General features: G+C 37.7%; 1 protein-coding gene across 2 annotated transcripts; it reads left to right on the forward strand.

The window, feature by feature from the left end:
- The first annotated feature begins 70,453 nt into the window (after positions 1-70,453).
- On the forward strand, positions 70,454-195,317 carry LOC149151616 (serine/threonine-protein kinase BSK5-like). Of its 2 annotated transcripts, XM_089445387.1 has the most exons (11): positions 70,454-70,936; positions 71,036-71,256; positions 75,141-75,276; positions 84,522-84,545; positions 84,899-85,032; positions 85,134-85,239; positions 94,531-94,616; positions 110,336-110,524; positions 141,218-141,376; positions 183,504-183,617; positions 194,452-195,317. In XM_089445387.1, exons 1-11 carry the CDS (start codon positions 70,756-70,758, stop codon positions 194,689-194,691), a joined length of 1,590 nt encoding a protein of 529 aa, XP_089301513.1. In that variant the 5' UTR covers positions 70,454-70,755; the 3' UTR covers positions 194,692-195,317. The 2 variants fall into 2 exon arrangements, with proteins under 2 accessions (XP_089301513.1, XP_089301514.1); XM_089445388.1 differs by lacking the exon at positions 84,522-84,545 and having other exon boundaries at positions 70,456-70,936.
- The last annotated feature ends 93,041 nt before the right edge of the window (positions 195,318-288,358 follow it).

A 288,358-nucleotide genomic window follows, 5' to 3' on the forward strand; every position in this document is an offset into this window, starting at 1 on the left:
TTTATTGCATGGGAGCCATTGTCTCCTCACTCTTTAGAGTAATGTGTTTTCCGCATGAAGGAAGAGTGGTCAAGCTCGTAGACCAGCTTTCATTCCCCGGTTCACACATAGAAAATAGTCAAATACCATCCCTGAATGGTCTTTTCACGCAAGGAATGTCTCATCAATCCCCAGTCCGTCCACCCGATGAGCGCGAGTGATTCGGAGGACATGACTGAAACCCAGGGGCCATGCGCCCTGGTCTGTTTCGACAGGAAAACCTTGGGTCTAGGGTAGGTTTCCGCGAAGGATATATGACTAGTTTATGAAATTAGACTGGAATAAGATTCCTTCGTCAAAGTTATGTGAGTGGAGCAAGTTGCGCCACTCACCTTTGTTTATTTCGGTAGACATCGTCGAGGAAGTGTTTTTCCTGAAGTATGGATAGAACAATCTTTAGTAACCTGGAAATTTTTCGCTATACCTGGGGGCATGCAAACCTTTTGACGTGCAAGCAAAGAGCGATCATTTATTTTTTTAAATTTGTAGGTCCTCTAACCCTTTAAACTCGTAGGATTGGCCGTTTCCTAACTTATATAAAGAAAGGATGTGAGGCAAAGCTTTGAAAAAATGCCATTTTAAATGAGACATCCTTATTATACGACTGGATCGAGCAGTTTTAACGTGGAATTCAAGCTCATTAAAAAATAAACATAAGCAATGAGCAAATGTTCCCGCAGAGTTTAAGATCATTAAAAAATGAACCAATTTTCGGTAAATAACCATCGTGAATGCATTATCATCAGTGTTTGAAGCCTTGGTCGTGTTCTCATCATCACCTCCGCTCTGTATTGGTCGATCATTCACCCACATTTGATTGTTTACCCTTTTGAGGAACAACTGCGAAGAGTGATCCTGTTAGCCATCCTTGTGACACTGTCGTGATTGGAAAATTCCAAACCTTACCTAGAATTAGCTGCTACCCGAATTTTTCACTCGTTCCTCAAAAAACGAGTCTCCTTTAAGCTCTTTTCAACTGACTTGTAAAATATGAAAATATTGTCGAGTAACTGGCCTCTCCATCTCGTTAAAGTGACCAGAAGTGCTATCCCTCCTTTAGATTTTAATCTTTTTGGACTTGAGGGATTATTACACAAAAAGATCGAGCGCTTGTTTTGTTCAGCTCGTTAAAAGCACTGAAAATTCATCCCTTTGTATTGTTTTATGTTTTTTCGGACTCAAGGGACTATATGACGAAAAAGGATTATTGGAGTTTTCTTTACGTCCCTTTTCAGACTCTCTAAAATTGAAAAGGACCGAGTTATGTTTGTCGTTAAACTCGTTAAAACCGAATAGCGACAAACTTGTCCATACAGACAAGAACGAGTTTCACTATCGCTAGGCTCGTTAAAACATAGCGATGGGTTTGCCTGAAGGGTAAATTATAGAACAAGAATATTTTATCCTCCTCAAGCTTGACAAAAATAAAGAGGTACTGGTCAGCAATGACTGGGGAAAATTTGGGAAGAAAACTTGAGAAAAAATTATTGGTAGCAAGTCGCTCTTGAACATGACACTTTCACTCCGCATCCGAGTCGGGTTGGGTTGTTCCGTTCACTGGTCATATCACCATTGGTCCATCACCCCATCCATATTTGGGGTTAACGCTACCAATCCATCATGTCAGTGTCACCGGTATGTTCAAGAGAAGTCGCTCAGAGAATTCACTTGTGTCTCATCCACTGCAATACATTTACACTCCATTCTTTCATGACCTCCACCCTAAACCTTATATCATCAGATCGTTTTCACCTCCATTAAAATCATTTGCTCCGTTCTGTGTCATTGATGTGGGATTCACTAAGGCCCTCCTATGACAGATCACTTCTTGTCGACATCAACTCATTATCCAGGAAGTCGATCTAGGAACAACCCTTTCAGTACTTTGAAGCTTACATGCCTCAATGGCAAGTTTCTCACTTCCGGCGATAGGTTTACATCAATGGCATTCGACCGAAATATTTTGCGTGGTGCTCGACGCCAAGTCCCTTATTCACACCACGTGAATTGTACTATAGTACCTTGAGGGTCATCATCATTATCGGTGATTCCTCTTGCGCCTGTTAACAGCTTACATCATTGGCTGGTAATCAGGCGATGTCTTTCCATGTTCGACTCCAGAACATCTCTCACATGGATCGACTTGTACTTTGAGTGAAGTTCGAACGAGATTGAAGACCCCGGATCTAGTTTCATCCATCCGGGCTACGATATATATTCAGGAAAATAAAGACATCAAATGTACATCATTGCTGCACAGATAATCATCCAATCCAAAGGATGATGGCTCTCCCAGAATCATCAATCTGCACACAGACGATTGTCTGTCTTATGTACATGAAAATGAATTTATAAAGTTGAGCATGGGAATGCCTGCCTCAGCTAGATCATGAAAATGTTATGAAGATAATGTGTTGTATTGTATCTTATTACAGGTCGCCTTCCAGCTTGAAAAAACTTCAGATCCTCATGATAAAGCATTTCACCCGACATCAAAAGATTAATGACCTCATGCTTTAGGGGGAAACTGTTATAGACATTTTTGGGCACTGCAACCCCAATCATAAATGTCCATAAAGCAAGGGCTCTTAAGTCCCTAAAAGTGTTTTTCCAACCCCTAAAAGAACAAGGTCAGCTGATTACATCATCTCCCAGAAGTTCTCCATGAAAAACTACTCAGAACTGGTCAAAATTGGACCATCTCACTTGCTCCATGGTCAAAGTGCGCTGCATCCCACCTAAATGCACACGGGAGGTGCGATGCATACTGAAAAGCCCTTCTATGGGGTGCGATGGGTGAGAGTGGAAAAATGGCAGGGTCAATCTGCAAGGTGGAGGATCATGGAATCTTCCATAAACTTCTCCTGTGACACTTGCCTCTCTGCATTCGCCCAGGGATGAGTAAGAGATCATCAATCTCCAAGTGGAATCAAGAACTATTAGAGAGGACACTAATCAAATCTCAAAAGCTGACTCACCCCCCTTGCAAACATCTATATATGGATCCCTCATCCCAGAGATCCAGAGGCTGGAATTTTGTATCTTATAAGGAAGTGCTGCTGGTTTCTTGGGGCAACATCATAGTGTTGGGTGATCTAAGCTTTTCATGAGGTGAAGAATGTCTTTCTTGCTGAGAGGATGACGCTGGGTCAAAACAATTGTTGTAATCGTCTTTGCTATTCTTGATTATTAATAAAGCTATTCAATTTTTCCTCCACATTCTTGTATGATTGATGTTATATGCATTTGTGTGGTCAATATATATCTAGTCCTATATTGTTTATGATAGTAGATCTCTGTTCTTGGATAGTGTTATGTTGCTTTGATTCCACAGGTGCTCTTTGAAGCTGGGTAGACGAGGAAGCAAGTGGCAAAGATCTATCAGAAGGGAGAGGAATCAAGCAAGGAATCAAGCGCAAGACAGAGGTTGGTCTCCTTTGTTCCCCTCTTATCTACTTCTCATAAAGGAAAACGAAAGTGGTTTTAGTTTGTTTGTTTCTAAGGTAGCTACCAGCCTTAGTGGGACTAGCAGCTCTGCATAGACACTAGATTTCCTGATAACAACCACTTACCTTGTAGTGCTTTTCTCTTAGTCCTTGACCCAACCCATCCTCACTATCCACATCCTCTACTCCTCTCGCTATCATACCCCCATGCTTTTTTCTTGATTTGTAAACCTTCATGCTTCCTTCCACTATTATGTATACTATCTCTAAGGTCAATTCCTTAGGGCATTTTATTCAACTCCTTTTTTGCACTCCACTCCAACCTTTTCATTCGCTCACCCCGCTACTCTTACTTGGTACCAAGCAACTCTACATATCTTCATCATTAGCAAATCTCCAATAGACTCTAACTAAATGGAATGCCACTTAGGCACATGACCCACTAAGGCATGTGAACTCAACATTGGACTCACCTCCCATGGTTATGGACATGGATAGATTACTATGTTAGCACATGCCCTCTTTATTACGCATGCATCATATTCTAATATCAACATTTTGGTTAGGGTTCTCAACAACTTCTCACTGCCTCCAAATTCAAGTGCCTAGAAAATCTCTTCTAATAGAAAATTTCCCCTCACATATGGACGTTCAACTTCATATCAAAGTTTGGGTGATAATAACAACAATATCCCCTCACTTAGATGCACATTGTCAATATCTAGGTAGCTATAAGCCATCCACTAATTCTAGACTAAAACACAACACCATAGTACTTGGACACAACAAGTGTTTGCATTTTATAACCATGCCTCTTATAGGTAATAAATACACCCTTAGGAGTATTGGATGCATGTAAATCACAATCGCAACATTGGCCTCTTCATTCAGATTTTGCATCATTCTGGAACAAAGCACAACACCATTATACTTAGACACAACAAGTGTATGTTTTTCATTAGTAAGCCTCTTATAGGTAGTACACAAATCCTTGTGAATTCTACATACATGTAGATCACTATTGCAACGTTGACTTCCTAATTTAACTACTGCATCATGAGTAAAATCCTTATTTGTCAACCTATGACTTGACACTAGCATAATTGGCACCATATCTTCACTCATTATGAAATTGTGTTGAAATGTGGCAATAAGAATATTCCAATTTAATTTGTCCTTGAATTAAATTGTGAATTAAAATCGAATTTAGTCTTAACAGCTACTTGGAAATAATTAATTAATTCGATTTGAATTAATTAGTTGGAGAAATTCAAGTTAGAAGACTTTCTGAAGTCATGCAAGAGTTATCCCTTAAATTAAGGAGATAAGATTGAGTTGTAATTAGTTAACTCAATTTATTGAGTTAAGTCCAGTTAAATTAGTTCCAAACTGTTTGAGGAACTAAAAGAGAGTTAACAGTCAGTTGATGCATGCATGCACTCAACTAGTGTACTCTAGTTAACTGAAGATTCCCTCATCAGAAACTCATGCATGTCTATTATGAGAAAGACCCAGTTGAGATTAAATTCAAGGACAGTGTACTATCAGTTGCATGTGCTTTCTTATAAAGAAACCTCATGCATGCAGAAGGATCATTCCTTGAGGATTGCGCAGTTCTGACAGTGTGTGAGATCAAAGTGTTCCACTTGGTTGAAGGTGAATCATCTCAGAGGAACAACACAAGGAAATAGGAGCTTGGAGGGCAGAGAGGAAGGCTGGAGAGAAGCTTTGATTGCCTGTGAGCATCTGTGAGGATTGTACTCAGAGCTGGCTAGCTGTGAGAGCTAAGGCTTTGTATAATTCCTATGTATTTCCACCTTGTATGATAATACAGATAGTGGGGTTTTTAGCTGAGGCTTTCCCCAAAGTATTTTCATGTGTATTGTGCATTGATTCTTCTTCTTATTATTATATTGTTCAGCTCGATCTTTAAGCTTCCGCTAATTGATAGTAGAAGTAGGTTATAGTATTCTACTTTGATTTATATTGCATTATCGGGTTAACCTACCAGCAAATTTTCTACATGGTATCGGAGCTGTAAACAATATATTGAGAAGAGAATTTGAAGTTTGAAGTTCAAGGTTGCAAGTGCAAATCAAATTCATATCATATTTCAAGGTTGGCCAATGGCATTCTATGGCTTGCGACTCGAGTATGCCTTGGAAGGTAGCTCAAATACATAGCATAGAAAGATAGAATGGAGGTTGTATTAAAAGACGGTGACTTGAAGGATTTCATTGATCAAGAAACCCCAAAGCCAGCTTCAACTAATGCACAAGAGTTGGCTGAGTGGAAGAAGTGTGTGGTGAAAGTGAGACGGATCATCCTTGAGGGAGTTCAAGACCATATTTTCTCGAGTCTCCATGGGAAGGATACTCCATTTTCAATGTGGAAGATATTGAAGGACCTCTACCAGAACAGTAGCAACCAAATGAAATTGGTGCTCAAGGATAAGCTTCAAAATATCAAGATGGAGAAGGGCGATACTATTTCCACATATCTGAACAAGCTCACCACCTATAGAGATGAGCTTGGCAGTGTGGGAATAACTACTACCGATGATGATATGGTGAGCCTCGCTCTCCTTGGCCTTCCAAAGAGTTGGAATAGCTACCAGGACTCTGTGAATGGAAGGGAGAAACTACCGGATTGGGAACGACTGTGGTCAAATCTTATGCAGGAGGAGATTAGGAGGAGCACACGAGATGGTTCTTCATCTAAGAATGATGATGAAGAAAATCTGGCCTTAGCAATTAAGGCAAGGAGAGGGAAGGGGAAGGTTGCCAATTCCAAATCGAATTCTTCTCATGGAGGGAAGAAGGGTAACATGTCTAAAGTGAGATTCTTTAATTGTCACAAGATGGGACATTATGCGACTAATTTCCCATCGAAGAAGTCCAAGAAGGGATCCTCGGAAGGATTGAAAGGTGAGGCATTAGCCTCTCAGTTAGAAATGGACTTTACCCTCATCACATGCATGGTGTCATTGATGATGGGTTGTGTCTGGTATCTTGAACGTGGAGCCTCATTCCACATGACTGGCGATAAAAGTCTCTTCAGTGCCTTGGAGGAGAAAGACCTCAAAATTCACATAGAGATGGGTGACGACGGAAGGTATGGTGCTTCAGGAGTGGGCACAGTTTCTTTTCAGAGGGAGCATGAACCTCCTATCACCTTGACAGAAGTGAAGTATGTGCCTGGACTGAAGAAGAACTTGGTATCGGTCGCAATTTTGGAGGACAAAGGCTGTGATGTTGTCTTCAGTAAAGGAAAGGCATTCCTAAGACACATAGCCACGGGTCAGACCAAGAGGATACGGATTTAGGTGAAGAATATCTATAAACTAGAGGTAGATGATTGTGCAGCATTGAGTACAAAAGTAGAATTGGTGTAGAGCCAAGACATTGGCGAGTTATGGCACAGGCGGTTGGGCCATTTGGATCATGGGGCTCTGAAGATAATGCAACAGATATCTACAGGACTTCCCAAAGGTAAACTTGAGCAAGTTGACACATGCAAATGTTGTGCCTTGGGAAATTACACCAAGTCTTCCTTTCATGATCGATACAGTCGAGCAAAGGCTATCTTAGAGCGAGTTCATACTGATGTGTGTGGACCATTATCGATGACATCCACAACGAAGCAAAGGTATTATGTGATTTTCATTAATGACTATTCTCATAAATGCTAGATTTATTTCATGCAGAAGAAGGACCAAACCTTCACAAAGTTTTGTGAGTTCAAAGCTTTGGTCGAGAAAGAGTCAAGGAAGAAGATCAAGGCCTTGAGAAGCGACAATGGTGGAGAATATGTCTCTCAAGAGTTTAAGGACTTCTGTATAGCAAAAGGAATTAAACGAGAGTTGACAGCACCTCATAACCCACAACAAAATGGGGTGGCCGAGAGTAAGAATTGAACTATTGTAGGGGCAGCACGGGCAATGTTGCATGACCAAGGCCTACCACTTCACTTGTGGGCTGAGGCATGCAACACAACGGTCTATTTGCAGAATAGAAGCCCGCATCGCATACTTGGGATGAAGACACCAAAGGAAGCTTTCTCCCGTAAGAGACCAGATGTGGGTTACTTCAAAATCTTTGGCTCATCGGTATATTGTCATGTGACAAAGGATGCACGGAAGAAGCTTGAGCCGATAGTAGAGTTGGGGATACTTGTGGGGACACTGATATACCTCACAACTATCGGGTGTACTTTCCTACCAGTCGGAGGACAGTGGTTCGCAGAGATCTCAAGTTTGAAGAGCAGAAGGCCATGTGAGTTTCCCTTGAGAGGGAGCTCAAACCACAGGCTGTGGAGGAATTGTTGGTTCCTAAGGAGGAGGAGCCTCAGACTGATGCAAAGCAGCCGCATGCAGAGGTTCCAGGAATGGAGACATCCACTCAAGCGAAGTCTTCCAGAGATGGATGGAAGTGCACAAGAGAAGCTAACAGATTGTTGGAGGATGCGAGAGAGAATGTGGGAGCACCATCTTCTCAGCACAGACAGAGGAGGTCACCTGAGAGGTACACTGGATACATGGCCCTTGCTGGGGAATGTGTTGAGACCGAGCCATCTTCCTTTGAGGAAGCAGTGCAGCAGCCGATTTGGGTTGATGCTATGGTGGAGGAGTATGACTCCATAGTTCGTAACAGTGTTTGGGACGTGGTTCCGAGACCGGAGAACAAGTCAGTTGTGAGTTCCCGTTGGCTTTACAAGGTAAAGCAAGTTGTTGATGATGGGAGGATCATGTTGCTGCAGTATATTTCGACAGAGGAGCAAGATGCTGACATTTTGACAAAGGCATTGTCAAAGTGTAAATTCGAGTTCCATAGAGACAGGATTGGGGTGGCAGATAATCCCTTTCTTGTTGAGAGGGAGTGTTGAAATGTGGCAACAAGAATATTCCAATTTAATTTGTCCTTGAATTAAAATCCAATTTAGTCTTAACAGCTACTTGGAAATAATTAATTAATTTGATTTGAATTAATTAGTTGGAGAAATTCAAGTTAGAAGTCTTTCTGAAGTCATGCAAGAGTTATCCCTTAAATTAAGGAGATATGATTGAGTTATATTTGAGTTGTAATTAGTTAACTCAGTTTACTGAGTTAAGTCTAGTTAAATTAGTTTCAAACTGTTTGAGGAACTAAAAGAGAGTTAACAGTGAGTTGATGCATGCATGCACTCAACTAGTGTACTCTAGTTAACTGAAGATTCCCTCATCAGAAACTCATGCATGTCTATTCTGAGAAAGACCCAGTTGAGATTAAAGTCAAGGACATTGTACTATCAGTTGCATGTGTTTTCTTATAAAGAAACCTCATGCATGCAGAAGGATCATTCCTTGAGGATTGCGCAGTTCTAACAGTGTGTGAGATCAGAGTGTTCCACTTGGTTGAAGGTGAATCATCCCAGAGGAACAACGCAAGGAAATAGGAGCTTGGAGGGTAGAGAGGAAGGCTGGAGAGAAGCTTTGATTGCCTGTGAGCATCTGTGAGGATTGTATAGAGAGCTCGCTAGCTGCGAGAGCTAAGGCTTTGTATAATTCCTATGTATTTCCACCTTGTATGATAATACAGATAGTGGGGTTTTTAGCTGAGGCTTTCCCCAAAGTATTTTCATGTGTATTGTGCATTGATTCTTCTTCTTCCCGGCTCAAAAGATGGGTGTTCTCAATACCCTTGCTACTCGGGCCCTAAGGATCTCTGACAAAAAGAGCTTTGAGAATGAAAAATCCCATCTGCTTGATGTCTTTGTTGAGAATGGTTATAGTAGATACTTGGGTCAGAGGGCTTTTCGTAAAGCTTCCAAGAACTCTCTGACTAAAAGGGAACCGAAGGAACGGATTCCAGGTGTCCATCTTCCGTATGTTCAAGGGACCACTGATAGAATTGGAAGGATTCTCAGGAAGCATAGTATCCCTGTGACCTTTAGGCCCTTGAACACCATTCGTAGGTCCCTAAGATCTGTGAAGGATCCTATCGACCCTAAGGATATGAAAGGTGTTTATTTGATCCCATGTTCCTGTGGGACCCCCTATATTGGGGAGACTGGTCGCTCCATTAATCAAAGGATTAGCGAACACGCAGCGGACCTTAAACATAGGCGAGCTAAGTCTTCCGCTTTAGCTGAACATGCTGAAAAAACCAATCATCATGTTTGTATTGAGGAGGCTAGTGTTATTGCTAAGGTTTCGCATTTCCATCATCGTAAATTTAGGGAAGCGCTTGAGATTGAAAAAAGGCCATGCAATCTCAATAGAGAGGATGGCTGGAAAATCAGTAGGTGTTGGGTCCCAGCACTCTCTTCCTAGTTGGTTTTCCGCCCTCCTCTTTAGGTTTTTTACTTTACTATTTTATTTTTGTATTTTATTTTTATTGAGTTCTTTTTGGTTAATTTTACTTATTTATTATTTTATATATTATTTATGTATTTACTAATTATTATTATTAACTAATTTAGTTTAACTAATTTATATTTATTTAATATTTATTCATTGATTTATTTATTTATTTACTTTTTATTTTTATTTTCTAGACTTTTTATCTTTTTTCTAACTAACCTAACCTCCTTTTGATCTTCTATATAACTATCTTTCCTTTTAATTATTAATTTTTAATAATATTTTTAAATAAGATTAATTTATAGGCTTTAAATTTAGAATTTAAGGTCATTTATTTATTATTATTTTATTTTATTTTTATCTTTATTGTTAATTTTATTTTATTTATTATTGTTTAACTGATTTATTTACTTTTTATTTATTTATTTTTATTTTATTTTATTTTTATTTTTTATTTTTATTTTTATTTTATTATTAATTTTTATTTTAGCTTAGACTTTTTAACTAATTTTTCTAACTGACCTATCCTCCTTTTGATTTTATTTATTTTTCCATTTATTTATTAATTAATTTATAATTTTTAATATTTTTAATAAGATTAATTTATATATTACTTAGGCTTTTAAGGTCCTTTATTCAACTAAATTTCCTTCTATATTTTAATTAGCTTATAATTTTTAATAATATTTTTGAACTTTATTCCCCTCATAAATATATTATATATTTTTTTGGTCCTTAATCTTACTAATTAAACTATTATAATAATTTTGATCCCGGTCCTAGAGTCAAACTAGCCGTTGGTCTAGTTAGCCGTTGGAGGCTCCGCTCAAACTATTTAACATGCTAAGCTGGATCTGTTTCTTCAACTTGTCCTGACGATGAACCACACTAGTTGGTTCGAAACGCGTCGACAAATGGTTTTCCATGTGATTTTCGCCGAAGAATCTCTCTCTAACTCGATCTTTAAGCTTCTGCAAATTGATAGTAGAAGTAGGTTATAGTATTCTACTTGGATTTATATTGCATTATCGGGTTAACCTACCATTAGATTTTCTACAGATTGTATCTCTCTCACATAGTCTTAGCCCAACCCTGACTTGTTAATGGTTAACATGTCCCTTCAATAATTGAATGTATTGAGATATATAATGTGTCACTCCTTATTTTGGATGACTATGATGACTCTTAGACAACAATGCTTCTTTTCTACAACAATATCTCTAGTTTTTCCTAGCACACCCTACTATATTGCATATCTAATCTATCCACCAAGAATACCTCCTTCTGCCTCCTTTGGTTATAACACAAAACAAGCCTACCTCCTTTACATGGTATCTTTAGGTTTCCTTATTTGTTATCGCTTGCTCAACTAGATATTGTGACTCATAGTGCCAACCACACCTAGATATCTTTCAGGCCATCACAGACAAGAATGAGCACACGACCAAGGTAGTGGCTGAGGCATGCAAGTCTGTCACGGAACTGGACATTCCTGAAGATGAGCCAGTGGATGTTCGAATTCGGAAGCTCGCTGTCGGAGTGCGCAAAGCAAGGACAAAATTGGAAAAGGTTTAGTTTGAACTGAACCTTAGATTGCAGAACTTGCGGTTGAAGGCCCAAACTTCAACTCCGCCTGAAGTCAGAGAGTACCGTGAGGCAACTGTTAGGGACGTCGTTGCAGCAATAGATAGCACAGTAAAGGATTGCACTGCGCTCTTCGAGCAGTCACTCAAAGTAGTCACCAGCTTACAGGAGGATCCCAATGTGTAGAGGCTGGAAACAGAGGCGCGGGAGCTACAGTAGTGATATGACGAGGTTAAAGCGACGGCGCGCACCGTCGGCATTACCCAAACGCTAGCAAAGTTGCAGGAAGCAAAGGCACTGAAAGAGCAGGTAGACACAACACAACACAGGGAAGCATTATTGAAGGCTTGATTAAAGCCTTGGCTAGACAAAGCATGTGTGTTCACGACCACCATTGAAGGCAAATTGGCTAGTCTACAGGAAACACAGCAGAAGGTACAGGTAGATGGCGCAAGGCCAGCGACGAAGCAGTTGGTTGAGCAGATGAAGCAAGCGGAAACACAGTGGACCGCCAAAGTCGTAGTGGTACAAGTGGAGTTGGGAGGTCTTCACGATAGGATCTCTGTGCCAGCAGAGTGACTCGAGGGTGAGTCACCATATTTGTGTTGGGGCCCTGTTGGGAACGAGTCCCCTGGGGCCAATTTTGGGGTTAAAAGCCCAATTTTTGGGGCTAAAGGCCCAAGTTTTGTGTAAAGAATGTGAAGTCTCGGCATTTTGTGGCTGCGGAACACGAAGATGTAAAGAGTTACTAAGGGTTTTTTACCCTTATTTTGTATAAGTCATGTCGGTTTTAGAGATCTACACATGGTCCACGGACCATGAGATTGTATAAAAAGGGAGTCTTAAAATAGTCTAAGGCAGTTCAGTTCAGTAGAGTCTTGTTATGTTTTATGTATGGGTTTGTGAGATCTAAGAGTGAAGAGTCTTAGTGTAGGAAAAGGATTTGCAGCTGAGTGCGCAGAGGCCTAGGGTAGAAGTTCACAGCTGAGTGTGCGAACCCCTACAGCTGTGTGTGTAGGGTAGTCAGAGTCTGTACTGGAAATCTAGATTATCAATAAAGAGGAATATTATGTAATTACCTATGTATGTGTTATTTTACTTATGTTATGAATGTTGTGATTATGTTATGTTGAATATTGGAGTATGAAGTAATGCTATATTAATGCGGGAATCTATGTATTTTACTTTGTCATATGAACGTAAGTAGGAATATATGTTTACACGAAGATAACCATAACGCATATTAAAGTAACCAATACTTAAGTGAATCTGGGTAGATACAGAAGTAAGAGTAATTACAAGAGGCGCGTAAGTGCCTGATCTATCTATTTAGGGTCTGCGAAAGATGATAGGAGACTTTCGCATAGGCTTTGAGGATGAATAAGAGAAGTACTTTGGTATGCCCTAAAGGGCTTATCAATCTGCATGAAGGAAGGTTAAGGAAAATAACCAACATCACAACCATCTCAGGGTGTGGAAACTTGGTTCCTGCATTCCCCCATACTACTTCGGGTGAGACTTCAGTCCGCGCTCCACGGATTGATGACGAAAGGGCCAGTAGTGTAGGGATTTGCTTGACTACTTAACGCTGAACATGGGTCAGGGCCCATCAAGCCAACAAATCATTCCGTTGCCAGGACCGGGATTTGCATAATGAGATGTGTGATGTTGCATCATTGGAATCCAACTAAGAAGGAGATTGAAGATTGGTTGGATAGAAAGATCCACAAATTCGCGATGCAAGAAAATACAAATCTGCGATTGACAAAAGAATAGTGGTTGGATAGATATTTGTACACAGAGATACACGAAATCTTCTTCTGTTCCTTCCCGATTGAATTATACGACTGGATCGTGAAATTGGAAGACGGCTAGGGGAGGTGGAGGCTTGACGGTCCAATTGTCTGGACCCCGGAGTTAGTGCAGAAATTGGAAGCCTCTGAAGATAAGATCGTGCATGTTGTCGATCACTGGCTTGACCGCATCATAGGAGGGTTTGTGACAAAGTTCGCTCTCGATACTTCGGTCAGTTACGGCGAAGCAGAGCGCCGCTTCTTCAAAGGGTCGCGAGGTAAGTATTTGAAATCATTAAATACTTGGATTAAGATGCTCTTATGTGAAAAGCGGATTATGCAGTTACCTTGATATTTGGGGCTACGCGAAGTGGAAGGACTTTTAGGGACGAAGGAAGAAAAGGCCCTGAATATAGCCCGTTAATTGAGCCTCCTCTGAGTGACAATGAAGGAGCAACACAGGCTTCTCCGTTGAGCGCTATTCAGTTGATAAGACAAGGATTCCCGTTGAATACCTACACTGCCTCCATCCTCACCTCATCCACCCACACTGCCTCCATCATCACCTCCACCACTTACCCCCTCATCCACACTGCTGCCACCTCCAACACTGTTCAAGATGGTGAACTCCGTAAAGCTACCTGTGTTCAAGGGTGTAGGAAATGAAGATCTGGACCAGTTTTGGTTCATCGTGAAGGCTGTATGGGAAGCTTGGGGTATCACGAATGATCAAATGAAGAAATCAACTTTGGTCAGTGCTTTTTAGGACTGCGCACTAACTTGGTATATTAAGTACTGCACTGGTAATCCGATGTCCGCGTTGGCAGATATCCAGACTGTACTGAATAAGGAATTTAGTAGACCTAAGTTTGAGGCGCAATCAATTATGGGATTCAAAGAGATCATGATGAAGCCTGGTGAGACACCCTGGGATTTGGATTAGAGATTGAAGTGTATGATCCATGAAGCCAACATGAATATGACTGATGGGCAGCACCACGAATGGTTTGTAGCCTCGCTCCTACCTCATCTAAGGGTTGTGCTATCACAACAAAAGATTAGGACCCAGACAAAAGCTCTGGAAATCGCAATGAGATTACACGAGATGCCGATGCAAGATGCTAATCTGGGGGTTCAACAGATTCATGCTAGTTGCAGAACCTTTTCCTCGAAATGCAAAGTCTAAACAAGATAGAACAGCTCGGCCAGAGGTGCACGAAGAAGTATGGTGCCTAAAGTGCAAAAGCTAGGGGCATGACAAAGATCACTGTCTAGTTTTCGCGAATTATGTTGCAGCAAGGGGACCAATGCCTTTGAGGCCGGAAGCGGCAGAAGGGCCAAGTGCAGGGCCCGTGCTATGGTGTGCTATCTGTCAGGTAGCTAGGAAATATGCGACAGACAATTTCCATTTGCTGCAGAAATTCATACAGACACCGCAATAACTCTTCTGCAACTTCTATCAATCTGTGGGTCACGATGAGTGCAATTTCCGGAGTTATGAATTGATGATGGACAAGACACTTGCATATAGGGTGCAAGAAGAAACGCGGCCCATGGACTAAGGCACGGGAGGAACGCGAGGTGAGTATTAGGGGTGTGAACGAGGCAGAGGTGGAGGAGGACTTGGTAGAGGTCGAGGGCAGATTATTTGTTACAATTGTGGAGGACGAGGACACTACGTGCAAGATTTCTCAAATCCGACGCGGTTTTCATGTCGTTATTGTACTCAGTTTGACCATGCGATGGAGGATTTCCCTATATTGTTAGCTAAGAAGCGAGAAGGGGGCGCAGCCTCGACAACCGACTCAAAACCTGTAGACGATGAGGGCTGAGCCTCGCGAGGAAGACCCTAAGGTAAATATTGTGTTGCGGAGTGGAGTGACAACTGGTGAGGATAAGGGGAAGCAGCCCGAAGAAGGCGTGTGGGTCCGCAAAGCACCAGAAAAGAAAACGGGGTTTGATCTAGAACGCGCAAAAGAAACATTTATGGAAGCGAATAAAAGTTTCGATGAAGCCTATACCTCAGGGAGTCATGAGAAACTGGTTAAAGAAATGGACATGTCCATGATTACCACATTCTTGGAGACCTGCATGAAACTTCTCCACGATAGTAAGGTTGTGAAGGGACTGCAGGAGCTAATCAATAGGTGTGCTGGCAAGGAAACCGCTACTGATGGACCACGCGTAGTTAGGAAGCTTGGTAAGCATAAGGCACGAATTGGATGTGAGATGAGACTCACCGTGCAGATAGGAGAGTACGAAATGGACCAAGTTATCTTGGACCTAGGGCTCGACGTGAATGTTTTGCCCAAACAAACGTGGGAGAAAATGGGGAGACAAGCACTACAGTGGTCTCTCATTCAGTTAAGGATGGCGAATCAACAGAAAATCATCCTAGTCAGGAGGTTGCACAGGGTAACAATTGATATTGAAGGCGCGAGCGCACTAGCTGATTTTGAAGTGATAGAGATTGTGGATGACAACAATCCCTACTCCGTGCTCCTAGGGATCGATTGGGCCACTGACATGAATGGGGTAATTAATCTGAAGAAGTGAAAGATGATATTTGAAAAGAAATCGCTCCACGTAGTGGTGCCACTGGACCCTATAGAAGGACCACGCTATCTTGAACCGGTCCGCGATTATGAAAGTGATGATGATTTGGACCAGCTTTGCAAGATAACGGCGCAGGATCAGGATTAGGTGAATCCGACAACAGACGGATGTATTGCATGGGACCACGAGAGCTCATGCACATTAGATTTGGACGAAGAATTAGAGCACTAACAGAATCGACTACATGAAGTATCTACGTTGCGATGTAATATGATGACCAAATCATTGCACTGTGTATCATCAAAGATAAGAAATCTACCTCATTATGATGGGTTAACTGATATTTATCACTTTTTGGATGCATTTGAAGGCAAGTACCAAAGAAGCATCGCTTCCAGGCATTAGATTGGGTGTTGCGCGCTACGCTCGCGAGATGGTGGGGTACACACAAAGATAGTTTTGATGATTGGCACGAATATAGGAGGATGATGAGGGTGCGCTTTGGTCATTCAAAGGTGTGATTAACAGAAAAATATGATGGGAGAAATGATCCGCGCGACCATTTGGACAAATGGACTGAAGTATACAAAGTGAAGCCTCAACTGGAGTGGGTCCATCTGTTTTGCCATACCTTGGATGTTATACCAATGAATTGGTACTTGGAGACGAAACTTCGCCATGGCACCGAAGAATGAGATATTTTGCGCCAAGGATTTTTTATGGCGTTCAGTTTTGAGGATGGATTTGAATCTATCGACGAAGCGTTGCAGGAGGTTAAGACGACAATTTTTAGGATATTGCAGGATCCTCTAGATTTGATTCAACCTGATTGGACAACCCAGCTGAGCCATGCGCTGGAGTGCTACAATGTCATAGTGGACAAAGAAGATGAAGAACCGAGGAAGATTAATATCCCAAAGACTAAAGGTCACCGTGAAGTCGAAGGACCGCAACTAGAGAAACCAAACATAATTGAGCAGCTCAAAACCAAGTAGGTGAACATTGGCACGGAGGCAGAGCCAAATTTTACAAAGATTGGGGACTACTGGGACGACGCGACAGTAGATAAGTTCGCCGAACTACTTTGCGAATATCAAGATCTATTTCCCACGAAGGTTTCAGATCTAAAAGGGATAATAGGGGACTTGGGTGTCATGAAGATCACCCTAAAACTAGACGCAAAACCTGTGAAGAAAAGACCTTACTGCCTCAAACTGAACATAAAGAAAGGGTCCGCTTAGAGTTAGATAAGATGCTTGCAGCAGGTATTATTGAACCAGTGGAAAAATCTGATTGGGTAAGCCCAATAGTGGTTCAGGAAAAGAAGCAGAAGGAAGAAATAAGGATATGTGTAGATCTCAGGAAGTTGAATGACGTCTGCATGCATGATCCCTTCCCAACTCCGTTCACCGATGAGGTCCTGGATAATGTTGGCGGCCATGAAGCATATTCGTTCACCGATGGGTTCTCTGGGTACCAACAGATCAAGATCGCACATGAGGATAGAAGTAAGACGACCTTCGTGACTTAATGGGGATGCTTCCAGTATACAATGATGCCTTTTGGGTTGAAGAACGTGTCGGCGATCTTTTTGCGCGTAGTCATCGTGACGTTCAAGGATTTCATTCATAAATTTCTGGAAGTATACATTGACGATTGGACAGTGTTCAAACTAGTGAAGCACCATGTGGCAAGTCTGTGGTTAATGCTAGATACATGCCAGAGGTATCAGATCGTGCTCAATCTGAAGAAATGTTTGTTCTGTCTTCCTTTTGGGATCTTGCTGGGTCAGGTGGTATGCAGACAAGGCTTGATGGTAGACCCTACGAAGATCACAGTCATAATCAATTTGGAGGCGCCAAGGAGTGTGAAACAACTGCGTGCAACATTGGGGCATACAAGATACTATAGGAAATTCATCAAGAGCTATGCCCAGATCACCGCGCCGATGGAAAAATTGTTAAAAAGGGATGTTACGTTCTGTTGGAATGAAGAATGCCAGAAGAGCTTGGATGTGCTAAAGGAGAAAATGGTCACCCCGCCAATCCTAGTCTTCCTAGATTGGAAGAAGGAATTTCATGTGCATGTGGATGCGTCATGTACTATGTTGGGAGTGGTACTAACACAAGTCGGTGAAGGGGACTTGGATCACCCTATAGAGTTCGCAAGTAGGAAGCTATCCAAAGCTGAGAAAAATTATTCCACGACAGAGTGCGAAGCATTAGCTATGGTGTACGCGCTCCAAAAGTTCAGGCATTATTTGTTGGGCGGACATTTTAAGATGTATACAGACCATTCAGCATTGAAATACCTAGTCAACAAGCCTATGTTGGGGGGGAAGATATGCAGGTGGTTGTTATTGTTCCAGGAGTATGATTTTGAAGTTATTGTGAAATCAGGATGCTTGAATGTTGGACCCGATCATCTGTCGCGCATTGAAACTGGCGAAGAGCCTACTAATTTGGAGGAAGGATTTCCTGACATGCAACTCTTTATAGTGTGTGTTGCAGACAACCACTTTGAAGATATTATACACTTCCTGATGACAGGTACGACTCCGGAAGGATATACAAGCCAACAGAAGAAGCAACTGGTAGTGTGCGTGGCAGACTTTTCTGTCATTGCAGGGCACTTGTACAAAATGGGACCAGATGAAATATTGTGACGTTATGTGCCAAATTTTGAACGAAACAGCATCCTCGCTGAGGCTCATGGCGGAGCCACGGGAGGTCATTATGCAGGAAAAGCAACAACGCAGAAGATTCTACGCATTGGGTTGTGGTGCCCGACCTTGCATAAGGATTCAAAAGTGTATTGTAGGGAATGTGACGCATGCCAAATGACTAGAAAACCCTTGCGCATGGATGAGTTGTCATTGAATCCTCAGATATCGCTACAGCCCTTCGAGAAGTGGGTGATTGACTTTGTAGGACCAATTCAGCCTCCAGGGAAGAAGATGGGTGCGCAGTACATCATCACCGCGACTGAGTACTTAACCAGATGGGTGGAGGCGCAACCTGTGAAGGACTGTACAAGTGCAACAACAGCCAAATTCATCTTTGAGTACGTGCTGACAAGGTTTGGTTGTCCAAAAAATTTAATGAGCAATCGTGGTACACACTTTCTTAATGAGACGATTAGCGCGATGACAGAGGAATTTCAAGTTTACCATCAGAAGAGCATGCCATATCATCCGCAGGCTAATGGGATGGTGGAAGCGTTTAATAAAATATTGGAGAGCACGTTCACAAAGGTTTGCAATGCTCAAAGAAATTACTGGGATGCTCGCGTGCCCGCGGTGCTATGGGCTTATAGAATGACTTGCAAGAAGTTAACTGGACAAACGTCGTTCAGACTGGTTTATGGCGTGGAAGCTATGATGCCGATGGAATGCATTGTATCTAGTCTATGCATGGAAGCATTCACAGGAATGACGGATCATAGAGCCTTGGAGGAGAGGCTCGTGCAGCTAGCAGAGCTTGAAGAAGATAGATTTGTATTTGGATTCCATCAACAAGTTCAAAAGGAGCGCGAAAAGGCATGGCACATCGGCACATCAAACTGCACACCTTCAAGGTAAATTCCCAAGAAAATTTCGGATGCATTATCTAGGGCCATATGTCATCAAGGAGATTACCGATGGTGGAGCAGTTCAATTGGTAAAGTTGAATGGAGAACGATTACCAGGGCAAGTGAATGGTAGCTGATTGAAGCCATACACTGGCGATCTAGCTAGATGACTACATGGTGGAAGCACAGTCTTCGTGCTCCAGGCAGTTGAAAGGAGGCGCGGGACTATAAACTACACTGCCCGAGTTGGGAAGCTACGCGATTGGGGAACTGCACAAAATGAGGGCATGTCACAGCGTCAGCAAAAACGCGCGGGGAGTTGTGCTATCCAAGAAGGGACCGCGCAGGGCAGCTGGAAAGTGATCGTTATGGTCACTGTTCATGACTTGACATTGGGAAAACGGCTAAATGGAGTGGTGGGCAACATTAAAGTCGAAATTTAAGGGCAAGATCTATGATAATTCGTCGTCAATCCAGCATTTATGAACGAATTTTGGGGGGAACGGTCGGATTTGAATTAAAAAATGCCTATAAATTACAGGTGGCTACCTAGCGAAAAACACTTGGAATTTTGAGAATTGAGGTATTGATCTCTCAGGCGCGTATGAACTGTGAGTACTTTGAAGCTTTGATAGCGAGTTCAGCGTTTCATAAGTTGCCAAAGGAAACGTAGGAGTTGTTGTCTAGTATCATGTCGGTGCCTGCGGAAGCCGTGATCGTTGGAGAAGGAATGGAAGTTGAGGGAACTACCCTAGAAGTAGCAATGGCAGCTGAGGGAACTGCCCCAAAAGTAGCAATGGTAGCTGAGGGAGCTGCCCCGGAGGTTGCAAGCATCGAAGTACCAGCAGAAGTGCCTAAATCACCAAGGTCACCCAGGCTGAGGCCTACGTCGACCAAAGAGGGTCCAAAAACAAAGAAAGATAAGCAGAAAGCGCCACAGCCGATGCGCGCATCACCCAGAAAGCACCCACAAAAGGAAAAGCCCACCGTGCAGGAGAAGGGCAAGCTAATTGACCTAGAGCCTGAAGAGGATGTTGAAGAAATCCATATGGATGAGGAAGACATTGACATGGGGGCAGAGGACGTTGACGTTGAGGGGTCCAACCCTATCTCTAAACTGCCCGAGTACATTCCTCCGCACAGAGGCAAGACAAAGGTTCCAAAGGACATTGATGAAAGCAAGGTCACGTTGTTTACACCCTTGCTGCCAGACAAAATCATCTTTGAGGGACCGCGCCTGGGGCGCATCCCCCAATTAAAATTGGAGGATAGGGATTTAGATGATATAGAGCACTTTCCTCACTTAGCAATAGATCAACTCATGCACCGCGTATACTATAAAGACTCTAGTGAGACCACACTAGAGCCAAGAAAGTGGGCAAAAATGGGTGGATAAGGCTGGTCTGTTAAACATGTTGTGGGTACCGCATTATAACCGCATGCCCATAACCATGATAGTAATCAAGCAGATGATGTGATTGGTGCAAGATGGGTTCCTATGGCTAAAGGAGCCAATACTGATCACTGACATGTTGATCCATAGGATCACTTGGCTTTTGCATGTAGGAGAAAATCTGGCCATGGAATTTGGCAGAAAGACAGGTGAGCGTGACCTCGCTGAAGCAATGAAGGATAAATTTAAGCTTGCTAAGAAGCCGCGCGGCTACTCCATCACTAACATAACCAACCCCGCGGTCAAGGTAGCCGCCCAAACCCTGGCAGGAAAGATTATGAGGAAGTGTCGTGAAGATGAAGTGTTGGCACGAGTATTATCACTAGCGGCCCAATGCGCGGAGGGCGTACAGTTCAACTGGGAACACTACCTCTGTAGCGAGTTCCTTGCGAACTGTAGAGAGGCGCAGGATCAAAGAAAAATGTTTCACTATGCATGGTTGTTGCTGTCTATAGTGCTAGTCACATGACAGTTACCAGAGGATAGTCAGTTTCCTCTGGTTGCGTAGGACCTATCGGAAGTTGCGAAGTTCGCTTCACTCTAGGCTAGGAAGGACCCGCAAAGGGTCAAGGACATCAAGGTATTTTGGATCTTGATGGAGATGAGTATTCACATGGCCATCAACCACAAGCTGTGGTTGTCGCCGACAGTTTATGATCAACTGACAGAGTATGTGGAGTTCAAGGCGAACTTCCACCATGTCTCCATGTGCGTGCAAAAGGATCCTGAACAAAAGTGGTATGACCTTCCATACCTATCCATAGACAACACGATCGCAATGGTCCTTGACCACTGGCCAATAGATTGGCGCACCGCTTCGAACTTGACAGCTAGGTCTAGCAAGTCTACAGTGAAGCGAAAAAGGGAAGAGGCCAGGCTGAAGATGGAACAATTGGCCAAGAAAAGGAAGAAGGAGGCTGAGGATAAAACCAAGGTAGAGCACACTGCTGTGAAGCAACCATGAGGATAGGAAGAATAGGAGGAGTGGGGCTCTGACAGGAGCCAGACATCGCCTTCCCCGAAGACAGAGGAGGACGAACAACAATCAGAGCAGGGAGGGGAAGACCCAGAAACTACTCTGTTCCGGATTAAGCGCACCAGGGAATAGGAGAAAGTAGGGTCGCGGAAGAATTCCAAGGCCAGCAAGACTTCCCTCGACCCAATCACCTTGACTGAAGGTGATTTGAACAACATTGGTGATGCGATGAGGGATGCAATCGCAAAACTACTGCAGCAATTCGAGCAGCAGTAGAAACAGGCCTTGGGCGCCATTTAGATGGGTCTACGCGAACTGCAGATCTAGGCGTCATAGGTACAGACCAATGTGGGATGGAGCAGTGCGGCATCAACTAGTTTGGCACCTGGCACCTTAGAAGCAGCAGGGATGGTGCGCACACTAGATCCCTGGGCAATAGCACTACCGGACGGAGCGCTGACTATGGAAGCCAAAGCTGACAAGGCCACTATCAGCACCCTCAAGGGGGTTGGACTCAATTTGGCCGTGCTTCCAAGTGAAGCCCTTCACACTTTGTAGGATGGTGTGATCGTGGAACTTCGGGCCCACGAACAGCGCGCCCAACAAGTTATCAGTGAGCAGAGGATGAATAACGCTCAAATGGCTACACAGAAGAACTCCGTTATTGATCTCTTTAAGTCCATCATGGACAAGAATGAGTGCATGACCAAGGTAGTGGTTGAGGCATGCAAGTCTGTCCCAGAACTGGACATTCTCGAAGATGAGCCAATGGATGTGCGAATTCGAAAGCTCGCTATCGGAGTGCGCGAAGCGAGGAAAAAATTAGAAAAGGTTTATTTTGAACTGAACCTTAAGATTGTTGAACTTGCGTTGAAGGCCCAACCTTCGACTCCGCTTGAAGTCAGAGAGCAGCGCGATGTAGCTGTTAGGGACACCGTTGCAACAATAGATAGCGTAGTAAAGGATTGCACTACGCTCTTTGAGTAGTCGCTTGAAGTTAACACCAGCTTACAAGAGGATCCCAATGTGCAGAGACTAGAAACAGAGGTGCGGGAGCTGCAACAGTGATATGATGAGGTTAAAGCGACGACACGCACCGTCGCCATTACCCAAAGGCTAGCAAAGCTGTAGGAAGCAAAGGCGCTGAAAGAGCAGGTGGACGCAGCACAACACAAGGAAGCATTATTAAAGGCTCGAGTAAAGCCTTGGCTAGACGAAGCATATGTGCTCACGGCCACCATTGAAGGAAAATTGGCTAGTCTACAGGAAACACAGAAGAAGGTACAGGTATATGGCGCAGGGCTAGCGATGGAGCATCTGGTCGAGCAGATGAAGTAGGCAGCAACACAGTGCACCACCGAAGTCGTAGTGGTACAAGTGGAGCTGGGAGGTCTTCGCTACAGAATCTCTGCGCCACCAGAGTGACTCGAGGGAAAGTCACCAGATTTGTGTTGGGGCCTGTTGGGAACGAGTCCCCTGGGGTCAATTTTGAGTTTAAAAGACCAAGTTTTGGGGCTAAAGGCCCAAGTTTTGTGTAAAGAATGTGAACTCTCTGCATTTTGTGGCTGCAAAGCACGAAGATGTAAAGATCATGTCGGATTTAGAGATCTACCCATGGTCCGTAGACCATGGGATTGTATAAAAAGGGAGTCATAGAAGAGTCTAAGGCAATTTAGTTCAGTAGAGTGTTGTTATGTTTTATGTATGGGTTTGTGAGAGCTAAGAGTGAAGAGTCTTAGCATAGGAAGAGGCTATGCAGCTGAGTGCGCAGAGGCCTAGGGTAGAAGTCCGTAGCTGAGTGTGCGAACCCCTGTAGCTGTGTGCGTAGGGTAGTCAGAGTCTATACTGGAAATCTAGATTATCAATAAAGAGGAATATTCTGCAATTATCTGTGTATGCATTATTTTACTTCTATTATGAATGTTGTGATTATGTTATGTTGAATATTGGAGTATGAAGTAATGCTATATTGATGCGCGAATCTATGTATTTTACTTTGTCATATGAACGCAAGTAGGAATATATGTTTACGCGAAGATAATCGTAATGCATGTTAAAGTAACCAATACTTAAGCGAATCTGGGTAGATACAGAAGTAAGAGTAATTACAGAGGCGCGCAAGTGCCTGATCTATCTATTTAGGGTCCGCAAAGGATGATCGAAGACTTTCGCAGAGGCTTTGAGGACGAATAAGAGAAGTAATTTGATAAGCCTAAAGGGCTTATTGATCTGCATGAAGGAAGGTTAGGGCAAATAACTAACATCACAACCATCTCAGGGTGCGGAAACTTGGTTCCTGCATCCCCCCATACTGCTTCGGGTGAGACATCAGTCCACGCTCCACGGATCGATGCTGAAAGGGCTAGTAGTGTAGGGATTTGCTTGGCTACTTAACACTGAACCTGGGTCAGGCCCATCAAGCCAACAATTAGGAGTGGAAATTATTGAAAAAATATGTAAGTTTTGAATCTTTAAAGTGAATAAATGCATACAAATTCTTAAGGAATGTAGAAAGAACAATAATTCCACACACACACAATACACAAATATTTACCTTAAAAACCCTTAACTGAGAAAACCAAAGAGCCTTAGAGCTATGCCTTTATCTTTTTCATTACATTAACTTGATTATACATCATGTATTTTTTAGGTATTCAAGAACATCCAAAACCCTACTCCTTTAACACGAATTCAATTATAGCCTTGATCCCTTAACCAACATTAGATTATGGCAAAGAAATTATTGGCTAGAATAAGCTAAAAATATGCCAAAATTAACCCTAATTTTTTTTTTGGGGGGGCTCTGCTCCTGAACCCCTGGGAAAAGGTGGCACAGTTTCCCCCTACAACTTGCCCAACGAATATATATAACATGTAGAAATAACCATGCAAATAATATAACACACTCCCAAAAAAATAAAAAGGAGAAAAGGATCGTTTCCATTATAGAGTTGTTGGAGATGTCTTTTTTCTTTTGAGGCTTTGTGGAGGAGGAAAATAAAGAAATATTGCTAAATGTTGTCTCAAAAGAAGGGTTGCAAGCAATTATGAATAGTTTCTAAAAGGATAAAAATCCTCATCTAGATGGTTGGATAATTCACTTTTTTCTGGGTTGTTGTGAGGTGTTGGAAGATAACCTTCAAAGGATGCTTGATGAATCCAAGAGAACTAGGAAGATGTTAGTTGACTTCAATTTGACTTTTATTGCTCTTATTCCGAAGAATGATAATTTAATCTCCTTTAATGAGCACATACCTATTTCTTTGTGTAGTTGTATTTATAATATCATAACAAAAATAATAGCTATGAGGGTAAAGCAATTTATTTCAAAATCAATATGCAAATAGTAGTTTGGCTTCCTTTTTGGGAACCAAATTCATGAGGCAATTTGAGTTACCCAGGAGTGTTAATGTTTAATCGTGACAAAAAAATTGTTTACCATGTGGTGAAGCTAGATAAATATAAGGCCTATGATTAGGCTATGTAACTCTATTTGAGGCCAATGCTAATCCACCTAGGGTTCTATGTTCATGAGCTGGGTGATGAGTTATATGTTAATGGTTTCTTATGTTGTTCTCATAAATGGCTTAGCACCTAATTTTTTCAGGCCACCAAAAGGGATTGTGCAGGGATGTTCATTATCTTCTTAATTGTTTTTTATAGTATCAAAGGATTTGAGAGGGGTAATACTAGAGGCAAGAAGATATAGGAGATTTAAATCTACACAATTGGGAAGATCTCTCTCCTTATATCACTTGATTTTGGTTGATGATGTGATTTTATTTTGTGATAGGTATAGAAGGCATGTTGTCAAATTAAAAGGTATATTAGAGTTGTTTTGTGCTCCACGAGAATAAGGGTTGATTTGCTTGAGTCTTCTTTTACTTTAATGAAGACAATGTTAGGTTTATGCTAAAATTATTTCCCTTCTAGAAAATTAACTAGCAAGATGGTTTCAAGTGCATGGGTTTTTGCATTAAACCCAATTACCACGAGAAAAATACTAGGAATGGTTGGTTGTTAAGGTTGAGAAGATAGTGAATCTTTGGTGCAATAGCTTGTTGTCTAAAGGGGGGAAGACATGCCCTAGTTAAATTAGTACTGGAGGTTCTCCCAATATACTAACTTTCATCCCAAAATGGGTTTTAGAAAATAAATCAAAGCTTGGTCTCGAGTTTTCTTGGTTTAGAAGATGTGAAAGAGAGGATATACCCTTAATCAAGTGGATGGAAATTACCAAGCTAAAGGACTTGGGTGGTTTGGGGCTCAATATTATTCACCGACTTGGGAGGACATTGTTAATGCATAGGGGTGACCCAAGGTTCATATTTTAAGCTAGCAAAGTCCCCTCACACACCGGTATTTTCAACAACTGCAAGCAAGTGAGGTCTCACATGAGGTGTGTTGATAGGGTTGTAAGAACAATAGAAGGTTATGCAAGAAAAGGAGGGAAATAGAGACATCTCTAGTTTTCAATAACCCGTCCCAAACTATGGTAATTTACATATGTCACAGATAAATCCATTAAACAAAGTACATTTGAACACCCTTACAACTCAAGTTGAAGTATGTAATTTAAACTACGACATACCTTGATCAAATGAAAATATAATATTACACCAACAAAGCAACTATTCAACTAGAATCCCTTATATGAGTGCAAAACTAACTTTGACGCATCTAGGGAAACAAAGTTTCATTTATACACAAACAAGGTTATTTGACATTATATTTAATCTACAACATATCAACTTTGAAAATTTGCCAAAACTCTGTCATTCATTCATTCATCCACCCATTGATACCAAAATTAAATACAAAAGAACCATGAGAAGCTAGCATGGAACCTCCAAATACTTTATATTAACAACAAATAACAATAACGCACATTACAACGTAGTGTAATACATCTGAATGAAACAAATAAGACCAACATTGTTCATATTACATCAAGCAATCAACCCAAGTACAATGAGCAGAGTACATATAAGGAAAATCCTAAAGAGATTAAGTATTAATAGACATAGTATTGAGCCAAACACAGTTTGCAAAGAACCTCATCAAGCTAACAATAAAGCAACAACAATAGAATAACAATAGAGGGGAACATTAAAAACATAGTGGAATGCCATAACAGTATAGCGAAACCATCGATAATCAGTAGTGTCTCTTTGTATAATCCTTAGTCTTCAACATCATGCTACTGATAATCTTAGGCCAGCTCACCTAGATAGCTCATCTTGATGATTTTTCCTCGTACGTGTCGAGATGTAATCAATTACTTTACCATATTGGGTCAAATCACAACTAACTATTGCCCACAACTAACTGAACTATACAAATGGAAAGTGCAAAAATCGACTGTCAAATCTTTTTATTATGTCATAGTTTTCACACCTTACATTGCACATCTACGTGGTCTGTTGAACATCTATGTGGTATGTTGTGCATGGTTCCCACCACCCTCTGTGAGGTTTCTACATTATTAAGCAAAATTTCAAAAACTTTCTCCTTTTTCTCCTTTTTTCCTCCTTCGCCCTCACTGATGAGTTGGACCAGGTCCATCGAGGTTTCTTATGCCTTGAACTACACTTCTTGGGCATTGGATTGTTATAACAAATGTAAAACATGCATGGGTAATTGGGATATAACCAAATCTACCTGGGGCAACAATTGAGCCTATTGTTGGATATCCGTGTCTATAAAATCCACTGCGATTGGAGGAACATCTAGGATGCAACATTTGATCAAGGTAGAGGATGATTGTGACTATTCTGGTCGAGTCTCTGGTGTGAGAGGGTGATTGATTGCTTTTTTCATAGCAGTTGACTCTGTCGCACTTGGTGCAGGGGTGGCTACCCTTGATGACTCAATCAACAGACATAGTTTCTCCAACTGTTGTTACATATAGTCCTATAGTTCTCTCTACTGGTCGGCCGAAGGTCATGACGAAAAGGGAAGTTCCCTACTCCATCACGTCTTTTATTTTCTCGGCCAATTTTTCTAAGTCCTTATATGACAAAGAATTTGTCTCTGGGTTAGTCATTTTCTTAGCCCTTATTTTTTTTCTTATGCCCTTTTAATGGCCCCGCAAATGGCCTCTTTTCACCTCATGGTGTAACTTCCTCTTCTTCAAGGTCCCATTATGGTGTGTTGGGACGCTCTTCTTCAAGATTTTGTGGTGGGGGCTCAGGGTGTTCCTCTTGTTGTGGGGTAGTCTTCCCTTCTTGTTGGGGAATTTGGCGCTCTTCCTCTATGCCAGTGGTAATTGTATGTACCTATGGTTGCTTGTTAGTAGATGATATGTGCCATTTGGATGGCCAATCATTAATAATTTGCGACACTGTTAGCTCATCTAGTTTGTACCGACATTGTAGCCACTACTTGTCAAGGTCGGCATGGACCTAAATGTACATGAAATGGGATGCAGTGTGAAATCATGCCATGACTTTTTAAGCCCTGATAGTGTTGATTGGGATACGAGGTACCTATTTAATAACAAGGCTTATGGCCTCCTTCCAAACATATAATGTGACATTAATGTCATATTGTGGCTTTTTTTCCTAGGTGTACCAAACAGATCAAACCTCAGCACAACGAACTATAGCTTCTCTAGAAATGGAAACTAAGTGTCCTTCGAAAGATACCATGCCACGAGGGCTATTAGAATCAAAATCCATGAGTAATGAAATTTTGTGTTTTTGTCTTCAACATCAAGATAGTCTTGCATGAATTGGTTCAGCAAGAAAGCCACCCACTTCATCTGCACATCTTTGACACACTTCACAACAGCCACAACTACACATATAGGGAAACGATCCTTCCTACATTTCCTCATCAATTTACAAGCCGTGGGTTGTGTGGCAACTGTTGAGTCCCAAACCTGCATCTTCCCTATATACCTTTTCAGCCTTCTTTTCCATTTATTTGATCCACCAAGCTGTCAAATCATTGCATATTAGTCTAAAAAGAGCTTATGAAATGGTTTCCTAACTATGTTTATGACTGTTGTTTGATTTAGATTTTTGTTCAATCAGCTGCGGAAACTTGTCACTTTCCGCAGCCAGCTCAAGTTTCCACAGCCATTTTGTTAAAGACTATGTTACAGGTGTCCAATGGAGAATCTGGCCACATGGGCAAGCTGCAAATGACATGTACATGGAGCGTGTCCCCTTGGTTCAGTCGAATCACTCACAAACAGCCATGGTCAAAGACGGTCAAAGGAGGGGTCAAACCAAGAGTTTTGCAGTGGCACGGCTCTGTTTTGCCCACGTGAAGTTTTGCGTGGCAAGATCCTCAATTTCCGGAGGTGTGCCAACACCTGTGGATCAAGTTATGAACTGAATCGAGCAGCCACCACTCCATGGATTTACCTGTCATAATTACCATACTGCTAGATCTCAGGCCGTGGAGATTTACGTGTCTATTTGGCAGTGTAGAATCTAGGAATTAGTTATAGCATTTTCACTTATAAATAACGCGTTATCAAACGCTTGACAGTTAGCTTTTCATATGTAATCTTGACTGTGTTTTACGAGCCACTGTACTGTGCTCTATTTCTATGTTTTTACTGCACTTTAATATATGAGAAGACAACATTCTTGAGTTCCATTTGTGACTGAGTATTGATTGGCTGAGGTTGCAGAGGGCCCCTGTACACCAAAGCCCTGTATCTACTGTATAATTTCTCGCCTTCTTTCATTATGTTACTGCTTTTATAATTAGTTGCTTGTGTATATATTTCCTGATGTTTATAACTAACTGTTGTTTATCTTTTCTTTTATGCTTTTTCATGGTTTCTAACTGATCAGTCTTTGTCTTTCAGGTTCTTGTAGGCAGCCCGGGCAAATTACATAGTTTTAATGACTACTGACATGAGATCATCTTGTCCTTTCTGTTGATTCATTTACTGAGTTTTAATTCCAGCATTGTCATTTCTTTCAGTTTTGCTTTGCTTATTTACTTTTCTGCCACTTAGATATCATATTACTCATCTGTTTATGATTTCCTTCCTATAGCCAAGCGACTCAATTAGTGAGGAATTAGAATTTTTTTGATGTAGTATGATTTAGTTTGCTTTCCTCCAAGTTAGAGATTAAATTACTTATGTCATTTTCAAGAATTGAAATATGAATGAGTAGTTAAATCTTAGTTTCCTTTTATGCAATTTGATTTCCTGCAATTTAGATATCATATTACTCAGCTTGTTTATGATTACTTCCTATAGCTGGAGAGAGTCGAAAGGTGAAGGGTCAGAATGTGGGTTGAAGTAGTGTGATTTAGTTTGCTTTGCTTTCAGTCTTTGAGTTGCTTTGAGTTTAGTTTTTATTTTCTTTTCATACAGCAGTAAGGATACTGGGCCATTGTCACTAGTTCACTGTTTTGGTACATTTATTTCCTTTTGAGAATTGATTTCATCACAGTCAGTTTGAAACCTTCTTTTTGAAAACTTTAAAGTTTGGAAAATCATTGTAGAAATCACCGTTACCATCCATACTTGAATCATTGTAGAAATCACCATTACCATCCATACTTGACTTTCAATTTCGCCATCTCACACTAGGGAATCCACAGAAGATAAACCCAAAAACTCAAAAACGACAAAGAACTAAGAGATCGGTTATCTTGCATATACAGTGCACTTCACTTCAGCAGTTTACGACTCCCGAATTGACATTTTAAATAGCAATTTAGGACACACTAAATTGACCAAACATTTTGGCACCGTTGTCGGGGAAGTGAAACTAGGTAGCCAATTTCTTAAAAAAAAAAACAAGAAAATTTCAAGGAAGGAAAAATTGATAACTTCTCAAAGTATGCTCTCCTCTTGCACTTAGTGTGAACTGGAGGATCAGAAAAGAGAGAGTTATTGGTTTAACAATTTCTTGAGTATGCTCTCTTCTTTCACCTAGAGTGACCTGGAAGATCAGAAAGAGAATTATTAGCCCGACTTGAAGAAAAAAATAAAAAATGACATGCATAGAGCAAGAGATTCTAGGGGAAGGTTTTTAGCTAGGGCCAAGAGTTCAATTTTTACAACTCCATCTACTTCAAGGAATACACACGAAACATCTCCATCATCTCCAACTCACACTCCTAGCCTTAGGATTCCTGGAATTCAAGAGGCAGTAGTTGAATTAGGAGACTCTCCCACACCATCCATCGAATCTGATTTAGGAAAAGATCCTTTCTTTCCTTCTACAGGGAGACACATTGTAGTTGAAGAAGTAGAATCACCTGAAGAAGAAGAGGGAGAAATTCCTCCTCATTCGCCATTAGTAGAGGAACCAGAGGACTCTGACTCTGAGGAAACTATCATGACAGAGGAAGTAGTAAACGGATTCGGTAGAGGTAGAGGTAGAGGAGGAGGAGGAGGAAACAATGGAGGAGGTAGAGGTAACAATGGGGGAAATAGGGATGGAGATAACTCATTCGGATTTCCTATAGTCGATGAGGATTCTCGAACAACAATGAAAAACATCTCACCATCTGTCCTCCCAAACTTTCATGGGTTAAGAAATGAGGATCCTTAAACATTTCTATTTGAGTTTGAAGTCGTGTGTCGAACTTATGATTATCTGGAAGACTCTCAAAAACTCATTGTTTCCTTCAACATTGAAAGGAGCTGCTTTGAAATGGTTCATGGAATTAGTCACTCAATCCATTAGGACTTGGAATGATATGAAACAAACATTTTTGGGTAGATACTTGGACTATTGTATGCCCACCAATCACAACGATGAGGTATTCAAAATGGTGCAAAGAGAAGATGAAAATTTAGAAGATTTACTTGAAAGATTTCAATACAACCTGAAAAGAGCAAAAACGAATAACTTAGATGAGGAAACCTTGAAAGCCCTTCTATTAAAAGCCATTAGAGATGAATGGATAGATATTTTGAACATGATGGGGAAAGGAGATATATCTCAACTTCCACTTCATGATATAGCAGAGCTATGTGTCCATCTCTCAAGGGGAAAATCTAAAACTGGAAAAGGGCCTAGAGATCCTTCTCTCATCAGAGCAAACAAATCTGCAACTGGATCAGTAAGTAGGGCTGAGATTGGCAACATGCTTGATGAATTCAAAACTGATATCTTAGGGAGTCTTAGTGAGCAACTAGACACCCTTAAAATACAAAACAAGCAGAAAGCAGAAGCTGAAGCTTTGGCCATCTTTTGCCCAAAATGTAGAAAGAAACATGCTCTAAGGGAATGTCCCTTGGATGCAAAAGTTGTAGAAACATGTGTGATTTGTTCAGAAAACCATGAGACCAAGGATTTTCCTTCAATTCCTGGGCTCAAAGTTGTCTTTCAAGAAGATCCATATACAATTGAGTCTCTTTGTTTTGTTGCAAGGAGACCTTGGCAGGGGCAACAAAACCAGGGGTTTAACAACTCTATGAACTTTCAACCCCCACCAAATTGGAATCCTTGGCAACAACCTTGGTCCCAACCTCAAAATCCTTTTCAATCATGGGTACAAGGTATGCAAAATCCTTATGGGAGATTTGCTCAATTTTATCAATATCCTCCATCTTTTCAAAATCAACAAGCTCCACAACTTCCAAATCAAAATCCACAACTATCATTGCCATTTCCACAACAACAACAACCTTCTCAACAAAATCCAAATTCTCAACTCTTTCTTCCATTCCAACAGAAGACAAATCAACTACCTTCCCAGCCATTGCCGAACCCCAACAATAAAAACCCTCAAAATGATTACATGGTGGAAGGACAACAATTTCCTACCTATATGATTGTTCCTCTCAATGATGTACAACTCAGATCTGGTAGAGTTTTAGAAAAGTCTTCTATAGATGCTCAAAAGCAAAGCATTTATGAGGAAGATTCTCTTGAAGCCAATAAAGGTTCTGAAGCATCTCTTCAAAACCCAAGCACTCGAAAAAAAGAAGAAAAAGAGTCAACCCCCACAACTCCTATAGTTGAGCAACCTGCATCTTCATCCACACCTCCTTTTCCTGAAAGATTACAAATTGACAAAGGGGTGGAAAAACAAATCTTGTTGCCTGACTATGATTTTCTAGATGAATTAAATAATGTCTGTATCAAGATTCTCTTGTTACAAGCCATTAGAGAGATTCCTATTCTAGCAAAAACAATAAAGGAGTTGAGTCTTAAAAGACTAGGAAGGAAACCGAGAGATACAAGAAGAATCCACCTGGTAGGAAAAATTGCAGATATCATGATGGGAAAAATTACTATGCAGAAGTATGTAGATCCCGGTAGTCCAATTGTCAAAACACATATCAATGGGGTAGAAATACCAAATACTTTGATTGATTTAGGGGCTGCTATCAACATTATGAGTAGACAGACTATGGAACAGCTAAAACTTCCTAATCTTCTTTTTACACCTACTTTACTGCAACTTGCAAATCGATCAATTATCAAACCAAATGGTGCATTAGAATACATTTCGGTCTCCTTAGACTCTTTGGAATATCCAGTAGATTTTAACTCCCAAGAGTAATTTAGGAGGACACCCTCTCATCTTAGGAAGACCTTGGCTAGCCACAACTGATGCTTTTATCAGTTGTAGGTCTAGGGATATGTATATTTCTGATGGTAATTCGACAAAGAAATTCAATCTGTATCCTCCAGCAAAAGCAATTACAGAAATAGGAGATAATGAGTGGGTTGATGATGAGGATACTATACAGCCTGTCTTTACCATTTCTGAAATCAGTGAAGATAGTCAAATTCTGAACACATTAGAAAACTTTGAAACATCTTCAGAATATGACCACACACAATTTCAGTTAGATTCTGACATTGAGTATCTATCATCTAGACAAATGTCTCTTTTCTCTATGGAAGAGTTTGGTAGTTCCGCCATTGAGATCTTTCCAAGTAAAACATTGAATATCAACAAAAACTTGGAAAAATCACAACAGGGAGAGCTAACTAAAATCTTGCAAAAACATTCTATTGCATTTGCATGGGAGTATACCGATATGAAAGGTATTGATCTTAAGACTTGCATTCATCACATCTATATTGAGGAAAACAGTAGACCAATTAGACAACCTCAGAGAAGGATGAATCCAAACCTTAGGGAGATAGTGAAAGAAGAGCTCCAAAAACTACTCAATGTAAACTTCATTTATCCAATTTCAGATAGCCGATGGGTTTCTCCTTTGGTTATAGTACCTAAAAAGAATGGTAAATGGAGGGTATGCATTGATTACAGGGAATTGAACAAAGCAACTTTGAAGGATCACCTTCCTTTACCCTTTATCGATCAGGTATTAGATACTTTAGCAGGCAAAAAGTATTTTTCATTTTTGGATGGTTTTAGTGGCTATAATCAGATTCAGGTAGCACCTGAAGATCAAGATAAGACCACATTTACTTGTCCATGGGGAACTTTTGCTTACCGAGTACTTCCTTTTGGATTATGTAATGCACCCGCAACATTTCAAAGGGCAGTACTAGAAATCTTTTCTGATCTAATCCATGATTGTGTAGAGGTTTATATGGATGATTTTACAGTTTATGGTAATTCATTTGAAGAGGCATTAGAGAATTTGGAAAAAGTCCTTATAAGGTGTAAAGAAACAAACCTTTCATTGAGTCATGAAAAATGCTTTATGATGTTTACTGAAGGTATTTTTTTGGGAAATCATATTTCGGGGGATGGGATTAAAGTTGATAGATCAAAAGTTGAAGTCATCTCCAAGTTGCTTATTCCAAATTGTCAAAAAGATGTTAGAAGTTTTCTTGGATTTACTGGATACTATAGAATATTTATCGAAAACTTCACCAAAATAGCATCTCCACTCTTCAAATTACTTACAAAAGACTGTGAATTCAAATGGGATCCTGATTGTCAATCTGCATTTGAAACTTTGAAAACAAGAATATCTGAAGCACCCATTTTGAGAGGGCCAAATTGGAAACTTCCTTTCCATATTTCTGCAGATGCTTCAGATACAGCTCTAGGAGTTGTGTTGGGTCAAAAGGATTTAGTTCCTTATGCCATTTACTACACCAGTAAAAATTTGACTCCCACTGAGTTAAACTATACTGTGACTGAAAAAGAGTTCTTAGCTGTTGTTCATGTAATCAATAAGTTTAGACATTATATAACAGGCTATGAAACTTTTGTCCATACTAATCATTCTGCAATTAGATATCTAATGAACAAACCTGTTACTAATGGCAGAGTTACAAGATGGCTCTTACTTTTACAAGAATTCAATATTACTGTGTTGGATAGACCAGGGAAACAAAATACAGTAGCTGATTTCTTGTCTAGAATCCAAAATACTAACGAAGATTCTCCTGTAGAGGATAAGTTTCCAGATGAATATTTATTTGCAGTAACTACTAAGACTCCTTGGTATGCAGATATTGCTAACTTTTTGGTTACAGGGAAGCTACCTCCACATTTATTTCCTAGTGAAAAAAGAAGAATTACTCAGGAGAGTTCGAATTATTCATGGATTTCTAATGAATTGTTTAAAATAGGGCTAGATTGTGTGATCAGAAGATGTGTTCGGGAATATGAAATGCCTAACATCCTCAAGGCATGTCATGATGAACCATGCGGTGGACACTTTGCTGACAAAAGGACGGCCTATAAAATCCTTTCTTTAGGATATTATTGGCCTTCCCTCTTCAAATATACAAAATAATATGTCAGAAGGTGCGACAGCTGCCAAAGAGTGGGGAGACCGACTCTTTCAAATGAAATGCCATTACAACCACAGGTACTCATTGAACCCTTTGAAAAATGGGCTTTAGATTTCATTGGACCCATTAATCCACCATCTAAACAGAAGAAGTATATATTGGTATGCACTGATTATGTCACTAAATGGGTAGAAGCCAAAGCATTGCCTTCTGCCACTGAAAATTCAGTTGTTCATTTTCTTTATGAGGATATTTTTACTCGTTTTGGTGTCCCAAGAGAAATTGTGACAGATCAGGGAAGTGAATTTACAACTAACTTGATGGAGAAGCTGATGGAAGAATACAAAATCAAGCACAGAAAATCTACTCCTTACCATCCGCAAGCAAATGGCCAAGTGGAGTCTACAAACAAAGTTCTTGAGAGCATCATCACCAAAACTGTCCATCTACACAGAATAGATTGGGCAGAGAGGCTTCCTGAATCCTTGTGGGCCTACAGAACTACATGGAGGAACACAACAGGACATTCTCCCTATGAACTTGTTTATGGGAAAGAAGTCCTGCTCCCATCGAATTTCAAGTCAAGACTTTCAAGATGGCAGTTCAGTTGGGGATGAATCTATCAGAAGCCCAAAAGCACAGAATGGAGCAGCTGAATGAGCTAGATGAGATCAGACAATAAGCAATTCTAAGAACTGATCTAGTTCAACATCAAAGAGCTAAGTGGCATGACAGATACATCAAAGAGAAAAAGTTTCAAGAGGGAGATTGGGCACTATTGTTTGATTCCAAGTTTAAAGACTTCAAAGGTAAATTTCAGACTCATTGGCTTGGGCCATATGAGATTGACAAAGTCTTTAGCAATACAGCGGTAAGAATCAAGACCATTGATGAATTTCAAACTCCTCTCATTGTGAATGGCCACCGATTGAAAATTTATCATAAGCCACTCTCAAAAGAGGAATTTGTCAAAATGTTTCAAGAGAATTCTGCAATAAGGCTGGTGAAGAAGAATCATTTTTCCCCACCAGCCTAGCCTTTGTTTCTTTCAGTTAAAATAAAAAATAAAAAAAAAAATAAATAAATAAATAAATAAAAAATTGTATAAGACTGAAAACCAATCACAGATTGGCGGTCATATACAGAAAATGTAGAGTGAAAATCAGGGACACTTGACACTCTATATTTTCCAAAAAAAAAAATCTCTCCTCTCCTTCTTTTTCCATCTTCACTCCACCTCATTTGCCATTCCACTCCATCTCTATCTCATTTTCATTTCACTTCACTCCGCTTCATTTCACTCCATTTCACTCATTTCATTTCATTTCATCAATAAAAGTCCCTTTCAGGACTATTTTCACTCAGTTAGTTATTATCCAACCATCTTTGTTCAGCTAAGAGGGTGCTGTGTCAGTTTCCGCAGCTGGTAGCAATTTCCGCAGCCAGAAGCAGTTTCCGCAGCCACCACTCTGTTTTTCAAATTCACAGTCAAAATGTTAGTGCAATAATCATGAAAATGCAGGTGTGATTGAGCATATGCTATGAAGACATGGAGCATCTCCAAGACATCAAGGAAGAGCAGTTGGTTAAAAGCTAATGAGCAAGAAATGACAAGGTTTCCAAAGGTATGAGCAAAATTTTTTAATCAAATAGCAATTAAAGTCATGATTATGCATAGTTATCAAACCATAAAAGCTCTACTATGTGCAATGATAGCTCCATTACCCACTACCATTCCACGATATTATTCCGCACACCATGCATTCATTTCTTAACGGTCTCATGATTGATTTTCGGGTTTAAACTCATAGTCGACTGCACTTTCATTCACCACCTGTAATCATGAGATGTGACCTATCCCATTACGGCTCCTCTCCACCGCATTTTCCGCAGCCATCCATTAAAACGTGTAACATTTCATACGCAGCTGTTAATTCAAAATCTCGACTTCACTCCATTCACTTACCATTCTATTAAAACCATCTTCTTCACATACATCCGCATTTCATCTTGTGAACTTATTGCGGCTGCTCATCCTCTGTTCCGCCTGTAATCCCGAAGCACTCCCGTTACCCGCTATCCATCTACCAATTGCAGCCACTGTATTTTGCTATAAACCCTGCAATAGAGCCACCTTCCCTCTGCTAAACCCTCGCACGCAATTGAGCTTTCAGTTGAAATTCAAAACAGAGGAAGGAATGGGAAGATTACTAAGAGCAGAACCAGAAGGACCGAAATATTTAGAAGGTTACCATCAAGCAAAAGATTTGCTGAAGAAATCCAAATGGTTACGCTTCATCCAAAAGTTTAAGGGCTATAATAAAGAGGTAACCAAAGCTTTTGCACGGTCTTTTGATGGCCAAATGGTGGAGATTGGATACTTGAAGCTTACGGTGACTGAAACAACAGTAGCAGCTGCCACAGGCTTACCCCAGGAAGGTGAGCGATGGTTTAAGAACAAAAGCATGGACGAACAGGCATGGAGAATTATGCTAAGAAACCCAGGTATGGACACCACTGTGTTTACAAAAGGAATTCCTGTTCATGCATTGAAAGAAGAATGGGCAAGTCTGCTGTTAGTTATCCAAAAATTTATCACTTGCGAAGGACGCTTTGGTTCAATGTACATGTACCATGCTAGACTGTTGATGAATTTATTAGAGAGTCAAACTCTTAATTTGCCTTATTTCTTACTGTTGAGTTTGAAAAAGATGAGTATCACAGTCCAAAAACACATAGGAAATATAGAACCTCATCTATATCATCATGGACTTGTAAAGATTCTCATTGAGGACCAACTTAAGAAAAACAAAGATACCTGGGAACAATTCTTGATAAGAAACTACTTTCAAGAGCCATCTGAGGCATCTGAAAGTGGTACACCAAAGACACCAAGAAAGAGTAGGAGAAAAGAAAAGAATGCCATAGTCCAAGACTCTCCTACTACAGAAACTCAAGAAGTTGATCAAAAAGAAAAAGAGAACAGAACTAAAGACAAGAAACAGAGAAAAGTGAAAGGCAAAAGAAACATACAAGAAGTCTACCAATCACCTGAGCCATCTATAGAGGAAGATTATCAAACACTGTCGGAGAGATTAGTGCATCTTCAAGAACGGGCTGCTATAGCAAAGAAAAAGGAAAAAGGGAAACAGAGCATACAAAAAGGGAGTACTAGTCCACCATATTTAAGGAGAAGCACCAGGCTTAGAGGAAAGGGGAGTAAAACACAAGTAAAACGGCCCCACTTCATTGACTTGGGTGGGGAAACACCCGAGAAACCTCCAGCTGGTCGTAGTCCACCTCGTCCTCAGCCAAGTATTGAAACTAGTCCTCCACATCTTGATGAAAGCCCTTCTCGGCCAGAGCTAGAAAGCAGTCCTCCTCCTCCACAAGATTTTGAACTCATTCCAAGAAAGACACCTGAAATAGATCCCAGTCAACATGAGGTATATGACTACCTTGAATCCTTAGAAAAAACAGCTGCAGGTCTGAGTACCACTCTGCCCCACATGACACCAGATGCACAAATTCAATCCTTAAAGCAAGAGGTATTTGAATTAGAGGTTCTAAACAGGCATATCAAGCAAGAAAATGAAGCACTTAAGGAGTAGAGCAAAGTAGATAAAATTATTCATGATAACACTATGCTTCATCTGGGACTATGGCAAAAGAAAAACAAGAAACTGAAGAAAAAGTGCAGAAAATTGAGCAGAGAATTGATCAATCTCAAATTCAGATGTCTAATAAGGAAACTCAGGATGGTGGTAGCACCAAAGAAGAACAAAAGAGGGCTAGATGTCCTAGCAGAGGCTTCAGAACATATGGATTAAAGGGAAATGACTAAATTTTGGTTGCGTGAGGACATGCAACACCTTCACAGTGGGGGTATGTTGAGTCCCAAACCTGCATCTTCCCTATATACCTTTTCAGCCTTCTTTTCCATTTATTTGATCCACCAAGCTGTCAAATCATTGCATATTAGTCTAAAAAGAGCCTATGAAATGGTTTCCTAACTATGTTTATGACTGCTGTTTGATTTAGATTTTTGTTCAATCAGCTACGGAAACTTGTCACTTTCCGTAGCCAGCTCAAGTTTCCGCAGCCATTTTGTTAAAGACTATGTTACAGGTGTCCAATGGAGAATCCGGCCACATGGGCAAGCTGCAAATGACATGTACATGGAGCGTGTCCCCTTGGTTCAGCCGAATCACTCACAAACAGCCATGGTCAAAGACGGTCAAAGGAGTGGTCAAACCAAGAGTTTTGCGGTGGCACGGCTCTGTTTTGCCCATGTGAAGTTTTGCGTGGCAAGATCCTCAATTTCCGGAGGTGTGCCAACACCTGTGGATCAATCTGTGAACTGAATCGAGCAACCACCACTCCATGGATTTACCTGTCATAATTACCATACCGCTAGATCTCAGGCCGTGGAGATTTACATATCTGTTTGGCAGCGTAGAATCTAGGAATTAGTTATAGCATTTTCACTTATAAATAACGCGTTATCAAACGCTTGACAGTTAGCTTTTTCATATGTAATCTTGACTGTGTTTTACGAGCCACTGTACTGTGCTCTATTTCTATGTTTTTACTGCACTTTAATATATGAGAAGACAGCATTCTTGAGTTTCATTTGTGACTGAGTATTGATTGGTTGAGGTTGCAGAGGGCCCCTGTACACCAAAGCCCTGTATCTACTGTATAATTTCTCGCCTTCTTTCATTATGTTACTGCTTTTATAATTAGTTGCTTGTGTATATATTTCCTGATGTTTATAACTAACTGCTGTTTATCTTTTCTTTTATGCTTTTTCATGGTTGCTAGCTGATTAGTCTTTGTCTTTCAGGTTCTTGTAGGCAGCCTGGGCAAATTACATAGTTTTAATGACTACTGACATGAGATCATCTTGTCCTTTCTGCTGATTCATTTACTGAGTTTTAATTCCAGCATTGTCATTTCTTTCAGTTTTGCTTTGCTTATTTACTTTTCTACCACTTAGATATCATATTACTCATCTGTTTATGATTTCCTTCCTATAGCCAAGCGACTCAATTAGTGAGGAATTAGAATATTATTTGATGTAGTATGATTTAGTTTGCTTTCCTGCAAGTTAGAGATTAAATTGCTTATGTCATTTTCAAGAATTGAAATATGAATGAGTAGTTAAATCTTAGTTTCCTTTTATGCAATTTGATTTCCTGCAATTTAGATATCATATTACTCAGCTTGTTTATGATTACTTCCTATAGCCGGAGTGAGTCTAAAGGTGAAGGGTTAGAATGTGGGTTGAAGTAGTGTGATTTAGTTTGCTTTTCTTTCAGTCTTTGAGTTGCTTTGAGTTCAGTTTTTATTTTCTTTACATACAGCAGTAAGGATACTGGGCCATTGTCACTAGTTCACTGTTTTGGTACATTTATTTCCTTTTGAGAATTGATTTCATCACAGTCAGTTTGAAACCTTCTTTTTTGAAAACTTAAAAGTTTGGAAAATCATTGTAGAAATCATCGTTACCATCCATACTTGAATCATTGTAGAAATCACCATTAGCATCCATACTTGACTTTCAATTTCGCCATCTCACACTAGGGAATCCACAGAAGATAAACCCAAAAACAAACCAAAAACTCAAAAACGACAAAGAACTAAGAGATCGGTTATCTTGCATATACAGTGCACTTCACTTCAGCAATTTACGACTCCCGGATTGACATTTTAAATAGCAATTTAGGACACACTAAATTGACCAAACACAAACCTCACATTCTCATCATATATGGTGGAGATATTCACTCCATGTTGTTTGCGGAAAGTTGAGAAATTTTTGGTGACTTCCTTTGTTATCACCTTCTCATTCTTTTTGTCAAACAAGGGTTCTAGATCTTCACCATCGTGGCGAGACTTATAATATGAGAGATTAGATGGGTGTCAATGTCAGTTGGCTCATTGAGCCACAAGAAACCTCCATGCACATAAATCAGCAACAATTTGATGCAAATGTTAATCTATGAGCTCCTACCAATGTGTGGATATCTAGGAGATTTAATATGTTTGACTTCTCTAATCCCACAACCCATTATTGAACCTTAATGACCACTGGTTGACCTCATTGTTTGATCCTCTAGGCATTCTTAAATTTGGAAAAATAAGGAATTTCTTCGGATGTTTCACATCATGGTCATTGTACTTCAGTTTGTCGACCATCCCTAGCATATCTCCTTCTTGTATAACCCTCGGTGGAATGGGTGTTGTCAATAGCTTGTACTTCAGCTCTTTGGGTGGCTAAGCCTTGGATTTTACAGTTGGATGTGGAGGTCATGTAGGAGAAGTGACCTTGGTCCTCACCTTATTTTGTACTCACGACAAAACCATGGCATAGATATGTAATAGCTTAACATCCTTCTACTACACTTTGGTCTTTAGATTAGCCATTCACTCTAGTTTGCGCTCGGACTTTGTCTCTACACTTACAAATACAATATAATCAAAGTGGAACTAAAGGAAATAATTGTTACTTATGTGCCTTAAGCACCTCTTCCCTGCAGTAACTTTTAGTGGTTTTGGCACACTCCTATAATAATTTCATAGATCTCACATGGGATGGATTTGTAGGCAGGAACTACATTTTGTGGACCTAACCATGTTGGAAGTCATTTCATTAGCCTTTATTTCAGATCCATAAATATGGAACATATTTTTCCTTAAATAAATTTAATGTTGTTTTTTTAATAAAGTTCCACGGTTTCCAATCCACATGATTGGCACACGTTTTTGCCAGCACATTTTTCTACATCGTTTCAGTTCTCATTGCCATCACTCGTTGCTAGTTGTATTCCACTTTTCAGGGAATTTTTGGTACAACATGCTCCCTTTGGCTGCCTATTCACATGACTATGTGGTGTTCTTAATGTATGGTGCATCATTCCTTCACTACAATGGGAAAGTTTCTACTCTTCCAAATCAATCACATTATTTCTCATCATCGCAAGGTCCTTTGGGTTCTCTCCTTCATAATGCTTACCTGCAAAAAAAAAAGTTATGAAAACAACATTTTTTTACAAACATATAAACTTTGGGAGGTGGGTTGGCTTCCTCTGTACAATTTCAGTAGACTCCTATTGACAAGTCCTTGAAAAGGCTCCCTATTCAGTTTCTCAAGCTAAACAGTCCCTGCATCTGTGACATACTTGTTGATATACGGTCCCAACCAGTGCATCTGGAATTCACCAGGATTGTTCAGGAATATATTGTCATATAGTAGTATGAGATTCCATTTTGAAATTGTTTTTTTCTTAATGCAACGATCATTCCATGCCTTTTCCCTGGCTTTCTGCACATTTTGGTGGAACCCTACCATGAATATATCTTCTTATAATTGTGGTAACTCTAACAATCTTTTTTCAACTGCATTAGAATAATTCAACTCTGTTGCAACAATAATGTGAGGACTAAGGACTATGAATTCCATGGGCATCGCTGTGACTTTCCCATATACCAACTGGAATGGTGTTTGGCCTGTAAGCTTATTTGACATAGTCCAAGAGGCCCAAAGCACTGCAGGAATTCTCAATTCTCAGTCATCCATATTCACATTACAAACCTTCGTCAATGCATTCTCCAAAATATTCTTGAAGGTCTCAATTGTTTCATTCGCTTATGGATGGTACAATGTGCTCTTTTGATGGTGCACTTGCAACTCTTCTATCAATGCTTCAATGGTTCCATTTAGAAAGTGAGTCCCTTGGTCACTCATCAAAACTTTAGGACATCGAAAGCAGGTGACAAAGCCCCTCAAATAAAAACCATGTTGTGGTCTTTGCACTACAAGCCTTGATAAGTGTTACTTCAACTCATCAAGTCAAATGTTGCAGTTATGATATAACGTGCTCCGCTTATTTTTTCCAATGTTTTGTAGCGGCTGCAACACCCTCCAAAATTTTGGCTTGCATCCAAATTTTGGAGCCTTCCTTCATTTTTCCTTTGATGGTCACAAACACTCGAGCTCACCCCATGAGCTCTTGTGAAGTCTTTCCACCCTTTTGCTTGTTTGACCAACGGTCATCTTTTGGCATGTTGATTGCTTTGTCATGCTTGCGTTCTTATTCTGGTGAGTTTAAGGTTTGTATTTGGGTGTTTGGGTTGTCTTCGCTATGTAAACACTTGTCATACTCACACACAGAGTTGTAAGCACTGTCGCATAAGTGTTTTCACGGCCGTCCTCATAAGTGTCGCGCTTGTCGCTCTCATCTCTAAGATAGTCCAACCGAGGGCATGCTTTGTCTTGCTGTCATGGTGGTCTATGTTGTCTCGTCGTCAAGTATGCTAAGTGTATGGTCACAATGTCAATCTCCACAAGTTCACTTGCTTTCAACACTTAGCCATTTTCTTGAAAATATGACCGACCAAACAACCCTCTTCCATTGAACCCTGACTGAACTGCACCGCGTAGTCTCAGCCCTTAGTGACCCTGCTCTACTGCCCGAAACTACACAGTGGTTGAGGTTGTCCTCCAGGTCAGTTGCACTGTGCAATCCCAAAGGTGAGCAGCCTATTTTCCGCCCAAAATTGCATAAAAATTACCTCCCTTTCCAACTGAATTGCGCATTTCTCAAGCACAATCATCAACCCTCCTCCTTGCCCATCAGGAACCTGCACTATCCTGAGACCTGGGTCAGAATTGTTCCCCAAAATTGCGCAGACATGCCCAATTGGTCATTTGATGCCTTACTCTGCACTGTTCCCCCGAATTGCACAAAGCTACCCAGATGACCCTTGCTGCCTTACTCTGCCTTGCCTCCAGAAATTGTGAAAACATGTCTGGAAGTTCCCCTGTTGACTATCCTGCACTGTTCCCAGAGATGTGTGGAGAGTAAACTCTCTAATGCCACTCAAACTAAAGTATAAAAGTTGATTAAAGAGTGGAAATCCAGTATCATATAGGTTGTCTGGGAAAGCTCCTCTAACACAGGAGTCAAGCATGAGGATGTACGAAGATAAGGAAAGAGAGATACCCTCTCTCCAACTTGTTTTAGTACGCACCCATGACTGTTCCACCCGGCTTCTGATTACGAACTGGTAACCTTAGTTGCCTTTCCTAGGGACCACACAGGTGACTACAGGGGTGAATTCTTGTAGTACCTAAGACAGACATGGTATAACTTTCATGGTACTTTGAGGGTACTTGCACCAGCAAAGGCCATTGTTTATAGGTTAGCATAATTGTTTCTCATACCTTCACTGGTAATACTTGGGCCCTCATCATCCCAACTTTGCTTCGAAAGGCCCCTTTATCCACTTTCTTGTATTTCAGTGTTTGATCCTAATCACCCAGAGCGGAAATACTTGGAAGTTGTTTGCTTATCTATATATTTAGGACTTTATAGTGGAGTGCTCTTCACTCTTTGTATTTAATTGGATTTAGGTGGATTTTGTCTTATCACTTCTGGATCTTTGATCTCGAGTGAATGACCAACTACTCCACTGGTCTTGAAAGGCTTTTGGTCTTTCTATTGAAATTGTGGAGTTTCCTCCTTAATGGCAAAGGTTTGATTATGCATATATCTTCCTTGAAAATTCACTTGAACAATCCCGTAAGGGAAGGACATGTGCATAAGTTGGGTATGGCCAATGTTCCTATGGATACCAACCAAGGGACCCCTTCAAAAGGGGATCCTTGTTCTTTTCCTTTCTTTGGAAACATTGGTTCCCCCTTGATTGTGAAAATTTAAACTCTATTGCAGAAACTGGGAATTATTCTTCTAACTGTAAATTTAATTATGCAATTTATTTGCTACGACAAACAATAAATAAAATCACAGCTACAATTTTCACCATAAAAACATTGCGGAAAATAAAATGTTGGAAACTGGGAAATATGCTAGCACACACACATAAAAATGACACAGTTATTTTTGGACAATTGTCCCCAGAAAAACCCAATGTGGGAAAACTGGTGCAAAAGTTGAGGGTTTTATTATTATGCGGAAGTGAGAAATGTTGAGTACAACTGGATGCACAAAACTAGCAATCCTCTATAAGATAAACTGACTGAAAAATTGGTGAGACAAATTTTGTCTCACCCAACACTGATCCAACTCCATCATTGACATAAATAGGCCACACGAAAATCCATCGTGTCATCCTTTACGTCACCCCTGCGCAGGCCCTTGAATGCTCTACCTAGTAGCTATAACTGATCAAGTCGTTTTCCCAACTCTGCCTCTGAGAATGAGTCATTGGCCCTTCCGGAAATTCTCCCGACCTCCAGGAACTGAATTGACCCTTTGTCTTGCGAAATTGAACTCTTTCTTTGAAGATTTTGTGCAGGCCCCTGTGCAACCCCTAAGGAGACTCGACCCTCATGTCATCAACTCTCCAGAACTGGAAAACTTCCTCCATACTCACTTACTCTGCCCCTCACTATATTTGCGTCCCATCTCTGGATTGAATTCTTCCAGTTGAATGTTCCTCTCTGGAAAATTGAACTACCAAGGAAACTCACACACTCGGTGTCTTCTCCATCTACCCCATCGACATCCTCTTGTAACCTCAAGTTGAGACTTCCACTACCAAGATTAAAACTTAATCGATGACTGAGATCATCTCCAAGTCGATCCATGTGAGTTTCTATAGAACTATCACCTTTCTCAATTAATTACTATTAACTAACCAATTTTCCTAATTTAGACTTAAGAAAAATCCAGATGATGGTCAATTAATTTAATTGAGCTATCTCTAGCTGGAGTCTCTAGAAATGATTTTTGGGTTTTGGAGATCTCTTGTGTTTTAGCCTCCCCACAAATTTTGAGACTAGAAGAACATCTGATTTTACAAAAACTAGCAGTCCCTCTTAGTGAGGAAGGTGTTCTCTAGCGCTGCACTACTCCAACACCTTTTATCTACATCATCCTCCATACATGTTGTTGATGTCTGAAAATTGTAGCTCCTGCCAGTGTCCACCAACCACTGCGCTAACTCTGATTCATCTACTACTAACTGTAGTTGAACAATGTTGCATCTATGTTGTTGTTGACACTGCATTGTACATCTTGTACTACTGCCAACTTTTCATATGCACTACAACCCAACTAACACTCCCTCTCATTGTTGTTGTTGTTACTGCAACTACTACAACTGAGAAGCATCCAAAATACATAATCAATTGTTATAACATGTTGCAACTGTCTCCTGATTCTTTGACTACTACGAACCTCTGCACTTTCTACTATGAAATTTGTGTTGTTGTTGACTCTCCTTTGTGCCTCCTACATTATTGTCATCATTTCTCTACATTCCTTAGCATCTAACTGCAGCTAGTATGCAATTGTCACTCTGAAACTGATTGCACCAACAGACATTGATCCTCCTACGACTGAAAATTGTGGGCCCTTGTAGCAAGGGTAATGATCTATGTGAAGAGTAAACTACAACTGTTGCTCCTCTATGGACCCGTCCCAGCTCAACAACTCTAAACTTTGATCTACTCATAATGTTGTTGCTATTGCTCTGCTACTATCTCTGCATTGCTACTCCAACTACTGCAATAATGAGTTTGATCTCCCCAAATCCTGAAGCGCTAGCTTCTATAGGATTGCTCCCTTTGAAGCTAGACTCCCTCTGAGTCTCAATATCCCTATTGGAAATCTCTTTTCTCCCTCCTGGAAACTCGCATTGTCCTATGCACTAGAAACTAGACTACATAGCTTTGCGTTGGGAATCTTCTAGTTAGAATTGCACCGACATATTGCAACTAGGGAATTCACATTGTTTGTGCCACTACAACTAGTTCTGCAACTATGTCACATGTACTGACTGCAACTAGCTCTACTAACATTATATCCTTCTACTATGATACTATGGGTTCTTGTAGCAAAGGTGGTGGTCCCGTTGTAACAATATGGAATTGATCCAACTAATCTCCTTGTTGCAACTACATTGGACCCTACCTATTTGGCACACTAGAGTATCAAGCTCCTACTCCTCCTGGATTTGGTGCCTCACTGTCTCCTTTCAATACTAGTCCTTGGTTGGGATTTCAAACTCGCATGAGACATCTTTGGCTAACTCGCATAGACTTCTTTGGCAATCTTGTATGTCCATCTCTGGAAAGCTACAAAATCTGCTAAACTCAAATAAATTGGAAACTGGATTTGGAAATTTCCATCTCCTTTTTTCTCGGCCTACTCTCTAATACTCTCACTCCCTTCTTGAGTGCATAGATTTGCTACTATTTTCCCCCTCATATTGCTTGCTACCTCAACTGGGAAACTCGCTCAACCTTTCGGAATTCCTTCACTGGAATCCGACACATGATCTGTTGCTCCTGAAGCTGGCACTGACTAACTTGGAAATATTGTTATGGCGTACTACCTCTGGAAAACTTGGATCTCCTCCTGAATACTGGATCTGGAAACCCTATGAGAAATTATAGAAATCCCTCTTTGTGTGTGTTATTACTCTTCCACCAATGTTGATTATGCCACCGAAAATGATGCTGCAAACAAACCGCATCCATCTCTACAAAATTTCTGATCTACTCACCGGAATTACTTACCAGTAATACCACTGCCTGTTGGAACTACTACTAACTTGTTCAAACTTTTCCTGCACTTGCAACTGAAAATTGAACCCCTTTGCCTAGTAATTCAAACTACTTGGTTGGACATCTATGCAGACCTTGGTAAATTCGTGTTGTTTCTACCTCTTAGCAGCAAATTTCTCCCTCTTTGTCTCTAAGCCTCATGTTCATCAAACTTTCCTTTGATATAATGTGAAAATTTCAACTCTATTGTAGCAACTAGAAATTATTCTTCTAACTATAAATTTAACTATGCAGTTTATTTGCTACGACAAACAACGAATAAAATCACAACTGCAATTTTCACCATAAAAATGTTGTGGAAAATAAAATGTTGGAAACTGATAAATATGTTAGCACTCACACATAAAAATGACATAATTATTTTTAGACAATTGTCCCCAGAAAAACCTAATATGGGAAAACCGGTGCAGTAGTTGAGGGTTTTATTATTATGCAACAATGACAAATTTTGAGTACAACTAGATTCCCAAAATGGGTAATCCTCTACAAGATAAACTGGCCATAAAATTGGTGAGACAAATTTTGTCTCACCTGGCACTGATCCAGCTCCACAATTGGCATAAACAAACCACGTGAAAATCCCTTGCACCAGCCTTTGTGTCACCCTTGCAGAGGCCCTTCAACGTTTTTCCTTGTAGTTACAATTGATTAAGTCATCTTCCCAACTCTTCCTCTAAGAATGACTCGTTGGCCCTTCCAAAAATTCTCCTGACCTCCAGCAATTGAATCGACCCTCTGTCTGGCCAAATAAAACATTGCCTTTGAAGCTTTTGCTTAGGCCCCTGCGTAGCCCCACTGAGGAAACTCGGCCCTCCTGTAGTTGACTCTTCGGAACTAGAAAACTTCCTTCAAACTCATTGACTCTGCCACTCACTATCTTTGTGTCCCCTCTCTAGATTGAATTCTTCTCATTGAATGTTGCTCTCTGGAAAATCGAACTGTCGAGGAAACTCACACACTCAATGTGTTATCCATCTACCCCTCCTCTTATAATCTCCAGTTGAGACTTCAAAGACCAAGATTAAAACTTAATCAATTGTTGAGATCATCTCCAACTTTATTAGTGTCAGTTTCTAGAGAATTCTCACCTTTCTCAATTAATTACTATTAATTAACTAGTTTTCCTAAGTTAGACTTAGGAAATATTTAAATGATGGTCAATTAATTTAATTGATCTATTGCTAGGTGGAATTTCTAGAAACAATTTATGGGTTTTGGATATCTCCTGTGTTATAGCCTCTTCACAAATTTTAAGACTAGAACACCATCTGATGCTACAAAAACTAACATTGATGCCCACTTTGAATATTCCTGCATTGAATGTTGGACTACTGATTTGTTTATCGTCCACTCTGAATATTCTGAATGTTCTTGAAGCTTCTCAGATGAACACTTTATTTCAAGGGCATCAAAGGGGTTTTAATTATTCATCTTTTTTCCATAGAAATCTAGGCTTCCTCTTTCTTCTTCGTCTTGTAATAAGAAATCTTAAAAGAGAAGAAAGATGAGGAATAAGAGGAAGAATAATTATCTCCATTAATCATCACCAACCTATGTGATTCATGGTTTTGGTGACTTGTGTACTTCTGTGAGTCATGCTAGGGGCACAAATCCCATCTCTCTTAGGAAAGAGTCACTAATCTCTGCAAGTCATATTGGAGACTCTCCACCAGCCACTGATAGTCATGTTGAGGGCGTTGATGTTGATTAGAGACCTACGTGTAGAATATTCAAACCTAAGTTGCCTTGTAGGCTATGTAAGGGAGATCATCTTACTCATTTGTGCCCTGAGATTTCAATTGTACAAAGGTTGCAGTCTGATTCTAAAGGTTCTTCTACTCTTGAACCTTTTATGGTTTCTCAGCAATCTGCTCAGCCATTAGTTGATGAAGTGGTCGATCCAGTGCAATATTTTCCCAATCTCACTCCTCTTTTGGGGGTGAAGTGCCTACCAATAAAGTCTTCTAGATTTCTAATTCAGAGTCTTCTGGACTATGGGGCATGTCGGTATCTCTAAGTGTTCCCCCTCCAAGATATAGGAGTGTTTCCTTTTATTGGGATAATCTTGTTGAGCCTCATCTTCCTTCTTCTGCACCTTTTCAAATAAGGGTTATAGCTGATTCCACGAATGTATATCGATGTATAGTGGATGAAGGATCATCTGCAAGTATTATATCCTCCTCGACTTGGAAAGCTTTGGGTTCTCCAAAGTTATTGGCAGTTGACAGTCAATTCTAGCCTATGATGGAAGACCTGGTGAGTCTTTGGGTGTTTTCCTAAATTTCCTATCACATTAGGTGGGAATATTGTCTTAATCAATATGGTGGTGGATGATCACCCTTTAGACTTTAATATGCTCCTTGGGTGTGATTATGTCTATGCTATGAATGTTGTGGTGTCTTCGCTCTTTTGAGTGTTGTATTTTCATCACAATGGAAGTATTGTCACTATTGATCAACTTGCATCTGATAATCACCATCCTAATTTGAACTTAGTTCATAATAATCCTTCGTATGTTCCAAGTGTTGAAGTAGACTCAGCCCCGTCACGAGTGAACTATGTGGAATTATATCCTCAATGCCCAATTTCTTTTGAGAAGAGTCCTTTGAACTATTATTTTCTTTCCTGGGACTTGATCCCAACAGTTGACTGCATGGGACTCCTCACTTCCCTCTTTTGATCCTTCTAATTCTCGTGATTTCTTAGATGTTTATTTTAGTTCACATGAGGAGCTACTTGAAGCCATGAGTTTTAACTACCAAATGAGTCATTGGCTTGAGTCTCGCAAGGGGCTTGTCCTGAACAGCGATTATGTGTAAGTCCTGAGGTTGCATGGTTCCCTGTACCATATTGTACATATAAGGTACGCATTTTCAAGTTTTGTATTCTATAACACAAAATTTTATCTGAAGTTTATATATGGGATGTATTAACTTCTTTCCTAGTGTTCCTAATTATGTCTACAGAACTTTGAAGACTTCTCCTTTGGGTATTTTCATGGTTGATCTGCTCTGATAGGTATTGGATCTCGAAATTGACATATAGGTTAGGGTTATCACTTGCATTGTGCATTATTAGTTTACTTTTTTGTTTTGACCTTAGGATCAACCCCACCAAGCTATGAAATGGAACCTTATCGTTGCTTAAAAGTGTCATAACTTGAGTGGTACAACCTACCTTATCATGGGTGCTCTAGATAGTACCTTGTTTTCACGGCGCCCATGTTGAAGTTTTTTTCTTAGGCTCGGGAGTCCTCTTTATCCCCGTCAATACTTTCCATTGAAGCCTCATTCTTCTTCCTTGCCCTTGTTCTGAAATTATACCCTAGAGGATCCCATGTTTGAGTTGTACTATTGCATTGCATAATGATCACTTGTACCCCTTTTGGCCTTAAGCCATCTTCATTTGAATCTTGTATAAGCCACTTTTGACCATGACTTTTCTGCAAGATCAAGCCATGCTTTCATTAGCCTTTGCAACTAGACACCCATTTTACCTTAGAGAGAAATCTCCCCAAGTCTCGATGACCAACATTCATAACCTTGCATTGAGCATAAGAATGTTCCAGACTTAGGAACTAGTTCACCTACCTTTAACAATTTTTCCCTCCACTATAATATAGGAATTATTTTATTCTTTTACAGTCTTTATATTTTTTCCCCTGGAAAAATCCGTAATTTTTCATTAATATAGAAAAATTACATATTGTAGATGTTGTTGCATATGCTATATCTGAGTCACCATGGACTGTCACAAAACTATGAGCTGTCCAGATACACCACGCAGGGCAATCTGTCATAATATCAGCTGTGAAAAAAACTGTTATATGCCTATATAAGCCTGTACATAAGCCACGCAGGGCTCTTTCAGTATGTTATTCTATTTATATATGTCGATATATATACAAAAAATTTCAAAATTTTTTGTGTTTCTTCAATTTTTTAACAAAGAAAAACAGGTATTTTCAAGGACCGAGATCCCCCTGATAGTGCTGGTCTATATATGGCCGATGATAATATTGGTATTCATTTGTCCCCCTCTGCTCTTGTATCACCCATTCTCCTCTGGGTAATATCGCGGCCTCCTTGGATAGTTGGTCAGCACTACAGTTATGCTCCCTGTAAATGTGATTGCAAGAGATATGGTTAAATTCTGCCTTGAAAATATTTACTTCGTTTAATATATTGCTAAGTGTGTGAGAGTGACATGCAGAAATGCCATTGAACCAGTTTATGATAATCTTTGAGTCCCCAAAAATATTTAGATTGATGCACTGGTGTCCCAAGGAGAAATGTAATAAATGACGGAGGGTAATGAGCTCCGCAAAATTATTGGTTCCAGCTCCTAATCCCATCTTGACTTTATAGTAATGATGTTCACTGATATACAGTATGAAGCCACCACCACAGCCCTGTTGATTAGCTGCACCATCAAAGAAGGCCCAGGGAGTACTTTTGTCAATACTAGGCGGGGGATGTGATCGGCGCTCTCTAGGTGGAAGAGGGTCTGGCAATTCGTTATAGGCAGAGATAATACCAGCCTCTATGCGAGGCCAACATGCTGGCCTGTTATCAAAGATGAAGCGGTTTCGGGCCAGCCAGATATACCAACTGACAAGCAAGGGGAGGCTCAGTAATTTGGATCCCTTGTGTCTATTGGTCCAGTCATCCCATGCACTGCCCAGATCAATGCCAGCCCATTGCCCAGTAAATCGGATAGAGGAGGATAAGGCTCGCCAAAGAGAGTGCAGTGCAGTGCACTGCAAAAAAAGGTGTTTGGTTGATTCCGATGCACATTTGCACAAAATACACCAGGTTGGCCCATAAAAAGATCTGTGAGCTAAATGATCCCCCGTGGGCACTTTATCCCTAAGTATGCACCAGAAGAATAATCTCATGCACGGCGGTGCAGTGAGTTTCCATATGTTTCTCCACCAGCTAGCGATCTGATCTGGTCTTTTGTGTTGAATCAAGGTAATGTATCCTGACTTAGGGGAATAAATGTCGTTCTCTGCCAGGCACCATACTAATTCATCAGGTCCCTCTTTAATCCTGATGTGAGATTCAGATAGCGCAGATATATAATCATGCCATTCCTGGTGCCATCTAGGGGGAAGATCGAGTTGATGAGCAGATTTCCATGCTTGTGAAAATACCCCTGAATTTAGCTGATCAGCAATGTGTGAGAATACCCTGATCTCATGGGAGTGTAGATACATGATGAGGTCTCTAGAGAGTAAGTGTCTTCCCCCACCTCCAATCCAAGGATCCAGACCAATCCGAGCCAGAGAACCATCATTAATCCTCCACACCAGATTGTCTCTTATATGGGGCAAGGAGTGTAGCAATGCCTTCCACATGGATGAGATGCCTGCCATCGGCCAACTAGGCAGTCGAACCCAATCCAACATATTCTGTGGCCAGATGTATTTATGATATGAGATATGAGTCCATAAATTCTGACCAGTCAGCAAGGTCCAACTCATTTTTGCAGCAAGGGCCTGCGCAAATAGAGGGAGATCTTTTAATCCCCAACCTCCCCATTTCTTAGGCATTGCAATCTTTTGCCAGCTAATCCAGGCAAAGATTTTTTTGTCTTGATTCCCGTTCCAGAGATATCGGTTGCACAGTTGTTGCAAACGAGATAGGATGTTCCTAGGGATCCAAGCAAGAGCCATCCAGAAAACTGGAGTAGCTTCCAGGACCGATTTAATAAGGACCAGCCTGCCCGCCCTAGATAAATATCTGAGACTCCAAATGGACAGTCTTTTCTCCAGTTTTGACACAAGCCAAACCCAATCTGCAATCCTCTGACAGGTGGGTTTTAGCCAGAAACCCAGATATTTGAGACCTCTGTCCAAAGGGTGGATGCTGTAGGGAAATACCTGATGAGAAAAATGGGATTCATGGACTGAAGTGCGAGCAAAAGTGATGGTAGATTTGGATTGATTAGCAAGCATCCCAGAGGCGGACGAGAAAAGGAGAAGAATCTTGGAGAAGGTACGGGAGTCCCGGATGCTGCCATCCAGCAGGATAAGCACGTCATCCACAAATAGTAGGTGGGTGAGAAAGCAATCATCTGAAATCTTGAGGCCACAAAGGTCTCCTTCCCTCTTGGCCGATGCAATTAAGTGACTGAGGCCTTCCATGACAATAAGAAAGAGGAGGGGAGATAGAGGGTAGCCTTGCCTAAGTCCCCTTTCAGAGTGGAAGAAATGAGAAGCCGAGCCATTTATGAGAATACTGAAAGTGGGAGAGGTAATGCAGGCCATGATCCAAGTAATGTAATTATGAGGAAAACCCAAATGGATGAGAAGCATCTTAATATAAAGCCAGCTGACCCGATCAAAAGCTTTGGACAGGTCGATCTTGAGAATGATGCTTTTTAAGTGTCTGGTCCAGATAGAGTGGATGGCTTCCTGAGCTGAACCAATAGCTTCATGAATCTGTCTGGATTCAAGGAAGGCAAATTGTTGTGGAGCAATATGCCGGGAGAGGATAGGCCTGAGCCTGTTGGCAATAATCTTGGATATAATCTTGTAGAGGCAGTTGCACAAAGATATGGGTCTATAATCATCGAATGAGGATGGAGAATTGAACTTTGGTATGAGAGCTATGAAGGTCGAATTGATGGCATGGTATAGAGATCCTGTAGTTCTTCTCTCCTCCACCACTTTCAAAAGGTCCTGCCCCAAGATCTCATAAAATGCAAGATAGAATTCTATGGTCCAGCCATCCGACCCTGGACTCTTGTCCTTTTTGAACCATTTTAACGTGCCTTCAAGTTCCCCAGAGGTGACCGGTGCAAAGAGCTCTTCTGCATCATCCTCATTGACAAATCTTGGAAAATGACCGGCCACATTGATAATATCAGCAAGATTTGCCTCATGAGGGCTCTTATAGAGGTTCCTGAAGTGAGTAGTGCCCAGGTGGGAGAGCTTGTTGAAAGAGTCAGCTAAGCCTCCCTCAGGTAAAGGAAGATTCCAGATGGTATTTGAAACCTTTCGACCCTTTGCATAGTTTTGAAAGAACCTTGTGTTGTCGTCACCAGCTTTCAGCCAAATGGCTCTACTCCTCAGCCTCAGGGATTCCTCCCGCTCCTTTAGAATGTGAGCCTTCTGGTTTTCCAACTCAATCAAATGTGTCTTATCTTCCGCAGAGATGAATCCCAGACTTCGATCGTCAAGTAAAGAGCTCAGCTCAGATTCAATTTGTGATAACTGTGAGTTCTCCCGAATAAGCTTCTCCCTAGCCCAATTGATGGAGAGATGTTTGAGCTTGGAAAGGTTATTGCAAAAACCCCTTGCCAGAGATTCATCTCTATGGATGGGGTTGGCAGTCCAGAATTCAGAAACCAATTTAATGTAGGCTGGGTCCTGCAACCAGACGTGGTTGAATTTAAAGGGGGCTTTCGGCTTTTGATGTGGCCCATGGATTTCCAGATATATAGGAGAATGATCCGATATGCCCCCTGTGCCCACCCATTGCTTGTAATGGTGCAATTGCTGTATGAGCGGGCTCTTCATTAAAAATCTGTCCAGTCTACGAGCCAGTGCTGCTTCACCCACCCTTCTATTCCTCCAGGTGGGGAGAGGTTTATGCATGGGAACATCTACAAAATTGGTCAGTTCCAGAAGGTTTGTCATGTGTCCTGTGATAGCATCTACCTGAGCCAAAGACCCCCACGATTCATTGAACCCCAAGGAGAAATTTGTTGAAAAGTGTGCAACAAGAAATGCTTGTTGAGAGTGCAACAAGATGATGGAGCTTAGTGAAAAGAGTCGCCTTCACTAAGTGGGCCCGCAGGCTATTTTTGGTGCAAGTCTATTTTTAGACTATGTCTATTTTTAGACATATGGATCATGTCTATGGATGATTGATCAAGTTGGGAAAAATAGATGGACTTCTGTTTTTGATGAAAGTGTGAGTGATCACAGTGTGAGTGATTACAGTGTGAGTGATCACAGTGTGAGTGATCAAAGTCAAAAATAGAAAAGTCAAATATTATTATCTCACAATAATATTTGGACTATAAACTTAATCTTATTCTCTTGGAGCACTTCAGTTTGAGCTACGGAAGTGGCACATGCAGCTGTCAGAAGGAAATTCGTTTTTCTTATGAGTCAGTTGAGTTGTTGCATGCAGGACTTCAGTTAGAACTCAAGTGAGTTGAGTTTAGTGGACTGGAGGTGCAGTTGATGGAGTTGTGTTCAGTTTAGCTTTGTTAAACTGGTTGTATTTAGTCTAACTGATCAATAGACTAAAGATGAGTTGGGTGAATTAGTTATTAATTAATTCACAAGTTATTAACTCATAATGCAACTATAGAATACATCAGTTAACTCAGTTGCATGTCAGTGCATGTTCAGTTCAGCAGGGACAGGTGTTAGAGGATCAGATTGCTATCAGTTGTGACTATAGCTGTGCATGATGATTTGCACAATCAAAGGATTGAGTATGCCAATGAGTTTGCTCACGTATCTTCATGATATTATAGCTGTTGCTCACGTCCAACATAGTGTGGGTGACTATTTTGCAGTGTAAAATCGAGTTTGGGAAGCAATTCTCATCAGTTCTCAAGCAGGTTTGAGCAGTGGAGGCAGGCAAGCAGCGGGAGAGATTTGGAGATCAAATCTGAGCTGTATTGTGTGTAACAGGTGGAGATACTTGTGAGAAGTATTATGCTTTGTATTGTTACATGATTCAATCAATATAATATACAGATAGTGTGGGGTTTTTAGCGAGATGCTTTCCCCGGGATACATACTGTGTTTATGAGTTTGATTGATGCTTCTATGTGTGCCTGTGGATGTTTCTGCTTCTGTAATTTGATGATCAACGTAGAGGAGATTATGTATTATACATGTTCCGCTTAAATTGTATGATCAGGATAATCTCTGTTGAATATGTGTCATATTATTCAAAATTTCTACAAAATTTAGATCCCCTTCGTTGATAATATGGTCAGATGCCATGATCGAGAGATGTAAAAAATGTTGCCAGAAATGTTCCCTCTGATGACAGGGTCCGTATACATTCACAACCCGTAGATTTATGCCGAGATCAGCAGAGAATATATCCATACCCAAGAATCCCGCACCCCCCATGATGCATCAACCCTGATGGATCGAGGGTTATATCCTATAGCTAGTCCCCCCGATCTCCCTATGGCATCTATAGCCACGAATGTCCAACTTGGAACCAGAGATTGCAAGGAGTGGGAGATATGATCAGCCATACCAAGTGTTTCTTGAAGCAGGATGATGTCAATCGGTTCAACCTCAAAAAGTCTCTGCAAGGCTAGTTTCTTGGAGGCACTAGTCAAGCCTCTACAATTAAAAGATAGGCACTTCATGGGGGAACTCCTGTTGAGGTATTCACAGCTCTAAGGACCCCATCAAGAGTGGATTGACGACCAGAGGCTACCTCCGCCCCAGCTCGCTTAATGGCTTTGGAGAGATCAGACTTCCTCCCTCTGGATGACAATGAAGCAGAACCTGGCAGGGCGAGACCTAAACCAGACTGACGGACCAGGATATCCTTGGTGTGGGATCTGGGGCAGAGGAAATAGTGGTGTGAAGGTGAGACCCCAGAGGATGACGGTGAGATGGAAGAAGAGGATGGTGAATGCAAGGAAGGGGTAGTGGTGGCTATAAGGGGTGGGGAAGACATGATACAGTGAGCCATGTAAGTATGAACCGATGATGCAACAACAAATGAGATATTATCCAAAGATGCAGGAGAAGGGATCAGAGAAATACCCGAAGCTTTCGTGGCTTCAGCGGTAGCACGAGCCCTGGTCAGCGACAGCGAAATTGGTCTTTGCCCAGCCTCCCCTGTCTTGAGAGGAGGGGAGAATGCCGATGGGGTAGGACCCGTGGGAGAGGGGCGAGAACCAGCCGGCGAGTTGACCCTGGATGGAGCAGGTGTTATCTTTGGGGAGTCCTCAGATTTCCTGTTGAGTGGGCAATCTTTAAAGAGATGTCCCACCTTGTGACACCGTCTACAGCGAAACGGAACCCCTTCATAATCCAAGATCTGGACTCTGATATACTTCCCCCATTGTAGCGTAATCTTCTCCTCCAGGCCCTCACGCGTATCCAAGTGGACCAGAATGCGAGCAAGGGTGCGATTTTTCGATTCAACAAAGGTACGGTCGTGGTCCAAATATGTGCCCAGAGCATTTCCAATCCTGATAAAGACTTCCTCACACCAATACTGTAATGGGAGCCCTGGCAGGCGAACCCAAAGAGGTCCAGCCCCAATTTGTTCTCGTTTAGGGTCAAATAACGGGCTCCACCGCTTGAGGAGGACCGGTGCCATCTCAATGTGCCAGTACCTGGCCAGTACCAAATCAGTGTAGTTTTCCTTTGCAAAGTGTAAAGAGAACCATCCCCTGGGCAGGACGTGTACTTCAGGCAATTCCTTCAACATCCCACCCCAAATCTCCTTGACCCATTGGGTCAGCCTGTTGGCCGAGTATGCTCGACCACGCACATGCCCTACAAGCACCGTACATGCCATGATAGCAGCTTCCCCTATTGCCGAGGTCTCGCCGAATCTGATGGTGATATCCTTTGTTGTCGCCTTAACACACTTGGTCTTCCTTTTGCCAGAGCGAGGAGCCGACGGGTGGTCTACCAAAGGGTTTGGGACGCCTTCCAGGGGGATATGTTTAGCAGGTTTTACCTTCACCGCGGGGGTCTCAAAGCAACCAGACGGCAGGGGAATCGAGGAAGGAGGGTTTTCCGGAACAGAGACCGGGATGTCCACCGGGGGCACAGTGAAAAAAGATGATAGGGGCGGATGGGGGTCAAAAGAGGGCGAAGGGGGGGTGTTCGCAGATAAAATGTGCAGGGTACCAGGAGAAAGAGGGGGGACTTCAAAACCCGGTGAATCAGAGAGCGGCCTGGTGAGAGGAGGCACAAAGCAGTGTCTAGGTAAAGAAACGACAGGCGAAGATGTGAGCGGAGCCGGATCAATTAACGGAGATGAGACAGTAACTGTCGATGTGAAGCTGGGGTTCCCAAATATAACCCGGTCCGGAAAGGGCTCTTCGGAGTAGTCCACCTCTTCAACCTCCATATTGTCCCCCATTTTCCCAGCCAGAAGTTGGCAGCCGAAAGTGACGGGTGTGAGAACGGAACGACGAGAAACAGTAAGCGGCGATAGTACAAGGATTGCAGCCTGTAGTAAATTCAGTAAAACCCTAGGGTTTTACCCTAAACCCGCACGGACGACCTCCATTCTCAAGATAAAGTTTATGTTACTTAGTTGTCCTTTTACAGTCTTTATAATGTGAAAAAAAATAAAAATAAAAAATAAAAATAAAAAATCAAATATTTCAAAAAAAGAGCGGGAACGGGACAATATCTTCATCATTTTTGCTAGCAAGAGTCAGTTGTGTAGCCCTTGAACAAAGTACTTAAACTCCATCGGGTTGGGACTTAGTTTTAATTTAGGGAAGCCAAAACCTTTTCTTAGAGTTAGTACTCCTTCGGTTTGTTACTCTTCATCATATGTAGAGTTTGTTGATGCCTCCTATATCACAAACTTATACAAAGTTCATTTTATGTTGCCTTAAAAGTCATAAAGTGTCATGCTTTCGTTCAAGGGAATTTATCCTATGTGTCGGCCATTATACGGTGTCTCTTGACCCATTTATGTTTTCTATACCCGGTCTATCACGTTATTCTCTAGATCATATCAACTACTTGTTCCTTTACTCATGCCAGTTAAGAAGGCCCCATTAACTTCTTGCTAACGAGTTTGCTCTTATCGACTCCAACAGATTGCTCTGAGAGTAGGCCTAGAGTTGTACCCTGGCCCTATTTACATCATTGATAGGTGACCTTGTGCTCAACATCGATCAATACCATGGGTCTTCGACTAATTGGTTTCCTTTGTGTTCGATGTCAACTTACATTATCACACATTTAGATTCGTGCAATACCTTGGTTTCCATTTGAACCTATTGGTGGATTCCTCACCTTTGTGTTAGATTTCATTATTGGTTGGTTCAAAGGATTTATTTCGTGTGCTAGCTACATATTTTTCACGTCATAAATGTACTTGGTGGTGGTTACTTCATCTTTATTCATATGGGTCCTTCCAAATTTTGGCCTTCGAGTTACGCTCATGCTGGTTGATGTGGGATGCCTCATGCCTTCCTTCTAGTAGATATTTTCCCATTGACTCCAACTCATTGCTCTATGAAAAAAATTTATAGTTATTTTTAGTACCTTAGGGTTTGCAATCATCAGTGATAGACTCCTTCACTATCGATGGTGAGAATACATCAATTTCTCTTGATTGATAGGTTCTTTAAATTTTTCTACTTCAACACATCTATTCACACTTGTTAGATTGTATTGGGGCACCTTGACACTCATTATCATTATTAGTGAGTTGTCTCACGTTTGTTAATGGTACACATCCATGATCGATAATCAAACAATTTCTCCCGTAGTGTTGAAATGTACCATATGCGATCGATGAAGACCTCGGGTTGTGTCAGCATCTCAGTTCACTTGACAGTTCCTTTAGTTTTCTGCCAGTGACATCCTCTAGTTTTATATGTTGCACACTCTTTTAGAAGCATCATATATGTTGGCACCAGAGTTTTATGTAGTACCACCACTCCATATACATGACTTGGTATTTTTGTGGGGATAAGGTATACAACATTTTTTGTACCTATATCCTCCTATATGATACTGAGACACAACTCCATTGTGTTCTTTTGTGACTATGATCTGATGTTCCATTATGTATTCTTTTGATTACTATCACACTTATGTATACTCATGGACCCACTTTATAGTTGATAAACGAACATGATTTATTATCTCTGAGCATGGGTATGCCCGCCTTAGACATTAGTCTTCTTTCTAACTCCTTCCACGGGCATTTGATGGACTGGAACCTGGTGATATCCTCTTGGGTTTTTCAAACGACTCCTCTCTTATACTTAATGTATTTCAGTCATCAATCCCCTTTTGACCTCATACATTATGGGGCATATGTTATATCATCTTTCAACACTCTTATAGACCTTATTCTCTTGTATGGCCTAGGAAACTCCTTTCCCTTTGCAGACTTGACTTGATTTTAAAAAAACGTTTTTCAAATCCATATGTGACTCTACCCAGTACAAAAACGTGTACATATGTTGTTCATATAAACTATATCCATGTACAACATTTTAAATTTGAAAAAATAAACAAAAAGCTATTTTTCAGGTGGGGTTTACGGGTTTTACCAAAATCCCACCTACATGAGCTCATGGCCTAATTGAAATAACCAATTTGAGGCGGCATATATACCCAAATTCCTCGAGATCAATTCTGCTTTTTCCCTTGCCTCTTGCACTCACAATCTATATGAAATCCTTGTTTCCTTGCAAATAAATTCACTTCCTTTATCTATCATCTCCTTGCACCTATTAGAGAGGAAGTTTATGTTGGCTCAGGTTGGACGGAGCTAGAGGAAGGTTTTGTCAGTGCCATTAGCTTGGATCAGGTTGTATATTTCCTGTACTTGTTTCTTTTCATTAATAAAAAGGCTTTTGTCTTATTCTATAAATATGTTTTCATCTTATGAATGTTAAATTATGATGTTATTTAAGATGATCTAACATATTTATATGCATGCACTTTGAATTCTATTATTTGTCTATGCTTCTATAATTGACTTGCAAGTTTGTGTTGAAGGATGTAACTAGTATCGGTCTTCATAATTATATTTGAATCATGATATAATGTATTTGTAAAAATAAATAAAAAGAATAATTATTTTTGAGCATGGGTTTCATGCTTTGTTTATTTTATTTCTAAGTCAAAGCCTCCATTGAAGGCTTCTAGGGTTTATCTCATGAGTCATAGTCCTTACCATTATGTAATAGACCCTTCTTGGGATTTGTGTGTCAAGAAAGAAAAATATTTTGATGTAAATTGATCACCTATACCCTCCTCTACCAAGTTGGTTGCCCTCTAGTCAATTCAGCCTCATTAAGTGAATTTGACCACCCAAAAGGACTATAAATAGAAGAGCATTTGACCTATTTGAAGCACCATGGGAAGACAAGTTTGATATATAGTCAAAAGAGAAGAAAAATCATGAGAAGAAGCCTAGGAGTGAAGGAGAAAAAATAGCAAAGGAGAAGGAGACATTTGTTTAGAGAAAGAAGCCGAAAATTCTCTCTTGTTCATCCACACATGCGAGATTTTTAAGGTGTAGGAAGGCCAAAGTTGCAAGTGATGCAGGAGGGCCGAAAATTTGATGCAGGAGGGCTGAAATCTTATCTTGATGCAATATTGATGTAGTTTGACTTGAGTTGACTTTTGGAGTTTGGATAATCATATTGGGAGGCTGACTTGGTGGATTGGAGGAGGTTTTTGTCTTGGTCAAAATTTCATAGTTGTCTCGATTTGGTTCTAAAAGAAGAGAAGAGAATTTGTGGGTTTTCCCCTAAAAGAGGGGTTTTTCCCTAGATGAGAGCATATATCTCGTGTCCTTGATATTCATGTTTATGGTTTGGTAGTTGCTTGATGATAAGAAGATAAAAGAATACATAAAAGAACTAAAGGAAGATAACTAAATATCACAAGTAATTATGAAGATAAGAAAATATTTTTGCCTTTATGATTTTCCAACATAGTTTCAGAGCTAAGGTGAAGTAGAAGAAGAAAAATGCAGCTTTAATATCACTTAGTAAGGGTTCAAGAAAGGATTTAAGGAGAAATAAGAAGAAGTTTTGGACTCTTGAAATGTTTTAGTCAAATTAGGAGTGAGGAGACAAATCCAAGAAGTCGTATCAGAAGACACTGAAGCTAAAATATCATTTGTGTTGGTAACATCCCCGAGGTGGGCATACCCATGCTCGGTCACAAGAAGATATTGAACACGACTGCCATAAAAAACATGGCGGATCCATGACATGAAATGCTAGAACATGGCCACAAAGACATACACAATGGATCCATGTGACTCAATAGATAGATCATAGCCACTAGCAAATACAATGTGGATATATGTCACATTATATATTAATAGGACTATAAACACATGATAGACAGAGAAATGTCTTGATATAGTCCTAAAATTACATGAATGATACATAACTCCAACGCAACCTGGGAAGGATGTCATATAAGAGTGAGATGTCCCTAACTCGTGGTCTTCAACATAACCTCGATGGTACGAATATACATCATGCGAATAGATGAGCTAATGTCGAGCATGGTAGAAATTTCCTGACTACTAGCCAATGAGGTAAACTAGCAATAGATGCGAAGGAATTCACCAATGAGGAAAATGCAACCCAAGGTACCTAGTACAATCCACTAAGTGTGAATATATGAGCTAATATTGAACACTAGTGAACTCGACCATTTAGGAGCTAATGATGTAAACCCACTGTCAATCATAAGGAAGCCTGCCACTGAGATCTACAAGCTCCAAGGTACTACTGGTTCCTAGATCAAGCTCCTGGATAATGAGTTGAAGTCAACAAGAGAAGATTCGTTGAAGGAGAGATTTGATGTATCCCCCATCTATCGACTCAGAACAAACCAAGATGATGTGATGTATGGATGAAGTCATGAAGTGATGAAGTATAACTGACACAGGGATGGCTGACGTAAAAAGGCTAACAAGGTATTGCAGATGGCCGACACAAGCTAATACTTCCCTTGAACATATAACGGCACGACACAAAAGTGACTTGGTAGCATGACTAATGAGCACTATGTGATATCATGCAAAAGCATAGGAGGCATTAAGACACACTCTATATGACTGGGAGAGTAACTAGTCAGAGGAGTTTACAAACTCATATGTATGGTAGGAATCCTAGGCAAGCTAAAACCCAACTGTGAGATAATGAAGCAGGCAGGTGTTGTGTTCAAGGGCGACACAAAGGATGTTGTTTTTTGATGACTAACGGAAATAAATGTTCCATCTTTTCTCTTTTTATAAGTTCCTTTTTTGTAAATTTGTCCCCCAAGCACGAAAAAGAGATAATAGTATACAAGGGAGAAGCTACTAGCCATAGTAGACTAGGGTATTCATTTTTCGTAACTAGTCTATCCCAATTCGGAAAAGGGTTAAACTTATACTGGGTAGACAACCCTTCTAGTACTTTTACGAGCACAAAGGAGACACGTTCACTTGGAAATAACTCTTCTTGGAGGAACGAGTGTTATAGGGGGTGGCAATTGGTTTCAGTAATGACAGAACGACTCATGATAAGGAGGGCAAGAGGTTGGCTAAAAGGACCACTCATTGTAGTGGTTCCTCCAAGAAAGGGTAAAACACCAAGTGAAAGCGAATGATAGGCCAAGTAGGTGAGGACGATGGAAGAGAAAAACCAAGGCTCAATCTGCAAAAATAGACTGATAAAAAGTGGCAATTACACAAGATAAAATTGTGGAACCCTCCTAGGGTAAAGCCAAAAATATGATGAAGAAGAGGACATGTGGCTTAGATTCTAGGTCATGGTGGGTCAGAAGAAGGGATTTCGAAAAGGAGTAAAAATGACTGCGTGGACACCAATACGATAGAAAGGTGATAAACTAGGGCATCCATGTATATGTAATCTCTATTTCCAAGCTACGACGTGCATAGAAAAGATTGGCTAATGCCATAACTTGACAAGGTCAGACCTAAGGAACAATAATGGCACTGAAGATCAAGAATTCAACAGTGATGGTGATATATGACTTACCCCTATATGTTAGTAAGAGGAAACATACCTCAAGGCCAATGGGTATCGCAATAAAAACGCCACCCTATCCTGTAAAAACCATCCAGAAAGACTAGACCCATGGTTAAATCACATAATGAAAGAAATAAAACATGGATGAGGTAAACAAAGGACACATATTTTTTGTTTTTTAAGTTTAAAAAAAGAAAAAAGAAAATAAATAATTTGGATTTTTTCCATAAATAACTCATGAAAAATACTGGCATCACACTCCAAACCAAAAAAGAGATAAAGAATCACACTACTATGTACAATATGTACAAGCACAACATAGTCGAGTACGTCTCATTAATGTGTGCCCACAGTCGGGCACAGGACAAAGATTTCTATACGTGAATTCATGGAGGGTGCGTTATCTCCCCCACTCGGTTTCAAATGCCATAGGAGGATATCTTTGGCTTGTTGTGATAAGGTTTAAGGAGTAGGCTCCCCCACCCTCGTGGAGTCTCGATTTTCGCTAAGTCATATATTCCTGGTATATTTGACTTACAAGCTCTTGGATATACTCTTAACGTTATAGTGGTAACCACTGGGGTTGGTCATGGGCTTCACCCATACTACTCCAATGAGTTACCGATTCACCATGGTTTAAAAAATAAAAATAAAAAAATTATCCAGTCTCCTTGTGAGACGACCAATTAGTTGGTACAATGGGATGTTATCCCCTCCACTCAGTTTGAAATCCCATTGGGGTATATCCTTGGCTCATTGTGATAAGGCTCAAGAAGTAAACTCCCCCACCCTTGTGGAGTCTCGACTCTTGCTAAGTCATAAATTCTTGGTATAACTAGCTTACGAGTTGTTGGATATACTCTTGGTGTTATAGTGACAACCGCTAGGTTTGATCTTGGGCCTCACCCATATTACTCCAACAATGGTATTAAGAAAAAAGAAAAGAAAAGAAAAGAAAAGAAAAGAGTTAACTTCCATTACAAGTTAAGGTTGTAGTCTCTTTGGTTGACATCATCATTCCATTATTAATTAATGAAGCATTCTGCTTTTTGAATGTGTTCATCTATTTTTTAGGAATTGTTATTATATTATAATTTAAGTAACAAGTGTCTTTATTACTTTTTAAATGTATATGTATCCCTTATTTTGAATGTTTTATATCTTTTTTATTATTTTAAGTGTATATGTATCCTTTATTTTGAATGTTTTATATATTTTATTATTATTATTATTAATATTAATGTTTAACATAATAATAATACCATTTTAGTTATAAGAATATTATATATTCTGATGGTTGCTAATGAATGTAAGTTGACTTGACTATAAAGAATAAATGATTGTTTATCTTCAAGGCTATGCATAGGAATGTTTAATCCAATCCAATGTGTTTCTTGTAAAAATCAAATCATGTTTCATTGCGAGGTTAATAAGTATACCTATGAGGGAATATATTTTGGGGAAAATTGTTTGAAACAAAATTGAAACATTAACAATATTGGGAAAAATATAAATTATATATATATATATATATATATATATATATATATTTAATATAATTAAATTAATTACATATTTTAATAAATTAGTAAGGCTTTAATTTAATGATTAAGCAAGCAAGGTGGTTATATTCCTCTATTTAAACTCAAAATTCAAATCTCTTAAAAACTCAAATTTCTTAAAAATATATTTTTATTAATTTAAAATACCATCATTTTTTTTTTACAAGTGGGAAAACCTATTATAAGTTAATTGTCAAACCAATAGTGAGGACAACCATCTCTGACTGCTAACTGCGAATACAGGCTAACTCATCACTGTTAATCAAGGAAAACCTGTTAATCAAGGAAAACCAAACCCCATCTCTGACTGCTAACTGTGAATACAGGTTGACTCATCACTGTTAATCAAGGAAAACTAAACCACCTGAAATAACCAGTTGTAGAGGACATGCTTTCACTCTTACCAAATACCTCTAGGTCTTGGCTCATTAACCTTTTTCTTTATATCCGAGAAAAACAAACTTTTAACCAAACCTAAACAATTTTATATAAATAAATTCCTTTCCACATTTTATTTAATAAAAATTCTTGATAATCTTATAATAAACCAACTAAATAAAAAAATCTTATACATTTATAAAAAAACCTAAACATCTATATACCACTTTTAAGAAGAGTAAATATATACCACAATATACACAAAAGATGTTCCATCTAAAAAGTAATGGAATAGTGAAAACATTTTAAATCGGATCCCTAGGCAATCTCCACTTGATTCTTCTTAGTACAAAGGTGTAATTTGTTATCAACATCGAGGTTTGTAAGTGAATGCATCTAAATCACTCACTCTTTGACTTTGAAGCATTTTGTCGTCTTTATTTTATTTCAACTCTCAACAGATTAATTATTATTATTATGCGCATATGTCACTAATGCTTATCACTTGACTTGACTCACTGCACTACACTTGACTTGACTCACTCACTGCACTAAATACAATAAGTAAACGTTAACTCCAAATAATTTACCAAGTGGGTTTGGTTTACCTTAATTTAACTAATTTATGAATTAATTTTAGTTACGGTGTCTCGGGAAAGAAGATATATGGCTTTATATGATTTTGGGAAAAATAATAATAATTTACAGGTCTCTAGAAAGGAGATATATCGGTTGATGGAATCTGAGAAAGAAATGTCTGAAGGAAGAACACGAGTCTTTAGAAGGCAATCACTGAAAGATAATATTAAGAAAATAATAAAATTGGAAAAATTCAAGGGATATATAATCAGAATTTACTTATTTTAATTTATATATAGACAAAAATATATATAAAAAAAGAAGAGTAGAGTGATTAATATTTATATGTAAAAGGTTTTGAGTTTCTATTTTTTTTTTAATAACAATAAATTTAGTGGGTAAGATATTTGAATAATAACAAAAGTAATAATATTTAGAAAATATATTATGGTTTAGTTTAAAAATAAGTTAGAAAAGGAAAAAAAAAAATATAAATATATATTATTAAATTTGATTAGTAAGTATAATTTGTAAAATGTTATAATAATTATAAAAACTAATGATTATGAATAATATAAAAGTAACTTAAAAATATAGAAAAAAATATATTAAAATTTCTTTTGTATATAGGTGTTTTATATAATCTAAGGCAAGAGAGATGTGTGATTCTTTCCATATTTAACATAGAATTCACTGATGATATTTAAAAAACATTAACAAAACACTATTTTGATGTCAATTATAAATAATTTTTTTTATATCAATTATATATGTGTGTTTAAATAAGGTAAATACAAATTATTTTTAATTTTTAATTTTTAAATATTTTATTGATAAGTGCTTTCAACCTCTCAATACGAGGAAGATGTATAGATCCTTCACTACTTTATAAAATTGATATATGACATTTAAAAAATATATAATTTGAATAAACATATATATATAAACTAACAAGTTTTCATAGTTATTTATATGTAGTGATTGATAGGAAGCTGGGTTGGAATTTTAAAACAGAGCCACGGGTGTGATCGGTTTTCAGTCTTCATAGTTTCAAAGAAAGATATTGAAGGTCTTGCAATTTTGTTAATTGTATTTGATGAACAAATCACCTTCAAATTCCATCTTGGTTGAGGTAATACATTTCTTATAATTAAGATATTTTAATGGCATGTTATTTAAAATAAGAGGTATATGTCTATTTCCTTCCATACTTAACATATAGTTCACACATTGACATGTCTGTGGTTTATGAGTATTAAGAATTAGTGTAAATTCATTTTAACTTTAGATATATAATGCATGAAGAAATAGTGTAAATTCACCTTAACTTCACATCTATTATACACGAAGAATTAGTGTAAATTCATCTTAACTTGAAATCTATCATGCATGGCAAATAAAAATGAGATAGAAATGTTATTAACTTGAAAAAACTTAAAGAAATGTTCACATCTCAAAAAAACTTGAAAAAACTTATAGAAATGTTAACATCTAAAAAAAATAATGGCCTGTTATTTAAAATAACAGGTATATGTATATTTCCTTCCATACTTAACATATAGTTCACACATGACATGTGTGTGAGTTTATGAGTATTAAGAATTAGTGTAAATTCATTTTAACTTTAAATATATCATGCATGAAGAAATAGTGTAAGTTCACCTTAACTTCAGATCTATTATACACAAAGAATTAGTGTAAATCCATCTTAACTTGAAATCTATCATGCATGACAAATAAAAATGAGATAGAAATGTTACTAACTTGAAAAAACTTAAAGAAATGTTCACATCTCAAAAAAACTTAAAAAAATAATAATATTATGATTGGAAGTAATACATTTCTTATAGTTAAGATATTTTAAGTGGCGTGTTATTTAAAATAACAGGTATATGTATATTTCCTTTCATACTTAACATATAGTTCACACATGACATGTGTGTGTGTTTATGAGTATTAAGAATTAGTGTAAATTCATTTTAACTTTAGATATATCATGCACAAGAAGTAATATAAATTCATCTTAACTTCAGATTTATTATACATAAAGAATTAGAGTAAATCCATCTTAACTTGAAATCTATCATACACTGCAAATAAAAATAACATAGAAATGTGATTAACTTGAAAAAACTTAAAGAAATGTTCACATAAAAAAAAACTTGAAAAAACTTATAGAAATCTTCACATCTAAAAAAAATTAATCTTTTTAAATATAAGATGGGTCTAGAATTAAGATAGACTTTTTAAAAATAAGTTCTAAAAAATTATAAAATTTAAAGATGCAAATATATTATCATAAATTTAATTAAAAATTTACTAGAAAAAATAAAAAAAATATTAAGATAATCTCCTTTATTATTTCCATACTACATCAATTTTATTATTAGTAATAAAAACAATAAAAATATTTATTACTTAAATTATTAGAATGATGATAAAAACAACGAGAATGGGTACATCAGAAAAAGTCCCATTTAATGTTTTGAAGTGGATTTCTAAAATATTTAGAATTTTTATCATTTAATTTAAATAAAAGAATTGAATTATTATTTTTTTATTATAAAAAAATAATAATTTTTCATTTAATTTAAACATGTTAAAATAAAAATAAAAATAGTTATATAAAAATAATATTGTTTATATAAAATTTAAAATAAATATATAAGAAAACAATAATTATGTATAGCTTATATAAAAATTAAAATAAATATATAAAAGAAATAATTTAAATAAAGAATGATTATTTTATTATAAACGAAGTTATTAAAGAAGACGAAATAAAAAATTAAAACATAAGTCTATATTTCGTCGATATTAGACATGCAAATAGAATGACGGTGATTGTGGCAGTGAGACGGTAGGTAGAAGAAAAGGTCACACTGCTGTTTTAGATGCATGCAAGGTGTTAATAGTTCTAGTACATACACGCTGCGGGCCACGGTGCCAATAACCGGTAGTGCAACCCATGGTAGCTAGAAACAGGTATGATGAAGTGCGTTAGGGATTTGTGATTCCTCGTACCGGGGTACACGGTATACCACTCACCCAATTGGGAATTATCTTGAGAGTGAGGATCAACAGCTGGCACCGGCAGCGAGGCATGGATAGGGGCCCACTTGGTCAAAAGCTCATTTCAACATTGTTATTATATTCAGATATTCTATCATATATATCAATGCATTATGATGAGGGAACATGAGAATAATGATGAGAAAGCGGGAAATGAGAGGGCCCGTGCTCGCTCCCTCCTTCAGCGTTTTGGATTTTGATCCCATAGTTAAAAAAGGAATCTGGTAAAGTGAGTGCCTAGGTAAGGGAAGGGGAGACAGTGTAAACGCAGCCGTAGGAAGCAAAAGGGTAGGAGAGGGGCCTCGTGCAAGAATGATGATCGATTCCACCAACATGGATTCCTTCGTATATATTATTAATTCATCTCAATCATCCTTCCTCTCGTGTTTTCTTAACAGGAATTGAACTCTGAGCATCCAGGTCGTCGAAATAATGCACTACTACAAAGAAAGATCACAGCAGGAAGAGGAGGAAGAAGCAGCAGCCGAGGGATCGTTTCAGCAGAGGTGGAGCTTGTGCGGCCTCAGGATGGGGTGCCGATGTTCTAAATTCACGCTGTGCTGGTGGCCACGCCACGCAAAGTCTTCAACTTTAGAAACTTCCGACATCGGCGGTAACTCCACACAAACTAACAAAACTAACCCCCCTGAATCGCAAGTTCGGTTGAGAATTTAATTCCGTTCCAAACGCGTCCTGATTTTGTGTTTTGCAGAGAATGGACGTCGGAACGAGACTGATTCATTGCCCGCTTATAGAGAATTCTCGCTCGACCAGCTTAGGGTCGCTACGAACGGTTTCAGCTCCGAGAACATAGTTTCCGAACACGGGGAAAAGGCTCCCAACGTGGTTTACAAAGGCAGGCTCGAGAGCAACCGTCCGATTGCAGTTAAGCGGTTTCAGAAAACAGCTTGGCCCGTTGCATGGCAGTTTCTGGTAGGTTTTCTGTCCATTGCTTGCGTTTTTGAGCTCAAATCATGGTTTTCTCTGACGGATCGCCGGTAATTTGTCGTGAAACTCGTGACTTAGGTTATGTTGTGCTGAATTCATGCATTAATGTGAAATTAAGCTTAAAGATTTCTAGCATTTTCGTTAGGGCGGATTATGCTTTGTTAATTTCTTGTAATTGCTTTAAGTTAGTGCAATTTTCGCTTCTCTCGTTTACAATTCACTTTCTGATCTCAAATTCACATAATTTCTTATTGTTAGCGCCCTTTGACACAAACTCGTGTGCATAACATCGAATTAACCTCCTCCGAGACAAATCACTATGTTATAACATCTCAATAATATCGAATGAACCTCAAAGCCTGTATCCATATTAGGGTTTTTTCTCCTTGGCTTCCGTGATGGTAAATTTGTGTAGTGAACATCGAGTCGCCGTTTTTGTAGAGACTGTTATGTTATTGTATCGTAAAGTTAGATAGTAAAATCCGTTTAGTTAAAGTTCTATTTCATTTATGGTCAGGGTCTCTTACCAGGTTCTGATGTGGTAAATTCTTGCATTAATGTCCATTCTGCCTGAAAGGTTTGATGCGTTCTCGTCGGTGACGCTTCTTCTGATACCGTTGATCCATGTGATAACAACTACCTATTCCGAGGCTTTATTGCATTTACCTAGGTCGTTTCCCATAGATGATTCGCAGTTAAAATGCATGTTTTAAACCCCAGATTTGCTCATTCCTTCACCACATCATTGTTTGGATCCCTTATCACAGACTATTATGTTATGCACAGTTACAGGACTCGACTCAGAGAATGAGTGGTGAGGCCAGAGATTCAACTAGAGATTAAGTGTTGACCGAGACTCAGAAAAAATCTGTAGTTGACTTGGGAAATTAAAAGAACACCATATTTCGGAAAATAATATTTCTTTCGTTAATAGGAAAGCTTGCAAAGCCCATATAATGTAAAATTTCAGCAGTAACTTGCTTCAAAGTACATATATCGTACTACATACTTCAAAATGCCATGGATTCTGGACAGTTGACAGATCTCCTGGTTGTTTGTTGTGAAATTGGGTCAGAAAATCTAGCAGTCTGAGAACCTTTTTTCTTTTATATATAGATGAACCAGTCTGATTCTAATCAAACAAGCTAAATCAATCTGACTTGTATTTGACATCCAATTTTAAGGTCATAATCATGAGTCGAAATCGTTACTATGACTTGGGGACAAGTCAGACTTTTGCTCCAAGTCAGTTTCCTCGAAGAGCAGAGTTAAACTCGGGAGTTGACTGAAGAGTCGAGTAACGCTGATGTTATGGCAAGGTAAATTCATTTAGTATCATGTTCTCTGGTATATTCATTAGGGCCTTTCTCACTGATTGATGTAATGATAAATTTGTGCAATTAATGTCAACTTACCTTCGAGCTTTGTCGGATTTTCGGTAGGATATCTTCCTTCTGATTGTTATTACTTCCTAGAGACTGTTATAGTAGGATTAATTCATGTAATAACATGAAATTTACCAGAAAGCTTTGCTTCATTCTTGCTAGTATCACTTCTTATAAAATATTATGTTATGGTATTGTTGATCCATTCGATAAAAACAGCCAACTTAAAAGCTTTATTGCATTTGTTTAGAAACTTTTTGGCGAAATCACATAATTGATCATTTGTCGACGCGTTTCGAACCAACTAGTGTGGTTCATCATCAGGACAAGTTGAAGATACAGATCCAGTATAGCGAGTTAAATAGTCCAAGCAGAGACTCCAACGGCTAAAAAGACTAACGGCTATTGCATTTTTTCTGGGCTGCTTCCTGCATATTGTTTCAAAATGATAAATTTGACAAAATAACATCATTGTTACTGTATTTGTCAATTCATGCAAATCTGCTGTAAAAGTTTATTGCATTATTGTTAGGATCCCGCCCAAAGACTAGTGTGTTATGATAATTTTATGCAAAATATCAGTTCACCTTAAATCTTCATTGAATCTTCCAACTTCTTAGGTTGTTGCCTACCGAGGCTCGTAATTTATACTTGAAGTAACATCATCTGTGGCATTTAAGGTATTCTAACCTTGAAACAGTTTGTGAATTTGTGGCAAAGGAATCTGCTTGCAATTTACTGGCTCCTCTCATGTGAGAATCACAGGTTTAATGGTCTGATAGACATTTTTCCATTAAGCTGCCTTAATTAAAAAAATTCACTTCACTTCTGAGTATTGCTTCACTTATACCATTGTATTAGTAACGATGATGAAATGATGCAATAACATCATTTGCATTTTTAATTGCATTTTGTTGCCTGTTTCAGTGCAGTTATATGTCCTTTTATTTCAGTTCAACCATTGGCAAGCCTGTCAAAGGAATTGGTAGCAAATCAGTTCATGAATTTTGTGCAATTTCTTACCTGCATACTTAAACATCTCATGGCCATTCCAAACAGACTAGGGTTAGTGTAGTGAGAAAAAATATGGAAAACCCCACCTTGATAATTTGCAAAACCCTGATATATCCTTTTATGAAATCTGGATACAGCTTTTTTCGGGTATCTTGTAACAAATGTGTCTGATATCTGGCGAGAGTCCTCTTGGAAATTTATAGTTAGTTCTCTCAGTAATCCTCCAGAAAGGATCGAAATTTAGGGAGTACTCTCTAGAATCTATAGTGAATCTCTTTACAATTCTCTAGAACACTCTAGCCTGAAGAATCCACTGGAATGCAGTATGTAATTTGTAGAAATAATATTTGATGTCAGAATTAAATATGCTAATGCATTTGAAATATTTTACATGAGTCTTCCCTTTAAAATAGTAACAACAGTAATCAAGTTTAAAACTTTAAACAAGCTAATACCTTTGAAACGTTTTACAAGATTAAGATTATAATTTTCTTTAGAATAACAAGTTACAACACCTTTCTCTGTGATGTGATAACTTCTAATTCGAGTAAGATTATTTTTACCCTTACATGCTAAATACTTGAGAAAGCTTTGCATATTTGGAATCAAATGTTTTGGATTTATGTGACATACATGAATATATATATATATATATATATATATATATGTTCTTTTACAAAAATTCTCTTTTTTCCTGTATTTTTAAGTCCAGCAGTTCTTCAAGGCAGTTTTATTCCTGGTTCCAGTCTAGTGTGATATTTTGGCTTTTCCAGTTCTGGTTTTGATAAATTTGTTTTATACCACATACATTATTGCTTTCCTTGGATGGTTGAAGTGAGTTTTGAATCTTGATCATTAACTTCAATTCAAATAATTTTCCCAATCATGTCAATGAACACATTGTTAGTTGCCACTCTAATTTCTATAGTTTAAACTTTATAGGCAATTTTCTCCCAGAGGTTCTCTTTGCACTTGCATTCTTTCAATAATAGATGCTAAATGAATTTCTGCATCTGTTTTGAAAACTTGATTACCAAGCTTTGGCTAATGCATGAAAATCTGGATCACATGTCAGAGAGTTTTACTACTGTGGAGGATCCAGGGTACGTCCTATTTCTGTTACTTAGATTTGTCTCATCAAGTATAATCTTGCTACCTTGTGTAAAAATGGATTTCTGCATCTGTTTTGAAAACTTGATTACCTAGCTTTGGCTGATGTAAGAAAATCTGGATCATATATCAGAGATTTTTACTACTATGGACGATCCAGGGTATGTCCTATTTCTGTTACTTAGATTTATCTCATCAAGTATAATCTTGCTACCTCGTGTAATGTTTGCATTAATGAATTTCTTTCATTTTGCATTTATTGTGCTCATTTACTTCAGCCAGTATAAATTTGGTCAATGAAACTTAATTTTTCTTCCATTGTTTATTATGACATTATTTAGGAAAATTTTCCAGGTGCACGAGGAAGCAAGAGCTGTGGGTCAACTTCGCCATGAGAGATTGGTAAATTTGATAGGATGCTGTTGCGATGGTAATGAGCGTTTGCTTGTGGCTGAATATATGCCAAATGACACTCTAGCAAAGCATCTCTTCCATTGTATGTATCTCTTGAACTTAAGAACATTTGTTTGTTACACAATATATGCTATAGAAAGGAAGAGAGAATGCGATGCTTGTAGGATATTGGCAATCTCAAGGTGCTAATGGAGGTGTCTTAGATTCATGATTGGCAATTAAAGCATATATGAAAGGATTTTTTATATAGAATATGATTGTAGAACTTAGCTTGTTCTTCTGAATGAGAAACGAAAAAAGCTGAGAAATAGCAAAATTTGGCCTGCTGGAATAGTATATAATGAATTCTCTAGGTTGTAAATCATTTAATAAATATATAAATTTTGTTCTTCTCATATAACTCTAGTTGACTGTGAATTATATGATTTACAATCAGAGATACATTTACAGGGTCAGGGTATATGAATCAGTAATTGAAAGCCCCCATATATAAAATAAGATGACAACAAATAATCACCGGCGTGTAACCTTGCACTAGAAGTGTACACAACAGAGAGACTTATTATAGATAACTTGAAGAGATGCAACGTATTTAGCAATGAATATGAAATACAAAGAGTCCTTGCTTGTAGGCATTTCATTTGCAAACTGAGATGATTATGTAGGGCATGAATTAATGTTCTTTCCATAAACCCCCCTTGTTTGAACCACTTCTCACTTCAGCCCTAAAATGCCAGTTGGACAAAGCTAGTCATATGAAAAATATCCTAGTGTCATCTAAGCAGTGAAATATCTTAAATGAAATTTAGAAAAGGCTGGTTCGTACTAAACCCTATGTGTCAATAATGCAGGTTGTATGTGCGTGCAGTATCTAATTGTTCTTTTTCTGAGCTATGTTATTACTATTACTTATTCAGAATCCAAACTATGTTCAATATTATCATGACACTGATGCCAAGATTGATCAAGTATTTGCTCCTTAGCAGTCATACATATGGACAATCCAGAAAACCTTCATAACAATACATCTAGCTGTAGAAATTGGAAACAATATCACAAGGGAATTGTTATTACCTTTTGTTGAACTGTTGACTCTCCTCTCAATGAACATCTAAGTAACATGACATGTCGTCACCACCCCTTGTGTTACGTATTTCACATGTTGGACATGACACATGAGTGATATGTGTCCAACACGAATTTGACTCATGCACTGTTCCTTGGAGATGAGTTTGATTGGTGTCAGACATGAGCCCTACTGATGTCCTGAAATTTGGACACATGTCCAATGAAAAAGGCATCTTAAAATCAATTTATTGCCTCATTCTCATGCAATTCAGGCACAGTTTTGGAGCTCTCAAAGGTTTTGGAGTGCAGCAAAGGGCGATTAAGAAATGTTGGAAAGGATTTCAAGTGTTGGGAAGTGGATTTTTCTAGGCCTACTAATGCTATGCAATTAATGGTAATAAATCTAATGGCCCTACTAATGCTGTGCAAGTAAAAGTAACATTCTCCTTTATCTTTCATTCTCATACTTTTACTTAAATTTGTAACATTACCATTAATTGACTAAGGATGTTTGAGAGTGGTTCCGACCTGTTAAATTTGGCAACTAGGGCCAAACATCACTTTGGACAGCTCCTATGAGGCAGCTGATATTTTTCTTGGATTCCTCTTTCCGAGAGATGTAGGATTGATCTAAAGATTGTCCCATTCTGACATGTACAAATGAAGTTATGAATTTATTTTGATTATGCACAAATTGTCAAGGTCAGCCAGCCATCAAATTAGCCTCCTCCAACCTTCAACGTTGCATATAAATACAAGGTGCCTCCTCCTCATTTTGGCATCTCATCTCATTCATCTTTCTCTCTCTCATCTTGATTGGGTACGGATCTCTGGGCCTCTCCCTCTCCACGTGTGAAAGGAAGACTGTCTTTTCTAGTTGTTGCTTTTTGACCAGATTTGACTGAAATTTCAGGAGGCTGACTTTGACCAGCATTGACCCTGTTTGACTTCGGTTTTGTGAGAGAGACTTTTGTTTGGGCAGGCCACTGTTTTGGGCACAAAAACTGAGGCAGTTTGACCCCTGTGTTGACCAGCATTGACTAACCTAATTGAGGATGCTGCATTGACTTTTGTTGACCAGATTTGACTAGTTATTTTCAGACTGTTTTGGGCTGCATTATCTTGCTGTTGGAGGCCGAGTTGACCAAGGTTGATCGAGCTGTTTTGGAGGTCAATTTCAGCCTTGTTGACCAGTGTTGACTTTCTGGTTAGGGCTTTCTGTTTCTGCTGTTTTGACTGATCAATTTGGGCAAGTGAATATTGTAAATTGTACTCTCTCTGTGTTGAACTTTTGGATAATTATAAGAAGAATTGATCACAGGTTCCCCACATTGGGGTTTGTCCCTGGCTGGTGCCATATCTTGTGTCCTCTTGTGTTGGCTTGTCTTCTACTGTTATTGTTTATGTTCTATCCACATTTTACTATCATGTTGATGTGATTGCTATACTGGGTATGATATTGGGCTAATAAAGAAAATTGAAGTAAAATTGCTCTAAGCATAGAACATACCATTGTTATCCTAAAATTTATATGGTATCAGAGCTGAGGTGAAGATAAAGCCCAAGCAAGAGTGAAGAGCAATCACTAAGAGGAGCAATCATTGGTCAAGAACAACTCTCAATGGTCTCCACATCCTACTTCAAGTTTGGTGATGAGCTTCATGATAAATCTGATTATCATGTATGGAAGATGTCTCTTGATTTGACTTTAGAAGAACAAGGTGTCATGGATTATGTGCAGGGAAATATTCCGGAACCTCCTTCAAATGCATCGACCGTTGCTAAGACAAAGTACAAGAAGGGTGAATTCAAAGCCAAGAAGATCATTAGGGATTCTATTCATAAGCACTTAGTTGTTTACATCTCTGATTTGAATATATCAAAGGAGATATATGACAGGTTGGTTGACATGTTCAAATCTAGCAATGCAAATCAAATTCTTTTCCTTAAGAATACGTTGAAGGATATAAAGAAGGGAAAAGGTGAGGATATTCAATCCTACTTCACGAGGATTATTGAGATAAAAAATGATCTTCTTTCAATTGGTGAAGCTATTGCTGATAGGGAGTTCACTCTCATTGCCCTTGGAGGTCTTCCTCCCAAATGGCATGTGTTCAACACTACTATTCTCAATAATGACAGAATTCCAGGTTTTGAAGAATCGCTGACTGTATGTTCTCAAGAAGAAACAAGGATGATGGAATTGGAGATGCCTTCGAATATAATCCTACTGCATTCTCCGCTCATGCCAAGAGGAAGAACAATGCGGGTTCAAAGAAGCAAAGTCAAGGAAGACCAGGATTCAAAAATGGAAGGAAGGGAAGATGCTTCATTTGCAACAAGTTTGGTCACTATGCCAGGGAGTGTCCAAACAGAAGGGACACATCTCATGATGATGTTCACAATCATTCCAGGGGCAACAACAACAATCAAAGGAATGGCAGGTTCAACAACAAAGGGAAAAAGAATGCTTCTGCTACTCAACTTGGAAATGATCAAGCTTCTAAAAGAACAAGAAACTCCAGGTATGAGTCTAATGTTGTAAATTCTAAGCAAAATGAATTTTATCTTATATCTGCCCTCTCTACTACCTCTCCACCGGATACTTTGGGAAATTGGTTGATTGATAGTGGTGCCTCAAGGCACTTCACCGGGTATAAGGAAGCTCTTTCAAATCTGATAGAGAAGGATACAAATTTGGAAATTATCACTGGAGACAATGCCACCTATCCTGTGAAAGGAGTTGGGAATGTTACCCTTCAATTGAATCAAGGTAACACCGTTCATCTTCAAGAAGTACTATATGTACCTGATCTAAAGAAGAATCTAGTGTCTATCTTGGCAATGGAAGACAAAGGATTCAAGGTGGCATTCATAGATGGAAAAGTATGTGTGTGGAAAAGAAATTTCAAAGAAGCATTTACTCTTGGATTCAGGGTTGACAGTGTATATAAAGTTGGAGGAAGTCCACTGGTAGCCATGTCTTGCGACACATCTCTTCAATCCGAACTATGGCACCGAAGGTTTGCTCATCTTCATTATAAGGCTCTACCCGATGCAAGGAAGATGGTTACAGGTATGCCCAAATTCAAAATAGAGCATGAAGGTGTATATCAGGGATGTGCCGAGGGAAAACATACAAGTGGACCATTCCCCTCAAGTGATAGCAGGACCACATACATTTTGCAATTGGTTCATTTTGATCTATCTGGTATGTTGCCTGTGATATCATTAGGAGGATATTTATATTATGCTGTCTTTGTGGATGACTTCTTTCGCAAAACTTGGATATATTTCTTGAAGAAGAAGGACGAAATATTCTCATGGTTCCGTGCCTTCAAAGCTTTGGTGGAAAATCAAACAAGGAAGAAGATCAAGATATTGAGGACTGATAATGGAACCGAGTATGAGTCAAATGAATTCAATGACTATTGCAAGGGAAGCGGGCATTAAGAGGGAGACTACTACTACATATACTTCTGAGCAAAATGGTGTTGTTGAAAGGAAGAATCGTTCCATTATAGAAGCTACTTGTGCCATGCTTCATGATTAAGGACTTTCAAAGTTCCAATGGGGAGAAGTTGCCAACATTGCTGTGTACGTTCAAAATCGATGCCCTCATCAAGCAATGGACTCCAAAGCTTCCGAAGAAGTTTTCACTAGTAAGAAACCTGATGTTTCTCATTTTAGAATTTTTGGTAGTCCCGTTACCCGTATACTTTCATATGCCGAAAGAAAAGAGAAGTAAATTGGGGGCATCTAGGAAGAAATGAACTTTTGTGGGCTACAGTGAAACTTCTAAGGCATATAGAATCTATGTGCTTGGTCAAAGAGAAGTACAGTTGAGTCATGATGTCACCTTCGATGAGGATACTGCCTTAAGGAAGATTAGAAACCTTCCCTATTCCAAGGAAGGACAAAGAAGTAGATGTAGGAAATCAGGGAGATTGGCAGGATGAGCCGATGCCTGATGTTGAAGAACCGATGGATCCCATTGATCCTCCTCCTCCAAAAGGAGACCCTCATGGTTGAGGGAAACTCTTGAAGATGCCGAGAGATATGTTGCACCGAGGGGGACATTTTGTGAAAGCAAGAAGCCTAACAGGTACCAAGGGTACTTAAGTGCTATGAGCACCATTATTCAGTCTGAACCTTGCTCATTCGAAGAAGCTGTGAAGTAACAAGTATGGAAGGATGCTATGAATGAAGAGTACGAGTCAATTATTAAGAATGATGTCTGGGATGTGGTTCGTAGATTCAGGACAAATTTGTTGTCTCCTTTAAATGGCTCTACAAGATCAAGCATGGTGTTGATGGAAGCGCTGAGAAGCTCAAGGCCAGATTTGTTGCTTGAGGCTTCTCTCAAGAGGAAGGTGTAGATTATGATGAGATATTTGCACCCGTTGCTCGCTACACCACCATTCGTTTGATTATAGCCGTTGCTACCTCGCAAGGATGGAATCTACACCAGATGGATGTCAAGACTACCTTCTTGCATGGTTCACTTAAGGAGGAAGTCTATGTGGAATAACGTGAGGGGTTTGAAGTTCAAGATTGTCAGACACATGTATGCAGGTTGAAGAAAGCCCTCTATGGGTTGAAGCAAGCACCCCAGGCTTGGTATGAGAGGATCGATAATTATTTGATGAGGATGGAATTTACAAGAAGTGAAGCTGATCCAAACCTTTACTTTAAGGTTGAGAATGATAGACCTCTCATCTTGGTATTCTATGTGGACGATCTCTTTCTGACAGGTGCAAACCCTCTTATTCATCAATGTAAGAGAGAGTTGGCTTTCGAATTTGATATGAAGGACCTAGGACTGATGCATTACTTCCTAGGGTTGGAGGTCTGGCAAAAGCCAGGGGATATTTTCCTTTCTCAAGGAAAATATGTTGTGAAGCTACTTGAAAGATTTGGGATGGTGGACTGCAAGTTTGTGACTACTCTGATGGAACTTAACTTCAAGAAGTTATGCGGAAGTGTTGTCGGGCCCGATTTGGGAAATCCTTCTGAGTATTGTCAACTCATAGGGGCCCTGATGTTCTTGGTGAACTCTCGTCCAGACATATGTTTTGCAGTGAACACATTGAGTCAGTTTATGGTCGAGCCTCATCATATACATTGGATTGCTGCCAAGAATCTCTTGAGATATCTCTAGGGCACAATCACTTATGGACTGAGATACACTGCCAGGAATGTGAGGCTCCATGGTTACTCTGATGCAGACTGGGCTAGCAGTGTGGTGGATTTCAAAATCACATGAGGATGTTGCTTCTCTCTAGGTTCTGCTTCAATATCATGGATGAGTAGGAAGCAAAAGTTGATTGCTTTAAGCACCGCTGAGGCTGAATACATTGCTGCTAGTTTGGCTTCTTGTGAAGTTGTCTGGTTGAGGAAGCTCTTGCGTGAGCTGTTTGGACATGTGTTGGATACCACCGTGATCTTCTGTGACAACCAGAGTGGGATTCGTCTGTTTGAGAATCTCGTGTTTCATGATCGTTCCAAGCATATTGATATCAGGTACCACTTTATCCGGGATATGGTACAACAGGGAGCAATAAGGCTCCATCATATTGGGACCAATGAGCAGGTCGCCGATATTCTTACGAAGCCCCTTCGGAAGGTCAAATTCTTAACCTTCCGTGAACGACTTGGAGTTGTGGAGGAACACTCTTATGAGGGTCTTGTATGAGATGGATAGTGAGCTTTGGGAGCTCCAGGGGGCTTGGGGTACTTCTTGGAGCAATGAGCGACCATAGGGTGACTCACCCCCCCTAGTGGTGTGTTGTGTACATGGTGAATGGTTCACCTTTCCCTGTGATACCCCATGGTGGCATATGCATAGGCTGAGTGGTTCACCCTTCCCTATGGCATATGTGCAAGATGAATGGTTCACCTTCTCCTGCTGGCACATCCTACCCATGCAGTCTGGGACTCATGGAAAGTACCTCTCATATGGCCAATGAGTAGGAAAATGAGGATAGGGACCATAGTACTACCGATGGACGCATCATGTACTACCGTACTCCCTATGCTAGGATGTTGATATTGATCTGGGATCAATGGACACTGACTACGGGTCAGTTAAGAGTGGTATGACACACCCTATGTTGTTGGAGACTGACTTCAAGTCAGTGGAGAATGGTATACCGTATGATACATTCTTGATCATTTCTTGTTTCTTCATTGTTCAGCAGAGTAGAGCAGTGCAGTGACAGGGATGGTACAGATTGTCAGATAGTTTGGCAGGTGATGTTCTCCCTAGTTGAGAGGGAGTGTTAAATTTGGCAACTATGGCCAAACATCACTTTGGACAGCTCCTATGAGGCAGTTGATATTTTTATGGATTCTTCTTTCCGAGAGGTGTAGGATTGATTTAAAGATCATACCATTTGACATGTACAAATGAAGTTATGAATTTATTTTGATTATGGACAAATTTTCAAGGTCGACCAGTGATCAAATTAGCCTCCTCCAGCCTTCTACGTTGCATATAAATACAAGGTCTCCTCATTTTGGCATCTCATCTCATTCATCTTTCTCTCTCTCATCTTGATTGGGTATGGATTTCTGGGCATCTCTCGCTCCACATGTGCGAAAGGAAGACTGTCTTTTATAGTTGCTGTGTTGACCCGATTTGATCGAAATTTCTGGAGGGCAAAATTTCAGGAGATCGAAAATTAAGGAGGCCGAAATTTTAGGAGGCTGAAATTTCAAGAGGCTGACTTTGACTAGCGTTGACCTTGTTTGACTTTGGTTTTGTGAGGGAGACTTTTGTTTGGGCAGGCAGTTGTTCTGGGCACAAAAACCGAGGTAGTTTGACCCCTGCGTTGACAAATGTTGACCACCCTAATTCAGGTTGTTGCGTTGACTTTTGTTAACCAGATTTGATTGGTTATTTTTGGACTATTTTGGGCTGCATTATCTTGCTGTTGGAGGCTGAGTTGACTAAGGTTGACCTAGCTGTTTTGGAGGTCAATTTCAGCCTTGTTGACTGGCGTTGACTTTCTAGTTAGGGCTTTCTGTTTCTGCTGTTTTGACTGATCAGTTTGGGCAAGTGAATATTGTAAATTGTACTCTTTCTGTTGAACTTTTGAAGAATTATAAGAAGAATTGATCAAGGGTTTCCCCACATTGGGGTTTGTCCCTGGCTGGTGCCATATCTTGTGACCTCTTGTGTTGGCTTGTCTTCTACTGTTATTGTTTATGTTCAATCTGCATTTTACTATCATGTTGATGTGATTGCTATACTGGATATGATATTGGGCTAATAAAGAAAATTGAAGTAAAATTGCTCTAAGCACAGAACATACAATTGTTATCCTAAAATTAACACAACCTCATCGGATTTCACATGGAGAAAGTAAAATTTTAGATTCCACTAAAAATCCAGCAGACTTAACAGTTTTAGGATTGGGGGAATTACAATGTTTCCATTGGAGTTTATCATGTATGAGGGTAGGGAACTAGCATTTAATTAAATGGAGCAAGCCCTCTATGTACGTCGATGTTGGTGGCATTGATTGTTGAACTCCTCTGTGATGACCCTAGTAAAAATGTACCCATGACTCAAACAAGATCTTGATTTGACATGTTAAGCTTTTTCTATCTTATTTTAATGCTTAGAGGGTGATATTGATGATGAGGATCCCAATATAGACAATGATCTTGATGATATGTATTTCTAGTTATTTTTTGTAGCATGATTTTTTTTGGACTCTACATGCCATTTAGGGCCTCTTTTGTTCATGTATTTTTGGTTTAGAGATGGATTGCACTCAATGCTATTTGGTCTTATGCACTAGATGCATGATTGAATTTGTATCATCATCATGTAAATGTTCTATATATTTCATATTTTATGTGTAATTCACTAATTTGTTATTTTTTTAATATATAATATATAAGGTGTCCTCCTTGTCATGTTTCCGGGGGTCACTGTGTCATGTGTCAGATACTCGTATTTTCGTGTCCTCCGTGTCCCTTGTCCTTGTTTGTCGTGTGGCTTAGATGAACATAAATTAGAGTAGTAAAGAGGTGAAGATGAGACCTGAAACTCATAGTTGGCCTTTTGAACAAATTGCCATTTTTTGCACACGGGTCACTGCATATGTGTTCTTGGTAGCTTTACAAGTCTTTTGGATCTTAGTTCTCACGGGACTGGGAGTTATTTATGGCATATGTTCTTTTCTAGATTGACAGATTTTGAATATTGCAACCATGTTTGATGTTCTGATTCACTATGATTGGGTGCAGCTCATGCAGAGTGCGAAGACCAAGGTTTGCACTATTTCAAGTTTACAAATGCTCTGGCCATTGGGAGCAAAGATGCTTTATTAAAAAATGAATACGTTTCATTTGTCAATTTTCTTTCTATTACAACCATACTGGCTTTTTTAATTATTGAAATATTTCATAGGTCTTAGTTCTGTTTGTATTTGTTTTGAACTTCTAATCTTATAATCATTTTAAGGTCTTGAATGGTGTTGTAGAGGTGCAGAGCAAAGCTGCTAAATAGAAGCTAGTTTTTGCAAATTTTCTTGTTTCTACAATTTTATTTCTTTTTTTGCATACATGATAAACTTCAATGAAGTTCACGTCTTCTAATTGTTTTGATATCATCAATGGTGCAGGGGAGGTGCAGCCTATGCAGTGGGCAATGCGCTTAAGGGTTGCACTTCACTTGGCACAAGCATTAGAATATTGTAGCAGCAAAGGCAGAGCTCTCTATCATGACCTTAATGCTTATAGGATTCTCTTTGACCAGGCAATGATTTCTCATAACTTTATGAAAACATTAATGTTTCTGCTTTTTTCCCTATTGATTTCAGTGGCCTTAGTTTCTTATTGACACTTGTAGCTTGGCAGGATGGCAATCCCAGGCTTTCATGCTTTGGTCTGATGAAGAACAGTAGAGATGGGAAAAGTTATAGCACAAATTTGGCTTTTACTCCTCCAGAGTACCTGAGAACTGGTATGTTGTTCTGTTGCTACTTTAAATACCATGTGGCATGCAGCAGCTAAGTGATCCCAAATGCACAGAAATTGATAAACAACTATAATATATTATTAAATCCATGGGAAAATGTGCAGACCAGAAAGGTTTTTAGTGTTAAAAATTGCAGAAAACACCTAAGAATGACCTTGAAAGTTGAGCCCAAATACTCTCTTTGCAATCTAGTCCAAAATAACCAAGGGTGTACAATATTTACTAAGTTTTCTTTTTAAATTAATTAGAACAATTAAATTAAATGAGTGATATGCCTTGATGAAGTCATGAATGAATGATAGAAATAAAGTAGGGAAAATGAAAACTATGTGCATCCTGCAAGCCCAAATTTCTATGAAGATTGCAATAAAAGAAAGTTAGAATATATGCTAGTAGATAGAAAATTCTCACACACTTTGAGTATGAATATGGTCACCAAAAGTGTAACTAATAGATCTTTATTGCCAGGGATTGTAGAATGAACAATGTCCTGGGGCACTAACTTCATGAATTGTATTGCATAGTGATGTGAGGTTGTTTAAGATATTCTTGCACATGGGCACTTTTGCTGAGGGAGTGCTTATGCATTGGGTTACGATTTCCTCGGCACTATTTTTTACAACCCCTTTGCTTTTTCTTGTTTATTTTCTTTATTCTCCTCTTTTTTATTTCATTTCATTGAGTCCCCTCTTTTTATATGCAGTTTATTGCATGGGACTTGCGATAATTTCATTTAGTCCTTTAGGTATGTGTTTCATTACGTAGGACTCGGGGTGATGGTTAAATAGAGAGGGGGCATTGCTCAAACTTTTCTTTGGCTTTTGACATTTGCTTACTATCTCTTCATTTTGTTTTGCATTTTGACCTTTACATCTTGGTCTTTCCCTTTTTTATTTAATTGCATCTACCTTGATTTTATAGGTCTTCTTCTCATGGGACTATGAAGCATTAACCTTTTTGTGACGTATGACAACCAACCATGAGTGGGACAATGGAAATTAAAAAAGATGGAAAGTGTTGAGTATGGATTGGGATACGGATACACTACACCTTTCGAAGCTTCCCAGTAGTACAACTCAACCTAAGAGTGACAACTTATATCTAGGAGGTGATGATGACCACCAAGGTGAAACAAGGCAAAAGGCATAAATTTACAGCATCATGATCCATTATCTGACTTAATGAATGATCACTGCTTTTGTGACGAGTACATAAGGCATTAACACTCATATGAAGCAAGGAAATAATTTACCTCATGTATGTTAATCACCATAGTTATGAAATGTGAGTGAGCTGAGCAAGATGTGGGATGCATCATTGGTCAACTATCCGTGGAGAACCATGGATGTCACCTGTAGTACTACTGTCTATGATCAGGACAGTAGGAGAAAAAATCTCCTCTAGTTACCCCTAGATGTCAAGGGGTATCACTTTTTATTTTCAGAGGGAAAAATTTTCATTTACAATTTTTCAAACAGAGATCAAAAGCAGTCTTAAGATCAGGACTCACACAATCTGTTCTCACAGAGTCTGAGAGTGCTGCAAAGCTCAGATAAACATAGATTACATAGATTCTAACACAGAATTCTAAACCTGTAGCTATGAGAGCATAACATAAAAGGCCGCTAACCAAAACTAGTCTCAACCTTCGTATATGGAACTTCATACATAATTTGGCAGTCATGGCTTCATAGTAAACTTCTCTGCTGCATCATAAGGCTTCTCCTCTTCAGCTATCACAGAAGACAGGTTTTTGAAAATCTCATTGATAATGAGTGCAGACACATTCCATGTTAAAACCTCATCCTCACTTCTTCAAGTGTCCAGGACTGTGAGAAATGCTGCTGCACAAAGCTTTTTGAGCAGAGAAATTGCCCTTTCTGCAAACAAGTCTTTGCTCATTTTAACTGCACTCTTGTCTTATCTTATCTTCTGTCTTTCATTGGGGAATGTTTGAGGAGAATGCCCACCTTAAATCCTTGTAATTGTGTTGGCCTTCCCCGTATGTACTGACACTAATCTAAGGGTGAGAGTAGGAGGATGGAGTCTAGACCCCTTGGTTGAAATGATGAGAGATAGGCTTGCCAATCTCCACCCTTATCCATGAGGAGTGTTAGGGGAGGTGGGGGGTCTCCTAGAGATAAGGATTGAAAGATTCTGGGGGTAATAAGGAATTTCACCAATGAATCTGCTCTCTGGTTTGCCATTTTTCACACATGTTTGAAATCACAATCCTCAAAACAGATATTTGCCTGATTGATCCATATAACTTTACTCGAGATCGCCCTTTAAGGGTGGTGTACAATACCTTTGAAGTGGTCAATAATGATTTCAGAATTCGTTTCTAAGATGATGTTCTTGACATCCAGCCTTAGTGTGTCTTCCATCCCTATAGCTGACACTTCAATATCAGCTTTGATTGTTTGTTTTCTTATCTAGGAAACTGAAAGATACTGCTATAAATTGAATAAGTGGCCAAATTGGGATTGCTTTTGGATGCTCCCTCAAAATTGACTTTCAGCCAGCCCTCTGGTGGGGAAAATCCGAAAACCTCACCTGATTACAAATCTCCTTACTGAACTTAATATGCAGTTGGTGACCAATTCATGTGGTGGCTAGTGTGACCTGTTTTTTGTTGTTAATGTGTTTCAAATGATTAATTATTATGCATATAATGCATGCTTATCTCTTTGTCTCACCCAGGCCCTTAAGCTTGGGAATTTATGCTCCACATGCAATGTTGTATGTGCCGTTGTAACTTTATAAGTTCCCCAATCTTTGATGGAGACAACAACAAATATTCAGAGAAGCAAAAGCTAGTTGGAGAGAAGTCGATCTGAAGTACACCAAGAAGACGGGGAATATTTGTACTGTTTATATGGACTGTCCGGACCAACAACATCAGGTGACAGTTGCAGGTTGCAATGGTGGAAGGTCATTGTTGAAGTACTTATCTTTCATGAGTAGAAGTCACCTATGAGATCGGCCACTGTTTGTGACGGTCCCAACATTAATTGGCACCATACATTTTACGGAGCATATAGAGATTCTCGGATGATAAATCTGGCTAAAACTACTTACTCTTTATCAGAAGCTTGTGATTTGGCATTTGATATAGCAGGTAGGAGAAAACAATTCCTGATGGTCTTTATGAAATATCAAGCAGCTGATTTAGTAGCAGCTATGACAGAAGGTCTATGTTACTATGTAAATAGAAAAATGGCTTCATGGTATGATAACTAATAAATTATAAGTGATCAAAACGCACTGTTGCCATTGGAAATCCTATGGCTTCATACGTTGAATGAGAAAGGAAGTGTGGACCTATCCTAAGATTGAAAAATGTATGAGATGCTATGGATGGCTAATATCAAAGAAAATGAAGCTTATTAGGTGAAGGTATTTTCTAAAATATAGAAAATTGCTGCAAATGAATCTACAATAAATTTCTTCTCAGATGAGCAAGACTTAGAATTGGTCAGTGAACTTTGTAATCTTAAGCCTTTGTGTTTTTGGGAATTTGGTTGTTGGTTTTATAGATACCAGGGGGACCTCCTGATTTGATGAAGGCCCTATGCATTCAACATTGAGAAGTGACTAATGCCAAATTAGTAAGCAGAATGTTGACTCCATTCAGAAGTAGGGGTAGTTTTTCCAACAAGCCTGCTTTTGCTATCTCCAAGATTATGTATGCAGTTTTTTGTTCTTTAGGCCATGATGAGATTTCCTTCAGTATTTCCTTCTGCAAGAAGATGGGATATCCACTTGCTTAATAGTGGCCCTAGTTGTGCTTTTCATTCTTCTTGACATGGCCCTGAGTTCTTCCAAGATTGATGTGGCTGTATAATGGTCCTAAACCAAAAATTCGTTGCATGCCCAACACACTTGCCTGAGGTTTTCTATCTTAAGCTTGAAAATTGCAGAAAAATTAATACTTTGAGAACATGACAGAGGTTGGAAACATTTCAACTGTTGATGCATGCTACAATGTCTCATCCATACAAAAGCAGACATTGATCTTGAGACTTGAAATTATTATCATAAATTGGAAGATTGAATGAAGGGTATCTGTGAAAGCTTTTCTTGAAGCAATTGCCAGGGCAGTTTTGCCTGTGATTGCCTCCAAGGCCTGTCCTTTAATGTATGAAGTTATGATCAAATTTGGGAGGTTTCTGTTTCTTTAGGAATGCGCTTATGTAGCTGTTTGATATTTGTTGCTGATTCAAAGTTTACTTCATATTTGTCTTTGACTAGTTTCTTTACAGAAGCTTGAACATTATTTCATATTTGCTCCAATGTGTTCATTTGATTTTCAAATGTAATAGAATCTCAATTTCTAAGCATAGCAGTTTTTTCCTCCATGATTTGTGTGTCTACATTCATTGAGTTATAGAGCTTGGTAAAATTTATTCTGCTCAACTGTGACAAAGAAGGATATGTGTTAGCGTTTCTTCTTTTGGCTCACAGGGATGTCAACTATTCGGTCCTGAAAACACCTGTACACATCAATCATCCTATTTTGAGATTGTGCTACGAAGAGAAACCCAAAAACGGTGGAAATTTCTGGCCAAACTTTGAGAGTCAACATTATTTTCCAGTATTGTCCAATACTGCTTTTGTCATCTTGGGAGAGTATACTCTGGTTGCCTGTCTTTGTATCTTCTTATCTGAACCATTGGAGATTAGTATATAAATTTCAGTTTTACAACCTTTCAATCCAACAAATTGCTACTTTTGCAGTTGGGTATTGTAACTTGTTATCAGATCGGTTTATTTCTATTTTTGATACCCGCTAGGTAGGAGGTATGTCAGAAAGAAAACCTGCATGTTGCTACTTTAGAAACTCTTGTTTGCCACACCCCTACACATCAATCATCCTATTTGAAGATTTTGCTATGAAGAGAAACCCAAATAAAGATTGAAAATTTTGGCCAAACTTCTAGGGTCAACATTATTTTCCAGTATCGTCCAATACTGGTTTTGTCATCTTGGGAGAGCATGCTCACTTTCTTTGACTCTATATTCTTATCTGGACCATTGGAGATTAGTATATAAATTTCAGTTTTCTACCCATTGAAGCCAACAAATTGCTACTTTCACAGTTACGTATTCTACCATGCTGTGAGATGGGTTTATTTCTATTTTTGATACCTGCTGGGTAGGAGGCATGTCAGAAAGAAGACCTGCATGTTGCTGCTTTAGGAACTCTTGTTTGATGTAGGAGAGGTCTGGAAAGTGATATAATTTGCTTGCTCACAAATCTCTCATTTCAGAATGTCAACATGTGAAATTTGTCATACAAATGTGTTTATGTTTAATTCCCATGCACATGTTTATGGTGATTTTTTTTACTACTTTCCAACCAAAATGAAATTTGATTGTTCATATGCATATCTGCATTTCATAAGCCCTAAAGTCGTTTTCAGTTTGGCAATTAGGTGATACATTAGAAAGTGGGAACTTGTGGACTGAGGTATTTGTATGTTGTGGGGAGTAATTGTTTTATGCTGGTCACACAAGTGTTTCCCTAGTTTGTGAGCATGCATATTAATAATGCGGGCACTCCATTCAATACTCCATATGGTAATTCACTGGCCATTTTTTACCCATGGATATTGCATGGATGTTCTGCATATGATAGGTCCAAGTTTGTATATTTTGTCTTCTAGTATCTTGCCTTTAGTGAGATATATGTGTGGTCAATGAAAGTATTACTATTATGATGTGATGATCTAGTCCTACTTGGTAGTGAATAATTGCTTTTCCTAACTGTTGTGTATGTGGATCGTTATGTGTAAAAAGGCTTCTCATCTAAAATTGATCTCACAATTAGAGGAAATAGAATTGTATGCTGCATACCATATCTCCATCTTTGTTGATAATTTGATTGTGTGTAATTATCTCTGTATATCTACAAGTATGAGAGGAGACCTCCATGACAATTCCTGTGTACTTGTGAATGCTGTTATGATTGTTCTTCCTCAATCCTTTTCAAGTCCCTCGTGCATGTTATTCCTTGATTAACTTTGTGTCATTGTCATTTCCAAACTTGTAACTTCTGGTGGATTCATTCTCAACAGTCAATCTTTCACATTTTATATTTGTCTCTTACACGTGTGATCTATTGCCCTGTATGCAGTCTTAGTATGTATGTATACGTGAGGGAGATATAAGTCTTTCCATCCAAAAATGGTAAAATTCCAGTTAAGAGTATAAGAAAAAGGCCATGGTACCCTGTCATATTTTTCTGATGGTCATGATAAGGGAGGCTTTTGGAGGCACTGAGCACTGGTATTCATGTCATTGGAATTATACAATAGTGTGTGGAGCAAGGTTGTGAAAATCAGACTTTGCAAAAGCTTGTCTTGCTTGGGACTCGGGTGAACTCAACAACTTGGAAAAACTTGGTTCAAGACTTGGAGAAACTCAACAAATAGAAAAATGACTGAAAATAGAGGAAATTTTGAGTTTTGGCAAGTTTTACAGAGTCTTAGGTGAGTTTGGTGAGTTTCAACAGGTCATGGTGAGTTTCTAAACTATGTTGAGTTTTGTTCAAGTTTAGTCCGGAGTACTCATTTCATAGGAGACTAGGCAAGACTCAGCAAGAATTGTGAGTCTCTGTTGAGTCGTACAACACTAGGTGTGGACTCACTGCTTGTTATGGAGTAGTGATGACTATAAGTTGCACTAACTATAAAAAATCAGTCTCTTATCGGAGATTTGGAGTGTTTATAATTCTATTAACTGATGCTATGTGATTAAGGAGCTCTAATTCAGCGCTTGATGATCAAATATCACTAGTGCTTGAGTAGAATCACGTGCACACTAACTTGGTCTATAAAGGTTTGAAACTTTGATCTTTTGTGCCATGTTCTCCAAGTGTAGTTGCAGGTCCTTAGGACACTGAAGGAGCTTTTAGTTTTGTAGCATGACAGGGGCTAGGAGCCAGGGTTTTCCACCTTCCCTTCTCGAAACCATTGCGGAGGTGCCAAACAACACATCAGTCCACTCAGACCCATAGTGTAAAAGGGTTTTGTACCAGAAGACTTCTGAACAGGCCCCTCTCTGATGGGTTCCCCCCCAGACCCAGCAGAGCAGCCGGAGACTTATCCAGAGCTTCTTTCCTTTGGCCTTGGATTTTAGGACTAGCCCTTGCTCCTATATCCCCCACCCCCCCTAGGATCACGTAGACAGACTCCTCGTTGGATCTAGAGGACTCCGATAGTGAGCCAGCGCCACTGTTGCCCCCCTTTCCGTCAGCGATCAAGACTTGGGCACTCTTGATATCATCGACCTCCAAGCATGGACTTATTCACTTAACCTTCTAAGTGATCCAATTATATACATGTTTACGAGGCTGTCCTATTATTATTATTATATCCTTCTTTACTTCATTTTTTCCTAGATTTAGCTTTGGCATTTTCTAGGAGTTATGTTTGCACTCCCACATTGTACTCGTACTGGTTGTATCCTTCAGTCCCATTGACCTATTTATGGTTATTCGTTGGGCATCAAGAAAATTATCTTATCTTATCTTATCTTCTTATTAGTTATAAATGAACAAGAATAGTTTAATCTGGTAAGATCCTTGACTTTCACCTAATCTTTCGAGGCTAAATTTTTTTTCAAGTCTTTTCCAATTCTATATTTACCTTGTACTTTTTTCAAGATCCACCTCCTCAGTGTTTTTTCAGAATCCTGCAGTTAGATGAGTTGGCATTTCAATGAAAAATCTCCTTAGGACCTTATTTTTGAAGATTTTCTGTCTCTGTTTTCTGTGTTGGCATTTCGATGTTTGGAAGCTTTTTTCCGAACACCAATTTTGCAGAACCTATAGTGGAAGTTTCCATTACTCTCTCTCTAGAAATGATTATTTACTGTTTCACCAGTTGAAACAGTGCTGGAAATACAGTTGGGCATGGATGAAAACTTTCCCAATAGCTTTCCTGCTTAGATAGGACAAGAGAAGAAAATTTTGTTGAATATCCACGAGTGACCGGAAGAGTAGGTCAATGTTACTCAAAAGTACAACCTGATATAACATATACTGTGAGGGTGCAATAGGGTACTTCTGAGCGCTAGAAGATAAAATGATACAACGACAAGTGACTAGAAAGTGAATGTAAATGAGAGGAAAGAGAGAGTCACTATATATCATTAGGTAGAGGTGGAAAAATAGAGCTGAGATTTTGTGGGTTGGGGGGAATTTGTTGGGGAGGAACAATGTTTCTGTGGCCACACAATTACTGAGATGGCGTGGATACACTGCCTGATAGTGTCGTCCAGGGAGTGCACAGAGCTGAGAGGGCCTGGTTGGGTGACATAGGGGGAGATTGCAAACAACCAGCACAAACTCTCCAAACATTTGGGTCCAGCAAAATAATCTAGTAATATGAGTCTGGGTGACTGGAGTAGGCTGGCAAGCATAAAGGCCTGTGCTGATGATAAAAATGAATGGAGGCCACCATCACCTCTCTTCTCATTTATCTCACTGATTTCCCATCATATCCTATAGTTCATAGCTACCTCTGTCTTGTTCATATTTTACTGAAATTTCTTTATATTAAACAAACGATAAACTGTTACAGATGTGGATAGTGAAAAACACAGCTGCTAGTTGTGAAGCTTGCTAGGTCTACTGAAGTCATAAGGAGAACAATTCCACAATTAATTACATACATGCTTGAGGATTACATGAGTAACTGAAATGTTAAATACTATGTGCTAACATTTTAAACCCTAATGAATTTGACTTGGCTTTCTGTAAGTAGGACATTTTTTTGGATCATAATTTTAAGCACTTTGGGAGGTTTTAGTGTTGTTACAACCTTGAGGGCTGTACCGACTTTCCACTAAGTATCTTGTAATTGACCACTCTAACTCTCCACAAATATCTTCTAGCCAATCCTTTCTTAAGGCTACAGTATGCGATGCTAACTTAGTCATTTCATCTGAACACTGTTATTCCTACTAAATGACATGTTCTAATAATGGCATGCATTTATTTTGTGTATTTCTTTTGCATGAATGATTTTTTGTTCAACTTAATTACCTCAAAAGCTTTCATGCATTTACAGGCATGTCTGTGGGTAGTTTCTTTGTGTTCTCATCTTTACATGATAGTGTCCTTATAGTACATACCGTGTAGCTACAATGGGGCTGCTTGTGTACAATTAAAATATTCTTTGAAGATTTCTTTTAATTGTTTATATTGTCATTTTGCATAGCTTTTAAATGCATTTTCTCATATTATTCTTTGCTTTGTGCCTTTTGCAGGAAGAATAACATCTGAAAGTGTAATCTATAGTTTTGGTACACTTCTGCTGGATCTCTTAAGTGGAAAGCATATTCCACCAAGTCATGTAATATTCTTCTATCTGTCTAGCCATCCTAGATGATATTGTTTTGTTTGTAGATTTTGTCCTGCAACATATATTTTGAATAGATCAGATGCTGTGATAAGAATTATGACTTCTTTAGATCAAACTATATTATTCTGCTTGTTTTATGGTATGGCTTGTAAAGAAGTCTTGTTAGGGAGGTGAAACTCTTATTTGTGAATTAAATTTCCTTAGACTGTCTTATGACAGCCAAGCATTCTTGGGCCATCTTTTAACTTTTTATCTGCGCTTCTATTTTGAAGAAAATCTCACAAGTCAATGCAATCAACAAATTCATAATATTGCCAAGGTCATGAAACAGATGATTGAAATCCTGATTATCTTTTGCTATTAAATGTTGATTTTTCAGGGAGAAATCTGATCTTCTAATCTGATAATTACTTTTTAATGATTTCTTAATCTAGGTGCTTATAAGTTATATGATATATATAATTAAGCAATTATACATAGAAAATCTCAACAGTAATGCAATAATAACAGTAGGTTCATAAAGAGACAACCAAGCACAAAAATATACAAATTTTTACCCTGGGAAAACCCAAACTAGGGAAAAGCCCAACAATCTTTTCTTAGGATAAATTATTCAATTCAACAAAGGTACAATCTGATTTTACCCAGTCCAACTTGTTCAAAATGACCACAGAATCCACACAGGGCAAACCTGGTCTAACAGAGAGAAATTTGGCCTTCTGCCTCAGGTAGTCAACTCTGGTCAAACAGGCCAAAATTCGGCCTCCTGCAACTGCCTCAGCAATTAGGTCAATTGCGGTCAAACTGATCAAAAACATGCCCAGGAAATCTCGGTTAAACAATCAACTGCTGCGGCCACACGTGAGGTAAAATGCTGGTCAATGCTGGGCAAGTACTAGACAAATTTGGCTGCCACAAAAAATCATCTTCCTTAGGAAACTCGGCCTCTTCCTCAGTCCTCTTCGCATGTGTGAGATAGATAGAATGCTTGATGTGAGTGAGTGATGAATGAGGGCTGATGCCCTTTTATAGTGAATTAGGGTGCCCCATTCACTAGTTTCGTATAATACAATTGCTTTGTTTTGGAGGCCAAAGCATAACTTTTTGTCATCAGAAATATGAAATGGATTTGATTCTTTATGAAACATAACCTTTCATCTCGTTTACCTATAATGAATTGCAAGATGTTGATTCACTAGATGCCGGTATTGAAATCCAGGTGTTGATGCAGTCCCCAAGTGGTGTGTCCTTATGCTGGGCCGACTTGACTTTTGGAGGCAATTTTAATTTCAAAAATTCAAAGTTAAATTTCCTTTGAGGGCCGACTTGAGTAGCTAGGGAATACTGACTGCAGCTACCCAAAAGAAAACAACATTAAATAGGCAGTGTGGATGCACCTGAACTTAGAAATGGTTATTTGCTTGCTTTATGATGATGGAACAAATTTATATTTCTTGGAATCTTTCAGCCTTACTCTACTTGCTTCCATAGTTTTAAAAACCAGAACTGGGTTTCGAACCGGCCGCCTATATAACCTTGATTCTAACTGGAACCAAATAAACCAGATCGAACTGGATTCAATAAACCGAAATTGAAAAAAATACACAAAATAATTAATTTTAATAAAAAAACATTTTCAAGATGACAAACCATGATTCCAAACCATTAGAGACAAAATATGGAAAGTCTTCTCATCTATATACCATGTAAGGTTGCATATATCAAAATGGCATCAAGTGCAATACATATCATTGATATCATTGACAAAATCCATAACTAGTGAGGTTCTAAATGGCCTCTAGAGTCCCAAAACAATGCTACAACTCAAGCTACTAGGGCACTAGCCTACTACAAATCACTGATCGACATGAGAACTCATCAAACTCGTCACCACTACTACACATGGGATCATCATGAAGCGCTACATAAACATCATCTAGTTCAAAGTTTGAGGACTCCTCAATCTCCTCTCTGTTGATTTTAGGTATGTTCTATGCTTAGAGCAATTTATTTCAATTTTCACAGTTAGCTCAATATCTTTTCCAGATTAGCAATCACATCAGCATTAAAGTAAATTGCAGATAGAACATAAACATAAATCGCAGAAGACAAGCCAAGACAAGAGGACACAAGATGTGGCGCTAGCTAGGGACAAACCCCAATGTCGGGAAACCCTTGATTAATTCTTCTTATATGTTCTTCAATAGTTCAGCAGAGAGAGAGAGAGATAGTACATTTACAACAGAAGTCAACACTTTGACTTATCTAGATAAGAGCATAGATCATCTCTAAGAAGATGATACATGAGATCTGTTGAAGACATGCTGCTTCAACTGACTCTCCAAGGTGACTCCTTCACCTATCGTTGTGCTGCATTTTGTCATCATGCTGCACCTCACCGCGCTGCACCATGTTGCACCCATCATCACTATGTTGCATCTCATCACGCTTCATTAATCATGACTGTACCCATCACTGTATTGCATTATGTGCCATTACTGCACCATGTTGCCATACTGACTTATGTGTTGGCCGCATCTTGCTTGCTTGTTGTCCCTAGCATGCTTGTTGTCCTTAGCATGCTTGCTGTTGCATGCTAGATGTCCCTTGCATGCTAGCTGTAACATTGCATGCTTGGTGTATTTGCTGCTAAGTACCATACAACTGTCCCAATATTAGTTAGTTGTCCCTTGCATGCTGCTCTCCTTTGGAGACAGATGCTCTGGCAGTTTTGGCAGTTTTGGCTGTTCCCGGCAGTTCCGGCAGTTCCGGCTGTTCCTGGTAGTTCTGGCAGTTTTGACGATTCCCGGCAGTTTCGGCAATTCACGACAGTTCCCGCAGTTCCGGTAGTTTCGACAATTCTCGCTGTTCCTGGCAGTGCCGACAATTCCGGCTGTTCCCGACAGTTCCGACTATTCCCGGCAGTTTCGACAGTTCCGGCTTTTCTCGACAGTTCTGGTAGTTCCCTGCAGTTCCGGCAATTCCAGCTATTCTTGGCAGTTCCGGTGATTCCCGGTAATTCCCGACAGTTCCGGCTTTTCCTACAAGAACACTAATAATCTAAATAAAAGAAGATCCTAATCTAAAGAAGTGAAAATCACTCACAAGCAATTACTAATTGAAGAGAAATCACATAATTACTATGCCCTAGATTTCTCAACAGCAACTCGTCTAAGTGTCATGTGCGCCCGGTTGGGCTCTCGACTCGCCCAAGGGCTAATAATCTAAATAAAAGAAGATCCTAATTTAAAGAAGTAAAAATCACTCACAAGCAATTACTAATTGAAGAGAAATCACATAATTACTATGCCCTAGATTTCTCAACAACAACTCGTCTAAGTGTCATGTGTGCCCGATTGGGCTCTCGACTCGCCCAAGGGTGGTGATGTCGACTTGCCCAAGGGCGGTGATGTCGACTTGCCCAAGGACGGTGATGTCGACTTGGGGTCCTGACAACATGGATGCCATGTGGTGGTCATTGCTAACACGACGAGATATAATTGGGTAGTCTTTGATTGGGCATAACTTTTAAACTTGGAGTCGGATTGAGATGAAATTTACATATCCGAAAAACTTTTGTTAAGCTGAATGTGATGGTGACTTTTGTTTTGAGTTTTGATGAGGTTGTAAGAAGAGGATTTTTGTAACCCCATATTCACAATAGATCGTGAGGGTCAGGTTAAGTCATAGGTAACACCTTCCATAGCTCGAGAGAGTACAAGGGGGTGGAAGGGAGTGTTACACCCCTCCAATGGGGCTCCCAAGTGATCATCACCATCAATCATCATTAAGATAAGTACAATGTCAGTCAAGAAGGTACAATACGAGACTGGGGTGTCTTGTCACCTCAGGGCTATCCAAACCAATGTGCATCATCAAGTGTCTTGCGTTTTCAGGGAATGTGGTTGGACAACCTCTTCAATGTGCTGGAGAGGCATTGTCTCATCACTGAAGGGGTCTTGGTTACACATGCAAAAATCAACTAACATGTACTCAGGGAATCAAGTGAGATCAACGTCATATTACAAGAACCATAAAAGAATTAAGGGTGATCAGATTCAATGTTAAAGCCATCAAAGCACGTCACATAGGTGTTATCTTCAAATGCCCTACTAGCTTATGATTGTGCATAGGTTACCTCTCTTAGGTGTGGAATAGTTCCTAGGTCGACCCTTTCAATTGATAGGTGAAGGTGATAGGTGTTATGGCTCATGGTTAACTTCATGAAAGGTGTCATAGTCTTATACTAGGTTATGCAAACCATTGTCCATGAGAGCCTTTGTAGAGGGAGTGCTTAGTTGCTTGAGTTACCTCCTTCACCTTTGGATTTTAAGCCCCCATTCTTGCCTTTTTCTTTTCTTGCTCTAACATGGCCTGTTTAACAAGATTTGTTGATTTATCAAGTAATAGTGATGATATAATCCCCCTTTAATGATGGGTGGTATATTGCTTCATTGCGGTCAAGATGTTTATTAGCTCCTTTAACTTTGATAGGTGTGATATGAATGGATACTCTCAGGGATGAGTGGTTATATAAGAGGGGGTAGAGCTCAAGCTGCAATTGGCCTTTGCGTGCTTAACATCCCTTGCCATTCTTTGCATTTTGGCATTTGGCTCATGCTTTTTAATATACAACTACGTCAACCTCAAGTATATTCAACCCTTTTCTTCTAACAGGACAAGGCCAACAAGGAACTAGTACGAGCAAACGACAACAACCAATCAAAAGATGGGATGATGGACATTAGAGAATGATGACAAGTGTTAAGTATGAATAATGTGGAGGCTACCATCATTAGTTTCTCTTATTTGCGGCCCTCCTAGACAGTGAAGGAAAGACCCCAAGGAAGGTCACACTAGACTAAGCACACTTGATAACCACCAAGGTGAAGTAAGGGAACAAATACACAACCAATGGTGCTATGTAATCCAATTTCAACTTGTTATCCATGCTAGAATGCCTCAAACATTAAATGACAACACATGAGTGCAAAAATGGTTAAACTACCTGATAGTAGATGATCCACTTTCATTGCATGAGTACAATAGATATATTTCCCAAAAAATGGAAAATATCTGGACAGGTAACAAGGCCAATTTTGGCATTTGATGTTTTTTTTGTCAGATTGTGATAATATGCCATTGACATTTATAGGTAAAGGGGTGGACCCATAATGTCCAAAGCAAAAATTGTTGTTTTTCCACGATACTGGAGTCTAGGATAGAATCTTAAATCATTGACGCTACCAATCCAAGTATGACAAGACTACTTTGCACAACGGAACAATATATAACAATAAATCAACACGTGCACAAATATAAACAACTTTTTACAATTTTTACAACCCAATTTCGTTATATGAATCAAACTGAAAATACAATACTCTAGGGCTCCTATACCAGGGATAATGGCCCTCATTCATCCACTGATACAAAGATATACAACTATGGTTTGGTGTCAGTCCTTTGACAACCAACCTAACTTGAACAAAGTACACTGGCCACCTTGCTGATGTAGCGCGCTCTCTCAACTCCTCTCGGTTGTACCTTGAACAATGCCCGATCCTTCTTCTCTTGATCTGCAACAACTCCAATTTGCCTCTATCAATGAACTAGCTCCATTAGGCTACTAAACTCGGCTCCACTTGCTCTCTTGTTGACGGTTAGCCCTTCAACGCATCAACACTTTGAGACTCCTGTTGAGTTGTTCACAACTTCGTTTGTGAACAACTCTCAATTGCCCATTGCTGCTCCTCAGTGCTTTTGAGACTTTCTTCCCACTAGTGCCTTCCTTTGTTGTTTGATGAAGAAACACTTAGAGCTGAAGGGCTTCCCACTATCACTATCGAATGTCCTTCTCCAACAATGAACTTAGGGCATGAAGGACTGCCCAACTTTTGTTGTAGATGTCCTTCTCCACAAGGCAAGTCTAGGGCTACAAACTGCTCCTGGATGATCAGACCTTTGAGCTCTTCTTCTGCCACTTCTAACAATCCCTTAGTCCTTCAAGAGACTTGTTCCTTAGGGCTTGAAGCAAGCCTCTACAATCCTCCACAAGTTGTTCTTTAGGCTGCTCCAACTCTGCCACTTCTAGCCCACCGAAATTCCTTCTTAGGTGACTGCAGTTAGGGCCAACTTGGTCCACTCTCACGCTGCCCTCCAACAGTCCACGAGTGTCCAATACCATGTCTCTTCTAGGACCTCTCGTCCACTAGCATCCAACCATCAACAAGAGACCATTTGCAACTCACTGCTTCTATCCTCTTGCCTCGATTTCTGTGCATATACAAGTCTGGATAGGGCAAACTAGCTGCCCTAAGCCACTGCTCTAAACCATTGTATTCCTTGTCCAAATTTTCACCTTCTTCGCTGTCCCTTCCTTGACATCCAAAGCACCTTGGTCACCTCCATAGGCCTCTTCTACAGGACAGACTGCTACAACAAAGGGATTTGCCTCTAGGCACAAGATAATACCCTTGATTTAGGCCTTCCCTACCTCTGTTTACCTGCCACTGTCCTCCTAGACACTATGACCTAGTGAAAACCTCCTCCACAAGGTCTCACGACCCTCCAAACCTCCTCCAATTAGCGCTGTTGCTATAACACACCCAACGACCTTGTAAACAGAGATAAATAGCATCAAAACTAGCACAAAAAACCCTCACACTTACCTCTGATCCTGCGGCTCTGTCCAACAATTAAGACACCCTAGAAACAAGAGACAAAACACTCCAACAGGTCTGCGCAAGCTGCCTTAGACCTTGCGACTCTCTTCCACAAGGAATCCTCACCCAAACAAAGATAAACCTCTCCACCAGCTTGTGCTCCTTGCCTCCACGTACTTGCCTCAGATCCACTGTCCAATTTCGAAGCTAATCTTTGATAGATGATGCACTTAGGATGTGAGAAATACCTCTCCAAACCCTTATATTTATACCTTTCACATGTGGTGTCACATACTTTAACTTGGGCACATTATAACCCTAAGTCGACCTGCTCAATGTGCCAAATTAACCAACAACCACATAGAAAAATTCATATCTCAACTTCTAGACCTCTGATTTGGATGGTTCTCGCTGCCCCTTGCTCGTCTAAGGGTCCTCTATCATCTCAAATCATCACATGTCAAAATATCTACATGGTTTTAGCCCCACATTGATGGGTACAAAATCCTAATCTTGGGTTCCAAGCCCACAAAGCACTTTTGTGGCACTCCAACCTCCAACCCCCGAACCCTAGGGTTTGGAGTACCTCCCAAACTACAAATCTCAACACTCCTTAGCGAGGGAGGTACTTCCAACACTAGGAAGTCTCCATCAACATCATCACTGGTGACACTAGCCCATCTGGCGTCCATCACTGAAACTTACTCTGTAGAACGAACCCTACAATCGCTGTAGTGCCTCTGCCTCATCTCATCTAAACCTAAAGATCTCAACACTTCCTTAGGGATGCTCCCTTTGAAGCTAGACTCCCTTTGAGTCTACACGGTCTCCATTGACTCATCTTGTCACTGATCTCGTGTCCTACAAGGTCAGTCTGAGTCGCGGTCGAACATGGGCCATCATCACTGCAACCCAGTCATGCAAGCACTCATCCCCCTAGATCAAAGACAACTTGTGCAAATCCCTCCAATATTGGATATGCAACATCATGATCCAATGAAGAAACTAGATTGCTAATCTGCAATCCATCACATGAAGCAATCTCGATCAAACAAATCATGTCCATGCCAAAGCAATCCTCAAGTTCTCCCAATGATCCATGGCAAGTCAAAGGAAGTCCATGATCAACTACTTGCCCTACAACAAATTGTTGTTCCCAAGGCTCACCACCAATCCACTAGAACTCCCATCCAATCTTGGTGCCAAGCCAGTCAAGATCACATCTCCATGTCTTCAACTGAACCCTTTGCTCCATGATCTAGACAATCTCAATTCTCTCTGAGTTGCTTCGTTGTGCACACTCTGATTCATTGGCCCTCAAAGTAGCTCTGATAACATGTTGTTTTTACATGATACTAGAGTTTAGGGTAGAATCTTAAATCACTAACGCTACGAATCCAAGTATCACAACAAGACTACTTTGCACAGCGGAACAATATACAACAATAAATCAACATGTGCGCAAATATAGACAAATTTTTACAACTTTTACAACCCAACTTCGTTATATTAATCAAACTAATAATACAACAGTCTAGGGATCCTATACCAGGGATAATGGCTCTCATACATCCCCTGATACAAAGATATACAATTAGGGTTTAGTGTCAATCCTTTGACAACCAATCTACCTTGAACAAAGTACACTGATCATATGGCTGATGTAGCGTCTCAACTCCTCTTGGCCTTGTCTGCACCAACTCCAATCTGCCTCTATCAATGAACTAGCTCCATTAGGTCACTGAACTCAGCTCCACCTGCCATCAACACATCGAGACTACTGTCGAGTTGTTCACAACTCCATTTGTGAACAACTCTCAATTTCCCACTACTGCTCCTCAAGCTTTTGGGACATTCTTCCCACTAGTGCCTTCCTGTGCTGCCCGATGAAGACACACTTAGGGCTGGAGGGCTTCCCACTATCACTATCGAATGTCCTTCTCCAATAATGAACTTAGGGCATGGAGGACTGCCCAAATTTTGCTATAGATTTCCTTCTCCACAAGGGAAGTCTAGGGCTACAAACTGCTCCTAGCTAATCATACCTTTGATCTCTTCTTCTACCGCTTCTAACAATCCCTTAGTCCTTTAAGAGACTTGTTCCTTAGGGCTTGAAGCAAACCTCTATGTTAATTTTGGTATGTTCTATGCTTAAGAGCAATTTACTTCAATTTCTTAATTAGCCCAATATCAATATCCAGTTTAGCAATCACATCAGCATGATAGTAAAATGCAGATAGAACATAAACATAAACAGTAGAAGACAAGCCAAGACAAGAGGACACAAGATGTGGCACCAGCCAGGGACAAACCCCAATGTGGGGAAACCCTTGATCAATTCTTCTTATATTCTTCAATAGTTCAGCAGAGAGAGATAGTACAAAATTTACAAATCTGATAATTTATGACAGTAGCAGTAAAGCCCTAACGAGAAAAGTCAACGCTGGTCAAACAGGGCAGAATTCTTCTTTCAAGTAGCTTGGTCAAACCCAGTCAACTTCGGCTTCCAACAGCAAAATGAATCAACCCAAAACAGTGCGAAAAGTCTAGTCAAATGTTGGTCAACGAAAGTCAAACTGCAACTAGCAACTAGGGCAGTCAACGCTGGTCAAACCAGAGGTGAGATCACCTCGGTTTTCGTGCCCAGAGCTGTGACCTTCCAAGGAGAAGATCCTCACCCAAATTCGCAATCAAGAGGAGGTCAACGCTGGTCAATGCAGCCCAAAACAACTACTCTGAAATTTGGTCAAACTGGTCAACGCAGCCCAAACAAAAATCTTCCTTCTTTCTTCGCACGTGTGTGACATGCTGCTTAGATTAGCATACCCAATCAAGTGAGGAGAGAGAGAGATGTGGGGATGAGATGATGGAATAATGACTTGACGTCTCCTTTTATATGCAATGTTGAGGATGAACTGGGGGTAAAAATGCCTGTTTTGATTGCTGGCTGACCTTGACAATTTGTCAGTAATACAAATAAATTCATATCTTCATTTTTACATGTTGGAATCGAATGATCTTTAGATCAATCCTACACCTCTTGGAGAGAGGAATCCAAGAAAAATATCAGCTATCATAAATAAGTTGACCCATATGGAGTTTGGCCTTAGTTGCCAATTTTAACACTCTAGAATCCTCCACAAGTTGTTCTTTAGGCTGCTCCAACTCTGCAACTTCTAGCAGGCCTAAAGTCCTTAGGTCATTGTAGTTAGGGCCAACTTGGTCCACTCTCACATTGCCCTCCAACAATCCACGAGCGTCCAATACCATGTCCTCTCCTAGGACCTCTCATCCACTAACATCCACCCATCAACAAGAGACCATCTACAACTCACTGCTGTTGTCCTCTTGCCTTGATTTCTGTGCATATACAAGTTTGGTTAGGGCACACCAACTGCCCTAAACCACTGTATTCCTTGTCTAAACTTTCACCTACTTCGCTGTCCCTTCCTTGACATCCAAAGCACCTTAGGCACCTCCACAAGGCTCTTTTACAAGATGAATTGCTACAACAAATGGATCTGCCTCTAGTCACAAGATAATACCCTTGATTTAGGTCTTCCTTACATTTGTTTACCTGTGGCTGCCCTCCCAGAGGCTGCGACCTAGTGAAAACGTCCTCCATAAGGCCTCATGTCCTGCCAAACCTCCTCCAATTAGTGCTGTTGCTACAACACACCCTGCGGCCTTGTAAACAAAGATAATTAGCATCAAAACTAGCAAAAAAAACCGTCACACTTACCTTTGATCCTGCGGCTCTATCCAGCAAGTAAGATGCACTAGAAACAATAGACAAAACACTCCAATAGGTCTTTGCAAGCTGCCTAAGACTTGCGACTCTGTTCAACAAGGAATTTGCACCCAAACAGAGATAAACCTCTCCACAAAATTGTGCTCCTTGCTTCCTCATCCTTGCCTCAGATCCGTTGTCCAATTTCAGAGCTAATCTTTGATGGATGATGCACTAAGGATGTGAGAAATGCTTCTCCAAACACTTATATTTATGCTTTCACATGTGGTGTCACATACTTTAACTTGGGCAATTTATAACCCGAAGCCAACCTGCTCAATGTGCCAAATTAATCAACAACCACATAGAAAAATTTATATCTCAACATCTAGACATTCGATTTGGATGTTTCGCACTGCCCCTTGCTTGTCTAAGGGTCCTCTATCATCTCAAATCATCACATGTCAAAATCTTCTCATGGTTTTAGCCCCACATCGATGTGTACAAAACTCCAAGCTTGGATTCCAAGCCCACAAAGAACCATTGTGGCGCTCCAACCTCCAATCCCCGAACCCTAGGGCTTGGAGTACCTCCCAAGCTACAAATATCAACAAAAAATAAACATATGTTAAATGGAAAGGATATAAGATATGATGATATGCAATCAAGAAGCATGTCATATTTATAAGACTTAAACAAACATGACTATCCTCAAGGACACTAAAATGTATAGTAATTATTGAATGTAGTAATAGTAATTAGGGATATTATATCCCCTCCTATCTTGGAAGGCTTTGTCCTCAAAGCATAGGAGGAAACAAAATGAAAAGATTGATGAAGTTTGGAGCAATATTTATGAATTTTAGAAATTTGTTCATCCTAGTTCAACTTATACCTCAAATATTTATTGATAAGATTCTGGAATGAAACTTTTCTTAGTATAACACCAATTGGTTGAAGCCTAGAGTGCTCAATGCCCTCTAAGAAAAGATTCCTTGATGATGTTGTTTTGCCTTGTGAGGTCTAGTACAACTTGGGGTTATCCCATAGTACATTGTTTGATTAACAGTTGACCTCTATGTTTTGTTATCCACTAGTGTTTGAAAGAGAAAGTTGTATTGGTAGGTTTGTTGTCGAACTTTAACATATGATTTTCAAATTTTCTAGACCAATATCAACATGAGAGATTGTAGTCATATTTACCAATTCATGGAATCAGTCTCTTCTAGGCAACATTTATTTGTGAGAATTGTTTGTTATTTCTTTTTATTTACTCTTTATTGCTTATAAATTTAATTTGTGCTTGCTTAAAATCGTTGGAAAATTGACTAGTTATTGCATCTTAATGGCACATTATTTGTCATTTTAACATTTTATTCTATGGTTCTAGTTACCCACCAAAATTGGGTAACCCTATAAGGGAATATTTTTCTCCTATTTTGGACAACTAACCAACCAACAACTCTACAATTGCTTAGTATATGATGATATGCTACATTCCTTCTCCATTTGCATTGGTTAGGCAACTCTCACCATTTGACATTGCTATTAAAGGAAGGTGGGTCACCATTCGATAGGTACTTTAACCATTTTGCAATCGTGTGACCTTGCTTAATGTTTTCGGCATTCTAACATGGATAAAGTGGTGATTTGGACGATTGACCGATCTTCCAATCTTGATTGTAAACGTGTTCTCTCACCTTATCAAGGGGGTTTGTTTTTGACCCTAGTCCTGTGGGACCTCCTTTGAGGCCTTGGGGTTATAGGAGGGGCACTACATGGGAAACTTGGATTGAAGTAGCTTCTCCATAGCCATTCCATACTTACCACTCTTCACCATTTCCTTGACTTCACATCCATCCTTTGGGTTTGCTGTCATTGGTTCATTGGGATTGGCACCTTCATATCCTCATCCTTGAGTTAGGGTCGTAAACTTTGCCCTAGAGGTTGATGTAGCTAAAAGAAAGGTGAAAGCATAAAATGGCCACAATTAAAGAAAGAGAAAAGTCAAAATGCAAAAGATGGCCTGGACATTAATTAGCGCGTGGGAAAAAACTTAGCATGAGCTCTACCCCCCTCATTAGCCATCAACTGATTCTTGAGCACTTGATGCTTCATCACATAATAAGGAGCCCTTGCATGTCCCAACTTTGATGAGCAAGAAGCTGACTCATCGTCAAGGGCGAAACCAATGCTATATCATTAAAAGCAAGCTTAAACACCTGAGCAATGCTCCCTATCAAAGTATTATCAAAAAGAAGTAAAAGGTGCTCTAGAGGGGTGGAAAAAGTAGGCCGAGAAAAGGGGTAATTCATGTCTCCATATTGCTCCCTCCACACATCTATACATTCAGGACATGGACCTCCGCCTTTCCCCTTCGTTGCCGCATTATCACAAACACCTATGGATTGAAGGGTTGACCTAGGACATGCCAACTCCCCTTAGGGACTGGAAGCACCTAATAGGGTTGACCATCTAGCCATCCCTAAGAAGGTAGGGAACACTTTTACGGGACTTGGTCTAGTTAGATATTTGAAGGTGATCCCAGTTTGAAGTATTCTTATGCCCTTCACAATTAAGTGTGGTCCATTATGGTGCATCTATGGTCATTGTCTCTGATGATTAGTAACTTTCACGTGAGTTTGAGATGGTTTTGCTAGGTGCCCCTTCTATAGAGCAACAACAGAGGCCTTGAGGGCACTCTCCATGCCTATATTACACATGATGCCTAGGTTGTACCTCACTTCCAGAGAGCAGTGATGACCTTGCAGATGCAACGTTGCCCCTCTAGAGTAGAGCGTTGGGCACTCTGATGATTCCAACAGTTGATTCACACCTTAGTCCACCCCCAGATGCTAAAATGCTGATCTCACTTTGCTTGATGTTGGAGATTCTTGATGATGTACCCAACAGACCTAGCATGCCCCTAGGCTGGCCTTGATATTGTTTGATGTGCATGATTTGATCTAAAGTCCAGATGATGATGGCCATCCCTAGGATGATAAGGGAAGGCTTGTACTTCCACTTGGGCCCCTCACACTAGAGAGATATTGTGCCATGTCATACTTCTAGCACCCTTGAAGATTGACACATGGCACGTAAAGCAAGGTCTTGACACTTGGGTATGTTTTGAGACATGTCGTGACAACCTCTCCTCAAGGATGGAGTTGATTATGATGATTGGACACCCCCTGGCCCATTTCATGCACTTCCATACCATTTATTGCCCAAAAGGGGCACAACGTCATGCTTGAGGAGAGTTTCAACCCAAATGTGTGGGCTTTTGTGGCATATTAATGTTATTATGAGCTATTGGGTTGGCTAGCTTGTAACCCACTTTCTTAATGCATACTCAAATTTGAACTTGTCATAGGGATTTTAGGCTATTAATTATGAATGATAGACCTCATATATATTGAGGATCACTCTCTTATTATTTGTCATACCTTTCTTAGATTTTGGCCTCTTCTTGAGAGCTCGATTTAGCTGTTGTTGAACTCTCGCTACTTGTGGAGATGTAATTTCTATGGTGATCTTGTTATTGGAAATTGGTTTATGTATTGGAGTGACCTTTTCGGATTGAAATAAGGCTTTTTCGTGGAGGAATTGTAAGTTTATTGCAGATTTTTCATTGTTTTACAGGTAATTGATTATTGCTAGGGTTTTTCTATGTTCCATGTGTAAATGCAAATTGTTCATGAAAATCTTGGATAATTGTTGCATGTTAAATATCTCTTCCTTGAAATCTGGAGACCTCCTAGTGAGCTTCCCCTTGCTTATACAAGTGAAAACAAAAGGTTTCCCCCCTTGCTCCAAGCATTTGTCATCTCTTGAAATAGCCCTAAAGACTCCATTACCCAAGTAGAATTAGGCACTGACAACATTTGTGTTGATCAAATCATCAAAACACTTTAAAAACCTTAATATTTCCCTTTCTTCTATTTTTTAAGCCTTTAAAGGCAAGCTTCTAGGGCATTTTGGTAGGGCTGAATTCGTTTAGGGCTTTTATGGATGGATGTTTGAGGTAACAAAACCTAAGTTTTGCCTTGGTGATCCTTTTAACTCAAAATCTAGCCTTTTGCATGGTGAAACTTACTCTAGGAGGGCTGATGTCATCCTTCTCTAAGTATTTTTGTGCCCTAGAAACCCTAACCCTAGCTAGGGCTTCAACTTGAGGCTTAATTTGAGGGTTTTCTTTATTCCTTTGTTGATCCTATCTTTTAGTAAACCCTTTCTTTGTCTCATATATGCCTAGGAACTCCTTTATTGCTACATATCAATAAACCCTAGGCCATATGTGCCTTTGCTAGTCTAGGTGCATGATACACTGTTCCTTATTGGAGAGTCTTGAGCCATTGTCCATCATTGAGTATCCATACCTAGCATATGCTTTTATCACCTTGAGCCATATAACATATAATATCCTCTTTAGGTGATCTCTGGGAAGCATCCCTTGTGGTGAAATTCAACTAAAGAGTAGGAGGAAGATTGCTGAGGTGACAGTGGCAATCTACCTTATTGTTGCAACAAGGTCTGGCTTTTGCTTCACAAAGCCTGCTAGATTATGAGTCAACAGTTCTATCATTAACTGTGGTCTTATTTTCTGCAGTTATTTAATGTTGTTGCCTGGTGATATTATCATACATTTCCACATCTCTATGGCTATGTAAAGTAAACATTTGGATGCCATATTTTTCTTTTTGGCATAGGTTTTCAAATTAAAACTGCTCTATGTTTGATTTCAACACCCCAAAAATTGCATGCTTCTTTTAGAAGTGGCATGAACCTCTCTGTTTGTTCCTGCATTATATATAAATTATTATTTTCTAGTAGCTGCTGTTTCAAGATCAGTTTTGTTCTTTGATATCTTGATCATATCTTAAAATGGTGACAAGTTGAGCTGTGAGGCATGATGAGTACATTCTTGTATTTGACCTTTCTCTTAACATGTTTTATTTTTGTTATTATTTATAGTTCCAACTGTCTGCATGTGTAAAATCTGTTCATGGATTAAAAGTGAGTTCAACACCCCAAAAATTGCATGCTTCTTTTAGAAATGGAAAGTACCCCTCTGCTTGTTCCTCCATGACACATAATTATATTTTTTAGTAGCTGCAGTTTCAAGATCAATTTTGTTATTTGATATCGTGATCATGTCTTAAAATGGTAACAAGTTGAGCTATGAGACACGATGACTACATTCTTGTATTTGACTTTTCTTTAACACGTTTTCTTTTTGTTATTATTTACAGTTCTTACTGTTTTCGTGTGTAAAATCTATTTTTATGTGCTCTGAAACAAGTACTTTCTTACAGGCCCTTGATCTCATAAGAGGTAGGAACTTTTTGTTGCTGATGGACTCTTGTCTAGAAGGTGATTTCTCTAACGACGATGGAACTGAACTGGTACGTTTGGCTTCACGTTGCTTACAATATGAACCTCGTGAGAGGCCAAATGCAAAATCTCTTGTGGCAGCACTTTCTTCGCTTCAGAAACAGACAGAGGTAGGGTATCTTTTTCGGTTTTGACAGAGACATTGATAGCTTCTAACTTAATATTAGGTTCATTACTTAGTTTTGTGGTTATGTCAAATGAAGTCATACATAATAATATATATACAAGAAGTCATGCAAGCTATAGGGTTTGACATCACAGAAATGAGCTTACTGGTTTTACCTTTATTTGTGCTGCTTCATAGCTTGGTGCTGATGCAGATATATTTATCTCAGGAAGGGTTGGATGATTTCACTTACTAATAACTTGAATTTCCATCACTGTGTTGGTTGATTCTTCAAATATTTTTGAAAATGTTTGAATTTAAAGTTTGTCAATGAAATTTGCTAATGCTTAGTGAATATAATGGCTGTGTATGGCAACTGTATTTTGGTAAATCATGTCTAAACAAAGAGTGGTAGAAAAATTGTCATACCTACGCCTTCACCTTCACATTTAATGAAGTGTCTATATGCTAAATATTGTTCTGCCTCCCATGGACAAATCCTTTATTCAGACTGCTGTTTATTTTTGCAAATTTAGCAAAGAGTTCAACCACAATAGCAAATTGTCACTTGTTGGTATATTTGTGAAATTGTAGTTGAATTGACTTTATTCACCCTGCTGTTGATTAAATCCTTTTTTCAGCTTACTGTCATTATATAAATTCTTCATTGATATGCCTATGCCTTTTTTGGTGGAATATCAATTTTTTCATTCGTTTACTTCTAATTAAACAGTTCATAGGTATTTACTAAATACTTTATTAATATAATAATTAAGCTGTTATTTTATTTCCATGTAACCAAGTACCCCACCCTCCAGCTTGTAAGCAAAGGTAAGATATTATTCAGGGCTCAAGGCTGTAAAACAAATCTGAAAACCATTACAACAATTTACTCCATATGAGCTCAACATGTCACTTGTGGATTTGAACTTCGGTAGGGAGGATAGTAATCATTCTTCCGAACCACCCGAGATAAACCCAATTGACAAATTATAAGCTGGTATTATTATAATTTATAGCATTATTTGGAATGCTCCTTTTATTATTATTAAGAACTAAATGACTTCTACTTTTATGACTTCACTTGTTGCCTTTATTTGCATTTGGCAGCTTTATTTTCCTTTAGCTGATAAGTACGGAGATGCATTGAATCAAAATATTTAATAACTTCCAAGCACAAAATATGAAACAATTACAAAGTTTTCTGAAATCTCTTTGAATGGTGAATTTTATCATCATTTTTTTTATGAGCTATTCTTTTTTTGTTAATTTATTTTTCAATGTCATTGTTGTTGAAGAATGTAACTAGTGTTGGCCTTCATAATTGTACATGAGTCATAATTAAATGTATTTTTCAAAAGAAAGAAAAATAAATTTTATTATTAAATAAATTGACTTATTAAAGCATGGGTTTTATGCTTGTGTCAATTGTTCTTAGGTCAAAGCCTACATTGAAGGCTTCTAGGGTTTATGTAAAGTGTCCTTGTCCATGTCATATTGTAAAAAAACCTTCTTGGGATTTATTTGTCAAAGAAGAAATTTATTTTATTGTAAAATAGGTCAATTAGGCCTCCTCCACCAACTCGGCCTCAAGAAAGGACATGTCAGCGTCAACAAGGGAATTTGACCTTACAAACTCACTATATATTGGAGCAACTCAACTCATTTGGTAGCACATCTCACACAAGTTCGAATTGCAATAGCTGGGAGCGGAAAAAGTGCAAAGTTCAAGAAGTAAGCTGGAATCGAAGTGTTTGGGTCTCTCTCTCTCTCTCATGTGCAACAAAATTCTGAAGTTGCATCGAAGTTGGGAAATTGCATCGAAGCTGTGCAGCTGCATCGAAGCTGTGTAGCTGCGTTGAAGCTGGGAAACTGCATCAAAGCTATGAAGCTGCATCGAAGCTGCATCAAGGTCGAAGCTGTGGAGCTGCATCAAGGTCGAAGCTGTGGAGCTGCATCGAATGTGTGAAGTTGCATCAAGGTCGAATGTGTGAAGTTGCTAGGCTGGAGCTACTTAAGTTGCTAGATCGAAACTACAGTCCTAAAGTTGGGTCGAATTCTAAAGCTGGGGGTCGAAATTCAGGGTTGAAGCTGCATTTGAGAAGTTGGCACTTGGTAACTTTGGAAGAAGTCATCTATTAGAAGGAAGAGCTGACTTGGTGGAGGAGGAAGGTCTTTTGGTCTAGGATCTTGGTCTATCTCATTTGAATTACTGAAGGAAGAATTTTTGACTGGGTTTTCCCCTATATAGGCGTTTTGCCCTGACTGTGCGCCTACATCTGGTGTCCTTGATCTTCATGTTTTGATTTTGGTAATTGCTTGATGAACTAAGATAAAATAAGAACATAAGAAAGATAATAATAACTCAAAGAAATCACAAGTAAGTATCAACAAGAGAAAATCTTTCTACCTTTCTGATTTTCCAACATGGTTTCAAAGCTAAGGTGAAGAAGAAGGAAAAAGGAAGCCTGAAGATCTATTAAAGAAAAGAAGATTGAAGGAAGGTCGTCAAGGAAAAGGACTATATAAGAAGAATCTACTATTTACAAGAACTATGCCTAACTCAATGAAGGGAGAAAATGAACTAGAAGGGGCCTCCAACTACAGGGCCTGGAAAAAGAGGATAGATCTCATCTTTGAAAAGAACAAAGTTTTGGATTTTGTTTTGATTTTCCAACATGGTTTCAAAGCTAAGGTGAAGAAGAAGGAAAAAGGAAGCCTGAAGATCTATTGAAGAAAAGAAGATTGAAGGAAGGTCATCAAGGAAAAGGACTATATAAGAAGAATCTACTATCTACAAGAACTATGCCTAACTCAATGATGGGAGAAAATGAACTAGAAGGAGCCTCCAACTACAGGGCCTGGAAAAAGAGGATAGATCTCATCCTTGAAAAGAACAAAGTTTTGGATCTTGTTCTAGGAAGAATAAAGAAGCCTAAAAATGAAGCAGAGAAAACAAAGTTCAGAGAAATTGAGATCATGGCAATGAACCTAATAGTGGATGGAGTAAAGGACAACCTCATTCCATACATATCCAACATAGATTTCGCTCAAGAAATGTATGAAGCTCTATCCAAATTATTCACAATCAAGAACATTGGTCAAATAGCAAGCCTCAAGAATGAATTAAGAACTATCAAGATGACGAAAGATGATACTGTGGCATCCTTCTTTATAACGATATCTAGAATTAGAGATGAACTTCAAGCAATGGATGAAATTGTACCAAAAAAAGGAGCTCGTAATTACTGCTCTTTAGATCTACCAAAATCTTGGAGTGCATTTGCATAAGAAACCAATAGTTGGAAGGATACTCCAACATTCGAACAAATGTGGAATGCATGCAGTCAAGAAGAAGCCAAAATATCATTAGTAAACAACAAGGAGGATGAAGAAGAGAACATCTCAAATGCTTATTCCGCTCATCACAAGAAGAAGGGAACCTTCAAGAAGTTCAAAGGACCAAAGAAGAAAGTAGACCTATCAAAGATTGAATGCTACAATTGTCATAAGATGGGTCATTATAAAAATCAATGTTCAGAGAATCTAAGGAATAAAAAGAGAGATAGGGATCAAGCAAATATTGTCGATGAAGCACCACCTAAGAAGAGCAAGACTGAAGAATTGGAGGACAAGGACTTGTACTACTAAGTCCTCTCTCTCTTATCCCTGTTATTATTTTGTTTATGTTTTGAATTGTTTTCCTTTGTGTTTTGATTTCTAGAACTTGTAGGTCTAACATGCCTTGTTAGAACACCTTTTATCTTGATAAGTTGTAGGTTTCTCTCAAGTTTGGATTAAGAGGGAGCCTCCACCATGTTACCAAAAGATAAGTATTTTGTTCTTTGTTGTTCATAGTTTCATGTTTGATTCTTTCTCACATCAAGATTTGCTTGCATTATATTCTAATAAATTTCTATGTTTTCTGTGGTAGGAAAGATTGCAAAATACACAATGGTTATGAAGGAGACTTCAAAGGACAAATTTGAAGCATGGAAGAAGTTTTGTTGCAAAGGAAGTCCCTCAAGAATTGATGTCCTACAAGGTTTGTTAAGGAACAACTGGAGGTATGTCTTAGACTATAAGCTTTGTTATAAAGTTCTCTTCATAGAAAATGTACGATCATTCTTCTTTTTAAATTTGCTTTACATTACTGACATCGTTATGTCTAGGGTTTTGAATCGTAAAGATTCTTGTTAGGGTGATTAATCATTAGATTGAATCTACCCTCATTATATTATCATTCTTGTGGAACCCTAAAAAGGTTCACTGTAAAACCCTAACCTAAGGGTATGTCGATGCTAATATTGAAACCCTAGTCTACTTAGGGTTGTTGATGAAATCTAGAATTCCTATTCTTTTGATGTTTTGATATTGTTATAGAAACCCTAGCCCTTTAGGGTTTGCTATTAATGTCTAAGTTATGTATTAAATCCCTAGATATTTAGGGTTTATAAGCAAAACCCTTGTACTAGCTAAAATGAGGTCCTTGGAATGAATCTCTAGGTGTATGATCAAAACCCTAGCTTAGAGAAAATTTGTTGTGTCTAACTTTGATGCTTGTGTCTTGGGTTTACTTAGTAGACATTGATGATAAATGTTAGTACATGAATATGTGAGTACGCTAACCTGATTCTTGATGCTTATGCTTGTGAAGTCTAGGGTTTGTAACAAAGCCCTAGTAGAGATTGATATTCTAGGATATGATGATATTGTTTTCCGATATGATTTAGTTTTGATATTAAAATCTATGGTTTGCAACAAACCTTAGTAGATTCTAACATTGTTGAAACCTTAGATGCATGGTAGGATTGTTATTAACTACTGATATCTAAGGTTGTGTGTCTCAAAGATGGAATTTAGGGTTTGCAATAAATCATGGTAGAGTCTGTCATTTATCTTTGAAAATAATATTGAGGCCCTAGATATAATGACACTGATATCTTGAGTGAATTACTTTAAGTTTTGATGATGTAGTCTAGAAGTTGAGTATGTAACTTTTGCTGATTATAAACCTAACTAAGTTTAGGTATTTGATGTCTAAAGTATTTGATTATTTTGATGCTTCCATTATATTGACATAACTTTGATATAGTTAACTTCATGCCTCTGTATATGTATTTGGTTGTACTTGTTGTTGAAGATTTGCAGGTACATAATCTTCAAGATATTCATAAGTTGAAGATGATAATGATGAGCATGAAGATGATCAAGATAACCTTGATGTTGTAAAAAGGAATGAAGCCATGATAGGTTCTTCGATGTTGATCTCCCCAAGTTAAGAGGAAGCATGGTTAGTAGAAAAGAGTACATCTCCCCAATTAAGAGGGAGGGCATATTACGATAGTCATGATACCTTGAAGAAGAAATTGGAGAATGAATGAAATTACTACAATGTATTGAGGATGTCTTGATGCTGCTAAAGAAATGAAAGAAGAAAAGCTTTCGACTAGTTGCATATGAATAACTTGATATAAGTGGCATCAGGATGATTGAGGACCTTGAAGGTTTGTGTTTACTTATATATGTATATTTGAAAGTTTACTGTTGATTGGGGTTTGTGTTTGAACAAGTAAATCTCTCCATAAAGAAGGATGAACACTTAGGAAGCATGCTTGGACAAATGGATATATCTAGTTTATTAGGGAGGGGTGAAGCCTCTAATGGCAGATGCTTGGGATGACATCGGGCTGGCCTATGTGTTGATGTCTAGATCTTGAAGAGGGAGGGTGGCGTTGGTCTTGGAGCTTTGACCTTGGATACACACCTAGATCCCTTGGTTGCTGGTTAGTTAGTAAGCTTGATGGTACCTAGACTGGCTGAAAGCTTTAGTACATCTTAGTTCCACCCGGATAGCTTACCGTGGTCAGGAATCTAGTCTGCAACATTGAGTGTGCTAGAACTCTTTGTAGTTCATTTTGGAGATCTTCCATGTACCTCTATAGATATAGGTAGTTATGAATATCTCCCTAGTTAAGAGGGAGTGTTGAAGAATGTAACTAATATCGGTCTTCATAATTGTACATGAGTCATAATGAAATGTATTTATCAAAAGAAAGAAAAATTAATTTTATTATTAAATAAATTGACTTATTAAAGCATGGGTTTCATGCTTGGGTCAATTGTTTTTAGGTCAAAGCCTCCATTGAAGGCTTCTAGGGTTTATGTCAAGTGTCCTTGTCCATGTCATATTGTATAAAACCCTTCTTGGGATTTATTTGTCATGAAGAAATTTATTTTATTGTAAAATAGGTCAATTAGGCCTCCTCCACCAAGTCGGTCTCAAGAAAGGACAAGTCAACCTCAATAAGGGAATTCAACCTCACAAACTCACTATATATTGGAGCAACTCAACTCATTTGGTAGCACATCTCGCACAAGTTCAAATTGCAATAGCTGGGAGCAAAAAAAGTACGAAGTTCAAGAAGGAAGCCGAAATCGAAGTTTTTGGGTCTCTCTCTCTCTCTCTCATGTGCAACAAAATTCTAAAGTTGCATCAAAGCTGGGAAACTACATCGAAGCTGGGAAAATGCATCGAAGTTGTGAAACTGCATCGAAGTTGTGAAACTACCTCGAATTTGTAAAGCTGCATCAAGGTCGAAGGTGTGAAGCTGCTAGGCTGGAGCTATTGAAGTTGCTAGATCGAAACTACAGTCTTAAAGTTGTGTCTAAGTTTTGAAGTTGTGGGTCAAAATTCTGGGTTGAAGCTGCATTTGAGAAGCTGGCACTTGGTAACTTTGGAAGAGATCATCTATGAGAAGGAAGAGATGACTTGGTGGAGAGGAAGGTCTTTTGGTCTAGGGTCTTGGTCTATCTCATTTGAATTACTGAAGGAAGAGTTCTTGACACGGTTTTCCCCTATATAGGGGTTTTGCCTCGGCTGTGTGCCTACATTTGGTGTCCTTGATCTTCATGTTTTGGTTCGGGTAATTGCTTGATGAACTAAGATAAAATAAGAACATAAGAAAGATAATAATAACTCAGAAATCACAAGTAATTATCAACTAGAGAAAATCTTTCTGCCTTTCTGACTTTGCAACAATTGTTGCTGAATTCAAATACAAACATGAACTATGTGACTTATCCTTGAGTCAAGGAGAAAATTATATATATGTTGCGAGTGTGCGAGGGTACATGTATGGGTACAACACTGTTTGAAACATGGGATGGGGGTATGTTCGGTAAACACATATACACATAAAATAAAACTATAAAACTTAAAATTAGAAAACAAGATTTTTTCTTTCATTGTGGCTTTCTTGTGATTTTACTGTTTTTTAAGCTACATCAACTTCTAGGGCAATTTTTATGGGGGCCAACTCACGGATAGTGACGAGAGGGTGCCAGTCCCCACGACCAATGACCACCAACCCGAAGAATGGAGTGCGAATAATGGGAAAGATGGAAAGTGGTATCTCTTAGATACCATGGACACACTAGTTAATCAAAGCCTAACCAATAATGTTCTTCCTAAAACCCTAAGGCCTCAGAGGAGGTCCAACTGGAATAGAATCAAAGACTTACCTCATAAGTGAAGTGAGAGAACAAGAATACAATCTAGATTGGCCAATCATCCAGATCACTCCTTGGTCCATATTAGTATGCCCGAAACATTAAGTGAAAGCACATGATTACAAAATGGTTAATGTATATGGCGATGGATGACCCACCTTTCTTCGAGAAGGAATGCTAGATGGGAGAGAGAAATATCACCAAAGCAAGAAGTGGAGGCTCTTGGCATCATCTCATATGTTGATCAATAGGGCTGCTAGCTGGTTGGCTGTCCAAGGAGGAGAAATTTTTTCTCCTAGGGGTTACCCACTTTTTTGTTGGGTAATAGGGATCATCAAGTTCCAGCTTGAGTCTGGAGGGTCATTGGAGGCTAAGGAGGTGTTATATGTGCTAGGGTTGAGAAAGAACTTGCTTTCAATCTTAGCTACGGAGGGTAAAATATTTGTTGTGACATTTTACAAGGGACAGGTACTCATGTTTGGAGGGAGCTAGTATTGACTAGTGTTGCAAGAACCTTTCACCCCCTGCACCGTGCGAAATTGTGGCTGAAGCGCCCCTGGAACCATGCTTTTAAAAAGGGAACAAAATTTTAGGCTCAATTTGCATGGTTCCTGGAACTTTGGAACCGCCATGTGTCAAATAGTGCTCTCGTCATGCTTCTTGGACACTTACTAGGTGCTCCTTGGATGCTCCTTAGGTGCTCCTTGATGCTTCCTAGATGCTCCTTGTTACCCACCAAAAGTGGGTGACCCCATAGGAGAATTTTTCTCCTAGAAATCTCTTCAGTGGGTAGTTGGCAGCGCTTGACAGACACTAATGTAGCTGAAACCATAGTTTTGCTCAGAAAACCGGTAACCGGTCAAACCGGCCGGTTAGCTAGCTGGCCGGTCCGAACCGGCCTTCAGACCATGCATTTGCCCGATTTTTGGCCCTAACCGGTGAAAACCGGCCGGTTTAGGACAAAACCGGCCGGTTTTAGGCACAACCACCATAAAGTTAAAAAAACATGTTTTTGACTGTGTTTGAGGGGTTTTGGGGGGGGACTAAGGGTGTTTCAACCCTAACAATGTTGGCAATTAATGGTAATGTTAAATTCTTAAAGTAAAAGTGACATTTCCTTTAATTTTCATTTTCATCCTTTTACTTAAATTTTTAACATTACCATGAAATGACTCAGGATGTTTGAGAGTGGTTTCGACCTCATTGGATTTCATATGGAGAAACTAGAATTTTAGATTTCACTCAAAATTCAGCAGACTTAATGGTTTTCAGGATTTCATGGTTTGGGGGTAAACAATAAATGCAATTAGAGCTCCAAATGATAAGAAAAACTCCTGATCTAGATCCCATTGTGTTGGACGATATTGATCCAACATCAGAATGGGTGGAGGAGACTGCAGAACCTGTGTTTGAGGCTGATTTTGATATCGACATGGCTTTGGCGGGGGATGAAGCAGATTATGTGGTGGCATCAGAACCAGGATCAATAGCGGCATCAAGGAAAGGCAAGGAACCAATGGAAGGCACTAGTCATGCAGGTCGACAAACTTGTGCTTCCATTAGGTCCACTTCTATTGTCATTGGTGGCATTGATACTGAGGTTGCAGATCAGGCTGAGGCATCCTCAGACTCTGAACCAGATGATGTCTATGTAGCTCTGATGATGATCTTGTATCTACTACTAGTAGTGGTAATGAACTTGATGATTGATCATGTGTATACTGTAGACTTGTAGTAGGCCAATGGCCTCATAGCTTGCAGCAATGTTTTTGGACTTTATAGGCCATTTAGAGCCTCATTTGTTATGTATTTTGCTATTTTGTTGATGATATGTATTGCACTCGGTGCCATTTTGATGTATTCACCTTTACATGGTATATAAATGAGCAAACTTTGCATATTTTGTCTCTATTGGCTTGGAATCATGGTTTTACATCTTAAAAATAGTTTTGTTTCATTAAAAATTAATTATTTAATGTATTTTTTAAAACCGGTTCGTTTAGACCAAACCAGTGCCGGTTAGACCGGTTCCGGTCGGTAAACCGGTTCATTAGGTGGACCGGTCCGGTCACCGGTTCCGGTTTTAAAAACATTGGCTGAAACATTGTGCCATTAGATCTTTACTCTTTACATCAGCCATATGTCTCTTTGCCCATCTGTAAAGAGCTTATGTTTGAAGGTGGGCAATCCAACCTAGAAGGTATGTTTTTCATTGTGCATTCGGTTGGTTTTTGCACTCAATCCTCAACGATTCGACGCTATGGATTTGGATGTCGATGATGATGATATACATTTATTATATTTTTTGTTGATATTTTTATCTTGAGATTGAGCCAGGACTCAAGATTCAGGACTTAATTCACTGTTGATATGTGATGTAGCTCTAGACCTCTTGAGCTCTTATACATCTTATATATTAGCTTTCTTTTCATATTTATGTGGCAATGCTTTTATCTAATGTTGTGGATACTTTAGATACTAATTTTTTTCTCTATAATGAATATTTTTGTATTTTTTAATTTTGTCGATTTTTTGCTGTTTTTTTCAAATTTCTCCCTAATTTTATGACTTTTTCAATTTTTGGACCCTTGTCGATTTATTCCTGAGTTCGAATTTTTCCACATTGTAAATAATGATGCAACAATAAGTTATGTCACAAGCTGACCTAATAGCCAATGACAAAACACAAATGGTTGCCCACACGTGTGAGCCATAGGGAACAATGTGCTTACGTCATCCATGTGTAGGCCCTTTAGGGCATGCGTTGAGGGCTAAGGGTGCCAAGTGAAGTGTAGAAGCCCTCTAAAATCAAGATGTGAAGGTTGGCCTTCACATTTATGTCAATCTCTCTTTGTGGGCCCCCAAATTGCATCTTGGGGTCAAAATGTGGTCTTGTGGGTCTCTAGGTGGTCAAAATGCCTTTCTCTGCTCCAATGTTGGGGGCTTTCAAGGTGGTGTTGGCCCTCCCATGTCTCAAGGTGTGATATCATCCTCCTATGGGCCTTAGATCAATTGCCATCCCTCTAATAGTGCTAAGACAACTAGGGGCACGCTGGGTCCAGGTGCATCATCCCATAAAAGTCATCAAAGTAGGGAAAAACACTGGACCATTGTGGGTGCTGGAGGTGCCCACAGGTATGTATGATACTTTGCTGTTGTTTGGAGTCCCATGACTCTAATCGACTCACTTATGGGTGTTAATATGCTTCTCTAGAAAACGTGAGCCCCAATTAAGTTGCTCAAGCCATGGCTGTGGAACCACTTGATAATTACAATATCTTGTGCTAACAACTACATCATTAGGTACGTTTAATCATTTTTGCATCTAAGTGTCCTTGCAGTGAGATCTTTCTTCATTTTTGTTTATGATAATTTTATCAGCTTCTTTTTGTTAAAGAATGTAACTAGTGTTGGTCTTCATAATTCTATTTGAGTCATGATGTATTATATTTATAAAAAGAAAGAAAAATAATTTTTATTATTAAATAAACTGACTTATTAAAGCGTTGGTTTTCATGCTTGGGTCAATTGTTTTTATGTCATAGTCTCTATTGCAGGCTTCTAGTGTTTATGTCAAGTGTCCTTGTCCATGTCATGTTGTAAAGAATCCTTCTTGGGATTTATTTGTCAAAGAAGAAATTTATTAAATTGTATTTTAGGTCTTCTAGGCCTCCACCAAGTCGGCCTCAACAAGGGAATTCAACCTCACAAGAAGCCTATATTGGAGCAACTCGACCTCATTTGTCACTCATCTCACACAAGTTCGAATTGCAATACCCAGGAGCAGAAAAAGTGCAAAGTTCAAGAAGGAAGCTGGAATCAAAGTTTTTGGGTCTCTCTTTCTCTCATGTTCAACGAAATTTTGAAGCTCCATCGAAGCTGGGAAACTGCATCGAAGCTGCATCAAGGTTGAAGCTGTGAAGTTGCATCAAGGTCGAAGGTATGAAGCTGCTAGGCTAGAGCTACTGAAGTTCCTAGATTGAAACTACAGTCCTAAAGATGGGTGACTTGGTTGAAGTTCCGAAGCTGGGGGCGAAATTCTGGGTTGAAGCTGCATTTGAGAAGCTGACACTTGGTAACTTTGGAAGAGATCATCTATCAGAAGGAAGAGTTTACTTGGTGGAGGATGAAGGTCTTTTGGTCTAGGGTCTTGGTCTATCTCATTTTGAATTATTGAAGAAAGGGTTCTTGACTGGGTTTTCCCCTATATAGGGGTTTTGCCCTTCTTGTGCGCCTACATTGGTGTCCTTGATCTTCGTGTTTTGGTTTTTGTAATTGCTTGATGAACTAAGATAAAAGAACATAAGAAAGATTATAATAATAATCACAAGTATTTATCAACAAAGAGAAAGTCTTTCTGCATTTTTGATTTTCCAACATGGTATCAGAGCTAAGGTGAAGAAGAAGAAAAAGGCAGCCTAAAGATCTATTGAAGGAAAAAGGAGATTGAAGGAGGATCATTAAAGGGATCATATAAAGGGGATAAGCCTACTATCTACAAGAACTATGTCTAACTCAATGAAGGGAGAAAACAAACTAGAAGGAGCCTCCAACTACAGGGCATGGAAAAAGAGGATAAATCTCATCCTTGAGAAGAATAAACTTATGCTAGGTTCATAATCAATAAGAGACACATACTTCTAAACTTCAACTTCTTGCTAGGGTTTTGTTACAAATCCTAAACTACAACATAAAAAAACTAAATCAAGAAATCAGTCTCATTCTATCTAGGGCCTCAATATTATTTTCAGAGATATATGACAAATTCTACTATGATCCATTACAAACCCTAGATTCCATCGTAGAGGCACAAATCCTTAGATATCAGCAATTCCATCAATTAACAATTATACTATACATTTTAGACTCTATTAGGGTTTGTTGCAAACCCTAGATTTAATCATCATATCGTAGAATATCAAACTTCCACTAGGGCTTTGTTACAAACCCCAGAGTTTACAAACTATGGGCATCAACAATTAGGTTAGCATTAGCATATATACATATCTAGGATTTCATAATCATGCACAAGCATACAACAATATCTACTAAGTAAACCTAAGACACAAATATAAATAAATACATTAAAGTTAGACATACAACAATTTTGGCCAGGCTAGGGTCTCAATTAGACAGATGAAAATACGCCTAGGGCTTCATTCCTAGGATCTTACTAGAGATATTATAAGGGTTTTGCTCATAAATCCTAATTCATCAAACCCTTAAGATCTAGGGATTCAATACATAACTCTCGATAGAAAACCCTAAAGGACTAGGGATTTTATCATAACAATACCAAAACATCAAAAGAATAAGAATTCTAGATTTCATCAACAACCCTAAGTAGACTAAGGTTTCCATATTAGCATCGACATACCCTTAGGTTAGGTTTTTATGGTGACTTTTTAGGGTTCCACAAGAATGATAATATAATGAGGGTAGATTCAATCTAATGATTAATCACCCTAACAAGAATCAACGATGTTAGTAATGTAACACATTTTAAAAGAAAGAATGACCGTACCTTTTGCATGAAGAGAACTTTATAACAAAGCTTATAGTTTAAGACATACCTCGATTTGTTCCTGAACAAACCTTGGATGAAATCAATTCTTGAAGGGAAAAACTTCTTGCATGCTTCAATTCTATCCTCTAAAGTCTCCTCCATAACCATGGAGTATTCAACATGTTTTCCTAACACAAAATATAAAAGGTTATTAGTATATAATTCAAACAAGTCTTGGTGTGAGAAACCAAACATGAAAAGATGAAACAAAGGACATAATACTCATCTTTTGGTAAATTGGTGGAGGCTCCCTCTTAATCCAATCTTGAGGGAAACCTACAACTAAAAATAAAAGGTGTTCTAAGAATACATGTTAGACCTACAAGTTCTAGAAATCAAAACATAAAGGAAAACAATTCAAAACTTAGAATAGAAGGATATGTAAGGGATAAAGTCCTTACGAGTCCCTAGCAAATAAGTCTTTAACTTCAAATTCTTCCATCTTGTTCTTCTTTGGTGGAGCTTCATTGACAATATTTACTTGATCCCTATCTCTCTTCTTATTCCTTGGACTCTCTGGACAATGACTTTTGTAGTGACCCATCTTGTGACAATTATAACATTCGATCTTGTATTTACTTGATCCCTATCTCTCTTCTTATTCCTTGGACTCTCTGGACAATGGCTTTTGTAGTGACCCATCTTGTGACAATTGTAACATTCGATCTTTGATAGGTCTACGTTCTTCTTTGGTCCTGCGTACTTCTTGAAGGTTCCCTTTTTCTTGTGATGGGCGGAATAGGCATTTAAGATGTTCTTCTCTTCATCCTCCTCCTTGTTGCTTACTAACGATATTTTGGCTTCTTCTTGACTACATGCATTCGACATTTGCTCAAATGTTGGAGTATCCTTCCAACTGTTGATTCCTGATGCAAAGGAACTCCATGATGTTGGTAGTCCTAGAAGGGCAGTGATCATGAGCTCTTTTTCTGGTACAATTTCATCTATTGCTTGAATTTCATCTCTGATTCTAGATATCCTTATAAAGAAGGATGCCACAATATCGTCCTTCATCATCTTAATAGTTCTTAATTCATTCTTGAGGCTTGCAATTTGAGCAGTGTTCTTGATTTTGAATAATTTGGATAGAGCCTCGTATATTTCTTGAGTGGAATCTATGTTGGATATATATGGAATGAGGTTGTCCTTTACTCCATCCACTATTAGGTTCATGGCCAATATTTTGGTTTCTCTAATCTTTGCTTTATCTGCGTCACTTGATTCATCTGTAGGCTTCTTGACTATTCCTCGAACTAAATCTAAAACTTTATTCTTCTCGAGGATGAGATCTATCCTCTTTTTCCATGCCCTTGTAGTTGGAGGCAGTGTTGCACTAATCGGGAAATAATCGCGATTATTTCAACTAAACGATAAAATCGTGCATAGTAATCGGATAAAAATTTTTTTGCCTGATTTTTTGGGAAAAAATCGTGGGGAAAAAAGAAAAGAAAAGAAAAAATAAAATAAAATAATATTTTTTTTTTTGTTTTTTGGAGGAGGAGGTGACCCAAGCTACCCCTGTCACAAGTAGAGGACGTGGTCTACCTCTTGTAGCTCCTAGTTCTTCAGCTTCTAGAGCACAACAGACTCCATAGTCTACTGCGGCCTGCCAACTCCACCGACATCTACATCTAGAGGGGCAAAGGAAATCAGTAGTATTAGACTTTAGTTATTTGGTTCATTTCATTGTATATGACATTATGACTCATGATATGAGATACATTATTATATTTTTTGTTGATATTTTGAAGTTGAGTTGGGACTCAGGAGTCAGGACTTACTTTTCAGGACATGATTCACTGTTATGTGTGATTTTAGCACTAGAAATGATATTAAACATCTTATATATTAGTTCTTTTATCATATTTATGTATCAATGTATTTATTTTATGTTGTAGATGGTTTAGATATTAAAAAAATTGAAAAAAATGAATATTTTTGTACCAAACGATTTTTTCCCGATTATTACCGATTTTTCCCCGATTATTACGATTTTTTCTGATTTTTTCCTCGCGCCGATATTATCCCGATAACGATTAGTGCAACATTGGTTGGAGGCTCCTTCTAGTTTGTTTTCTCCCTTCATTGAGTTAGACATAGTTCTTGTAGATAGTAGGCTTATCCCCTTTAATGATTTCTTTAATGATCTTCCTTCAATCTCCTTTTTCCTTAAATAGATCTTTAGGCTGCCTTTTTCTTCTTCTTCACCTTAGCTCCTATACCATGTGAAGCTGATACCTTAGCTCTTGCTGAAGCTGTGAAGCTGTATTAAGGTCGAAGGTATGATGCTACTAGGCTAGAGCTACTGAAGCTCCTAGATCGAAACAAAGTCCTAAAGCTGGGTCGAAGTTTTGAAGCTCGGGGTCAAAATTCTCGGTTGAAGCTACATTTGAGAAGCTAGCACGTGGTAACTTTGGAAGAGATCATCAATCAGAAGGAAGCGCTGACTTGGTGGATGAGGAAGGCCTTTTGGTCTAGGGTGTTTGTCAATCTCATTTTGAATTACTGAAGGAAGAGTTCTTGATTGGGTTTTCCCCTATATAGGGGTTTTGCCCTGGTTGTGTGCCTTACATATGGTGTCCTTAATATTCGTGTTTTGGTTTTGGTAATTGCTTGATGAACTAAGATAAAAGAAGAACATAAGAAAGATTATAATAATAATCACACGTGATTATCAACAAAGAGAAAAGCTTTAAATACTTGTATGTATTTTTGATTTTATTTTATTATTGAATTTAGAAACGATATAGTTTTATGGCTTTTTTTTTCCTTATAATATAAAGTGTATTTGATTTCCTCACGGATTACAGATTAGTTCACGTCTCCTTATTTATATAAAAGGGCTTATTTCTTTCCCTTGATATTTACTTAAAGAGGATGCTTCTAGAAGGGCCATGACTTTTAGGTTTTCTAGTATTTGTTTAGAAAATAGATTTAATATTCTCTAGTGATATTCTCAAACCATCTACATACCTTCATGAATTCAATTACTTGGCATATTGTGATGAATTCAATTACATAGGTTGAATTGGTGGCATTTATAGTGGCACGATCCACAAAAGTGAAGAGTACAATGAAGTTACGAACTAGTATTAGTGAAGAATACCTTGTTTATTGGCAAGCCAATTCAAGCCAACTTGAACCTTAGCGGTGATTTTATTTACGACCTTGGATGGTTAACCATGTATATTTCCACAACAAAATCGATTCGTTTTTTTTTCACGAATTTTGTTTTTTTCTTAGGTTGCTTCACAATTATCGGAGGCGACTATGAGCTTTCTTTTGCTAATTTATAATTATTAGATTAAAACAACAAAAAAATCTATTTATTTTTCCACGTTGAGAGCTATTTGGTGATTTGTTCTTCATGCAATACTATGGTCCTTAGGAAATCCGTAATGACGTTCATGATGATACTATTTGAGTTCTATAAAAGGGTTGCTAATCACTTGTCTTACCCTATGTCAAATTTCAAATGGAGGATATACTTAAATTCACGTTGATTGGTGGTAGCATCTCTTTCTGTATGAATTTTGCCATGCTAGTTGTAAGCCGATCCAACTACAATTGTCAATGATACCAACGTTTAGATGTCGGTCTTGAATTTGGCTTCAATTTTCTATTTTTGTAGTCACTTTTTGGCAATGGTGTTTTATACTTTGGTATAGGATAATTGATCACTGATTTTCTTTTTATTTCTTTGATTTTGTAGCAGAACTCCCCCAACAATGGAAAATGAAATTCTGGATTTAAAGTGGCCAAAGGATTGATTGTGGTTTTTGACTAGAAAATTAGAGAAACTCTTTAACTGTGTGGCCAAAAGCCAAATTAAAATGGATTTGACAAGAGCGTGGCCAAAGGCTAGGACCAGAACTTAGCTTTGATGCTAAACGTGAGAAGCAAAGTTTGCTCGCACAAAAAATATCCAGAATATGTGGAATACAAAAATATCCACAAGGATGAATAATAATATATATAAATGTTGAGTGAAAAATGATACGATTGAATACAATGATGGGCCTCGTATAAATATTAGGTGAGAGTGCCCTTTTGTGAGGAGTCATGCCTTTTGAGACACGCCCTTTCATAATTATTAATTATTATTATTTATATTATCTATTAATTGTATTATTTCATATTGATGGTCATAATAGAGATTATCACTAGTCTCCTAGAGTTTAGCATTGAGCAACAGGGCATGTGCGGAGGGTGTGCACTTGCAAGAATGCGAAGGTTGCTTTTCTAAGTAGTGAGAATAAGTCCAAGGGAAATTTGGATTTTGTTCATTGAGATGTATTTGGACCGATGTCAGTGGCATCAATATAGGGGTCATTGTACTATTTCACGTTCATTGATGACAATTCTAGGAAAATTTGGATTCTTCATGAAGACCAAGGGTGAGTTCTTTAGTCGGTTCAGGGAGTTCAAGGCCCAAGTGGAGAACTAGACAAAGAGGAGGATCAAGGTCTCAAGGTCAGATAATGGGAGAGAATACAACTCCATTGACTTAAAATATTTTTGCAAGGAGGCAAGGATCAAGAAGGAGATCATAGTCTCATACAACCTTTAGTAGAATGGAGTTGCAGAGAGAGAGAGAAATGGTCCATTGTAGGAGCTACCAAAGCAATGATTCATCCTCAAGATCTACCTATGTTTCTTTGGGCAAAGGCATGCAACATGACAACTTATGTTCAGAATAAGAATCTTTATAGGATCTTTGGGAACAAGATTCTTGAGGAATCATTCACAGGGGTGAAGCTAAAGACAACGGACATTCACATCTTTGGTTGTTTGGTGTATATCCATGTTCTTATAGAGGAGGATGAAGCTGTAACCCTCAAGAGAGACGAGCATATATGTGGGCTATAGTGGGACTCTAAAGGCATATAGGATCTTCCTTCCAGCATGAAGTAAGACAATTAGAGATGTCCAACATGAAGGAAGACAATTAGATTTGTCAAGTTCGAGGAGGACCTGTCATCCAGGAAGTTTCATGAGCCACTTCAAGTGATAGAGGACGAGGGCCAAGAGACTATGAAGGATGAGCAAAGTTCATTAGCTACTTTCAGTTTAGGTGGTTAGACTTTAGGTGATGAGTTAGCAACACCTCTTACCAATTATGTCAGGAGATCTCGATGATTTGAGTAGACATTGTGGGATGCTCAGGAGCATGTGGAGGCTCTTAGGAGCACATTCAGGTTGAGTAGACCTTCGAGGAAATTTCTAAACTATGTGGTACTAATTTGAGCCTTTTAGTTTTTTTGCAGGAAACAAACCAACAAGTTTGGAGGGATGCCATGATGGAAGAGTAACTCCATTATGAGGAGTGATGTATGGGATATAGTGCCCAAGGTCAGAGGGTAAGTCAGTGGTGAGTTCTAGATGGGTCTTTAAGATCAAGCATGTTGCAGATGGTATATTGATCCGGAGTGATCATTATATTGTTTGTCATCCATCTCGATGCATTTGGAGTGGAAAAAGTGGAGGAATAAGCTTACGGGACCTTTTTTACCGGTGGGACCCAGTTTGGCAAAACGGGGTCTAAAACCTTTCAAGAGTGTTTTGAGGCATCAAACGACTTTTTTGGGGGTAAAATTTTGCCTCTATAGCCCGCAACATTTCATGATATTTTGCACATAGAGATCTTTCCAACAACGGAAGAAGCACGTTAATCGAGTCCGTATGCAAAAGTTATGCCACTCAGAAGTTGACCTCCCTGTTTTCACACCTATAGTTCGGGAGGATGCTGCGTCAGCCCCCATTATTCATGGAAAAGGGTCTAGCCACATGGTTATGATGTAAAAGACTTTAGAAGAGTCTATGTTGTAACTTTAGTTAAGAGTTGATGTAGTCAAAATTAACCACTAGTAGGCTATCGGGCTGTGTTATAACCGGGCCACTAGGAGGAAGAGGCATTCCATTCTTTTGAGAGCATTTTGTTCCATAGCTGAGCAAATATAGCCAAGAGAGATAGGTGGTAGAGCACACAGAGAGGATCTATGTATTGTAGCAGCCCACTGGCCACAGACATTACTTCTTTGTACTTGCAGCGATATTTCCAGAAGAAGAGCGAGAGCGAAGTGACCTCACCTTTCAGATGGGTTTTCTCTCGAAAGGGTTTCCCAAAGAGCATATCTTGTGTCTTGTGCGTGTGTGTGCTTATTTTGTTGTTCTCTACTTTTTTGCATAATTTCCATTCGCATGAATGCACTAATTACAACTAAATCTACAAATCTTGAAGTTTAATAAAACTATAATAGTGTAGAATCTCAGATTTTTAATATAATATTATCAAACCTGTTGTGACTAACTGTCCAATGGAATGTCCATGGCAGTTGATGGATCATTTGGTATCAGAGCAGGTTTCTTTGGGTATTTGTGGATATTTGTAGAGGATCTAGGTTGGCAGGGTCGAAAATCGTAAAACCCTAATCATGACTGATGAATCTGTAAACAAAACTCGTGATCTTGTAGAGGTGAGGTTTTCATGGCTTGAACAACAAGTTGTGGATATAAACCGCAATGTAAACCTCCTCATGGCAGCCCTAAGCAATAAGGTGGGGATATTTGGAGAAGATGTGGGCTCGAATGCAGAGGACAAATCAGAAGGGGGATCAGGAGATCGGAAAGACACGAAGAACCAACCGAAGAAAGAACCGGAAAAGATCAACTCAGTTTGAGTGTTGTGAACCAATCCATGTCTAAAATGAAAGCAAAAGTCGATATCAAGCCATACCATGGCGAGATCGACGCTTTGAAGCTGAACCACTAGTTGCAACAATTGGAAGTTTATTTCAGTGCCCATCAGATCAAGGAAGGGCAAGAGATCTCATTCGCGCGGCTGAAATTAGAGGGTCATGCACTTACTTGGTGGGAGAGTCACATGGAAACCTTGAGGTTGGAGGGAGAACCACTGGTGACTAAGTGGGAGGATTTCAAAACCCTCATTAAGTCACAGTTTTATCCCATCGGGTATGTGGAGGACCAATGGATCCTGTGGCATTACTTCAGGCAAATGCTTGGCCAAAGCGTGCAGGAGTACACCACGGAATTCGGGAAGATGGCTATAATGTTGGCGATCTCTCCAAAGAACCCAGATGTACTCAAGTATTTGGGGGGCCTGCACCTCCATCTGCGTGAGCAAGTGATGCTATTGAAGCCCAAATTAGTGGACGAGGCTTGTGTGCAGGCACAATACTTGGAAAACATAGGCTTGAAAAGAGCATAATCAAGTGGATCGAAGCAGAAGGAGCAACAAGAAGCTTCTAAGGAGGGGAACATGAAGAAAAAAGGGGGGAAAGATAAAAAGACAACGACTGCAACACACCAGTGCAAAGATCCTAGCAACCACTGCAACATCGATGGTCATACAGAGGAAAAATGCTGGATGTTGCATCCAGAGCTAAATCCAAATAACATGAAGAAAGATAATAAGAAGAAGAATCTCATAGCTACGAATTCGAGCAACCAAGTTGAAAGCAGCTCAGACGTGGATGAGAAGATCGTCTGCACGTCAGTGCAGAAGGAGGTGAATCTGAGGCCGTCATGAAATGGCTGGTGCCTACTAATGTTTCTGAGGTTAGGAGTTTCATTGGGGCAACACAATACTTGAGGAAGTTCATAGCCTCATTTTTAGCAGTAGTAGCACGCTTCACGCCATAACAACAAGTGGCAAGAGTTTCCAGTGGGTAAAAGGTCAACAAAGGGCTTTCGAAGAGCTAAAGAAGAAGATCAACTAAGCACTAGTTTTGGCATTACCAAACTTGCAATGACCCTTTAAAGTGGAGACAAATGGGAGTGGGTATGCTATGGGAGCTGTCTTGATGCAAGGAGGAAGGTCTGTATGCTACCATTCTGAAGTATTTCATGGGGCATTCCTTAACTACCCTACTTATGACAAGGAGCTCTATGCCATGGTGTAAGCTGTGAAGAAGTGGAAGCACTATCTGATGAGAAAAGAGATAGTAATCCACACAGATCACCAGCCGTTACAATACTTGCAGGCCCAGAGTAGGCTACAACAGGCCAAACATTAAAAGTGGATGCGGTTTTTACTGCAGTTTCATTTGGTGATCAAGTATAAGAAGGGAAGCAGAAACAAGTTGGCCGACATGCTTTCAAGGCCACCCACATCAAAGATCACAACTTTGGGGACTCTTATGCATATGGAGCCATTTTCCCATGATGCATACAAAAAGGCATATTCAGAAGATGAAGACTTCAAGGAGGTGTATCAACACTTGCAGAGTCAGAGTCATGTGAACGATGGTGATAACAAAGTTGACTACCATCTCCAGGATGTGTTATTCTATAGGCTGGATAAGCTATGTGTTCCTAAAGGTGAGTGATTACAGTCGATCAGAGAGGCTCACACCTCCAAGGTTGCAGGGCACTTTGGTGTAGGGAAGACCATGGCTAACTTGCAGAGGTATGTGTATTGGGCCAAGATGCAAGAGCAGATAGCTAGGTTCATAAGAGGATGCATGCTTTGTTTTACCAACAAGCCTAGCAACATGAAACATGGTCTATATCATCCCTTACCTGTACCTACTCGTCCTTGGGAAAGCATTTCCATGGACTTTATGGGAGGTTTACTGACAACCAGGAAGGGACATGACTACCTGTTCGTGGTAGTTGATAGGTTCAACAATATGTGTGTTTTGATGCCTTGTAAAAAGACCATCAGCGGGCAAGAAGCAACAAACTTGTTTTTTGGATAGGTCTGGGTGCACTTTGGGATACCAAGGAGCATCATTTCAGACAAGGATACAAGATTTCTCAGTGTATTCTGGACTACATTGTGGGAGAAGATGGACACAAAGTTGAAGAGATCTACAAAATTCCATCCATAGACAGATGGGTAGACAAAAGTAGTCAATAGGACTTTGGTGCAACCTCTGAGGGGATACAACCAGAAGCACTCGAAGACTTGGGATGAAAATTTGGTATATATACAACATTCTTACAACAGAGCAGTCTACACTTCTACAGGAAAGTCTCCATTTGAGACTTATTTTGGATATTTGCCACCTTCACCTTTGGATATTGCAAATGGGCAACAAGGAGGAGTGAGGGAAGATCTTATAGGAGATGCTTTGAGGGCTGAATAATTTGTAGAGTAGATCAGGCAAATCCATCTACAGGTACAAGAAACATTGCAAAAGTCACATGAGAAGTATAAGGTCAGGCATGATCAACATAGAACAAAGAAGTCATTCAAGGTGGGAGATGGAATATGGTTACAATTGAACAAGAAGAGGCTGTAGGGGCTTGGTAATAAAATCAAGGTTCTGAGGTATGGTCCCTTTGAGATAATAGAAAAGGTGGGTGACAATGCTTATCGACTCAGTTTACCACCATATATGCGCATTTACTCAGTTGTGAATGTAGAGAATCTAAAACTTTATGAGCCTTCCATGCTAGATCAGGAAGAGGAACAAGACCTACCTTCTATGGAGGATTTGACACCAAATGCTCAGGCAGAGTTGATTGAAGATACAATTTTGCACAAGATGTCCAAAACTACAAGACAGGGTCAACATGACCTTCGACAGATTGGAATGAAGGGACAACTTCCAGGCAAAGCTAAATGGTACACCAGAGAGAAGGTGGAGGAAAAATTTCCTCACCTCATTCATTGGAAGCTTTTGGGGACCAAAAGCCTCCCAAAATGGGGAGGTGTGATCCAGATTGGATCATTATATTGTTTGTCATCCATCTTGATGCATTTGGAGTGGAAAAAATGGAGGAATAAGCTCACGAGACCGTTTTTACTAACGAGACCTAGTTTGGCAAAATAGGGTCTGAAACTCCTTTGGAGCATTTTGACGCATCAAACGACGTTTTTTGTGGTTAAAACTTCGCCGCTTTAGGGGCAACACCATTTCATGCTATTCTACACACAAAGATCTTTCCAAGGATGCAAGAAGCACGTCAATCAGAGTCTGTATGCAAAAGTTATGCCACTCAGAAGTTGAACTTCTTGTTTTCACACTTATAGTTCAAGAGGATGCCGCGTCAGCGCCCATTATTCATGGAAAAGGGGCTAGCCATGTGATTATGATGTAAAAGACTCTAGAAGAGTCTATATTGTAACTCTAGTTAAGAGTTGATATAGTCAAAATTAACCATTAGGAGGAAGAGACATTCCATTCTTTCGAGAGCATTTTGTTTCATAACTGAGCAAAGATAGCTGAGAGAGATAGGAGGTAGAGAACACAAAGAGGATCTGTGCACTGTAACAGCCCACATGCCACAAGCATTACTTCTTTTTACTCGCAACCATATTTCGAGATAGAGAAAGAGAGCGAAGCGACCTCACCTTCCAGCTGGGTTTTCTATCGAAAGGGTTTCCCATAGAGCATATCTTGTGTCTTGTGTGTGTGTGCTTATTTTGTCGTTCTCTACTTTTTTGTATATTTCCATTCACATGCATGCACTAATTAGAGTTACATCTACAAATCTTAAAGTTTAATAAAACTGTAATAGTGTAGAATCTCAGATTTTTAATATAATATTATCAAATATGTTGTGACGAACTATTCAATGGAATATCCACGATAGTTTATAGATCATATATATACAACACTCTTATAACAGAGCAATCCACACTTCTACTGGTAAGTCCCCATTTGAAACTTGTTTTAGATATTTTCCACCTTCATTTTTGGATATTGCATATGGGAAACAAGGAAGAGTGAGGGAGGATCTTACAATGGATGCCTTGAGGGCTGAAAAATTTGTGGAGAAGATCAAGAAATCCAAATACAAGTACATGAGACACTGTAGAATTCCTAGGAAAAATACAAGGCCATGCATGATCAACACAAAATAGAGGATTTGTTCATGGTGGGAGACAGAGTATGGTTAGAGTTGAACAAAGAGAGGCTATAGGGTCTTGGTAAGAAAACCAAGGCTTTGTAGTATGGTCCCTTAAGGATACTAGAAAAAGTGGGAGATAACTCCTGTAGACTCAGTTTACCCCCATACATGCACATTTACTCAGTTGTGAATGTAGAGAATCTGAAACTCAATTAGCCTTCCATGCTAGATGAAGAGAAACATGTCCTACCTTTTATAGAGGATTTGACACTAGATGCTTAGGTAGAGTTTGACAAAAGATATAGTTTTATAGAAGAGGTCTAGAGCTACATGACATGCACAGTATGACTTTTGGCAGATTGGGTTGAAAGGACAACTTCCAAGCAAGGCTAAATCGTATGCCGAAGAGAAGGTGGAGGAAAAATTTCCTCACTTCATCTAGTAGAAGCTCATGGTGACCAAAATCCTCCCAAAATGGTGAGGTGTGATTCATATTGGATCATTAGTTTGTCATCCATTTCGATGCTTTTAGAGTGGAAAAATTGGAGGAATCAACTCATAGGACCATTTTTACTGGCGGGACCTAGTTTGGCAAATTGGGGTCTAGAACCTTTCGAGAGATTTTGAGGCATCATAAGGCGTTTTTTGGGGGGTAAAACTTTGTCATTTTAGCATTACACCTTTTTCTCCCTATTGTACGAATAGAGACCTTTCTAATGACACAAGAATTGCATCATGCCACTCTGAAGTGACCACCATAATTCTAGAGGATGCCACTTCAACCCTCATTACTCATGGAAAAAGGGGCTAGCCACTTGATCATGTTGAAGAAGACTCTATAAGAGTCCATATTGTAGGTCTAGTTAAGAGTTGAAGGAGTCAAACTTTACCACCATTAGGCTATCAGGCTATGTTATAACTGAGCCACTACGAGGAAAAGGGGTTGGATTCTTTTGGAGGGCAGTTTGTTCCATAGATGAGTAGAGTAGCCAAGAGGGATAGTGAGAGAGCACATAGAGAGGATTCGTGCATTGTACTATCCCACGGGCCATAGGCCTCATTGCTTTGCACTTGCATCCATTTTCTATTCAGAGAGAGAGCAAGACAACCTCACCTTTCAACCGGGTTTTCTTCCCAAAGGGTTTCCCAGGTTATATCTAGTGTCAATAGTGGTTTGTGAGTTTTTTTTTTGCAAGTTTTATGCAGCTGTTCTCTATTTTCTGCATAATTATAATTTGCATGCATATGAAATAAACGATAATTTATAGATCCAAAAATCTAAAGAGCAATAATGGATTTTTAAAATATAATTTATCAGATTTGTTGAGATGAATTGTCTAGTGAAATATCCATAGTTGTTTACAGATAATTGAAGTACAAAATTTTATGTGTATTTGTGCAATGGAATTGGTTGTTCATTTTGTTTTCACTGAAAATTAATTTTTCTAATTAAAATCCAAGTAGTACATTTCTTTCAGCAAGCTGAAAAATTAAATTAAAAGTTAGCAAGAAAATTTGCTAGGAAATAATTTTCCGTTTATTGGGGTTAGAAAATAAATAACTTCGATAGGTTCTGAAATGATAATTTAGTTGAAGTATGAAGACTGAATGGCCTTAAGAATGGGTTTTTTCTTCATTTTTTTGGTAGCATGGTGGGGAAGTGGGAGGGAGTATGGGAGGAAGCAACCAAAGAGCATGGTTCTAGGTGTAGGATTGTCCAAGGAAGTATTGCACTCCCGATAGTGGTAGTGAGCATGCCAAAAGGTTTCGAAGCATGCTCGAGTTTTGGGAGTGTGCTTTGAAGGGTGTTGTCTAGACGCTCATGCTCAAAGCCTAGTTATAGGGTGGGAGCATCCCATGGGAGGACGCTTCTACTCATAGTGTGATTCTAGTGTAGCAGTGGACTCTAAGAAGACACTGTTGATAACACTAACTATAACCGACTCTCAATTAGAGAGTTGGATACCTTTATTATGGAGTTTGAATTATTTTAAGATACATATTGATATGTTGTGGCCCTTTTGGAGAGATTGGTTTGGAGTTTTGGTCCACCATTGTTATAGTGTCATACGTATTGTTTGTCTTTAGTTTTCCATCTAAGACGTCCTCCCTCTCAATTCTTTTATCTTGCTAGGTTTGCAAGGATCTGGAGGAATGTTGTGTAGGCATTTGCATAGTGTTTGGAACAAACAATTATTTTCGAAGTTGAGAGTGTTTGCATTGCTTGTCATTTATCAGTGGCTTTTTCCTAAAGCTAGGTTGGCCAAGACGAGTTTGTTAGATGGCCTTTGTCCTTATTTGTTGGTGCTCAGAGATAGTGAGGCACATTTTGTAAGACTGCATGTTTTTCGAGTGTTATTGGAGTTGGTTTTAGGATCAACATTAGAGTTTCTTCAAGGTAGGGTTCATTGGTGGGCAATTTTTTTAGTGTTGGAGCTTTTGTTCATACTTCTTGTTATGGGCTTTGGCATTGTTTGAAGATAATGTCACTTTTTGTTTTGTGGAAGCTACGATGTAAACTTGTTTTTGATCATGAGCATAGTTCCTTGTTTGCCTTTCGTTTGGTCTGGAAGGATGATGTTTGCCATCATTTGTTGGCAAAATGAGTTTCTTTTTATTAAAGATGCACAATCTTTGGATCATTGAATATTGAACCTTTATTTTTGCCTTAGTAGCTCTTTGGAAGAGGTTATGATGTTCATTGCAAATATCCTTCCACCTTTTGGTTCTATTTGTAAATACTTTTCTATAAATATAAGATTTATTTTTCAAAGAAAAAAATCTAAGGCTAGGGTTGATTCATATTCCAAATTACCCTTCGCCCAAATGCATCAAGCTCTGGGTGGAAAAGAAGGCTTCAAACGTGCATACTTTAGACCTTGCATGTGGTAACATTGTGCATGGAGGTCACTGTAGTGTTTAGGAACTTAAATATCATGGAATGGGTATCATACTTGGTGCCCCCTATTATTGATCCTCATGAACCCCTCTTTCAATTGTTCTTCGATGTTTGTGAGGTGATCAACTTTGACATTACTGGGTCGAAGCACCTAGAAGGAGGATATAGATTCAAATCACTTTACTAGATCTAGAGATCTCTATGCCAAATATTTGAGTCCAACATTTTGAGGAGTAAAAGTGTTGCATAAAAAACTGTATGATATTTGAGGAGTCTCCAACCACAATCGCTTTCTTTGTCTTGTGTGACACAACTAATTGCAATCTTTGAAGCATTGCTAATACCTCTACTTCATTGTGGGCAACAACCCCAAATCCCCATGAATAATCTAATTCTAGATTTCCATGCCCTACACTTGCTACCCTTGGAAACTATTTATGTTGTTGTGTGAGGGTTTCCATGAAGAGTTGGTTCTTCCATCACCAATTTAATAGGAATTTAGTAATGCTAGGGCGGTGTGAGTGGGTGGAGTCTTTGAAATGAAGCCATAATATGGGCACAAAATTGGTCCAAGGGCACAAAAATACTCAAATGTGTTTTGTTCAATGGGCTTAATTATTGGAATGGATAAAAGCTAGTGGAATGAAATGAAAACAAGTGGAGTGGGCTAAAAATGGTAACAATATTGCTTGTTGTAAAGCTCAATATGTGTTTGGAAAAATTGCAAATTATCTTGTAGAAAAATATAGAAATGCATAAATCTTTTGAGAATGTCCCAAGTGATATTGGGTGTTCACATGATATTATTTCTTAAGGCGTTGGAGATCTATAGACAATTTGGTGACATTTTGCATGGAGATCTATAGCCACTTGGTGATGGTTGCTTGCTTAGAAAATGCTTTGGTTTGGAGGAGTGTTTTGCATCTTGGAGTTAGAGGAGGGCATTGGACCCTAGATAGCATGGGGCAACTTGGATGCTTGCATGAAGGCATCGAGTTGACTTGGAGACATTAGGTTGTGATAGTGTTGATGCTAAGCGATTGGACCTAGTGGAGTACATGGCTTAGGATGTTTGTTAGAGTCATTGGAGGTTTGTAGGAAGATCAATGGACACACCTTGTGGAGAGACATTGCATTTGGAGCTTTGCTTGTGGATGACATCACCTTGGAGCTTGACATATGTACCCTTGAGTGTAGCAACACACGTGTTTGCTTATATGTGTCTTTGTAGGTTGCTTGTAAGGCCATAGACCAACATATGTATCATTCGCCTCTCTTAACACTCACATGTATAAAGGAAGGAGAGATGCATTTCATATTCATTCCTTCTTATCCATCTTGTCTTAGAGATGTGACTAAGAGGAGTGCATCAGTCTTTGTTAATCTATTGCAATGTTGCAAACATCCTGATTTTATCACAAAAAAATTGCAAAATTGTGATTTTTTTGACCTAGTCGATCTTTGCTAATTTTTACCGATTTTTGATGGTATCTTAATTTTATCGATGTTTGCTGATTTTTACCAATATTTTCTTGATTTTTATGATTTTTTGGTTTTCTGGGACCTTGCTGATTTTATTTTGATGTTGATGTTTGCAACATGCTGATTTTATTGCGATATTGATGTTTGCAACATTGATCTCTTGGATCCTATTTTGTACTTTATCTCTCTTGTCTTGGAGTTGTTAGGGTTTTTTCAAGCTTCTTGGAGCATCTTGAATGCTAGGGTTAGAGCTTCATCCTTTGGAGACTTGGGGATTAGGGTTTTGAGATGAAACCCTAGGTTGTACTTGTTTAAGAGAAGAAGATGAGACATCTTGCCTTGGAGGACATGCTTGCTGGAGCTCCTTAGTGTGGGCTAGGGTTTTCTTGGTTTTCTCTATCTAGGGTTTTAGAGAGCTAGAGGATGATACTAACCTTGGCATAAGGCTATGGCATGCACATGGACTTATTTCCACATATATATAAATATTCCAGTTGTCCAAATCTGTCTCTATTGCAGATTTGGTTTTAATGCATCTATTTCTTCATGTTTTGGTAATTTCCAGCACTTGTATGCCTTGCTGATTTGATACAAGTTAATGTTGAAAATGTTAAGTGATTTAACTTTAACATTTAAAAAGATAGGGCAGATCTGCTGCTGTATTTACAGCTGTCAAAAGTGGATTTTAGACCTGGTTTATATGTTTTGGTAATTTCCAGCCCTTGTATGTCTTGCTGATTTGATATAAGTTAAGGTTGATAATATTAAGTGATTTAACTTTAATATTGAAAAAGATGAGGCATATTTGACGCTGTATTTACAGCTGTCGCAGCTGTTTTATCCATGATAACATTGTCATACAGAGCTGAAACATGTTCACACATTTTGCTATCTTTTCTCTTGAATTGCCAAGTGAATTGGGGTTGTTAAGATGTGAAATATTGTCCGCTGCTGCTGCTGTTTTATTTATATTTTGTAACATATCTAAGGATGAAAATTCACAGGTTTAATATATGGGAAACCTCTAGGAAAGAAATGAAATTGCTGTTTTGGATTAAAATCTTTGAATGCAAAAATTTCTTTATATACACTCTTCATTGTATTATTGTATTCGTAGAAATACAAACTTGTGGGAGAGTGATCAAGTTCAAAGTTCAAACATGTCTCCAATAAAATACAATAAAATAGGTGGGTGATCAATTTGGACCAACTCACACAGAAGTACGATTACAAAATAGACGAAGTACAAAAGTATATTGAAGTGCAACTTTATTACATGTTCACACATGTTCGCTAGACCAAGTCTCATTATAATGAAAAAAATTTGTTGAAAAAGCTTAGAGTTTCTTTGCACATGTTTTTAGGAAGGAAAGGATAAAATTGTTGAAAAGTGTAGAGTTTCTTCAAATTTTACCATATTTCTCAAGACTGGGACTGTTTTGCTCCCACCTATGTCAACTGTGTTCCCAACAACTTTTGCAATGGTTTTTCTGGAAGGAATGTTTTATAGTTCTTATTTTGGCATGCCTCCTTATTTCTTTGATGTCATTTGAAATCTCCTGAAGCTTCATTTGCCCTGTAGTCATATAACATGGGAACTATTATTTCATGGCATCTTCCAATGTGTTGCGCTTTGGTAGAGCTGTTGAACATCATTATCCTATTTAGACAATATGTGATAGCCTACTTGTTTGTAATTTAAGGTGCATTTTTTTCTCTGAATTGATTGTGTTCATCTTGGAGTATCCTTTTATGATGCTTTTCCTGAAATAGATCCTTCAGTATTTTTTATTACATTATACCCCTTAATGTCTTGAATGAGCTTTGGAAAATGATTGGCCTGCAGCTTGCTTTGCCTTGTATTTTATAATATCAGAACTCTACTTGCTGCATCTTCCAAGGTGGTGAAATTTGGTAGGGCCCTTGAACTTTAATCCAAGGGTTCAGTTTCCTGCTTAGATGTACATGTTATAGATTATCTGCCAGATGATTGTAAAGTGCTTCAGCATTTGACAATCTACAATTGAAGTTTGCAGTCATGGTTTTACATAATATGTTAAGCTTCATGATTTTTTTTTCCATAAAGAAGAATTTAAGTCATTTGGTGATTACCATGCACAGTTAATAGTCTCCACAATCAGGAAGTGAACTCATAAATTACATCTCGAGGGTTTTTTTGAAAGGTTTTCTGGCTAATTCATTTTACTTTGGAACTCATAAAATTGTAGAAGTGACCTTTTAATATCTATTATCATTGTGTTTGTGCTGTACATAAATGTTGCATTCATGATTCATGTTATGATTTACATGCAAATCAGGACTAATCTTTAGCTTTTTATTTTTTTCTGATTTTGATTTCTCTACTGATTAATTGTTTAAGATATTTTTTCTGCCTGTCTGTTGCTCGTCCCTTTCAGGTTGCATCATATGTCTTGATGGGGATAACAAGGGAAGATGCTGACCAGACACTCGTTTTATCTCCACTTGGTGATGCATGTTCTAGAATGGATCTCACTGCTATACATGAAATATTGGAAAAAGTTGGATACAAGGATGATGAAGGAACAACTAATGAGGTTCATTTTTGTCATTCAAATTTTTTTTCTCTTAAATTTACACCATTGTACTGTTGAAATTTCTTGAACTATGGTAAGGAGATTTTCAACTATAGGATAAAGTTAATCCTAGGTAATTTTAAAACTGAAACCTTATAAAAACAGCAATCTTCAAATACATTAATCCATGAACACATACTGCTGGAAACATCAATAGAAAATACATGGAAAATAAAACTATAAAATCTGCATAAGTGTTTTATTAAGTCTGGAAAACAGTAAATTCTAATGCCATAGCTCAAAACATAAAACTTGCCAGCCACACAGTGGGGTGCCTTGAATCTTCTTTATAGAATGAGAAGACGAGGGGAGATACAGTGCACCTGGTCACATGCATTAAGTGCCAAAGGTGACTCAGTCAAAACCCTAACCATAGTCTAATGACCTAGCATGACCTACCTACATGATAAGTGTGCCTCAATCGGAAGAAGTGAAGCATGCAAGTATGCATTCCCTTACCTGAGAACTGCACTATCTTGACTCTTTCTAAACTGAAGACTACCATGCAAGAATGCTTTATTAGACTAGAAATCTGAAACCTCCTTAAGAGATCATGCATGCGGAAATAGAACTGAACTGAGCTAAAAATATGTTAAGAATTAGGTGAGCGAGACAAGACAAACAAAGTGGTGGAAACAGCCTCAAGCCATTCTCATAAATGTTGCACCAATTCCAGGATATGATTTTATAATACATCAATTTGACCTTCTAGATCTAGATGTAGATCTCACTGACAACTCATCAGTGGATAATGACAACACCTCATCAAGATAAGGACTACAACTCATGACAATATGGTCTTGAACTTTGTGATTGTCTAGGGACCCAGTCTAACATGATAACGAAAGCAACACTCTAAAAGTAGACTAACTCCATCTAAACTGGAACTGCTAAATGTCAGTTGGACATAAACTGAAATTAATTGAATTTGTCAGATGCATGCTTTCGTTGTGAACAACAGTCTATATCATGTATCTAGCTGTGCCCTCATTAGCAAGTTCATTGTCATTGTACAGAAGGCTGAAGCCCCCTCTTTGTTGTCTTTTCTGCTGAACAATCACTGAGAGAATCACAACACTCTCTTTCTCTCTCTCACTCTCGCTCTTGACAGGCCCTTGAATTGTCCACTTTTCCAGTCTTGGAGAAACTCACTTAGTATTTGGTATAACTGTACCTTCGCCATAGTTATATACATGTGTTTTGAGGCTATAGTACTGCAGGTTTCTTTTGCTATGTTACTTTTATTTTCGACATTCTCTAGGAGCCGCGCTTGCACTTCCACGTTGTATTAATACTGGTTGTATTCCTTAGTCGCATTGACCTACTTTTGTGGCCATTTGTTGGACATTAATAAAATTATCTTATCACTAGCTGAGCAATAGGTAAGAATTCCAACAGTCCCTCTTTGCAAGGAAAGCGTTGTGCAGCAAACCTAGTCTCTTCCTGGATATATTGAACTACCCCTTTGCGAGCAGCTTAGTCAAGATATCTGCGACCTGCTGATCTGTCTGAACATACCCTACAACAACTGCTCCCTTCTGAACTCTGTCCTTGAGGAAATGATATGTGATCTCAATGTGCTTGGAGTGGTCATGGAACACTATATTCTCAGAGAGTCTGATATTTGCTCTGATTGTCACAGTGGATGAAAAGGGTGTAACATCTCCCTTGTCAACTTTGCTATAAACTTGCAAAGTCAGATGGATTCACAACTAGTAGTGCTAGTTGCCATGCACTCTGTCCCTGTTGAACTCAGTGCCACTGAATCTTGCTTCTTGCTGAACCAAAAAGTAACGCCTAAACCGAAACTGAAGCAGTAACCTGAGGTATGTTTTTTTGTCACTTGTATTAGTTGCCTGGTCAAAATCAACAAACCCATACAGCACCAACTCACCATCTTTTGCATACCTCAGACCATGATGTACTGTGCCGTTGAAATAATAAAGGACATGTTTCGCAGGGGCCTAGTGAATTCGTCTTGGCTCAACCATGTATTTGCTCAAAGTGTTCACTACAAGACATATCAAGTCTGGGAGTACCCATATACATCATAGATCCAATGGACTATCCATACACTAGAGGATCTAACAAATTTGAATCCAAGTTGGCATGCAACTTCATATTTGGTACCATATGAGTAAGGACTTACAATCCATCATTTGAAATCTCTATTTCATACTTTATCTAAGGAACACCTCAGCTGTACTCTACCACATATCTAGACCCAAGAAATAGTGCATCATGTTGGAATATATAACAAGTTTCGGTCTTCATAATTTTCATTGTACTCATGTCATTATGTATATCTTAAGTTACAAGGAAAAGAAAAAAGAAAAATATTATTTTAAGCATGGGTTTCATGCTCCATTTTGATGGTCATCTTGGTCAAGCATGTTCTTCATGCTTCTAGGGTTTGTCATGTCAAAAGAATATTTTTCTGGAGTCAATAGAGTCCTTGTCAATTGTATAAGACCCTATTGGGCAAGTTGTAACATGTAAAAGATATTGATTTTGAGTCTAGAAAGTTTTTTGAGCCTCCAAGCAAAAGCCAACCTAGAAGAGGCTATCATGGAAAGACTATAAATAAGAGCAACTTTGACCTCATTTGGCACCAATTCGATCTCTCAAGAAATAAGTTTGATCTAAAGCAAGGAATATCAAGGAAGCTAGAGCGAAGATCAAGGAAGCAAGAAGAATTCTAGAAGAACAAGGAAAATTTGTTTTTGAGCCTTATTCTCTCACACATGCGAAGTTTAGGGTTTTTGCAGTGTCAAGGAAGGCCGAAAATTGCAGGATAACCAAATACTCTAATTTGGTCTAGTTTGAATTTGGAGACCTTAGCTTGTTTGAAGGAAGACTTATTAAAGAATTGGCACATGCCAAAATTAGGGTTTCTACAGCGATTGTAGGGCCGAAGTTGTAGGTCGAAGCTGGGGATCGAAGTTGTAGGTCGAATCTGGGGGCCAAAGTTGAAGTTGGAAGCTTGCTGAAGCAAGATTGACTCTTGTTGTCTTGGTTGATCTTTGACCTAATTGGAAGGGTTTCTTGGAGCGCTGACTTGGTGTTTGGAGGAGGACTTAGTCTAGGGTTTTGGGTCTTGGTTTTCTCATTTGAAGCAGATTCTATAAGAAGAGAAGGATTTTTTGGGTTTTCCCCTTGGATGGCTTTTTCCCTTGCTTGGAGCCTATATTTTGTGTCCATTGTCTTTATTGTTTTGCTCTTGATAATTGTTTGATGAAAAAGGATCTAATAAAGAAACACAAGAAGATAAATAAAGTTCATAAGAAATTATTAAGGTTAAGGAGAAATTGAATTAATAGTTGCCCTACTACATTCTCCAACACATCAATACAATGATCTTCATGTCAAATTATTGTGCCAACTATTCCTTAAACCTTGCGGTGAGCTTCTTTGAAATCGCTATAAGTATGAAGTCATTTACATACAAGAAGAAAACAAGTAGATTAGACTTGTGAAATAAACAAAAAGTATTGGAACATGTAGTAGCTTTGGTGAAGCCCAAACGTAAGAAATGCTCATCAATCTTGGAGTATCAAGCACATGGTCCCTGCTCCAGTGCGTAAAGGGATTGCTTCAACCTGCACACATAGGCATATCACTTATGCACCTCAAATCCTCTCAGTTGATTAATGTATACTTCCTCAATCAAACCATTAAGGAAGGTTGTCTTAGCATCTATCTAATTTAATTTCCAACAAAAAATAGATGTTAAAGGCATAATATGATAATTATCTTGATAGAAGGATACTTGGAAATCAAAGCAAAGGTTCCCTCACAGTAAGCTCCTTTCTAGGAGAATCCTCTAGATATGAATCAAGTCTTGTACTTATCTACATTGCCATTAGATGCATATTTTTCCTTATGCAACCACCTGGATATTGTCGAGACTAGTAATTTCCTTGCTAGTCTCGACAATATCTCCTACACATCATTGTTCATGATGAGTTTTGGTGCTCCACCATGACATCGTACCATACTTGTTCACTCACTGCCACCTCATAATTGGATTTGTATATATGATGGAAGGCATCAATGCAACATAATTGAGAATTTTCTTTTGAGGATGTCTTACCTAAAAAGAAGTCTTTGAAGCATTGATTTACTCCTGTACCTTCTATAATGTCTATAGAATCCACCTTGGCCTCCTTGCTATACTACGTGGTAAAGATGTTTCTATACTTGTACTATAACTTGTCTGTTTTGAACTTGAAATTATGGATCAACACTTGGGCCAACAAGTGTTGTTTTCTCCTCAAATCTTTGTTCGACGTTGTGGGGATTGGAAAGACTAGGTATCCTTATCTACCTACACATCTTGACTCACTATTATCTTCCTTTGAGATGGAGCGTAGATTTTGTAAGCCTTGGAGGATTCATTATAGTCAACTAGAACACCCTTCAAATTGGAGGGTTCAAGCTTTGTCCTCCTCTCTTCGAGGATATGAATGTAAATTAGACTTCCAAACACCTTGAAATGAGAAACGTTTGGTTCTACCCCTTGAGAGATTCCTTTGAAGGAGGACACTTGTTCATTATGTAGGTTGCTATACGATATGTTTTTGCCCAAAGAAACATAGGCAGATCTAAGTCATGGACCATAGAGTTAGGGGTCTCTACATGTTCTTTGTCTTTGCAACCCCATTTAATTGTGGGTTGTAAGGCATTGTAAACTCCCTCTTGATCCCAACTTCTTTGCAAAAAGAATCAAAATCATATGAGATATACTCTTCTCCATTCTTTGACATTGAAAAGTTTATTAAAGACCTTACCCTTGGTCTTCTTAAAATATACCCAAGTTTTCCTAGAAGAGTCTTCAATGTAATTAACATAATAAAGATTACTTTTCGATGACATGTTTCAATAGACATTTAAATGAATTATATCAAGAAACCTTCTTGATTTGTGCTCATTGCTTGGGCAAGTAGCCATGGCATGCTTTCTCTATTGCACACTCTTCTCTTGTCCACCTTGAATTCTGGAAATTCAACCACAATATCTTTCAGAAGAGGCAAATATTCATTGTTTAAGTGATTGAATTTTTTATGCCAAAGCTCAGATAGATTGTCACTCTTTGTCAACGTCGCTTAATGAGATTTCTAGCACTTGAAATCGACATTGCACTTGAAATTAGTAAGACAAGAAAGGAAAATAAATTTTTAGTCATACAAGGAGCATACAATACCTCACAGAGTTCCATAACTCATCTTACTAGCATGTGGAATGAAATCGAACCCATTCCAGTCACTAGGCACTTGCCATGATCACCAAGCTCTTGTTGCATGTTGGTATCTTGTGGAATGAAATTGTACCCATTCCAGTTACTAGGCACTTGCCATCATCACTAAGCTCCCATTGCATGTTGGTATCTTGTTCCTCTAACCTAAATAAGGCAAATTTGTATGTTGTCATATGTTGAGAGGCTCCATTGTCAATGTACCACCTAACTCTTGAAATTGTGTTGGTGAAAAGGTGTGACACCATGGCAAAGGTAGTGTCAATCATGGTAATGAAATCGCCCACACTTGAAGCTTTTGCACATCTTGCAAACTATTTATGCTATTGTTGTTGTTGCTTACCCTTCCCCTTCCTTTTGTTAAGGCATTAAAAAGCACAATGGCCATGCTCATTGCACTTGAAGCACTTGATATGGTGGAAGTCCTTTTGTTGGTTGGAAGACCCTAAGTGCTCCTTATTTAACCCTTCTTGAATCTGGCTTTCTTTCCTCCTTTCCTGACCTTCTCAATGAGGCTAGCTTTGGTACATCCTTATTGCTTGTTGCTTTTGTCTTTGATGTCATCTTCCTCCCCAACAAAAGCATTCCACAAACCCTTGAATGGAGTTAGCTTCTCACTTGCTCATATATATTGCATGAAATGATGGCAAGATGGACCAAACCTATTCAGATAGATCAAAACTAGCTCGTTCTTTGTTATCTTGTCAAAAATTGTAGGTCACTAAGCTCTCAACTTTGTGATCATCATGAGATAGCTAGCTACTATATTAGTCTTGCTTATGTAGGCACTATTTAGTTTGTTCTTCAAGAAAATTTTCTTGGACATGATTTCACTTTACAACAAGGTAACTAGGGCATCATAGATATCCTTCATCGTCCTTTTCTTTGTTTTGAGGGATTAAATGTTTCTTCATTGAATTTAGAGTAATTTATTTTGCTTTGACTAATTTTGTAGTGTGCTCAACAAAATCCGTGGGATTTGTGGGATGTACCACATCCTTTTCCTCAAGATACCATAGATCAACCTCTTCCAAGATAAATAAGCAACGTACACTTCCATGGAATGAAATTGGAAGAGCCCTACAACATTTGACAATCTCGAAGACCATAATTGATCATGGCTATAACTCTTCAAACAAACATGATAATGGATCAACAATTGAGACTCAAATCTACAACCTCTTAATGTTGCAGATCACCTTTTGTAGACATATACAATAAAGCTCCACTCGTTGGAGAAACTAGGGCATGTCACCCACAATCCATCGTAGGATCGAATTTGTTTTACTCATTGAACTTGGGCATTGCACCCTTGAAACTTTTTGAGTACTCCAAATTACGAGTTGTCATCCTATCCATACAAGGTTTCCTTGAAAATTTCCACAAATGTGCTTTGTTACCATGGTGAAATTTCTCTAACCATGGTAAGAAGATTCAAAACTCAAAGAATAACTAAATCCTAGGTAAATTTAAAATTGAAACCCTATCAAAACAACAATCATCAATAGGCCAATCTACAAACCACTACTACATTTATCGTTATTGGCAATTTATCGCCAAGGGTCCAAAATTTAAATCATCGGCAATATTGCAAAAAATATCGCAAAATTATCGAGAATTTTTTTTTGGTATCTTAGAGGAAACCAGTGGCCCGATTGACACGTAGCTACTAGTAAACCTCTAGGGGTCTACGACTTGTCCTCCTCTCCGTAAACCGGGTCACAACTAGGGGGATTTGAACCTTGGATCTTTCAGTTTTCTTAGGACTCACATTACTTCGATCACCAATTGAGCTACCCCCCTGGGACATAAAATTATCAGAAATCTTAAAAAATACAAAAATAATCAATTTTTTTTTTTTTTTTTTTGTTTAACTTATAAAACAACATGAACAACAAACAAACACATTGCTACATAAATATGAAAATAAAATCGATATATAAGATGTACAAGATGTCAAGTGATACATCAACTATTGATATTGAAATATGATATTTGTCCAATAGAATGGTACAAAATCATATCAAAACAAAAATAAATGTATCTCATGAGATGAATCATGGCAATGAAAACAATGGATTTCCCCTTGTTTGCTTGATGGGAATGTTCACATCATCCTCAACGATGTTTTTGTTGATTTTTTATGTAGCATCAAGAGGTATTCTTGCATGCCTAATTCGGCCTAGAAAAATTCTGAAAGATTAATTAAAAATTTGATTTTTGGAGTATCAAGCCAACCCAACTCATGAAGGGACGTGTCCCTTGCTGTATCTCACCCCATTCAACTTTTTTAAATAAGCAATCTAACCTCTCATTTTAATATTTATCCATCAAAAGCAAGAGCAAGTCTGAAAAAGGAGAAATCAACTTTTTTTGAGGTCTACCTTTCTTCATTGGGCAACCACAAGTGTGATGGAGGGTCGAGCTTGATTGTCGCTGACCAAACTACTTTACTCAGATTTGACTAGGGCGCAGAAGTTGATCACAAAGCCGAACTTTGACCGCAAGGCTGAATTTGACTCTAGGCTGAGTATTTGACTAGCGTTGACTTTTGACTGTTTTGGTTGGTTTGACTAGCGTTGAGGTTGTAGGAGTTTGATCAGGTTTGATTGGTATTTTTGACTTAGATATTGACGCAAATTTCTAGACTAAATTGGGTTTGTAAACCTTGCTGAAGAATAATTTTTCATAAAGAAAAGTTGTTGGGTTTTCTCCCAAGGTTGGGTTTCGTAGGGTAAAAATATTGTCTCGATTGTGCATGGTTGTCTTTCTATGATCTTTACTGTTTTTGCTGCATTCACGGTTGATATTTTTTGAAGTGTAATTTCTCAATGATATCAGTGGCATAAGAATACTGTGTAAAATCATTAGGAAGTAATTCTCTGGCATAAAATAGAATTCTACTGTGTACTTTGTAGTAAATTCAACATTGTATCATCGTTTTGTTGAAAGAGCAGCCATTGAAGTTAGCCTAAGAGACAAGTGTTCAATAGCTTGATTATTTTTGGATCTCTTGTCAAAATGGCACCAAGTCTCAGAGTTGAAGACAAGTTAGATGGTGCCATCAACTTCAGATCTTGGAAGACCAGGATACTCCTTATCTTGGAAGAGAATGAGCTTCAGGATCATGTGGAGAAAGTTATTCCAGAGCTAGAGGGAGCTGAGGAGAAAGCCAAGTATAAGAAGAATGAAGCCAAGGAAAGAGAATATTGGTAGATTCTATAACGGACAACTTGATTCCTCATGTTGTTGCATTGAAGATAGCCAAGGAAGTATACGATGCTCTAGTAGGATTATATGAGAGCAACAACACTAATAGGAAGTTAACCTTGAGATATCATCTATGTAATGTGATGATGAATAGATTAGATTTTGTTGTCTCGTGTCTTATGAGAGTCTCCCAAATCATAGATGAGCTTGTAGCCGTTGGAGATAATATTGATGATGATGAACATCTACCTCAAAAGAAGTCAAAGGAATTCTTCCTTTAGGAACTGTTACCAATAATGTTTGTGGACAGTTGTGCCTCTAGGCACATAACATGTTTTTGAGTTTCTCTTATAGATTTGTCAGAGAGGGAGTTGACAATTTCTTAGTAGTTTCTTCCTTAATCAAGAGATAAGTACTTCATATTCTCCCGTAATTCTTCCTATTATTTTTTTTATATTTTTGGTTAGCCTCTTGCCTTTGTATTTTGCTTAGTATGATTTTTTCTTCCATGGAGTTTGCAAAAAGGAAGAATAGGTACATTGTGGATGCTGCCAAGGCGATAATTCACACAGTTGATGGCAACATACAATCGAGTTTTTTGGTAAGAGGGTTCTCCCAGAAAGAGGGAGTGGACTACGAGGAGATTTTGCTCGAGTCATCAAATGGTCAGGTTCTTCTATGGATTAAGAGCTTGAGCATAGACTCGGCAGAAGTGATTAATGTTCGAGAGGGAGGATTGTATAGATTGTTAGGACATCCAGGACCATGCCAAATGACTAAAAGAACTTCCATTTGCGGAAGTAGATAGTTAGGTAGAATGGAAGGAGCAACCTTCCAAGAGGATGTCATGGGTTGAGATTATTAGAATTGATGCTCAGAGATAGGAGGTCTTTAGGGGTAGTGTGACTTCTATGAGGAGACCATGCTAGACAACAGGATACGCTTTAGTGACAGAGGGAGAAACAGTGGCAGAGGGGACAACAAAGATTGCCACAAGAGAATTTGCTTTAGTGTAAGAGGGAGCACCAAGTGTGGGTGACCAAAAACCAGCTGTGGTGATGGATTAAGTGAAGGACGCTAGCTAGTTTATGGTTGAGCCAAGGCATGCAACAGAGCATGTGTTGAGGTACTTGCTTGGTACAATTGGATATGGTTTGAGATATTTCTTAGGTGGTGAAGTGAGGCTATAAGGATATACTGATTCAGATTGGGCCGAGAGTGTAGAAGATAGAAAGAGCACCTCGGGGTGCTGCTTCAGCTTGGGATCAACTATGATTTTCTTGTTTAGCAGGAAGTAGACTTCTGTTGCACTCAGTACAACAGAGGTGGCATATATCGTAGCCAGTGTCGTAAGTCGTGAAGCAGTGTGGCTTTGGAAGCTTCTTGCAAGACTCTTTGATCAGGTCACTTCATTCGAGACATGGTGCAAAAGGGAGTAGTGAAGCTCTAATGGATATCCACAGATGAGCAAATGGAAAACATTTTCACCAAGCCTCTATCTAGAGCGAAGTTTGTATACTTTAGATACAAGCTTGGTGTGATGTAGAATGTCTCTGTTGTTGAGAGAGAGTGTTGATGTCCTTACATGATCGGGCAGACCATCTCTTGAGATGCCTAACAGACTTGGCTGAGTCGTGTTGATTTCGCCTGAGAAGCTATGAGGACTTGGTTGGGCCATGTTGATTTGACTAGAGCTGAATGACCCAGGGCAATTACAAGATTAGACAGATTTTCTCCTGAAAAGCCAGAAGGACTTGGCTAGGTCATGTTGATTTGAACATAGGAGATAGATGAAATTCACTTGAGAAGCCATAAAGGACTTTGGCTGGGCCATGCTAATTTGGCTAGGGGTGAATGGTTTAGGGGCAGATCCTCTCCTGAGAAGCCATGAAGGACTTTGTTTGGGTCACGTTGATTTGGCCAGAGGAGATTGATACATTTACTTGAGGAGCCATAAAGGACTTTGATTGGGCCACGCTGATTTGGCCAGGGGTAAATGGCCCAAGATACTCACATTGCTTACTCTAGGATGGAGTGATCTATAGACATGCATGTGAGGAGTCACATTGCTTACTCCAGGATGGAGTGCTTTATAGATGTGACACTACATCGACATAGCAAGCTCCTGAACTTTTTTGGTGGAGGAGAAATTTCAGCTAAGGAGAAATCTGTTTGCAGCCAAGGAGAATACCTCCCTTGCTAAGAGGGAGTGTTGATTTTTTTGTGTAGCATCGAGAGGTATTCCCACATGCTTAAGTCGGCCTAGAAAAATTATGAAAAATTAAATTAAAAATTTGATTTTTGGAGCATCAAGTCAGCCCAACTCATGAAGGGACGTGTCCCTTGGGGTATTTCACCCCATTCGACTTGTATAAATAGGCATTGTGACCTCTCATTTTCTCCATCAAGTAAGAGCAAGTCTGAACAAGGAGAAATCATATTTTTCTAAGGTCTATCTTTCTTCATTGGACAACCACACATGTGATGGAGTCCTAAGCTTGATTGTTGTTGACAAAACTACTTGATTAAGATTTGTCCAGGCCGCAGGAGTTGACCACAGGCCACAGGGTTGACTATAGGGCCGAACTTTGACTTTTAGGCCATAGGGTTGACCGCAGGCCACAAGTTGATTGTAGGTCCGAACTTTGATAGTAGGCTGACTGTTTGACTAACATTGACTTTTTGTTGTTTTCACTGGTTTAACTAGTGTTCACTTGATGGAGTTTGACCAGGTTTGATTGGTATTTTTGACTTGGATATTGGCACAAATTTCTAGACAAATTGGATTTGTAAACCTTGCTGAAGAATAATTTCTCCTAAAGAAAAGTTGTTGGGTTTTCTCGCAAGGTTGGGTTTCCCAGGGTAAAAATATTGTCTCTATTATGCATGGCTATCTTTCTATGTTCTTTACTGTTTTTGTTGCATTTATTGTTGATATTTTCTGAAGTTTAATTGCTCAACGATATCAATGGCATAAGAATACTGTGTGTAAAATCATTAGGAAGTAATTATTTTGTAGAAAATAGAATTCTATTGTGTACCTTGTACAAAAGTCAGTAGTTATTAGAACGAGACCAAAAGATATGTCAACCAAAAATACATAAAATATCCAAATTTTGAAAAGAACATGTAATTCATGTGCATCCATATGTATCCAAATTATTATTACACAAATATGCAAAATTTCTCATGTGTATAACAATGGTGCATATAACTAAAATATCACCGAGTGTAATCCAACTCTGAATCAAAATAGATAAATAGAGACTGAAAGGCTCTAAATGGCCTCCGAAATCCAAAGAAAATCATACCACAACAAATAGCTACATAACATCAAAGTCGTTTCCTATATTGGGATCCTACTCATCAAGATCACCCACAAAGCATTAAAACAAGATAGAAAAAACTTAACATTCTAATCAATGATTTTTGTTGAGTGAAGTGTACATTTTTACTAGGGTAAGGAGGAGCTCAACAATCAAGACCACCAACATCAAGGTACATAGAGGGCTTGGTGATCTTATCAAATGTTAGTTCCATACCCTTGTACATCACAGAATCCAATAAAAATGTTGTAATCTCGCCAATCCTGAAATTGTAAAAATTGTTAAGTTTTCTAGATTTTGAATGGGATCTAAAATTCTACTTTCTCCTTATGAAATCCAATGAGGTCGGAACCACTCTCAAGCATCCTGAGTCAATTAATGGTAATGTTAAAAATTTAAGTAAAAGTATATCACTCTTACTTTAAGAATTAAAATTACCATTAAATACTAGGGTATGTATCTCATGAGATGAATATTGGGAATTGAAAACAATAGATTTCCCCTTGCTTGCTTGATGGAAATCGACAGAGTATCCTCATAGCTCAATCATCTAACTCACTTCAAAAAAATTAGGGTTAAAAGAAAAAAAACTTTGGTAATATGTTGAAATTGATAGAGTTAGAGCAATAAGTTCGAAATTATCATGATAGTTACCTAAATTATTGCGATAAATTCAAAACAAGGAAATTATTGTGATAAGTTATGGTGATAATATTGCGATAATTCTGATATTATTGCGATATGTGCAACACTGCTACAAACACATGTTGGAAACATTAATCGAAAATACATGGAAATCAAAACTCTCAAATTTGCATTAGCCTATTATTAAATTCGAAAAGCAATGAATGGTATGGTTATTAACGAGTTATTAAATTAGAAAAAACCTCTCAAAATAGAAAACTCACCAATGACATAGTGTTGCACCTTGCATCTTCTTTCTAGAATTAGAGGATTAGGGAAGATACAATATACTTGATCACATGCATGAAGCACTAAAGGTGACTTTGTTAAACCCTAATTCTTGTTTAATGACCTAGTGTGGCATCAGTTCATGAACAAGTGTGCCAAATAAATGCATCTTAACTGGAAGAAGCGGTGAAGCATGTATTTGTTTCTTGAGAACCACACCCTTTTCTTAAATTGTAAACTACGATGTGAGAGTGCTCTAATAGTTTGGACATCTGTTCTTTCCCTAATAGATCATGCATGCAAAACTAGAACTAGAGCTGAACTAGATATGAAACTGAACTCTAGGCTAAGTTGAAGAGTAACAAAATCAATACTTTGAACATAGACTAACTCTCATCTAAACTAGAATTTTTAAATTTGAAATGGACATGACTCAAGGCAATGCATACATGCACCCTCTACCAAACAATAGCCTATATCTTTGTCTAACTGTACATTCATTAAGCTTGTTCATTTCTGCCGTAAGGAAAGGCTGAAAGTATCCTATCTGTTGTATGCTCCATTGTGCCATCACTGGGAAAATGATTAGTCGAGCAATAAGTAAGAATTCTAACATATACGTGAAACATGCCTTTATTAGTACTATGCATCCTCCACATTAAAGAATACAATTGAGTGGATATATTTACAAAGAAAATTGCTAGTTAGTATATTGAGATGCTAAAGAAACATTATGTAATATTTCTTAAAGGATAGTAGGCAATGGGAATACGGTATATTCTATATTTAGTAGTCTATTTTTAGTCATTTCTAATTATTATTAATTTGTATTTTACTTCTTGTTAATTTTTAGTAATTCCTCTTCCGTGTCCTCAAGCTTTGTGCTTCATTTTGGTGGTGACCCCCTCCTTGACTTATATCCAAAGATCTCATAGTACTTCTCTCTTAGCAATATAGTTCTTTTGGGCTTTGAACTTTTACATTGAGACTCTATAGATGTTGACCCATGATTGTGTTGATTTTTGGTAGCATCGGATGTGCTCTAGCCATGAAAATTGGTGTAGAGGTTAAGGCACATGAGATCTCCAAGACCCAGAAACCGTTTGGGGAAATTTCACTCGGATGAAGAGATATTAAAATAATTAATATTTTTAATGGGGTTCCTAAGTCTAAACTTAGGAAAATTAAAATATTAATGTGTATTAATATAATATGGTTGAGAAAGTTCTAAATAACGAGGATCAAGCCAGATCTAATCTTAACTATTGATTAGGGACTTAATCTCGGCCGTTGAATTGTCAACAGGAAAAGCATAAGAGGAGGCTTGAGGGTCAGTTCGAGACACACCAAGAAACCAAGAGAGATCAGTCAGTTCAATTTTATGGGGTGAAGTTCGCTGAGGGTGAAGGTCTCCAAACTTTGTAGGAATGTCAACAACTTGAGTAATAAGTGCCCAAGGTGGAGGTGGAAAAGTCTCCTATTAGTATGCTTCAAAGGATCGTAAAGAACCTCATCCACATCAATAATGATGGAGATAACCCACCTAGGCATAGGCCCTATCCTACTTGAAGGAAGAGTAACTAGTGCAAGTGAGAAGTCATCATTATCATCACTACATAATGGAGTGAAACTAATAGGATTATCAACATCTACGTTGATAGGATTGGATGAGCGATGGAAAAAACACATTGCCATTTGTAACATGATGACTGGATGAGCCACTAATAAGAGTATCTTGAAGAAGTGGTGAGACATATGCAATAGGAACATTAGAGTGGTTATCAGTATAGTGCTTAGCAACGACAGTTGTCCACCTAAACACTATAGAAGGAGGACTTGGGAGAATACCCATAGAAGTTGGAAGACGACCAACATTATATTGTGAAGGAGAAGGGTCCAATAAGGCATGATATGGTGGTCATTCAAACTTCGATTTCTAGAGTGATGAGAAGAGGCATGATCTGTGGAAGCATGTTAAGACCCATTTGAAGAGTCTCTTGAAAGAAGTGGTGGGAGAGATCTTGGTGGATTGCGAGTATGAATGCCATCAAAAGTAGCTTCTTTGTATTTAGTGACCTAGTGAGTGGTGGGACCATAGAAGCAATATCCCTAAAATAATTCACATTAGGCAACCAATGTGGAGTAGGATTTTGAAGAGGTTGCTATGTTTTGCATTTCATTATTGGCATGGACCCATGCATGAGATGAATTTCCAAAAACTCTAAAATGTGAAAAGAGTGTTTGTTTCCAAATCATTTCTCATATGGAGTCATATATTTAACAACACAAGTAAGGATTCGATTGATGATATTGGTTGCACAAACCATTGCCTCCCCACAAAATGAAAGTTTCATATTTTTATACTGAAGCATGCAATGATCCATCACCATGGCAACCCTATTCTTTAGTTCAACTACTCCATTTTGTTGTTGAGTATAAGGAATGATTCTCTACGATGAGATGACATATCAAGTGAGAAATCACTAGAAAACCTTGTTGATATATTCACCTCCTCCACTAGTCTTGATACACTTTATCATCCTTTTGCTTTAACTCTCCACTAGATATTTCAATGTCCTGAACTTCCCAAACACCTTATTTTTGGATTTAAAGGTGTATACCCAAGAAATGAGGAGAAGTCATCAGTAAACGTGAGGAAGTACTTGTCTGCCTCAAAAGAATTGGTGGCTAGGGGGCCATATAACTGTGAATTAGTTAAAGATGTTGGGAAGCTTGCATGGTTTTGTCTATATGTAACAACTCAAGATGTTGTTTCCCCATCACACAACCCGCACAAACACCACTGGGTGGTTTGATTTGTGGAATGCCATTTGTCATATGTAGACAACCAGTATATCATAAAGATCCGAAGCTGGTATGACTGAGACATTGGTGCCATAGCACACTCTAGTGTCATCATCATTGGCCACCATAGCAACAAACCCTTTTCGCTTCAAGGAAGGAGTCTTCCCTATTTTGTATAGATGATTGGATTCATCACAATACCTTGAGGTAACCACTTGAAAACAATCACTTATGTCCTTTATGATCTATTGATTTGGGTAGAATTTCACCTTTTTATTGGTTTGTGTATTACGGTAAATAGATTGAATATTTGGTCCAACACTTGAACATGGATGAAATCTCCAATATTAGCCGTATCTATGAAGACATCACCACATCCTAAAACTTATAACGCTGAATTATCTCTAATAACCACTTTCTCTTCATTGTGGTGCTATGTATAATCAACGAGCATGTGCTTACGTTTAGTCATATGTTGGGTAGCTCCAGAATCAATAGTCCACTCTTGCTCATAAGATAAGGTAATTTTATTAATGTTGATGACCACAAAAGTAGTTCAATGGGACTACTAAGTACATCAGTTTCAATATGAAGTGGAAGTGTTGAAGAATGTAACTAGTTTCGGTTTTCATATTTGTCATTTGACTCATGTCATGATGTACGTCTTATGTATCTATCAAAAGAAGAAAGAGAATGATGTAAAGAACAAAATAAAAATTATTTGTAAAGCATGGGTTTCATGCCTAGGTCAAGTATCCATTAAATGCTTCTAGGTTTTTCATGAGTCAAGAGTCCTTGTCATATTGTAAAAGACCCTTTCGGGCATTTGTATCAAAAGAAGAAAAAGTATTTTTGTAAATAGAAGTGTCTCGAAGGCTCCCAAGAGCATGTCAACTAGCCCAACATAGGTCTAGAGAGGGTAATGAAGCCTCTTGGAAGGCTATATAAAGGAGGAACTTTGACCTCCTTGGATATACATCGCTTACACACATCTTGCATTCAAACTGCAATTGGAAAGGAGAGCGAAAGTCTTAGAAGAGTAAGGAAAAGGCTAGCGAAGAAGGGAAGAAGCTCTAAAAGGGTTCGGTCATCTGAAATTTGACTACTTCAGCTCACACGTTCAAGAAAGCTAGGGTTTTTGGACATACCTCATGTCCAAAGATTGCAGGGACAACGGCAAATTCTTCTTTGGGGACCAAAGGGCTAGAAGAGCGTTGCTTTTGGAAGAATATTGTTTCGTTGCTCTTGAAGAAGGATGATTAGTGGTTGGATTGCTTCTTGATGGTAGCACGGGTCTAGGTTTTTGGTCTTGGAAGTCTCCTTTGAATTGATTTTATAAGAAGATAAGTTCTTTCCGGGTTTTCCCCTTGGAGGGGTTTTGCCCTGGCTTGGAGCCTATATCTTGTGTTCATTCTTGTATGGCTATGATCTTCACTATTTTGGCATTTATTTGATGATAAGAACATAAACATAATCAAGAACAAGAAGAACATAATATCACAAGTAAATTTCATGTATGGAGAAATAAATTAAATGCTTCCCTAATCTAATTTTCCAACATGGTATTCAAAAGCCGAGTTGTTTTTATGAGCTATTTTTGTGCAATCTACAGTGAAATCAGATCTCTAAAATAAGGAAGAAATTATGGGCATAAGACCAAAGGTTTTGAGACTGTTTGTACTCTCCTTGAGGGCCAAAGAAGAGCCGAGTTAGAATGGATTAATTCTGGATCACTGCTAGTCTACTTACAGGAAGTATAAAACCCTGAATCTAGTTTGAATTCTTGTGCAAAGAAGTCCGTGGGTTTTGAGGTGATTATAGAGGCTACAACAGGCAACATTGTAAGAGGTTCGAGAAGCATAATAAGAGGACCATCCAAGGCCACAAGGTTTTGTCTTCCTGTTGAGACAGACTGAGACCTTTAACTTCATTTTAGAGGCTAGTAGTAGCCCTATAGTCCAGGAAAGTGAGCAGCTTGAAAGAAAATACAAGACCGAAGGTTAAAGAGGCTTTCTAAGCCTAGTATCAAGACTATTACAATGACAACAAAAAGCCCTAGCTAGAGGTCCAAGGTTGCAGAGTTATAGCACAAGTTTGAAATACATGAAATTGGTACTAGGTCTATTGTTGAAGGTACCAAAACAAGAAAAGTGTTTGATGCAAGGAACAATAATTAGAAGGACCTCTCAAAAGGAGCAATAACTAGATACCTTGGGAAGAGCATCTGGAAAGATTCTTGTATAATGTTAAGAGTCTTGGGTCTATTTGAAGCAAGCTTGCAATTGAAGTAAATTTTGAAAGTTTGATGAGGCAAATCAACCAAGCTGTATGCAGTAAGCTCTACAGAACAGAAGGTATGGAACCTTTGATGAAATAATGAGTCATCGAATCTTTAGACAGAAGAAGGCATGAGGTATGTACAAATTTGTTTTATGTGTCCTTCAAGTTACGAAGGGTCTGTTAAGTGCTTAGGGTTTTTGCAGCATGCTTTGTATGACTAGAATCTAGGGTTTGTAGACTTCATTCTGTTGAAAGTTTGTGGGTATCTAAGGATTCTAAACCCTAGATAGGACTTGGATTAGAAAAACCCTAGTCTATGTAAAAACCCTAACCCTAATCATTTCCCTCATAGAAACCCTAGCTCTTGACTTGTAGGGTTTGCAGATAATATAGGGTATATGATAATCTTGAGTAAGGGTGGAATTAAAAATTAGGATATGACATCAAAACCATAGGGCTAGTGTTTCCAAAATAAATATCAAAGGAATTTAGTGGAAACCCTAGATCGTCATCATGCTCTCGTACTTGTATATATTTTGCTTGGTTGTACTTGTCGGTAAATGTTGTAGGTACATAATGAAAGAAGCAAAATGAGAAAGATGGATGGGCAAAGCAGTGATTGTGCTTGTTAATGATAAGCACGATGAAAGGAGGGAACTATAAGGACCTTGAAGAAATTGATGCTACCAAGGTCATTAAACAAGTAAGCATGTATCATTGTGTTTCTTAGAAGAATCTTATTTTGGCATGGCATCATAGATAAAAGCAGGTGATAGTAGCATATTGAGAGTCTACTTGATTGAATTGCTTTGTAAGAATCATCTGGTATTTCAAGAATGAAAAGCTTGGGGACCATTTTGCATAATGTTCTTCCATAAATTGCCTAACATTATGTTACAGGTAGTCATGTTGCCTAGGCGGATCCTCAAGATCCCATAAGAACCATCACTTTGAAGGTTTGTGGAAAAGGCATTATGACAAGGATTAGTATATATTCCATATTGTTTGGAAATAATACTCTTAAAGAGATGAAGGATTGTAATTGGTAAAGTTGTAGGCTCATTATACATATATCTAGATGATTGTGTGAAGATTAAGAATGCATGTTTGAACTAACTTTTGGATAGGATTCACATAATATTGTAAGAAAAGTTGGTCATAAATTATGAGTAATGAATCTTTCATTTGGTTATATGAATGCCTATGAAGATGAATTTGACATACTCTAGAATAGATAGAATGTTCATCTTTTCTCGCTAGAACATATTAGTGATCGACATCTAGTATAATATCCAGAAGAAAATGGTAACTTGGTAATCAAGTTTGATCCTTGTGCACTCTGATGCATGAAGGAAGATTCATGTGGAGATGGACCTTGATGATGTTGATGATGAGAAAGTTGTCTTGATGAGGTAAGTTTGATTTTAATAAATATTATTGATTATCTGATTAACATATTACTTGCTCTACTTGTAGGGATGTTGTAGGAATACATAATGACAGTTGAGGCAAGTTCAACTGTATGGATGGAATGTATGAAGAATATTGAGGGAAGCTCAATATCTGGTACCTGTGATCATAGTTTTAAAATTCGGCCGTTTCGAAACCGAAACGACCGAGTTGATCTGTTTCGTTGCCCTCAGGTGTGACTCGGTAGAAGAAATGGCTCGTTTGGCCGAGTCAGCCATGACTCGGCCGAGTTATTGAATGACTCGGCCGAGTCATGGCTGACTCGGCCAACTCGGCCGTTTCCATACTGACTCGGCCGAGTCACAAACAACGGCCCATAACCCCAGTAAAACAACGATTTAACAATTTTTTAATGATTTTTTAAGGTGTTTGTTGATTGGTTTGGACTCCAATGTGTTTTCTGAATTAGTTAAATGTTATTTGGGGTCCATTTCCCCCTCCCAAACCCTATTTAACACACTCAAATGCTCTGTACTATTGATATGCTATTCAAATTTCATGGTAATGTTAAATTCTTAAAGTAAAAGTGACATTCTCCTTGATCTTCATTTTCATCCTTTTACTTAAATTTTTAACATTACCATGAAATGACTTAGGATGTTTGAGAGTGGTTTCGACTTCATTGGATTTCATATGGAGAAAGTAGAATTTTTGATTTCATTCAAAATCCAGCAGACTTATCAGTTTTCCAGGATTTCAGGATTGGAGGATTGCAATGTTTCCATTGAATTTTGTCATGTATTAGGGTATGGAACTCGTATTTAATCAAGAGCACCAATCCCTCTATGTACCTTGATGTTAGTGACATTGGTTGTTGAACTCCACTAGGATTCGCTCCCAAACCAGGAGCTTCTGAAAATGTCACTCCCGCTCCCGTTTTCGCTCTCGCTCCCCACTTTCGCTCTTGCTCCCAAGTAACATTGAGCCAGATGATGTTGGCAACTCTAGTAGTAGCCACTAGCTAGTAGTACTGGTCACAGACTTTTGTTGTAGAGGCCATTTATAGCCTCCTTGGTTATGTGTTTTTGTTTTGATCTCTATATCATCATCGTGTATGTATTGGACAATGCACTGGGTGCCATTTTGATATAATGGATATATTCATGAGCCCACTTTGATCATATGTTGTCTTATATCTATATTCTAATGCTGTGTGTTTGGAAACATGAATGAAAATCTTTAAAATTATGTGTTTTTATAAAAAATAATATTTAATGTATTTTTTACAACGACCGAGTCATTGAAATTGAGCCGGCCGAGTCGATACCGAGTCGGAGTCGACCTTTGGCTGAGTCGGAGTCGGAGTCAGAGTTTTAAGACTATGCCTGTGATTGAAGGGTAGCAGTGTGAGAAGATAACCTGAAGGTCAAAGAAGATCACTTTCATGAGAAAGCTATGATCAACTTGAAATCTATGAAGGCTCAATATAATGGCTTCATTAATGATGACAAGATAAAGTGTTGTGCAAGATTGATGACCTGGAACCTGTCACAAGATTAAGGGAAGAAGATGGCTCTATGATACAATGTAGGAAGCAGGCTCAATACGATGAGATGTGGAAGAAAGAGGGAGCCATGCTGTAGCTGAAATTCTTATAAGGACAAGCTAGAGAGCTTGTAGATATGACTTACCAATTAGAAAGGAAGTTGGAATCTCCTCTAGATTTGAGAGGGAGTGAAGGAGTCTCTTAGAATAGGAGCAAGGATCTATTCTCAAGTCAAAAGGAGAATAGGGATATCCTCTCTGGTTGAGAGGGAGTGATGTCAGACATCACATGTGCATTCTTATCTTCATGTGTCAGGCACTTGACCATGACTAACAACCATAAGTCTATGTGAAGGCCTTGGAGAGAGAATGGTAGAGGATTGGATAAGCATTTGTGGTTTCTTTGAGGATATATCATCCAAGAAAGGAAAGGTACCAACAGTCTTTGAGGATGGGACGTGTATCCAACATAAGAGTGGTCGAAGAGGACCAATATTCTTTGAGGATTCAGAATTGGAAATCCAAGATAAGAATAGTCCTAAAAGGACCTTCCTTGTGGACATCCGATATCCAGATGGGGTGTGTGCCTTGTAGAGGTAGTGTAGTATCACACATAAAGCCTCCTGGCATAATGCTCTTGAATGAAGTAGAGCTTGTCTAGTTAGGCCTCAAAGACTGTGCTGGTTGATCATAAATGTTGATGCTTACAGTTGGCTTATCAATCCGACTCTTCTTATGAGAACTTTTCAAAGGGAGTATTGTCTTTGTACCGATTGGACAATTATGAGTACCTCCCTAGTTAGGAGTGATTGTTGGAGAATGTAACTAGTTTCGGTCTTCATAATTGTTATTTGACTCATGTCACGATGTATGTTTTATGTATCTATCAAAAGAAGAAACAAAATGATGTAAAGAACAAAAGAAAAATTATTTGTAAAGCGTGGGTTTCATGCTCAAGTTATTTGTCACTAGGTCAATAATCCATTGAATGCTACTAGGGTTTATCATGAGGCAAGAGTCCTTGTCATATTGTAAAAGACCCTTTCGGGCATTTGTATCAAATGAAGAAAAAATATTTTTGTAAATAGAAATGTCTAGAAGGCTCCCAAGACCAAGTCGTCCAAACGAACATAAGTCAGCCTATAGAGGGTAATGAAGCCTCTTGGAAGGCTATATAAAGGAGGAACTTCGACCTCCTTGGATATACATCACTTACACACATCTTGGATTCAATTTGCAATTGGAAAAGAGAGTGAAAGTCTTAGAAGAGCGAGGAAAAGGATAGCAAAGAAGGAAAGAATCTCAAAAAGGGTTCAATGATTTGAAATTTTCCTACTTCAGCTCGCACGTGCGAGAAACCTAGGGTTTCTGGACATACCTTTGGTTTGAAGATTGTAGGGATAGTGGCAGATTCCTCTTTGGGGAGCGAAAGGCTAGAAGGGCCTTGCTTTTAGAAGAATATTGTTTTGTTGCTCTTGAAGAAGGATGATTGGTGGCTAGCTTGCTTCTTGATGGTAGCATGGGTCTAGGTTTCTGGTCTTGGAAGTCTCCTTTGAATTGATTCTATAAGAAGAGAAGTTCCTTATGGGTTTTCCCCTTGGAGGGGTTTTTCCTTGTCTTGGAGCCTATATCTTGTGTTCATTCTTGTATGGTTATGGTCTTTCACTATTTTGGCATTTATTTGAAGTTAAGAACATAAACATAATCAGGAACAAGAAGAACATAATATCACAAGTAAATGTCTAGTATGGAAAAATAAATTAAATGCTGTCCTAATCTAATTTTCCAACAGGGAGCAAAATAGCCACTCCTATAAAAGTAAGAGAAAAGCATGAGAAGAGGAGGACCAATATGCAAAGAGCCTTGCCAAATGTGCATCTTGATAGGACTCAATATTTTTCATCGAAAATATATTTTGTGCCTACTGTAGATCTTGAAAACTTTTCAATTTTTTGAAGATGATCAAGGGAAGACTCGAAGAAATGCTCTTACTTGTGTCAATAGATACATCTGGATCTTTTCTTTTGGAGGATTTTGGGTGTTCCCCTTTGCCTTGGTCAAACCTAGATTTAGGAGGGGCCATGAGAGCCTTTGGATGGACTTGATCTTCAAGGGGGTGATTTGCCCATGTTCCGAAGTAACTTGATGCTAAATTAGATTGGAGAAAACCTCCTCAAGAGAAGGACCTGTACCACGCTTCTAATAAAGGCATACTATAGACTATGATGACAAAATATTTGAATGTGGGAGATAAATTATTCATCACAATACCTATATATTTTGAATATAATTTTTCCTTTCCTTTTGTGGTTATGATGCCATACTTGTTTTGTTAAACCTTGCAATATACTCAACAATGTTGAAATCGCTCAACTTGAGATTTGAAAGGTCAATTTTAGTTGGTTGACTTGAGTGTTATTCTCAATTTCAAGGAGATTTTTGAAGGTGTCCCATATTTCTTTCACAACTTTGTTGTCCTTGGTATGGTGAATTAGATTAGATTTACATATAGAGTGAACAACTCAAGAGCTTTGTGCTTCTTCAAACATATGATGTCATAACTATCTTTGTTAACAATAGAATTGGGTTTTGCCAAATAAATCCATAAACCTTTGCTTCAAAGAAGCGCAATGATTTGATTTTCTTAGGTATGATAATTAACCCCATTCAATTGGGGAAACATCCACTTTGAATCTATTAGCCTTAATGGTAGTAAGAAGAAGCCTTAATATGAAAGGATGAAGCCTTTAACATTTCACCCTTATAGGACCAAAGGGTAAAAATCCTAGGTAACCTTAGGAAAGGAGGCACTAGCTTTGAAGAAGATTGAAAAGACCTTAGGAATACCCAAAGAAACCATAGGTTCACATTCACAAGAGAAGTTGAGTGATGCCACTAGCCAATAGTTTTTGGATCAGCTGTAGAAGTGATAATGTAATATTAACATCCCAGTGTGATATCATGTTAAGATTCATAAGTGAAAACATGGGGACCAAATGGGATCAAAGACGAACCCAAATTCTACAATAACCCTTTCACAAGTGCACTAGAGAGAGATAATCCTGGTGTGCTAGAGAGAGAAACATGCCATAGCATGAGTGTGCTCATAAAGAAAGAAATGCCAATTACAAGAGAATGCCAAAGATATATGTGCCCTTAGGCATAACATACTTTATATGAGATATCGAGAAGATCAAAAGGTGATACAATAGAAATGCGAGTTGTGTATATATATACAATTCGAGTATGGTACATGATTGGAGTATGGTATTGTCCCCATGATGGGTTAATGGGGCCACATGAACAAGTTTGACTAGGTTGGCACAAACCACTCTCTAGTATTACAATAAATTGTAATAGATGATGAAAGGATGGCCTAAGTTGGAATTACAAATATATTGATGATATATGTGAGTGTGCTATAGCAGCATGTGAAGATTACATTCATAACTCCAACAATTTTCATATTAGAAGGAAATTTTTTAGAGTTTCTCATAGTCTTATGCACATTACGTAGTGTACATAAAGCTCATTGTTAGATTTTTGGACAAAGGATGACAATTCTGTTGAAAATTTGGTAGCTATGGTCGATATTTTAACTGGAAAATCATTGGAAAAAATTAATATTTTGATCTATGACCAATTCAACCTAAAATGCACAAGCTGGTTCCACATGTGGAAAATCCTCCTCCTAAACCACATATAAATAAGAGCTCGTTGGACTTCATTTGGCACCATCACACATCTCATCATTTGATCTGAGATAGCAAGAAAACATCCACATGTGCAAAGAAGTCAATGGAGAGTTTTTGTTCTGTGTTGACTAGCCTTATATTCTTCTGTTTGACCAGTATTGACTTGGGAGAGACTGTTTCTGTTTGACCGAGTTCTTTGATTGTTTTGGAGGCCGAATACTTCAGTGGTTTGCTGACATGGTTTGACCAAGATTTTGTCTTGTTTCCCACAGGTCAACTATCTTCTTTGACAGAGATCTAATTGTGTTCGTTCACGGAGGCTTCGATCGAATTTCGAGCTTGTGTTCTGAGCTACCTCAGGCCGAAATTCGACCTCTTTGTTGCAGATTTGATTTTGACCAGATTTGACTACTTTCTCTCTACGTTGACTAGTTTGACTAGGCAATTTTGAGGTCAGGAAAATTCGAATCTTGTTGGTGTTGAAATGTGTAACTAGGTTTGATCTTCATAAATGTATTTTAAGTCACAATGAAATGTATTTGTCAAAAGAACGAAGAAAATATTATTATTATTATTATTATTATGACTTATTAAAGCATGGGTTTCATGCTTGGGTCATCATGTTTTAGGTCAAAGTCCCCATTGAGGACTTCTAGGATTTATTCTGAGTCATTAGAGTCATTGTCCATTAAAAGAGACCCTTCTTGGGCTTTTGAATAATGTAAACATAATTAATATTGAGTCAAATATATTATTTGTCCCCTCCACACCAAGTCGGCTTCAAGGACAATTCGGCCTCATTGGAAGGCTATATATACAAGGCAGTTGGAATTCATTTGGAGCAATTCACTCTCTCTCTCATAGTTCATTATCTAGAAGGAAGAAGTTGGGAATTGTGAAGTTGAAGAAGAGTTGGAAAGGGGTTGAAAAAGAGTGTGAAATTTTGGAGGAAGGAAGAAGACACCAAGATCGATATTTTGGGCCATCTATCTCTCACTTGGGAGGAGTATCTAGGGAGATCGAAATTTTCTTTTGTCTAGTCAAAGCTGCTGTTGCTGCCAGTTGCTAGGTCGTAGCTGCTACTACAAGTTGATGCTGCTAGGTCGAAGTTAATATTGAAAGGTTATCATTTGCAAGAAGGATTGAGGGTTGACTTGGTTTGGAGGAAGTTTTTGTCTAGGTCAAGAGCCTTGGATTATCTCAAGAAACTATTGAAGGAAGAATTGATGACTGGGTTTTCCCCTAGATAGGGGTTTTTCCTTGGCTGTCCGCTTACATTTGTGACCCTTGTGCTATTGTTTTGGTAATTGTTTGATGAAATAAAAGATAAAGAAGAACATAAAGATAAAATAATCACAAGTAATTATCTATATAAGAAATATTTCTGCCTTTTTGATTTTCTAACAGTTGGAATATTCTAATGTACTTTTGATGAATTGAATTCTCTCTCTCATAAGGAAAGTTTGGTTGGGTTTTCCCCTTGTGGGTTTTGCCCTAGATGCTAGCCTAATTTCTGGTGTCTCTAGTCACTTGTTTTACTGTTCATTGTAATCTCTATTACTCTATTGATGAAAGTGAATGGTTGAAATTTTTCATGTATAACTGCTTAATGATTGGAATGCTATAAGAAGTCAAATTGTATCATTGGAAGTAGTTATCAGTTTGAAAGATTGTTCTTGTCTTAATTGCACTAGAAAATCAACATGGTGTCAGAGCTTTAGTGAAGAGAAAGAGCATTGAGATCACCTTGAAGAGTTTGGGATTCTACTTTCTATTTTTGATTAGCCATCTTCATCATGAATTCCTTCATGAAGGCCAAAAACAAGCTTGAAGGAGCTACAAATTACAAGGCATGGAAGGCTAGGATTGACTTAGTGCTTGCAAGGCACAAGGTCTTTTGGATTATTACAGATGAGTTTCTGAACCAACTGACCAAGCAGGAAAAGACAAATTTAAGGAAGATGACATTATGGTAAGGAGAATCATGATAGAATTTGTTAGGGATCATCTAATTCCGTATATTGCTTATCACCAAAATTCCAAGGACATGTATGATGCCATTACTGGATTGTACACTTTGAACAACACTAATCAATCTATAAGCCTAAGGGGTCAACTTCATAATATCAAGATGACAAAGAATGATACTGTGGCATCATATTTCGTTAGAATTTTTCAAAGAAGAGATCAACTCAAAGCAATTAATGAAGAAGTATCAGACAAAGAATTAGTAGTTGTGGAAATGGGTGGTCTACCTATATCTTGATATCCTTTTGCAGCAAGCGTTAGTGGAAGAGAAAATTCTCCATCTTTTTACAAGCTATGGGCTTCCTGCACTCAAGAAGAATCAAGACTCCTTTCCAAAGGCAAGTTTTGAGATCCAAGTGAAGAAGCTTTTGCAACCCACTCAAAGAGTTACAAAAGAAGACCTAATTTTGGAAGATTTGAAAGAAATTATGGTAGAAGAACTAATTCAAGACCCTCTCCAAGATCTGCTCCAAGAAGGGAACTAGCTCCACAAAGAAGACCTCCTCCTCCCTCTCAAGATAGAAGAGATAGAAGAGGTCCGACAAATGTTCAATGCTGTCATTACCAAGCATATGGTCATTATCAAAATGACAGTCCTCAAAGGAATCAAAGGGATGACTACCAAAGGAATGATGATCAAAAGAGGAAAGGGAAGTATCATGCTTCTGTGACTAACCTTGATGAATCCTCTCATAAGAGGGGGCCTAGAAAGAGTGATTCTAATTATGATACCCATTTTATTTTCCTTTTATAGGTTCCATTGCAGGTCATGATGAAATATGGTTGGTGGACAGTGGTGCCTTTAGGCACATGACTGGAAGTCGTGAACATCTCCCTGAATTGGTTGAAAAGAAGATAGCTCAAAGAGTTGAGCTTGGAGATAATGGCAAATACGAAGTCAAGGGCATTGGTTCGTCCAATTGGAATTAGGAGGTAATGTGTCAATTAACAACATTTTATATGTTTGTGGTTTGAAGAAGAATTTGTTGTCCACTTCTAGTATGGAGGGAGGATGCCTCCTTTGAATCTGCTAAGGTCATTGGTGTGCGAATTGGAGGCCTATATCGTCTCCTTGGACATTTGATTCAAGCCTTGTTACACAACACCACTAATCTTTGTGAGCTATGGCATGGAAGGTACGACCATATTCATTATAAAGCCTTATCTAGCTTGAAATATTTTGTTAAAGGTGTACCTGAGATCAATATTGAACATGATGGAGTATGCAAGGGATGTGCCCTCGGAAAGAATGTTAAAGAAGTACTAACACTGATTCTAGGTCCAAAGGAATCTTGGACCTCATACATTTTAATGTTTGTGGACCTATGACTGATAAGACCTTGGGTGGAAATTTGTATTATGTCTCTTTCATTGATGATTACTCTCAGAGAACATGGATTTATCTTTTAAAGACCAAGAATCAGGTATTTGAAATGTTTCGCGAATTCAAAGCACAGTTTGAGATTCTGAGAATGCTACAGGAAGAAGAATCAAGACTTTGAGGTCTGATAATGGAGGAGAATTTGTATCCAAGGAATTGATTTCTTTCTGCAGGGATGCTAGAATTAAGAGGTAGCTGATGGTTCCCTACTATCCACAACAAAATGGATTTGCTGAAAGGAAGAATAGGACTATTATGGAAGCTGCCAAGGCCATGCTTCGTGATCATGAGTTGCCTATGTTTCTTCGGGGAGAAGTTGCACGAACAATTGTTTATGACATATGTTCAAAATAGATGCACTCATCGAATATTGGACTACAAGACTCCTGAAGAAGTCTTCTCAGGTGAGAGACCCAATGTTGAGCATTTGAGAATGTTTGGTTGCCCTGTTTATGTTCATGTGTCCAAGGAGAGACAAAATTGGAACCTTTTGGGAAGAAAGGAACTTTTGTTGGCTACAGTGAGAATTCAAAGAACTTTAGGGTCTATGTTCCAGGACAACATTCTATTGCAGGGATGTTATCTTTGATGAAGGTACTGCTTTCTGGGAGTCCAAGGGTTCACACTTGGACTTCGATGATGAGATACAGGTGGCTCCAAAGAATGTGGAATCGAAGTCTAAAGAACCTGAACTGATGGAACAAGATCCTCATGAAGAGTCTGATGATCATGAATTTGTTGACTCTCCAAGAACCATTGTACTTGAGACTAGAAAGAGACCTGCTTAGCTTGAAAGAACATTGAAGGAAGTTGAAGGACATGTTGCACCTCGTGGGACCTTCAAGGAAAGCAAGAGGCCAAAGAAGTATTCTGGTTATGCAACAATGATGTGTAAGATCATTGAATCCGAGCCATCCACATATGAAGCTGCTAAGAATCAGGTTTGGAAAGATGCTATGACTGAAGTATACCAATCTATATTGAAGATTGATGTTTGGGAAATGTGCTAAGGCTTGAAGGGAAATCTGTTGTGTCTTCCAAATGGATCTACAAAATCAAGCATGATGCCAATGGAAGTGTTGAGAAGTACAAGGCTAGATTTGTGGCCATTGGATTCTCCTAGAAAGAGGGAGAGGATTATGAAGGCACCTTTTCTCTCATTGCTAGGTATGCTTCTATTAGATCTGTCATTGCTCTTGCTTCTATTGTAGGTTGGAAATTACATCAAATGGATGTCAAGACTGCTTTTTTGAATGGAGTCATTGAAGAGGAATTCTATATTGAGCAACCTCAAGGCTTTGAAGTTCATGATAGAGAGACACATGTTTGCAAATTGAAGAAAGCCCCGTATGGGTTGAAGCAGGCTCCTCATGCATGGTACTCTCTTACTGATGGCTATTTATTGAGTCTTGGCTTCAAGAAGAGCAATGCCAACCCGAACTTGTACTTCAAAGTTGTTGAAGGAGAGCCCTTGATTTTGATTTGTTTCTTACAGGGGCTCAAGTTCTTATTGTTTGGTGTAAGAGGGAGATGGTTTTTGATTCTAGGTGAAGGATCTTGGTCTCATGCATTACTATTTGTGATTGGAAGTATGGCGAACTTGATGGAATCTTTGTTGGCCAAGGCAAGTATACTATTAAGATCCTTCAGAGATTTGGCATTATGGACTGCAAGTATATGGTGTCAAATTTGAAGAAGATACATGACTATGATTATGATCTGATTGATCCCTCTATGTATCGCAGATTCACAAATTGATTGGCTTGTTGAACTATCTTGTGAAAACTAGACCTGGTATTCGCTATGTTGTGAACACGTTGAGCCAATTTTTGGTTGAGCCCTGACATGTACATTGGGTTGCAACTAAACATATACTAAGATATTTGCGTGGTACCATTGAATATGGTTTGAGATATGCTTCTAATGGAGAATGGAAACTGCATTGTTTCACTGATACTGATTGGACTGGAAGCTTTGATGATAGAAAGAGCAATTATGGATTTTGTTTTAGCTTGGGCTTTGCTATGATTTCATGGTCTAGGAGAAAAAAAAACTTTTGTTGCTCTAAGTACGACCGAAGTTGAGTATATAGCTGCATGTTCAACTTGTTGTGAAGTTATGTGGCTTTGAAAGTTGTTTGCTGGATTGTTTGATCAAGTGCTAGAATTGACCATTATATATTATGATAATCAAAGTTGTGTGAAGCTTTCTGAGAACCTAGTTTTCATGACAGGTCGAAGCATATTGAGATCAAGTATCATTACATTCAGAATATTGTCTAGAGGGGAGTTGTGAGGCTCGAGTATGTCCCTACTGATGAGCAGATTGCTGATGTTTTGACAAAGCCATTGTCTCGGATGAAGTTTCAAAGAACAACTTGGAGTTGTTGAGAACCCCTCTCTAAGTGAGAGGGAGCACTGATTATGCAACATCATATGATTGACAATCTTCCTTGGTATACGACTCAGAGACCAATGGATTGGTTGGGAAGATTTTCACTCACTTAGGTCAGTTGACCGGGAGCCTAGTGAGTCTAGTCGGGGAGCTTGGTTCTGAGGCATGAAGTGATCCCTCGGGTCATGGTGGTTGAGTGACCAGTTTGGTCAGGGACACTGATTATGTGATCTGTCCCTTAGGTAGTTGTTGAGAGACCTATAGATTGGTAGGGGAGATTAACCTTGAGTTCCTTTCCTTGGGTCGTTGGTTGAGAGGCCAATGAGTTTGGTCGAGAAGGATAAGTTTTCTTCCTTGGGTCGTGGACCTAGAGACGATATAGTTGGGGAGATTGATATTGAGATAAGGATTCCTCTCTTGTGTCGTGGACTGAGAGACCTTGTTATGGTTGGGGAGATGGACCCTGTGTATATGATTGGAGAATTTTGCCTTGTTGATTGCTCCCATTGCTCAGTTGAACACTGACCTAGATTCCATTGGGTTTTGGCTTATGGCATGTGTTTTGATATTTATCTATCCTTATGATGAGACTTGTGATCTCTCCCTTGGGCAGTTGTTGAGAGACCTATGGATTGGTCGGGGAGATTGATTTTGATAGAGTGAGAGACTTGTACATATGGTCTCTCCCTTGGGTTGTGGCTGAGAGGCCTATAGATTGGTCAGGGAGATTGAACTTGAGAGAGAATGAAAAGTACCTACCTCGCTAAGAGGGAGTGTTGAAAATTTGGTAGCTATGGTTGGTATATTCATTGCAAAATCACTGGAGAAAATTTATATTTTGATGTTTGACCAAGGTGGCCTAAAGTGCACAAGTCGGCCCCACATGTGGAAAATCCTCCTCCACATAAATAAGAGCTCGTTGAACTTTTGGTAATATCACACATCACATCGTTCGATTTGAGATAGGAAGAAGACATCCACACGTGTGAAGAAGTCAAGGAGAGTTTTTGTTCTCTGTTGACCAACCTTATATTCTTTTGTTTGACCAACGTTGACATGGGAGAGACTGCTTCTGTTTGACCAAGTTCTTTGACTATTTTGGAGGCCGAATACTTCAGTGCTTCGTTGAGCTGGTTTAATAGAGATTCTGTCTTGTTTCTGGGACATTGATCGCATGTCAATTGTGTCCTTTGAATGAGATCTCATTGGGTTTGTTGCATGAGGCTTTGACCAAATTTCGGCCCTATGTTCTGAGCTATCTCATGCCAAAATTCAGTCTCTCTATTGCAGACATGACTTTGACTAGATTTAACTACTTTCTCTCTCCGTTGATTAGTTTGAATTTTGGCAATTTTGAGGTTAGGAAAATTCGAATATTGTTGGAATATTTTGATGTACTTTTGATGCATTGAATTTTGTCTCTCTCGTAAGGAAAGATTGATTGTGTTTTCCCCTTGGGGGTTTTGCCCTAGTTGCTAGCCTAATTTCTGGTGTCTCTTGTCTCTTGTTTTATTGTTCATTGTCTCTTGTTTTACTGTTCATTGCGATCTCTATTGGTCTATTGATGAAAATGAATGGTTGAAATTTTTCATGTATATCTACTTAATGATTGGAATTCTATATGAAGTCAAACTGTATCACTGGAAGTAGTTATTAGTTTGAAAAATTGTGCTAGTCTTAATTGTGTTGAAAATGTACCTAGTTTCGGTCTTCATATTTATTATTTTACTCATTTCAATATGTATCCTATGTAACAAACAAAAGAAGAAATGAAAAAGTCATTATTATTAAAGCATGGGTTTCATGCTTCTTATTGATGGTCTTCTAACTAAAAGCATGTTCTTCATTCTTCTAAGGTTTGTTAGGTATAAGACCCTTCTGGGTAAGATGTAATTAGAAAAATAAATATTTTTGAGTCTAGTAAGTCTTGGAAACTCCAAAAGTACAAGTCGACCCTGACCGCTTCAAGTTGGCCTAAAAGAGGGAATTCAACCCCTTGGAAAGGCTATATAAAGGAGTAGTTCGACCTCATTTAGAACACACTCACCAAGGAGTTTGATCTAAAGGGAATAGTTCGATCTATAGTTGGAAAGAAAGAAGACAAGAAGAGCGAAGGTCTAGAAGAAGAAGAAGACTTGTTTTTGGGCTCTCTCTCTCACACGTGTGAAAATCTAGGGTTTCTGCAGCTACAAAGGAGGCTGAATTTGCAGATCTGAGTTGCAGTGGTACAGAGTTTAGTCTCGTGTTGCTGGAAGTACGAATACACTATCTTGACCTCGTTGACCTTGGGAGGAGCTGTCTTGCTCAAGGAAGGTCTTAAGAGGAAGTTGGATTAGGTTTTCTATAGCAGCTACAAGGTCAAAATTTTGGAACGAAGTTGCATGTCGAAGAAGCAGAGTATGGAAGCTGAGAGGTCGATGTTGCAATTTGAAGTTGGTTAGTACTATATCAAGGAAGCATTGATTGGAAGGGATGACTTGGTACTTGGAGGAGGACTTGGTTTAGGGTTTGGGTCTTTGTTGTATCATTTGAAACAGATTCTATAAGAATAGAAGAGTTTTTTGGGTTTTCCCCTTGGAGGGGTTTTGCACTGGCTGAGAGCCTAATTTCTATGCCCTCTGTTGTTGTTTCTGTTCTTGATATATGTTTGATGGCAAGATCTAAATAAAGAACACAAGAAGACTAACTAAGTTCAGAAACAAATATTAAGGTTAAAGGAAAATTGGAATTAATAGCTGCCACACAAATTGCACTAGAAAAACAACAATTTCAACTATAATTATTTTGGTACTCTGGTTTAATGCCATCAAAGTGAGAATGAGTACTAAAGCTTGACAAATATAGGTTAAGTTTGAGAGAGAAGGTAGTTGGCAATAAAAAAGCTTCATGTATGCTTTTCTCTTCTTGTGAAATAATATGCTTGGCTTTGTTTGTTGACAAGCATGCTATTCATTTTAATTCTAGAGACCCATTTATGTGCACACATAGCATAAGGCTCATGACCATTGCAATGGATATAGATACCTAAGAAGCAATTTTGAGAGATGGATGAGCTAATGACTAGTTTGATTTATTCAAAGTTTTGGAACTAATTCTTAACAAAGATTCACTCCTTTAGAGGATTATTTTCTTATATATTGTGTTTAGTTAGTGGTTATGGTGGATCAATGATTGCATTCACTTAGGAGCGCTTGTATGCAAAAAATTGGTCCTAAGTTGGAAAGGAAGATATCTTTGTCAACATTGGATGTATAGGACTAAATTACATTAAGAAAGCTAGAACTTATATGGTTTCTTTTCTATTTGGACTCCTTCCATAGAGAGATGAAGCGAGTATGTATGAATAATTATATCTTTTCTCAAACAGATGCTTGATTCTTTAGACATTCTTTGCAATAACTTGATATCGAATGGTTCCTAGTACCAAATGGATGACTAATATCATCATCATGATAATGAACTAAACATGCATTTGGTTTAATGTCATTAAAGTAAAATGATCTTAAGCAATGCATTGCCATCTCTTTAGTCTTGTACTCAAATTCCTCTTTCAATCCAAGGGTTTTGCTAGATTGTCTCATCATCAGGCATAGTGCATCAAACCCACCCAAACACTTATTGTATATACAATCATAGTCAAGGGGCTCCTCTTTGGCTCTGTTTTGCATAGTGGGTGATTTAAGTCATCTTCTAGCTAGTCCCTATAAATAGGAGGTTTTGCTAAGAAAGTATTTTTGTCACACGAAATTTTGAGGATGAGTGGACCAAGTTCGAGGATGGTTGCAAAGTACCCCACATTTTTAGGGGGTAGGTAGAGATGGGCAACTTGTGTTGCAGGAAATGGCCCCCAAGCTGGCATACTCGTACTCAAAACACCCCGAAACATTGAAACGTCGTTGAAACATAGCCGAAACACTTACATGGAATTTCTTGATTTGAAAGTGCCATCGAAATGTTGCCGAAACACTAAAGTACGACCGAAACATACCCAAAACACGTGTATGGTGTTTCTTGATTTTGAAATGCCACCTAAACACTGCCGAAATGTTTCGATGGCATTTCGGCCCAAATCTGCCCCATTTCAATGCCTTTTTTGCTTCTGTAGGCTCACTCAAATACCCGAGAAGGGTGTGGGGCCCTTCTATGGCCAAAAAAGATTTAATCTACCACTAAAATTTATCTCTAATTACTCCACAAACTAATTTTTCTCTAATCAATAGACTGCTAAAATCCCTTTGTTCTATTTTTCTTAATGAGGATGAAGATGAGGATGAGGAACATTAGGATGTGTAATTGTACAAGAATCAATCGGTTTGATATCGAAGCATCCTTTTTCAGTGTATGACACCAGTTCGAACCAGTTTTCCCTTGAAAATGGTTGGATTGGCTGGTTTAGTGTGGTCTAGTCTGGTTCTGAGAAGACTTCCTAACAACAAATAGCAAGCATTCACAATGATGATATTGCGCGAAAGTTTGTCTTTATACTTTTCAATATTGAAGGATACCTTGTACTTGTTAGTCATCATACCTTCATTTTTGTGATGAAACCAAAGAGCCTATCTGTTCGTGGATGATTCTGGCATGCTAATCTTTAATTTTATCTCTGATCTCTAATTTTTAATTTCTCTACCATCTCTAATTTGAGCACATACACAAGTCCTTAGCTTATGCCTACTAAGAAACACCTATTTTTTGTGCCATCCTCCTCCTCCTCCTTGGCCACTATCACACTTTGCGGTTGTGTGCACCATTTGGCATGTTAGATCTCTATTCCATGTCCAATGTTCTAGCATATACACACACACTTCCACAGTCAATGCATGGGCACCTCAGTGCCGAACACATCCCCTCAACATATCATGTGTACACAATTCAATGGGATGCCCACACACTTAACATTTACGCATGTCATCTTTAGGAATTGTTTTTGTGCACCCATAGTGATGTGTGGTACATTGGGAATACGAACAATCACCAAAAATTATGGAATTGAATTACCTTGGAAAGCGATTGGGCAGTCTATCATTGATATGTAGTTCTATGTATAGGATGTATGATAGGCATCAAAGCAAAGCATCTTTCTATTTTTCACTATTTCATAGATCCTTTACACAATAATACAAACATTGTTTTTATTTAATTTGCTTTTGTTGGAATTTCCATGCACCCTAGGTCTGGTCTATACCTCAGCTAAGAACATAAACACACTAGAGATGCTCAACCAAAAAACAACTTTGCATAGCGGAATATAACAATGATAAGATCAATAACAATATACTATATTCATTTCCCAAAACATGTTCCTTATTAGTCCTTAAATAAGAAAACCTTAGGGCTCCCATACTAGGGATCATGGCCCTTTACAAACCCTGATACAATCTATAATACATAGTATACAAGTTTGTCCTTCAACTTGATACAACTAAGGTTGAGGCCTAGTCCATCAGGGCCTCATCTACCCAAATACAAATACAAATGGCTGTCCTTTTCCTACAAAAATGACCAACAAGAACTTGAATAACCTGGGTTCTTCCATTAGCCTTCAGTTCTCATACAAGTCTTGTTGTACCTTGCTGTAACACCTTTCCTTTATCGCTACAGTCTTCTTGTCCACATGGTCTGCTCCTTTTGATTGTTGTTCTGCCGCTGTTCTTACTGCTCAACCCTCAACTGATATAACATACTTCTGTCACACCCTTATTCTTCCCTAGGCCCTCCTTTTCTAGGCTAGGATGACCTTGGCTAGGTCTATTCCTGTTGATCTAGGTTGTAGCTTGTTGGAGAAATGGGAGGTTTACAAATTAAATTAAATTTCTCCTTCTTGATAATTGATTGTGAATATGTTACGCCATTTATTATTGTTTGTTATGTTTCTTCATCAAACAATTATCAAAATTATACATCATGAAGATCATAGAAAATAGTAGACACAAGATATAGGCTCCAAGCTAGGGGAAAACCCAAAAAAGTTCTTCTCTTCTTATAAAATCAAATCAAATGAGAAATCCAAGACTTCAAGACCACCTCAAGAACCAAGTGAGCCCTCCTTTTGATCCATTACCTTACAAGCCTTCCAGCTGTAATAAATTTAAGCCTTCATAAGCTTCCAACTGTAACAAGTCTTCTAACTCGGGCATCATACTTGACCTGAAACATAACTTCAAATATCCTCTTCTTGAGACAGAATTTTACAAAACTTAGATTGGTGCTTTCTCAGAATTTTGGACCCTTCTCTTCTTTTGCCTCCAAGAAACTCCCATATCGAGCTTCATTAGGCTTGCATGCTTTGCTACAAAAGAGCAACTAAGTCTTGTTCAAATGGAGGTGCACACTTGCCAACATATAGTTATTTGCCCGCGTGAAGGGTCATGTTCCTTGAGCTAGCCAACATGATCATCTGAGGGCCGGCTTGGTCTTGAGGATTTAACTTCAAAACAAAATATTTTCTTTTCTTTTACAAATAGTCCAAATGGGACTTTGACTTTGACAAACCCTAGAAGCATGAAATGCATGCTTGACTAATAAATAATAATAATTTTTTTTCTTCTTTTCTTTTTCTTTTACATGAACTACAACATGACAATTATCAAGACCGTACTTAGTTACTTTCTCCAACACTTTCTCTTAACTAGGAAGGTATTCATAATTGTACACCTCGTACAAGGATACTTTCAAACTGAAATATTCTCATAAGAATGATAAGCCATCTTTAAGCATCAACATCATAACCAACATTGTCAACATAGCAAGTCCTTGACTAACCAACTCTATCTCTCCACTTAGATCAGAGCACAATGCTGGGACGCTTTATGTGAGACATCACACTACCTCTTAAGGTACATACCCCATTCGGATGTTCACTAGGTATGCCCTTCTAGGACTATTCTTATCTTGTATTCCCAATCCTCAAAGATTATCAATCCTCTTAGATCACTCGTCTTAGGTACCCTGTCCAATCCTCAAAGAGTACCGGTCCACGAGACTATTTCCTATCTTGGGTTCTCAATCCTCAAGGAGTACTGGTCTCAGATGCTTATCTAGTCCTTCGAACCCCATTCTCCCTCCATGGCCTTCACTAGACATACGACTATTAGTCCTGGCCTAGTGCATGACACATGAAGAAAAGAATATAATGTCCATCATCACTCCCTCTCAACCAAGGAGGCAATTCTCATTCCCTCTTGATTAGGGAATAGATCCTTGCTCCCTCTTAATTAGGGAGACATAACCACGAGTCTAAGCTTGTTTCATAGTTCACCAATACATCAACTAATTCTTCTCTCATGGATATCGTCATAGCTGCAGGACTTTATCATACAAGGGCTTCAAGCCTTTTGAGTGCCACACATCAAAATATTTCACACTTTATCTTCTTGACAAGGCTTTTCGGCTCCTTATAGTACCATATTATATCAGACTTCGATCTATCTAGACCTTGTCAGCTTTATCGTCAACTGGTTTATCTGCTCTTCTTCCAAGGAACTAAACTTCCTCAACGTTGTTAGCACATGCCTTCACCAGAGTTTTTCCTCTTATTTTTCAAAGAGTCATATTAGCTTTCAAATATCAGTTATGTTCTCATGCTTGACGAAGCCATGTGTTCCATGATCAAATCACGCAACTGTAGGTACAACATAATCAAGTAAACTCTCCTTCCAACTATTTCACATGCTTATGCAATATGTCTTCCGAGGGAGTCAAGTCATATCCCAAACAGATCATTGATATCAGAGTTACCAGATCATAATAGCCTCTTAGTTAAGGCATGATGTCAAATTTTGTTACTTTCTCCCTCTGAAGTCAACATTCTCCATATAACAAGGTTCTGTTACAACTTTCAATGTATTCTTGGAATGAACTCATCAACTGGAAGCTTTAATATCATCAAGGTCCTCACAACTCCCTCTTTCCATTATGCTCCTCATTATCAAGGAGTCATCATCACGCGTCTTGCCTTTTCCATCCTTCTTATCTTGCTTTCATTATTTTGATTGCCTTCATTATGTGGCTGCAATTTTCAACAGCAACTACAACCAAGCAAGATATACAAAGACAAGAGCATAATGTCAATTCAGTCAATCTAGGGTTTCTATCATTTCTCAAAAGTGTATTTCTAGGGTTTTAGATGTAGACCATAGAAACTTCTTGACCTAACCCTTATTAAGGTTTTTACTTCTAACAAAAACACCCATTCCTAGGGTTTTGTCTTCAAGCCCTAGGATTTATCTTAATCCACTTTTGCTGGGGTTTAATACATACCCTAGATCATTTAGCCTTGCAAACCCTAGATACCATTTCCCAAGAGCTAGGGATTCCTAAAGAGGGAACAATTAGGGTTTCCTTTACCACGGTTTTCCAATTCAAGTCTTATCTAGGGTTTACAAACCCTAGATACCAATAGCTTACAAATCCTAGATTCTTATCAAGGTCTACCAAGAAAAACTTCTATAAGTATGCTACAAAACCTCAATGCATTTCATTTCCAGATCTTAGGATCTAATCTTCACATTCAACAAAATACTTGGACCATTTTTTTTTTTTATCATACCTGGTCTTCTCATTAGGATGTCTTCTCATTAGGATGACGTAGTACTTGGCATGCCTAAGAACTTGAACCATAGCTAGATCACAACCAAGATACTCTTTATATCTAAAATAGTATCTCTGTCATAGTTTCTTGGTCATGTTCCAATCCTTGAATAGCAGTTGTATAGGATTCTACAGTTCACGAAACCCATAGTCGCATACTCTTGTGTTTGATCCCTTCAGAACCAATATCGATATTCATTACAAAGTGAGAATAAATTGTATATATGCAAGTTACCATGTATAGAGTGTAATATGTATGTGAGCCATCACAAGTTAAATTATTTAGCCACTGTCTATCCACAGGCCACTATGAGCCACAAGAGCAAGCAATGCTTAAACTATCCTCGGTGCCATAGAATAGTACAAGACCCTCATAGTAAGCCATGATAATAGCCAGGATGTTAAGCGAGAGCCTTCATACTCTATATAGTCAAGGATCTTCACATGAGTCTTCACTTTGTATATGAAGAAAGAACTAGTGTATACCAATCTACTGTAATTACAAGCCTCAGTGCCATATAGTATGCGAATCTTCAGAGTATATGCAGGTAGTCATCACAGGTCATTGGGAGTTATATGGAAAGAGCTATAGTTATCACATACGAGTCTCTGTTGGGCTACAGAGACATAAATCTGAACCTCCAAGCTTCTTAGAGCTATAAGAGCGAGCCTTCAATATGCAAGAGCAAGGTCACTTTCCACACATAGTGATTTTGTGAATGTGATCTCCAAAACTCCAAATCACCTTAGCTCTGATACCATGTTGGAGAAATGGGAGGTTACAAATTAAATTCAGTTTCTCCTTCTTGATAATTGCTTGTGAATATGTTATGCTATTTATTACTGTTTGTTATGTTTCTTCATCAAACAACTATCAAAATTATACATCATGAAGATCACAGAAAATAGTAGACACAAGATATAGGCTCCAAGCCAGGGCAAAACCCCTTCAAGGGGAAAACCCAGAAAAGTTCTTCTCTTCTTATAGAATCAAATCAAATGAGAAAGCCAAGACTTCAAGACCAACTCAAGAACAAAGCCAGCCCTCCTTTTAATCCATTACCTTACAAGCCCTCCAACTCTAATAAATCTCGGCCTTCATAAGCTTCCAACCGTAACACGTCTTCTAAATTGGGCATCATACTTGACCTGAAACATAACTTCGAATATCTTCTTCTTGAGACAGAATATTACAGAATTCAGATTGGTGCTTTCTCAGAATTTCAGACCCTTCTCTTCTTTTGTCTCCAAGAAACTCGCATATTTAGCTTCACTAGGCTCACATGCTTTGCTACAGAAGAGCAACTAACTTGTTTGAATGGAGTTGCACACTTGCTAATATATAGTTATCTGCACGTGCGAAGGGTCACGTCCCTTGAGCTGGCTGACCTGATAATCTGAGGGCCAACTTGGTCTTGAGGATTTAACTTCAAAAGAATAAACTATTTTCTTTTCTTTTACAAAGAGTCCAAATAGGACTTTGACTTTGACAAACCATGGAAGCATGAAATGCATGCTTGACTAATAAATAATAATAAATTTTATTTTTATTTTTTTCTTTTTCTTTTACATGAAATACAACATGACATTATGAAGACCGAACTTAGTTACTTTCTCCTACATAGCTTCCCTTGTTCTGCTCCCTGTCTGGCTGTTCTCAGCCTTGGCCCTTGGCTAGGCCTCCCAGATTTCCTAGGCCTGTGGCCCCTCACAACACCCACAGTCACCCTTATCTAGGCCTTGGCCCCTTCAGAACACACTCGTCTGGTCTCTTAACCAAGACATGCTCCTACAACAGCCATAACACACAACTCGACCTCTCCCTTTGGACTTGCAGTTACTAGCTATGTCTGCAGCCTTCTCCAGCACATTCTAAACCCTGCGGCCAGCCGTAATACACCATGACATACCTCTTTCTGGCCTTAACCAGGCCTTTCCAGAGCTATTTACGTAAGCCAGCCTTGGCCTTAGATCCACGCCTCGACCCTCCACAAACAGACCCTCTGCCTACTCGGCCCTTCCAGTTGACTCGGATTCCTTGTCAGACAGACTTCGGCCTCCCTCCTAGCTGGTCGCAGGTTGCTAGTCCACTTGGCCCTCTTATGACAGATCACACTTCTTGCTACTTGCGGATAGGGCAAACCAGCCCTTCCTAACTTGGCATCCTACTAGCTGTCCTTGCTGTGGCTATCCTCCAAGGTCTGCGGCTCTTCTAGGGCTCTCAATCTCCACAAATGAAAGCCATCACTTGTGACTAGGCCTTTCCTCTGGCCTATATTTATATCTCTTGAGTTTTGTGTGAGTGTCTTAGGGGTCTTCTTTGTCCTTCAAGAAACCCTCACTTCACCACTCAATCACAAGTCAGAATGAAGTATTAATTACCTTGGGTTCCAAGCCCACAACTTTGGGTCCGAAAACCCCAAACCTTGGCTATCTTGCCCACAAGCCTCCTTTTTGTTGGTTTCCTCCACTTGGAAATACCTTCCGAGCTACCCAAATTTCAACATCTTTGTGCATACTTCAGTCATTTGCTTCATTTCTATTAATGTTTATATTCATAACTCAGTCAATTGTGTATTTTTTAAGTTGTATTCTAATATTCACCCTGGAATCAGATCAATATAAATTGTGACCAAATTTTCTGTACTACCAGAACCAATAAAGGCTTTGCAAAACTTACCACTAGATTTGCATTTGGCTTCAAAGATTTTTATCCTCATCAATTGGTTGTCCTTTGGAACTTATTGTTGCTTATTTGGTGCATTCATTTCTCTGTGCATCATCAGGGTTTCTCCTTGTTTTGTTGCTATTGTCACAGTTTGCCTGTCCTTGTAGTATGTCTAAAATAGGCTAATGATTGGTTATAAGTAACTAATTATAGTCCATTATAACACATGGCCATATGAAGTGCTATGACTCTTGAACTTTGTGTATAATGCTGGGCCTCGTATCATTGTAACATGTCAAGAATTAAAAAATAAAAACATATATATTTATAAGAGTTCTCATCCAATTGGTATCAAAGTTGTAACCTGTGTGTGAAGTCTGTGTGCCACTGCTTTTCTGGGTATGCCATTGCTGTCTTCAATTGTGCCGCTTGAGTGTATCATTGTTGTTCTAGTTATGCCATTACTGTCTTCGATTATGCCGCTCAAGTCTTTGGCCATGTGGTTTTTGAACTAAAAGTGGTATGAAAAAACTTTCAATTTTTAAAAATATTTACCAACTCTTATCCTCAATTAAACTTGTGCTTTTGCAGCTGTCATTTCAAATGTGGACGAAACAAATGCAGGAGACTCTGAACTCCAAGAAACAGGGAGATTCTGCATTTCGAGCAAAAGATTTCGTAACTGCAATTGATTGTTATACCCAGGTGCGTTAGTTACTTTTATTCTTTGAGAGATATATTACGTTAGTTGTGTATTAATGATTGATAGTTTTATCAATCATTGATAGTCGTATCAATCATTGATAGTTGGACTACATATTGACAAAAGAAATAAATTTTATTTTGCTGATTTAAAGTTGATATATTGGTCATTTGTTGTACTGATGAGAAGTGTAAAATCAAATTATTACAAATTTATGAGTTGGAGCAACAGAATATTACAGAAACTGCAAAATTATCAATAAGATAGATCATAGAACTAAATCTCTTTTCATATTTCTCTCATTGGGCCTCACTCTGAAATATATTTGATATTAAGATGTGTTAATGTGTATGATGTGTCAGGGAATTATTTTTAAGGGCCAGATTTGAAAAGCCAAGGTCTCAGTAAATTACGCTTGTCTAATGGCTGTTTGTCTTTCCATTTGAGGAATGTCTTTATTGCTTCTAGACATACATTGGAGATACCTTGGACACCATTGTAGCCTATTATGTCACTGACTGTTGAGAAATCTAGGGCATGAATAGTTAAAAGATTTCTCTGTTTGATAATTGCTTGTGATATACTTTTACTTCTTAACTTATGATCTTTTCTTCATTATGTTATTATTGTGTTCTTTTCATCAAGACAATTACCAATAATAAAAGACAAGTGACATAGTATGTAGGCTTGTCAGCGAGGGCCAAAACCTCTCACCTCTTGAGAGGAAAACCTGATCAAAATTCTTCTTCTAGATCTTCAATTGACGAGTACAAAGACCATGACACAGACCCTTGACTCTAGTATCCTCCCAAGAACCTTGTCACTATCCTTGATGCTCTGCCTCTTCCCTTCGACTTCCTTTCTTGATCTGGAACTGCTCTCCTCGGCTCCTTCTAGAGAAACTCGGTCTTTATATCATTCACACTGCTGCTTCTCGACTTCTTCCAGAGAATCTTTGTCTCTAGGCTTTCACTGGCTTCCTCTAGAGAATCTCGGTCTTACGTCTCTATCTCGGTTACCAAGTATCCAGAAGAATCCTTCCTTCGTTGCCCCAGAAGAAACCTCCTTCGCTGCCCCAGAAGAAACTTCTTCTTCGTTGCCCCAGAAGAATCTCCTTTTCTCTGCCCCAGAAGAAAACTCTTCTTCGTTGATCCAAAAGAAACCTTCTTTGTTATGCCCAGAAGATGCCCAGAAGAAACCTATCTTCGCACTGTCTATAAGAAACCTATCTTCACTTGTCCTTGTTCACTTCTTCTTCGCACTTCTGTTTCCCTTCTATTTTGCACTTCTGCTTGTCGAGATCAAGTCGAGTTGCTTGCCTTCAATGGAGGCCAAGTGTGGCTATATATACACCTCCATGCATGTCCTTTAGGCCGACATGATCCCAGAGGTTAGAACTACTTCTTCCAGTATGTTATTCCATCGTTTGTAGGCCGACTTGAAGAGGATAAGTGACAAGTTCTTGGAGGATACTTTACATAGACAATACTAACCTTCTACAAAGTGTAACATGACTTCATTACTTGACAATGACTAACATTTTATGCCTAGAAGACAAATAAATCCTAAAGACTCTCAACGGGAGTCTTGACTCAAAAATAAAATCTCTTGCTCATGAAACCCATGAAGCAAGTCAATACAATAATTTTATTTTTCTTCTTTACATCTCATTACATAAAATCATAATTACATGTCATTATGAAGACTGAACCTAGTTACACTTTTCAACACTCCCTCTTAACTAGGGAGGTATACATAATGGTACTTGGACATTCTCAATCTGAAGAATTTCTCATAAGAAGAATTCGGATCGGTAACTCATTTGTATAGCATCATATCAACCAAGATTGTTACATAGCAAGGCCTTGGCCCTTGACTAACAACTCCTTATCTCCACAAGATTTGAGCTCAATGCTAGTGAGACCAATGATATATAGACACCCTCATCATTATCTCTCTCAGAACATGCCCCACCCGGGTTCTCTCAGGGTATGTTCCATGAGGACTATTCTTATCTTGGACTCCCCAGCCCTCAAAGAATATCGGTCCTCCACGACTACTCTTTTTGTTGGATGCCGTATCTCATCCTCAAAGAGTATCAGATGTCAAATGATTACCCAATCCTCCATTCTGTCTTCCGAGTTGAAGACCATAATGTCATGTCTATCTCTCCCTCTCAAACAGGGAGGCCATATTCCAATAAGGAATGTACTCGTTCCTATAGAAGGAATGTACCTAAGCTCCCTCTTGGCTTAGGAATTTCCAAGTTTCTTCCAAGTAAGAAAACTTTTTTTTTTTTTTTTTTTCCGGCTCCCTCTTAACTAGGGACCTACAACAACTTCTCATGTGGAATAACCAACTCCCTGAAGAACTCCTTTTTTCTTCGATATCATCAATTTCTTTTTGTCATAGAGTCTTCATCTTTTGGGTCATCGTCATAGGGCACATACCATCCATCACTTTCATCCATGAGTTAGTCATGTCCTCATCTCATTAGAAAGTGATCCATCAGATTTTTCATTTGGCCTTTGCTTTATGTCATTCTACCTTAATGCCATATTTTTCGAAAGGGTCTTACATCCTTCAATATGGACCTCTTGGAAGTCATTCACAGATCTTCCCTTAGGAAGTCCTACATAAGCCCATTCAAATATTAGTTCAAAAATAAGAAATGAACACTTAAATCAAAATTACATTTGTGATGGTCTTTCATCATGACATCTTCCTATAGGCATCAACATCTCGCATGCAGATTTACATATCTCCCATAGAGATCCATTGTCAAGTTTCTCTATCTTTTTCGGACTTCTATCAGAGTCTTCATAATTTTCCGGGAGATATTCTAGTCAAATCTTCTTGGACTTTGGATGTTGAATGCCTTCCACCTTTGTTGCATTTTTCACGATCTCTTCCTTTCTGTTCACACACTTCATTCCCAAAAGCTTTCAATTAGAGTTTCTCAGCTTTTTCATAATTTATATGAGAACATATTATGTTGATTTCATCTAGTGTGACTTATGCTTTTTTGCAATCTTTCAGAAGAGGAGATCCTTTCTTCTTTTGATCATGTTTCCCAAGATGGAAATAGTGATCCATATTATCTGCAACCATATTACATTTCATGATATCCGATGTAAGCATACATACCTCATCTTTCCTTTCGGTCATCCAAACTTCTTGTAGTAGCTTCATTTGAATGAAATAATTTTAACCTTTAGACATGCTTCCCTGAAATGTCATCATACCATCATCTCTTGAATCCCACGAGTTGGAATTCCTGATGAAACTTCTTGCTTTCTTTCTAGATTGGTGAATCCTTTGATGAGGATTCCATTAGAGAAGCTTTGAGGATCTTTCATATCCTCACCCGACAGATGTTTTCTTTATTGTATGATGATCCTAGTTGATGATGACCTCTACTTCTTTCTATAAGTATCACTGGAGGTTTCAATGAGGTTTCCAAGAGCCTTTATTCTTTATAATCAATAGAGTTTATTCCAGACATTTTTTCTGCTTCCCATGTCAAGAGCTCTTACTTATAATATTTCTATCACGATGCTACTTAATCTGATGCATTGTATCTTATTTACATTGCTTCCTATCTATAAATTACAAGTGAAAAGTGTCTTCTAGTGAAGAAGATCATCTCAGTCATAGTAGAGATCCTTTTGCTCCTTCCTTCTTAAGCTTCTTCGTCTTAGGTTTTTTTACTTCCTTAATATGGGTTTCTTCCCTGTCCCTCTTGCGTTTAGGACAATCTCTTCTATAATGCCCAAGTTTTTGACAACCATAGCATCTTTTCTTAGCCATGTTCTTCTTGTCACTGATTGATCCCTTCTATCTGAGCTTTTGTTACTTTCTTTCTTCAACCTGTCTTCTTCTGTTTTGCAGAGAGACCATAATTTGATGAATGGTATAGCTTCCTCTTCACTAGTAGATATGAGGTTACCTTGCTCATCAGCCAATGCATTTAGAATAACGAAGATTATTTCGTTATCAGATACCATCTCTCGTAGATCTTGCAATTTTCCTTTTATTTGAATGCTTTTGACGATATCCCTTCATATTTTGACACCTTCAATTTATATAGATCAAATCTAAGTGATATGATCATTTCTATCATGCTCTTAGAGAAAAGTTCTATCAACTTATCCTATATTTATTTAGATGTCTCTAGCTCGGCTACATAGGAAATGAGAGGATCTTTGATAGACTCCTTAAGAATCTTTTGAGCCTTGAGATCCCTTTCCATGTATTTAGATAATGCTTGTTCTTTGGATGGCTTGGAGACCTTTCCATGGACATGATCAATGAATTCATTTACTTCGAGGACTATATCTATCCTTCTTTTCCATACAAGGAAGTTTGATATCCCAACCAACTTTTGGTTCTCCTTGAAACATGAAGTCATTTTTACTAGATTAGATTATAATAAAATGTACTTACTTGTGAAGATAGAATCTTCAACTTGATGACGAACTTGTTGCTTCAGATGATCCCTTTCAAGTGAGATCCTTGCTTCAATAGAGAGAAGATTGCCTTTCGATCTAATCTTTACTTAGATTTGAAGAGCTTCCACTTCTTTGGTGATGTATGATTTCTGGAGTGCTTCTAGGGTTTCGGTCTTTCTGCCTGCTTCCTTCTTGTAGATGATTTCAAGACTCTTGTTGGTGTAGATTTCTTCGATCTAGGGTTTGCCTTTGGTAGCCCTTGGATTTTCTACGATCCTTCTTTGAATCTTGATTATTGTGTGTCTACTTGCTTTAATGCCCCTTCTTGACTTCAACACCTAAGGTTTGATACCATGCTGAGAAATCTAGGGCATGAATAGTTAAAAGATTTCTCTGTTTGATAATTTCTTGTGATATACTTTTACTTCATAGCTTATGATCTTTTCTTCATTATGTTATTATTGTGTTCTTTTCATCAAGGCAATTACCAATAATAAAAGACAAGTGACACAGTATGTAGGCTTGTCAGCCAGGGCCAAAACCTCTCACCTCTTGAGAGGAAAAACCGATCAAAATTCTTCTTCTAGATATTCAATTGACGAGTACCAAGACCATGACACAGACCCTTGACTCTAGTATCCTCCCAAGAACCTTGTCACTATCCTTGATGCTCCGCCTCTTCCCTTCTACTTTCTTTCTTGATTTGGAACTGCTCTCCTCAGCTCCTTCTAGAGAAACTCAGTCTCTGTATCCTTCACATTGCTGCTTCTCGACTTCTTCTAGAGAATCTTGGTCTCTAGGATTTCATTGGCTTCCTCTAGAGAATCTCGGTCTCTAGATCTCTATCTCGGTTACCAAGTATCCAGAAGAATCCTTTCGTCATTGTCCTAGAAGAAACCTCCTTCGCTGCCCCAAAATAAACTTCTCCTTCATTGCCCAGAAGAGTCCCCCTTCACTAGCCTAGAAGAAACCTATCTTCACACTGCCCAGAAGAAACCTATCTTCACTTTCCCTTCTTCACCACTTCTTCGAACTTCTCTTGTAGACTTGCCCCCTTCTTCGCACTTTTGTTTCCCTTCTATTTCGCACTTCTGCTTGTCGAGATCAAGTCGAGTTGCTTGCCTTCAATGGAGGTCAAGTGTGGCTTATATATACACCTCCACACATGTCCTTTAGGCCGACATGATCCCTAGAGGTTAGGCCGACTTCTTCCAGTATGTTCTTCCATCGTTTGTAGGCTGACTTGAAGAGGATAAGTGACAAGTTCTTGGAGGATACTTTACATAGACAATATTAACCTTTTACAAAGTGTAACATGACTTCATTACTTGACAATGACTCTAACATATTATGACTAGATAACAAATAAATTCTAACGACTCTCAGTGGGAATCTTGACTCAAAAATAAAATCTCTTGCTCATGAAACCCATGAAGCAAGTTAATACAATAATTTTATTTTTCTTCTTTACATCTCATTACATAAAATCATAATTACATGTCATTATGAAGACCGAACCTAGTTACACTTTTCAACATTGACCACCATGATCATCTCTTGTGATTGATTATAATTTGTTGATTGTTGAACTTTGATGATTTCATTATATTATTATTATTATTTTTGAAAAATGTTTTATATTTACCTAAAAATGGTTACAAAAATATGTACAAAAAGCGGAAGGGTATTTACTTTCTGGCCTTCTTGCTTTTTACTCCCCTCTTTCTTATTTTTAATATTGAATAATCTGCATGAAACAATTTGTAGTCTTGGTTGTACCATCCATGGAGGTTCTACAACTGTGACACCATGTTAGAAATAGGGGAGAGCTTCTGAATACAAAGATGGAAAAAACAATGACAGTAATAGAGGAACTTATGCTGATAATTCAAATGCGCTAGAGCACGAACGAGATAATGGGTGATGTAGAAGGTCATCTCTCTTGACATCCCTCATTTATCTACCAAAAAATCTAGGTGCAAATGGCAAACGGACTAGGTGCAAAATGAAAAGTTTTCACTCACAGGCACTAGTTGTAGGGACATCCAATAGAAGATGTGTAACCATTTTTCACTTTTTCCCAGGTCCAACTTGAGAATAGGATGAATGATGGGCTCCCTTCATTAACAGATGTCAAATTGTAAGAGCAGTGTAGTGTTGCGTTTTATAAACTATAGCGATAGCAGAGGATGCAATCTAAATCTGATAGATAACTAGATAGATATATGTCAGTAGCAATTTTATTTTTAATTTTGGTTTGCTTGTAGCATAGATGCCGTAATTTGCACTTAGTAAGAAGTAGATTTGATAGGGTAGTTATCCTTTAACTGTTGAGCTAAACTAATTTTTTTGTTAGTTCTGGTTTTCAACATGTTAATGTTTCCCAACGAATTTATGATTGGTTTAAGTAACCATAATCTGTCTAGGAAATAGAAATAGTAGAATGAATCAGTTCTGCAACATGTATAGATCATAGATTTCAATGACGATAAAGCAACGTTGCACGAAGCGGGAACGTTTTTTGGAAGTGGGGACGTGGAAGTGTCATTTCCCAAAAATCTAGGAAGCGAAGCGTCTACTATATATATATATATTTGCATTTATATTAAAAAAACATCCAAAATACCAAATTAGTTGTAGAAGACACGAAAACATGCATATTTTTACATAAATCAAGATAGATATGGTATTCATTGTACATCAATGATTTATTATTCCAGCATCAACTATCTAGAATCTAGATTGCTCTTCTCTTGTCTAGCCTTTGCCTCTACTTCAATTCTATAGGGATATTAGTCATAATTGCCTAATTTTGATCAAACAGCTTAATCCAAGCCTTATAATATGGTAGAGAAAGCTTAACATGCCTGATCAATGATTTTGACTTGAGTGAAGGGTACATAATTGCTAAGGCCATGACAAAGGAGTTCAACAATGAACAACACTGTTAAAATGGGCAACTAGGGCCAAACTCCATGTGGGTCATCTTATTCATGTCTGATAATATTTTTATTAGATTCCTCTCGTCGAGAGGTGTAGAATTGATCTAAAGATCATCCGATTCCGATAAGTATTTATGGAGATATAAATTTATTTTGATTATGGAATAATTATCAAACCGACCTACAACTCATGTAGGCTCAGAAGCTCAACAGTCGCATCTATTCAAACATCAACAGTTGTGTACATCTCTCTCTCTCTCCTGCGCAGAAAAGAGGCTCTTCTCTACTGTGCAGAAAAGAGACTCTCTCTCACACATGTGGAAGGAAGCTGCTGAACCTGAAGTTGCAACTGCAGATCCATCAAACCTCCTCTTCTGAATTGCGCTGTAGGTCCATCTGGACCTCCTCTGAAGGCTGCATTTTTTGGTGGTGGAATCAAGCCGATCTGATGGTTGGTTTGCGAGATATCGACTGCCCTAGTTTTGATGATGACGCCGCTAATGCTGATGCTGCTGATCTAGGGTTTGCTACTGCTGATATAAATAAGATTTATCGTACTATTTCTCTCTGCTGTATTATTGAAGATAAAAGAAGATTTGATCAAAGGGTTTCCTCACACATTGTGGGGTTTGTCCCTGGCTAGCCGCCACATCTTTTGTCTCTTGTCTTGGCTTGTTTTTTGTTGATCGTTTAATGTTCTATCTGCACTTTACTTATGCACATGTAATTGCTAATCTATGAATAATAATAAGAAAGAAAAGTAAATTGCTCTAAGCATAGAACATACCATAACTCAACACCAACACTGGGGTACACATAGGGCTTAGGGGTATTAGTCAACATTGCCTAATTTTGACCAAACAACTTAATCCAAGCCTTATAATATGGTAGAGAAAGCTTAACATGCCTGATCAATGCTTTTGACTTGAGTGAAGGGTACATAATTGCTAAGGCCATGACAAAGGAGTTCAACAATCAACAACACCAACACTGGGGTACATATAGGGCTTGGTGCTCTTCATTAAATGCCAACCACATGCCTTCATACATGATATAATCCAATGAAACACCACAATCCCATTGATCCTGAAAACTGTTGAGTCTGCTGAATTTTGAATGGGATATGAAATTCTATTTTCTCCATATGAAGTCTGATGAGGTTGGAACCACTTTCAAACATCTTGAGTCATTTCATGGAAATGTTAAAAATTTAAGTAAAAGGATCCATCCTTTTATCCTTTGACTTTAATAATTTAACATTACCATTAGGGAGCATCAAGGGGCACCTTGGGAGTATTTGGAAAGTGTAGTTCCTCACATAACAGTTCGAAATTTCAAAAAAGAAAAAAGGCTTGCGGAACCGTGTGAACCATCCATCTTCTCTCGGATCTGTTTCGATCCCCGGTGGTAACGCCCGAACCTCCATAGATCCACATTCTATCCTTTCCGGATCCGTGGATCGGGCAGCAGGAACCGAGGATCGGGCCCCCAAGGATCCAATTTTCTAGGAATCACCAAAAAAAGGTGGAATCGGATCCGCTGTTCCCCCGAAGGATCGGTAGCAGATTCGTATGGGACGTGGTTCTGCCTCCAGATCCTTGGGGGGGCGGGGGAGGGTTCCTGCAACACTGCGATAAAGCACATAAATGAATTTCTTTTTGAGTTCATGAGAAAAATTGTAAAAGAAAAGTTTAAGAAATAAATATGGTGCATAAGATGTTCACTGGAAAGATGCCTACCACGTGAAACTATAATCAAAATTCTTCCCTGTATTTTTCAGTGATCAGGAATGGCACCAATGGATGTGGATTTAATCTGAAAGTGTGTTTTTGCTTTTTATTTTTTTGTTGCAATTCTCTGTTAGTTTCAAGCCTCAACGTTCTTTATGCATAGTAGGGAAAATCAGATTGGATTAGAGGTCAGATATGATTTGTTATATTCTTTAGCTGTCAATCAGTATTCGTTTTTTGTTGATTGATTTAAGCTACTAATCAGGTTAGAAATTTCGTTTAGTGGGAATATACATGTTAACGAATATTGCATGTGATATTAAGTTCTCACAAGCAAGCAGTCTGGTGTTAGTTAACTTGTTAACTCTGAGGTTTGTATGAGCTTAATTTTGGTTAAATATCTTGTTTACTGGTTGCAAAGTGATTAAAACTCTGATGATTTAGGATGATCGAAACTACTTTATGGGTTTAACTTAAAACTTATCATTCCAAGTTAGAAGTTGAAAAAGCGAACTATAAATTCATAGAGGATTTTTTTTCATATTGGATTCCCTTTGTTTGATTGCCTCTCAAGGGCACTCTTGAGTTATTGCATATTTTGATTAGTTGATAGAAGCTGAGTAGATGGATAGGAAGATAAACTACTAGGTAGGTCAACACCAGTCTTGAAATTCAAATGCAAGAGAGAATTTCTGAACATGATAATTACTTGTGATTGTTTATATATATTTTCATTTAGTGTCTACATTATTCATTAGGTCGTCAAGCAATTATACAAATACAATACACAAAAAGACAAGAGACAACAGAGATTAGGCCAGAGGCCAGGGCAAAACCCACAAGAGGAAAACCCAACAATCCTTTCCTTATAGAATCTTCGCCAACAGGAGATATCCAAGTCAAACTAACCAAGTGCCAAGACAGCCCTCTACCAAACAACTGTCCACATGAAGTCTATCAAGATGTCATATGTCCGTCAAGATTCTGCCTACAATACTGCTCATAAAAATCCCACTTATCTGTCCTCAAAGCAGCCTCAGGAATATTGGATTCAACAGAAGATTAGTGCTTTAGGAAGCTCACATTCAACAGAAAATCAGGCCCTCAGAAAGTTTGTATCCAACAGGAGATCAGTGCCTCAGGGAAACTTGCATAACACAGAGAGAGGTTGCCACAGGAAACTTGTTACTTTTGAAGAATCTGCCTCAGATTAGCATGACACAGACCCGTATTACTTCTCCACAGAAGAGCACTGAATTACTTGTCAAATGATGGAGTATAGATGCCAATATATAGTTGTTTGTTCATGTGAAGAGACAGGTCCTTTGGGCAGGCTGACTTGTCTTCTGGAGGGCTGACTTGGTCAACTTGGAGACACCAAAATCATACTTGAAAAATCAATTTTCTTTCTTTTAAATGTCCAAAAGGGGACATGATAAAATAACTCTTTTCTTTTAACTCAAATACATAATATTATAAAGACTGAACCTAGTTACAAAATTTAACACACTGGTTATTTTATTTTTGAGCTTCAGTGTGAAGTCTACTTAACAGATTTAAGGCTTTGTTGCCTATCTAACCTGTAGATTCAATTATTACTTATTCTTGATGATTATAATTTACAGGTACTAGATATGTTTGCAGATATTTGCAGTTTTATTCTTTTATGACCTGATTGTAGTTCTTCATAATGTCAAATGTTTCTGTTTTCAGTTCATTGAGGTTGGAACCATGGTGTCACCCACAGTCCTTGCAAGACGTAGTTTGTCTTACCTTATGAGTGACATGCCACGGGAAGCTCTTGGTGATGCAATGCAAGCTCAAGTTGTGTACCCAGAATGGCCAACAGCATTTTATCTTCAAGCTTCTGCCCTTTCTTTTTTAGGAATGAAACGTGATGCCCAAGAAATGCTGAAGGATGGTGCAGCAATTGAAGCAAAAATAAAAGTATGATATCTGGATGGTGAGTGATGATCAGAATTAGAGATGCGGGATAATCAAAATCCATGCATCTGTTTCTATTGTGTATGCTGATTGCATGTAGCTTGTCAAGCTGCCCACATGATTGCTGCTGAATGCACAGCATAATATATCTTGATTGCCCTCAGATGGTGAAATGAAATCATTGATTGCAACCAGGTTGCAGCAGTATGGAAGTCTTGTTTGCGGCCACCAAGGGATTTATATGAGTGAGTCAAATACTTAAATCAGAGTATTCTGGCATTCTGATGGTGTGAAATTTGGCTGATGTTTTGTGTTTTCTGCAAGTTTTATTGAACTCTCCCTCATATGAGGGGTTGGTCGTAGATGCTCACAGTTCTTGTTTTTACTCAGATTCATGCCACCGGCTGGATCATAGTTTCAAGTAACTGTAACTTAGCAAGGTCTATTTGTGTGAATAAAGTGGAGTCCAATTCTTATTTATGGAAACGCTGTATAGGAATATGTAAAGTAAGCTTGTTAGTCATTGTAGTTATCATCTCAAGGTAAATTTGTCGTGCGGTTTTGGATATATGTTGACATTCGTTTGTTCCACCATTCAGTAAATTATACTGCTTTAAGTACTCCAAATTTGGTTACATCAGTTTTGTCTTCTGGAAGATTTCGTCAGTCAATTGGATAAAGGAAAGTTCAAGGAAGCTATTTTGCTTTATCAAATGGGCAACCATCGAAACTAATAGTAAGTTATGTTACAGTTTGTACTGGAACATGGCAGGATTTTGGAACCTTTTGCAGTGTGCCTACTGATTTTCATGGACCTTGTTTTTCCAAATATCTCATTTCTGGCATGGCAATGGAGGCTTCTTGTTCATTGCTCACTGGTTCTATGATCTTTTTTAGTCTAGTTGAGGAATATAAAGAAAGATAAAAGTACTGCACATGGAAAGATTATTGCCATGCTGTTATCCATTAAGACCAAAATGTTATGTTTCCCAATATATGGTGGGTTTCATATGGTGTGATTTATAGGGGGGGCATAAAGAATACTGAACATTCATGATTTTGAACTAAAGAAGCTTCATCTGATTGTGATTATCATTTTGATTTTAGTTTTCTGCATCAGCCAGACCTGCAATATTAGATTTGTAAGTGTCTTTTCTGGCGCATCTGCTAGGGGACACAGGTTCCTCTTTTATTAGATGCATCAGCAATCGGAAAGAAGTTCACCACTGTCTGGAATCTTGGGCGTAATGTAATGATGCTATAATTCCTTTGAATAATATAGTAGACCATAGCTACATTTTCTAGCTAAAAATAATCGTTAAACCATATTTGAAGATTTTTCTAGGAAAAAAGTTCACCATCTTCAATCTACATTTACTATTAGTTGACATGGAAACCTATATGATCATTATATTATATCTTCACAGTGCTTTTAAAAAAAACTAATCTTCATTGACGTTTGTTAATCTTGACACATTGAAATATTTACTAAATAGTGATTGCTATGTAGGTCTAGGTAGTTTGTGATCATCATTTCACAAAGGAAAAAGTACAGGAGATTGTCTTCAACTAAAAGTTTGATTAAAATTTTCAATTCCGTCAGATCTTTGCTTTTTTCTATGAAGCTCGTGTTTCTAGTTTGCAAATATGTTGAGCTTATATGAAAATTTACCAAAGCTACTGATTCCATTGTAATATGAGGAGGCAGATGGGGAGATGTAACCACAGTTAATTGTAAATTTAATGCATAAGCCTGTGCTATTTCGTGATCTATGATTGTGTGATTGAGAACTTGATTGAATCCTTTGATACTTTAAGATAGAGGAATGACCTGTTATAGAGTTTTATGAACCCAACGTTTCGGACTACCAAGTGAGTCCATCATCAGGGGTGCTTCAATAGATATTCTAAAGATATTAATGATGTACCCATGAGCTATATTTAGGGTATATATATAGGTTATGAAATAGTTAATCTAGGAAATTAGGTCTGCCCTCATCCTGTTATTTTGTTAAAATTCAGTTTTTCTTTTTTTACTTAATTATTTATTATTATATAATTAATTTGTTTAGTTAATTTTCTTAATTAAGTTTTTTAATTAATTTGTTTAATTGATTAATTAATTGTCTACTTAATTATTTAATTTGTCTAATTAATTAATTAATTTCTCCATTTTCTGTTGATTTTCATTTATATGCTAATGAAATTAGGGTGTTTATGCAGAGAATAAAGTATAGTAAGAGATAATAGTCTATATAGAAGCCAGTGAATAATACCATTTATTGAACAGCAGCCACATTAACAAGGATATGCTTGGATTCATTCAAACTAACCCTCTTTTTGAAGGCAAATTCGTAGTGTTGTACAACCAAAGTGCAATGCCGTAGTGTATGAACCTATTTTTTACAACTTACAGTGATATGGATTGGAGCAGTTACATTGTGCATCAATGTAAGTTACACGGAACCATGCCCTCAAATGGACAGCATTTGGTGACTCTTTTACCCAGCCACTAATTTCTATGAACTGGTGGAATTCTGCTTGACAATGAAGGTTGAAGAAATTATTGAATGATGTGACAATAGCTTGCTCCTCAAAACCACGGCAATAAGGTTAGTATTTTAAATTTTGTATACTTAACTCTATTCAACAATATATACTCAGTCTTCTAAATTTCGGTTTAGTTTGACTTGGGTAATAATAAAAGCAATTCAACAGATGTCTTTGTTTTCAATATGATAAATGACTTTTGTAATATGGGATTATGTTGGGTATCAAGAAAATTTTAATCCACGTGAAGTTGGGGAATACCTAAATTACTTCATATTCATATAGTATTGAAAGATGTTACCTTTTTTATTCTAGTTAATTATTTTGAAACCATGCTTTTTTAAATAGAGTTGGCTAAACAATGTCCAGTACTTGGCAATAAAGGTGAATTTCCATGTTTAACAAATTCTTTGGAAGGGCTGAGATGATATTTACAAATAAATTAATTAATTGATGCAACCATGTTACAATGTAAAAAGTATAATTGATGCAACCATATTACAATGTAAAAGGTATAATGCTAAAGTTACTTTTAAGAGGGATAATATTTCAAAATTTAAGTGATTATATTTTGCTACCTTGTTAACTTGAGCATCTTTGGTAATGCTCATCATTTTACTCCTTTTGTTGTCATATGTTATGAAAACATAGAACCCCTTTTGTTGTCATATATTATGAAAACAGAGAACTCCTTTTGTTGTCATATATTATGAAAACATAGAACGAAGAGTCATGGTGGTTTATGGTTATGTACTTGTAATCTTGCGGCAACGTCTACTATTTACTTTGATATAAAAAGGATGATGTTCAATTAGTTAAAACAATAGTTTTTTTATTATTTAATATGACCAAAATAGTTGTATCTATACATACATTTACTTTTAGATTTGTTTGTCGGCACAATTGAGTTTAAAGGGAAGCAAAGTGGGAAACAATAATCATGCAATAATAATTAATTCAAAGGTGATATGTGTTCCTCAAAACTAATCATCACGAACAATGTGCTGCATTTATGGGTTGTTTAGGGAAATCTTGGAGTCCTTTGTAATGGAAGATTACATATTTCATTGTCAACTTTTATTGCCTTTTCATCCGTATTAACTTCTTTGGCTTGAATTCCCTTCAATATTGTACCTACATATTTTGCAATTTGCACAAAGTAGATATCACATTCTCCTCTAGTACAACTTTGTGGTCCTAATGCAAATGCGAAGACATGGTGATCACTACAGACGTGATCTTTGTTGACATATTTACAAAGCCATTCTTTATGCAAATTTAATTATCTACCTAGAGCAATGATACTTAAAAGAGTTATAGTTTATTACCTCACAACCTTGTCGTTAAAGGGAAGCTTTTGTTCTCACTAGCATACAACACATTTTTGAAGGTTGTAACCCTAAATCTATAGTGATTGTTGGATTAATTTTCTCTTGTTGATTTTGAAGTAGAGGAGTGCTTTGTTGAAGAGTTGACCCATGTTTTCCATTTTGTAAGTAGTTAGAATCTATTAGGTTTTCCCTCCAAACAAACGCAAGTTCTTGCCCTTCCCACAATGAGTAATGTCACTACTCTATTTCTTTCAACCAAATCGTAGGTATTTTTTTTAATATATATATATATATATATAATTTTTTTTTTGGCATTGATATTTGCAACGATTGTCTCTCTCTCTCTCTCTATATATATATATCTTATTTTTTGGTGTTGATATTTGCAACAATTAGTTCTTTCATCTCGTCGCTCCTATATCTCTAGACACATTGTAGGTTGCCTTTTACAGTTGTCTTTCACTGCGTTAATACTCAACTTATTTATTTGATTCTTATTCCTTGAGATGGTTTAGGTTGAGAGTCATGTGCCCATAGTTATCACTCCAACAATGTTTCTCTTAGAGATTCCAACTACAATGTCAATACCACCTTTGAAGGCAATAACTTGGGCTAGGATTTTGAGTCTTTAGTGCTTATGCCATCCATTAGCCTCATTGGCATGCTTCACTTTGAGTCCTTTTATTGGGCACACTCTTATGGTAGAACTCAAATTTTTTATCTTTTTGGTGTTGATATTTTTATTTTTTGGTCTCTCTCTCTCTCTCTCTCTCTCTCTCTCTCTCTCTCTCTCTCTATATATATATATATTTGGTGTTGATATTTGCAGCAATTGGTTCTTTCATCTCGTCGCTCCTACATCTCTAGACACACTGTAGGTTGTCTTTACAATGGTCTTTCACTACTTTAATACTCATCTTATTTATTTGATTCTTATTCCTTGAGATGTTTTAGGATGAGAGTCATGTGCCCATAGTTATCACTCCAACAATGCTTCTCTTAGGGATTCCAACTACAATGTCAATACCACCTTTGAAGGCGATAACTTGGGCTAAGATATTGTGTCTTTAGTGTTTATTCCATTGTTACGAATAAAATATATATAAATAAAGAGGATAATTGTAATAATGATTAGTTAATAAATAAGTAGTTAAACAAAGAGGCATGTCTAATGAGACATGACCGCTAGTGAAAGGGTTCTTACCTGACTATATATACAGGACCTTCCTTCTTATTTGTATCATCATTCTCATTCATACATTTTAATATATATTATTGTATCTCGATGGAGATATTTATATTCCAAGTCTTCTGGAGTATTTAACTAGAAGAATGAACTTTGTTCGTTCCATTTGGTATCAGAGCTATTCTATCCTCTGTTTGCTCACCGCTGCACACAGCCAGTATGATCTAGGTCTTTGGACATAAAAATCGTCAACCTTGTTGCCGTTGTGATTGAAGCATTCACTACACAAATTGGAGTTTTTCCATCTTCGCCATTAGGCCCTTGGCCATAAAAAAGAAAAGAAAAGAATATTATATATATATATATATAGATTAAAAGTTAATAAAAATAAATAAAAAATGAAAAAAATTTGGAAAAAAAAAGAAATTAAAAAATTGATATAAAAAAAGCAAAGGATTAAAAATAAAATAAAATATAATTGAAAGCATTAAAAAAAAAACTATGGAGGCTCACCCTAACTACACGACCACCATCGCCGAAGTTCCACCACAGTGGCAACAACAACGACAAACACCAAAAATTGTCTTCACCCATGACACCGCACAAACCCCAACTTTCAACAATTGTTGCTTGTGCAAACCAACGAGACACCACTACCGTGGTACACGACATCCTGTTGCCACAACGAACCATCAATCGAACTGCAGGCTCATTGCTCGTCCTGCTCAGTTTAACAAAAGTCGTGCAGTCAACAACATACTCAAATTGAAATCAGGAGAAATTAAACACTGAGCTAAAGTTGTGTTTCTCATCCTTTCCACCACAACCTTCCGCCTATTGCTTCCACCTCTGTTGCAAAAATTTCTGCCTGCACTTTACTAACTATGCCAAATTTGTCTGCTCCACACTCCTCGCTAAGTCAATGCCCACGTCTCTGACTGTCACCTCTATATTTCCAACCCCCGTTGCATCGTTATTTTGCATCTCCATTCATTCCCCACCATCCCACCCCTTAGTCAACAACTTTGTCCCTCGTCAACCTTTCTAAGCAAGGTTACATTCATTTTCCGTTAGTCATAGAAAGAAAGAAAGAAAGAAATTATTTTAACGTCCACGAGGCTAAGGATAGCCTATGGGACAGACTGCGTCTTCATCTGCTTGATGTATTTGGCCCTTTTTTTGTGAAGCTTCACAATAAATGCTCCCAACTTCTCGACAAACCCCTCGTTAAATAGATTATCCCAAGAGCTAGCTGCCATCGTATCTGCATACCTTTCCCTGTTGTCTTTGAAGGCCTCACATTCTAAAATGAAATGTTTTTCTGTTTCCACTTTTCCGGAAGAACAAAAAATGCATACCCTTTCCTCCCACACTTCCTTTGGCCTTTTCCAGCGCCCTGTTTCACAACGGAGTTGATGAGAATTAGTCCTTAACTGAGCAATAAGAATTTTGGCTCTCCAAGAGATATGCCTCTGTGTATGCTTTTGGTTGATGATTATGAGTGGGATTAAACACTTCAATATAGTAATTTTTCTTTCTTCCTAGCTCCTTATCCCAAGTACGTTTGTGGAACTTTTCCATAACAAAAGCTTTTATCTCTTTGCTGTTTATGGAACACACATTCAAGCAAATACCCCATTTAATAAACCATTTGTTATTTTGCTGCATCCAATTTTTTTTGCTCTTGCACAATCTATCATTAAAGACAACCTTAGGCCATCTACCCTCTTCCATTTGCTCAATTTTTTTTAAATACTTTATGACTCGCACCATAGCAATTGCTTCAATAGGAGCAGTCCCTGTTTCACCTAACAAGATATCATAAGGAACTGCACTTTTAATCTTAAATTTGTTTGTAATCAAACACTTTTGAATTTTTTCAATTTGTCTCCATTGCATGTCGGAGGTACTGCTAGCCCATAGTTCACAACCATAGAGAATCACCAGAATCACTAGAAGCCCAAAAAGAGTTTGAGTGGTCTTCCAGTCCCATAACTCTGCCTCTCTACACCTATTTTGAAAAGCATAAAATGCTTTCCAACCCCCCAAAGTTCTTCTCTTTCTACAACCGTTCCAGCTTAGATTTTTGTTGAAGTCAATTCCGAGGTATTTGTAATCGCAACTTCTTTCAGAATGTTGCCTTCAAAGTAGAACTTATGTTGGTTATGTTTTCTTTTCTTAGAGAAGACCACTACTTTCGTTTTGCTGATATTGACTTGCATCCCCACACTTCTACAAAAATGCTCAAGGGATAGTAAGTGCCCTTGCAAACCAAGAGCTGATTTAGCAATCAGAGTAAGGTCATCTGCATACAAAAGAAGCCTTATAACGGACTTGCACAAATAGATACCATCACCCCCTTACGAATTTAACCACTCCTCAAGCTTGTTGATATATAAACCAAAAAGGGTAGGAGACATTGGGCAACCTTGCTTGACCCCGATATCGCTTCTAAAACTTTCAGAAATGCTTGCTGGAGTTCTAATTTTGACTTTCACCTCTTCATACAGCCTATGCACAGCTGCTCTCAAATGTTTAAGAACCCCAAGTTCCTCCATTCTTTGCCAAAGTTTATCCCTAGGAACCGAGTCAAACGCTTTTTTGAAATCAACAAAGCAACAAAAGACTTCTTCCTTTTTCTCCCAAACTTTTTCAATGATATGCCTTAAAGTTATGCAATGATCAACTGTGGAATGCTTAGGTCTAAACCCTGCTTGCCCTTTAGCACGCTTATCTCTTTCTTCTGCCCACTTGCTAATTTTGTTTTCTAGCATGCTTCCAAATAGCTTTGCAAACAAAGGGTTTATCATGATCGTCCTATAATTGGAGAGATTATTGACATCGCCGCTCTTGAAAAGAGGTATTGCCAGACTAGTTGTCCAATCTGTGGGGAGCCCTTGTTGTATGATGTTGTTGAAGATTTTTGTAATGTGAGCTGCAAGAATCTTTGAGCCCCACTTTAGATATTCTGCTTGGAGTTAAGCTAAGTCTTTTGCTTTCCCAACACCCAACTTCTTGATACCCATCTCTACCTCTTGTACCGTGAAGAGTTTAGTATCCGTGTTGACCAAGGGGGAGGGTCAACCTTGGGACCCTGCTCGTAAAGTTGTCTTGCATAGTCCAATCATTTAGAAGTTGTAATATTATTTCCAATTTGTATCTTTTTCGGTTGGAGCTCCTTCCAAAATAATTTGGGATTATTTTTCCCAAGGAAAATTAGTTCTTCCCTCCTTGAAACCATGAAATCAGTCTTTTTCTTGCTTAGTAAATGCTTGTAAGATTTGAGCTTTATGTTATCCTTGTTTGACTCTTTCCACATTCTCCTTGCCTTTTTGCATTTCTCGTCAAACCAAGCATTAACCGGAAAGCAATTTGTTTCAGACTTCTTAATTTTTGTTCTTTTGCACTTTGCAAGTGCGCATTGAATTAAATGTGTTAATTCGTGACTATGAAGGTTGGGAATTGTAATTTTCTCCTTCTCAAAGAGCCTCTCTAGCGTCATTTTGAAGGTATTACAATTTTCTGGGGTCAAAAGAATTCTGCCCTGTGGGAAATTTTGTTGGACATGCTGAATTTTTGACTCTAATTGTTTCTTTCCAATCCAAGAGAAACATAAATAAATTGGCTTGTGATCTGATTTCAAATCCCACAGCTGATCCCCATAATTATATAACTATAACATAACTTTTATATAAATTAAATATAATAATTATATAATTTTAAATATTTATAAAGTTATATAATTAATAATTATATAATCTTAATTTAAATAACTATTTAAAAAAATTATTATTACTAAAAGGGCACTGTAATATTAAATTAACTTTTGAGTAAAATTAAAAAAACAGAATATATATATATATATATATATATATAAAAGTAAACTTTAAAGTTTAAAAAAAAATATTGTGAAAAAGTATTTGAGGTTAAACATAAGGATTATTTTTTAAGAACCCTAAGCTCATTTTGATAAACGTAAATGACATCTAATTCGAAATTGAAGAAAGCAAGATTCCCAAAAATTAAATATAACTATGTCTAAGTGCTATTTAAAATTAAATGGCCTATTGCAAGAAAAGATGTTACTATGGCTATCTCGCTAGCCGAAAATAAAAATTATATAAAACCTAAAATCACAAACCAAATAGTGATTCCCGAGTCAAATATAATTGAGAAATTTGATTGTTTTAATAACAAAATATCTAACATAATTAATTTACAAGTAAATGTTAGAAATTATACATTTGTATCACAATTCTCAATTCAAACACTATGGAGTGATATTTTAGGTTCACCTTGGATAGAAACCCTTGGTTCCTTCATCCTGAATACGAAAAATAAATTTTTAACATTTTCTTACAAGAAGAAAAAAATAGCACTACGGGATGTCACCGTAAAGCCAAATTCAGTAACACCAAAAGACATCCGAGATATTGATAGAATTGAAGAAGTATTGTGGCTTAAGAATCATAGCGAAAAATTACTAACACAAATTAAAAGGCTTAAGAAGGACAAGAAGTCATTAAGAGACAAGTTAGAACATTGTATTCAAGAGGAAGTATCGAAGTCGCCAGTCGTAACATTCCCAGTTGAAGATAAATAAACAAATATTGAACGAGTGAATAATAGAACTCAAGAAGAGGATCAATCAATTGAAGGAAAAACACACTCACAAGTTACAATCCAGATGATGAAAATTCCAACCGGAGATTGTGTACCTAACTCAACAACCGTAGTACTAGAAGGAAATCAAAAAATTTCCACACACCTAATAAGGGAATGTCAAACAAAAAAAGTTCCCTATCAACATCCGAATCATGACAATAGACAACTCAAGCGAGCTACGTATTAGGACCATTCAGAACAGAAATAACAAATTGATGTAATCTCAATCCAGTCCTATGATGACAATTCACTACAAAATTCTAGTGATTAGAATATTCCATGGAAGATTAATCTAGGATGGTCTGATCCCTTCTCAGTGCGACAATTTTGTTTCTCACTTCGAAGATCATATCAACTTGTATCAACAAAGATGACAATGCCGAGATGAAAAGACATTCGAAACTGGAAAAAGAGATAAAGTGTTTTGCATCAGCAACCTTTGAGGATAAATATAAATAATGAGCATAATTCTAATAATGACTAGTTAATTAATAATTAGTTAAACAAAGAGGCATGTCTAAGGAGACATGACTGCTTGTGAAAGGGTACTTAACTGGCTATATACACAAGACTTTCATTCTCATTTGTATCATCGTTCTCATTCACACATTTTAATATATATTCTTGTATCTCAATGAAAATCTTTATATTCCAAGTCTTCTGGAGGTTTAACTAGAAGAACAAACTTTGTTCGTTCCATCCATCAATTAGCCTCGTTGGCATGCTTCACTTTGACTACTTTTATTGGACACGCTCTTATGGTAGAACTATGTAGTGAACAATCTTGTATGCTCGAGTCCATTGACTATTTGCACTAAGCTTATGGAGTAGTGTGCTTTCATAGCCTCTAGAAGACTTCACAAATTGTGCTTACCACTTGTAATAAAACATAATAAAGGAAATGAAATGTTTTAAGTTTTTAAAGACATTTATATACAACTTCGAGTTCAACTATCTTGTTCGTCATTCTTTGTATTTCCACTTAGCATACTAGTCAAGTGTCGTCTCTTCTTGTCACGATAATGGTTACATCCAAAGGAGAACATAGAATGATATGCACATGGATGATACATGTTCCACGTTGGCAAATAATATGCATGTGCCATTAGAACATGTAATGTGGTAGAGGCTATCTAAAGCACATTGAGATGTGGTGGCATATATCCTAGTGGATACAACATTAACCTTTTTGCTACTAAGTGCATATTGTGAGCCCTCCATCTTATCATTGTTGTGTGCATACACCTTAACCTTAATTGGTTATATGGATAAATGTGTATCCTATTGAATATTAATTTAGCACAAGTGGATATTATACAATGGATATTGTTGTTGTGTATGTGTATATATATAACATGGATGCACACATGCTATATTGTACACTTATTATTTTGGAATACATGCATGCCCTTTACAATCCAAGTTCACTCTATCGATTAAACAAGTGGTTAATTTCGTATGATTAAATTCTTCAAAGTTGTTTAAATGGTTTGCTTCCAATAATTCTATGTAGGAAACACATGGAACCATATGGAGAAGTTCAATCTTTTTGGAATTAAAGGAATTGTTGTATGATTAATATAAAAATAGCAATACATGTATGAATAATATATCTCTTGGGGCGGGAATGTGAAGATCTTTGCATTAAAGTTTGACGGTAAGAGCACAAACTCATTTCGTTGCATTATTCATTCATCCATCTATGGATTCACTCAATGTTCCTATTACCGCTCAAACTAGCAGGGGGTCCTAGAGGGGCACTTGCTAGGTCAAGAACAACAATGAAGCTAAAGTCGACAGTCACCACAACTAAAGTTCCCTACTCTTTACAGACTTTCACTAATGGGAAGAGACCTGATATATATATAATCACTTATGAAGGATAAATCAACTAAGATGGGCACGAAGTGATCTCAGGGACCTTTTCCTAGTGGAGGCTCAAGAATGGGACTTGCTTGCTTCTTAAGAAAGGTACAAGGCTTTTAGGAGAAGGGGATAAGGATTTAAAAGCTAGGTTTAAGGAGTGTGAATTGTAAAGGAGCTTCCAAAACCCTAAAATCCTTTTTGAACTTGGTTTCTCAAGTGGTTTTCGAAGAGTTGACTTTTCAAAGGTATGGGACCACACAGGACCAAGTGGACTAAGGTTAGGTCAAGGGAAAGGACTTTAGCAACCAATGATATACTTGTCCTAAACAAGGAGAAGGGGACAAAGAATTAATTTTCAGTTTAAAGTGCAAAATGATCCCTATGAGGAACTAGCCTAGGGAAACTTAGGGCAAAAAACAATCTCGAGGCTAGGGCTTGGAATATCTCACAACCCCACCGTCGGAATTTCTTCAAATTTGGAGGAGGTCTAGGAGACCCACCAACGCATTAGAGGCCAAGAGATCGATTTTTTCTTATGGGTGGTTTATTGGGGAAATGATGTCCTAGGAGACCTAATGTGGCTAGACCTAGAATAAAGAAAGAGAGGTGAAGAAAAATATTTCTTTGAGTGATCACCTTATGGTAGACTAGTGCCTAATCCTTTGGGGAGGTTGGAGTTAATAAGAGTATGAAGATAGACTTCATTTCTAGGTCAAGGAGGCCTTAAGATCAACTTCACTTGTCACTAGGGCAAAAGAGAGTGACCTTAAAAGCTTTTATACTTCGTTTTGCAAGGTGAAGTGGCTTATCAAGATAAATCCAATCATGGAATTATCCCTAGGAAAATTTGTTCAACATACATGGCCCATGCATAGAGATATGCTATATAGAAACATAATTCCACAATTTCGTAGTAAATGCAAGCAACAACTAGCAATAGTATAACGAGCATCTCAAAATCAATGCATGTGAAAAAGTAAAAGAATAATAGCATTAAATTTGCACTTACATGTAAGAGCATATATCCAACCACCAATAGAATTGCCAATCATGAAGCTCCAAGATAAGAAAAGACAATACATACATCAAAATTCATCCATGCTCCAAATTTTCGTCCACCAAGAAGGAATATCGAAAATCTCAAGAGAGATACAAGTCCAAACCAAGTGATGATGAGAAATGAACTCTCATCATTTGTATTTATACACCTCTAAGGAGTTCGATTTAGCTACTTGAGCCTACATTAGCCCCTAAAATAAAAGTAATGTGCAAATAACTAACTATTAGTGACAAGCCCACCAAACTAGCTCATAAACAAAATAAAAAGCCTCTCAAGAGGTCGAATGATCAATAATACATGTCATTGGGCTCTCTAGGAAACTTGATGAAGTCCATAAGTGCCATAATGATGAATAGGACTCCCAACAGTAATGGACAAGGGATTGGCCCCTTGTTCTCCATAAAATAAACTTGTGGTGCTCCCAATGGCTGTGAGGGCACACAAGTGACCTCATGGGCCTCCAAGTAAGTCAAAGATGCCTGGAGACCTTATGTAAGGCCTCATATGATAGTGTAAGTGATGCCACACCAACATACAAGTCCTGGGTCATCTGCTAAGTGCATGGTACAACTGTGGAGCTGGTTGGGCAAAGGTGAACTAGGTCCATCTTCCTCGTCCAATAGGTGAATCTTGAGCAATCTCTGAACATCTCTGGGGATCCATGGAGTGCTGTCTAATGCTGTGGAGGCCCATGGCTCTCAACGCACACCTTACATGTGCCAATGTAGCCCTCTGGAGGGTTAGGACCCCATATAGGGAGACCAAATCCAAGATGGAGACCAACTGCAATCCTGCATAAGAACCAATGTGTTCCCTAGCCTTCCAGTACAACAAGTCATCAAGGAAATCGAGTAAAAGAGCTTCCAAACTATGGACAACCGGTGGGTACTTCATAATGGCCTGCCCATCCATAATGGGTTTTGGCATGTTCTAATGTCTCCAAGCTCTAAATGGGGTTAAACAAGTATCCTATTAGGTGGTTTCTACTTCTGAAGGGGATAGCATGCCCAAATTACACCCTTCAAAAGGTGTTGGTATGTGATAAAGAGATGAATGGATTAGGGGATGAAAGGGGCATCCCTGGGCCACATGCTGGGGTACAAGGGTAGCCAATAAAAGGGAAGACCATACTTGGGTATATTATGTCTAAGAGGGAGAAATCGTGGTACATGAGGTGCCCCGGCCTTCATTTTTCTGCCCTTCTTTATATGCCTTTTTCCTTTTATGATTTTTCTTTAATTGACTGTTCGGGGCTCAAGGGGTAAGAGCATGATGTGAGAGATATAGCAGTGGATACTCCCTTCAAGGTAGGGCGGTTCATTGCCCACCAGGGGTTGGGACAATCATGGGTTCCTGAATGATAGAGGAGACTCATCTAGGGCCTATAGGAACTAGGGTGATGGTCATGGAAGGGGGTAGAGCTCATGTGTTTGATTTTTCCCACATGCTAAATGTGTTTGTCCCTACCATCTTTTGCATTTTGTGGTACAATTTCCTATTGAATGTGGCCAATTATGCTTTTTCTTTTCTTTTCTTTTGCATCAACCTTCAGGCATCGTTCCAGGCCCGACCCAAGGTGCAGAAAAAGGGGAGGGTGTTGCTGACCCTTTGTGGACCTAGTGGAGGAATGTGGACCCCAGGTGGGAGGAGTGATGAATGGGATTATAATGAGCGGAAGGGGGGGGGGGGGTTGATATATGCGGATCAGGGAGTCAGACCACACAACCAAAATAAAGGTTTCCCATGTAGTACCATCCCTAAAGCCCAAAGGTCAATAACAGAGATTCCACGGGATTAAGGTCCAAGGGTAACATCGAAAAGAGACCTAGGGGACAAGAGCACAGATCTAGTCCACTCTTTCTACCAAATCACCCCATTAATCCATGCCCAAGAGTTTCCATGGTAAGTAAACTAAAATACTCAATCACCACATGACAAGGCATACCTTGAGGTTTGGGAGGCCCACCTTCAAACATACGATCATGAAAGATGGGTGAGGGACCACATGGCTGGCTTAGGTGGCGGAGAAATGGCACAATGAGCTATATGGTCGCTGCAAGGGGTTGTTAGATGCTAGCCGAGGACCATCATGGAGAATTTTTTTCTCCTAGGGATATCACCTACAAAATGGTGGGTAAAATCTAGCTCTAATGGGACATGAACTCTCAGACACGTGGGCGAAGTTACTCGAACAGGAGGTCATGAGAACACTAACAATCTCTTGGTTACCGTAGACCTGTTACCTGCACATATCAAAGACTAAATGCATGGGGCAACATGTTTCTATGGTGTCTTATGAACACACATGCTTAGTGTTAGGCCATAAAATCAACAGGAAAGTAAATATAATGCAAATTTAATCTAAATGTATCTAATCTACCATGAGAAATATAATATGACGTCAGTTCTAATGAGAAAATGAGCATGCGATGCATCCTACCCTAACATGCATACGACGAAGCTAATATTAAGTGTAATCATAATGCCAATGCAACCAACATATCATAAGATCAATATAAATATGCATGCCTATATGATTCATGTAGCAAATCCCAAAGAGAATGCAAGCCCAAACACATGGAGGATGTTGCAGGTGGGAGGTGTGAAAATATGGTTTTCATGTGAGGTAAGAGGAATCCCTAAGAGAAGGAACACGAGTCAATCTAGAAATGCAAAGCCTTCCCTTTAAGTATACAATGGTGGAATGAATGATTATCCTTAAGAAATTCTTATCACAATCATTACTCATAATAATGTGCTTTGTAGTTGCCACAAGGTTGTGATGAGAGGGGAATGAAATGTAAGGGAAATAAGGAGTGCAACAAATAGGTTGCTTAAGGTGATGTTTAAATTTGAGAGGGGAGGTCATGGAGTGATCAAAACCCTGAAGGTGTGTCCATGGAGGTAAAGTATAATCAATGAGGGGATCTTCCTTGACACTATACTCGGAAGGGGGAAAGGGCTCACGGTCACTTGAGATCATATGACAAGGGGTGTGGGAATCACTTGATGAGGACTCAGGATTATCAAAAATAGAAAAGGGAAAAGGGGAAGGTGAAGTCTCAACGAGATCCTTTTCCCTAAAATCCCACTCTAGAGGCTCAAGTGATTTGAATATACCCTCGGAATCATAAGGAAGGTAGGTATGAGCAAGGGGCTTATCAATCCTATCATTGTTGGTATCAAAGATAGGGTCTTCCCAAAAAGGAGAATCAATCATCTCCAATTTCTCCCTTTCGTGCAAGGTAAAAATGATAATTCTCATTCCCAAGGGTATTGATGGATATGTCATCATAAACAATGCTTGGGAGAAAGGGAGGACCACTCTCCACCTCATACTCCTTGTCGGTGTCATAAATGGGAGTGCAGTCAAATTGAGGACCAACAATTTCTCGTTTCTCCTTTTCAATATGGAAATAATATCCAATATCATTTTCCAAGGGGCTAATGGGATCACCTTCCTCAAGGTTCTCAAAAGGAGAACCATCACGAGTACTATCCTTGAGAAAGGTAAGGTTAGTATCAACTTCACTTTCCATAGATTCATTATTTCCCACACACATGTTGTTAGAATCATCCTTTTCATTGTGTGAAGTACACGATGACTCGTATTCTTGCTCATTACTTAGATTCTCAATGTCTTGATGATGCTTGATGAAGGATTCCTCTTGGATGCGTAATGCAGGGTATACTCGAAAGTGTCTAAGAAATCCATCAACAAACTCAATAGATGAGATGCTTTGAGGTTCATGATCATGCAACCATGAGTTATGACCACCGAGAGATCCCATGAAAAAAAACATATGGACATCCTAGTGAACCCCTTTCTCTTTTGAGGCATGTGCATTAAATCTTTCTACATGGGAAATTGCGGAGAGCGGATCACCATCAAACACAGGAACCCCACGTACCATCCTTCCTGTGACATGATTGGGGTGGCCAAGGATGCTGGTGATGTCCAAATCGGGAAAATCATCAAAGACAGACAACCTATTTGAGGTATACATGTAAATTATGTAGGATTCGCCAGGGTGAATTTAAAGATGCCTTAAAAAGTGCTTTCTTCAACCTACAAGCATCGACCTTAAAGTTCAATGAAGAACTAGGGCTTCGTTCTTACAATGGAGTCATTGATAATGATATGTCAATATGTCGTATGGGGAACAAAACACAAGTCTTGTGTCCCCGTCAACAATGCCAAAATTTTACTGCTCAAACTAGACGGTGGTCCTAGAGGGGCACGTGCTAGGTCAAGAGAAACAATGAAGCTAAAGCCCACTATCACCACAACTAAATATTCCTACCTTTTACGGACTTTCATAGATGGGAGGAGACTCGATATATAGAGAATCACTTATGAAGGATAGATCAACTAAGATGGGTGTGAAGTGATCTCGGGGACCCTTTCCTAGGGGAGGCTCAAGAATGGGACCAGCTTGATTCTTAAGCAAGGTACAAGGATTTCTAGGAGAAGGGGATGAGGATTTACAGGCCAGGTTTAAGGAGTGTGAATTGTAAAGGAGCTTCCAAAACCCTAAAATGCATGTTGAACTTGGTTTCCCAACTGGTTTTTGAAGAGATAACTTTTCAAAGGTATGGGACCACATAGGACCAAGTGGACCTAGATTAGGTCAAGGGAAAGGAGTTTAGAAACTAATGATATATTATACCTAAAAAAGAAGGAGAAGGGGACCAAAGAATTAATTTTCAGTTGAAGGTGCAAAATGATCCCTATGAGGAACTAGCCTAGGGAAACTTAGGGAAAAATCCAATCTCGAGGCTAGGGCTTGGGATATCTCACAACCCCACTGTCGAAATTTCCTCAAATTTGGAGGAGGCCTAGGAGACCCACCAGTGCAGTAGAGGCCAAGAGATCAAAATTTTTTTATGGGTGGTTTTTTGGGAAAATGATTCCCTAAGATCCCTAATGTGGCTAGACCTAGAATAAGGAAGGATAGGTGAAGAAAAATATTTCTTTGAGTGATCACCTTATGGTAGACTAGTTCCTAATCCTTTGGGGAGAGTGGAGTCAAGAAGAATATGAAGATAGACTTCGTTTTTATGTCAAAGAGACCTTAATATCATCTTCGCTTATCACTAGGACAAAAGAGAGTGACCTTAAAAGCTTTTATACTTCATCTTGCAAGGTGAAGTGGCATATCAAGATAAATTCAACCATAGAATTATCCCTGGGAAAATTTGTTCAACATACATGGCCCATACATAGAGATATGCAACAACTAGCCCTAGTATAACGAACATCTCATTATCAATGCATGTGACAAAGTAAAAGAATAATAGCATTAAATTTGCACTTACATGTAAGAGAATATATCCAACCACCAATAGACTTCCCAATCATGAAGCTCCAAGATAAGAAAAGACAATCCATACATCAAAATTCATCCATGATCCAAAATTTCGTCCATTAAGAAGGAATAGCAAAAATATCAAGAGAGATACAAGTCCAAACCAAGAGATGATGAGAAATGAACTCTCATCATTTGTATTTATACACCTCTAAGGAGTTCGATTTAGCTACTTGAGCCTACATTAGCCCCTAAAATAAAAGTAATGTGCAAATAACTAACTTTTGGTGACAAGCCCACCAAACTAGCTCATAAACAAAATAACAAGCCTCTCAAGAGGTCGAATGATCAATAATACATGTCATTGGGCTCTCTAGGAAGCCTTATGAAGTCCATAAGTGCCATAATAATGAATAGGACTCCCAAAAGTAATGGACAAGGGGTTGGCCCCTTGTTCTCCACATAATAAACCTATGGTTCTCTCAATTGTTGTGAGGGCACACAAGTGACCTCATGGGTCTCCAAGTAAGTCGAAGATGCTTGTAGACCATCTGTAAGGGCTCAGATGATGGTGTAAGTGATTCCACATCAACATACATCTCCTGGTTCATCTGCCACATGCATGGTACAACTATGGGGCTGGTTGGGCAAAGGTGAACCAGATGCATCTTCCTTGTCGAATAGGTGAATCTTGAGCAATATTTGAAAATCTCTGGGGATCCATGGAGTGATTTCTACTACTGTGGAGGCTCATGGGAGTCTCACCACACACCCTACATGTGCCAGTGTAGCCCTTTGGGTGGTTAGGACCTTGTAAGGGAGACCTAACCTAAGATGGAGACCACCTCCAATCCTGCATAAGATCTAATGCATCCCCTAGCCTTCCAGTACAACAAGTCATCAAGGAAATTGAGTAAAAGAGCTTATAAACCATGGAAAAGAGGTGGAGAATTCATAATGGCTTGCCCTTCCATAATGGGCTTTGGCATGTGCTAATGTCTCCAAACTCTAAATGGGGTTAACCAATTATCCTATTAGGTGGTTACTACTTCTAAAGGGGATAGTATGTCCAAATTACACCCTTCAAAAGGTGGTGGTATGTGATAAAGAGATGAATGGAGTAGGGGATGAAAGGGGCAACCTTGGGCCACATGTTGGGGTACAAGGGTAGCTAATAAAAGGGAAGTCCGCACTTGGGTATATTATGTCTAGGAGGGAGAAATCATGGTACATGAGGTGCCCTGACCTTGATTTTTCCACCCTCATTTATATGCCTTTTACCTTTTATGATTTTTTTTAATTGACTGCTCAGGGCTCAAGGGATAAGAGCATGATGTGTGAGATATAACAGTGGATACCCCCTTTAAGGTAGGGCAGTTCATTGCCCACCAGGGTTTGGGACAATCACGAGTTCCCGAATGATAGGGGGGCTCATGTAGGGCTTATAGGAACCAAGGTGATGGCCATGGAAGGGGGTAGAGCTCATGTATTTGATTTTTCCCACGTGTTAAATGTGTTTATCTTGAACATCTTTTGTATTTCGTGGTATAATTTCCTGTTGAATGTTGTCAATTATGCTTTTTCTTTTCTTTTCTTTTGCATCAACCTCCGTGCATTGTTCCAGGCTCGACCCAAGGTGTGGGAAAAGAGGAGGGGGGGGAGCTGACCGTTTGTGGACTCAGTGGAGGAATATGGACCCTTGGTGGGAGGAGTGATGAATGAGATTATAATGAGAGTAAGGGCGGGTGATATATGTAGATCAAGGAGTGGGACCATGCAACCACAATAAAGGTTTCCCATGTAGTACCATCCCTAAAGCCAAAGGTCAGTAAAAGAGATCCCACGAGACTAGGGTCCAAGGTTAACATTCAAAAGATACCTAGGGGACAAGAGCATAGACCTAGTCCACTCTTTTCGCCAAATCGCCCCATTAATCCATGCCAAAGAGTTTCCATGGTAAGTAAACTAAAATACTCAATCACCACATGACAAGGCATACCTTGAGGTTTGGGAGGCCCACCTTCAAACATACGATCATGATAGATGGGTGAGGGACCACATGGCTGGCTCAGGTGGCGGAGAAATGGCACAATGAGATAGATGGTGGCTGCAAGGGGTTGTTGGCTAAGGACCATCATGGAGAATTTTTTTCTCCTAGGGATATCACCCAAAAAATGGTGTATAATAGTTCCCATTCCCTTGTGAAATGAAGTTATTTTAATAACTTAGGATATAAAAATAAAGATTTAATATCTTATTTTTAACTCAAGATATGAAAGTTAAGGTTTCAGTTAGTCTTTAAGTTTTTGGAGAAATAAGATCTATATATTCGTGAAAATGATATTTAGCAATGTAATATGAGAAAAATCATGAAGTGAAAAGCACCAACAATCATATTTATTTGTATAACCCATGTCACCATCGCAGAGATTTAATGGCATTCTTGAATTTGGGAATTTATCTACTGCAATTGCTAGAAATAAAGGACACAAGATATGCAACACTTAAATTGCCCCATTCATGCAAGCATTGGAAAAAATCGAGTTACGAAAATTCTTTCTATGTAGATAGTCATTTGTGGTTTGTTATAATTCAGTAGCCCTCCTTGAAACTTGTATAGGGGTTCACCCAAGAGCACAGGTGATGTTATTGTCACTTGGCTAATTACCAAGGTGATACCCTTAGAGAGTTTATGCATGGTCTACCACCATTGATTTTCACATGCCATGGCATCTACACATCTGCCTATGCCAAAGATTAATCTGTACACCAAGTTATTTGAAATTTGAATTTAATATATTAACATGTACACTATTGGTTATTTGAATTTTGAGATCAACAACTGAGCGAGACGTATTTCAAATTTGAATATGTACATTATGAGTTATTCGAAATTTGAATTTAGTACACTATGGGTTATTTGAAATTTGAATTTAGTAAATGAGATAGCCTTATTTCAAATAAATGGTGACACTTTCTTTCCTAGTCATAACTGTGAAATTCTTATATTAAAAAGTTGTATTTAGAGTTATACCACATGAACACATAATTAAAAGTTGTAATATCCCCATTTTTGGTTTCCCTTATGATGCGGTTAGGGTGGGGATTTCCAAGGTCGGTGTCATCCAGGTCACAAAAGCAAGATTACGTCATTGGTGGGATTGAAGAGTTTTGGAGGATTTTTTGGAGTATGACGAGGTTCACTCGCTATATTTCATCATAAGGGTGAATTCTGCATAGTTTGTTCTTGGTTTCGTTACATTTTGACGATTCTCGTTTAATGAGGTTATTATCTAGCAAATTTTAATTAAATACACTAAAGTTGTTTTTTGGAGTGGACTATTTAGAGAGATGTTGAAAAATGTGTAATTAGGTTCGATCTTGTATATATAAAGTGAAAAATAAATTATTATTATTATTGGAGCATGGGTTTCATGCTCAAGTTCTTTTATTTTTAGGTCAAGTGCCCATTGAGTGCTTCTAGGGTTTGTCGTAGGTATAAGCGTCATTGTCATATATGGAAGACCCTATGGGTACACTGTAAGTTGTAAAAGAAAATTTATTTTGTCTTGAAAATGTCAAAATACCTCCAAGTCAAGTCGGCCTACATAAGCTATCAAGTCGAACTACATGAAGAGCCACGTCCACCCTTGAAGGAAGCCTGTATATAAGAGGAACTCGTCCTCCATTTGGATCATTCACTCACCCATCTATCATGAAAAGAGGGAAGAAAAATGAGGTTGAAGAAGGAAGTGCGAAGAAGAGAAGGAAAAAGAAAGTCAAAGTGTTTGGGTCTCTCTACATTCTTTTGGAAGTGCGAAGTTAGGGTTCTTACGTTGGGCAAGTCTGAGGTTCGATTTTGGAAGCAAGAAGAGAAGGAAGGCAAGCGAAGGTCTCTTAGGGCTTCCTACTAGCCCAAAGACTCAAGTCAAGGAAAGCAAGGTCAAGGGGAAGGCAGTCAAAGGGAGATCGAAGTCTCCTATAGAAGCAACAATAGTTGCAGGGGGGGGGGGGAATTTTGGATTTACTGGGAAGTCGAAGATATTGCAGCAGAAGGCCAAGGGAGACTTGATCTTGGAAGGTATTTGCCTGAGTCTAGGTCATGGTATTCGTCAATTGAAAGATTTGAAAGATAAGAAGAGATTTTTGGGTTTTCCCCTCAAGAGGAGAGGTTTTGGCCTTGGCTTGCAACCTATATATTGTATCATTGTTCTTACTATTTTGATAGTTGTTTGATGTATTGCACATTGGAATAAGAAATATCAAGGCTAATAAGTAAAAAGATAATACAAACAGTTATCAAGTTAAGAGAATTAACATATACATTGCCCTATTGAATTCTCAACAAGAAAAACCTTAGAGTAATAACTTGTTGGAACTAGGATGAAGAGATCTATAGGACGAGATGATGAAAAGTGACTTTTAGGGGCAGGAGAAATCGTAGAGGTAGATTGATCGTTTTTCTAAATTAAAAAGTGACTTAAATAAAATAAAAAGAATCACTTAGATAAAATAAAAGGGAGTAGCTTCTAGAATGAAAATAAAAGAATAAAATAAAAGTGCTTCTAGAAGCATCAAGTCTTTAAACGAGGGGCGAGTAAGTCATTGGGGGCATCTAAGAATTGGATTATTTTCTCTTAGTAGAGTTTTGAGAACTTGGTTTTTAGATGCAAAGAGCCCAGGAATAAAGCCATTAGGTTTCTTGGTGTGTTGGACTAAACACCAACTCATTGTTGTGGAGATTTCATTAAGGAATCTCATAGAGCTTAATCGTCATTCGTCAGTGAGTAGATCTAGAGCAGATTTGTGGGTTGAAGTGGGGATCACCTAGATCTCCAATTTGGGCTTCATTTCGAGTGATTTGAGGAGCTATTGTCAGCCATTTGTTGTTATTTGTAATAGGTTCTTAGTCATTGCCATTAGTTGGTGAGCAAATATGGAGAAAATCTATGGGTTGAAGTGGGGATCAACCAGATTTCCAATTTGGGCTTCATTTCCAGTGATTTGAGGAGCTATTGTCAGCCATTTGATGTTGTTTGTAATAGGTTCTTAGAACCTCATATTAATATAATAAGGATGAGATTTGTTGCATTTTCCTCTTGTTTATTTTGAGTTGCAACATTATAGGTTTTTTTATATTGAAATTTTATTTATTTTGCTGATAATTTCATGGTGTAAATTGTGTAATTTAATTTAAAAAATTTAAGGATTAATTTTATGAAGTTACATTTCGGGAAAAAATGTTATATTATCTTTTAGAATATAAAAAAAGTTTAGATCCTATAGCTTCTATATTTTCTAGATGGCATGGTCTAGACTCCTATTTTAACTATGACATATCCAAGATGTTTATATGTATACATTTTTTAGAAAATGCCTATAAACAAGCAAAAATTTACTTCCATGCTACAAGCATTACAATTTAAAGCCTCTACAAGAGGCACCTTGATACTAACAAAGTTCGTTATCACACATATATTTAAATTGCCTGGAATATAAAAAAATCCATGTGGAAAATATATAAATAGTATAAATAATGTAACTTTTAGAAAATATGATGATGAGATTACAATTGGGGTCTCGTATATATACCTAAGTGAGAGTGCTTATTCATAAAGAGTCATGTTTTTTGAGACATGTCAAATCATATTTATTAATTATATTGTATTAATTAGTATTATCATTATTATTTATAATTATTTTATACATATTTATGTTCATTTGATACCAATTGATACAAACAAAGTTCATTATTGCACAAATATATTTAAAATGCCTAGAAAACAAAAAAATCCATATGGAAAATATGTAAATAGTATATAAGTAATTGATAGTAGAAAATATGATTATGAGTGCAAAATTGGGGGCTTATATATATACCTAAGTGGGAGTGCCCATTCATAAATAGTCATGTTCTTTGGGACATGTCTTATCGTAATTATTAATTATATTGTATTAATTATTATCATTGTTATTTATATTTATTTTATACATATTTATGTTCATAACACACCCTTCTTTTTAACTTCTTTCACTATTTCATTTAAATCCAACACTCTGCAACTCTTTTGGTGCACAACGTTGTTTGAGTGAAGGTAAACATGAGCACCATTGGCTAGGAAATGATGGATTTCTTCCATTTGGCTAAGGATGAATCCCAATCTATTCTCCATCCCATTTATTCGAGTCTTGTGCTCAATCAATTGCTCCATGACTAAAGCTAAAGATGAGGTCAATTGATTGTGCGTTAGTTTAAGTTGCATAATGTTCTCCTTTACCTCAAGGCAGACACAATCTCTTCCACCTTGCATTTGTGTAACTCCCTCGTTCACCTTTGGCTCCAAGATTCGTTGCTTGTCCAACTGTAATAGAGATCTAGCTTATGAGAAAATGAAACCACACGCTCTTCACAACACACATTGCCTCATTCTACTAAAGGGACTAATGTACTCCTGAGTCCATTGCTTTCCCTAAAAGATTTGTTCCAAATCCCCTTGACATATTTACTATTCGAACATAGCACATACCACAATTCACATATTTGTTGTCCAAAGCTATAGCAAAGCAAGGCTAAATTACAATGAACATTCACAATGCTAAATAATGATTCCTAAATATGTCCCTTATGAAGAATATAATTGTGGGACTATATTGCTACCTTATCTTTGCTGAATTTTTGTAGCTATGGTCGGTCTTCATAATATATTATTTGTACCTGTAATGATGAAAATCTAAATTGTATTTGTAAAAAGAAAATTATTTAAAGCATGTTCTTCATGCTTGCAAGAAAAAGAAAATATTTATTTGTTTTTATAATTTTTATAAGGCATGTTCTTCAAGACCTTATCAAAGCGGGAAAATTTGAAAATTTGAAAATTGTATTTGCCTCCACAAGTGGCCAAGTTGGCCCTCCAAGAGACATGTTGGCCTGCTCATGAGAGGCATCCATTCGCATGATTGGAAGGCTATAAGTGGCCTATTTGTATCCACCCAAGAACACACTTCAGATCATCACATATCTCTATTCTATGAGAAGAATTCAAGGAAACTTGTAGGCCGAAATCAGAAGCATATATTTCATCTTCTATTCCTCACTCTTGTGGACTAAGGAAGTCAAGTTCTGGACGATTTCTCTGTGGTATGTCTTCTGTGGGATAGTGCAATGTTTTTGTGGCATAGTGCGAATTTTTGAGGTACTAATTTTGTGGCATCACCCGAATTCTGAGGCTGAGACAAAGGATGAATTTTGACCCTCTTGAAAACCTGTGACAAATCTTATTGCATACCTTTTTGGTCGAAAAATTTGAAGGGTATTTTGTCTTGGATCTTGGAGGGTTGGCTTGGGTCTTGATGGATGGTCATCTTGCTGGTTTGTTGACTTTGATGTATTTCTTGTTGCATTGATTCTTGAAGGAAAAGGTTGGTTGGGTTTTCCCCCCCTTGGTGGGTTTTCCCAGGGTGAAATCTTCTTGTCTCTTTGTGCATTTGTGATCTCTATTGTTCTACTTTCTATGGTGTTGAATTTCTAAAGTATAATTACTTAACGATCATACTGTTGTGTTAAACAACATCTACACCATTGGAATTAATTATTATAGTTCAGAAATGAAAGTACTTGCATCTATTGTACTTGAAAAATCGCTTTGCTGAAGGAAACACTCCTCAAAAGACCTATAAAACCCTAGATCTACAATCAAGTTTCATCCACGGATTCTACTATGAAATCAGAGAACAAGTTAGAGGGGCTACTAACTTTAGGGCTTGGAAGACAAGAATCGACCTAATTCTCACAAGGGAAGTTATTTTGGAAATTGTGCAAGGCAAGGTGCCTAAACCTACATATGAAGCAGAACATAGGTATAAGAAATATGACATCACTACCATGAGCATTATTGTGGACTTTGTCTAGGATCATCTAATTCCATACATCTCAAAGCTTAACACTTCAAAGAAGATATATGATGCCTTAAATGATTTATATACTATCAACAATATTGACCAAGTCATGAGTTTGAGAAATGAGCTTCGTGATATAAGAATGACAAAGAGCGATACACTGGCTTCATACTTTGTGAGGATTTCTCAACTGAGAGATCAACTACAAGCTTTTATGAAATTGTCTTCGACAAAGAACTTGTGAATTCAACACTTAATGGGCTACCACATTCATGGGATTCGTTTGCAGCAGGTATATGCAGATGAAATGAAGCTCCAAGTTTAGAAGAACTATGGGCAACTTTTTCTCAAGAAGAATAGAGACTTTTGTCTAGAGAAAGAATATAAAGGAAGAAGAATATCTCAAGCCTATGCAACTCGTTCCAAGAAATATGGAGGAAGAAAGAAGTTTGGTTTTCAAAAGAAGAAAAGGGATTTTGATAGAAGACCTAATCCTCAAAGGAAGAAAGATATGTCACAAATCCAATTTTTCTGTTGCAACAAATTTAGTCACATCAAAGACCAATGTCCTGAAATATTCAATGATAAGAAGAAAAGAGGGAATCAACATCCTACAATGACATAATTTGAAGAAAATTCCAAGAGACCCAAAGTTGAAAGAGATAAAGACCACTTCTACTATTCCACACTTGCAGGATCTCTTGCAGATGATAACAACATATGTCTAGTTGGCATTGGAGCTTCAATACCTATGACAGGGGAGCGTGATCATCTTACAAGTTTGATGGAAAGAAGATTAACACAAAAGATGGAGCTTGGGGAACAAAACAACTATGCCATCAAAAGCATTGGGACAACATTCGTTGAGATGGAAACATGCGAAATAGTTCACTTGAGAAACATACTCTATGTTCTAGGTTTTAAAAATAATTTGGTTTCAATTTCATGTTTAAAAGATAGAGGAGATAGAGTATCCTTCATTGATGGGAAAGTCCTTGTGTGGGACAAGGGCTATAGTATAATCTCTGCTAGGGTTATTAGGATTCGTGAAGGAAGGTTGTATAAACTTCCAGGCCAAGATTCCCAAGCATTAGTGCATAATGATATTAATCCTTGTGAGCTATGTCATAGGAGATATGCACATCTTCATTATAGAGCTTTGCCAACTTTGAAGCTGATTGTTTCAGGTGTACCAGATTTGCAGATGGATCATAAAGGTATGTGTAAGGGATGTGCTCTTAGAAAGAATGTTAAGAAACCCTTTCCAAGAAGTGAACATAACTCCAAAGTGATTTTGGATCTAGTCCACTTCGATGTGTGTGGTCCTATGCCGATGAAATATCTTGAAGGCGCTATATACGATGTATCCTTTATCAGTGACTTCTCTTGCAAGACTTGGATCTATCTTATGAAGTCAAAAGATGAAGTTTTCAGAAATTTCCAGGAATTCAAAGTTGAAGTGGAGAAATAAGATCAAGATTCTAAGATCAAATAATGGAGGAGAATACACCTCTAAGTAACTCATTTCCTTTTGTAAGGAAGTTGGGATTAAGAGGGAGTTGATAGTTCCCTATTATCCTCAATAGAAAGGAGTGGCCGAGAGAAATAATAGATCTATTGAAGAATCTATGAAAGAAATGATAAATAATCAAGATGTACCAATGTTTTTGTGGGGACAAGCAGCCATGATAGTTGCATACATCCTAAATACAATTCCTCATCGAATTCTAGAAGATAAGACTCTTGAAGAAGTGTTCACCAGTCATAAACCAAAAGTTGATCATATGAGAATCTTTGGTTGTCTAGTGTTCATACATGTACCCAAGGGTAAGAGAAATAAGTTAGAGACTATCAGAAAGAAGAGGATATTTCTTGGGTACAATGAGTCATCAAAAGCCTATAGAATCTATATTCCAAGGCAATGAAAGGTTGAAGTAAGCAAGGATGTGACTTTTGATGAAGATGTCACTTATTGGAAATACAGAAAAAAACACTCAGACATTGAAGATGAAGAGAAAAAGCATGTGGCTCCCAAAGAAGAGGTTATAGGTCCTCCCTCATCCTTTGTTCATCCTGAAGATCATGAAGATATGCCAAAGGGACCTTGTGAACCATTGGATCCTGTGGTTGTTCCAGAAAATATGAAAAGATTAGCTTGGTTCAAATCTACTTTGTAGGATGCAAAAGGACATGTTGCTCCACGAGGCACCTTCAGGGAATCTAATAGACCTAAGAGGTATTCTAGTTATGCAACTTTAATGACTAAGTTGATTGATTCCGAATCTTCCAACTTCGAAGAAGAAGCCACCCAACATGTTTGGAAGGATGCAATGATGGAATAATACCAATATATTATGAAGAATGATGTTTAGGAGATTGTTCCAGGACTTGAAGGAAAGTCTTTGGTAACCTCAAAGTGGATATATAAGATCAAGCATCCAGCAGATGGGAGCATTGACAAATACAAGACAAAATTCACGGCTAGAGGTTTCTCCTAGAAAGAGGGATCAAATTATGATGAGACCTTTGCACCGGTTTCCAGGTACACAATGATTATGTTTCTTATTTCTCTTGCTTTGTTTATGGGATGGAGGTTATATCGGATGGATGTGAAGACTACTTTCCTCAGTGGTGTGATTGAGGAAGAGGTGTACATAGAGCAACCTCAAGGTTTTGATGTTCATGGAAGAGAATCTCATGTGCGCAAATTAAAGAAGGCCTTGTATGGATTCAAGTAGGTTTTGAGAGCTTCGTATTCTAGAATTGATGGATATCTAATGAGACTTGGTTTCTCTAAGAGTGTTGTTGATCCAAACCTTTATATCAAGGGTGAAAGGTGAGTTTGTGAAGCTACTACTATATGTTGATGATTTGTTCCTAACAGGTGTAGAGCATCTTATTGTTTAGTGTAAGAGGGAGTTGGCCTCTAAATTTGACATGAAGGACCTTGGCTTGATGCATTACTATTTGGGACTAGAAATCTGGTAGAAACTGGTGAAATCCTTCTTGGGCAATGAAAGTATGTCATCAAGATCGTTCATAAGTTTGGAATGATGGAATGCAAGTGTATGACAACTCCTATGGTGATGAATTTTGTGTCTGATCTAGTAGATCCATCCATGTACCAAAAGTTGATTGAATTATGATTGATGTATTTGGTTAATACTATGCTAAACATTTGCTTGCTATGAACACCTTGAGTTAGTTCCAAATGGAACCAAGACATGAGCATCGGATTGTAGTAAAGCATATATTGAGGTATTTGTGTCGTACTGTTGATTATGTTTGAGATATGCTTCGAGTGATGAGATACAATTGTAGGGATATATGGATTCCAACTAGGAAGGGAGTGCGGATGACATGAAGAGTACATCTAGTGTATGTTTCAGTTTGGGATCTGTTATGATATCCTAGATGAGTAGGAAGTAGATATTTGTCACACTCTATAATGTGGAAGCATAATATATTATAACTTGTTTGGTATGCTGTGAGGAAGTATGGCTTCGTAAGCTACTTTCTAGATTGTTCGAACAGATGCTAGAACTGAATTTGTTGTTCTGTAACAATCAAAGTTGTGTGAAGTTGATAGAAAATCCAATGTTTCTTGATAATACGAAGGATATTGAGATCAAGTACCAATACATACGTGATATGGTACAAAAAGGAATAGTGAGGCTCCAATATATTCTTGCTAATGAGCACCCATATGATATTCTCACAAAGCCTCTAATTTGGGTGAAGTTTGAATGCTTCAGGGACAAGCTTGGTCTTGTGGAGAACCCCTCTATGAGTGAGAGGGAGCATTGATGTGTCATGAATAGGGCCATGGCTTGAACAATTGATGAAAACAGGTTCATGGATTGGACTATTGATGGGTGGACAATAGGGGCATGGCTCAGACTGTTAGCGACAATAGGAGCATGGCCCAGACTGCTGGTGAGATAGCATGAGGGACAAACATACTAAAGAGGATGGTCCCTAAGGTCCAGACACTCAATGGAGTGGGTGCCTTTTCAACATCATGACCTTAGTGAGGCCTTCAGAGTTGGGACATGGATATCCCTAGGGTTTGACTATGTGTGATGACGACCTTGAACTAGTCAGAGTACAATGAAGTGAGGCACCCACCAGATCATGGTTACTAGTTGAGTGAGTACCATTTGTTAATATTTCTAACCTAGGTTGTGGTACCTATTAATGATGATGTTGACATAGGTAAAGAGTGTTGACCTAAATGTTGATGCTATAAATAAGTTGTACTTTTCCTTAGGGAGATCGTGTATACAAAGAACATCTAGACAGTCATTATGAATACCTCCCTAGCTAAGAGGGAGCGTTGAATTTTTGTAGCTATGGGTGGTCTTCATAATGTATCATTTGTACTTGTAATGCTGAAAATATAAATTATATTTGTAAAAAAAATTCGTTGAAGCATGTTCTTCATGCTTGCAAGAAAAAGAAGATATTTATTTGTTTTTATTCAAAAGAAATTTTACAAGGCATGTTCTTCACGACCTTATCAAAGCAAGAAAAATTGAAAAATTAAAATTTGTAGTTGCCTCCGCAAGTAACGAAGCCGACCCTCCAAGAGACATATTGGCTTTCCCATGAGAGACACCTATTTGCATGATTAGAAGGCTATATGTATTCTATTCGTATCCCTCCAAGAACACACTTCAGACCATCACATATCTTTGTTCTATGAGAAGAAGTCAAGGACACATGGAGGCCGAAATCAAAAGCATATATCTAATCTTCTATACCTCACTCTTGCGGACTAAGGAAGCCGAGTTCTGGACGAGTTCTTTGTGGTATGTTTTCTGTGGCACAGTATGAAGTTTTTGTGGCATATTGTGAAGTTTTGAGGCACTCATTCTGTGGCATCATCCAAATTCTGAGGTTGAGACAGAGGACAATTTTTGGCCCTCTTGGATACCTTTGACAGATCTTATTGCAGACCTTTTTTGTGGACAAAATTGAAGGGTATTTTGTCTTGGATCTTGGAGGGTTGGCTTGGCTCTTGATGGATGGTCATCTTGATGGTCAATTGACATTGATGTATCTCTTGTTGCATTGGTTCTATAAGAAAAAGGTTGGCTGGGTTTTCCCCCTTAGCGGGTTTTCCCAGGGTAAAGTCTTCTTATCTTTTTGTGATCTCTATTGTTCTACTTTCTATGGTGTTGAATTTCTAAAGAATAATTATTTAATGATCATATTACTGTGCTAAGTAAAATCTACATCCTTTGAAGTAATTATCATAATTCATAAATAAAAGTACTTGTATCTATTGTACAAAAAATCAACAATCTCATGACTGAGCATTCTGAATGGTGTACTGCGATGACATATTCCATAAGTTTCCATAATGCCACCATATATAATCATATATCTCCTAAAGTGATCCCTTATTAAGAATATAATCATTGGACTATATCACTAACACTGTGACTGAGAATTTCGAATGATGCATTAGGATGATGGGCTCCATAATTTTCCATAATGCCACCACACATAATCATATATCTCTTGAAGTGATAACCTCACATCTAACGCACGTACTAACCTTATCTTCAATGATTTCACATGCCCAAAAATGAATGTCCTCTTCCTAAATTCGTCTCTTGGCCAAGCATTTAACCACCATAAAAATATGCAACCATGAAATTTTGGTACTAAATGATGTCAACTACCCTCCCTAATGTCATCTTTCACCCTTCCTCTTGCTTGGTCTATAACTGAAAGGATTGTCCTTTCCGATTTATGCTTGTACTCTTCTGGTGACATAATATATTGTCAGCTGAAGGCAACTGAATATACTACTCACATGTTGTGAAAAGCCAAGTTTGTGACCACTCAAAATGCCAACCATAGAGGAATTAACTCGCAAAACCCCATATTCAAATGACCCAGTCCTTTCTTAATTAAAGGCCCCATGCTGCTTGCCTGGTCAACCTTAGTCGGTTTGGAATGAGAAAGTACAAAGACTTATCATTTACTACAAAAACCCCTTGATCCAAACTTACACCGTGTTTATTGATCTGTACTTGAGTTATTTGAGCAAAGCAAATGAAATGTAACACCTCAAAGTTTTTTATTTTTTAAATTCACCTCTAATCCTTTACATAAGATTGCTTAATTTTGAGTTCTCCCAATAATACCAATTTTAATGAATTAAAATGTAGGTATTCCTCACCATTTATATTTTATTGCATGTCAGCTTGGAGGTCTCGAGCAAACCTTAATGCTAACCTATGAAAACAATATTTCTAATTGCCATCTGGACAAAAAAAGAAGAGAACAAACCTCCACTCCTGCCACAAAATTATTATTATTATTTAAAGACTGCAATGAGTTGTAAGTCGATGAGTAGGAAGGTTGGAGCCTCCCAGTGTCATGCAGGCTTTGTAAAGTTTTGGCAGTGTGGAAGAGAAATGCAGGTAAATGGTTCAATGACATTTAGTTTCTGGTGAAGCATAGATACACCATTTCTTGCTAATAAAACGATCAGAAATAAACATGTATGGTTCCAGGCTTGGTTTGCATTAAATTCTGTATAAATTATATAATGTTGGCTTTCCCAGTAGAAATCGAGTTAGTCCGAGTCTGACATCTGAACGATCTCAAGTCATTTACCGGAATTCTAAATAGGAAGGCCAAAGCGATGAAACTCAGTTTCATCCCTTTGTGGTGTGTTATCCAGTAACTTTTTAGTGAAGATATTGCGAAAATACTTTCAAAATAGGTGGGGCTTTGTGTTAAGAACATATAGGTAAAAGTGATTGGTACATTATTTATTATTGGCATAGATTTATTTTAAGTATGGTTCTGTTTAGAGGGATTATATTTTTTCACGTAGAAATGTTTAGAAAATGTAAAATACAATGTGTTATTTTTTATTGTTTAAATTGTATTTTTGAATGTTAAATAATATATATATATCTATATATATATATATATATATATATATATCAAATAAACATTTTAACCATAAAAACTTAAATTTTTCATGATATATACATTTTTTTTTAATGATATATAATATATACCTAATTTACATTAAAATATTTTACATCACATTTACATAGAGACATTTTATCGTGCAAATTAAAATGATTTTTTATTATTAATATATTTTAAGTATATATCAATATTAATTCTTATTAAAATATTTTATTGATAACCCACATTGAATATTTTTTTATATATAATATTAAAATGTTTTATTTTAACGTGTTTTCTATATATATATATAATTTAGTTAACATAGATCTTCAAAATAGTTTATTTAAATTTTTTGTTGAAATATTTTTGAAAAGTATAAAATTTAAACATCTTACTTATACATTTGTTTACTTCTATTTTTTTTATTATAGTTCACATTCTTTTTTTATTTAAAACATAATTTTTATTTTGAAGAGAATAAACATATTTACAAGCCCCTCATATTAAGCAGTAGAGTAAACTTTTGTCAAAAATACTTTCAAAATTAATAAAACTTTTAGACTACCAAAAATAATAATCAATACATTATCCATAAAAATAAAATAAAATAAAAACAACTATAAAAAAATTTAGGGACAGATCACTTCCTCATCGTAAAAAAAAAATATCATATGGAGGATGCAACCAAGTCCCTTATATGATTGACAGTCTCTACTGACCATTCTTTGCAACCTTCGAATAAATTTTGGTTTGGTTGGTCTGCATGAAAGTTGCCTTTGTTTGCCCTGTAGACTTTGCCAACTTTTTCTCCTCCGAATACAAAGTGAAGAGATACATTTAAGCTTTTCTTGCTATATGTCGATGGATTTTTTCTGGGGTTGTTTCCTGAGTTAAATTTTCATAAGAATAGCTTTAATTAAGCGACCTGGGTAGATGATTGGAGGGAGACCTGGGTAGATGATTGGAGGGAGAGTTTAGCAGCTAAAGAAACAATGTATATTATATTTATATTTTTACTTAATATATAATATTTTAGATTTAATTATATTTATAGAAGTATTTATTTTGAAATAAAATTTTTAGAATTTTAATTTAATTATTAATAATTATTTAGAAGATGGTAAATACTAAATATCTTAAAATATCTATTTTAGTATTATAAATTAAAGTTTGAAATTATGAATTTGTGAACATGAGTTATGAAAAAAAAATATATAAATATATGTTATATGAGTTATAGTGTTTTTGGGCATGTCGTATTAGTAAGTCATGATATTTGCCAATGATATTGTAACAAATCTTATTTACAGGTTAAAAATCTCCATGATAAAATTAGATAATTCTCTATGGTGAAGAAGCTTATGACATGTTTTTTAAATGTGTATATATTTAATTAATTTATTAATTTTTTTATAATCACTATAATCACTAATAATAATAATAATAATAAAAATTATATTTTAGTTATTTTTTTTAACAATGTGAGATGTATAATAGAATAAAAAGTTTATCAACTATTTAATTTATATGGCTACATTAATAATAACAATTATTATTATTATAGCCATAATAATTTAAATAAAATATGTATATTTTTTATATATTTAAACTTATTTTGATTTCATGACAACATTTATATTGCTACATAATAATAATAATAATAATAATAATAATTATCATCACCATAATAATTTAAATAAAATAGGTGTATTTTATATATGTTTAAACTTATTTTGATTTCATGACAGTGGAGTTGCAAATTTCAGAGTTGCAAATTTCAGACTAATCTGTTATACAATTTATTTCTATAAATTCTTTTGCATTTGCTTAGGCCTTACTACTTCATAAAAAATAATAAAGTTTTTATAAACTAAATTAAATTTTAAATCATTGAAAATATTAAAGTTTTTTTGTTTTTAAAACTTCTCAATTATGTCAAGTCTAATAGTACAACCAGCTGAGGATGGACCTTCTCAGCAAGGGGACCCAAGATCAAACTTCAAGGGGTGGTATGGGGTGGTTGTGCCTTGTGCTAGGGGGAGGAGACATGCTAAAAAATCTAGTCAGCTAAGGGCGGGTGTGACCCAGGCTGTGTGCAATTCCTTGGTGACTTTGACGGCTTAAATGCCCCTGGGTCGCTTCAAGCTTGAAGGATTACATACAATTTGACAAAAAAAACCTTCTTAATTATATTTTCCAATATTTATATTTTATATAAATAATTACAAATTTCAAATATTATAATATTTATATGTATATTACCTAGCTTCAGATATATATGAAGTTAGTTAATATACATATAAATATTATAATTGCATACGATGTGGTTGAGCTATGAGTTTTAGTGCAAAGTTTAAAATTTCATCACCCAAAAAAACTCACCTACCATCGTTCGAGCTTTCACTTGAATTCCATGTGGAACAAAAACTCACCTACCATTGTTCCATGTGGAACAAAAACTCACCTACCATTGTTTTAGCTTTCACTAAATCCCATGTGGAATAAATCTTGATAAGGTCTCAAGCAATGGGTGGTAACTAATTAATAATGTAAACTTTGAAACAAGAATTGATATGATTACTAGTTTTTTTGAGGTAGCAAAAAAATCATCCGATTTTGAAAAGTGTTGATTTAGAATACACATTTTTTTAAGCATATTTTAGACACTTTAAATTTTCTTATAAACATTTTTTTAAAAATGTTAATGATTTTCATGTTGATTTTGAAAAGTGTTGATGAGGCATCAACCCCTTTTTAGAGCACTTATTTTTTACACTTCAAAATTTTCTAATGTGTTAGTCTGAATATTATTTTTTAAATTTTGGTCATTTTCATGTGGATTTTGAAAAGCATCAACATTGTTGAATTGAGGCTTCTGTGAAGCATCAACATTGTTTTTTAAGACATATTTTTGATACTTTAAAATCAATTATCAAATTGACAAATTATGAGATGGGCTTGAAAAAAATAAAATAAACAAAAAAAACACAAGTTTAAAAAATAATAACAAATAAATAAAAATATATATGAAAACATAAAAAAAATGACTTTAAAAAACAAAATTAAAATATTGAGAAAACTAAAAACTAAAACAAACAATTTAAAAAAAAAAAAATAGCAAAGAAAAATATAATGTATAAAATATTTTTCGGAAGAAGTCACATTGAAGATTTTGGCCAACATGTTTCGAACCAACAATTGTGGTTCATTTTCGGACACGATGAAGAAACAGATCTAGGAAGAAGGATAGAGACAGGTTAAATAGGGAGACAGGTCAACCTAACAGCTAGAAGAAAATGACTATATTTCACTAGGGGAGGAAAATGGAAAATATATTAAAACATAAAACAAAAAATGACTTTAAAAAACAAAATTAAAATATTGAGGAAATTAAAACAAACAATTAAAAAAAATAACAAAAAAAATATAATTAAATTAAAAACATGGCAAAAAATAAAATATATATATATATATAATTATAAAATGACAAAAAAACATAAAAATGTAAAAAATAAAACAAAATTAACTTAAAAATGATAAAATTTTAAAAATTATATATCAAAAAACAAACAAGAAAAAAATACAAGAAATTATTTCTAAATAAAAAAATAAATGATACTAATAAAAAAAAATAATATAATAAAAAAAAAAAAAAAAAATCATAAAAATTTAAAAAAACATTTAAAAAAAAACATTAAAAATTAAATATTGAAAATTATTTAAAAAAATAATTAAAAATAAATAAATCATAATTTTTTTATAAAACATAAATATTTAAAAAAATAAAAATAAAAGATTAAAAAAGTGGCTCACTAAGGCCCCACCCTGCAGTTCAACAAGCTGATGGGGTGGAGGCCTGATTCTTGGAATCAGGTATCCACCCCCTGGGCCCATTGGGTCATGGGGTAAGACGAGAGGGAACTACACGCAGGCGCCTCCACCCCCTAGGGCTTGTTGGGCCACGGGGGTGCAGCCTTAGCAGGCTATTTTTTTAATTTTAATTTATTTTTAAAGATTCATGATTTATAAATTTTTTATGACTTTTTTTTTTAATTAAATTTTTTTAAACAATTTTTTCAATATTTATTTTTTAATGTTTTTTTTTTTTTTGGAAGGTTTTATGATTTTTTTTTAATAATTTTTCATTTCGGTTTTTTTTAGTATCATTTTTTTTGGTTGTTTATTTTAGTTTATTTTAGAAATAATTTCTTGTATTTTTTTTTTTTAATAAATTTTAAATATTTTTATCATTTTTAAGTTTTTTTAACCTTCTTCTTTTATCATTATTTATATATATATATATATATATTTTGCCATGTTTTTAATTTGATTCTATTTTAATATATATTTTACTTTGTTATTATTTTTTAAATTTTTTTGTTTGTTTTAGTTTTTAGTTTTCTCAAGATGTTAATTTTTTTCTTTCAAGTTATGTTTTTTTTTTTACACCTAATCATTCGGATTGGGTGAATATATATTAAAAATGTAAAGAGTAAATAATGGAGAATAGGAATATGAAAAGACACTCAGAGGTGAATCCTAAAAGTCTCTCCCTGCTTGTATATATCCATGAGCAATATTAATGCAAAGACACAATGCGTTTTGATGAGTTACCTCCTCGCCTAACATGGTATCAGAGCCAACTCCATTTTTGGCTTCCTTCTCTACACTTGTAACTCCCTCCTGCCTATGTTCTGCCTATTTTGCAGAACTGACACCTCTGCCATTGCTCCTGAGGCCCAAAACACCTTCCATACACTGTCATATGTGTTTTTAATTTTTCCAAGCTTGAATGTTTCCTGAACGCTGGCTCAGACGTTGTTGGTTAACGCCTTCAGGCCCCACGAGGCCTCACTGTGCTCCTCACACCAACTCCTGGTTACTCCGGCTTCTCGCACATCGAACTGTTAATGTCCCACCTCCTGGTTACTCCGGTCTCTCGCACACCGGATTGTTAACGTCCCACCGGTCCCCTCACACCCCTCCCCTATGTGCAACCACTCCTCCATACCATCGTGATAGTCTGGCCTCTGTTCTTGAACGGTCGGATGTCCATGTTACATCGTCCACTTTAACTGCGTTCAATGGTGCTAACTCCACTTCGTTGTACTCGGCCTGTCCCCTTCAACAGTCACACCCTTCGCGGTGAGTGCCATACTCGGCCTCTCCCCTTCAACATTCACACCCTTGGCTATACTCGACCTCTCCCATCCACTCTCCTTCGTTGTATGCTTCCATACCATCTGCTCTCCCCTAAATTCGCTCTCCCATACCATAAATCTGTGATTGTTCCTCAGTTGGACTCCCATAGCTCCCGTTGTCACAATGTCGAAGACTGTCGGGGTATTATAATCTCCGTCAAGTGCAGAGTCGGGCTCAATCATACCACAACCCACCCTTGTCCGGTGCGTTGAAGCTCCTGCCGATTCGATTTTCAAACTAGTTGCAAATTCACTGCTACAGTTCTGCAGACACAAGTTCGAGGTGTGGTGAATGTATATGGTGATATATATTATGAAGCACATTCAATTCCCTTGAAAATGGTGGAAGTATTAAAGTTCGTTGAAATTTTTGGATGGCGATTATATAATGAGAATTTTGGATGGTGTATATAATGAGTTTTTTTTTTTAATGGTGGCATTTTTGAAGACATGAAATTAGTTGAGATTTGGATATATATTATATGGTTTATATGTTGAAACCATCATATAATATATTTGTGGGTGGAGGAATATATGCTACATTAAAAGTATTAATATTGTGAATTTTTTCCAATTAAACAAAAGATGTCAAGAAAGATTGCGTCTGTTTTGAAAATCAAAAGCAGATAGTTTTCTTTCTTTGGGAATGCATTCACTAATATCTATGGTTGAAGTAGTTCTCTCTGAGAAAGAGAACTATCCAGAATGGTCAAGGAAGATTAAACACGCTCTCATTTTCAATGAGTTGTGGAAAGGAGTTCGTATAGGAGAAGGAGATAATGAACCAACAAAAACCCCCTTAACAAGGAGATCGCCATTTGGGAAAATGAAGAACAACAAGGTCTATGCCTTGATTGCAGCATCTGTAAATGAAGAGGTGAGTCACCATATTTTAGCATTTCAAATGCTTTTAAAGACTTCCAAAAGTTGAAGGAACTCTATAACCCACACTTTGAACTTGAAGTTGTTCAATTGATGATTAAATTGTTTAGTCTTGAATTGAAAAATGATGTTCATCTTGCTTTAACATCATAAGTAAGATCTATTATACATGATATCAAAACTAGTGATGTTCAACTATACATTCCTCTCATAGATTTTGTCAAGGCACTATATCCCACTTACTCAAATTATCTTGAGTCATTGCAAGCAAGTGGAAACCTCAAGGAGATTACCTTTGACTCCCTTGTGCAGAAGTTTTCTAAGAGAGAGAGGCTTTTGGGAAGAAGACAACTCCTCTGTCTTATGAAGAAGTTGTGTGTCTTTCACATAGAGAGAAGAATCATGCTCAAGATTCTTCTAGAGGAAGAGGAAGAAGAAATTTCATAGGTAAAGGGAGCAAACACTCTCAAGGAGAAAAGTCTGATCTTCATTGCATACATTGCAATAGAGATGGAAATGATGCATCTACATGTAAGTTTCCTTGGGAAAAAATTGAGCAGGAAATAAATCAAGCCAAAAGTAAAACCAATGACAAAGAGAAAGGTAAATCACATGAATCCGATCACTATGTTGTTGCACATTGTAATATTGGAGTAACTGAAGACTTGTTTAGTGCTTCACTTGCTTCTTGGAAAATTGTTTGGTTGCTTGATTCAGGAGAAACTTGCCACATGGCCTTTAGAAGCGATTTTTTTGAAGAATTTACTTACAATGTTGATGGAGCAGTGTAATTTGCAGGCAAATCAAAACTGAAGCCATTAGGGCTTGGCACAATCAGGCTCAAACTGCCTGATCTTCTAGACTTTCTTCTACATAATGTTTTATATCTCCCAGAGCTTAGGAGAAAATTGTTGTCCTTAGTCCACATCCTCCAGTAAGAAAACTCCATTCATATGTTTGATGGCAAGGTTGAGGTTAGAAAAGAATCAGATCATTCACTTGTCATGACAGGGATAGAAGAAGAAAGACTTCTGAAGATGCAAGGTACCTCTGATCGTGCACAAAACTTATCATATAGTTCTCATTACGATGAAGGTACATTTCCATCAAGTCTTTTATGGCATTCTAGATTTGGACACTTGAACTATGACAACCTTTGCTTGTTGAAGAAAAATGGTGTTACTGGTTTGCCTACAATTCTTAGGAAACTTAAGCAATGTGATGCTTGTATTCTAGGAAAGCATAGCGAAAAACATTTTCATGATTCACATTCCAGAGCACATAGAAAAATTGAACTCATTCATTTAGATTTATGTGGTCCAATGCCTGTTCGTTCTGCATATGGAAATAAATATATGATGAAATTTATTGATGACTACACCAAAATGTGTTAGGTTTATTTATTGAAGAACAAATCTGATGCTTTTCAAACATTCAAGAACTTCCATATATGGATTGAAAATGATGCACAATATCATATTGGCTCTATTTGCATTGATAATGGAAAATAATACACTTCAAATGAATTTGAAAACTATCTTCGCCAGCATGGGATCAAACATCAAACAATTGTGCCTTATAATCCCCAATAGAATGGAGTAGCTGAAAGAATGAACAGGACTATCTTAAATATCGTATGTTCCATGATGTTTTTCAAGAATGTAAAATTGATGTTTTGGGTTGATGCAGTTCTATGTGTTGTGTATGTAAATAATAGATTTCCATCTAATGTTATTAGAAACAATTCTCCTTATGAAATGTGGTATGGCCACATTCCTTCGGTAAAGCATCTCAGGCTCTTTGGTTCTACCTGTTATGCCTTGATAACAAAGGAACAAAGAAACAAACTTGGTGCAAGGAGTCGTAAGTGTATCTTCTTGGGGTATTCAAATACCTCCAAAGCATACCATATTTATGATGAAGTTAATAAGAAGTTTGTTGTATCTAGAGATGTAATCTTTCTTAAATGTTCTAAAGTTGACAATGTTGTTGAGCGACAACTTGATCGCTTGGATAGATTCAGACATCGTTTCGAGAATTTGATAATTAGATTCCACATCTTGAAGGGGGGATTCCTATACTGGATCAATTTGTGTAATCTTTTTCTTAAACACTCTCTCCCCCACATGAACCTCCAACCACTGACGATACTTTGAGTGATGTGATTGACAGAATTAGGAGACTCAATCTTGATTTAGTCCCATCTCAGAAAGGTCCTCCAAAATGGCTGACAAAGACACTTGAAAGTGTTCACCCTGATGACGTTGGAAAGACAGAAACAAGAAATTCAACCAGGCAAAATGGAGGTGATGTAGACGATTCTAATTCACCTGTTCATATGAATGTTTCTTATGATTGTGAAATGAACTTGTCTACAAATTTTGAACTAGGTTCCTTCAAATAAGCTGCTTCTCATGATGAATAGAAAGAATCGATGCAAAAGGAATATGACGCCTTGATAAAGAATGACACTTGGAAGCTGGTTGATCCTCCATTGGGAACCAAATCAATTGGCTGCAAGTGGGTCTACAAGAACAAGTATAAATCTGATGGCTCACTTGACAAGCACAAAGCCAAGCCTGTGGCAAAGGTTTTGCATAGAAAGAAGGGGTCGATTATGAGGAGACTTTTGCCCCCACAACAAAATTGGCTACCATCTAGACACTCTTTGCCTTGGAAGCTCAAAATGGTTGGAAAGTCCATCAAATGGATGTAAAAACTGCTTTCTTGAATGGAGATCTGAAAGAGAATGTTTTTATGTACCAACTAGAAGGATTTGTTGTGAAGGGACAAGAACACAAAGTATGCAAACTTGTGAAATCCTTGTATGGCCTCAAGCAAGCATTGCGAGCTTGGTATGAAAATTTGATTGAGCATCTTTTGAAACTCAACTTCAAACATTATGATCTTGATGATGAAACTTTGTTTGTCAATAAAGTTGGCAAAATAGTTGTATACCTTATGGTGTATGTAGATGATATTTGGATGACAGGGAAAAATGAGAGATACATTGCATCCATAAAGAAGGAATTGAGGAAAGGTTTTGAAATGACTAACTTGGGCTATGTTCACTACTATTTTGGTATTGAAGTAACTCAACATCCGAAGTTTATATTCCTCTCTCAGAAGAAGTACATTGGAGATTTGTTGAATAGGTTTAGCATGGCTGAGTGCAATCCTTTGACTACTCCAATGGAACAAAACTTGAAGCTCACATCCATTGAAGGAAAAGAATTTGAGGATGCAACAAAGTATAGACAACTTGTAGGAAGTATCAACTACCTGACTACTACCAAATCATACATTTAATTTGTTGTTGGAATCCTCTCCAAGTTTATACAAAAACCTTGTGAGGGACATTGGTCTGCTGCAAAAAGAGTTCTAAAGTACTTGAAGGGAACTGAAGACTTTGGACTCAAGTATACACAAGTGGGTGACTTCAGCTTGATTAGATACTCTGATTCAGACTTCGATGGAGACAAAGAAACCATAGTATCTACTTTAGGTTATGATATGAGTCTTGGATTAGGAGATGTCTCCTGGAGATCATACAAACAATCAGTTCCAGCAGATTTCACAATAGAGGCAGACCATGTGGCAGCAACTGAGGCAACAAAGGAAATTGTGTGGCTCAGGAAAGTTCTGGAATATTTTCAAGTGAAACAAGTGCATTCAAATCCACTCATGATTGACAACTCTTCTGCAATAAAGTTGGCCAAGAACCCAAAGTTCCATGATCGAACGAAGCACATCAATACAAAATACGATTTGATTCGACATCATGTTGAGGCCAAGATAGTCCATCTAAGTCATTGTTCCACTAATGAGCATATTGCAGACATCTTCACCAAAGCGTTTGGAAGAGAAAATTTTGAAAAGTTCAGAACGATGCTTGGACTCACGAACATCCCTTCAGATTAAGGGAGGGAATGTTGATACCTAATCATTGGTATTGGGTGAATATATGTAAATAATGTAAATAGTAAATAATGGAGAATAGGAATATGAAGAGACACTGGGAAGTGAAACCTAAGAGTCTCTTCCTGCTTGTATATATCCATGAGCAATCTTAATGCAAAGACACAATTCGCTTTGAAGAGTTACCTCTCGGCCTGACATTTTTTTATGTTTTAATATATCTTTTTATTTACTTTTTATTATTTTTTAAACTTGTATTTTTTTTCAATGTTTTAATTTTTATTTTCTTTTGTATTTTTCATTTTTATTTATTTATTATTTTGTTTTATTTCATTTTTCCCTGCAGGGGCTGTGTTGATCATCGACTAGCAACCCGATCCCATTATCTGTCAATTTGATAGTTGATTTTAAAGTTTTCGTTATAATGTATCGAGTTTGACCCCACAATTTGTCAATTTAATGGTTGGACTTTAAGCTTTCATTAGAATGGGTCAGTTTGGCTACACTGCATGTCAACTTGATGTTTTATTTTTAAATTTTTGTTGCAATGTGTCAAGTCGTCTTAGGATAAGATTTTAAAGTTATACTTTTAGCATTTGCAAAAAAAAAATACTCTTCATATAATAACTCTTTCATTCAAGTATTCATTTTTTAAATTAGTCATAGAAAATTTTCATAATGCCATGGTTGAAATATGTTGAAAACATAAGGTTTTTTGTAGTCATGATCTTTGGTTTTAATTCCATGGTTGAAAAATTTTAAAGGTTTTCTGAGCCATAACATTTTATCCTTAACGTCATTGCAAAAAAATATTGAAAATGTATCTTAAAAAAAAAGACGTTATTACAACATCAACACTTTTTGTTTTCGGGATGTTTTTCGCACAAAAAAAAGGGTTTTATTGGTTTTTACTACCATTTTTAAAAAATTTTGAAAAAAAAATATTATTCCAACATCAACATTTTCGTTTTCGAGCTGTTTTTCATGTTTTTTTTGAGATTTTTGACTAGAATTCTCGTTTTGAGTTTACAATTCCCGTTTCAAAGTTTACATTGTTAATTACATATAAATAAAAAACAAATAAGATCAATTCACTCCATCGCCTCTTTTTTCAAGTCTCCAAAAAAAGCCATTGGTTTGGGAGATTATTTTCCCAACACAATAAAAATAGAAGGTAAAAAACTCAGTTGATCCAGTATCGCATCCTCAACAACAAACAAATGTGTTACATCCCCAACAAACACAACCACCACTCAAATGCGGTCAATTAATGCTGGGAAATAACACATAATAAGAGTCACCTCTTGACGATACACCTCCTATCCCATCTCACTGGTTGAAATTAACATGTTTTTAAGATAGCATATGTATAAGAGAATGCAAAGCTTGAATATAGGAAGTCAAGACATTACTATTATTGATTATAAATACATAGTGTAGTTATACTTTTTAACATAGTGTAATTTGATTTCTTAAAGGCAAGTTACATGGAATTGTTTATATACATTATTTTATATAATTTTAATATAAATATTAATTTAAAAAATATTATAATTATATATAAAAATAAAAATATGAATATCATAATTATATTAAATATTATATAATTTTAAATTATATATATTTATTTTATTATTATAAATATAGAAAAATATAACTAAATTATATTATTGTAATTATATTTTATAATATTATATATAATTTTTTATCTTTCACTTTAAATTTTCACATTATATTAAATTGTATGTATGAGAATATAAGGTATTATGAAAATGAAATCTAAAATTTGAAAAAATGAATATTTTAACATTTTGTAGTAAGAACATGTGGTTCTTTGTAAGAGGTTATATGTTCAAATCTAGAGAGGAGTAGGTTATATACATTTTCGTAAACTTTAGTTGTCAAATTATTGCTTGGAAGCAGGTGTCTTGTCCCATGAACAAGGGGTATCATACACTAATTTGGTATATGTATATATATATATATATATATATATATATATATATATATATAACTTTCCTATGCCCAACCAAAATCTATATTCTAATATCTTTTCCATAAAAAAAGTTTTATATTTGAAATCAAAATATACATCTAGATGCCTTCTTAACACTTTTATAGGCGCAAGTCTGTGCTTCCTTCTTTCAAAACATCCATGAGAGTTTATTATAGTAAATACTATAGCCAACCATCAACATTTTCATTGCAACATAGTTGTTACCTCCTTACTTAGTGAGGATATTGGGTATTTCCTTAAAAACCACAAACTTCCTTACGATTATATAGTGTACCCAACCTTCTAGCTAGGAATGAATCCACATTTTTATATCTCTAATACCATAACTCCTCATTTTCCTATTAGGAATGATTAATGCATACAAACATGACAATGCACACTCATGTAGGCACAATTAATCAATCAGTTACAAATCCATACATGTAAGCATAACACTATTCAATTAATAACATAAACAATAATAAATTCAACTTAATAATGAATAAATCATAACACTTATATTTTCTTGGAATTAAACACTAATTGGTTGCGGACAAAGGATGTTCCACCAAACCATAGGCTCGTTGTTGCCCATAATATATTCGCAGCATGACTATCCCCAAGATGAGGCTATGAGTCCATGATGATGAAATCACCTATGATTGGCTCTAATCCTCTCAAATAGCCCAATTTCCTTGTAATTCACAATATATAATTTTTTACAACTATCCCAATCCACAAACTCTCTTTCAACATCAACCTACATAATTCAAGGGATGAGATCTCCTTATTTGAAATACAATCCCTTGAGCTATCCCACTTCCCTCCAGGCCTCTAACGTAAAACAACTAAGAAATCTCTTAGTTGGGAACTCCAGGGATATTTATCTATGATGGAATTCTCTCAATATTAATAATTTCCTTTCACATAGGCATAATCACAACATAAATTTTCATAGCCATACCCATATTTTTATTACGACGATTTTATGGCAACAAAGGCTCTTGTTAGGCTCCTAGACAACCTCTAGAAAGTTTGATCGACAATTCTCTCTTACACAACCAAAATTCACAAATTACAATTACATGAGTGGAAGAAGCCATGTGCTTGCATATGAAGCCCACATATCTTTCTTCCCCACTAAATCTAAGGTCCAAGGACTTCGAAAAATATAATATAAATGACTTAAGAAGTAAAATAATATTATTTCTCTTTAGCCCCTTAATCCCCCTTTCCTTCCTCTCTTATGGAATCATATCCCCTAAGTTCTTTGTCCTTTTATGTTTATAGCTTGTGGTGTATATTTTTATTAGTATTCAATGTACATTTATATATTACATCATTTGGTCAAACAACCATTCATTGTATACACATATATGAATTTCTAATATGGGGATGAAAATTGGGGGTTTTATATCCCCCCCTTGTATTTTACACTATCTCGACGCACAAAATCATTTATACAAAAAAGTTTATATCAAAATTTCAAAATAGATACTGTAATTCCTCTTGCATTGAATCCTCTCACTTCCATGTTACTTCTTCATGGCTATAGTAGGTCCAATGTCCCTTTACCTTCTTTGTGAATCTATTCCAAAGCATTGCGATCTTCTTGTTTAGTGTACACACTAGCTACACCTAGAAGTCTCCTTCTGGATCCACCTAAATCAAATCAACTCATTGACATGGTTAGGATCATGTACATGCATTTTCAATAATGACAAATGAAACACATTATGAGCTTTTGTGACAATAGGAAATTCAAGCATGTATTAATTGGTATAATGTTATCCATTATTTCAATGGACCACAATATCTAGCTGCTAGCTTGGTGTAGCTTCCCAACTTCAAAGAGCTCTTATTTGGATTCAATTTCCAAGACAAGTGCTCCCCAATTTTAATTTATTTTGGTGTCTTGATTTTATTCACATAACTCTTTTGCTATCCTATGCCATCATTAAATTTTGTGATCTTCACCATTTGCTCTTTCATTTCCTCAAGCAACTTTGCTGCAAGTATTTTTTTTTGTCACAATGAACTAAAATTTTGTACTTTTTTCAATATAAAGCTTCAAATGAACACATCTTTCATGAAAACTGATATCCATTATTATAAGTAGATTCAAATAAATGTAAGTAGTCTTCCTACCTGTATGACCTATCCATCACATACATTCTTAGCATGCCTTCAATCACTTGATTAACTCTCTCTATTTACCCATCTGTTTATGGATGATAGATTGCACAAATTCATATTTGTACTAAAACCCTTAAATAATCCTTTTCAAAATTTTGAAGTAAACTTTAGATCCTTATCTGAAACAATTGCCTTAGGTAATCCATAACTTAACAATCTCTTTCATGTAAATTTATGTTATATTAGTTTCCTTATGACTTATTTTAGCCAAAATAAAATGGGAAACTTTCGTTAATTTGTCCAACTTAACTGCTGTTGAATCTTGCTTCTTTCTATCTTGTGGCACTTAGTGACATATTCAATAATTTGGAAATTCCCATTCCCATTTTGGAATTGGGAATGGTTGTAGCAAACTTGTTGGATGTACGTGATCAACCTTTACTCCTTAGCATCCCATACACTTGGATATGTACTCAACAACATCCTTTTTAATTCTTGTCCAAAAGTATTGGCTTCTTATTGTTGCAATTGTCTTTTGGTAACTAGGATGTCCAACATATGGAACATTATACATTTATTTTAGTATCAACTACGTTAATTCATAAGAATTAGGAACATACACTTGGTTTCTATTCATGAGAGTTCCATTTGCTTCTATCCTATGTTTCTCGTATTTCTACAATGCATTTCCTAGCTATGGTTCTTCTTTTACCTATAGGTGGTATACATTTGAAATAATAACTTCCAAAATTCAATTTTTCAAATTTGATCTATACATGCTAATAGAAATAACATGCATTGTAGTATCCTCATGCTGAGTGCATCAACAATTTTGTTCTCTTTTCCTTTGATATGTTTAATATCAGAGTCATATTCACTAAGAAATTACAACTATCTAGTTGTAAGGTTTACTGTTCAAATAAATATTTGAGATCGTTGAGGTTTGACCTCAACTCATATTTACTCAAATTTCTTCTCCATTAAGTAATGTTTCCACATTTTTACTGCATAAACTATGGAAACAATCTCTAAGTCATGTGTAACATAATTCTTCTCATGCTCCTCTAGCTTTTTGGACTTATAACAAATGACATGCCCATTTTGAGTAAGAACTCAACCAAGCCCCTCTTTGTGAGTGAGTTTGTACATACAATAAAATCTTCATTCACATTAACAATTTTGAAAATAGCTACACTACTAAGCTAATTCCTTTAACATTTGTAAGTTTTTTTCACATTTTATCATCCATTCAAATTCAACCCCCTTTTTTGTAAAGATGCAATGGGATGAGCAATCTTAGAGAATCTTGTGTGAATATCTAGTACTATCCAACAAGCTCCATGAACGATCTTAACTCTATTATGTTCTTAGGTCTTGGTCATCTTCTAATAGCTTCAATCTTCTCCGGATTTATAATTGTTACTCCATCCTTTGAATCATATGTCCTAAGTGTTAATCAATGTTGTCATTGATGTCAATATGGCATTGTTGGAGATGGAAAATATTCCTGTGATACATGAATAACCCTAACCTCATGCAAACCTTGAGAAAACCTTAATTACTTGGAAGCCCTAATCTAGCATTTGTTAAATGATAAAACCCTAGTCCTTAGCCTAATAAACCCTAACCCTTACCCTTGTCCAAAAACCCTAGTTCTATCCTAATCCATGTTCTCGTTCATTAATTATGAAACCCTAATTCCTAAATTCCATATTTCATAAAATCCCTTGATCCTAACCATACATTATCTTACATTACACACTACCAAACATCATTAAAATAAACATAATTCTTGGCTCCAAATATGTTTTGAAACAATATAAAAAATTCCTTATTAACAACAATGAAATAACTTTGATTAATGGCAGACAAACATGGCATACATGACCATACATGGCATTAACCTTGATTAATGGCAGACAAACATGGCATACATGACCATACATGGAAGACATAATGCAACAACATGGTGTAATACATCACTCAAGGGATAAAACACTCGCATGTCAAACAAGGTATTATATGATCCATCTTCCACATGGCAGACAAGGTCTTGTATGATCCATCTTCCACAAGGTAGACAAGGTCTTATATTATCCATCTTCCACATGGCAAACAAGGTATTGTGCATAATATTATTCACATGACAAACAGATGTAATGCATGTGTGATACATCGCATAGTAGACTAATATTTGACAAATTCTATAGTGCTGAGATATACATAAGCCTATCAATAAGAACAAAATAAGAATCCTTTTGTAAAGAACAAAATCAAATCATTTCAAAGTCATTCAAACTCAAATTCATTAAAAACTATATCCTAAAAGACATGCCTTTTTCAGTTTCATGTCAACTCATTTAAAGGATGACTAAAGGCTATAAATAAGCCATGTTCCCTCTCATTTCAGCATCTCAGTGATCAATTCAGATAAGAGGCATAAAATGAGGAAAAAGGCCAAAGAGAAGAAGAGATTATTGTTTGGGCAATCCATCTTTCAAGCTCGATTATGTGGAACAGTCTGACTAGGGAGCAGTCACCTAGACATTTCGAATCTTTGCCTCAGATCTGTGTCAACTTGGTTTTACAGTCACTTGTGGAATTATACTTTGGATTTGTGTGTGGACAATAATACGAGACCTAAGACTATCTTGATATATTTCTATAGCAGCCACCTGTGTGAATAGTCAACAGTGGAGAGTTCCCAAATTTTTGTGTTAAGTTACTCATCAAGCCATTAGTAAGTGCTCGGACCTGTGAGTAAAGCTTAGACCAATAATAAAACAGTCATGTGGAAGAGTTAAATACTTCAGACATGTGGTGATTTTTGTTTGTAGCTCGGACCTACAGTTCTTTTCACTTAATTGAGAGAATCCTATTGGAATTTGTTTTTAAATAGATCTTGACTTGTGGTTTCAACCTTCTACTGAAGTTCTTTGAAGTAGACCTTATCACTCTTAAAGATCAGACTTTGTTTAGTGGACCTTCTGGAAGATACAAACAATTTTTTTGTATATAGTTCTTTGAAGCATTAGAGCATTGTTTTAGAACAGACTTATGCAGAATTTGGAGTAATTGTTGACCCTTGTGCATAAAAGTTTTGAAGCAAACTTTCTTGACCATAAATTTGATCTAATCCTTCTTTTTGAGCTAATATAGAGCAGACATCCTTGTCTCCACCTGGAGCACTATTCGAGATAACCTTATTAGAGGAAAGTTTGAAAACAGTTTTGAAGCCCAGGTTATAGGAGCAATTTTGGGACAAACTAAAGGAAACCTTGAAGAGTACTTGAAGTGGACAAATCCTATTGTTGGTTAAGAACCTTAAAGAAATTTGGAACCTTGATTAAAGGAGCAGGTATTTGGAGCACATTTTGAAGTACTCTTGGAGAAGTCTATTAAAGACACCTTGATCAATTCTTGAAGACATTTGAAGGACTTATAAGATACTCATAGAGCTACCAATTGAAGATACCTTGGAGGATACTTGAAGATATTTGGAAAACTTGTATAAGTTGGACTTGGAGATATTATTGAAGAGCATGATGCATTGATTGAAGGCCCTCATGATGGGACCTTGGAGATTTTGTTTTGGGTACAATGAAGAGTAGTGGTGACACCGTCATGTGAAGAACAAGGTTTTCATTGATGATGTGACGTGGAGACTAAGTGAAGGAAAAACTGAATATTGATAGGGCTTGTTGAAGAAGACATCAGGAGTTGTGAAGTATAACCAAATACATCTTGATGAAGTAAAGTAAGGTTTGGAGCCTCGAAAAGACAATGTTGGTGCCTTGGAGGATAGGGTTGAAGCCTTAGAGGATCAAATTCCTCAAGAAACTAAGTCGGAGCCTGAACCAGATATAGGGTTGTAGCCCTTGAGGTTGGTGCCTCAAATTGACAAGTTTGGAGCCTTGGAAGTCCAAGTCGGTGCTTGGAAAATACAAGTTGGGGCCTGGGATATTGAAGATCGGTGTCTTCATCTAGGGTTGGAGCCATACATATATTGTACTTGATTTATTATAACCTAATAAAAACATTTATTCGTATTGTTCATTTTGTGTTCTAAATATAAGTGATCTAACTGGTAAAAGTAACAATTGAAAAGAAATACTGATTCAGCCCCCCTCTCAGTATTTCCAACAATTGGTATTAGAGCCAGTACCTTCACTCAAAGCCTAACAGCTTGAAGATTGATCCTTAGAACACAAATGGAAAAGCCAAGGAAGAAATCCTCCAACCCTCCTAAAGATGTCTCTTCCTTAATCGTGAAAACTGAAGACAAACAAATTGGGAAGGTTCCATTGTTCAATGGAAAGTTTGATATATGGAAGGTAAGAATGAGAAATTTATTAATGGCTCAAGGCATTGAAGTATGGGAATCAGTGATTACTGATAACATGATGAACAAAGAATCCAAGGAGTACAATGTAAAAGCGATGAAGGAAAATTTGAATGGGCTACCAGATTCTATAAAGGCCAATTTGGAGAAGTGTTTGTCAACAAAAGATATATGGGACAAACTTCATGACCTTCACTTAAAAGGAACGTTGACCATGACCTCTAGTCAAGAAGATGATGGAAAGAAAGAAGGAAATCCATAAGCCATCAAGGAAGCTAAAAATAAGAGTGATGACATCAAGGCCATAGAAGACCTAGAAGAAGAAGAAAGTAATTAAGACTTTGAAGAAGATCTCCTGACTAAACTTATAGCTTCCATGGAAGAGATTAACAGTTTGAAAAAGGAAAAAAGGAACTTAAGAAGAAAGCACAAGATGGTGACTAGGATAGGACAAGGAAGGAAGTTGACCTTTTCAAGCTTCAAGTACAAGAAATAGATGAGGAGCTCACCAAGATTAAGGAGGAGTTTCATCAAAACAAAAGAAAGCATCATGAAGAATTCATATCAATGACAAATCAATTAGATATGGTAAATAAAAGGGAAGAAACTTTATCAAGCCACCTTGAAAAAAGACTCAAGAGTTTAAACAAACTTGAAGCAGAGATTGGTCAATACACGGAAGAGGTCTCCTCCCTTAGATCTCAACTAGAAGAAGCAAGGAAACAAGCACAAGGAGCAAAGAAGGTGATGGAAGTTATGGCATTCATAGAAGGACAAGTTGATGAAGCAAAAAAAGAGAGAAACACCATGACATGCCAATTAGAATAAAATAATGACGACATCTCCAAGTTAAGATCAGAAATCAATTCTGTTAAGGCCCAATCATGTGAAGCAACCAAGATGAAGGAAGAAATGGAGATCATACTATGAAAGAAGGATGAAGAATGCAAGAAAATGAAAGAAAAATTGTCTTTCTTAAAAAGGAAGTTGACTTGGTGAATAAGAACTTGAAGAGTTCTCAAACCCTAGATGACATCCTAAGTCATCAAAGTTCTCCCCATGATAAATCAGGTCTCGGCTATGCAGGCCTCAAGCAAGAATGATGCAAACCCTAATGCTTCAAAAAACAAGGATGTGAGGAAGCCTGGAAGAAATTTTGATGCTCCCAGTTCCAGCAAAGGCAAGGAGAAGAGTCAAGACAACATTGAAAGAAATCCTACTCCAAGAAGACTTGCAAATGGTGTCAATAATACAAAAGGCAATGAATATCATCAAATAATCCCAAGGAAATAATACTTCAGAAGTACATCAAGGAAATCTTCATCTCCCAGGTACCAAATTATATTTCTTGGTTATTGCTATTCTTGTACAAACTTTGGGCACATGCAAAAGATTGTAGGGCATATCACAAAGACAAATATAATGGTCCCCATCAATCTCCTAGAAGAAATTTTGCAAGAAGAAGTCATGATTACTCATTCATAAACAAAATGGAGTGCTTCAATTTCCATAACATTGGACATATGGCACGTGATTGTAACTTGACTTGGGTCCCTACACAAGCTAGAACTATGACAACCAAGCCAGATAAGAAAGTTACACGAGTATGGAGAAGGAAACAAATTGGATCTGAAAGCCTCTTGAACACTCAAGACATCAACTCATGTTGTTGATCTAATGAGTACATCTTTCACAGATATGATATTCCAAGTCTTGATGATAAAATTTTGCCAAAAAGGTTACTAATAGGGGAAGCCTGTGATTCTTGACTATTCCTACAAAATCTCTTCGTGAAGAGCCCTATGAAACCATTGATGAGTCACACATGGATAATCATCTCTTGATAGATCATCGCTCAGGAGTAATTACATTGAAGAAAATAATGATATTGTGTCTTCATTACACATCCATTATTGAAGATGTCTTCCACTTGATCACAAGGCAACAATCTTTCTTGAGCTAAAGGAGTTTATAAAGGAAGGGGGATTTGGTTCATCACATGAAGAAATGTAAACAATGGACCACATTGCCAGAAGAAAGAGCACCATAACAGGGGGAGTAACATACCTATGAAGAACTACTATTGATGAAGAAAAGAAACATCTTAACATGGGGAGCACTTGGGCACCCCGTTTTCCATTGATGTCAAAGAGGGAGAGAATGTTGAAGGGCAAGAATATTGCCATAAATGAAAAAGGGGGAGACTGTTAATCAATGTTGTCATTGATGTCAATATGGCATTGTTGGAGATGGAAAATATTCCTGTGATACATGAAAAACCCTAACCTCATGCAAACCTGTGAGTAAAGCTCGGACCAATAATAAAACAGCCTTATGGAAGAGTTGAATACTTCAGACTTGTGGTGATTTTTGTTTGTTGCTCGGACCTACAGTTCTTTGCACTTAATTGAGAGCATCCTATTGGGATTTGTTTTTCAACAGATCTTGACCTGTGGTTTCAACCTTCTATTGAAGTTTTTTGAAGCATACTTTATCACTCTTAAAGACCAAACTTTGTTTAGAGGAACTTCTAGAAGCTACAAACAATTTTTTTGTATATAGTTCTTTGAAGCATTACTGAGAATTGTTTTAGAACAGACTTATGCAAACATTGGAGTGGTTGTTGACCCTTGTGCATAAATGTTTTGAAGCAGAATTTCTTAACCAGAACTTTGATTTAATCCTTCTTGTTGAGATAATATAGAACATGCATCCTTGTCTCCATGTGGAGCACTATTGGAGACAACCTTATTAGAGTAAATTTTGAAGGAAGTTTTGAAGCCCAAGTTATAGGAGTAGTTTTGGGACAAAATAAAGGAAACCTTGAAGAATACTTGACGTGGACAAATCATGTTGTTGGATAAGAACCTTGAAGAAATTTGGAACCTTGATTAAAGGATCAGGAATTTGGATCACCTTTTGAAGTACTCTTGGAGAAGTCTATTAAAGACACCTTGATCAATTCTTGAAGACATTTGAAGGACTTATAAGACACTCGTAGAGCTGCCTATTGAAGATACCTTGGAGGATACTTGAAGATATTTGGAAGACTTGTAGAAGCTGGTCTTGGAGATATTATTGAAGACCATGATGCATTGATTGAAGGCCCTCATGATGTGACCTTGGAGATTTTGTTTTGGCTAAAATGAAGAGAAGTGGTGACACCTTCATGTGAATAACAAGGTTTTCATTGATGATGTGATGTGGAGGCTAAGTGAAGGCATAGTTGAAGATTGACAGGGCTTGTTGAAGAAGACATTAGGAGTCGTGAAGTATAATCAAATACATCTTGACAAAGTAAAGTAAGGGTTGGAGCCTCGAAAAGACAAGGTTGGTGCCTTGGAGGATAGGGTTGGATCCCTAAAGGATCAGAGTCCTCAAGAAACTAGGTTAGAGCCTGAACCAAATATAGGGTTGGATCCCTTGAGGTTGGTGCCTCAAAATTGACAAGGTTGGAGCCTTGGAGGTCCAAGTTGGTTCTTGGCAAATACAAGTTGGAGCCTGGGAGATTTAAGATCAATGTCTTCATCTAGGGTTGGAGCCCTACATATATTATACTTGATTTATTATAAAGAAGAAGTTAATAAAAGCATTTATTCTTATTGTTCATTTTGTGTTCTAAATATAAGTGATCTAACTGGTAAAAGTAACAATTGAAAAGAAATAGTGATTCACCTCCCCCTCTTAGTATTTCCAACACCAAGTAATGGATTTTCCTTTGGTAAAAAGAACACTTACTTAACTTGGTATTTAATTTAATTTCTCTAAACAGATGTAGTACCAAAGTCAGGTGTTTTTCATACTCCTCTTATGACTTTGAGTAAATATGTCATCTACGAATACAATGACATTGAGCTTTATCTATGTAATTTATAAATATCCCATACATTAAGCACACAAAGGTAATTGATGCATTTGTCAGTCCAAAAGACTTTACTACAAATTCATAGTATCCATACATGGTTGTGAAAGTTGTCTTGTTGATGTCTCCATTTTTTATCCTTATGTGATGGTATCTTGATATGGGATCTGTCTTAAAGAAGATAATTTATTTTCTTAGTTTTTTTTTCGAAGATAAACAATAATACAAATATTATTTGAGATAAGCAATAATATAAATATTATTTGAGATAAGAAATAATACGATACTCAGGTGCTCTACGCATAGTCCAAAATGGATCATCTAAAGCCAAACCTCTTCAAAATAGTTCCCCATATTATTAAATGCAAAAATTTTGTGAACTTCATAATGCCAATTATATTATCTATCAAGTAAAGGAAACATAGACTTAATAGTCCTTGGTACTATTATATTACAAGTTCAAAAGAGTTTAGAGATGATATAACACAAATTGTTGGGAGACCAAAATATGGTAATCTTGCACTTCTTCCAAAGAACAATAATGCTTAAGTACTTGAAGTTCTTCCTTTGAGAGATAATTTTCTTTCTTGTTGTGCTCTCTATAAACAAGAATATAATTGATCGAAATAAATTGAGTAGATATTTTCCTTAATTGTAGTGTTAATGGAAGGAGAGAATTATATTTTACTTGAAGGATTCCTTTTATTTGGTTAATAATCATAGATGAATCACCCATGACCTGAAGCTTATCAATTCCTCTTTCCAAAGAAGATTTTATTAAGTAGAATAAGGCGTTGAATTCCCCTTGTTTGTTTGTTTGTTCTTCTTCCTATATTACCTTTTACCTATACTCTATGTGTCTATGTTAAATATAGAATGAAACCAATCCCACTAATAGAATCTAGACCTTGATAAGTCCCATAAAAAAATACCCAAGCTAATGACTTATCCACCTGTATCACCAAATGAATTCTCTATAGTTTAAGATTTAGATTAAACTTGCAATGTGAAAATAAAGAATTATAACTTAGGTTTCTACTTGAAAATTGGGTATAATGTTCTCTTCAAGCCAAAGGATATTTCTTTCCATCCATATTCCCCATACAACTAGAAATAATATTTCTTTGAAGAACTTTAGATCTTGTCTTGTAAACCATACATTGAGACATGTGTCTATGGATTCACAGTTCCAAAGGTTTTGGATACTCAAAAATTCCAAAAATTCAACCCACTCTTTCTAAGAATAACTACAATAAAAAAATAAATGTGAAGCGTTTGCTCAAAGTAAACAAATACTTGGAGTTTCTCTATTTCTTTTCTAGAGGGCTTCCCATGTTAAAACTTCATTTTTCAATAGGATTCATGTAAACAACATACACTTGGGAGGGGCCTTAAGTTTATAGAACTTGTATCACCACCATTTGTCATCTCCTAATCCTAGTCCAAAAATAGTTGAGTATCCCAATCTAGGGGTATAATTGCCCCTTACTCCATTTAGAGCCTAAATTAGTTTATTTAGGGAATTGCTCAATCTTATATGTTCCTTATTGAGTTATAATAAAAATTGCTCCCACCTTTGGGCCATATTTCCTTCTAGACAAGGGTTGGTTTCCTTTCTCCAGCCTTTAGACTCACAGGGATATGCCATCTAAGTTGTCAATAAAGTTAAGTGTACATCCCAATTACCTTCAAATGTTTTATAATTTCATCAGGGAGGAGTATGTATCTACAACTCCCCATTATTGCATCTTCTTCCACTTTTACTTATGATCTATATCCACTCTCCATGTTAGATAGTAACCCATGACTGGGGAATTTTGTTGGCATTGATTTCCACTAGTTGGATACATTTGCTATACTCTTCCTTTCCTTTATAATCCAGTATAAGAGGGTTCTTGAGGTAATGTATTTCCATATAAGAATAATTTTCCATAGGCTCTCATTTGTGATGAAATTCCATAATGATTATGTAGTTATATCCTTACCAAATAAATTTATGCTCTTTATCCCCCAACATTTGAGAGATTTTGGAGTTGCAATCGTCTCCCATTTAATTAGGTGATCCCTATGTAATCATTATCCCAATAAAACCCTCTAGCATTAAAAATGGGTTGCCACGTTGATCCCTGAAGATGCCACTATAACCTGATTTCCCGGGGTTGCGGTTTGATGCACCATCAAAATTGAACTTAACAAAGCCTACTAGAGGGGAAATCCAAATGGTTGGGGAATTGAGAATGCTTTTGAGGGGGACTCTAGAGGTAATTACTGAGGGTGGAGCCAATGAAAACACCTTGAGAATGAGAGCCTCCACTGGAGGGGTATTCCAATAATCTTCCTTCCATTTACCTATTAGGATTGATTCCCTTATATTTGTGAGGATTAAATTCCAAATGTCTGCTGTTGAATTTGACATGCCTTTAAAGATCGTGATATTTAATTCTTTCTAGATAACCATAAAGTTGAACCCAACAAGAGCCTCCAACTTCGATTAAGAATAGGGAATTGAAAGGAAGACAAGCAAAAGGATGAGAGCAATTCCACAAGATGTATTTGTGAGTTTCTATCTGATTGTCTAAATTTTGTTATAGCCTCAGTCCAAATATCTTATGCATATGAGAAGTTGTTGAAGATGAGATTATATTTTTATGAATGAATTTAACATATATAGCATCAGGATGGTCCTTCGAACCCTCTTTGTTGGATTTTATCCCCTGTCAAGGTTCTTTTCCTTGCTAGAAGCCAGAGGAAACAAGTAACTTTTGGCCAGTGATTATGTTTCTAGATGTGAGTCCATATTTCATTTTGGGGGTGTTGATCATGGTTGGATGCCAACCCATAGGCCTCTCTGATTGAGAATTTTCCTGAGGGTTTATATCCCCACCACAATACATCAACACTAATTAAAACTTGAATGCATCTTTGTTGCAGATGCTTGGATAAGGGCTCCCAATCCTCATTCAGGATGTTGAGTCCCATTCTTCCTTTCCTTTCCACACATGTCAATTTTCCTTAGTCTCTTGATCCTTTTAGGAGTGCGCTACCTGGATGAATCCTCTTGAAACCATTTCATCAACTAGTTGATTCATATCATCAAAAGAAGAAATTTTGGGCATCTATTTCCAAGAATCTGCCAAAATTTTAGTCGTACCCCTATTGCGAATATCCCAAAAGCAATGGTCTTGTATGATGTTCTTATTTTTATCTGTTAGGTTCCATATCAAAGAGCCTGGGGTGAGTATTTTTCTTCTTAGCTTGGAAACCGCATTTAGTCCCTGTCCATATTTATTTTCCCAGATTAGTTTCCATAGACCTTGATCTCCTTGAAGCCATCACCACCAGAGTTTGGCCACCATCGTCTTGCTAAGAATCTGTGGATCTCTGAGCCAGATCCCTACTCTCGGTTTGGAGAGGAAGAGAGTGTCCCATGCTACTATAGCCCATTTTCATTCTCTCATAGCTCCTCCCCACAAGAATGAGAAGAGAAGATTGTGAATAGATCTTAGTACCCTTTTTGGAGCCGCCAAAATTGAGATTCTATAAATAGGAAACGCAAACAACACTGACTAAAGAAGAACCAATCACCTTGCTAGGTTTAGTGCACAAAAGGTCAAATTGTTTAATTTGTTGGTGATTCTATCTAGTAAGTCTTTTAAGTGAATTTTTTACAAAGAGTTTTCTACCAAGGGGTCTCCCAACTAGATCACTAGCAAAGACGTGCGGGTGAATCCCAAAATTTGAGCAAGATGGGCTTGAACGTTGGCATGAGTGTGGAAAAATAATATCTAGAACTTGAGTGAATTGATTTCAATTCCTGAGGTCAACATAAAGTCGTTTAAGATATGTTTAAGGCTCAGGCCTCTCTAATCTTTGGTTCCTTCATCAACATGGCATCATCTATGAATTGTTGATGTGTGATGAGCTCCATAGTGTTATTTAAACGGGTTCCACAAAGTTCTCCATTAGCAACAATTGGTCTAAGATAACAACCCAACCTTCTACATCCAAAACAAAGAGAAAAGGAGAGAGGGGATCCCCCTGGCGAATGCCCCTCGAAGCATTGAAAGGGGAGGGGGAACCGTTAATCAGTATGGAGAAGAATTGCGAGGAGAATAGAGAAGCCACCCATTCTGACCATTCATCAGAGAAATTGAAAGATTTTAGGGTTTGAAAGAGGAAAGACCAATTAAATTTGTCAAAAGTCTTCAAAAAATCCAATAAATTAAATATATATTATTCCACATTTTTCATTTTCTTTTAATTTGATTGAATGTTATTGTAAAATTATATTTTAAATTAAAATATAATGTAAAAAAATAAAATATGGAAAAATAACATCCATTATAAAAAAATGAAAAAATAAATTAAATATATAAAATAAGATTCTTAAAAAAAAATAAAAATTAAATATATAAAGTAGTATTCCTAAAATTAAAAATTAAAATAGCCCTAAGGGTTAGCTCAATTGGTCGAGTTCTCATTGCTAAAGCACCTCACTAATGGAAGGTCATAGAGTCAATTCTCCTTGACACCCTCGGGTGTAGGCACTGTTAATAATAATTAGAAGTAATCACAACTTTGCAATTTAAAGATACCTGGGAATCTAGGATTTTGGATGCTAATTTAAGTGTCTTGATTGAGTATTTATACCTTCAAATCTCGAGAAAATTTGCATGCAATCTATATTAATATCTCAATTAAATATTTTAGTGAGACAATGACATATAATTTTAGTCAAAATATTTTATTTATTAGAAAACAAATGAAAAACTTATGAACTTTTAAAAGGATATGTATTTGAAAATACAAGTGTAAAAGAATTAAAAATATTAATTGAATTTATTTGAAAATAAAAGCATTATATATAACAAAATCTTAAATGAGTTGTTATGGAAGAAATCGTTCTACTAGGGTTTCAAGAATGGTCTGTGTTGAAGGGTTCGGAAAAGCAGGGTTTGCAACGATCTGGAGCTCAAATATGGAGAGTTTCTTAATCCTGGTGAAAGCAATCTCAATGGAATCTTTTTGTTTGCAGGTTCTGAACTCAGATCTTGTTTTCTTGTTGGTGAAAAGGGCGTAGGAGAATATGCAAGTTCCTCATGAATTCTTTCGGCTCATTCATGAAGGAAAACAACTTTAGGATTAGAAGATCCTCAGTTCAGAATAAGACATTTCCAGGGATACCATGATTTTTACGGTAGCAAGAATTTGAGGTGGAGCCAAAGGAGGAGGTGCATGAAATTTAAATATTCTCTAAAACAAGGGCCTCCTTCGCCAAACCCTAAATATATCTGTGGATCTACATTTGTGGTGGAGTAGTTCACTAAAACCCCCTCCCTTGAGGTGAAAAATATTGCATTCGCTTTCATAGCTTTAAATTATGAATGAAAATTTCTTATTAGCCATTTCAATGGGTTTTGGCCTTCTTCATCATCTCTCGAGGAGTGGGTTCACCAAAATTGGTCTCCAAATGTTGCAGTACATTTATGCTCAAAAGGATATTTTATTGTTATTTTTTAGAAGATAGAGAACTGATAAAAGGTTTTTGATCAAGGATCTTGGTTTTTGGGCCGATCTGGTCTCTCCCTTCAATCTTGGTTTCCGGATTTTAATCCTCTAACTATGTCAAATTTGGAAACTCTAGTATGGGTGAGGTTTCCCAATTTTCCCATCCATTTGACACATCCAACTATCTTAGAAGATTTGGGAAATTTGTTAGTTTGCTTCATCAAGATTGATTCAAAAAGGATTATGAAAGGAATTCACACATTCATTTGCGTTTGTGTTGAATTGGAACTCAGTAAAGTTTTTCCATATAAAATCGTCATTAAATGGGGAGATAGGGTTTATTCCAAACAGATGGATTATGAAAATATGACTTTTCGTTGTAGATCTTACCAACAACCCAATCACCTACATAATGTTTTCCCATATTCACAAGGCACCTGTTCACACCCTGAAGCCAATAAGAAAAATTGTGGATGGAAAGATCGAAAATAACTCAATGGTTCTAAGTCCATTGTGGCTCACGGGCCCGGTAATTCTCAAAATTTGAAGACTCTGATGGCAAAATTTCTCTTGCAAACCTAACTCAGACTTGTGATATGCCATCTCAACCTTCAGGGGAGGAATCTCAACCGTCAATTAGTACGACACAAAACTAAGCCATAATTTTTGCATCTGCAAAAAGTTGGAAAAAACGTACCCAAAAAGATAATGTCGTCAAATCAAAGACTAGTGCATATTGGAGAGAAGGGTTTTCAAGAATTACATAATAAAGGTATGGTTGAAGGTATGTTTGATTGCACCATAGATCTTGATTTCTATGAACATTATATTTATGGTAAACATAATTGGATAAGATTTGCAATAGGTCCTACAAGGGATAAGGGAATTTTAGAGTTATTACATAGTGATGTGTTTGGACCTGTGCCTATCCATCACTAGGAAATTCTATGTACTATGCCTCCTTGATAAATGATTTCTTGAGGAATACATGGATTTATTTACTCTGGAAGAAATCTGAAGTCTTTGGAAAATATAAAGAATTCAGTGTTATTTTGGAGAATTGGATAGAGAAGACAATCAAGGTGTTGAGGATAGATAATGGTGAGGAATTCTATGGGAATGAGTTCAAGGAATTACTTAAGAAGTTTAATATAGAAATACAAAAGACTACACCATACACACCTCAACAGAATGGGGTTGTAGAAAGAATGATTATGATATTAATGGAAAAAGAAAGGAGCATGTTTAGTGGTACCAGGTTAGGACAAGAATTCCAAGAGAAGGCAGTGGGTATTGTGTGTTACTTGGTAAATAAATCACCCTCATTAGAATTGATTGAAAATACTTTGCACACGAAATGAATTGGTAAGAAACCCTCTCTTAAAAATCTCATAATTTTTGCTTGTGATGCTTATGTACACATTCTAGAGGAAAATATGAGTAATATGGACAATAAAATTGAAAAGTGCACATTTATTAGTTATAAAGATGATTTAAAAGGTTATACGCTTTGGAATCCAAAAACTGGGAAGCTTGTTTATAGTCAAGATGTTGTATTTATATAGGCCAAAGATGTTATCAGACAAGAGGCACCACCAAGGAGAAAATAACCAGAGGTAGTGGAGTTCAAGGTGTAGGATGAAGAATTTGATCCAACAGCCAAACATGATTCAACCTCATACTTTAGTATTGAGGAGATTAATTCAAGGAATAAGGAAACCATAGAGGTAAACTCTATTAGATTTTGTTTTAGTTTTACTTTATCTGTTATTGATGATGATCCCAAAAATATTATGGAGACAATGAATTCAAACGATGGTAAATTTTGGAAAAACGCCATGGTTGAGGAAATGACTTCCTTGGACAAGAATGACTCTTGGGACTTAGTTGAGTTACAACTTGGAAGAAATCCATTGGTACCAAATGGATGTTTAAGAAGAAGTTGAATGAAGAAGGTAAAGTGGATAAATACAAAGTTTGATTAGCGAAAAAAGGTTATTCCTACGTAGACGGAATTGAATTTCATGAAGTTTTGACTCCTATTGCTAAGTTAAATTCTATTAGATTTCTTTTATATGTTGCTCCTACTTTTGATCTTGAAGTAGAATAGATGAATGTGAAGACAACATGCCTACATGGGGATATGGAAGAATAAATCTACATGAAACAACCATAAATTTTACAGTGAAAGATAAGAAAGAGCTCGTTTGCAAGCTAAAAAGTACCTATACAAATTAAAGAAATCTCCAAGGATGTGGTTTCAAGAATTTGATACTTATTTATTAGGACATTGTTTCACAAGGAACAAATTTTATCACTTTGTATTCCAAATTAGTAGGTGATCATTTTGTTTGTGTGGTCTTGTATGTGGATGATATGTTATTGATACGTAACAACAAGGAAATCATCAAGAAAGTGAAAAATCAATTGTACTCTAAATTCGACATGAAAGACATTGGTGTTGTAAATTTTATTTTGGGCATGCAAATTAAAATAAATTGAAAAAAATAGGAAACTATGGTTGAATCAGAGGAAGTACAATTGTGACAATATTACAAATTTTTAATATGCAGTAATGTAGACTAGTCAAGGTCCCTATTCTTGTAGGTGTAAAACTATATATAGATTAATGTTCTAAGAAAGAGGAAGAGTACATGTCTTGTGTTCCATATGCTAGTGTTGTTGGTAGTTTGATGTATCCAGTGGTCTATGCTACACTGGACATTGCACATGTAGTGGGATTTTTGAGTAGGTATATGTCAAAACTATGGAAGGAGCATTAAACATTTATAAGGAGGGTTTTTCAGGTAATTGTGTAGCATGATAGATTATTGAATTTGCTACCAAGAAATACCTGGAGAAGACAAAGTTTTGGACATACATGGCTCTATTGACGTTGATTAAGCTCGAGATTTGGATAAAAAATGATATACAAGTGGTTATGTGTTTAACCTATTTGGAGGACCAATCGATTAGATCATTAAGATACAATCTCTACTAGCACTCTCAACTATAGAATTTGAATACATAATAGCCACTCGTGCAACTAAGGAAGTTGTATGGTTATAGAAATTATGTTTAGGTATTGAGTTTATATAGAAAGTTGTAAGGTTATATTGTGATAGTCATAGTGCAATCTTTTTAGAAAGAACACAACTTATTATTCTAAGACAAAACATACTAATGTTCAATATTGCTTTGTGAGAGACATGCTTTAAGACAATAAGGAGATGTTGGTAAAGGTGGACACTTTGAAGAATATTGTAGGTTGATTACCAAAGTTTGTGAGCAATGAGAAATCCTCTTGATGTAGATAAATAATGGAAATTGTTTCCCTAGATAGTTGATCATGAAATCTTGTGACCCCTTACATGCAAAGAAAACAACAAGTGGGGAAATATTGGGTATGTGTTATATTCTTTGCATGGCTAGATCCATGTGTGATTCATATTCATCAACGCAACGTGGGGGAGGGGTCACAAGGGGATTGGTAGCCCCCTTTTTTATTACAGTAGTTTTTTGCATTGTTTTTTGGTAGTTTTCAGCGAATGGCTTTCACTTTTGGTGGTTTTGTGGCACATGGTGGTTCAACCCATGGTTTTCTAATTCCGGTTAAGAAATTAAGGTTGTAATATAATATGAGTTAGTAGATTGTGCATTTTGGACATTGTGGGATCATATAAATCATATTTTAAACAATGAAGTCGATTGATGATAGAAATTAGAGGTATTTGTTGGTTTTCTTGGTTTGGGTTTTCAAGGTAAATCTATATGTAATGTGTGATTGTCATTTTTTTACTTTTATATTTTTAAGAGTCTCTGTATGTATTGCATTATTGTATAAGGTTTAAAACTTAGAAAAAATAGGTTCAATTTTCAATGATAGTTCCAATTGTATGTATATTGGTGAAAACCTATTTGAGAATATTGATGCAACTAATATTAATGGTGATATTTGCAACAACATTCAACCCCTTCAAGGCCTTTTAAAGGGAACATGGTGTCTAGAACCAACCTCCAAGATTACTTTATGGAGATGGGGATAACAAAATTACTCCTTATTTAACCATCTAAAAATTATTTTATGAGGTCATCACTACCTTCTTTTCATCGAGAGCTTCCTATAAATTTCATCCAAATGCAAATCCAATATGCAAAGTTATTACATTTAGAATATTTCCCTTAGTTCCATGTTAGCATCCATACTATACCATGTGGCAGACGTGCGTTGATCCTTTTCCACAATGCCACCATCATATCTACATCAACAACACATGGTTGACACATGGTCATCCTCTACCAATGTGTTACTACCGCATAGATCCAAGTCTCAACCAAACATGTCAACAACCCCATGCATCTAAATTCAATATTTTCCATAAATCCTTGTTATAAGATCTTCCAAATTTTGTGTCATTCAGATTGTTGGGCTATTCGAGTATCTAAACCTTTATATCTATATAGATTCAAACCTTGCATCTAATTAACCTCATCAAACCTCTAAATATCTAGATCTCCAGATATCTATAACTTTCACAAAAAAAACACATTTAAAAGGAGTGTCAGACTCCAAACTCTCATATTTCGTGTCATCCATGCCACGTAGCACCACATTATCTACCACATCCTCTTCTTAGCTCTTAATGTCATGTTAGCTAGCCATGTCAATGGGATACATCATCATGTAATGTCAACACCCACCTACTTGTAATGCTTAGGAGGGTTCACGCGGGCTCCACATTACTTCCACATGCTGTACTTCATTAGCATCTAGATCTAGGTTTTTTTAAAGGGTCGATTAATCGTGATGTTAGGGCTTTTCCAGCTTGTAGGTTCCATGACTACGGGTTCCACCATATGGACCATCCAACATCTATGATTTTGGTTAAGGTTGTTGATCAGTGGTTGTCATTGATGTCAACCCAAGAAGCACTAGGGGCTACCCCGATCTTGCATGGGAATTTTGACTTGAAAACTTACTCTATTATGAGTCAAGGATCTTCTATATGGATTCTACTTGTTGAGATTTTTCTGTTGATATATGGAATGCCATGTAATTCTTCACGGTTTGAGAGATATTCGTGTTTGAAGTTAGTAACCTTAGTTAGTGGGCTAAAACCCTATGGGGTTGTGGCATGGCACTCATAATTGGTTGTGGTAATTGAATAGTCAATAATTAACAATGTTTTTTTTGCTCCTAAAATCCCTTGGACGTTCACTTGTTGAGGACCCTCTCAACTCAAGACATTCATATAAATAGTGATCGTCATATCCTCCTCTAGTAGGGATTTTGTGGCTTCAAACAGGTCATCGTGGAATTTTCGCCATAGTTTTTTTTTTTTTTTTTTTTGCGAAGCTTGAGAAGCTTAAATGAAAAGTAACGTGAGAAAAATATTAATGAACCTTGTGACTGAATTTCAGATCTTGGTTCGCTATATTTTCAGAGATATGATCTGAGGAAATTAGGGTTTTTGCAGGCTCTTGAATTCCATGTCAAACAGGGGATGTTGGGAAAATCGTCATAACTTTCTCTATGAGCATTGGATTCAAATTTAGTAAATAGTGATAGAAATAGGACGAACTATAATTTTTTGTATCGTTTTGAGGGCCGAAGGTCGCAATAGTGAAATGTGGCACTTCGTATAAGTTCGCTGTACTGAACTAGTCTATAATCCAGTCATCGTCGGAGATTGGGTATAAATCTTTCTTGAAGAATCCAATCTTGATGAGACCCATGGGATTGGAAAGAGGACTCAGAGGGCTACCACAGGACGAAATTTTAGACCCTGGAGATCTGAAATTACATAGATACAATAGATTCAATATCAAGCTCCTAGAAGGCAAGAAAAAGCATGCATTCAAGGATCACTGCAGTAAGGACCACACATCAACAATCAAGGGTAAGTCTCCTACAAAAAGGTACGTATGATTAGTGTTTAGATTTGAATTTTTAGTATCATATCTAAAATATGTTTTTGCAAGACAACGTAAGTATATATAGGGTCTCGGTTATATCTCTATGTCTCTATATGTCACAGTTAGTTTTGATACCACATTTCAGATGTCCTATTCTTGATACTACACATTGGATGCTACATATTATTGATGTACACCATGTCTGCTAAATCTATATGATGTTGTAATTTCATGTTACTTGTCTTGTCATAGTTGATAGAATGGTCTTTGTTATTGTACTTAGAACTTGGTCCATCACAAGTCTAGGGCATGTCATCAGTTTTTATTGTATATATCTTTAGGTCATTTTTGGATATAGTCTTGCATAGAGTCCAGGCCTATATCAAGAGTGGGAGTCCTTTTCTACTGCTGCAACAAGTCAACAACAAAAGTGACAAGCGCACTCCAGTTGCACATTGTAATTTTATTTTATATTTATTCATTATTATGCACGTACATGTGTTTTGCATGCAGAGGTAAGTTGAAGGGTATTTTGTTTTGTTTTGGGATTGGTTTGCCAGGAAAATTTTGCATGCAGGTAGAAGAATATTCAAGTACAACATCAATCAAGAATTCAAGAGCAAAAGTATCAGATCAAAGGAAGAATTGTAGCGGGACATCCTTGAAGACATGACAACCATCCAGATATCATGAAGTATTGTTAAGGCCAAGAGTCATCAATGTAAAGTTGTAAAAGAGTCATTTATAAAAGAGGCATCATTGTAAAAGAGTCATTTATAAAAGAATCATCATTGTAAAGTTGTACAATATTCATTTGTAAAAGATTCATCATTGTAAAGATTGTAAAAGAGTCATTTGTGAAAGAGTCATTCTGCCTAGAGTCGAAGAGGCAGTGTTGGGAGGTATACGAGTTACCGTTGGGATGATGTCATGGTTGGGTTGCAGGTCATAGAGTGATTGGGTATTTGGTCAAGTACACGGAAATCATTGTAAATCTTATTGCATCATGGATCGTTGTGCCTGGTTTGGGAATCCACAATCTTGTCTTATTTCAGTCATCATAGGGTGGCAAAGAGGTGCTAGGCAGGTGTATGAAGTCGCCTACAAGTTGGGGATTGTGAACACTTCAAGGTGGTAGGGTGGTGCTAGGGAGAGTTGTGGCTTGCTAGGGTGTTGGGGCATCCATTCAGTTGATTACTTAAGAAACCAGGGTGTTGGGGTGTCCTTATAGTGGGAGATGGAGAAGAATGATTTTCTAGAATTCTAGGAAGTTGTTGCTTTCATTTTAGTTGGGGTTGAAGATTAAAGAATTTATTAGAAATGAGTTCGGTGGTTTTTGACCTGGAGGGGGTTTTCCACCTAAAATTCTTGTGCCTACTATGTTCTTTTATTTACTGTTATTACTGCGTAAACATTAATAATATTTGAAGATTAACTAATGCTCTGAAAAGTTTTTAAAGTGCTAATTGCTAAGGAATACTGATTCATCCCCCCTCTCAGTATTTCCAACAAAGATGTTTTGATATTTTTTTTGGATGTGTGGATATTTGGATCTTAGGATATTCAAATCATCCTCACTTTCCACCAACACAACCATTGATGATGAAATGTACATATATTCATAACATCCACAACAATTCACTAGAGCTTGATCCTGACTTGTAGATTTCTATCACCCCATGGTTGTAGATATTTTAGGGCCATGTGACCATGGGTTAAGTCCAAGAATTTCAATCCCAAAATTTCTTAGGAATTATAGGTTTCTGATAGTGTTTCTCAGCTTGCTCCCGGGATTAAAATTGATTCTGATAGGGAATAAAATTTCCTAGAAGACTTTTGAAGGTATAGAAACCTTCCACGGTCTCGAAAGGATTCCAAAAATCTACCCACAACCATTCTACTTCTCAAAGACATTAAATAGATGGCTAATGGCCAAGCCCACAACTTTACCTTAGTGATATTTTTCTCACTCTTACGGGAATTTAAATTTCACACTTCATATTCCAACTCTTACAAATAGAGAGGCCATCTTGCTGGGGGATAAAATCCAAGTCTTCTCGTCACCAAAAATGGATACAACATAGCTATTCCATCCCACAACTAACCTAACAGAGGCTATGCATACTAGAAAAATACATAAGGAGCTCAACTTAGCTTATACATTATACATTATAGGATCCATACATCTTACATCCACCATAGGTAACATACTTCAAGGACACCTTTGTTCAAAGAGTCCAATCATAAAATAAAATACAGCCACTATTCGAGCACAACTACACATTGTTTTAGCTCATCAAAATAAACATACTCATTATCCCAACATGATAAATTTCATGAAGGTTTTAACAATAAATCCATTTCATTAAAAAAAATTAGTTACACTTAATTGTGTCACTTAAGATTTGCTAGAAATCAAAGAAGGGAGAGCCACTCTTCATCCAACTATATGCTCAACTACAATACAATCTTCTTGTAGCTAGCCATCATCGATCCAGATTTGATGCCTTAAGAGGAAGACTCACTTAGGGATTAAATTTTTTCAAAGCAGGGTAGAAAACATGAAATCCACTCTCCTTCACACACAAAAGTTAGTGTGATGCCTTTTAACCATTGATCCAAGGCCTCTAACCATTCACAATTTTTCCAAAAAGGGTCTGCACAACACATAGGGGTTCCTTTTATGATCCAATAATCACTCAATACTTTTCATTCTCAATTCCTTGTGTGATCAATTCAAACAAATTACTCAGAACTTCTCCCAGTCATCTCGCTTAGGTTGAAAGCTTCCACACTTACTTCCTTACCCATTTAGCTAGATTCACAATGCAGCGTAGGTTGAGGTGACTCAAAAGGATTTTTGTGACTCTATTTTAGGTCACACTCTCAGCACCAACATGTGGTTTTATATCTCTTTCACTAGTTATCTCCCTTTGTTCACAACCACAAAGAAATATACAATTAGTAGGCTTCTCCACTCTCTAATTTTCAATAGCACGTACACTTATTTTCTCTTTCACTTATACCCTTGCTATTTTCTTCTCCCCCCACAACCTTGCCTACCTTGCATGAGAAATTCAGGGTCCGTTTCTTGGAGTATGTAATCATTTTGGAAGGATCTAGATGGGTACATTCCATACCTTTCAAGCAATCATTTTTCATTCTCCTCGTAACTGCTAACAATTGGGTGGTTCAACTACCAATTATATGGAATCTAGAAATAAGATAAATTTGACATTAAATTTGGGATAGATAGGAAACTTCCCAATTCCCCCTCACAACTTCCTCATAGGCATCGAGGTCTGTGTTGGCTACTCGCTTATTCAATGTTTAGCAATATGTTAAATAAAATGCATATTATATCACATAAATTTTTCAATATATCCATGTTGGCCCTTTCCAAAATTATAAGTCTTAATTACAATTACAAAATCTAGGGTTTGAAAAGTGGTGTTACGATCCTCTCCCCTTGAAGGAACACCATCTTCAGTGTTCTACCATTCATGATGAGGACCATTTTATAGTAAACAAAAATCAATATGTCATTTTCATGGAATCCTCCAACTTGCATGCCACTTCTTCTACTCCAAAGTGCTTCCATTGTACCTTAACCTACATAATGGATTAGTTCATAAGCAAAGTCTCCTCCCTGTCTAGGATTCTCTAAGGCTTTGGATGAAATTATCCTTTTGGTTCCACCTAAATCACAATCCAATCAATTACATGTTTAGTATCGTGTACATATTTCTTAAATAATGACACATGGAAAACATTGTGTGCTTTTAGCTTAAGAAGTAAAGCGAGTATGTGTGTCGATATTCTACTATTTCTAGGATCACAAATGGTCCATAATATTGTGAGGCCAAGTTGGTACTATTGAGAAATATACAGGGTGTTATCACTGACAAAATTTCAAAGAAAAAAAAAAGGATCTCCATAAAGAAATCTCACTTCAAGTAAGGATATGCTTCAAAGTTTTGGTAAGTCACGCTTGGTATAATCTTTTCAAACATTTCCATTCAGTTTTGGAGGGTCTTGAAACATTTGAAAGAATGTTTTAATAGAAAAGTTCTCAAATATCAAAGTTTTGGGTTGAAACTATGATTTTTGAAACAACTCAGCAGTTTCGTAGCGCGCTACGAAACTGCTGAAGGTGACAGTTTTGTTTTTTGAGGATCTACCTTGAAAGAAAAAGAAGATTATTTTGAAAGGGATGTTGTTGCAGAGGTGTAATAAGATCACTTGAGAAGGTTTGAGCCCTAATCAAAAGGAAAATTCAAGAAATGAAGATAAATATGCATGCTAAACCTTGCACTACGAAATCAGTGTTTTCGCAGCGCGCTGCGAAACCCCTGTAGCAGCCTGTTTCAGCAGAAAAAACTGTTTTACTAGGTAACTTCCAGAAGCTTTCCAGAGCAGCTGAGAACTAAATTTTGCAAACTGAAAGAGTCTTTTCTTCCTAACATGTTGAGTTACAAAAACCTCTTTCATTTTCTTCAATTCCATTCTGAGGTGGGAGAAATGTGTGGTCAAAGTTGCGCTACGAAACTGCTGTAGGTGCAGTTTTTCATCTCCTGTTTTACACCTGTTTTTCAAAGATAGATTCTGGGCGGTAGGGAAGGTGTTTCAAAAAACCAAGAGAGGTTTTTGTTAAACACGGATTGGTTCACAAAAACCTCCTTCAGTTTTTCCAAATACGTTTTCTGTGAGAAATTATGAGCTCTGTCCCAAGACATATTTTTCAGCCAGAACAACAGTTTCGTAGCAGCTGAAGCTAAATAATCCAATCTCAGTCACTAGTTTTGAACTGCAAGTGGAAATGTTGAAAAGGAGAATTCATTGAAGGATACCTCCAGTGCAGATTTTCAGATTTCCTTTCCTGAAGATGGAGTTTCTTGGCCGTCAAGCAAAAAACCAATTATTGTATCCCCACCATATTGTTTAAAAGCAAAAAGTACAGTGCCTGGAAAATCCAAGGAGAAACAGTTATTGTATGCTTTTGAAGATACAAACTATACAGAAGTTAAAAATGGCTGTAGTGTGGATATTGGTGTTGTAGGTAATCATCAATCTGACATTGGACGAAGTGGCAAAGATGAAATGCACAAGGCGAGCATTCAATCGAGTTTTGAGAATGTGCAAACAGGCGGGATTCTTGTTGAGCAAAATATGAATAGTCCACGGTTCTATACAAGTGGAAATAATTCATATCAAATTTGCAGCATGAGTTACTCTCCTTTAACTCCAAAAACACTTTTTGGTAAAAGATCAGAGACACCTGCAAAATGAACGAAAATCCACAGAGAACATTGAGACCTTTACTGAAGATTGTGTTTTTGAAAATACACAGCAGTTTCGTAGCGCGCTACGAAACTGCTGTAGGTGTTGTTTTTAGCGCAGACAAACAGCTTGATGAAGTGACCGGAAATTTTCAAGGGAAACACCCAAGGGACATATAGGAAACCAACTGAAGTTAGCATAGCCATTCAAATGATGACAGGTGTACCTTTTGTAAAAGTGAAATGTTTTGGCTCAAGTTAAAGTTTTGATGATAAAGGCACTTTATTACCGGTCATTAGGGTTTGGAAGGAGTTGCATACGAGGATTCTTGGCTTGCATACCTATCCATCAACGAAGCCTCCAACACATCTGGAAACATGGTGATGCTCGTTATTTTTGGGGTATTAAAGAGCTGGGAACATGCTGCTTAATTTTTGAAGAATGGTGGGAGACAAGGACCGAAAAAACAAGGGTTTTATCCTTATGATTAATGAACCATCAGCGCATTCAGTATCCAAAGCTAGCTTGTTCATTGCATCCTTCTCTCAGCTATCTCGGCCAAACTGAAAGGAGACAGGTGTCAAGGATCAAGAAAGAATCATGTTACGAGGAGGATAGAATTAGAGTTTTAGTTTAGTTGGGACTTTTTGTAATTACAGCTCAGCACTTAATGTATTTAATGAGTTAGTTAAATGGTAGATAGCGGTAATTAGTAGCAGTCATCGAGCTCCCCTCATGCTGGAGGAGGAAGCTCAAATTAGTTAAGGGTGTATCTCTATATATAGATCAAACTTTGATGTAATGGAGGTTGGATGTTTTGGAGAAGACTGTTTTGGTTTATGTATAAACAGATTTCAGTAATGCAAATGACTGTTTTTTCTTCTCAGGATTCACAAAGGATCTTCTTGTTCAAATGTGTGATGGTATATTTTCTTTAATGTTCTTTTACAGTTTTGTTAATGCATAATCACTCAGAACTCATGGATCATGCTCTGACTTCCTGTATGCCTTTGCAAACTGTGGTTTCAAAGTTATGTTTGAACATTTAGATGTTAAGTGCCCTGATTTCTATGAAAAGATAGTGTTATTGTTTACTGAGATATGAGTGACTCCATAAGCCCAATGGGAATCAATTCAATGTTGTCCAGCCAACATACTTGTTCATGTGTCTTATAAGAGTTAGCCATCTTGTCATTAGTCAACATTCATAACCTTTGAGAGAGCCCTCTCAGACTAAGGAGGCTAAGCCTTAGTCAAAAGCCTGGTTTGAAATAGTTACACAGAGTCTTACTGATTGGCAGCCTTCAGTGCTTGATTTTGTGATAACATTTTGGTGCGTCTGCCGGGAGTCTGAAGATTATTCATTCCTGAAATCAATGGTTGAACTTCTGAAGGTAGCAGGAGCTCAAACATCTTTTTGAGGCTGCAAAACTATCTTGGCGACTCCACACATCGAATAAGGAATTGGAAGGTGACTCCACTGCTAGAAGATCAGTAGCTTGATGAAGTTTCAAGATGAATTCCACTGCAAGAATGAATGCCAGGTATGCTCCTATGAATCGGTCTCATATCCCTGGTTTTCCAAATCCTATGCCAGAGGTTGATTGGTTAGATGATCTTCCAATATTCAAAGATGAAAAGAAGGACAATGCTGCTCTTCATTTGGTTAAATTCCATATGCATGTACGCAGTCTTAAGGTTCATTTCCCTGAAGATTGTCTCATGAAAATGTTTATGACCACTTTAGAAGGAAAAGCATGGTCTTGGTATAAAAGTCTTGAAAATGGTTCAATATATTCGCTTGCTAGTTTTCATGATGAATTCTGTGAAATGTATAAAGAAGGTTATCCTTCCTTATTGCTGCTTAAAGATTGCTGTAGACATTCTTTAAATCTCATTCAGTACTTGGAGGATTGTTATGATGATGATGAATTTATGGATGAAGAAATTTTAGAGGCTCTTCATAACAATGCATTCCAGCACCAAGGAGAAAGTATAACATCTCATGAAATGCAGCATGAGGAGCAGCAGGGGTTTACTTGTGAAAACCATGTTTTAACCTTAGATATGAATGTAGAGATGCAGCTGACCTCTCAGTCTTCGAATCATAAAGAAGATGAAATAGATTGCAAACAGTGAGAAGAAGTACTGGAAGATAGCTTTTACGACCCTCAGGCAGAGGAAAAGGTTGGTTTTTTATGTCAAACTTCTCAGCAGCTTACAACAATAACTGATCATAAGAAAGAGGAAAATTACATTGTTTGTAGGCAGCATTCAGAAAAGCAGTTGGATAGCACATCAAAGGAATTTTGTGTGACTAAGGATCAGTTGTCTAAAGATACAGAAAGTTTTGAGAATCATCAAACTAACCATGTGTTTTTTGACCCTATAGCTGAATACATGGAAAAGATTTACTGTTCAGGCTTCCAGTTATATTTTCATCTTGAAGAACAGTTACACCTCATGCTGCCTTGGTTACTTCAGTATCTGGTTTATTTTTGTTTCAAGCACAGCCAAAGGATTCAAGTGTTAGATCAGATCGATGACTGGCTTCATTGGAAGTTTCATGTTCCTTGAGCTACAAGTGGAGATTGCAGCTGATAGGGTAGGTAGGTAGGAAAGTGAAAATAAGCTCAAGGTTGACTGAGCATTTTTTTTTTTTTAGTAGATATAGACTTCTCTCTCCTATGGTGATCATCAAGCTCAAACCCGAGGTGAAGGCTCAAGAAGCTCAAAATTTAGTTTGTCATAAATGGATAAGGCACTGGAACTGCAGGTCCTTAGTGTACCACAAGGGCACACTATCCCAAGTGGAGCCACTGTTATCACTGACAAAATTTCAAAGAAAAAAAAAAGGATCTCCATAAAGAAATCTCACTTCAAGTAAGGATATGCTTCAAAGTTTTGGTAAGTCATGCTTGGTATAATCTTTTCAAACATTTCCATTCAGTTTTGGAGGGTCTTGAAACATTTGAAAGAATGTTTTAATAGAAAAGTTCTCAAATAGCAAAGTTTTGGGTTGAAACTATGATTTTTGAAACAACTCAGCAGTTTCGTAGCGCGCTACGAAACTGCTGAAGGTGACAGTTTTGTTTTTTGAGGATCTACCTTGAAAGAAAAAGAAGATTATTTTGAAAGGGATGTTGTTGCAGAGGTGTAATAAGATCACTTGAGAAGGTTTGAGCCCTAATCAAAAGGAAAATTCAATAAATGAAGATAAATACGCATGCTAAACCTTGCGCTACGAAATCAGTGTTTTCGCAGCGCGCTGCGAAACCCCTGTAGCAGCCTGTTTCAGCAGAAAAAACTGTTTTACTAGGTAACTTCCAGAAGCTTTCCAGAGCAGCTGAGAACTAAATTTTGCAAACTGAAAGAGGCTTTTCTTCCTAACATGTTGAATTACAAAAACCTCTTTCATTTTCTTCAATTCCATTCTGAGGTGGGATAAATGTGTGGTCAAAGTTGCGCTACGAAACTGCTGTAGGTGCAGTTTTTCATCTCCTGTTTTACACCTGTTTTTCAAAGATAGATTCTGGGCGGTAGGGAAGGTGTTTCAAAAAACCAAGAGAGGTTTTTGTTAAGCACGGATTGGTTCACAGAAACCTCCTTCAGTTTTTCCAAATACGTTTTCTGTGAGAAATTATGAGCTCTGTCCCAAGACATATTTTTCAGCCAGAACAACAGTTTCGTAGCAGCTGAAGCTAAATAATCCAATCTCAGTCACTAGTTTTGAACTGCAAGTGGAAATGTTGAAAAGGAGAATTCATTGAAGGATACCTCCAGTGCAGATTTTCAGATTTCCTTTCCTGAAGATGGAGTTTCTTGGCCGTCAAGCAAAAAACCAATTATTGTATCCCCACCATATTGTTTAAAAGCAAAAAGTACAGTGCCTGGAAAATCCAAGGAGAAACAGTTATTGTATGCTTTTGAAGATACAAACTATACAAAAGTTAAAAATGGCTGTAGTGTGGATATTGGTGTTGTAGGTAATCATCAATCTGACATTGGACGAAGTGGCAAAGATGAAATGCACAAGGCGAGCATTCAATCGAGTTTTGAGAATGTGCAAACAGGCGGGATTCTTGTTGAGCAAAATATGAATAGTCCACGGTTCTATACAAGTGGAAATAATTCATATCAAATTTGCAGCATGAGTTACTCTCCTTTAACTCCAAAAACACTTTTTGGTAAAAGATCAGAGACACCTGCAAAATGAACGAAAATCCACAGAGAACATTGAGACCTTTACTGAAGACTGTGTTTTTGAAAATACACAGCAGTTTCGTAGCGCGCTACGAAACTGCTGTAGGTGTTGTTTTTAGCGCAGACAAACAGTTTGATGAAGTGACCGGAAATTTTCAAGGGAAACACCCAAGGGACATATAGGAAACCAAATGAAGTTAGCATAGCCATTCAAATGATGACAGGTGTACCTTTTGTAAAAGTGAAATGTTTTGGCTCAAGTTAAAGTTTTGATGATAAAGGCACTTTATTACCGGTCATTAGGGTTTGGAAGGAGTTGCATACGAGGATTCTTGGCTTGCATACCTATCCATCAACGAAGCCTCCAACACATCTGGAAACATGGTGATGCTCGTTATTTTTGGGGTATTAAAGAGCTGGGAACATGCTGCTTAATTTTTGAAGAATGGTGGGAGACAAGGACCGAAAAAACAGGGGTTTTATCCTTATGATTAATGAACCATCAGCGCATTCAGTATCCAAAGCTAGCTTGTTCATTGCATCCTTCTCTCAGCTATCTCGGCCAAACTGAAAGGAGACAGGTGTCAAGGATCAAGAAAGAATCATGTTACGAGGAGGATAGAATTAGAGTTTTAGTTTAGTTGGGACTCTTTGTAATTACAGCTCAACACTTAATGTATTTAATGAGTTAGTTAAATGGTAGATAGCGGTAATTAGTAGCAGTCATCGAGCTCCCCTCATGCTGGAGGAGGAAGCTCAAATTAGTTAAGGGTGTATCTCTATATATAGATCAAACTTTGATGTAATGGAGGTTGGATGTTTTGGAGAAGACTGTTTTGGTTTATGTATAAACAGATTTCAGTAATGCAAATGACTGTTTTTTCTTCTCAGGATTCACAAAGGATCTTCTTGTTCAAATGTGTGATGGTATATTTTCTTTAATGTTCTTTTACAGTTTTGTTAATGCATAATCACTCAGAACTCATGGATCATGCTCTGACTTCCTGTATGCCTTTGCAAACTGTGGTTTCAAAGTTATGTTTGAACATTTAGATGTTAAGTGCCCTGATTTCTATGAAAAGATAGTGTTATTGTTTACTGAGATATGAGTGACTCCATAAGCCCAATGGGAATCAATTCAATGTTGTCCAGCCAACATACTTGTTCATGTGTCTTATAAGAGTTAGCCATCTTGTCATTAGTCAACATTCATAACCTTTGAGAGAGCCCTCTCAGACTAAGCAGGCTAAGCCTTAGTCAAAAGCCTGGTTTGAAATAGTTACATAGAGTCTTACTGATTGGCAGCCTTCAGTGCTTGATTTTGTGATAACACAGGGCACCAATAATGGATGATTTCTCTTCTATGTTAACTTCTTGTAGTATATTTTTACTTAACTTGCTTGGATTATTTTATCATGTGATTATTATTAGTGTTTTCTTCATCAAACAGTTACCAACCATAAGGAACAATAAGACAAAGGACATAAGATATAGGCGACCAACCATGGCCAAAACCTCTGCAACTGAGAGGAAAACACATTAATTCTTCTCTTCTTATAGACCTTCAATTGACAAATTCCAAGACCAAGACCCTTAACCAAGAACTCCTCCAAGACCAAGTCAAAACACTTCTTCCAATTAGCACTTCTTCCACAAAGTCAATGTTGGTCAAACTGAATGTAACACTACAGACTTTACCTCTTCTTCACTTTTCGGCCCCTATCATAGGTTTTCAATTTCGGTCTACCTGTAGTCACTAAAACTCCACATGTGAGGACTGAATATGACAGATTTACAAGACTTCTCTTCTTCATTGGGGATGATCTTCCTTCCTTGATAACTTGATTTTAATAACTGATCCTTGACACCTCCTTTTCTCGGCTTCCTGAGATGAATGCAAATTCAAACTTCGATGCCACATAAAGTAGCCCTAACTATCTTGCACGTTTGAGATGGATGACTCAAAACAATCCTTACAATTTCTATTATTCTTCTACTTTTATTCTCTTCTTTTTTCTAGGTTTACACGAGCTTCTTATGCTATTGAACGAACTTGATTGATGCCCTAACAAATGAGGTCGATCTCTCTATTTATATTTTTCATGTCACTACTTGTGGGCTGACTTGTCACTATTTGGTAGGCCGACTTGTTGCTTAAATATTGAAAAGGTCTTGGAGGGTTCTTTGACTCTATTTGACTCAAATAAAATTTATTTTTCAATATGTAACATGCCTAAAATGGGTCATTTATACATGACAATGAATTAATGACTTGTAGAATCAATGACAAGCCCTAGAAGCTTTCAGTGGGAGCTTGACCTATAAAATTAATTTTCTTGAGCATGAAACTCATGCCTCAAGAACAACAATAATATTTTTTTTTTCTCATTTCATTAAATACATAAAATCATGAGTACATATGTCATTATGAAGACAAACCTAGTTACATATTTCAACACTCCCTCTTAACTAGGGACGTATTCATAATCCATACAAGGTACTTGGACATTATCAATCTGAATAATTCATAAGAAGATTCGGATTGGTAACCCATCTGTTCAACATCATATGAACCAACATTATCACATAGCAAGGCCTTGACTAACAACTATATCTCTCCATAAGATCATATCACAATGTTCGGGAGACCAATGAATTGTAGACACCATCATCATTTTCTTTCAAGGCAGATACCCCACCCAGGTGTTCATAGGGTATATCCTTCCAAGACTATTCTTATCTTGGATTCCCAGTCCTCAAAGAATATTGGTCCTCTACGACTACTCTTATATTGGATGCCCCACCTTATCCTCAAAGAGTATCAGATGCCAGATGTTTACCCAATCCTCCATTCTTTCTTCCAAAGTAAAGAAAAGAATGATGTTTCTATCTCTCCCTCTCAATTAAGGAGGATATACCCATTCCTATGAAGGAATGTACCCAATCTCCCTCCTAACTAGGGGCTTGTTTTTAACAACAAATTTCTACCTTTGGTGGAGATCATGGGACCTTTAGTTGCGTGTAGATCTCCTCCTTTCGATGTCATGAATTTCATCTTTATCATTATGGAGCCTTCATCTATTGGGACTTCTTTGTAGGGAATTGACCATCCATCACTTTCCTTCATGAACCATGTGAGTGATGTCATCCTTTTCTTTATCGGAAAGTGATATTATAATCCGGATCTAGTTTTTCTTCATACAACTACCTTTTCCAAGTCATGCTTCCTTTAAGATCTTTCATCCAACCACATGAGTGCTAGTTGTAGGTAACATATACAACTCTCTTTCGGTAGTCCTCTATCAATCCATCCAGATGTTGTTAAAAAATTAGAAAGAACATCAAGTCAAAGTTACCTTTTGTGATGGCCTTTCATCATGACCTCTGCTTGCAACATCAACATCCTGCACATTCATAAGAACATATCGAAGACTTTCAATGTCGAGGGTATCCTTTCTTTACAGACATTATCAGGATCTTCATGCCTTGTCTATGGAGATATCATGGCCGATTCTTCTAGTCATCGGATGTTGATTTTGTTTTCTGTGTGACCATAGTTGCACTTTTCACGATCTCTTCTTTATTTCTTCACATATTCCCCCTCGGAAACTTTCATCCATAGTTCCTCCATATTTTTCAACCACCTCATATTCCATATGAGGACATATTATGTTGATTTCATCTAGTCAATATGTGAAACATGCCTTCATGTATCTATCGAAGCGAAGAGATCCTTTTTCTTTGATTATGCTCATGAGATAGAGCATTTACCCATGCAACCATATGATGACATGACTCAACCAAAATACATGCATACATACCTCTTTCCTTCTTTTTGTCATCTAGGCTTCCTTCAGTAGCTTCCTTTCCTTGCTTGAAAGTTCTGCATTTTTTTGTCACCATACCATCATCCTTCTTAAACCATGAATCCCATACAAGATGGAATTATTATTGAGACACTTACTTTTCCTAAGAGAGGTGAACCTTCTAATGAAGATTCCAACAAAGGATCTTGATTATCCTCATCTTGCAAATTCTCTTTTGTAATGATGATCTTGTATGGTGAACTCTTATGCTAGATGACATTCTTCTACCCATGAGTACTACTTATGATTTTCATGAGGTTACCAAGAGCCACTTCTTTCGTATGAAGAGTTCTACATCTATGTAGAATTCTACTTCAGTTATCTTTCAAGCTTCTATAAATATGTCATGAGATCTTTCTTTAATCCTATGCTTCCAATATGATATCATTTCTAATATGATGCTCCTATCATACTTTACAGTGCTTTATATTCGACTGTAATTATTTAACCATGGTAGAGGTCTTCCACCTTCTAATTCTCTTTGCTATGAACTAAGCATCCATAGTTCTACAATTACATCATGAATAGTGTCTGAGAATCTAAGGGTATGTATAGTTCCCTCCTTCCATCATGCTTCTCAAAACAAAGGATCAACCCATTCATCTTTACTTCTTGTACTTGCAATATTTATTGACAAGCACCCCAAACAAAGTATACGATACGGAAACATGATGTCAAGTTATCTTTCTAGGGTTTTCATGCAATCAAGAGGTCATTCTAGTTTTCTTAAGTGCAAACCCTATATCATAATATTTTCTCTTCATGTCATACTAGGGTTTATACCATGCTGTAGAATCCTAACAAACCCTGGAAATCAAATCATAAGAAACAAGTACCTTAAGATTAGGGTTTCTAATTACTAGGGTTTCTTATGAGCCATCTATAGTAAAAAATACAAACCCTAGAGCCATAAATTCAACCCTAAAATATCTTATGATGGACCCTTGAAAATAAAAAGATATCATACATACCTACTTGTAGTGCTTAGTATTTTATGATGCCATGGTTCCTTCACAATGGTACTATTATCTTTACTGACCTTTTTTCTATCTTCAAGACTTTCTTTTAATGAGTCTTCAACCAGGGTTATTGATGTTCCTCTGATGGGACCTGCTTCTCAATGAGTTCCTTTAAGACATAGAATGATTGTAGCTCCTCTCTGCTACCTTGATGGCTACATGACTTCTTTGCAACATAAATTCATAATGGAGATTCTTCTTGTTACACTTATTTTCTGCCTGTAGTTCCTTGGTTCAACTGCTTACCAAAATGTATAGATGATTATCAAGGCAATTCCTTTGGAAGGTCGACCTTCTTGAATGCCTAATTTTGTTACGGAGAATAAGTATATATGATTGGTGCCTGCACTTTTAGTGCCACAGAAATTCGATTCACCACAAATGCGGGTTTTGCAATCAGTGATAGATAATATGAAGTTCTCAGTCTTCTTGAGGAGATCAATCCTTCTTTAGGATGCCTAGAAGTTAGGATTTTTGGTTGCTACAGATGATTTGGAGATGCAAAAAAATCTTCTTTTTCCAGGCTCAGAGGTTCGTTCTTCTTTGTAAAAGATTCAGATTGCTTTGAATGTTTGAATTATGCCTTTGTCCTCTTGAAACAATGATGTAGTATCGCTCTATTATGCACTCAATTAAGAGGTCTACTTACTTGGTGAAGGGCTGATATTGCATGGGGGATTCACTCAATGATCCTATGACATAGCACGTGCATTCGTTGCATACTAAACAATACCCTTAATTTGACTACATATTGGAATTTAAATTTAAAAATCACATTAATTAACCCCCTACCAATACGCACCCAATACACCTTCCCAATTAAAAAAACCCCTACTTTCACTAGATATTGTAGGTATCCATTTTTTTATTAACATTTTTTATACCCCTTTATATTTTTACATTAACTTTGAGCTCCATTTTTTTCTACTTGCGAATATAAAAACCCTTTACCCCCAATATAATGCTCAATATATTATGTCATTTTTTTTTTCTGAATATATATCCCCCAATATGAACCCACGTGGTATGGTATTTCTCCCCGAGTGAATTCACTGTGTGATATTGTAGCCATAACTTTGCTTAACTTTGGAATTAGTTTGGTTCCTTTCAATGACTTGAGAGAGAGATATAGTTCACTATAACTTCTTTGCTATTTTGAAATCAGGCCTTAAGAATTTTGTGCCAATAATTTTTATCAAGCCTTCTTCTTGAGTTTGGCCAATGAGTATCCCTTCTTGAATATTGATCTTCTTGATGATTTCCTTGTACTTCGACCTTGAGTGTCCTTCTTGATGTCTTCTTTGATGCCTTGAAGTTTTTCAGTGATCCTTTTGATGGTCATCTATAAGCTGCCTTTCCTTGACATGTCACGTTAGCTTTGATACCATGTTGAGGAATCTACAAGGAAATAATAATGGATGATTTATCTTCTATGATAACTGTTTGTGTTGTATTTTTACTTAACTTTATTGGATTCCTCTTTCATGTGATTATAATTAGTGTTTTCTTCATCAATCAGTTACCAAACCATAAAGAACAATAAGACAAAGGACACAAGATATAAGCGATTAACTAAGGCCAAAGCCTATCCAACTGAGATGAAAACCCAATAGAATTCTTCTCTTCTTATAGACCTTCAATAGACAAATTCCAAGACCTAGACTCTTGACCAATAACTCCTCCAAGATCAAGTCAAAACATTTCTTCCAATTAGCAGTTCTTCCACAATTTCAACGTTGGTCAAACTGAATGCAACACTACAGACTTCGACTCTTCTTCACTTTTTAGCCCCTGTCACAGGTCGACAATTCCAGTCTTCATGTAGTCGTTGAAACTCCACATGTGAGGACTGAACAAGATATAGTTTCAAGAATTCTCTTCTTCGTTGGGATGATCTTCCTTCCTTAACAACTTGGCTTCACTAACTAATCCTTGACACCTTATTTTCTCGGCTTCCTGAGATAAATGCAACTTCGACCTTCGATGCCTTAGAAAGTAGCCCTAATTGTCTTTCCCATGTGAGATGGATGACCCAAAACAATCCTTACAATCTATGTTTTTCTTCTACTTTTGTTTTTGGGTTTACACAAACTTCTTGTGATATTCAACGAACTTGATTGATACCCTAAAAAATGAGGTCGAACTATCTATTTATAGTCTTCATGTCACTGCTTGTGGGTCGACTTGTCACTATTTGGTACATTGACTTGTTGCTTAAATCTTAAAATGGTCTTAGAGGGTTATTTGATTCTATTTGGCTCAAATAAAATTTATTTTACAATATGTAACATGCCTCAAATGGGTTATTAATAGATGACATTGACTTAATGACTTCTAGACTCAATGACAAGCCCTAGAATCTCTCAATGGGAGCTTGACTTATAAAAGGAATTTTCTTGAGCATGAAACCCATGCCTCAAGAATAACAAGAACAAATTTATTTTTCTCATTTCATTAAATACATAAAATCATGATTTACATATTATGAAGACCGAACCTAGTTACATATTTCAACAGGGACATGCTCCTAATAGCAAGGAACTTCTCTTTGGCATGGTTATGAGCCACACATGCTCTCCCACTTTGAACTCTTTATGATTTTTGTTCTAATCAACATAGTTTTTTGTTGATCTTGTGCTGCCTTTAGGTTCTATCTATCTTTTACCATTCTTTCTCCATTTCCTTTAGCATATCTAGTCGAAGTTTAATAGGTCTATTGGATTGTCCCAATTGATTGGCATATTACATTTCTTGCCATAAAATGCTTTAAATGGACTCATCTGTAAAGATTCTTGATATCCATTATTATTGGAAAATTCTATTAGTGTAGATACTCTTCCCCCTTCTTGGGTTGATGCATTTCATATGTCCTTATCATATGCTCCAACACCTTTTTCACTCTTTCTGTTTTCCCATCCATATAAGGATAATAGGCTATGTTGAAGGTCAATTGTGTTCCAAAACTTGCAAACAAATGTTTTTAGAAATTTGAGGTGAACTTAGTAGCTTTATATGATATAATGGTGTTGGGCATGACACACAACCTGAAAATTTCCTTCATGAATATAATGGCAACGTGAATTTCTTTGTAGGTGGGCTTCATAGAAGTGAAGTGAGTTGCCTTATTCAAAATTTTCACCACTACCATGATTGCATCATGTTGTTTGGTTGTTTTTGGTAAACTAGTGGTGAAGCCCATGGATATGGTTGCCCATTTCCACTCTAGAATTGGTATGGGTTTTGATAATCTAGTTGGACGTTTGTTCTCCACTTTGACCTGTTGACACTCCAAACACTTACCAATGCAGTGTACAATCTGCTTCTTCATCATAGGCCAATAATAAAACTTCTTTGTGGTTGTTATCATTTTCTGGTAACCTAGGTTGTATAAGACCTATTTTGTAGTTCATCTTATATGAATTTCTTCAAGTATATTGAATTGGGTATGTACAACTTGCCCTTGTACCTTAATAGGATGTCCTCTTCCAGTTGATAATATGTACACCTTATCCACTTGAGCTCTTGTTCCAAACATTATTTTACATATTTTTAGTGTCCACATCATCACTTTTAATTCTATATTTTATATCTAGTTCACAAGTGCTTATTTCTTCCAAATGTATATTATGCATACTCTAGTTGAGTGCATTTGCTAACTGATTTTCTTTCCCCTAGATGTGCCCAATTTCAAAGTCAAGTTCATTGATGAGGGTTATTCATTGAGCTTGTCTAGCATTCAAGAGAGGCTAATCAAACAAATATTTTAGCCCACTATGATATGATAATAACAGAAATATCCATCCTAACAAATAATTCATCCACATCTTCAGGGCATGTACAATGGTTGTAAGTTCTAAGTCATGTGTCAGTGTTTTTCATGCTCATTTAATTTTCTAAACATCAAGTGTTGTTTTTGCATAATAACTCTTATAAGTCCTTCCTTGCAGGCATCTATACATACCATGAAGTATTTTCTTGGATCTACTATCCTAAGGATATATGCATTTGTTAAGAGGTGTTTTAGCTACCAAAAGTAGCTTCACACTTTGATATCCACATAAATTTCACTCTTTTATGTAGCAATGAAGTGATTGGGTGACCAATCTTGGAAAATCCTTGGATGAATTTTCAATAGTACCCAACCAAGCTCATAAATGACCTCACATCAATCACATTTATAAGCACTAGGAAATTAATGACCACCTTCATCTTTTTAGTGGCCCCTACAATCCCTTCCTTTGAGATTGCATGCCCCAAATGATACACCTACCTCTGAAAGAAGTCACATTTGTTGAATTTTGCACAAAACTTATGCTCTCTCGCTACTAGTAACACTATCCCAGGGTGTTCCTCATGCTATTGCTTGGTCTAGGAATACACCAAAATATCATCAATAAATACTATTTTTTTGTCTAAGTATTTGCTAAGAATGTTGTTCATCAAACACATAAATTTAGTTGGTGCATTGAAGAGTCGAAATGACACTACTACAAATTCACAATGACCATACCTAGTCATGAAAACAATTTTGTGAACATAATCATTTTTTATGTGGACTTGATGGTATCCTAATCTTAAGTCAATCTTGGAGAACACTAGTAGATTATTTATTTGCATAAATTTTGTAGCATTTTATTATTAATCTGGAGTATGTAGATTTGTGAAATGCAAACATTGTATGTGAAGAATTAGATTCTTTGTAATATGATCTACCTAAAATGCTTAATGCTTAAGTTTGAAATGAAATAAAAGAAAAATCCATTATTAAATTACACCTTAATTTATCGACAAGTATTGTAAATATGGTTGTAGTTAAGTATTCATTCTTCAATATTTGAATCTTATACAACAATACTTTGTTCGATATATTTTAGTAAACAATTCAATGAATATACAATAATTATGAAAATGAAACACACCACACTTCATCAATCAAAAGCAAACTTAATCATTACTAGCATTGATCATGTTCTTGAGCACCGGTCGTGCTACTAGGACCTTTCTATTACCAAGTTACCTCTTAATATGATTTAGGCACTTCTTGTTTCCATGAATCATTGCTATGAAAGTAAAACTAATCTATGTTGAAAATTGTAACTAGATTCGGTCTTCATAATCATGTTTGTACTTGTATCAATGCATATTTAATGAAAAAACAAAAGAAGAAAAATAAAATTTATTATTATTATCATTTTTCTAGATAAACATGTTCTCCATGCTTATAGGGTTTATTTAAGTCAAGAAGAAATTTTTTCATGCGTCAAAGTCCCATTTGGAAAATTTGTAACAAAAGAAAAATATTATTTTCGAGTCTAGCAAAGTCTTTTTAACCCACAAAACCAAGTCAGCCCTACTAGGAGAAGTCATCCTAGAAGAGGCCTAATTTGACCACATGAAAGGCTATAAAAGGAAGAGACTTCATCCTTATTTTTATAAACTCACTCACAAGTTCGATGTCTGAGAAAAAGAAGAAAATAAGTGCAAAGGCTGAGGAAGAGAGAGAAAGCCACGCAAGAAAGGAAAAATGTGATTTTTTTTTATATTGTTTATGCTCACACGTGCAAGTTTTAGATCTGAGTTGTAAGTCCAAAAATTCTGAGTTGTAGGTCGAAATTCTGAATTGGACTAGATTTGGTAAAATTTGACTATCGTTGACTTTGTGGACTTTGGCTTGTTTGAGGAAGGTTTTTTTGGAGGGATGACTTGGTGCTTGAGGAGGTGTTGGTCTTAGTCTTTGGGCCTTGGATGTCTCACTTTGATATAATTCTATATGAAGAGAAGAGTTTTACTAGGTTTTCTCCTTTGAGGGGTTTTGTCCTGGCTTGGAGCCTATATCTTGTGTTCTTTGTGCTCATGTGATCTTCATGCATTTTATGTTTTGGTAGTTTCTTGATGAAGAAGATATAATAAAGTAATAAAACGCCAACAAAAATTTCACAAGTAATTATCAAGAAAAATTAATCAACCCTAATCTACTACTATATTGATTTCTCAACATGGTTTCAAAGCTAAGGTGAAGGAAGGAAGTCAGAAGATCACATCTTTGTTGGAATTCTTGTAGACACTCTTGCTGGAAGGCAATCTTGAAGAATTTATCTATTCTCTATCTCTTCAAAGGAAAGCTATATGAAGAAAGGTCTCAAGACTGTTAAGAGTCTCCTTGATTCTATCAAAATTTGCATCATTAAGTTCATCTTCAAGCTATCTAAAGATGTTATGGATGGAGGCCTATTTCCGCTCTTATAGGTACTTTTGAAGATGACTGTATATGGGTAATTGACAGTGGAGCCTCAAGACATATGGCAGGGGAATATGGTCAACTCCAAACTATATCAAAATGAACCTCTTCCCATTTAGTTCAACTCGGAGAGAAGAAAAGATATTTAGTCAAAGGAATCAGATCTACTTCTTTGGAGTTAGAAACAAGTGGAAGCATTCATATCAACAATATACTCTATGTCCCAGGTTTGAAGAAAAACTTTCCTTTTATTTCTTGCCTAGAAGATAAAGGTGATATGATTGCTTTTGTTGATGGCAAAGTTATTGTATGGGTTAAGGGTTCTAGTATTGAAGATGCTAAGACTATTGGGATTACTGAGGGGAGGTTGTATAGACTTCTAACACCTCTTCCTTAAACTTTAGTGTACTTAGATATCATCCCTTGTGAATTGTGGCATAGAAGGTATCATGTTAGAATTGGCAACTAGGGCTAAACTCCATATGGGTCATCTTATTTATGGCAGCTGATATTTTTCTTGGATTCCCCTCATCGAGAGGTGTAGGGTTGATCTAAAGATCATTCGATTCCGACATGTATACATGGAGATATGAATTTACTTGTGTTATGGGACAATTCGTCAAGATCAGCCAACAACCAAATTTCCCCCACTTGTGCTCAACGTTTTAGTATAAAAAGAGGTGGCTTTCTAGTCATTTGGACACACACTCTTCTTGTGATCTCTTCCTCTTCCTTGTCTTTGGGTTTTGGTGGGAGGAGAGATCCTAAGAATATACGCTGCCCTAAGAGGAGTTGCCTTAGATGCTGCCATGCAAAGGAAGGATCTACGCTGCCCTAAAGAAGATGCCATAGCCCCTAATGCTGGCATGGAGATAACGACTGAACACAGTCAAGAAGATGGGATTCTAATGTTGTTCTAACGCTGCCCTAATGAAGACTTAGCGTTTCCCTAATAATGAAGCCTTAATATTGCCCTAATAGAAAGACCAAGCCGCAGTTAAGTAGAAGGTTTCTATACCTAGTAAGCCGCAGTCCTAATGGGAGGACTACAACCTTACCCAAGTCACAGTAAATGACAAGATTTGGCCACAGTCCTAGGGAATCTCTAGAGCTACAATACGTTGCTTGAATGGTTCCTAATCTGCAGTCTCAAGTCTGCCTAGCCGCAGTAAAAAGAGAAGGTTACAGTCACCAAAATAGAGGACTATAGAAGCGTCCATTTGTGCTTCTAATCGCAGTCAAAGGAGGGCTACTCAGCCCTCAAGGAGGTCATCATGGCTACAGTTGGAGAGGACCCTATCAACCAAATGATGAAGGAGACGCTGCAAGGAAAGTCAACTATCATATCACATTCTGGAGGATATGTCCTTATGCCACTGTGCTATAGGTGACAACATGGCTCATTTAGGAGTGCTGAAGAAGGGTGACCGTAGCCTTGGGAGGGATGTTGCAACTGATGTGTGAAGGCTGGTAGGACTTCATTGATGCCCTAACTAGTCCATGACCACATTGTGAACGCTGCCCGAATTGCTGTTTCAGTCCAGCGATGCAACAAACAAAAGCATGATATGATATGATGTGACAACATTGTAATAAGGTGCAACACGATGATAAATGTTGTAACATGATGATATGCATAGTGATGAAGTGTATCATAGCATGATGAGTGTAGCACAAATGCAACAAAGTGTAGCACAATGATGATGAATGCTGCAATGAGGTGCAACATGAGGTGCAAAAATATGATGTATTGCAGCAGCAGAATTGTGATATACTACAGTATGCATTGAGTGCACAAAGGGTACAACATAGTGCAACATGAAGGATGCAATAGAATGTTGATGAAGTACAATATGATGGGCATAACATGATGATTGGGTGCATCTCAGTGATGAGAGAAGCATAGTGATGAAGAGCAACTCAGTGATTGGTGCAACACAGTGATGGGATCAACATGATGATGAGGTGTAACACAGTGATGGGTGCTGCATGGTGATGGAGTCACCTTGGAGGATCAGTTGAAGCAATATGCCTTCACCTGATTTCAGGTCAGCTACCTCATGTGCCATCTTCTTAGAGAAGATCTCTGCTCTTATTTAGATAATTCAAAATGTTGACTTCTGATGTATATGTACTATATCTCTCTCTCTGCTGAACTATTGAAGAACATATAAGAAGAATTGATCAAGGGTTTCCCCACGTTGGGGTTTGTCCCTGGCTGGCGCCACATCTTGTGTCCTCTTGTCTTGGCTTGTTTCCTGCGATTTATGTTTATGTTCTATTTGCATTTTATTATCATGCTAAATGTGTTTGCTAATCTAGAATTGATATTGAGATAATATGAAAATTGAAGTAAATTTGCTCTCAGCATAGAACTTACCTAAAATTAACATGGTATCAAAGATGAGGCGAAGTCAAAGCCCAAGCAAGAGTGAAAGAGCAATCACCGAAGACAGTTGGAAAGGAAAAAAGGCTCAATGGGTTCCTCATCCCACTTCAAATTCACCAAGGGTGAAATCGAAGCAGAGAATATTATTCGAGTGGCGTAGCGGATGCATATGATGGCCTACCTAAAGATCACTTCAATGGGAAGTCTAGATCTAAGGGTGGAAGGAAAGGCAGATGCCTTACTTCCGATAAGTTCGGCCATTATGCGAAGGAGTGTCCGAATGGTAGGGACACATCACTTGATGATGATAAAAATCATTCCAGGGACATTTTCAATGACCGGAGGAATGACAGGTAATGCAGGTCATCAAGGAAATGGCTGACTCTTCAAGAAAGCAAGGAACTCTAGGTATGAAGAATAAAATGTTGTTTCTGATAAGAAAAAGGAATATTATCTTATATTGTCTCTCTCCACTACTTCTCCGAACTCTTTGGGAATCTGGCTTATTGATAGTAGTGCTTCAAGGCACTTCATCGGATAGAAGGAAGCTCTCTCTAATTTGATAGAGAAGGAAACAATCATGGAGATTATACTTGGAATCAATGCCACCTATCCCGGAAAGGGTGTAGGAATGTTACCCCTCAAATGAATGAGGGTAACATGATTCATTTACAAGAAGTTCTTTATGTACCTAATCTCAAGAAGAACCTGGTGTCCATTTTGGCAATGAAAGTCAAAGGTTTCAAGGTGGCATTCATCAATGGAAAGGTACATGTTTGAAAAATGATTTTTCAATATGCTTTTACTCTTGGGTTTAGGGTTGGCAATTTGTATCAAGTTGCAAGAAGTCCATTGGGGATCATGACAGTTGACACATATTCTATAGCACCAAAGGTCTGCTCATTATGGAGCCCTACCTAATGTGAGACAGATGGTGAAAGGGATGCTTGAATTCAAGAAAAGCATGGAGGTACATGTCTGAGATGTACCGAAGGAAAGCTTACAAGGGGACCATTCCCCTCATGTAGCAAGTCCACAGATGTGGAACAACCCAAGGTGTTTGAGATTCATGATTGGAAATCTCATGTATGCAGGTGGATGAAATCTCTCTATGATTTAAGGCAAGCACCTCGAGCTTGGTATGAGAGGATTAACAATTATATGATGAAGCTGAGATTCACTAGGAGTGAAGCTGATCCAAACCATTGCTTGAAGGTTGTGGATAATAGACCTCTCATACTGGCACCTTATGAGGATGACCTCTTTCTAACATGTGCATACCCTCTGTTGGGTTGTGTTATATTCTTTCCAAGAAGGCGGTAGCCCCCCTCTACGGGGTCCGGGGCAGCGCCCCGGGAAATTTTTTTTTGGACCCTATATTAGGTTGGGCGAACCTACCTATGGTTTTGTGCATGTTTTTCGCACATGGTATTGGACGCGATGGTTTTTCGGTCCATGGTATTGGATGCTTCGACATGTATAAATATGTATTGTAACATTGAAAGGAACATAATGAAAAATCAAGCTGGTAGTCCCGGTTTTGGGATCCAGGGAAAAATCTCTGTGCATATGTGTTTTATGGGTTATGCTCTCGCATTGTTTATTTTCTTTGTTTAAGAATTCGTATGCAGGTAATTTCTGTACAGGGTTAAAACCTACATTTGGTATCAGAGCTGTTTTGGCTTCAAGGGGACGCCTTTGTTGATGAGGGGTTTCGCTCGGGCCTGTGGTAGACCCTGTTCAGTGGGAGATCTGCGAGATCGATTCTGGTGGTGAAAGAAGATGGTGAGCAGTGGAAAGATCGAGATTGAGAAGTTCAATGGTCAGAGTTTTGAGTTGTGGAAACTCAAGATGGAGGATCTGTTGGTCGATAAAGATCAGTGGATCGCGGTAGATCCGGGTACTAAACCATCGGGAGTGACCGATGAAGAATGGAAGAAATTGGATCGGAAGGCAAAGAGCACAATACGATTGTGTGTCTCAGATTCAGTATTGTTGAATGTATCAGGGGAAGCTACGGCGAAGGCTTTGTGGGTCAAGTTAGGGACTTTGTACCAATCTAAGTCTCTGGTGAATAAATTGTTCCTGCGGAAAAAACTGTATAACCTGAGGATGAAAGATGGAGACTTGGTGACAGAGCATCTGAATGCGTTTAATACTGTGGTAAGTCAGTTATTATCTGTTGATATTAAAATTTCAGATGAAGATAAGTGCATCAGTCTATTGTGTTCTCTACCAGATTCGTGGGATAGTCTGGTTATTGCAATAGGTAGCAATGCAACTGCTTTGCAGTTTGATGAAATAGTCTCAGCCTTGCTGACGGAGGAGATGAGACGAAAGAATATGGACAACCAGAATGGTGATGCCTTGTCTGTACGAGGACGGTCCCAGAACAGAAACAAAAATAAGTCATCGAGTGGGAGATCTAAATCTAGAGGGAGATCTAAATCTCCAGGAAAACCTACAAAGGTGGTGTGCTGGAAATGCGGAAAGGAAGGACACTTCAGAAGGGATTGTAAATCTAAAGCTCCTGATAAAGGAAAGGGATCTGATGATTCTCCTTCTGCAGAGGCGAAAACCACCTCAGATGAAGGTGGGGATGTGTACTTGGCTTCTTCAAGTACACATGTAGATCATGAGGCATGGTTGATTGACTCAAGTGCATCCTTTCACTTCACTCCCCATAGAGAGTGGTTCTGCGAGTATGAGAAATACGATGGTGGTGATGTCTTCTTAGGAGATGATAGGAAGGCTAGAATCATTGGTCGGGGAAAAGTAAAGTTGAAGTTGCAAGGTGGAATGGTTAGAACACTTCCGGGTGTTCTACATATTCCTGCATTGGCCAGAAATCTGATTTCTGTAAGCAAGTTGGATGATGCAGGTGTAAAGATGGTGTTCGAGAAAGATACCTGCAAGATGGTTCGAGGAGCACTGATATTGATGCGGGGAGTTCGGACTGGAACTCTGTACAAACTGCAAGGTAGCACTGTTGTTGATGGGTGCAATAGTTCTATGGTTCCTGAAAATGGAGTAGAAAATCTAGTGGTCTCTGGAGAGAAGACCATGTTGTGGCATCAAAGGCTTGGACATATTGGAGAGAAGGGCCTTCGAATACTTCATAGTAAAGGTATGGTAGAAGGTATGAATGATAGCTCTCTGGATTTTGATTTCTGTGAAAATTGTGTGTATGGGAAGCAGAATCGAGTGAGTTTCCCCTCTGGTGGTAAGAGGACGAAACAGATATTAGAGCTTGTGCATAGTGATGTGTTTGGACCTGTGAAGGTTCCATCACTGGGTAAGTCTGTGTACTATGTATCATTCATAGATGACTTCTCAAGGAATACATGGATATATTTCCTTAAGAAGAAATCTGAAGTCTTTGACAGGTTTAAAGAATTTAAGGCTCTGGTGGAAAATCAGACAGAGAAGAAGATAAAGGTGCCGAGGACAAATAATGGTGGAGAATTTTGCAGCAAGGAATTTGAAGAATTTTGTAAGAAGTGTGGTATAGCACGACAGAAGACTACTCCATATACACCTCAGCAAAATGGAGTCGCAGAAAGAATGAACAAGACGTTGATGGAAAGGGCAAGAAGCATGCTCAGTGGTGCCGGGTTAGGACAGGAATTCTGGGCAGAGGCGGTGGATACTGCACGTTACCTGATCAACAGATCACCCTCATCAGCGTTGGAGGATAAGACTCCACAAGAAGTATGGACTGGTAAGAAACCCTCTCTTTCACATCTGAGGGTATTTGGATGTGATGCATATGTACATGTTCCAAAGGAGAAACGAACCAAGTTGGATAGTAAATCTGAAAAGTGCATCTTTATTGGGTATAAGGATGGTTTAAAGGGTTATAAGCTTTGGAACCCAGTCACACGGAAGGTTGTGTACAACCGAGATGTGGTGTTCAGAGAGGTAAAAGATGTTATTCAACATGAAGTCCAACCAAAGGAACCTGAGAAGATAGAGTTTGAGCCAAAGGAGGAAGAATCAGACTCTGCAGCAGAGGAGGAATCAGAAGATGAAGAGCCACAAACTCTGGCTGTGAGAAGATCAAGTCGAGAAAGAAGGCAGCCAGAAAGGTATAGTCCATCTGCTTTCAGTTCAAA

Source organism: Pinus tabuliformis, chromosome 9, assembly GCF_031772625.1.
Source record: "Pinus tabuliformis cultivar Carrire ecotype Pingquan chromosome 9, CPIR1, whole genome shotgun sequence".
Taxonomy (NCBI): Eukaryota; Viridiplantae; Streptophyta; class Pinopsida; order Pinales; family Pinaceae; genus Pinus; species Pinus tabuliformis.

Bases quoted from the DNA above. Each gene is read 5' to 3' on its own strand.
- LOC149151616 (XM_089445387.1), top strand. From the start codon at position 70,756: ATGCACTACTACAAAGAAAGATCACAGCAGGAAGAGGAGGAAGAAGCA. The intron at 84,546-84,898 runs GTTTGCACTATT...TCAATGGTGCAG, and splicing joins TGCAGAGTGCGAAGACCAAG to GGGAGGTGCAGCCTATGCAG. The intron at 94,617-110,335 runs GTAATATTCTTC...ACTTTCTTACAG, and splicing joins AGCATATTCCACCAAGTCAT to GCCCTTGATCTCATAAGAGG.